General features: G+C 38.0%; 1 protein-coding gene across 2 annotated transcripts; it reads left to right on the forward strand.

Annotated features, from left to right (window-relative positions):
- The first annotated feature begins 17,016 nt into the window (after positions 1-17,016).
- LOC150080072 (dopamine D2-like receptor) lies at positions 17,017-223,421 on the forward strand. 2 transcript variants are annotated; one of them, XM_090382041.1, is made up of 5 exons: positions 17,017-17,781; positions 163,210-163,319; positions 200,242-200,970; positions 201,013-201,203; positions 222,743-223,421. In XM_090382041.1, the coding sequence occupies exons 1-5, from the start codon at positions 17,347-17,349 to the stop codon at positions 222,961-222,963; spliced, it is 1,686 nt and encodes a 561-aa protein (XP_090238167.1). In that variant the 5' UTR covers positions 17,017-17,346; the 3' UTR covers positions 222,964-223,421. The 2 variants fall into 2 exon arrangements, with proteins under 2 accessions (XP_090238167.1, XP_090238166.1); XM_090382040.1 differs by having other exon boundaries at positions 200,242-201,203.
- The last annotated feature ends 64,937 nt before the right edge of the window (positions 223,422-288,358 follow it).

Consider the following 288,358-nt stretch of genomic DNA (forward strand, 5'->3'; position numbering starts at 1 on the left):
CTTTCAAATAATCCTAAAATAGAATATAGTCCAACCTAAAATCTAATGGAATACCAATTAGTTAATAGGATCTGATTACTAAAGTTTTGAATCATCTTTTTTAGGGAATGACTTAAAGAGCATAGGAATATTTTAGAATTGTCAAAAAAAAAATTATCAGATCGAACACCAAGTAGCACACCCAGTTTTCTCAATGCTCAGTACAGAAGGAGTCTACGCCCGACATACTGACTTTGTATAGTTTTCATTGCTTGAGATTTTCACCAAGGTTTAACTAAATTGAATTTTAATGATTTTTAAATTTTAATCCGTCCTATTTACGGATTAAAACCTAAAAAACTGGCCAAGAAATAAAAACAAATCATACCTTCAGAGAAAAAGTTGGAGATTCTAAAAGAAATTGATCCGTTGATTCCAAAAACAAGTCTCAATCGTCTCCATTGAACGATATACTGAAATTTTAGTAACTTGATGAACGACTGACCAATTCAAATATCGTCCAATAATGCTGTACAAAGCATATGCCATCTAAAAGAATGGTATTCATTTTAAAATACTTTAATAAAATAAAATATATAATATGCTACGTGAATTCGATTTATATAAAAATGTTTGCCACTCAGAATTTTTCTTATATATCCATGTTGCTTTCCCTTTTGAGAAACCCGCAGCAATCTCCCATCATGACAGTATCCTAACAACCTTGGTACCGCTTTCCATCGTGCACATCTCTCTCTCTCTCTCTCTCTCTCTCTCTCTCTCTCGATAAAAACCTTCTCCTTGCTCATTATCTCCCAAATTTTGAGGAAAAAAACTAAGATAGGAATGAATAAAATGAATTTTCAAAGACATTCGGCACCCCTTATCTTTATAATACTGCAGTAATCTTGACACCAGAGATTCATAATTTATCTTCTTTCCTTCTTACAAGAAATCCATACACAACTGCTTCGAACTATCGCTAAGTTGGTAGTTGATATCCTGTGGCATTGTTTTCAATCCTCTATCAACTTTGAGGCCTACCGAAAATTCCTTCTTTCAATTTTGTATCTGTTAAATTGGAAACACTTTCCTTGGGTAGCAGAATCCACTTCCTTCTTTATCCGGAGCATTAGCAAAATTCTTCATTAATCCAAGCTTACATGCAAGGGTGAAAGAAGAATCTTTTTAGATTCAACCAATGGAATGCATTTTATATTACTTCTGTCTGGTTGCAATTCCTTTAAGATCACTACTGACATTCCAATCAAAGTCATAGTACTTTATTGTATTCAGGATCTCGGATATACTTTCATTTGTTTCTTTCAAGCCAACGGTATGAAGTAGAGCAACTACTGGGAATGTATTTTCATTGTTCCCTAAAACTGCTTTTAAAGTGTGTTCATTCCTGCTTCAAGTATCTTCTCGCTCTTTAGATAATTTTAGCCACGAACTAAGTCATTCAACTCTTCTTGCTTAATTAATTGTGGCACGTTATAATTTTTTGGTTGGTAGTACAAATCTGTTGAAGTGGACTGTCCAGCAAAATCTGCAACACAAGAATGCTCGCTCCATTCTTCACTGTTTCCTTTATTCCAAGATTTTGGGAGATCTGGTAGCAGCAGATGTTCATTATTGGGAACAGGCCTTACCGAGGCTACGTAGGATATTTGATGCTGTGCTTGCTTTTCTGGGTTCTCTTGAAACTCGGGTTTTCATCCAGAAAACAACAAATCGACCACAGAATGCACGCAACGCAATTTACAGTCATATTATATACGGCTCAGAATGGCATAACTTGCTGATGCACCTTAAACCCTACAACAAACAACCGATAAACTGTACAAGTATTCACTCTACAACTGTCTTTCAGTTACCGCATCCCTCGACGTGAGCAATCTGTACGTAGTGAGGGGACCTCCCAGTGATGCTGTTCGTCTTCCAAATTAGCATCACTGGGAACCAATGTGCTCACGGCCTAAGTGTCAAGCTAACATCAGAAGAATCCGGCTTAATTGCCATGCGCTACGACTAGTGGAAACTCATAAAGGGGATCCTGATGATTGAGGGGCCGTTTCAACAAACCAATTTGGCCCTTGCTTCGGCAAGATTCCTGATCCGGGAATGGTTCTTCCAGGATCAGGCAATCCTGAATGGCGTCTGAGGCAGTGGTGGCAACGAACAACGAGAATGTATCCCGGCTTCTCGTATTTTTATGCTAATTGCGCTTCCCGTCAGAGAAGTAAGGAAGAGCTTTCAGATGTTAGAAATTTAGCGGATTGATACGTCCTTCCTTCCGTTCTGACGCTGTTCATATTGTGGGGGGGGGGGGTATTTTTTTTAATCTGTATGAATGACTATATTCTATTTAACCCTTTTCTTTATTCTCTTTTCCTTACCCGACTTTCCGCATCTGACTCGTATATCTCACAGAAGAAATCGGGTTCTTGGGAATTGCTATATTAAGTATATTCCTCCTTCGGATTGGGCTGTGTGTTCAGAATGACTAGTCACAACTTCTTTAAGGCTATATACAAATCTTTATTGCACATATATACAGGACAAAAAATTAAGAATAATTATGCACATATAACACAACACATATGACACATTGTATGAACTGATTGGTTATGAAAATTTATATTAATGTACATCACTTATTTAACACAAGGATATTAACACGTTCATGAATTTCCATTATGATAACTTCTCTAAAGTATCGTCAATTTTTCTTTGGGATCACACTCAATTTCCACATTCAACTTTCTTATACAATCCGTCCTTCTTATATAGCAATACTAATCACAAAACCTCCTCTGGTTAAATTTCCATGATACAATTGAAACCATCCTATTAACTAGCTTTTATCTTAATTATCTGGTTCATACCAGCACTAAACAAAAAAACTTTCTGACTTGGTCACTATAATACATCTGGATCATCATACATGACAGTATTCCCTTAATCATCCCTTTTTAATTACCCCGTCTATATTAACTACTTTACTTCTATTCATTCATATGTAATTTGACCATCTCCATATATTCTCCGTTCATTACTATGTTCTAACATCACAACTCTACTCATCTACATATACATACATAAATCTTAGTGTATATTTTCCTATATGACCTTCCCCTATAATTCTCTTATTATTCCCCGAACTCTACACTGCCCCTTCAGCCTGGCACGCCTCCCTCAAGGACTCCAACCAATCCTCCCCCTACTGTTTAAATTTAGGTTCCGTTTCATTCGCTAACACCTTTCTCCCAGGCTGTTTCCCTAGCGCGTAAACCAATCTCTTTTTCGAACACTCTTATTTTTTTCTCACAGGCAGCACTCATTTTATTATGGCACTTTTTATTATCGCATTTTATTATCACACGATCATTTTATTATCGCACCTTTCTTTCTAACAGTATCAGAACTCAAATATCAGTCAGCCTGAAGCCGGTTTAAATTTGAAACGAAACTGGACGAGCACTCCCTTCCTGTTTTGGTCTGACGGTGTTGTAGATCAAAGGAGGCGCTTCATCTAATCCCGTCTCCCGTCCTATTGTTCGTTCTCAAGCAACCCTTTTCCCGCCTATTCTCAAATGGCACCCCTTTACGTAATCCTGCTGTTCCTGTTTGCTCTTTTATATTATGGGAATTGATAGTTTACCCCTTTGATAGTTTACCCCATTCCTAATTCTCACGTTTAAATTATCCCATCTCTAAATCTGACATTCTTCTATTTTAATCTTACTTTGAGAAAAACCCAAATATTTTTATTTTAATTAATTTGTAAGATTCTACATCTTACAATATATCACTAATAACAGCACCGTTAATGAGTTCCAAACGATACAACCTAAGCATTTTTTATGTGTCGAAAACCCCGTGATGTGGCCAATTATATCAACTGTACAAAATGTCGTCTTACTCGTTTTAAAGGCATTACTCTTCAACGGTCATTTTCTCAGCGTTTTGCTTTCCTGATAACGTTTATACGCGTTTTATAGCACTATATTTCTAGGTCAGAGAGGTAATATACACGTTATTGGATTTGCATGCGCAAACGAGAAGTACATGGACTGTTCACGTACTTCTAGGTTATGTATACAAATTTTCAGGTAAATCCGTCAATTCTAATATAGGACTGTAAAAACTATAAATAGATTTTTAAACTCCACTACATATATAAGTGAAGCATTCTAATAACTAGCACTGTTAGTTGGATTTTACGTATTTTCATATTATCACTTTGCACTGAGTGCACAGAAATCACGGGATACCTACCTAGTAAAGGGAAGGCCCACCTTTTCCCCCGGATAAGGGCAGTCACATGGCGAGGCATTGAGGCCACTAGTTCCACAGGTATTTCCATACACACTTGCTGCACCGCTGTCCATAATTTCGTCGCATTCCTGGGTGGAGGATCCAAAGCTCGAACCGACCTTTCCACAGCATCCCAAAGAACCTCCACAGGGTTCTTGTCCGATGAACGGGGAGGCCATTTCATGGTGGTAAAATCTGCGGAATGCTCTTCAAACTATGTTCTAGCCACCACGGCTCTGTATGCAGGCGCATTGTCCTGCTGGAAGAGTTCATTGCCTTGTGGGTGCACTATGACCATGAAGGGATGCAGATATTTTGCAAGGATGGACAAGTAACCTGGACAGTTCATAGACGCGTTTAGACGTAACAGAGTTTCCAACGTATGCCAATTGAACACGCCCCAGACCATTATCGACCGTCCACCTGCTTGAACAGTTCCTTGTTGATATGACAGGCGCATTGTTTCGTACTGTTTTCGCCAGATACTCACCCTCCCGTCCGCTCGAAATAACCGGAAATGAGACTCATCGGACCAGGAGACCTGTCTCCAATCATCGAAGGTCCAATGCCGATATTCTTTAGCCCAGTTGGAGGGTAGAGTCCTGTGTCCTGGTGTTAGCAATGGAACTCTGGTGGGTCGGCGGTTGCCATAACCTATTGTAGCTAATGATTGCCTGATAGTCTTGGTAGAGACGTTTCTGGCACCTCCCTCTCAGGTTGTCTGAAACAATGCGAGACAGACGTCGACGACCACGTTCATCCACCACCTTTCTCTGTCCACAACGCTGTCCACGACGAGATGTTATTACAGAAATCGCGTATTCCCGATACATTATTGATACTGTCGCACGGGGATGGTGCAATTTCTGTACCACCTCCACGATAGAGTGACCCATTCGTCGGGCACCCACTATCATCCTTCTTTCAAAGTCGGTTAACTCACAACGTTTATCCACACTGGCATCGAATTACTATCTACTTGAATGCAGTGGTGCAGTATACCTATATACTGCCAAGCGACGTGTTCGTCCACTAGTGAGAGGGGTGACAGCGTCGCGTTGCCCAGGAACCTGGTATCCGGTATCCCATGAATTCTGTCCTTTTCACTGTATTAATCCTTCAATATTTTACAGTACCTCATATTCCATCTATTTAATTTAAGCATTTCGCTCTCCCGTATGGAAATTATACAAGAGAATGAGACTTTGTGAATAATAGGGATGTAAAAATATTTAATATTCGTTAATCTTTGGATAACGAATTCTTTAACTAACATATGCAGAACTTATCAAGAGAAATTAATGTACGAGTATTGTTTAGTTCGTGCTAACAGACAGGTGAGCAAGTAGAAGTATGATAGAATTACTGAAGTAGTTGATTAAATGAAGCAGTTATAGTAATGCAAGTTATAATTAGACGGTGCAGCTAATATTGTATGGACCGTTCTGGCCACTGATGTGTGGCATTTCTGTAGACTATCGAGTGCCATCCACTAATATAATTTATCCAAGTTACAAAGGTGATTATGTTAGAAATAAATTCAGTGCAAGGGAGCTTGATGTCAGCCCTCAGTACTATAATAATTCGAAAACAGACTGCTGTACTATAATAGGGGATTTTAGGATTTTACCTCCCGTTGTTGTACAAACATCTTAAGAATAGGTTTATATAGTATTGCCTAATTAAACTTAAAGAAACAAACGGGATTTATTAAAAGACTATGCTAATATAAAATTGAAATAGCACTTTAATGTAATTTAAAATCAATATCTATTTAAACAAACAAAAAACTACGTCAGACATAAAACTCTACATTTGAAAAATCAAAGCAACATCTGTCTACCCTAGCCGTCTACACTTTAACAATCAAATCAAAAACTGCATCAAAATCTATACCTACGCAATCAAATCAAAACATTTTCACGCAAACAATCGCATAAAAAACTTCACTTAAACAATCACATCGAAAACAACTTCACTTAAACAATCACGTAAAAAAATCTTCGCTTAAATAATCAAGTTAAAAAAATCTTCACTTAAATAATCAAGTTAAAAAAATCTTCACTTAAATAATCAAGTTAAAAAAATCTTCACTTAAACAATCAAGTTAAAAAAATCTTCACTTAAACAATCATATCAAAAAAATATTCACTTAAACAATCAAATCAAAAGCTACATTTAAAAGCTATGAAAATTGTCATCAAAAAAGCATATATTGAAATTAATAAAATATTTAACTCGGAAGGTTTTTCATCAGCGGATATGCCTTATATAGGATAAGACTATAAATACTCCACAAGCACAATTGACTGAAAAAATTTTAAGAAATAAAAATATTTCTGTTTATACTTCTGAAAGACCACATAAGGTCAGAGGAGTTCACAAGATAGAGAGAATACAAGAATTATACAGTATTTAGTAGTCACTGTAAAAATATCTATTTCTGAACTATTCGATGGGAGTTGAGGAATCTTGGATTTGATAGTCGTGTAAAATATCAAAATATTCCACTAGAGAGGTACAGGCAACGCTAAGATTATACTGTTGAACAGTGGAAAAAGATCATGTGGCCTGACTGATCTCGATTTGATGTTATTCTAACTTTTTTGCACTGGTGATATGATGAAAGTGTGGCGTAAGCCTCACGAAGCCATGAGTCCAAATTGTTTCATGTCCACCATCCAAGGCTGGAGATGGTATTATGATATGGGGGTATGTTCTGCTCGTACAGACTTGGCCTTCTCATACCGTTAGAAGGTGGTGTTACCTCCATTGAATATCTTTCTGTCGTATAACAGAACCAACTTCACCGTCTTCATTTTTTTACCCGGATTGCGATTCTTTCAAGACGATAATGAAACTATCCACCGTACAAAATTTGTATCTGAAGGGTTCGAGGAACATTCCCAACATCTGTCTACCCTAGCAGTCTAATTCTCCAGATCTGAATCCATTTGAGAATGTCTGGAGTGTGTTGGAAAGGGCAGTTCGGCTTCTCAGTTCTCTACTTTTTTTTTTTTCGTTGTTGGGGCGCATCGACTTCTGTGGCCATAATGCACCTCCCAAAGTTTTTGCATTTACTCTGATCCAAGCCTGAGGCGGGATTCGAACCCACGACTTTTGGGTTACCAGGCAGGCACTTTACACACTCAGCTAGCCCGGTCGGCAGTTCTCTACTATAATACGGAATCTGATATTTAATATTATGGAGCTAGACTCCCTCAGACTAGTGGAAATCATGCCACTCGGGCTATAATTTGGACAAAAAGGGGCCCTTGTAGATACAGAATAAAGGTTTCTAATTTTTTTTTGCCATCGAGTGTATAATATGACAACTAGAAAATATAAATGATATTTTAGAACTATCGATCATTCTTAGAAAAATCTAGTTGTGATGTCTAAAATAAAAGCTAATGTTCTAGTTGATAATTAATAAAATTTGTTTTTAATGGTATTGCCATTTATTTTACCAAAATTAGTGGCAATACCATTCAAAGCCTGCCTAAATAATTACCGTTTCTTCTTTTTATAACAATCATATTACGGAATCTAGATTTCTATAATCACCACTTTTACCATGTGAATATTAAGATAGTTTATTTAGCTATTAACTAAATCATTATGCATTATTGCCTAACTTTTTCATCGCAACTTCTGAACGCGCAGTCGGAATTGAGATATTCCGCAAGAAGGAGGCTGGCAACAGCCTATGTATTGTCTTAGGATGAGTTTTAGCAAGGTTCCCTAAGCATTACCTTAATGTATAGTGATTTAGTTAATTGCTAAATAAACTATATTAATATTCAAGTGATATAAGAGTGGTCATTATAGAAATCTAGATTCGATGGAAAACCACCACCACTTAACATCCTTCTACAACTATATTAAATCAAAGTGCTGTTCTGAATGCCTACTTTTCGGTTGCTTGTAGCAAATAAAGCTATCTACTGAATGATTATCGCAATTTATTATTGAATGACTATTGCAGTTTATTATTGAATGATTATTGCAGTTTATTATTGAATGACTATTGCAGTTTATTATTGAATGATTATTGCCATTTATTCCAATAATGAATGCCTTTGAGCACGTGATTTTGTTGCTGATCGTAACAATTAAATCTACTGCATTTTACTGTAAGCCATTTTACAGCTCTAAAAATGGACAAAGACATAATCAAATGTAGCAGTGATAAATGATCACCTTTTATATTAAACGTCTACACATTAAAGCAGAATAAAGTGAAAGAAAAGAAAAAATATAAAGAAGAAAGAAACCTGTCGATACTACCGCCAGGAAACCTCACCACTCACTTTTCACATCTTTTCTTGTAGCCGGGCTTGAAAGGTCGACCGGGATCATTTTCCCACCATTACACGCTCTACCTTTCGTTCTTTTCCCCTTTCTGTAAGAATGTGAGTATTTTTCCCCTTCCATTTCTCTCCCTTTCCTTAGTTAGTGATAATGATCTTCTGTGTCTGCTGCAGAGCCAAGAGGTTGGATGATCTGATCTATCCGGACAGTTTCCTCTGGGGCTGCCATCTAACGAGCATTGCCAGGTCGTAAATACGGCAGCCCGAACTGACTCGAGGTTGGCCGCTAGTGCGTAACTAATTCGATAATAAATGAAAGATGGCCTCTCTCTCTCTCTCTCTCTCTCTCTCTCTCTCTCTCTCTCTCTCTGATCACAAGATTAGTAAATAGATAGAAAGTTGAGTTGCTTACTCTACTGGGATCACCATATAAATAGAGTTCCAGTCAGGCAAGAATTTAAATTAAACTTTGATCATAAGCAGTGATCTGTGCTAGAGAATTCTGGTCTAGTTTTTATTAAGCAATTATCTTCCACCCACAGATTCGTTATCAGTAGATGTGAAGGCTTCATGAAGTTACTCATGTTTATTGGTGTCGCATTACATAACTGACTTAGTTCAGTTATTGTGTTATTGGCGAACAGGAGTGGCGCTGACCATTTTCACATCAACAAGGCCGACTTTGCTAAATTATAAATCATGTGAATAGTAAAATTGCAACTTCGAATATTTCTATCTATAAACTATCAGCTATGCAGTTTCTGGTTTTGACATGGTTTACCTTCATTTTAATAAATGTTTTGAAACGGTTCCCAATGAAAGGCTATTATGTAGTTGGGACAAATCTGGAACAAATTACTGGTAAGATTCTTCATTACATTAGATCAAGGGCTATCTAAAAAGATAAGGGATAGAAAATAGTCATAAACAGATATTAATTAGGCTGGACTAGTTTAGAAAGTGGAATCCCTCGCAGATCAGGATTGCGGCTATTCTTGTTTCTTAATCTTCCTAAATACCATTGAGAGAGTGCAGTAGAAGTTGTCAAAGTTTGCTGATGATTTAAAGGTAATGTTCGACCAGAATCAGGAATTTTTCATCGAGTGAGTGACTTCGAGCAGCTGCATATACTGTCTGAAGAAAGGCCTAAACTTTAATACTTCTAAATGGAAAGTTTGTGTTACAAACCTGGAGTTTGCAACATTGCAGGAGTTAGTTACAAGCTGGGAGGGGGGGGAGTTAAAAGTGGTGCAGGAAAACAGGCGACTAGGAAGGCATACGACATGCACGCTACGAAGAGGTTATTAGAAAGCTTCGACATTCAAAAAGAATCGTGAGCAAATAGGCAACTAAATTTGAAATGGAAGAAACCGCATTCAGACACTGGACTAAGGAGTGCTTTGAACGGATCCCAGTTGAAGGCAAAGCAAAAAATGTCCAAGGATATCAGCTGGAGGATATGGCGAGAGGAAGCGCTTGTGGGAATGCTTTATTCACAATCACTATTTCTAGAGAAGATCTCATCAATGCTATTAATTCCTTGCCTAACAAATCTACAATCGGCTCAGATGGGCTCCCTATCTTTATTTTAAAAATATGCAGCGCCTATATTGTTGATGTATTGTTGCACATATTCCAAAACATCCTGAAAGACGGGATTTCCCCCCCCCCCCAGAGATGGAATCACTACTTTTCGAGGCCGGTGCCAAAATAGAAGAACCCTAAAGCCTGTTCAGACTTTCGACTATAGACTTCAGACTTTTCGCTCAGTCCTATATCCTTCAGTTGTTCTCTTTTAAAACTCTTTGAAAAAGCCATCCTTCCTGCTTTAGCCTAACGGTGTTTTGCGCACAGGTCACCCCACCTCCATACCGTAGTACCGAGACGATCCACTACTACTAATTTGTTAGAGACTCTCTTCAGAATACAGTACGCATTAAATGAAAAGGCCCAAATTGACATCATATTCCTTGACATAAAGGCAGCTTTCGATAATATGTCGTTACCTTCGCTTGAAATATATTGAAAGTTTATTTCCGCATTGAGGGAAAACTATTTCAGATCATCAAGACCATTTTGAAGCCAATTGTACAACATCAAAAATTCCGTGCAGAATACACCCTCACTTGGGACATCCCTCATGGAGGTGTTTTATCAGCTTTGCTGTTCGCTGCTGCCCTGGAGCCTTTTCTAGCGCAGAATCAGAATTTTATTTCTTATGCCGACGATATAAGATATTTTGTTGTCTCTAACGAAAGATTCCTGGTGTCCGACGTCAATTTCCACGCCAGTGCTAAGCTATAGGAACTGGAGACATACCTACGAAAAATCGGTTTAAGGCCAAACTCAGACAAGTCAGCAGCACAACTGACAATAACTAATAAGAAGGTAAAAAATCAAATCAAACTATCTATTAATAGAGCACAAGGTAAGAAAGTCAGCTCATAGACCGACCTAGGAGTGACGTGGGACGAAGGCCTTACCTTCCAAAGGCACGTTCAGAACACGAGATCAAAAATTCTTGCTGCCATAGGGTCTGTAAGACAGGAAATAACTGATATTCGAAACCAGCAACTAGTGACCCAATATATCCGAAGATGTATCGTTCCTGTATCCCTATATGCTTCGACAATTTGGTCCTCTGTCCCAAATACTTATATTAGGAAATTCCTCAGCCAGCCTGGAATACTGGTTGCTCCGGTGTTTGAATAGAATTGCCGGGAAGCCCTTTACAATTTCAAAATCCATACTGTATGCAAACTTGAACACAGCTCCATGGATTCAGATGGAATTGCGTAACATCTGCACTCTAGCACAACTTCTGACTGGGAGTTTATATGCCCCTCAAATTGAAAATCTTGTGATCAGGCCCCGCCCTGGAGCCCGCCTCCACTACCTTCATTGTCTCCGTAACGGTCTCCATAACAAGGACGGATTAAGGCAGATGTGTCCTGCCAATACTCTGGAACTCTTTAGAGACTTCAAAAAGACCTGGACATGTACTGCAATGCGAAAACCTACAGGAAGCTCATTGCAGCGGATCTGTATACGAAACTACAAATACAATGAAGAATGCAATTCAAGAAAGACTTCAAGCGCCCTTGAACTCATAAAAATTTATTTTATGTATTTTCTGATATTTTATTCTATGTTACACTCTAATAAGTTTAGTTGGATCTATGTATGAGCCACCCTCCTTGATAATTTCTGTACAGGGGTGTTTGTTAAATAAATAGATGATAATAATAATAATAATATAGTGTGCTCAGGTCCATGATATATAGAGCCTTCGCAAATAGGGAAAAATCAAGTCATTGTTCCTTTATATAACACGATGGTGAAACTGCTTTTATGTTATTGTGTTCAGGTCTAGAGGCCACACCTGGAGAAAGACATAGAGCTTATAGAAAGGGTTCAAAGTGCATTCAGATTGGTGATAGGTGGTAATCGCTATCCAAGTGAAGAATGTTTTAGAAGGTACAAACTTCAGAGCTTGGCAACTAGACATCTCCGGGGAACCTGATTGAGATATATAAGACCCTGAAGGGGATTATTAAAATGAAGAAGGGAAGTATATTTTCACTGGTAGGAGAAACAAGAACTAAGCGCCAAAATATAAAAGCTTAGGGAGCAACAGAAGGCTCAATTTCATGAAGTTTGCTTTAGGGTAGTGTATTGCAGATCGCTGGAATAAATTGCCTGTCCCAGTAACTATGGAAAGCGGCATTGAATTAGTCACTTTTTTTTAGCGAATGGGAAAAGTTTGAAATTGTTTCTTTTTTTTTTTTTTTTCTTTTTTGTGCTGTTTTTGACAGACAGAAGAAGTCAGCTTTCTCGTATTTAGCAACTATAATACTAGCACTAATGCTAATGCTACAATTATCATTTACTTTTAAAAAGTATTCAAATAAATTGTGATGATAGATACCCAGCTGAAATTTAGAGAAATATTCTTATAATCAATTACTTTGATCGTAAGAAGTGCCTACAATTATTAAGGAAAATTTCACGGCTTTTATTTTCAGAAATTTTGACAGATCGATTGTCATTATCGATATAACCTTATTCCTTTCTACTTTCTTTTCAATTAAAATATCTCCATCTCTCTCTCTCTCTCTCTCTTCCCGAAATCGATACGTCCCAGTGAAATATCTACGCTCTCTTTTTTTTTTTTTTTAAAGATTCCCAAGATTCTAATTGAGTTTATGGTAAGAAGGGAGGAAACGGATCACGTTAAGCTTTTAGAAGGTGATTGGCCGTAATCATGACTTTAAAAGAGCCATTTCCTTCTCGGATTATTTCCATTAAAAGATAACTACCAATTAATGACTGTTACACCGCGTTTAGTACTTGATGTGATTCTTCAGCTTCATACTTTCCAAAGGTATAAAGTCAAGGTCCGTCTCCAAAAAGAATTTTCGAAAGAATGTTGAGAAATAAAACCATTTTCAAAGGTATAAAGTTGAATAATTCTGCCAATGGTAATAATCGAGGTATTGCATCGTATTAATTGTTAGTTATCATTTAATTAGCGGTCGTTTATGGATTGAAATTAGTCCACGGTCGAGTTGATCTCTTCCTTCTTCCTCATGCACTTTTCAAGCGTGTTTACGTGCAGCAGTTTAAGCAAGAAAAAAGAACTCTTCAGAAGAGTCAACTGATTGGTTCCCATTAACTTAGTTGTTTAACTTAGTCTAACATTTGTTATTCATGGCGGAGAGTAATTTTACACAATGCTTTACACGAATTAGGTTATAAAAGAAATTTCGGAAGGCAACAGCTTTAACCACGTTCCATTATCGTATAACCACGGTTTTGGCGACATCTGACTTTGAATTATGTGATCATATATGCTATTGTCAATTATACTGGACGAAGTGGATCATGCACGAGATCAGCTAACTACAGCCTCTTCAAGAGGACTTTAGAAATTCCTCCAGTCTTCGACGGGAATCAAACCCCGATTTCTCCAAACGTATCACTGTAATGTCATTGAAAGCTTAATAAGAGTGTTTTTTTTAATATATTAGGCAGTTCTGGAATAGCACACCAGAGTATTAGCTTCGCAGCTAGCACCTCGATCACTATTAGACCTATTACTATTAAAAAGATTTTAATACGAGTATATATCTAAATATAACATATGAGAGTTGTAAGCCTGTACAACTGGATCCGAAAATGTGAATGCTTAGAAGAACGGAACTGACCTGAACATGGCATTTATTTTCTAACATTATCGCCAAAAAGATTTAGATACCTGTTCCACAGCTGTATCACAGTCAGATAAAGCTATGGGACAAGTGTGTAATTAGTGATGTACATCATTTTTCATCTTCATATCATCTTCATTCTTATTCCTCTTAAACAAGTTTTGTTTAAGAGGGATAAACAAAGGGAAATCGTTAGTTTCCCTTTGAACCATTACAGTTCCAGAAAACGGCTATCACTACCTTCCTTAATGACGACACAGACTTAAACGTCTTTGTTGGAGGGGAACAGAGGCGCTCCTTTTGCAGTGATGCACGTTGAATTCGGGTTGACAGTAGTGGACGGACAGTTCAGCGACAGTGACAAACCTGTAGTTTTTCTAACACTGTGGAGGTTGAAAATGATGTGCGTCATCACTGGTTATGACAGCAGCCAACGTCTCTTTAGACCGAGGCTGGTGCTAAAGAGTGGGGTCGTCAAGGATCGGTGCTGGGACCGCAGTTTTTGATTTTCTGAAATGACATTGACAAAGGGATAGAGCAGCGATGTTAAAATTTGCATTTGATATCAAGTTCGGAGAGTGTAGAATAACTAGTACCAACCAACACTCCTTCAGAACGATTTTGATAGGCATAATGCTCTTACATGGGTAATAACAACCTCGAAATAACTTACTCATTAAGATGAGTTAAGTTAGAAAATATCGGAGAAGGAGAGAAATTTGGAGGTTAGGATCCAAACAGACATGAAATTCTCTATGGAGTGTAGACAGGCAGCAAGGAGGGTACATTGTGTGCTATCGATGATTTATCGAACCTTTGCACATAGGAGTTGGGAGGTCATAATTAATCCAAAGAAATGGAGAGATTGCATTTGGAAAAGACAGAGCTTTTTGAAAAGGTTCAAATATACGGGCAGTTTTCTTGAAAAGGTTCAAATATGGGCAGCTTCTGAAAATATTCAAATACGGACAGAGCTTTTTTGAAAAGGTTCATTTAAGGGCAATGCGTTTGGTGAAACTTTCAGGGTTCTATATGATACTAGAACTATGGGTGCTGTAGTAATTTGAATTTATGCGATAAATTCAAATTAAGAAGAGGATTTAAACTGAATTGTAAGAAGTTATAATTTAAACAGCAAGTTGTAAATCACTTGAATAAGTTATCTCCATGAGTAGTTCAGGCTCACAGCTTAAGAAAATTCAACGTTCACCTGGATCAGCACCTATGCGAGGGGTGGAACACGTAGTAAGGCATTTTATTCGACTGCATAAAAAAGTCTAGGACTTTCGTGCATCATATGGCAAATATTAATACAAATACTTCACCCAACAGAAGATGAGTGAATCAGTTCACGTTCTAGTTCGGGTGAAGTGGATCAATGGCAATATTCTGAGCTTTGTTGGCTTTTTGAATTTTATTTTTCACACGGCACATAATATAGACGTTTAGGTTTAAAGAAGTAATTTAATGGAGCGTAAGGTTTTTTTTTTCTTTTTTATGGTAACCCCGTTTATTGGCACCTACTGCACTCTAATATCGTATATTGGGTTTAGAAAACAGAGGATATTTATTGATTTGGATTTCAATTTCTAAAGATTGTAATTTTTAAGGAAATTCAGGAGATGGTGGGTTTCTTAAGAACAAAAGTAGAAGCGATCAATGAAGAAGCAAAGTTAGATTTTTGGGTTTGAAATCTAATAATAAGTGGATGCTCACTACTTTAAGGCATGTGTTCCGAATGAGGTAGAATTAGAGATGTTAATATCGATGATGACAAGTGCTCTGGAAGGATCTGCAGGAAAATCGTGCAGGAGAAACTGAGATCTGTGTCTGTGTGTGATATAGAATGAATTTGTAAGAGAGAGAGATCAGCTTGACTATTTTAATTAACCTGATTACTCTCTTTTTAATAGAATCTAGCGGTTTAACAGAGATTTTTGGGGTCCATCGCAGATATGGGAAGGATATTCAGAGTTGACTTATGATTTGTGCACATTGTGAAGCTGTTTAAAAGAGAACTATGAGTAACATCTGTAGCAAAAGAGAACGCCTAGTTAAATAGACGAGCAATATTTATGATATGCTTATGCCAATTAAGATTAGAGTTTAGGTTATGTATTTAGGGGCATCCTCCGCTTAAGATACTTGAGCTTGTTAGAAGAGCATGGAGAAGTATTATTTGAGAAGTTGACGATAGCGAGCCATCAAGCCATCGTACGAAGTGATTAGTCAGAAAAGAAAAAATGATTAATCAATTACAAACTTAGAGAGAAGAAAGGTCTTCTATTCAGGTTTCATTTTATGAAAGTTTGGGTAGAAGTTCTTTATGCCAACAAAGATCGAAAGCCTTAAAAGTGTTGAGAACAACTTTTCCATGGAATCTGCCCCACAGATAAATAATATAAGCCAAAAGATCATCAGAGATTCGACGCTGACGAAATCCATATTGGCAATCGTTAATCAGATGAACGGATTCAAAATGACGTAAATGGTGGCGGTTGAAGGATTTTTTTCGTTGCTATAGAAAAAGTTATTTACATAAAAGTTCTGATTTTTATAACTTAATTTTTATTGGCATTTATAACTTATGTTATTTGCAATTATAATTTATATTATGCAGTTGTAATTTATGTGATCCATTCCGGCTCTCTATAAGAAATTTTAATTTTTTATTTAAAAAATTTGCCTTTTTTGTGGACCTTTTCCCCTTTAATTTTTATTATAGGGGGAAAAATCCAGATGAAAGAAATAAGGGATGAACATGATTATCAGTAACGATTTTCATTACTCCAAAAATAATGATTGAAAAATCAAATAGAAGAGTATCCCGGATAGTTTTGCAATGTAAATTATATTATTACTCTATAATTGTAAGATACTTGGCTACTGATTAATAAGGTATTATTTTTTTACAGGTATAAGCTGCTGTATCAATCTTACAAGAAGAAAGTGATACAACGAAGAATGAAATATCGCATGACACTCCAAACAAATACGTTTGAAAAATGAATCTTTGACGAAGAACTTACGAGAAATTAATTATTTGGACAGTTAGTGTTGTTGTTGTTGAAAGAAGACCTTAAAATAATGGATAAACCCGAACTGATATTTTCATCTTTAGAAGTGAAATCAATATTCACAAAGAATTCTTGTTTTTTATTGAGTGCTGAATATACATATCGTTCGGTGTTGTTATACACATTTACCTTTTGCTCTTTCTACCTCTGGATTCGATGGTTAGTCGTATTAACTGAATACCAAGTAACTTCACCAGGTGGTGCTATACTCCGTTTTATTCAATTGTAACATAAACTGCAGACTCCTCTTCAATGTGTTTTAATGTTTCTTGGAATGTGATGTTAGTTTAAAATTTCTATAAAAATACGGCGCTTTTATTTTCAAGAATTATATTTTAAAATCAGCCTTTTGTAAAACAGGAGAACTTATGTTTGATGAACTACCCTAGTTCATGAAGCTCAATATCGTTTTTGTGAATTGAAAACAAAGTCTCTCTCTCTCTAATCATGTCTTTAAATACTAACGATATATACTCGTCAGAATCAATCTCCTTCAGCCTGAACATAACGTCACTTTCTGGAGGAACACAACTTCTTTCTCGCCTACCTGATACCTCCAACTATAGCATAACAGCGAATTTTTCTTCGGTTGCCTCTGATTGCACGATTAACAACAATTCTTCGGGATGCTGGTTACAAAACACATCCTCCAACAGTTCCATAGAGGTTCGTGCCACATACGAGGGTGGAACAGATAAAGTATACTGGGCATTGCTATTAGTGTTACTTCCTTTTATGGCAGTTTTTGGGAATATTTTGGTAATCCTAAGTGTTTATAAAGAACGCAGCCTGCAAACAGTGACAAATTATTTTATTGTCAGCCTTGCTTTTGCTGACCTCTTAGTGGCAGCTGTTGTGATGCCATTCGCTGTATACGTGCTCGTGAGTATGCCTAGTTTCTTATTTTCATTTAATAAGTTGAAATGAAGAGAAAATTAAGTTATTATATAAATTGCTTGTGATCTTCAGATTACAGAAACACGCTAATATACACTATTTTAAACTTTGCTTAAATTAAGATAATATTTATTTTCTTTTTCAAAGGTATATACAAAATATTTTTACAATTCTTTCTTAATTTTATAAGTTGTATTCTCAAAACTGAATTCTCATACAATTTCCGAAGTAGAAATTTGTATTTTCAATAGCATTCCTGTTCCAAAAAAAAGCCTTCCAGGTTAAACGTACGTGGACTTTGAGCAATGAAAAAAAAAAAAAGGTGATAATATATTTTAGTTCACAAAAAAAAAAAATAATCTTGTTGTAAAGTTGTAGCCATGCAGGGAAGATATGAAGATAGCTCTAATGGATACTTCAGGCAACAGTTGAGTTATCAGTACTTTATAGTTGTAGACAAGATAAAATCATGTCGTTTTTCATCCCCGGAGCTTTTACGATGAAAAATATCAAAAGAAATGATATATCAAAGGATAAATTCTAACCCCAAGTAATACTGCGATAGATACTATGGAGGAAAAGAACGTTTATAAGCAAAATATAATTTTTATGATTTCCCTTGTTTATAAAATATAATTTCTAAATAAAAGGAAATTTCTGTGCTTTATCTTTCATATTTTTTTCTTGTCAATGAACAAAAATAGTTAAATATTGCACATACTGCTTCTTTTATTCTAAGATCTTATTCCAAATATTTGTTTTTCTTCTATATCGAGTCCAAACATTTCTAGATTTTCCTCTGAGTGATTCCCACGTAGTCAACGTTCACTACTTGGTGTGTACATTTTCTACCAAGTTTTCGCATAAGGTATCAACATCCGTTTGGAATAACATCCGTCTCGATATCATCCAAACTTCCGAAAGTCTTTCTAAACTATTACACTGATACTGAACTTTTGAGCAGAATTCAAAATAGGAGAAATACTTCGCAGAAAAAATTGCTACTTCTAAAAACTTTTCATATAAACTTTCAAATATTTGGTCTTATTTATATAATGTAAATAAATGCATTACTTATTTTGTATGATAATTTTATAAACTGTATTTTACCTGGGAGTAGATAATCTGACGTAACATTTTATTGATCTCTTATAAAATTCAAATACCTAGTAGAAATGTTATACTTATACAAAATCTCCTCTTGGTATAAGAGTGATTTCTTTCATAACTGTTTTGAAATTTTATTTGAATCACTCTCATAAATTTAAATTGATTTTTTTTCTTTAATATATATATAAAATCTATTATTATTTAATTATTAATAGATTTTGATAGGGTTCAGTTGCAAGTTTATTTTAAGGAAAAGATTTCGTTGCATCAGAGTTTGAGAACCACTCATATTGACTTTAAGATAATCTAACTTTTAGAATTATAAAACTACACGCAAATGAATACCGAATAAGACAATCAAGAATCCTATTGAAAAGTGCGTTTAAAAGCACAAATACCCCACCTGAGTAGGCATATTCAACTAGTGTTTCTAAGTTAGAAAGTTCTAAATGAATTAGCATAACCTTCCACTTTCATTTCATAAAATTCATTTATCAAAAGATTTCTATCGAAGATGGAGAGGAGAGAATGACGGAGAAGGATTTTAAGATGCTACCAGTAGAGCGTGCAATATGCCGGCTAGGAATTCTCAATGTCCGTGAGGTCCTTTCATGTAGTGCTGTCTATAAAATACGCTGTGAGCGAAAGTTCGTCTCTCGCACAGACGAACTTGTTCGGATCGATGTACAAAGAATGCTTGGAGGAGAGCACACTGCATCAGCTATGCCATGCACGTGCCGGGACTACCTCCCTTTAGAATTCCTTCTGACATTTTTATTTTCCATCCGCAGATCTCGCACTTATCCTGGGAGCGGGACATCCACACACCACCCCGACTAGATACTCCGTAATAAAAGGAATGAATTTCGTCTGCCGCAAGTTGAAATAGTATGACACTTTCCAAAAAAATTCATAAGAAGAGCAAAAAAACACAGCAGAAGAGCTCCTATTTCTTGGCTACATTTTGCTGTTTGCGTCTAGAGATGTCTTACCTTTCTCGGTCTTAACCGAACAAAAACTAAAAAAAAAAACTTTTGGCATTGGTAACCTGAATCCTAAGGAAAAAATAAGTTGCTAAGTGCATAAAAAGAAACCCGATACAGGTGACGCTGGTTCTCTTCTTCGTGTGTATATTTAGAATTGACCACTAACCAGCGAATGTCTTTTTCGTTATGGAAACATAATAAATAGCAAGAGCAATGAGAATTTCAAGCTGCGCAGTTTAAACTAAAAATTAAACTTAATTTATTTTTTAATTCACTTGAGCAATATAACTGACTCGTGCATGGCCATAATCGCTATAGGGTGATTCTAAAGAATTGAAACAGCATAAACCTGAAGTTACTCGTCATGGGTAACTTCAGATTCATACTGTTTGTTTAGGACAAAATCAATACGTACAGTAAAGTCCTCGGGTCTTAAACTTCTATAATACAATACAAATTCATACGCCATTATAATCGAAACACCCACACCACATGAATTGATTATTCTTCCCACACGCAACCTTTACCCATCATGGCACATTTTCCACAAGATAAGAACATACTGCCTCAGATATGTCTTGCTATATTGGCTTCAGAAAATCCCATTGATGTAGTATGGTAGATGGAAGAACATTCACCTTTTAACTCCATTCCATAAATATTCGACTAATTTAATATCCCGGAAGTTTGCTTCGAAGGGGAGGTCTTCCTTCCAGCAGGTCAACTGGGAAATCCTGGGCTCATAAAGGGTGCACTTGATACTCAAAAAAAAAAAAGTTCAAGTAGTTCACGGTACACTCAATATTTATACTTAAGGTAGATAAAATCTATATATATTAGGCATTCTCTGAGCTCAACAAAGAGTTTAAAAAGATGTTGGTGGAATTTATACTTAAAAATGCTTCAAATACAATAAATGCAAAACTAAAATATGAAAACACGCAAGGTTTATTATGATATATTCGACTATTTCAATAATTATATATTTATATCGTGAAACAGAAGAGACTTTTTTCTGTTTTGTGGTTATGCTTCATGGAAAATATCTCAGTAGCGCAACTTTCCTTGGATACTATAGAAAAATCCATGGGGATTTCTTGTATTTCTGATTATCGTATAATCCAGATTGTAACGCTGCTATTGTTATGTTATGTTATCGCTTAAACTTATGCAATGTGGAAAAGTTTCCAAGCAGATTTGAAAATAGTTCCCCGTGATGTTGAGAGTGGTAAGTAGAAACATGTGCTGAGTGTTGCAATCACTTTGGACATCTGATATTGATCAGATGAATTGATTGTTCGTTGTTCGAATGCCGGAAGGGTTGTCTGACGCGTAAAGCAGTCTGAGAAAAGTAAGAAGTTCAGCGTTCTGGGAATGGTGCATTATCACAACAGAAATAAAGGGAAGACGAAAAGAAACAAAAATTCCGGGTTAGTAGTACAGATATGATTGACACCATATGCGTTTTTGATGCTGTTGTGTGTATAAGAGAGAGAGAGAATGAACAATAAGCTGTTAGAGTGAACTGTATTAATGAACGTAAAAGACTGTTAGAAATTCAAACAGGAAAAATCAATCGGGAGACTGCTACGAAGTGATAGTGAGAAAAAAAGCTGATGGACAGAGCGATAAATTCCGTAACCGAATAAACTGGCAGAGGGAGAAATAAATTAGTAATAAAAAAATATGATAAAAATGTGCGACCATTATCGTGTCCTCGACCACATAATTTTTATCTTTAATGTAAAACTGCCAACTGTTTTCTCACTCATCATCTGGTAACAATATTTAATCAGACCAATACGAAAAAGTAAATCGAATTCGCTAAATGGTTCATCCCAATTTTTCCCTGGTTGTAAGCTGCTAAAATTATTAGAGAAATCTATTATTATTACCGTCATTAATGATCACGGTTTTGGACGGACATCAACTTGGTGGCCGCTTTATTGAGTACACCGAATCTATTGATGAAATGGAGCGCTCTTCCGGTAAGAGCATCAAGTTTTAGCACTATGTGATATAAATTAGGTGGGGAGATACGCTGTTTGTGTGCAATTTAGTGTTAAAATGAGCAAGGTAAAAGATTTAAGCAATTTGGAGCCCAACGGGTAGGTATGAGTATCTCAGAAACTGCAACCATGCTGTAATTTTCATGTGCGACTGTGTCTCGGGTGTATTAAGATTGAGCCAACGGTGATCCTGTGGTCAGAAACAGCTTGAATATTGACATAAAAAATAAGTAGATATTTAAACTTAAAAATACTTCAAATGAAAAAGGTAAAAATGATCATGGGAACTAATTATTATGATATATTCGACTATATGAACAATTATATATTTATATCAAGAAAAAAAGATGGTTTTCGTTTCTTAGTATGCTTCATGGAAAGTATCTCAATAGCACAACTTTCCATGAAATAATACTGTAGAAGGATGCATGGGGATTTCTTGTATAGCAAGAAATCCCATGCATTCCTCTTGTACAACCTTCATTCGATCTCAGTTCAGTTGAGCACCTGTACGATGAATTGGAGCGAGCTCTTCAGAGTACAGATCCGCAACCATCCTTTTTGCAATAACAGTGGGAAGCTTTTGAGTCAAAACGGGCCAGCATCCCTGCGGAATGCTTTGGACACCTCGTTGAGTCCATTCTATGACGAAGTCATGTTGTTCTGATGAATAAATGGGGACCTACTCGCTGTTAGGTAAGTAGTACCTAACAAAGTGGCCACTCACTGTAGTTACAGACCCTCTATTTTCATACTGTTAGACAAGCGGTCAACGATGACAAAGCTATTAGAAATTCTTCTCTGACTACAAAAAGGCCTTTGATTGTCGAGTCCAAATTGATGTAGTATTTCTGGATATTAATCAGCTTACGTCTTCCTTTATTATATTAGAAAAATATACTTCGAAAACACAGGAGGCCTCCACTTTGTAAAGAATTACTGTATGAGTAGTAGTAACAGCAATTCTGTATAAACTACACATTCATAGAATTGTCCACTAAAGTAAGTGGTGTACTTTCAACTGTTAATTGCCACAGTGGATCCACTTCTATCTGCATATCGTTATTTTATATCCTACAGACAGCTGAAAGATATTTGTCCTCTCAAAGGGCAAAAATTGAGAATGACCTTCAAGTAGGCGTATAAATAAATCTCAGCCCCAAAAAGTATCTTCACATTCTTGCTGTGAAACTTTAATCCAAAACTTGCAAATAAAAGAAACACAAAAAAGAATAATAATAATATCAAAAAGTAACTTACAGAAATTTTCTCTGTGCCTCTCCGCAAGAAATTCGATCAGGTGACATGCATGGAACGATTTTTAAAGACCAATTCAAGCGGAGCTGCAGTTAGCTGATATCAAGTTTCCCCTTTGTTCTTCAGGGTTTTACAGTCCACACAAAATGCAAATTGGCTCGTGAACACGCAAGTCCTGAGCTTTAATATTCGTCAAAATGATCTTAAAGTACCATAAGAATTGGGGTATTCTCGTTGTGGGAATTATTTTCCCACATTTTAAAATATGCTTAACCAAAGCTGATAATATCTTAGCATTTGGGAACTATCATAAAATTTTATGGAAACTTTTGAATAACTGCTGTAGCAGAGTTTTTCTACTGTCAAAGAACCCTTTGGACATCTCACTTTGTTCGGGACTATTATCTTTCTTCTAAATTCGAAGGTAAACAACTAAAAAAAGAAGTCTTTACCTGATTCTTTATAATTTCACTTCTTTTATAAATCAAGCAAAGATGTAATTCTCTATCGAAAGTAAATTGGCTCGAATTGCAGTTTTATCTGTATTGTATACAGAGTAGTTTCTCCTTAATTTTTTTGCTGATGCTCTTTGGGGAATTGCTAAAGAATTTATTTCAGATAAGTGTTTTATTTTTTTAGTTCTGAGACTTGAGTTGCTTCACTTGCATATCTGGCTTGCCCATGATTTTTCCCCCCTGAATACTGGTGCATATTCCTGAAGAAGTTGTAGGAAACAAATGAAGAGGGAGGGAAGGAGAGATAAATAAAAACAATTCTTGTAGTTAACTTGAAAACGTCCTGGGGTCAGCCTGTAATAACTAGTGATAAATCGATATCAGATAGATTCTGTTAAACAGAAAATTCGTCTGAATGGCGACTGTTATGAGCAAGAATAAAATGCAGAGAAACAGAACGATTAATAAGGAGAAAAACTGAGAAATAATATTTAATGTGAGAAGGCAGAGCGAGAGAAAAGCGATTAAGAAAGAAAGAACAGAAAGAAGGGGGGAGTGGGAAAGAGAGAGAGAAGAAAAGACAAATGGAGAGAGAGAGAGAGAGAGAGAGAGAGAGAGAGAGAGAGAGAAATTAAGAGAGGGTGAGAGAAAGAGGAATAATTAAGAAATAGAGAGAACGCAAAAAATTGGGAGAGAGAGAAAAAGAAAAATTGAGAGGTAGAGAGAAAGAAATTAGTAGGGGAAAATGATGCAACAACGCAGGCATCAGCCAAAAAATCTTGCCGCAACACCTATCCATCTCCTCCAACAGTTTGTCTAGTTCTTCCTTGGAATTTATTAAAGTACCCACTTCCACTACAACAATAAATGGAAGTTTGTTCCACCAATTAACCACCCGCTGGTTGAAGGAAAATTTCCGCATATCTATCCTGCAAAAATCCTTCCTCAATTTCAATTTATGCCCCGTTATGCGTGTCGCCTCAGCAAGAGCAAGAACGTCATCAGCATTGAGCTTGCTCAATGCCTTCAAAGTCTAAAACACCTGAATCAGATCATATCGTAGGTGCCTAATCTCCAAACTCAGAATTTTCAGAATCGAAGCATTTCTTGGGTAACATACCCTTTTATTCCCCCTCACCAATCTCGTTACCCTTCTCTGTAGTCCTTCTAGCGAATTCATCCTTCCTAAAATGAGGCCTCGAGACCTGTATGCAATATTCAAGATGCAGCATAACCATTGCCTTATACATTGGGATAACCACTTCCTTATCCCTGAAAAATTCATGTACGTCATTGAAAAAAAAAACCCATGAGCTGTTAGCCTGTCTGCACTACTCAGAGAACTTCATATTGAACTGCACAATTACCCCAGGTCTCTTTCATTTTCCACTACCTTCAGTGTAGTACCACACATTTGGTACGTTACTCTTGGGATTACTGTTACTCACATACAGTACGTTGCATTTATCAGTGTTAAACTTCAACTGCCATTTCTCAGCCCATCTGCTTAATATTTCTAGATCTTGTTGCAGTAGCTTACCCTGATTACTGTCATACCATTTTGCCAACCTTACCATCATCTTCAATACCAATCTTAATATCTAAACTTTCTCCAGGCTTAGATATTAAGCCCGGTACACCTTAATCAATATCATTAATAAATACAGAAAACGACAATAGTCCACGAAGAGCAATGTCCATTAATAACCATTCGCCCTCTTCTCCCACTCAACCATGGCTTTATCCATAGCAGAAACTTTCCCTTAATGCCAAACTGCTCTAATTTGTACAGCAATCTTTTATGTTCAACAATATCAAAATTTTCCTGATATCCCGGTATATTATCTGATATAAAAATTATTTTTTGCATCCACTTCCTTTGTTACTGCATAGTAGTATCCAATCAACTTGGTCAGACAAGGCCACTCCTTAATAAATCCATAATGTGTCTGCAGTATAATTGCATTCCTGTCTAGATGATCCTGTATTGCTTCTTTAACCAGCGACTTTATTATTTTCTCTGGAACGGACGTAAAAAACTAACATGTCTGTAATTACTCAAGTTACCTTTTTATCATCCCTTTGGAAATTGGGTATACATTTGCACATCTTCAGTCCATAGGGACCACTCCTGAATCCAAAACTGCTCTCATAATTATGGCTAAGGGTTTACTTAGGTCCACTGATGCCTACCTTAATATAATTGGTTTCCTTATCTCCATTGATGCCTACCTTAATATAATTGGTTTCCTTATCTCCATTGATGCCTACCTTAATATAATTGGATAGATCGCATCCATCACAGGTGCCTTTTTATATTTAGATTCAACAATTCATTTAGCTTCCTGTTAGGCTTTTATTATTACGATCTGGCTTCCCCTTCCCTAAAGAATACCTCGTGTATGAATGTAGAAGCAATATATCTATTTAGTTTGTCCGAACCCAATTAGAAACACCAACAGTTAAGCCAGACGGTTCCAAGCTTTTATACCTTGAGCCCCTTAAAGTTTTTCATAATTTCCTCGCTCCCTTTAAGTTGCAGAACAAGCACAAATGAACAGATTTAACCTAAAATTTAATTTATATGTTTATTTGCGATTGTAATATATATACATAATTTTATAAATATAATATACACTGTGCTACCACTTTATTAGATACACCTACCTAGTAGCGTGTTGAGCCTCCTTTAGCCTTTAAAACAGTCTGAATTCGTCTAGGAATGGATTGAACAAGATGCTGAAAACGTTGTGCAGGAATGAAGTACCACGCAGACATGAGTGTGTTATGCAGTTCCTTGAGATTCGACGGAGTGTATGCCTGCAGCGAACAGCCCTTTCCAGCTAATCACAAAGATGTTTAATAGGATTGAGATCCGCGGACAAAGCGGGCCACTGCAGCAAAGAAAAGTTATTGTCATGTTCCTGGAACCGTTCCATAGTGATTTGAGCTTTGTCCACCGGTGCATTATCCTGCTGGAAATAACCATCTGACTGGGGTTAAACTGTCAACATGAACGGATGCACTTGGTCAGCAACGATGTTTAGGTACGATGTGGCATTCAGACGTGAATCTATGAGTATCAATGGACCCAACGTGTGTCAAAAAAGCATTCCCCATATCATAACACTGTCCCCACCACCTTGCACAGTAGTCGTCAGACATGACGGGTCCATGGATTCATGTTGTTTTCGCCAAATTCTGAGCCTTCCATCAACATGACGCACCAGGAACTTCGACTCGTGTGAAGATGCAAGTGTTTTCGAATCCTCGATAGCCCAGTGCTGGTGTTGCTGTGCAAGAAGGCGTGCTCTCTTGTTCTTAATTGATAACAAAAGTACGCGATGTGGTCGTCGGCTGCTGTAGCCTATTCGCGACAAAGTGGGACTAGTTGTCCGTTGCGATATTTTGTTCTGCGCACCAAGGTTGTATTCTGACGTGATGTGCGACATTGTGGCCCATCTGTTTGCTTGCACAATTCTAGCCACCCTCCTATGACCTCTCATCAAGAAGCGATTTTCTTCTACAGGAGTGCCGTTGAGAGGATGATTTCTGTTCGTGGAAGTTGATAGCCTAAATAAGTTTAAGGCTCAGCTGGACAGGTATTTCGAACGAACAGAGGGGTGAAGTGGAAGTGGTTATTTTTTATTTATTTATTTTACTTTATTTTTATTTTTTTGGCTGATGCTGCATAAGCTTGCTTTCTTGCATCAAATGCCTCTACTAATGCTAATGCTAATGTTCGTTGCACCATTCTCGATACACTTTTGTAACTGTGGTGCGTGAAAAGTTCAGGAGAACTGAGATGCTTCAAAAACGCTTTGTCCAGCACGTCTTGCACCTACTACCACGTTCGAAGTCCGTTAGATCCATGCCACGTTCGAAGTCCGTTAGATCACTCCTTTTCCCCATTCTTGCTACGGTTTGTACGCTTAACTTATACTAGAAAGGCTGTTCTGTTGCATTTATATCCACAATTGTGGCCATGTAACTTGCAACGTTGTGGGACAAACCATTTGTGTGCACAGCAGGGATGTACCTAATAAAGTGGCAGCACAATGCATTTAATCTAAAATAAATAAACTTACTTGTTTCTTGCATTAATGGGATGGTTTGAGAGCATTTCGTAAAAAGAGTGCTTCATGAAAACAACTACCTCCCCCGGAAAAAATCCTCGTGTATTATGAAGGAAATTCGGGAATCTCTCCTAATTTGCCGTTTCATAATTACTTTTCATAATCTGCCTTCGCTTGCCTAACCTCCTTTGTGACTTGATTACAGACTAACTGTTATCTGCCTTAGCCTTCTGCATCACCTGATAATTTTTATGCACCCATGCATTTTTATTCTCTCCCACGTGTCTCAATAGTTCATCTGACATCCATTTAGGTCTAAGCATTGAACAGTACTTCTTCGTTGGTATGAAAAACCTAGTAGCTTCTTTGATTATTTCCTTGAATACTTCCCATTTAGAATTGGCTGTTGTTAATCTCCTCGATTAGTCCAACTGCATAGAATTTAAAAACTTTCTGAGACCGCTGTAGTCATCCTTACGAAAGCAAAAGCCTTTCCCTTTAACCTGAGAGTAGTTATGTCTTTAAATAAATCCCACATCAATACATTGTGATCACTACCATCTAGTGGGTCTTTTAACTGTTGATTCTTACTACATGAAGAATCGCTGCTGATAGTCAGATCAAGGGTATTTCTATCTCTTTTTGCCTCTCTAACTTGCTGCTGTAGGAAATCCAAATAAATACACAAAAGATTTCTTAGTGTGTGAGCAACCAACCCACAAGTGCCAGTCAATATCTGGAAAGTTAAAATTCCCAATTATAAGATATTATAATTTCTTGCCCACCATGTTTCTCTGTATAATGGTTTGTTATGCTCATCACAGTCTTTCGGCCTATTACACACCCCTGCTCTCATTTTCATTTTCTCAGTTCTTTTGTCACGCCAAACTCTCTCAATATTGCACTGGCCACCCTTTTCAACTGGTTGCCCTGCGTTAGATTTAACGCTTCTTAACTAAAAGCATAACCTCTCGTGTCCAGTCTGTCCTTTGGGTTCACGCTCTACTCCCCATATTCAAATTCTGCATCCCTTAAGTCGTCGAATACAATGCATTTGACGACTTAATCAGTACTTCGAATTCATCAAATTTATTTACTACACTCCTAGCATAAAGTGTACATGCATCTGCAAAATGTGTTTTCTCATTTATTTTCTATGAATGAACCAAACGGTTCGTTGTCATTCAAATAAACAAATCAATAAAAGTTAAAGATATAGAAAGTTATTCAAAACTTCATTTCCTATTAAGGCAGGCGGGTCAAATCTCACATTATGTTTTCTTTTTCCTATTGCAGTAGAACGATTGGCCTTTGTATGACACCATGTGTCATTAGCTTATCTTCAAAGCTTTCTTTCTTTTTATTTTTACAGATCAGCAAGGCTGAAACCACAATGAAGAAATGAAATCATAAAATTCGGAAAGTAGTGAGGATAAAATAAAATATCGAATTTAAAGAACTCTATAGCTTCATAAAATTACTAACGAATTCAAATGAACTGTTAGTTGGTATCAAATCTATTCCAAAAGAAAGAAAACCAGTTGATGAAAGAAATCACTTCACCTCTTTATTAACCCTAATGCATTTCGTTAAAAGATAGAGCGAAAGGCAAAGTGATTAAGAAGCAATGAAGTAGAAGAAGGGAAATTGAAACAGTTACAGCACCAGAGACAATCGAAACAAAGAAAGAAAGAAAAGGGCCAACGAAGTGGTAATTCATCACCCAGATTTATTTCCTGAGATCGCAGCAAAAGAACATTTCGAAGGAATAAATAGATCTGGTTGAAATGTCTGTGCAGAATACCCTGTCCAATCTACCGTTTAAAATTATATCATTGCTTGCTGAACGTTCAAATAATAACTGTCTGTAATCCTTATAATTACGGAGACTTATCATTAAGTTCAATTATTCTTTGTAATTTATTGAACAGCGCCAGTTTTGTGTTTATCAGATTCTCTACTCATTAAAACAGAAAGTTGCGCAGAAAGACTGAGATGGCGCTCTAAGAATTCCTCGTGACGTTGTCACGATGACGCAGAGAGCGTGAAATGCGTGGTATTAATTTTATTAGTTTTTATTCTCATTAAATCTAGCGCACTACTGTATTTGTATTTTCGAAACTCCATTAAACATTCCTTATAATTACAAATAACTATTATTTCCATCTGATGAATTCACAAGGATTACAATTTATTCCACGATTTAATGCTGCATTTTCTTCATGTCAATTACGGTTTTTCCAAAGATCTTCTCTTATGTTTGGAATGCTTTTTTTTTTTCTCAGATTGAATGAAGAAGCGAAAAAGAAAAACGAGAAGTCAAAAAGATTAATAACTTAAACAAAATGCCATTAAATATGATATCCGAACAGATGCTAGTTCGTGCCGTTTTCACCTTTAAGATGAAATAAAAGACTACGCTGGACATATAGCAGATGTCGATTCTCAAGAAATATAACTGATCTGTGAGCGTGACGGCATTGAAACCCCCACATTGTAGATGGATTTTTTTTGGGGGTTAAAAATGGCTCTTTACTAACTGAGTTATCGGGCAGAATATCGGAAGAGGAAGAGTTATTCCGCCTTCATCTTTGTACTTGTCATCCGTCTCCATTCTCTGCCTCTTCCAAAGATCTATCCTAACGTTAAATCTGATTTCCTTTTTGTTTTCAGAAATGTTCAGAGGAAACTTTTTACATCGGTTTCTGTTGCTTTCATTCGATTTAGTTTTCATTCGTAGATTAATTTCTGGGTGGGGTTGTTTCGAATGCTTGCCGCGGAGATTCAGATCGTGAGGCGTCAGTAATTGCGTCAGACAGGAGGAGAAGAAATGAACTGAACTAAGCCTTTTTTTTACGCACAGTTTGAGAAGAGAGTAAATGTTCTTATTTGTGAAGACTAATGTTCTCTGAAATTTCCGATATTTTTTCATTTGCATTAAACTCATTCAGACGTGAAAAATCTCCAATCTTTCTTAACACAAACTGCACTCACTGGCCAAAAAAAAAATACGAACCTTTGTTTAGTATCGAATCGGATCGCCTTTGTTTCCAATAACAGTAAGTTTGCGGCGCAGCATAGATTCTGTAAGGTGTTTTAGTGTGTCCTCGTCTAATTTTAACCATTATTCCAGCAAAATATCGCGTGGTAGAGAAAAAGTTGAAAGATTTAGTTGCCGAATAACTCTCTCCAGCATATCTCACACATTCTCAATAGGAATGAGATCAGGTGAATGTGGGAGCAAGGGAAGATAGTGGAAATCCGTGTCATCTTTTCGGACCATTCTTGAACGATTCTGGCATGATGCGCTATTTCTTTATTATACAGTAGATCGGATACAAAATTCGGGTACTCCCTTGATGACATTCGACCTTCCACCGGTATCAATGGACCCAGTCCGTGCCAACAAAACATTCCCCATACATAATATCACCAGATGCTTGGGTTGTCTTATCAAAGCAAGCAGGCTCCATCCCTTCGTGAGGTTTTCGCCACACTCTCTGCCAACCATCAGTGCAAAACAAATTGTATCGTGATTGTCTGACCACATGACACTCTTCCATTGTAGCACAGTCCAATCACGACGTTCTTCAGCCCCACTGGAAGCGGATGTTTCTGTTTTTCTCTGAAACAAACGGCTTCCAAATAGGCAGGCGATTGCCAATTATTTGCTACACACTGGATGTCCTATTTTTCAGTATGCAGTCCTCTTTAGAGTACGATACCTTCGCTCTTGAAGCATTGTTTTTTTCCACATTTACGCCTTTGGGTTCTGGAAGAACCGCTTACTTTCCAGTCATCAAAATCCTTTGATGACTGGAAAGACGCGTCTTCACCATTCTGGCTTCAGACTACAGCGTTCGAACAGCCTGTGCAGGCTGTCCGAACTTATACTCAAACGCTACACATCTACACTGCACGTCACAGTTTTCTTTGCCTCGCTGTCGTGGGTAGCACAGCTGGTAGAATCGGCGCTCTCCCCCGCACCGGATGGAACAGTCCAGAGTTCGGGTCCCGTCGATGACGAGAGAATTTTTTATGGACCTTTTCACAACGTGGCTGAGTTAGTCGGTCCCAGGCGAGAGTTGCATGGTTTTGTCTCCCGGAAACTGATTTTTTGTCCAGCAAATAGAAAATCGACGACAGAACACCCGTAATTTACAGACAGTATACACGGAGCAATATGGACTTAGTTGCTGATGCTCCTAAAACCCAACAACAGTTTCTTTGCATTTATTTGTCTTTCTGCTGCCTATGACTATCTAAATACAATGGTTCGTATTTTTTCGGCCAGTATGTATATAACATATCCTCTATATGAAAACTGCAACTCCATAGAACTGTTTAATTAATGGAATAAACACGAGCATTAATTTGCATTAATCTGAAATCGGAATTGCAATATTACTAGTAAACTTCTTTTCAATTGCATAAATAGATCAAAGTCAGAAGGGACAAAGTCAGAAGTGTGGTGGAGAGGCAAGTAACTACTCTCCGTAAAGCTTAATCATTGTCTGCAGACAACACTTTGTGGTGCATTGTAAAGTAATTAACACATCTCTCCACTTGTTGCTTGGACAACATAACTACTGGACCGTACAGAGTTCACAATTTCTGATAAATATATGTACTCTTAGTCCATTTAGCATGCAAAAATCAAATAACTGCAAGTGCTTTTTGTTTGTCCACGTTCAGTGAAGCCATTTTGTTTTAGCTCATCTAATGCCAACAAAGGTTCACAGCGTTCCTCACGAATATGTTCCTTTATTCGTGAGACTTTTACTACGGATAAGGCATGGTTTTCCCACATAAGCATACGCTGCCCTACCATTAATATCCGGACACCCCTCCATGGATGGGGAAACAGGTCCTATGCATGCAACACGTTACAGAACCTGCTATAAATATGCACACTGGACTTCGAACAGACAATTGCAAAAGTTGGGATGCAAGATGACACGTTCAACAGAATTAACAGACTTCCAACGTGGAATGATAGTAGGATGCCACATAAGCAAGCGTTCTGTACGACACATTGCAGTCACTCTGGAGATCTCTAGATCAACGGTTATGACGTCATATGCAAATTGCAGAGGAATGGGACTGAATCTGCCAAAAAAACGGCCTGGTAAAACCCCAAAATTAACAAAACGGGACAAGAGAATTCTGCTAAGAACTCTGCGGCATATCGTAATTTGCCATTATCTCAAGTCACACAGACCTTTTGTGAGAGTATTGGGACTAATTTCAGCACTAGTACAATACGAAGGACACTCCATGATATGGGTTACAATGGTCGTGCAGATATTCACAAGCCATTGATCACCTCGACAAATGCTAGATGCCGATTAACATGGTGTAAGGAGCGCGAATCCTGGACTTTAGAAAACAGTCCAATGGGCAGAGGAGTCGAGGTTTGCACTCTAACAGTATGATGGCCGTTCCTAGTTGTGGCGAATGCCAGGGGAACAGTTCCTTCCTGATTGTATGCTCCCAACAATGAAGTTTGGTGTAGGTAGTGCCATGGTATGGGGCTCCTTTCATGGTTCGGCGAGGGCCCATTAGTCGTTATTGACAAAACCATGAATGCTGTGCAATACCAGAACAGCCTGGACAGTTATGCACTTCCAACATTATGGCGATACTTTGGGGAAGGCCCAAACCTGTATTAGCAAGACAAAGCGCCATGCCATACTGCTCTTGTCGTAACAGAATGGTTTGAGGACATGGGTGTGGAAAAGTTGGATTGGCCAGCCCAGAGTGCTGATCTGAACCCTATCGAGCATCTTTGGGATGTATTGGATGGTCGCGTACGTGCACGTCGAAATCGCCCGAAGAACAAGGCCGAGTGGCGAAACCTATCACCTTGACATTTATTAAAAGCTGGTTGAGAGTATGCGCGAAGATTGAAGGCCGTCATAAAAGCAAAAGGTTTCAGCACAAAATATTAAATGACACAATGAAAGATCTCTTTTTGTCTAAAGGCAGGTGTCTGGATATTACAGCCCTCGTAGTTTTTTCTGGTTCCCTTTCGATAATCTTTTACTTTTAGTGCTGTTTCGTAGGAAGGTAGTAGGAGGATTTTAGAAGCATTAGGAACTAAGACCATATTGCTTCGTATATACTGTCTCTAAGTTTCTTGTGTTCTGTGCTCGACTTTCTGTTTGCTGGAAGAAAATCTCGAATTTCCGAGAGAAAAAACCATGCTACCCTCTCCTGAGACTGACTAACTCAGCCACTTTGTGAAAAAAAGCCCATAAAAATTCCTCCCGTCATTGACGGGACTTTTCTATCCGGTGTGGGTAGAATGGTGATTCTGCCAACTGTGCTACCCACGAGGATAGTTCGATTTCGTATACATACTGGGTAACCCTTGGTTTAAAATAAATAAAAGCTGATGAAGTATTACACTGCATATTATTTGAAGCAGTAATGTGATTTTTTTTTAACTTTTCAAACTTCGCTAATGAAAGTAAAAGCTTTATGGGAGAGTACTTAAAGTACTTTTATAAACCATATTTTATATTTGACATTTATAAATCAAATTACCAATTTTAAAAAGAATGAACAGTTCCCATCTGGACAGGTATATCTTCTTATAAATGCTGCTGCTAATAATAAATTCATGGTTTTCTAAGTACATCAGATATAATTCTATTTACACTATAGCTCAGTAGATGGAGAAAGATACTGAAATAAAAACAGTAAATTAATAACGAAATTTTTTCTCACGCAGCAATACCATATCGGTACAGGTTATTCAAACACTAGACATAATTCATCTGACGACGTACAGCTCCAGGCTGTTTACATTTTCAAATGTAATCAGCCTTAAAAAAACAGAGTTTTGTCAGCAAGTATCCATTAATGGATTCAGAAGATGGGATAATATTTTCCTTCAAACCCTAGTAATCGTCTTAGATGTTCTCCGCACTATATAGACGTCTCTTAAAATAAAATATATGATTTCTTTTCTTGTGAATAATAAATATCTGTTAAAAACATTATTTCATATCTGGTAACATCGAAGGAAGGTAACGCAGAGAAAGAAATTCAAGTTGTTTGATTGATGATCCGTATCACTAGTTTTGCACCTCACCGGTTAGTAACCTATAGTACATACACTGCCTTAAAAAATATTAGAAAAAGTTCGAAACTGTAGAGAAGTACCTTTAACAGAAATCCTGTTAGCGTGGATACGATTCGATGTGCACAGGCATGTTTGGTAATGCTATTTCATTCTTGTTCGATAATGAATTTTAGATCTATCAGATTCGTTAGCTGCTGAGGCCTATCTCGATTATGTCGTTTCAGATGATTCCACACGATTCTGGATGAGATTTTGTTCGGTAATTTTGTGAACAATGGTCAACGCTATTTATAGTTGGAGTGCTCTGCCCCCCATTCTGCACCAATTGCTAATTACGTCATTATGGAATCAACTTGTTTCTCATGCACCTTCCAATATATCTTCAAGCTGACCAGGAAATCCAGAATAAGGAGAGAACCTTACCGTGCCACGGAAACTCATTGCTCGCAATTTTACAAAAGCTCTGTTAAATGCCTAGAAATGAGTGTAGTGTCCAGTGTATTGTGTGCAGTTACTTCTGGCCAATTTGATAGAAAAAGAAAAATCATTTACGAGGAAGTCTGCTTCCTACAACCCATCTATGCCACGAGGAAGCGGTCCGCAGCTGTACACATTCTAACCAGTCCATAAAGAATAATCTAAAATCCCTCATAATGTGTTATAACGCAATGAACTCAGCAGGTTCTCCTAATCAGATGTTACCATTGAGTTTGCCTCAGTTCTTAGAGGAGTGACTCTGTCGCATAAATAAAGCTGTAGCTTAAGCTTTGAAAATAGTGGAATACAGTAGGATCTTCAATGAATTTGTGTTCTTGACCCATATCAAATATTGATATGACAGAATCAATTTTATCAGATTTCCATAAATAGAGCTGCACAAAAGCAGAGTCAAAGAGATACAAAAATTTAAGTTTAGGGACCCATGTCCAGAAATGATATATTTTGTGAAAAGACTATTTGTGGACCAATTTTTGTAGACTTATTTAAAAAATAATTTGCTATGAACTGATTTGTTGTCAGACCCTCTGTACAGTCTTTTCATCTACTTGCCATCTGCAAACCGAAAGTTGTAAATAACATGACTTTGACCTTCTCTGACTTTGTATCGGCTGAAGTATTTATGCTGATACCATTAGATTCAATTAGCGTATTATTTCTGATAAAGAAACACAGACCTCTGTAAATTAGATAGAGGTACAGAAGGATAGAGTCAGATTTTATCTGAAGAGCAGTAGTGGGTACCGTTCTGCAGTCATGGTTTAAAGCCAGCAGAAAACATCTTTGTAATGATCTCAGCTTCATTTTCAAAAGTTAATAGATTGGCTCTCGAAAACCAGCCGCTGCTCGTATGATGCCATTGGAGGGACAAAAGTCATGTATAAGATATTGGTGGTGAGATAATCGAAAGCCTGGACATTCTCATGAGGTTGGGTGGAAAGGACTTTCAGTTAGGTATGTTATGTTTGAATAAAATGATAGACTAGTGTCTAATGTCAAGCCAAGAAACATAATAGTGGCCGGGATAGAAATATTATTGACTCTGATAAGGGTGATCTTGTCGAAGAGAGAGAGAGAGAGAACTTTTGAATATCATCATTATGGTCTTCGCCGTTGAGATTTTAAATTTATTATCTTCAGTACAGCTTATCAACCATTGAGTAACAAAGTTTACATTTCTTTCCCATTGTGCAGGAGTTTCCGAAGAAAAACAATGCCAAATTGTCGGAATATTCTAACGAGCAATAATTATGAAACTCTTTTCGCAGCCAATAAATCAGTGGCTGCGAAAAGAGTTTTGATAAATTCAACGTAAGCGGTCCCAGTATCGATCCTTGAGGGCTTATGTGAGACAAAACGTGATGCAGTATTTTGTCATAACTGTGACCATTTCTGTCAGTGAAAAGTAATTCCTAATTTCTCGAGCTATTCAGCCTTGCAGTTAGCAAGCCTAAGTCGCTAGAGGACACGTTTCCACCAAAGTGAATCGAAAGCGCGCTCGAAGTCAACGAAGATCATTTTAGAATACTTGGGTCTGGTAGAATTAATGAGACGAATAAGGTTTACGAGAACATCCTCAGTACCTTTACTAGATTTAAATTCTAACTGAGTAGTGAACTGTTATCCTGAAAGTAAGGAAGCAATTATAAAGAACAGTGATCTTTCCAAAAGCTTCCTAAGATTTACCAACAAGGCGATAGGCCTGTGAGACCTTAGTTCAGTTTACGTGGCTTCAGGAGTATTTTTAAACGCCCTCTGCATCGATATAGTGGTGAACTCTTCTACTGCTCGTAACGATGCTCCTACTGCAGAAGAACCTATAATAATGCACCTTGAGGGATCGCTGATGTCTCCTGCCTTTCCCATTGCATACTTTTAATGATTCCACTGAGGCATTACAACTCTTCTTGTAGGTCTATCATCCCATTTGACCCATGGTATATTATATTTGCCTATTGACAGCAGCTATGCAGATATTTATTTGATGTTTTTGCTAAAAAACAGCTAAGGCTACTTGGCATTAGTGTATTGTGCCAATAAATGGTGTGTATTATGTTGTCAGCTTGTTTATTTTTCTGGATGAAAACTTAAAATTACTTAACATTGCACGACTTCAGGAGAGATAATATTAAATAGGACGTTGAGTTGCAGTACCGTACGCGTGTATAGTGTTCCTACAACTTGAGCTCATCGGCTCAGCTTTTTGATCGCACTATTGCTAAGAAACGAACAGTAATTAGATTTTTGTAACTCTGAGCGAGTGAACTCCTCTGAGATTTATATACAGTGTTAGCTCAATAAGGGAGCAATGGTATAACGCAAATTTTGATGTACGAATAGGAGATCTTCAAAGTGTGTATGCCTGTCTCGGCGTCTACTAATGACAGGAATAAACCTGTTAAATGGCTTCTCGAGCTCTGCATAGAGCTCTAGAAGCCATTCAACGTATATTTTCCCATATTAATCAACTCAGCTGACGATTTTCATATAAAAAACTCAGTCGAAACTTTTCATGGGAGCAGACTTCAAGCCGACAAAAACCACATGACTCGCCTAAAATACTCAACTGTCTTTTGAAGTGTTGCAGCTAAATCGCGCCTACAGTCTACCCTTTCATAGTGTTCAGTAAGTGCTCTGATAGCCTGATTCTCCTATTGTTTCCAGACTGGAAGATGTCACCTTTCTGCTTATAGAGTGGTGCTCGAAAACTCTTTTCCAATCATCTGGTATTGTCTCTACTTCTCGTATATTACTGAACAGCTTTCACTCCAACTCCACTCCTTTCTTATCAAGTGATGCTATCATCGCAATAGCTCTTCTGATGGCTGCGCTGTTTTCTCATTTTTCATGTTCTTTATTGCCTCTTCTTTTTCATCTTCGGCAGAGTCTATTTATCTTAGGTTTCTTCACACTTACTGCATGGAGTTCCTATTGTTCATATTTTCCTCTAGCAGTTCGTCAACGTATCTCTTCTGTTCTTCATTTTATATGCTGTGCTTCCTGCATTAATATTATTATTATTTTCTTATTTTTGAATTTCATAGAAATGTAGTTTTATATTGCAATCCTTTAATCGTCTCTTACGTACACCTCTGTATGCCACTTGGGTGTTCTATTGGGATTTTATTTTCTTCCTGCAAAAGGTACAAACGATGGAAGGCATACATTTTCCACGTTAGATCTGTTCCTCGTGTAGTTGCATTTCAGACTCTTCAAACTTTTCGAATTGTAAAGATGATCGATAAAAATTTAATACACCGACCTGTTTTACCTATTAATTTTAGTCCTTGGTAATAGCCAAGGACTAAAATTACCAAGGATCGTGTGGACGTTTCAGTTCATCTCAGTGGTCATCGATAGGATTAAGGTTGGCGCTATGGACATGCTAATTAGTTTTTGAACACCAACATCTTCAGACCAAGTCACTATTGATTGTAAAGTATGATACAGCGCACTGTTTCAGGAATGCTTTTGACACTGTTGCTCATGGAAGATTGCTGTACAAATTGGAGCAGTGTGGTATTAATGGCAAGTTTCTGTAATGGATAAAAGGATAGTTGAGGGGGAGAAGATAGAGAGTGGTAATCAATGGACGCTGCTCTTTATGGACTAATGTTATTGGTGGAGTTTTTCCGCTCTCATTAAAGAATCGAATGACACTACTCTTTGAACAATTTGAAAGTGCATGAGATCCATTCCTCATTGCTGGTAAATCGATTTTCCCCTAGTCAGATCATTCTGTTCACTGAACTTTCCACTCAGAAACACGCATCATGTGATCTCTCCATTTTGCGCAGTTGTACATTAGTTAGTAGCGTGTTAGCTCATACCTCGATGTTCCTGATAAAATGACCAGGCAGTGTAGATTGTGGCATAACAAAATTCAACCTCAGATCATCCATACAAGAAGATATGTTGTTTATATAATGGTATAATGGCAGTTTTAGGCTAGACTGACTTGAAATATCCGATTTTTTTTATTCCCGTTTTTCCTCACAACTTTTTAACATACAAAAAAAAAGTTAACTGGTTTCTTGTCATCACGGGTCTCTGGGCAGGAGATTAAAAAGGTGCATAGGAGTACTATTCATCCGTGATTACTCACGTGTCACCGCGAGAACCAGAATTTAAAAAAAAAATACCTTAAACGTACCATGGACTGGGTTATCTAAAGAAACACGTTGAATAACTTTCTATAAGACCCGCTACATAAAAAATCACATTAAAGTCTTAAAGTGGATGTTATTATTATCATCAGCTTTTTTTTCATTTTCTTTTTTCCATAAAGCTTCGTCGACTACGTTAGGAGAAACTTAATCATGCGGCAAGCACAAAATAAAAACCTCTCCAGTGCAGGATGGACGTGCTGAGAAAAATGAACGTGAAGATTTTTTTTTTATTTTTATTTTGTTTGGAAAAGTCACATTTGAAGCAGATGATCAACAGATGCGCGCTCCAAATTCACGCTAAATTACACCATTCCTCCGGCAGCTGAAGACGGGAGCAAGGTTACTATCTTTTAGGTCGAGCAACAGCATGACCTCGGCAATGTCCTCATGCTCGATTTAACGCCAAGTTACTCTCACTATGCACTGCTTCTAAGTGAAGGCGAAGAGCTGTCTGCTACAATTCCTGATTACGAAGACGATTTGGATTAACGAGCAAACCGTCCTCGGTTAACAAGTTCTAGTGGAGCCACAGAGACTCATAATAGTACAGATATACTGGAAACGTTTGGCATTAATGGACGCAGCTTAAGAATACAGTTTTAAGTTTATCCATTTTTATTGTGAGTGAAGAATTATTTAGTTGTAGTGAATGAGCGACGACTTAGTTTTTCCATTCAGCGCTGTATTCGGTCGAAAAAAGATCCATTTTGTTTGGGTAGTTAAAATGTATTTGAAGTTAAAAATGAAGCAGAAGGAAGTTGGCGAGTTCAGGTTTTTTATGCTATCTCAGATCTTTCTGGTATGGTCCCTCAAAGATCGGTTCTTGAACCACTGTTTTTTCTCATTTTCATAAATGACAGCGACGACGGGATAAAACGCGTGATTTCAAATTTGCAGATGACGTGAAGATTGGCAGAGTCTTTAATGATCAGTGCCAAGCAGTGCTTCTTCAGGATGTCTTGAACAGACTTCAAAGATTGTCAGAGAAGGTGGCAACTATGTTTTAATGCTGCTAAATGCAAGTCTTACACTTGGGGAATAGCAACCCACAAATAAATTATACACTTGTTGGGGTTGGATTAAATCAGTGCAGGAGGAATGGGATCTGGGAGTTACAATACGGGAAGATACAGAAGTTTTCTGAATAGTGTAAACAGGCAGCCAGGAAAGCCCACCGTGTCCTATCGATGATTTATCGAACGCTATCCAGTAGACATAGGGAGGTCACAATCTCACTGTACGAGGGGTATCTGAAAGTTCGTACCTTGACCTAGATCAGTAAGAAGATGCCGTTTTTAATATAAGTTGTCTACGTAGTCAATAATTAACATGTGAAATTTCATTCCCGTAGGTGATCGTACACCAGAGTTGTAGCCCGCAATTTGAGGAAGGACGCTATGGTTGGCAAAGTGGAGTATCGAGCAGTTTTAAAGTTCCTGAATTTGCAGGGCAAGAAAGCTCAGGAAAGTACAGTGTATTCCAAGATTGCTGACGCCTTTGTAGAAGTAATGTCAAATGCAATGTTCTCGCCAACTGTTGGATTTGTGTAATGCGGATGTTGAAAACTTTTTTGATCGGTTGGTGACAAATGACGAATGCTGGGTGTACCAGTATGATCCAGAGACTAAAGACATGTCAAAGCAGTGGAAGAACACCTCCTCCCCACCTCTCAAAAACGCAAAGGCCATTTCACCTGTGAAAAAGGTGATGTTCTATGATCAAGGCATTAAAGAACTGATCCATAAATGGTACAAACGTGTTACTATAAATGGAGAGTGCATAGAAAAGGATTAAAGTTCCTGTGAAGTTTCACCTTTCTAGGACTATTATTTCTAGGTAAGGGTACGAACTTTTTGATACCCCCTCGTATAAGACAATTGTAAGACCAAATTTGGAATACTGTCCAAATATATCTGAAAAAAAGACGTCAAGCTTCTTGAAAGGGTCCAAAGACTCGAAACTTGAAGGACGATCTCATTCCTCATGAGATCGTCCTTCTGCCGATCTCATGAGGAAAGACTCCTATTATGTGGGCTACAGAGCTTGGCAACCAGGCACCTTAGAGGTGACCTGACTAGGATTATAAAGCTCTGAGAGGAATTAGTAAAATAAGTGAAGGTATGAAGGTGGAATTACTAAAGAATTACAGAACTAGTGATCATAAATTCAAATTTAAGTTAGATTGTAGGAAGTTTTCTTTTAGCCAGCGAATCATTAACAGCTGAACAAGTTTCCCTCGCAGGTAGTTGAGGCTAACAGTTTGAATGAATTCGAAGGCCAACTGGATACTTACCTATATGAGAAGTTAAGCATATAATTTGCGTTTTCTTATCTACTTGGTTGTTTTTTTCCCCAGTGCAGCAAAACCTGTAGCTTCCTTGCACTACAGGGCAAATACTATTACTATTTATGTAATGGAAAATGGAAATTATTCCTTGAAGATCCGAATATATTAACAATAGTTCTCATCTGGAAACTTTGATATACTCAAATCAATTCCGTCTTGTCTATGGATTTAGCCCAATGTTGAAGTTCTGCGAGATTTTATGACAGTGTATCGGAGGATAAACTGTCCAGTGACCCATTGCAACGTGTATAGGTGTTTGTGCTCCAATAAACTTGAAAAGTATTAAAGTTAGATGTTTACACTCCGCATGAACTTTTAAGAAACTATCGCTTATAACGAACCTGCTTTTCTTCTCTCTCTGAGAAAAAGGCAACCTCATAAATTATTTTCAGACCTACTTATTATTATTATTATTGCTAATATTGTTTCTCCCTAATTGGGGGATTCCACTCCGTGACGTGTACTGCTACCAAGTACACAGGGTGATTGTAATGTCTGGTGTTACTGTTGGTCGAGGAAATCTCTGACTGTCCTACAGGTGTTCAGGATTGCGAATTTCTGGAGTTCTTTGTAGGTGTTCTCTGGGAGACCTATTGCTGATAGGATGTAGAGTCTTTTGTACCATACTGGTGGTTGACACGATGATCGGGATGGTCGATACTTCTTGCATACCACATCTCCTTGACTTCATGTCTCAGGTTCGTGTACTTCCTAATTTTTTCCTCATAGGTTTTCTGGACATTGCTGGTGTTGGGCACCGCTATGTCAATCAGGTAGGTAGACTTTTCCATCTTGTCCACAAGGGTTATATCCGGTCTGTTGTGCGGGATGGTCGTTTCGGTTATTATGGCACAGTCCCAGTACAGCTTGTGGGTTCGGGTCTCTAGTACTGCCTGGGGTTCGTACTTTTAGTATGGTACACTATCTTGGGTCAACTGGTATTTCGTCGCTAGCTTCTGATATATTATCCTGGCTTCCTGGTCGTGTCTATGAGTGTATTCAGTCTGGGTGGTCACCTTGCACACCGCGGTGATGTGTTGGACCGTTTCTGAGGCGAGGTGGCATCATCGACATGTGTCATCTGACATTCTGGGCTCCTTTGCGATGTATTTTCTATAGTTTCTGGTGTTGATTACCTGGTTTTCGATGGCCAGCATGAATCCTTCAGTCTCGGGGAACAGCGTCCCGCTTGTGAGCCATGCATTGGAAGCAATGTTATTATTATTACTGCAGAGTAAGCATGTCTACTGTATTGGCTCTCTTAGAGTAAATTGGAAATCTTTGCCATTTGTAAGTTGTTAAATTCTTTCTTTTGTTGTTTATTTCGTGCAAGTGCATTATCTGAAACGTCTTGTGTTAAAACTAACTCTACTCCAAAGATTTGCAAACATGAGTCATAATATATGCAAAAAATGTAACCTACTGCTGCACGTGCTAGAGGTGGTATGTCATGGCTGCAGCAATGGGTATCATTATCGGTGCTCATTGAAAGAAGCAACATATAAAGGAATGGCGAAACAAAAGAAACAGCAGTGGAGATGTATCCTGCACTGGAGTGGTGCAGGAAAGAAGAGAGACAAAAAGAAGTGATATTTCCTACTCGGCAGAAGAATATCACGATTTGCTGCATTCACCAACTGTAGTAAACGAAGACTTAGAGGTTACACAAAAGCAGGCAAACACCCTAAATATAGAGGAAATACTAAGGAAGCTATCCAGTAAAATCCATTTGCTGGATTTACTAATAGAAATTGTACCAATAAAGAAGCAAATGGAAGACCTGAAGACAGAAGCAGAAGATATCAAGAAATCGATCTCAGATTCCCTTGACAAAATGCAAAAAATCATAAGTAAAGTGCAAGACTCCAACGCTTCAATCATCAAAAGAATTCTAGATCGGGAAGCTTCATTCAAGCAAAATGAGGAAAATTCCAACTTACTTAACTTAAGGATTGAATCAATAGAACAACGGTTGTTAGCAAATAATGTAGAAATAGTAGGATTAACTGGATTAGCAGGCCAAGATCTAGAGCTTGTTATACAGCAGCTAGGACTTGCATTGGAGCTTCAGCACAATAAAGAAGAAGTAGCACACTATTACATACCTAACAATAAGAAAAAAAAATGACAAGCCTACACTAATTGTGAAATTTTCAAAACATGTGGTAAAGGAAAAAAGGATTAGAAAGTCAAAGGAGATCCGACTGAGAGCCAGTGATGTCTATATGAAAAATAGCAATATTCTAATCTACATAAATGACCACTTAACAACTCACCTGAAGCAGTTGTTTTGGGAAACAAACAATTAGTAAAAACTCACAGTTTCAAATTTTTATGGTTGAAACATGGAAGGATTTATGTGAAGAAGAATGAATCTTCAAGAGCCATAAGAATTTTGAGTTCAAAGGATCTGCAGTATATAAAATAGACTCTTTTATTGTGCATAATTGATTTTCAATTCACCTTTACATTTTTTTAAATTGATAAAAATCAGTTCTTACTGGTAGCGCAATGAAAGAATTTATTTCATGTATAGTTTTAACAGAGGTTAACATAAAAAGTGATGAAATTTCTAATTATAACATACAAGGTTATGAAAAGGTCTATATGTTGAGAGATTCGAGAAGGGATGGAGGAATAATAATATACTAAAGAATATGCTTTAAGGCAGTACAGGTTTAACATTTAACTCAGTCTTGTGAAAACTGCTGTGTAAAATTATTAGGAGAAGATCCAGAAAACACATTCATGATTTGGGCTTTTTATAGGCCACCATCAGATTCTATAAACAGCTTCCTAATAGAATTAGATAACATAATTTTGCAATGGGATGACATACAGGCTGATAACACCATACTAGTAGGAGATTTTAATATTAATTTACTAACCAATGAAACTGATAATGTGATACTCAGATACTCTGCGATCTTAATAACTAGGCAACAAAGGATGTAGGGTGATAGAACAGTAATTTCTTGTTTAGATCACCTTATAACAAATATAAAGTTGAAATATGCTAATTCTTACATACTATTAAATCAATTTTCAGATAACAGAACATGTATACTAATAGTATATATCTATTCAAAACAACACCCATGTGAAGTTAAAAAATTAACAAATACTACGAAGAAAAATTATTTATCAACAGGGAAACTGAAACAGAACATAGATAACTTGTTAATACAAGAGCAAGTATCTTACACAACAAATGTAAATGTCTTTTCAAATAAGATAATACAAATGATAAACAATTCGAGGTTTAATACAGAGAGAAAAGTAAATCACTCAGCTTGCAACATAAATTCTAGAAGTAGCAGGATTAAGCTTAAGAAACCTTGGATGACTAACGAAATAGAAGAAGTAATGGTACAAAGAGATTTTATGTGTACGTTTTTTACTACATTAAGAATAAGTTAAATCTTAGAACAAAAGTCACCTTATGTTATGCATCAGTGGACTCTCAACTCAACTATTTAGTAAATGTATGGACACGAGCAAATATAGCTCAAATAAGGGCAATAAACAACTTAATTAACAGGATTTTGAGACTTTTAATGGGGACAAACTTTTGGAATGACCTGAATAAGAGAAGGCAATTTTTGTTTAAATATAAAATACTTTATCCAGTTCAAAAACTGAAGTTAAATCTATACTTGAAAAATCTTAACACTATTTTTGAAGAGTGGAATCTGAAAAGAAATGTTTCACATAATTTAAGGAACCCAAAAGCAATTGTTTTGCCTCACCCTAGGGTACTAAATAGATTTGGAGATAGGCATACAATGAATATAATAAAAAACATAATAAACAACCTGTTGGCTAGTGTAGATTTCAGGCTCGGGAGAAGTTATTCTAGCTCCAAATTAAAATTCTTAATAAGAACAATTTTGATACTCAATGATACAGTAGATTAGAATTGCTATGCAGATAAATTGCTATCTCAGTTTGCAGTGCGGAATGTACTATGTGGTAAATGATACATGGAGTTTATACAGCATCAGCCATTAACTAAATTACTCACTTTGTCTGCCCATTTACTCTAATAATTTTCCAAATCTTGAAATTTATTCAAACTTCAACAGTATTCTCTGGTTCAAAGCAATTGTCCACACATCTATCCTGCAACCATCCTTTCTGAATTTAAATTTATGACCTCCTATGTGTTTTGTCCGAGACAGAGTAAGGACGCCATCAGCATTTTATTTACTCAATTCAGTTAAATCCTTAAACACCGTAGTGAGATCTCTCTCTGGTGCTCAGTTTACAGAAGCTTCAATTTACAGAACTGAAGTCTTTCTTGGTAAGAGTACTCTTTTGTGCCCCTGGCCAATCACGTTGTTCTTTTGTGAAATCATTACAAAAGATGCACATCCTTCCGAAAACGAGGCTTCCAAGCCGATATGTGGTACTCAAGATTCATCCTAACTTCTTCGTAGAACAAATTATTATCCAACGATGCGCTAAGTCTAATCCACCCACCATACTCTCTTTCTTTGCTCTGTCTTATTATCATCTCTTCTAAATGAGATATCCATAATTCCACAGAATACTTTATGTTTTTATTCGGGAGATATCACACCAATCTTCACTCTTAATCCTTTAAAATAGTAAACAATTTAAGAAATAAAGAAAGAACAGACCAAGCCAGTCTATGTTTTTTTTTCTAATTTGAACAGTTTCCTAAATCATTTAAACTTAAATAAATGTTTTTTTAAGCTGACTTTATTTCGAAATGAACAACATTTGATCGGATTAAAAACGCTTTCCCATTTCGATGGTGATCAGTTCTCCATGTTTTTTTTTTTCTTTTATAAGCTGAATATGCTTTCTCCAGAGAACCCTGAAGTAATGATTTTGTTCATTCTTTCTTACTATACTAAAGCGTCTTCGGAAAGTTCTTTTGTCTTGGAAACAAAAACTGGAGGCCACAATGGCAAGGAGTCTTTACTTTCTTGTAGACAATAGATTGACAGATTGAGAAGTCTTTCTTCTCTAGTTACGCACTTATGTCAGATATGTCGGGGTTTTTTTTCCCTTAGGTTGTAGGAAGAAGATGCGAGACCTCAGGAACAAAAGAAGTCGGGAAACAAAACTCCATCTGTCATTAGATCTTTTTTTTTTCTCCAAAACATGTGGTGGATTATCAGTTGGGAAAGGGATGGACATAGATGCTTAATTAAACTGAAATAGCCCCGCCTTTTTCTATAAACTTTGTTTATTTAATTTTTTTTATTTCTTACTAAAACTGATAAACACATACGAAATTCGAGCCTTTTTATTTTTCCACGAGGAATTCAGTTAGTTTATTGATTGGCTAGAATTAGAGCTGGGGAATCCAAAGACACAAAGGCACTAATATTTCTGTAAACCGTGATTACTTTTCCACGTGAAAAAGCTGCCATATTGGGTTTACAAGATGAAGCAACCGCTCAGAATTAATGTTTTCGGATACTAACAGTAATATATAAGTTTACTCCCTTGTTGATATTCAAAAGACTTTGCTGGCAGCATTATAGGTCGCCAGAATGTTCGAGATTAAGTTGTAGAGTAAGAAAGGTATTACTTTTAGAGAATATACTCTTTTAGGATTTCTAAGCAACCTTTAGAAATTTTACAATTCATCTTACGCGATATCACTGCTTAATCCTACCTTCTGTTAATCCTTTAAACGAAACAAAAGCTTGCTTAAATTTTTATTAACAAAGAGTTTTTGATTGGTTTATAGGGCTCACAGAGAAAAAAATTATGATGCAGTATTATAAGAGAATATAACAGTAAAATATTTTTAAATAAAGGTCACAATTTTTCAACAGTTCAGCCATTCATTTTTAGACAATTGTTCACCTTAAAGTTTAACCTTTAAACCAATTTAAACCATTTAAACCAATCAGACAATTAACTTTATTAAGTTAAAAGGTTTTCATTGGCTTAAGGGTCTTTCAGGAGCAGGATTACGGCACAAAGTTAGATGAAAATATAATGCGGTATGAGAGATTTGGTTTTTTCAAGTAAACAGTTTATTTACATTCACTTGGCGATAACAAAAAAGTTCAAATAAAGTTAACAGAATAAAATTCAGCTAATAACAAAAAAGTTCTCAAGGACTTATTTTGAGAGCTCACGTGAACATGAGGAACCCTCCTGCCAAGATTGTAATTTTCCTGTAATTTTGAGTCAAGTTCAAAAACATCAAAGTCTAAGGTTGAAACGGCTGTGCCAAGGCATAGGTGAACGAGATTGATTCCATCATGGAGACTTATTTGGAATTTGCTTGGTCTAATGACAGGCTAAGTTCCCTTTTTCCCTTAGTTTTTTTTTGAAATTCAGTTGACTTAAATTCTTAAAGAGCTCTTCAGTCTGGGATGTAGTTAGCTGCTCTTATGAGTAGAGAATAGGGTTGTCCTTCCCTGAGTTTCACGTAGAAATCGGCCAGTAAACACCATTGGTACATAACAGTGAACTGTTCAAAAAATCTCCAAATATTCAAACCACCATTATAAACGTTTGCAATCTTCGAAGCCATTACGATTAGCACATTAGTTATAATCTCCGTCCTCCGACATCGGGTGGAATAGGCCGATATGATTATATACCTCATAGTTCTAGGTACTTTTGCACATATAACCTAACCTAATCTAACCATCTTTGAAGTTGAAACATTTCAGAAATTAGCAAATTTGATGAAAATCATCTACGTTAGGAGGGACCTTCCCCCTGAACTTGTAGGTTGTCCAGTGCACCATGTTCTATCACCTGACTAAAGAAATATCTGTCACATTTCTCAACTTCACCACCGATCCGGTCAATAACCGCTCTACAGAGAATCAACGGCTTGCCACCTTCCTTCGACAAAAATGGCAACAGCAATGAAATGCCTCAGATAAGGGGGCTATTACCAAAAAATTCTTCCCGGACATCCAGACAACCTACCCGAAATCATCAACCTGATTCTCCCCGGGTCTCCTGACTACCTATCTGCTGACTGGACACGGCGCCATCAGGGGAAATCTCATTACCCTGGGCCTTACTGATAACCCGCTCTGTTCCTGTGGCCACGTTGAATCATGGGATCACCTAAAGTACCACTGCCTGAGCAGTTGTGGGAAAGCACCGGTGTCGCCTCGTCCCCTAACCATATGTACACTACGTATCACTGCCCGCTATATGAGAACCTACGATGTATTCTGATAACAAACATCGAATTCATCCGGAAATACCATGAACAATACCTCCTGGAATCAGTGGAAGCCTATACAGCGTTCTCAAAATTTGCCCAAGACCTCTTCGGAAGGCATAGGACCCTCCCACCGCCACAAAACGCTCAATAAACTGAAGATACTCTGAAGTAACCACCGTTGACAGCACCTCAGCATTCGTCGCTGGAAAACAGCTTCTCTTACCCCGACCTTGGACTCGTCTTGCTCTGTCCCATGAATGACTATTACACCGAACTATACCTGCCTGATTTGGACTCTCTACCAACCATGACCGCATGCAGCTCTATAGCCAAAAAACTACTTGGTCTCCTTTTTCCATCTTATCTTTACCCCCATACTTCTGTCTGTTCTCCCCACTCTTCAGTCTCCCCGCCTCTACTCTAGCTAAACCGACAGTGTCATACCTCAATATAATCATAAGCTCCAAAATGCCAAACTTAATTCATCACCGCGATAAAAATCCTTTTTTTTTTTTTTAGGCCCTAGCCACTGAAATCTCAGGAAACTAGGTGGCAGGGCCTGCCAGGCAGTATGCATAAAAATCTACTGGGTACCTGAAGTGCCTCACCGCGGCAAAGTGTGGTAATGTTAGGTTTCTCACGGGGCCCAACTGCTAAAAAGTCAGAAGAACAACGGTACACAACACTACACCTTTACAGTGCCCACACACTTTTAAACATCTGGCCTTGACAGAGTACTGTCTCACACATGCAATGAAAAGAACGTGGAGATGGGGGGGAGGAGAACTCTTGGTGCCGTGAGACCCTAAACACACTTTACTTTTGGAAAAGAATTTAAAATATTTTGGCTGTGCTTAATAAACAAAACAATTTGATTATTACTAAGATAATTAACAGAATGATATTTTTTTTGCTTGTCTAATAATATCAGTTTCCAGTTTACAATATATACATTGATTGTGTTAACCTGCTAAAATAATAGTGATATATTAATCTAGGGATTTACGATGTACTTTATCTCCTTATCATATTCATCTCGTCCACATTCGGCATATTGAAATAGGCAATGTCATGGAGTGCAACCATTCAAGCTGCTATTGTTTGAGGATACTTCGCTAAAGAGAAGCACGGCAAACTTTGACATTAGGCCTCAAGACATGTCCCTTGAGGATTGATTCTCCTTCCAGGAATGAAACTCCTCTAACAGATCGCTGTCGTCCAATAATGCAGGCAATTTGCCCCACCTTATCTTCTCCAGCCTCAGCCCATTATGATGCATAGTTTCCAAACTTTATCATGGTTAATTCGTTCGCCAAAGTTCCTGCATAAAATGCCCCAAGGTATAACGCTTAACAATCGAAACAGCTACTTGATTTCTATTCTTAATATCTGCTATGAAACAAAGCCCAAAATACCTTTCTCGAAATATAACAGAAGCCGTTTCAACTTACACAATCCTTAAATAAACTCGCATGATAGAAGAAACACATAATTAGATAGTTTAAGCACTTTTATTCCCAAAATAAACTTTAATCGTGTACGGATAGTTGGTCTAGTATTGTTTTCCTTATGTGATCTTAACAGCGTTCCTAAGGAATGCCAGCATCACTCTAGGATGGTAAATGAATCCATCTGAAAAAGTTCTGCATTCTTTTCGTAATTTGGCTTCTTACCATAAATCTTCCAATTTAAATTTCAGGTTCGTTCCCTCTTAAAGACATATTTAGAGGTCGATGCTGGGGTCGTGAAGTATCCTACACGTATAATATGAGTACGTTGCAAGGAGAACAGTGACTAAGTACAGACAAGTCAACGAGATCCTTAGACATAATGCAAGAAATATATTTTTAACAATTCGGAGTCGCTAGCCACATCTCTCTTTCATTGCAACACATTTCAAAACGACAAAGTCGGTGAACTTACCTAGGACATTTCATCGCGTGTGGTTGCTAAGCAACATGCACGTCATCGAGTGGAGTTGGTTGATTGAAGCACTGCATACCAGACTCAAGAGATTCTACGCCGATGTGAACCCTTAAAAGTGAAAAGTGAAATAAATAAATAAATAAAATAAAATGAACAAAGAAAGAATGGCTTTATAATTTTCAAGAAATGCAAAGAGTTTCGGATAATTCTAGTTAAGAGCTACTTCAACTGGAACCATGAAGATTTTAATTGTGACCTTTCAAATCCTCGCTTAGAAATTAGAAAAACTGAGTCCTGAAAATCAATCATTATTACGAAGGGTATCTCTATCTCTTTCTCACCTGCAAATGAATGATTTATAAGGAAAAGTTCAGCAGCAACCATTTCTGGATGCAATGTTCTAGAATATTAAAAAGTATCACGGATTACTCTGAATAACGTGGATACAAAGGGTGCTGTAACAAGACTGCAATCATGTAATGAATAGCGTAATCTGTGAAGAGAATCCCGATTTCTTGACATGATCAAGAGAATAAAATGTGATATTAAAAAGTCATATAAAAAGAATGCGTTTTATTTCGGCTTAACTACCTTATTAGGTAGTTGGGCCAAGATGAAAACGAAGACTCTGGACTACAAAGAACACTTCCAAAATGCTACTTGAAGTTCCTTCTTAGAGTTGTTAGAGCAGAGGAAATAATTTGGTGATGGAACAATAACTGTACGGGAAGAAGTTGTTATCGGTTTTAGAAATCAGCTGAATATTGGCAAATTTCCATGAAAAAGTAAAAACGCATATGGATTAAGAGAATGTAGGCAACACAGTACAGGAAGTAACTCTGTACTCCAGACTTACTTCCTCTAGTATAGTCCAAAGTATAATAATTTTCTTCTGGTCGATATTGTTCAGAATTATTCTAATCTTTGTTTTCTTTCCTTCTAAAATTAAGGTAATTAAGGTAAAAGTCAGAAGAAAAAGTAAGATGCTGAGAGTTAGCTTTAATTTTATATGAGTTATGCATCAGGACGTAAAATGGATGGAAGGACAAGAGTTGCGGACAAATGGCTTTGATAAGAGATATTAAGGCTCCGTTCTCTCACTGGACAAGAGATAGGTTTCGTGCTACTGGCTTTTTTTTCAAATCAAGCTTGGAATTACTGATGATTTGATTTCATCTGTTGCTAACTTTACATCAAACAGAAAACGATGCTTTGCGTTTTGGTGCATGCCACTTATGATATGCCAAATTCTTATTCTAAACGACCGGTTTAGATAAAGAAGAAAGTATGGATTCGGATGAAGAAGAGAGAATTTCAATCTTATACAAAGAATTTGATTAGCAAGGTCTGAACAAAGAATTAATAGGTTTAAACACTAGTCTAACCAATAAATGACAAACAGGAAGCACTGAGATTATCTCATTTTTGTAATGCCAAACGAAAAGGATAAGAATGGCAATGAGGTTTAGCTTCCATGTGAGGAGAGAAAATGCCATCACATACTTGTGATTTGAAATCCCTAGAGGACATCTGTGTACTTACAACAGGTTGCTGGTGAGTGAAAGAGTAGTAATGTTGGAGATATGACTAGGATCATCTGGTATTCTAGTATTCATAGATTCTAGTATTCATCTGGTATTCATAGATTCTAGTATTCATCTGGTATTCATAGATTCTAGTATTCATCTGGTATTCATAGATTCTAGTATTCATCTGGTATTCATAGATTCTAGTATTCATCTGGTATTCATAGATTCTAGTATTCATCTGGTATTCATAGATCAGCTGAACTATGGAACTATGGAACTAGAGGGATTTCTCATTGATTATCGGAGAGAAATGCCTCCAGTTGTCGACAAAAATCAAACCGAGGGCTCTCCAAAGTGCTGATAAGTGGCAAAACCACTATACTTGCGAATGATGAAAATTAAAGCCAGCTCGAGCTGTGAATATTAATTGATCGATAGATATTAAGCTTCAAAACGAAAGGCAATGAGGTATCGGTATAATATGTCTTTAATAGAGTGTATCCTCGGTCGGTTTTTGCCTATATTAGAAGAAGAACTCTTTATTATATACAGAAGGCACACATTGCTGTATATACCTCACTGCTACAAGCCAGGGGTTTACATAAAAGAAATTACACGACATAATAAACAAAGATAAAAATGACAAAAACAGCATTGTGATGCTGTTTGTATTTTTGCCATGGATCCATCACTGGAGTTTTGGATCCATGGCAGTGATGGAAAGGTTCTCGGGAGCAGGTTCTAATGTCCTGTTAAGTGGTGGTCTTGGGGAGGAAGTCGACCGAGTACATCTTTTGTTAAGTACACCTGTCTCAACCATTTAAGCTTTCTTGTGTTCTCACAGTCATCACTGTGGAACGCGAATATTGCAAGCTTCACAGTGTCAGAGGGAGAAAACTACGAGGAATTAAAGATTAACTCCTAAAAGTGAGCATTTGTTTACTGCTTCCAAGTGATTTTAAACCCGAAATCAGGCATGTCACAAAAACAGAATAACTTGCAACAATCAGTCTGCCTAGCCTGCCGCGACGGGAAGGAACCAACCATCCGATGTCATGTATGCAAATTTACCTTTTGTGCCCACTCGGTTAAAACAGACATCACACATCTGTTCAAACAACGTCGGAAAAAGTTCGCATGTGACAAATGCCTTGGAGATGTCTCTGAATTACCTGAACTTCATCTCTCCCGGACTGAAACTGCCCCTAGTGACCAGACAATCCCTGATCCAAATCAACACGCTCAGTCAAATACTGGTTTGCCTGAACCTTCACTCATGACCGTCGCAGGCGTTGAAGCAGTGGGCAACGCAACGTCACATGACGGCACTGCCAATCACGTTATATGCAGCACTAATTACTCCAATTTTCCATCAGATCATAATAATGATCAAAATTGTGCCTCGAACGCTAACGTATTCTCCACCTCAAGCCAGTCACTAGTCACAACAGATACTTTCCAAGTCGAAGGTAATTCTCCAAGAATTAATGCCGAAATTACAATGTCGACGCCTTCCCTACAGCCAGACAGTGCAGATTTCGTGATCCACCTAATTTACCAATTAAGGTCCCAAATTGAAGATCTCAAGGATGAGGTTTACTCACTGAGAAACCAAAATAAGCACATCACTCATATGCTCTCGGACCTCTGTTCTTTGGCTAGCCAAAATGGCAAGCTGACATCTCAGGCACCAATAATACCCAAAAGGACAAAAACCACTCATCCAGTAAAGCCTCCTAGCCTTATAAAGCCTGGCTCCCACACCCAAATCCAATCAAGACAATCACTAGGAAGTTCTGCAGACACTCCGACTGAGCATGTTAGCACGGACCGATCATGCACTCATCAGAAAGACACACTCAGACACTCAGTGGCTGGTGAGCAACCACAGCTTCATGCTATTGAAGAAGTATCCCAGCGAGAGAACCGACCAGGAAATAAAGACTCCCTACAGGCTCAAGAAAAAACAATAATCTAACTAACGCCCATCATGTTTTGCCTACCTCATATGCTGGCGTGCTTACTAACAGCCCTTCTAGTTATACCTACGTCCCATCTGGAGATATACAAAATTCCCTCATTCCAGCAGCCAACCCCGCCCCATATTCCTCAGGATGCCGCCTAGCTGCCAATGTTGACCGCCCTCCCCATCATGCTGTTATCACTAACCAGGCCTCTTTATACCGCCAAGTAACAGCCTCCAAATCGCGTCTGACCCTGGCCGAGAAATATAATATCTCCGTCGTTCCCACCAAAGCCAAGATCTTCGCCCCCAGATTTGGACCTGGAACCTCTCCTGAATCTATTAGGAGAATGTTTATTAAGGAGCATAACCTCTCAGTTCAGGTTAAACGGCTTAAAAGTCGGCAAACGTCCTATGCCTCCTTCCTTATAATGTGCTCACCCGCTGTCTACAAAAAGGTTGTAGATCCTGCCTCTTGGCCCCAAGGAATTTATATCAGACCATTTTCTGAGGAAAACAGACCCCATCAACAATCTCAACTAATTCACCCTCATCTATAGCAATCAAGGCCTCAAGGAGACAAGTATGAATGCTTCACGCTTCGGGTATCGTCTCAAAATGTGCGCAGCATAAACCGCAATTATACTAGTGGTGAACCACATCGGCATCATCAAACTGATTCCATCAGCCTGCGATCACCAGTAATAAACAGTTCGGGAATGCTCATCCCAACATGGGTCACGAATCGACGAACTCGAAAGCCTGACATCAATAAAAACAAGGCATGTGCCTTGAAAAAGATCCCCCGGAATTATGCAGTCAGAGTCTTGTACCAGAATGTTAGAAGCCTTCGCAATAAGCTGGATACCGTTGACCAAATTCTCCTAGCCAGTGATATCGATATCCTCTGTGTCACCGAGACCTGGCTGGATAAAGAGCAGGAATATTTTATATCCTGTGTTCCAGCTGGATATAAATCTGCTTTCACTTCCAGAGTTGGGCAAAGAGGAGGTGGTGTTGCAATTTTCTTTAAGAGCTCACAAACCTCACTCATTCATCAAGTCTCTAGCCAAACATCAGCGTACGAAGCACTTGCTGTTACTCTTAGCTACCATAGGGTTCTCATAGATGTAATTGTTATATGCATACCCCCAGCACCTTCCTACGAAGCCATCCATGAAATATCTAACTGGATCATCAACCAGCTTCATCCTTCAGCCTTGCACTTCGTATGTGGAGATTTTAATCTTCCTCCTCAGCTAGCTAACCTTCAGCAAATGCTCCTATCAAACTTATCTTGTACAGGGTTACAAATGATCAACGATCTCCCGACAAGAGGTAACAACCAATTAGATCTCATCCTTGCTTCTTTTCCCTGCACACCTGATTACCTGCCAGAGACTTATTTCAATTCGGACCACAAGCCAATTGGTGTTCTTTTACACATACCTGCTCCAAACTTCAATATTGTGCATTCGACTAATACCAAAGTAATAGTAAGTCCCAGGTTTTTGAGTATTTCTAAATGTGTTGAGGCTGCCTCCGTCATCCCATGGACAGTCTTAGAAAATTGTGACCTAGAAATTGCAGTGAATTTGCTGACTAGCTGGCTTAAGACTATTGCGACATTTGCAGCATCAAAGAGAATTTCCATCATGCCTCGGTCCAGAGCATGGTGGACTCCCCATCTTAACATGAGCTTCAAGTTAAAGCAGCATCTGCACAAAATGTGGAAGCAGTCGCACAGTATCCAAGACAGGATAGCCTACTCCAAAGCTCGCGCAACATTTAATAAGCAGAAGTCAACAGCAATTAAGCATTATATGGATAGAACCCTTCGTAGCGGAAAATGTCCCTACTCTGAGCGGCCTTCTGATTTCCCCCTAAATCTTGAACCTGACCAGTGGCTTGACTTCATATCAAGATTTGCTTCGAACACGGAACAATGTCCTGATCTTCATACTCCAACAACCAGAATCCCGCCTGACACTCTGTCGGCAGTATCAATCTCCAGGGAACAGCTTATTGCCGCCATTAATTCTACATCAGCTTCTGCGACGGCAGGTGCTGACGGAATCCCCCAATTCATTATTAAATGTCTCAGCCCATATATTTTGGATCCTCTTCTAACTATTTTTAATGCTGTTTTGTCAACCCACTTCTTTCCCCAGCAGTGGAACATCTACCTTGTGAAGCCTGTCCCCAAAACTCAATCTCCTTCACTTCTTAAGCATTACCGGCCAATCTCCAACGCCTCAAGTCTTCTAAAGCTCCTTGAGAAGGTACTTCTCCCCGTTCTAACTAAACAACTTCTTCCACATCAGCCTCCTCAAATCCATTACTCCCTTCCTCATAGATCCACTGTGACTAACCTCTTAGCCACCACCAGCTCTATCCTCTCTGCATTTGAATCCCAAGCAGAGCTTGCAGTCACCTATGTAGACCTTGAAGCAGCTTTCGACTCTATAAACGTTCCTGCAATGCTGAAGCTACTTTCAGACCACTACCAGATCAAGGGAGACACTCTACAGTTCCTCACGTCACTCCTTCGAAACAGAATAATCCAGCTTATTGTCCATGGGCACATATATGAGCGAAGTATCTCTTCAGGCGTGCCACAGGGTGGTGTCTTATCTGGGCTCTTGTTCACAGCACTTATCTCTCCACTTGTTGAGTCCAGGTATGACATCTTATATTATGCAGATGATATAAAGCTCCTCACACCGATTTCTCCATACGATGATCTTCTCATGATAACAGGATCAATTAATAATACACTGACGGAAATTGAAAACTACCTCAACCAGTTCGGATTAAAAATAAACCCAGAGAAATCTGAATTTATGATATTCTCTTTAAAGAAAACACCTTCTTATATTCAGCCCATTCTGTGTAATTCTCCAATTCCCATCGTCAATAAGCATACTGATCTCGGGGTTGTGTTTGATCCTAAGCTCTGCTTCAGTTACCACATAGACAAGCTCCTCACCCTGGCAGCTCGACTCCGATGGATTGCCAAACAGCATCTACATTATATAAATGAAGTCACAACTACTAGAAAATATATAAAAACCACTGTATACTCTCCGCTTTTATACGCTGCAGAGATATGGGCATCAGCTGCAACTAGCACAATCAGGCCACTTTTTTCTGCTGAGTATTGGCTCTTAAAATGGGCCATAAACAAACACAAACTGCCTCCTCAGCTCAGGACAACTGAAATGGCCAGCTTAATTCAAATTCACAGGCTCCCCACGCTGATTAGGGTGAAACGTCTTACCACGACTATCAAAATGATGGTTGGCGAGATTTCGGCACCATCATTCTGGGACCTGTGCTCATGGAGAATCCCTCAGTCTTCCCTCAGAGCGACTCCAACTCTATGCCCACATCACAGCCGTCTCCACCTATCAGATAGGTTTCTGCCTTTTCAGCTACTTTCGTGTGCCCAGTCCTTGGATGCTGACCTTAACAAGTTCGCTTCTGACAGGGAATACAGACGTCGCACCCTTGAATTGCACTTCCCTGTCCCTGATCCTTCTCCTCGAAGCTCGTCTTAATGCTGCAAGCCATCAACACCACCTGATGTGAAGACGGTATACTAACTCTTCAGTATGACAGTTAGTAATGATGGACTAACTACTTCTGTTCAGTGCAAAGAACGTTGCCTGTTTATACTACTATATGTATATGAAATTATCCGTTTCCGCCCATATCTTCTGTATATATTGTATTGTAAATAACTGTATGATACTTGGAGTTTGGAATTGTACTTCCGCATATGCATTTCCTATGTTTTATATATCAATGTTCCCTATTTATATTGTATTATTACTGTTAACCCCTGGCCTGGTGGCCGTGAAGGGCAACATTGCAATCTATCGAATTGTATCATTATTATCATTATTATTGCAATAAAGATTTCTAGATCTACGTTCCGCCTATATTTCTTATCTACTGCGAACTTGCAGAAGTCGCCGTCCAAGGAGTGCATGTCCTGCAGCATTTGCACCGGCAAGAACCGATCATTAGCATTAGCATTAGCATTAGCATTAGCAGAGGCATATGATGCAAGAAAGCAAGCTTATTCAGCATCAGCCAAAAAAAAAAAAAAAAAACCCACTCCCATTTCACCCCTCCGTTCGTTCGAAATACCTGTCCAGTTGAGCTTTAAATTTGTTTAGGCTATCAACTTCAACAACAAGTGATGGAAGTCGGTTCCACCAACCAACCACCCGCTGGCCAAAGGCAAATTTCCGCACATCTATCCGACATCCGTCCTTCCTCAGTTTGAATTTATGCCCTCTGAGGTGATTATTCTGAGAAAGATGAAGAATCCCATTGGCATTGAGCATGCTCAAACCATTCAAAGCCTTATACACCTCTATCAGATCACCTCGCCGGTGCCTAGTCTCCAAACTCTGTAATTTGCAAAATTTAAGCCTTTCTTCGTAAGAGCAACCCTTTGTTCCATTTACTAATCTTGTTGCCCTTCTCTGTACCCGTTCCAGCAGCTCTACATCCTTCTTGAAATGAGGCCTCCAGACCTGTATACAGTACTCAAGATGTGGCCTTACCATTGCCTTATACAAGGGAATAATCACCTCCTTATCCCTGCTAGAAAAATTCCTGTATATCATTGACAAGACACCATGAGCTACTCTTGCAGCTCGTCTGCACTGCTCAGAGAACTTCATATCTGCCTGCACAATTACCCCCAGGTCCTTTTCATTCTCCACCACTGTCAGTGTAGTACCGCAGAGTTGATACGTTGCTCTGGGGTTACTGTTTCCCATATGCAGCACTTTACATTTGTCGATGTTAAACCTCATTTGCCACCTCTCAGCCCATCTGTTCAACCTTTCCAGATCCTGTTGCAGCAGCATAGCGTCAGTATTGTCCTTAACGACCCTGCCAACCTTTGTATCATCTGCAAACTTGGACATTAAACTTGATATCCCATCATCAATATCATTCATAAACACCGAAAACAACAACGGACCCAACACTGAACCTTGAGGAACTCCACTAATAACATTAGTCCACGTTGAGTAGTGTCCATTGATTACCACTCTCTGTCTTCTGCCACTCAACCATCCCCTTATCCATAGCAGCAATTTGCCTCCAATGCCACACTGCTCCAATTTGTGCAGCAGTCTTCCATGTGCAACAGTATCAAAAGCCTTTCTAAGATCCAAATATATAATATCAAAGTTATTCCCTGCATCCAGTTCTTTTGTGACTACATCATAGTATCCAATCAAATTGGTCAGGCAAGACCTGCCCTTAACAAAACCATGCTGCGTCTGAGCTATAACTGAATTCTTGTCTAGATGATCCTGCAGTGCTTCTTTAACCAGTGCCTCCATTAATTTACCTGGAACAGAAGTTAAACTAACAGGTCTATAATTACTTGTGTCAGCCTTTGATCCTCCTTTGTGAATTGGGGTTACATTTGCACATCTCCAGTCTATGGGTACCTCCCCTGAGTCCAAAGAAGCTCTCATAATTATGGCTAGGGGTTTGCATACTTCCTTTGCTGCCTCCTTTAATATAACTGGATAGATCCCATCCACCCCAGGTGCCTTTTTTATGTTTATCCTCAACAATCTCTCCTCCACTTTCCTCTCAGTTATTACAAAATCATCCAGCTCACTGCCAATGTTTACTTTACCTACATCATTCTCCTTCCTGAATAACTCCTCATGCGTGAATGTAGATGCAAAATACTCGTTTAGATTGTTAGCCACCTGAGCAGGATCCTCAACTGTTGAACCATCAATATCCAGTGGACCAATCTGATTCATCCCTTTCCTTTTCGAGTTCAAGTATGTAAAGAACTCTTTTCTGTTTTTCTTTGCATCCTTTGCCAAGGATTTTTCATAGTCTGCCTTTGCCTGCCTAATCTCCTTTGTGACTTGGTTACAGACCAACTTATATCTATCATAGGCTTCCATGTCACCCATTAATTTGTATGTATCCCATGCATTTTTCTTCTCTGCCACATGTCTCATTAGTTCATCTGACAACCATTTAGGCCTAAACCTTGAACAATATTTCTTAGTTGGTATGTAAAGCCTGGTAGCCTCCAAGATTAGTTCCTTGAATGCTTCCCATTTTGAGTTTGCTGTTGGTAACATCATCAGTTGGTCCCACTGTATAGAATTTAAATACTGTCTCAGACCATCATAGTCGCCTTTACGAAAACAAAAACCCTTCCCTTTACCTCTGATGGTAGTTACCTCCTTGAGTAAATCCCACTTCAACACACTGTGATCACTGCCACCTAGTGGTTCATTTATCTGCAGGTTCTTAATGCATGAAGAATCACTACTGATAATCAGATCAAGAGTATTGCTCCCTCTTGTTGCCTCACGAACATGCTGATGTAGAAAACAATCATCCAATAAATCCACAAAAGCCTTGCTAGTGTGCGAGTGACCAATCCACAAATTCCAGTCAATATCTGGGAAATTAAAGTCCCCCATTATAAGACTCTCTGATTTACTGGCCCACTCTATTTCCCTGTACAATATCTTATTATACTCATCAGAGTCATTAGGCCTATAGCACACTCCCACTCTCAATTTTGATTTCCCTATGCTTATGTCACACCAAACTGACTCGACACTGCCCTGTCCATCGATGTCGACTGGCTTCACTTCCTTGGACTTTATGTGTTTCTTAATTAATAGCATAACCCCTCCTCCCCTCCTGTCCTGTCTATCCTTTCTATACACATTGTATTCCCCAAATTCCAGTTCCGCATTACTTATATCTGTGTGACACCACGTCTCTGATATCCCAACAATATCTGCCTTTGATGTTTTGAGCAATACCTCAAATTCTTGAAATTTATTTACCAAACTCCTAGCATTGGTGTACACGCAGGTATACATGCACCTGTTTCTATTCTTAGCTACTCTAACACAACCCATGTGTTTACTTGTACCGCAATGACTACCAGCAGTCTCTGAAATATCCTGCATCTTGTTTTTCAGACTTCTGCTCATTTCAATAGAAGCAGTGCAAGAATCACTTCCACCTCTGCCACTGGCTACTGTTAATCTATTAGTCCTTGTATCCCCCCCAACTAGCAGTTTTCCGACCCACCTAACACTGCCTCGACAGCATCAGCAAAAATTCTTGCACCCTTTCTATTTAAGTGTATCCCATCCCTGAAGAAGCAATCTCTCCTGTTAACAAGTACAGTCCAGGCTTAAAAAAATTCTACCCCTTGAGCCTTGCACAATCCCTCCAGGGCCGAATTGATCGACAAGGCTTTCATCATATACTCCCTCCTATCGTGTCTGGGCAGAATTGCAGACACTTTCAAGTTCAACCCTAATTCACGGCTTTTTTTCAACAGTGACCTGTACTTGCTAAGTAATTCCGCCGGTCTCCTACTCTTAATATCATTAGTGCCAACGTGTACAACTATATCACCTTTTGTGCCCTTAAAAGTTGATATCCGCTCTACAACGTCATCAACCTTTGCCCCTGGCAGACATACCCTGGTCCTATTCCACCTATCCTTTTTACAAAGTATGTTCCCCGTTTCCCTGACAATAGAGTCACCAACAACTACTAGTTCCTGTGGGACCAGCGCATTCTGCCTAGGGGGCTGCTTCTGTGTTGCCTGATGACCAAGTGCAAGCTCTGGCGTTGATGTGGGCAGCTGAGAGCTTGATGGGCCCCTCAATTTATTACCTTCGAGGGCATCCACCCTGTCCTTCAAGCTCTCATAAAGGCCCATAACAACGCTGAGTTGTCGCCTGATTTCCTTGCACTCCTTACATCGTGCACACACAAAGACATCCCCCTTGGCAGTATCATGTCCCGTACCCGACTGCTCCGCAAACATCAAGCAAACAGTGCATTTTAATAGACTGTGATTCAGAGGGCAACTGCCCCCCTCAGTTCTCCCCTGAACCACAGCACTCCCATTAGCTTGAGCCTTTTGCTTTGCTGCTCTGGTCAGAGTCATGATTCCGATTTAATTCAATAAAATTCAAAACAAAAATTAAATCCTTAAGTTATATCCCAAAACAGTTATGTTATATATATATATTTTTTGGTATCTAGTGTTTTCTACGAGTTCCCTTTATACAATTTCCGTATCACGTGCACCACTATAGTTATGTATTAATTATTTGTTACGATTAATTCGTTATATATATATATATATATATAGAGTTAAAAGTACAATTTAATTGACAATAAAGTTTATCAAGATTAATAGATTTACTGATTAATTGACAATATTATATTATGCACTATACGACACTAAGCTTATGCTATCGTGTAAAAATGGCGGGAATTCACGAACGGTATTTCTATGGACTCGTAAGTATTGATTAGCTTCCAAATCTCGCTATCTCAATTTAGAATAAACTAAGGATCCTGACTAGGTCTATAATCTACTTATAGAAGATAATTTGATATAACAGTTGGTTAATAAATCGACTAAATTTGGTTAAAAAAAAAATTTGGTTTGTGACACGTGGATTTGATACCGTTACCGATACTAAGTAATATCTACCAAATCTCTGTCTAAGTTAAACTTTAAACCAAGTATCGTAACTAGGAATATAAAGCTACTCTAGAAAATAAGTTAATATGACAATTTAAACTAATAAAGCAGAAAATAAATCAGGAAAAACTTCTCTGTTTGAAGAGCTGTAAGGTACAATGTCCGCACAGGCTAACCTCGCACCCAGATAATTTTAACCGGTTTGAAATGGCCTGAAGGATTGGATTGGCCCTATAGCTTGGGACTGGGATCCTCCATCCGCAGTTAGCCCAGAAATCTGGCTGAAATAATTCCGACCATCATTTTGACGGCAAAGATGAGTCTTCTCTCATGAATGATGGCAGGAAGATGTCTCATGTTGAGAGTTGCCGCCATCTGAGTGCTCCTTGGTGAAGGGGAAGTCTAAATTTCCATATGGCCCACTACAATAGCCAGAATTTCTCCGCGAGTATGCTGGTTTTATCTTCCTGATTTCTGGGAGATAAAATCAAGAACCCTTTGACGACATTGAGATAAAAACCGATAAAGGTTAGGCCTGTCAAAAATGAATTAGAACTAATACCTTTTCTACACGGTGTGGAAAAATAGTGATCGTAACCACTGTGATAATCGTGACGATGTGAATATTAAATCTCCAAGGAAAATGACATGAGAAAGTTAGAAAGTTAGATTGGAGAAAGTCAAGCTCCAGAGAAATAAGGTCAAAGAGTTACACGTTGTTTGTCGAGTGATAGATGGTGTTCGAACAGATGTAGTCTAAGGAAGTCGTACACCACGAGTATCATCTCAGACATATACACGCTGTCAAAATTAAAAAAATAATAATAAAAAAAAAAACGAAGTTTTATTCAATATCGAATTGGGCTGCCTTTGTTTCGAATAACTGCAAGTATGTGGGGTATAATGTGTTTTAGTGCGTTTTTGTCTAACTGTAACCATTCTTCCCGCAGAATCTCCTGTAGCTGCCTAAAAGCTGAAGGAAGAAGACTTCGTTGTCGAATAGCTCTCTCCAGCATATCCCACACATTCTGAATAGGAATGGGATCAATGAATGTGGGAGCGAGGGAAGATGATGGAAATTTTCAACCACGACGTTCTCGGTAAATGGATTTTTCAGTTTTTCTCTGAAACAAGTGGCTTCCGAATAGGCAGGCGATTGCCAATACCCCCCAATTTTCTCAATTCCCGAGAAAATTGGGTATTGAAAATTGGGAACGAGTTGAAATAAGGCAGTTCTGGACTTGGCTGAATTCAGATGTTATGTGTTGCATACTGGATGTTCTGTTTTTCCGTACAGTCCTCCTTAGAGTACGATGGCTTCCATCTTAAGTATTGATTTTCTTCCACGTGAGATATGGAAGAACTACTTGCTTTCTAGTCATTAAAAATCTTTTAGATAGATGCTTTTGAGAATCAGTTGTCTTTCGTTTCTTGAATCGTGGTTCCTGCTAAACGCGTACCTTTTCTTTTTAAAGTCTGATAGATCACGCCTTTGCCCCATTCTGACTTCAGATTACTGCCTTCGAGCAGACTATGCAGTCTTTATACTCAACGACGCAACACCTTATCACCCAGGTCACAGTTTTCTTTGCATATATCTGCATTTGTTCGTGTTAATTTTCATTTCTTCTGTTTGTGACTGTCTTAATACAAAGTTCGCATTTTTTTTGGCTATTGTGTTTATTTAAAATATCATCTTTGCAGCGAAACGATAAATAGGATAATGTGATTTAATGTAACTATCTATTTATATTAATTCACTTTATAATTTTCCTAAATATGAAATAACTGTTAAGGCTCGGGGCAAACTTTTTAATATAATTACAAAGCTATCGATTGAGCCAGAATTCACTAGGCTCTTTCTTTGATTTATCTTCCTGAACAGTCAGAATGAGAAGGCTTGTGGTAGAATAAAGAAACAACTGTGAATGGCTGTTGGGAATCGATCTCTTTGTGAATGTTTCTTGAAAATATATTTTTCTTCCGTAGAGATACCATTTAATCTCGTTGGCCAGAAATTTCTGAGCTAGAGGAGAACTTTTTTTTCAGCGACAAAGACGGCATCTTTGAGTGTATATTTTTTAATACAAGTTTGGCATTTTATTTCACTATGAATAACTCTTCGTGTTTAATTTAGAGAATTGTTTATTAAGTAATTAACAAAGAAGTCCTTAAGATGAACATGAAATATTTAACATCAATTAAAGGAACAACTCTGACGTTTTCAAAAAATGAACTCAATGTAAGTTAAGAGAACGTAGGGCTGAAATAGAAGTAAGTCGCAGATAATATGCATTTCACTGTATCTGTTTTCCATAATCAATTATTTAAACTTCACATCAAGAACGCGTGATATGACATAGCGTTTCTTAGCACCTTCCATTTAATTCTATCCCTGTATCGTGCCCTCGTGGGTAATACAGTTTGTAGAATCGACGGGTGGAAAAGACCTGAATTCGAGCCCCGTGGAGGATGTGGAGGAATTTTTATGGACCTTTTTCACAAAGTGGCTGGGTTAATCGGGCTCGGGAGAAGCGTATTTTTTTCTTTCCGGAAACTCAGGTTTTCTTCCAGAAAACAGAAAATCTACCACAGAACACACACGCAAAACATACAATATACATGCACCAATATGGACTTGGTCGCTGATGCTCCTAAACCGTACTTCAATAACAACTCCGTATCGTATCGTATCATCATTCATCACGTGATATTTTCGACGTCACATTCTCGTACCTATCCCATCTTCTGTGGAGGATAAGGCCAGCCCAACCAGCTTCTGTGATATATCGTGTTCTGAAGTAATTTGTGGCCATACTGTCATGGTCAAGCGGGCCAGACGTTTTCAACATATGAAATAAACTATCCCTGGACGAAATGTCAAAGCTTCCATCCCAGTAAAGTGGCTCTTCTACTTAGTTATATGATCTTCCCGTTTTTATCATTTATGTGCCTTTTTATTAAACTTCAGACGTGATCCTACATTTGAAAAAAAGGCTTCAGCATCAAGAATCATCACATAATAATATTTCGTGAAATACGCAAATTGAAAAATAAAATATAAGTACGTGGAATGCTTTGGTGCAACATAAAGCATGAACGCATTATAAAATAAAAATAAATAAAATTGCACAGGAGCTTTCGATCTCCGAAAGTGCCTTTATTTTATTTCTACAATCATATTTTACTGCACTGTTATTTTTTTATTCGCAAACACACATTTTATGCATTAAATTAAGATTATATATATTTTTTGGCACTTTGTTTTACTCGTCATTGAACTGATGCGACAAGAAAGAGCACTGTTATCCTTTACATTTTATATCCTCGTTTAATGTACTATAGTCTACCAAAAGTAATGGGACACCCATCTGATTGGTGGAAAATGCATCAGCCTTAGAAGTGGACAAAGCATTTATTGTTCCGTAAAGCTGATCTGCACGTTAAGGGTGTGCGATGCCTCCAGCAGGATGGATTGGGACGAGTACTATCTGACTTGCATAGAGGTGTGATTGTTGGATGTCACATTGTGCAAATGTTGGCTGCATGCCCTTGAGCAGGCAATTAAAATCTACATGTTAATAACTTGCATTGAAAATGAAAGTCTGAATGAGAATGCAATTGACTAGAACGTGTGGGTTGGTTACGCACACACTACAAAGATTTTATGGAATCATTCGATGACTGTTTTCTACAGAAGTATCTTAGAGAAGCAAAAAGAGGGAGTCTTGATTGATTACTAGCAGTGATTATTCATGCATTAAGAATCTATAGCTAAACGATCCACTAGGGGGCAGAAATCACAGTGTATTGGTGTGGGATTATTTACTTAAAGATGTAACTATCATCAAGGGTAAAGGAAAGTGTGTTTGCTTTCATAAAGGTGACTACAGTGGTCTCAGACACTTTTTAAATTATATACAGTGGGAACAACTGATTTTGTTACCATCGGTCAATCTTATGGGAAGCATTCAAGGAATTAATCTTGTAAGCTACTAGGCTTTTCATAACAACTAAGAAATACTGTCAAGGTGTTGGCCTAAACGGATGTCAGATGAACTAATGACACTCGTGGCAGAGAATAAAAATGCATGGGATGCATAAAAATCATCAGATGAAACAGAAGCTTATTGTAGGTATAAACTACAGTAGTCTGTAATCAAGTCACAAAGGAGGTTAAGCAAGAGAAGGCAGATTATGAAAAATCTTTGGCGAAGAATCTTTTGGCGATGCAAAGCAAAACTGTAAAGATTTTACTTTTGTAAACGCAGGAAGGGGTTGAATCAAATTGGTCTACTTTATATCGAAGATTCGACTGTTGCTGACAAACCGAATGAATATTTTGCATCTACATTCACACATGAGGAATTCTTTAGGGAGGTGAAGAATATTATGAAAAGTTCAAGAATATTTTACTCATATGAAAATGGCAATCGAACTTTTTGTGCCCTTGCTAAAGTCACTGGTCAGGACTTTGCCCACCTTGATTTCCAACTGTTTTGTTCTTATGGCGCTATTGTAACGTTTTATAAAGAACAATTTTACCTCACTAACATCCTACTTTTCCTTTAGCTCCTGCGATGATGGTCAAGAAATCTTCCACCATACCAAACACCTTTTTTCTCATCGGAATAAAATCAGAAAATATTAAGAAGTCTTTAATCCATAGAATGCGTTTGGTACAGTTAATATTTCTTCAGTCTCCGAAAGCTAGCTTAAAAAACGTGACGAAAGGGTCGTGCATTTTCTTCAGACTTTTCGAATAATGTTGATTATCTGAGAGTTCTGCTCTTTGCCTTCTTGTATCGACTGGAAAAATTCAGTTGTGCTAATAACATTAGACTACATTCCTCTTCCTTGTTTGACGATCTGACACTGCATAAACAACCAGAACTTCTAGAATACCCGCCACCAGTCCTTTAAATGTCAAATTTATAGAATATTTTCCAATGAAGTACAGGAAACCTAGTTAACTTCCATCCTACTAACGTCAATTGTGTCTTATTTCTAGAAAGGTATATTTCTCAATTTTGCTTCTCTTTTATAATACTTAGGCTTTCAGACAAGTTCAACTTTGTTATATATTTTTCTTATGAAAAACCATTTCAATCTACAAATCGGCCTCATATCTGTGGCTTTTCTTCGAAATCAATAAGAATCCATCCTCGATTTTCATGTTAATCAATGACTCTATATATGCCTTACACCCCCCTTCCCCACAAATCACACTGACTTTCAATTTCCTCTGCATGCTTTTCTACATATATTTTCCCTTTTATGCTTCTGAAGCAATATCTGTAGTTCCAATACTTCTAAATCAGTCACAGTGGACAAACCAGAGAGAGAATTCATTCGCAATTCAAATTCAAACCCAGCGAAGTTACCTTTCTTCGTCTTCATTCATACCTCCACACGAAATAGTCTGTTCCCATTGAACCTTCGCCTTTGTTATGCTAACACACAGTGATATTAACTGGTAATTTGCCTCAGGAAATGTGAAAAATTCTTTATGATAAAGAGCAGTGTTATGTAAATTCACCGACAGAAACAGCTGAATACAATTAATATGTTTCCCAGATAAATAACTTTCGTAAATGTTCTTCACTCTTCGCCTCGAAAACGTCCACATACGACGGGTGAGGAATGTTGTTTATTTAAGGATTGTGACGAATTCAATTAAAAATATAAATGTTGTTATATTTAAAGATTGTGACAAATTAAATGAAAAATATAAAGTGTCATTTTATTGGGAGTCTGACAGTCATTCCTTTCATAATCCCTGTCTAGTTTGATATTCTCTCAGCTTTCCAAGCATTCCTTGTGCACTGCAAAACTACCACACATAAAGCTACAAGTTTGCTGATTGGAATTCGCCTGTCCTGTACTGTATCGTTATTGCAACACTGTATCAGTGCTGTACCAATAGTGCTGATAGTGTTGATGTGTACCAATAGTGCTGATAATGTTGATGCATACCAGTAGTGCTGATAGTGTTGATGTGTTCCAATAGTGCTGATAATGTTGATGCGTACCAGTAGTGCTGATAGTGTTGATGTGTTCCAATAGTGCTGATAATGTTGATGCGTACCAGTAGTGCTGATAGTGTTGATGCGTACTAATAGTGTTTATGCGCACTAATAGTGTTGATATGTACCAATAGTGTTGGTGCGTACTAATAGTGTTGATGTGTACCAATATTGCTGATGCGTACTAATAGTGTTGATGTGTACCAATAGTGTTGAGGCGTATTAATAGTGTTGATGTGTACCAATAGTGCTGATGTGTGTTAATAGTGCTGATAGTGTTGATGTGTACCAATAGTGCTGATAGTGTTGATGTGTGTTAATAGTGTTGATGTGTACGAATAGTGATGATAGTGCTGATGCGTATTAATAGTGCTGGTAGTGTTGATGGGTATTAATAGTGCTGGTAGTGTTGATGCGTATTAATAGTGCTGATGTGTACCAATAGTGTTGATGCGTATTAATAGTGTTGATGTGTACCAATAGTGTTGATGCGTATTAATAGTGCTGCTGCTGTGTACCAATAGTGTTGATGCGTATTAATAGTGCTGGTAGTGTTGATGCGTATTAATAGTGCTGGTAGTGTTGATGCGTATTAATAGTGCTGATGTGTACCAATAGTGTTGATGCGTATTAATAGTGTTGATGTGTACCAATAGTGTTGATGCGTATTAATAGTGCTGCTGCTGTGTACCAATAGTGTTGATGCGTATTAATAGTGTTGATGTGTACCAATAGTGTTGATGCGTATTAATAGTGTTGATATGTACCAATAGTGCTAATGTGTACTGATAGTGTTGATGTGTACTAATAGCGCTGATAGTTTTGATGTGTTCTAATAGCGCTGATGTGTACTAATAGCGCTGATAGTTTTGATGTGTTCTAATAGCGCTAATAGTGTTGATGTGTACTAATAGCGGTGATAGTGTTGATGTGTACTAGTAGCGCTGATAGTGTTGATGTGTACTAAAATAGCGCTGATAGTGTTGATGTGTACTAAAATAGCGCAGATAGTGTTGATGTGTACTAAAATAGCGCTGATAGTGTTGATGTGTACTAAAATAGCGCTGATAGTGTTGATGTGTACCAATAGTGTTGATGCGTATTAATAGTGTTGATGTGTACCAATAGTGTTGATGCGTATTAATAGTGCTGCTGCTGTGTACCAATAGTGTTGATGCGTATTAATAGTGTTGATGTGTACCAATAGTGTTGATGCGTATTAATAGTGTTGATATGTACCAATAGTGCTAATGTGTACTGATAGTGTTGATGTGTACTAATAGCGCTGATAGTTTTGATGTGTTCTAATAGCGCTGATGTGTACTAATAGCGCTGATAGTTTTGATGTGTTCTAATAGCGCTAATAGTGTTGATGTGTACTAATAGCGGTGATAGTGTTGATGTGTACTAGTAGCGCTGATAGTGTTGATGTGTACTAAAATAGCGCTGATAGTGTTGATGTGTACTAAAATAGCGCAGATAGTGTTGATGTGTACTAAAATAGCGCTGATAGTGTTGATGTGTACTAAAATAGCGCTGATAGTGTTGATGTGTACTAAAATAGCGCTGATAGTGTTGATGTGTACTAATAGCAGTAATGTGTACCGATAGAGTTGATGTGCATTAATAGGTGTTGATGTGTACCAATAGTTCTGATAGTGTTTGTTGATGTGTACCAATAGTGCTGATAGTGTTTGTTGATGTGTACCAATAGTGCTGATAGTGTTTGTTGATGTATATTAATAGGTGTTGATGTGTACTAATAGTGCTGTACAGTTATTAATGTTGTTAATGTTGATCAAACAGAGCATGATCCTATCTCAGAACATCACATGTTCTGAGATAGGATCATGCTCTGTTTTAGTTCTTCCATACTTCAACCGTTTATGCCATCTAAATACAGTGGATCTGGATGCAGCGGCTCTTTTTCTTGCTTTCTTTTTCTTTCTCTTGCAAACAGAAAGATTTCTTTTTCTTGCAAATGTTTTTATGTCTCTTGGTGTTCGTTCATTATTTTCCTTTTGGATATGGTCTCTTGCTTGTGTTTCATGCTGGTTTTCAGATATTATTGCAGACATATAGAGACAGAAAATATGTTAGAGATGATCAATATTTAATAAGGTTAAATGCACGTAGTTTTCTTTAATAGTCATACTATAATTTATATATTAAAATTAGTTTCAATATTTTTTGACCGCATCGTACGTAGCTCTTATTGAAACCTAAATGAAAGAGAGATATTATAAGAAATAAATACAAAATGGATAATAGAAGGGAAAGAAATAGATTTACGGAAATAGATACATAGAGAGGTTGCTTATAAGCTATCCGAGTTGAGGTGTTGTTTTCACTTATTGTCGGACGAAGACTCAAGAATGATTTTTTTTTTTCATTAAAAAGTCTCTTCAGTGACCTGGAAGTAGCTAGCTCAACTCTACATAAAAATACCACAATAAGTTTCCTATTGTCATCAACGGGATTTTGAAACCAAATTATGAGACAGAGAGAGAGAGAGAGAACGCAAAACAAAGAATAGTAGAGAGCAGAGATTACTGACTGTTCTGTCATGTTATCCCCCCCCTCATACTGCAGAGCCTAAAAACAGGGTCCATTAAAATTCAGTTATTCTCTAGGCAGACCACATTTTTTTCCATTATGAACAGAAAGAACCCGGCCTTGTATGAGAACTTAATTCTAATTACTCTCCCCTACTGCAATCTGAGGATTTGGGAGGGTTTTTTTTTCTTTGGGTAATGAGCCGCACAAAGAAGCTTCATGCTTCATTAGTGCCACACCGTTACCATCTTGTTAGGGGCAATAATTTTTCTTGTCTGCTTTACTTCGCAAAGTTATTTTTTACCTCATCTCTGTGCCTGTATGCACGGATAGCTCCATGTCAGCACAATTGCCATCGAACAGTTGCATAACCTGTAATGTTGGGTGAAGTAATTATCTTGGTAATATGTGTAAGCGCGGTCTCACGAGATATTTTATGTACCCATAAAAAGTGAAGGACTCCTGTGAGGGAGGCCAGATACTGCAGGGTGTAAATTTACTTATTTACAAATAATTCCTCGCAATTTGCGCCTTCGTGGGTTTGTAAATTCTCCACCGAAGAGTAATTGATTTTCGTACTGACATGGACGTCAAAAGAAATTGTTCCGGGTAGGGCGATGCACTTTTATGAGGGGGGAGGAGAAGCACATTTATGCAGGGTGGCATATTACGAAAGCTGATTCCTCTCCTCCAGATAATCCACTAAAATGTGCGAAGGAATGGGTAAAAAGACAATTTTATGATGCGAAAATGAAAAAATTATAAACAGTTTAATACAGCGAAATAATAATAAAAAACTATTATTTCTACGATTAAATTAAACCGTATATTTGTTATATGCATATCTGTTTACCAGACAGTGTCTTATTTTAAATTTTATAGATGCTATTTATTAATAAGGATTGATAGAGATTAGCACTTAAGCGTGCTGTAATGTTGTTTAAAAGCCACGGTATATCTGATGATGGAAAAAATTATTTATAAATATCGCCTTATTTATAAAATGCTCATTTCCTGTTGTTGCTATTCCTTGAAGATTCAGGCTTTGAAGTCAATTTCAAAGGAGTTCCAGAAACGTTTCCAGTAATAGCATCAACATTTAAATGATCGTACAGCCTCGCACGATGACTGTTTTGTAGAAGACTAAACTCATTTGGATGTATGTTTATAACATGTCAATCACACCTTAATAAGTATATTCAAATTAACGGTGGACACTTTCAGAGTGCACAGAGCGATTGTGCCATCACACAGAGAAATGATGTATACAGAGAGTTTCAAAATTGCAGAACCGATGGAGGAGCATTTATACTGAAAAAAAAAATAATAATAAGCAAATAGTTTCTATAAACTTATGTATCAGAAGTCTTTAATTATGAAATATTAGATATTAATTATACATAAAAACATGCAAAAAGGCAAAAAATGTTTTTATAGATTTATGTCATAAAAATATGACTGTGTACAGCGGGCTTTAAACAATAAAAGAACCATAACGACTGCCTCGTTTTTTATAGTATGGCATTTATTACACTGATAGGACAGAATTCATGGGATGTCTGGTTCCTGGGCAAGGCGACGCTCTCACTCCTCTCGCTAGTGAACGAACCCACCGCTTGACAGGTATACTGCATTCACTTAAACGATAATTCGATGTCAGTATGGATAAACGTTGTGAGTTAACCGACTTTGAAAGAGGGATGATAGGAAATTGCATCATCCCTGTTCGACAGCATCAAGAGTGTATTGGGAATACGCCATTTCCGGAATAACATCTCATCGTGGACAGCGCAGTGGGCTACCGAAGTAGCAAGCATGGATGGAAATACCTGTGGAACGCTTCCGGGCGAAAGGTGAGCCTACCCGTTACTAGGTTGGTATCCCATGATTTCTGTCCACTCAGTGTACAATCTTCTGAGTTATTGGTATGATTTTAATTTATGATAAAGTTCAGAAGAATTTTGTAGCTGGTATAAAGAGATAAATGAATTTCTCTTTAAAATGAAGCAGTGCGATTTGTCATTTGCATCTGTAGTTTTTTTTCTTTGATCGCTGTATTATTGACTAAGTTTTAAAATATACTTCGACACGTTGGCACGCTAAAAATAGAGAATGAAGATTTGACCGAGCTTAAACTTGAAAACTGCGTATAAAATATTCACAAATTAAATTTATACTTAAACTTGAATCGTAGTGGAGAAATGTTTTTAGTTTGGAACTTACACGTTATATCTGAGACCTTTCCATCGAACGAATTTCTACAGTATATACAACTTCCAATCTGATTTCTTATCGCAGCCTGAGCATTTGTATACCTTTAGAAGAAATCTTTGTCAGTGTCGCTTTCATAAAATTTCTTCAAGAATCCCATTCCATTTAATCTGCCCGCTTTCTTCATTTGTGAGAAATGTTATAAGGTAGAAGGAAGAAAAGATAAACACTCAGAATTTCTTCTTCCTAACAAAGAATTGTTGCCAGAGGTATAATCGTTAATACAGACAGTACACGAAGGACGACAGCTTGAACAAACAATCTGGCATAGTAGAACACAGCAGAATGTTCTATAAAAGGACGAATACAACCAGACCATCTCTTTCTCTCTACTTTCTTAAGAGATTCTCACTTTCATGGGGTCGTAAGATTATTTTATTGTCTGCTCACTTCAGCACGCTTTTTGTCAATAAATTCTATGATTGGTTTTACTGTTATTCTCCGGAGTGTTCGAGGAACCTTCCTAGCATTGTGAAAAAATTAAGTTTTTCTTCCCAAATGGACACATTTGTAGTCTACAACGTACTCTTTCAGCAGTATCTTTTTTGTGAGAGCTACAAAAGTTGCGAATTTTCTATTTAAGGATTCTTCGAACAGTTTGAATACAAGTTTGCTTCGAACGATGATTCCAATGTTTTACGCTGTTGATCTCTGGAGTGAAGACGATTTCTTTATGGGGAAATGTATTTATTGTTTTTTTTTTAGTTCAGATGGGGTTAATTCTAACAATATCGTGCATTATAAGTCGGGAAAAAAGACAAACACGAAAATCAACGTTTTTCCCGATTCCAATTTGAATCTTTAAGATTTTTGTTTCTGTTAAAGAACACCAGGGGGCACGTTCATCATTCTTTTTACCTTTCCTTACAATCAACCTCTATCGCGAATGTAATCCGATTACAAGGCCCTGGATTTCGTTCGTATCTCGATTTCCTTATTGGCAACTTAGTTGTGTTTAAGCATCTGCATTAGGAAAGACAGGATGAAGAAGAAAATTATCGGGCTAGAACACGCGGGGAAAGAAATCCGGATTAGATCCTGGAACTGAGAAAAAGGTCTCGGCACAGCTAGGCTGTTGCCTGTCTTAAGAAATTACAAGTGAAAGAAAAAAACTACAGAAATATCGAAATTGCTTACAGTCAAACTGACAGTTCCTCGGAAGGTTTTTTTTTTTTATCCCAATTAAAGATTAGCAAGGGGTGTGGGAGGTTAAGAACGTCGCCAAGAATAATCAAAGCATCTTTTGTTTACTCACCTTTCGGAAAGGATTATTTTATATGTAAGAAAAAGATATTTTTCTTGCAGTGGCTCTACCTAACGGTTGAGAATTTTTCTCTTCCCTGTCTAGTCGATACAGACAATCTGTTTTAGTTCCCTTTATTAGCCACTTCTATCAATTTACAGAGCCCAACTTGAGAGGGCGAAAATCCAAAAATATATTATCTGTCATCTTTGGCTCAACCTGTCTTGTAGGGAATCCTGATGCCAATATTGTACAAGAGAATAGAATTTAAAGTGACATCTTGGAATGACAACGTTCTTGTTCGGAAGTTGTGCCTTTCAGCCCCAAACAGGACAGATGCCAATCATATCTGGAAGATTTTGGCTTTCTATTTTTATTTTCAAGTAAAGTAGACAGATATTGATGCGAAATAACGAAAATTGCTCAAATACCTTTCTAAATCAAAAGATTTATTTTAGTTTTTTTCATTTGAAGTATCGCTAAACAATTATTATAGTATATCAGCATGACAGTGTCTTCTATCTTAAAGATCCTAAGAAGGTCATGGGGTCATCTTTTGTCTCCAGTAAGTTAGAATGTCTGATTATCATACAGTTCAATTTAGTGATCAAAATAGATTTCGTGTATCCTAAATAGGCACGTGAATAGAGATTGGGAAATGTCATAAAATTGAAATAACTCCAACCCTTTTGAAGTCTTCGAGCAAAATAATTTTTTTGAAAGATCGATTTCAGTGCTCATATGAGCTTAAAAGCGATATGAGAAAAAAAGATTGTTAAGTAATCACTCTCAGACTTCCATTACAGTTCTCAAATAGTTTCCGCATCGAGAAGACTCTTACACCAGGTGATACCTTAGCGAAATTTAAATCCTAATGTACTACTGACAATATGGATCGCAAATAGCTCGTCCTCTTTCCCTCCCCTCGTAAAGCGATGGTTTATCGTTGGAGGCAATCGGGCTTTGTCTTCAGCAACTGAAGAATAATTTAAATAATGGAATAGTCTAGCGTAATAGTGATGGTTGAATGATTACACCAAATAAACAGGAGAGACAAGATATACTTTTCCATTTAAAGCTCGCTTCCAATTAGCTTTTGTTCATTACAAAGATGGAAAGAACCCAGTCAAATGAAAATTTCCACATATTCACCAAGCAGTACATTTACAACATCACGGAAGTATGCAGCAATGGGAACTGACGACTGTTTCGAACTCTTTCATGCATTTCACGGCGCGTGCTTCACAGGTTCCTTTGCGTGCTTTACGGTTATCTGAAGAGTTTCGTCTCCCAGCACTAACATTATTCTGATAATTGAAGTCTGTGTAGATGCTGATTGGAAAATGGCTTGCGAATTGAAATTTCTTGCCTTTTAATGGTCTTTTCTTCAAATGAAACATGAAATTCTGTGCTTTAGCTCAGCTCGTTTTTGGCGTAATTATATTATTAATTGAGGAATATTTTGGACTTGATGTGTACCTCGCAATTTCTTACATCTTTCTCATTATTTTAGAGACAAGATTTAATAGTTCTGTCTTCTTTTACTTCGGTTGTTTTTTCTTTATTTTTATCCTTCTGTTTGTTTTTTCCCGTCCATATTCTCATTGTTTTTTTCGCTCTCAGACAGAGAGAGATAGAAGTAACATGATGCGAGAGCTCGTTTTTATCAAGGGGCGGGTTTTTAGCTTATACATTATCAGCTAAAACCATCTAAATGTTACTCATTTGTCGTTCGATTACAGGTGTCTGGATTCAGACTGATCAGAGTCAAGAAGAATTTTTAAAAGTTTCTTTAATTCAGGACTGCAGCCGATCTCAGGAGGAGGGAGTATTCTTTATCCCCTTATGTAAGTTATTGTGGATGTTTTTAAGCATAGCGACATCTTATTCGGACTGTAAACATGCTACAGGCATACCGCGCGCGCGCACATATACTGACCTATCACGGTTAATATCCACGGTCGATATAGTGGGTAGAACAGTAGAATCCAAATCTTGCTACTGCAAGCTAACAGTATGGATTATTTTTTTAATATAGATAGACGTTGAGCCTGTACTATGGACAATTGGAAATTTGTCCTGTGGACCACAAATCACTCTGCACATTCTTCCAGTCTGATGAATGCGCTTACTACCTGAACTCATTGTCCCAACTGTGAAGATGGAAGGAGGGGATATTATCACTGACTCGCGGTTGCTTGCATTACATGGACTAGATCCACTAATCGTAATGCATAGACCCATGAATTCTGGACTCTATTCCGAACAATTCTATGTCCTCTACATTTTGGCATTTTATAGAAGCCTTACAACACTACAACGTTTCATGTCCCACAGTAAGGATTGTGAACATGACGTTGGAAGATAACATAGAAACGTTGCAGTGGCCAGCACGCCGACTTCAACCGACCGGACCGTCTTTGGGATCAACTGAAAACATAATTAGGGCAAGGACAAGACGGTCTTCTTCGTTAATTTTCCCCACAGTTTTCCACCAAAAATTAGTAGAAATCCTTCCATGATTCATTGAAGTAGCCATTATTAACAAAGGCGGGCCAAGACACAATTACTTTATTTGAATAAATACGCTTCATTCATAGCTACAAGTATCTCATGGTTTTTGTGCGATAATATACACAGATACATGTCCATGCATACAACTACATATATGCATACACATTTTTACTATTTTACCCAAAGCCATGGGACTTCCTTCGGACTGATTATGCCTGTTCCCACTTGGCTTTTCACCAGTTCAGAGCAGGTATAAAATGTATAGTTCAGGGGCTATGATCAGTAAACGCATTAACAACCAATATGAGGACACTCACGTTGCACAATATTTCCATTTGACAGTTGGGTGTAGTTGGGTGTGCAGAATGGAAGGAGAAAACGGAAGTTTCTGGACTCAGTATACCGCTCCATATTATAAATCACGTCTTGTGCTACGTAATTTTTATAAAACAGAGTGTCTGGAATAGACTAGCCAACATAGAGTCCCGACTTAATCTTCATCGAAAACCTTTAGAACGAACCAAAACGTTGGATCAGAACAAGACCAATTCATCCCATTTCTAACACGCAGTTAGTATCATTTTCGCACAAGATAGTGGCACAATGTTCTTCCAGCCTGATAGACACTTGGATCAAGGTCAGTGTGGCCCATGCATTACTAAGACTGTAAATAAATTGTCATTTTCCGAAAGGTTTAAGATTTCCTGTCACTTTTGGTAAAATAGTGTATTTATTTCTATATGGGGAACGAATGATAATGATGTTGAAAATGAAATGATTGCTATCAGACATGTGTGCTTCTGAATGTCGAAGTCAGGGAGGAAGAGAGATATGTCAATGCCTGAGAGAATTTTTGAATTTTCTCTAAAGAAATAAAACTATGAATGTACTCTATTTGTTTTCTCAATAAGAAAGATTATTTTTCCTGTTTGCTACGCACCAACACCAGTTTTGTTTCTTTTAAATTAATTCCACTGGATCCAATTGTGAACAAATAACGAGACAAAATATCTATTAAGAGGCAAAACTTCTATCTCTAAACATAAACGCTATCTTTATTCGGGAGTTACAGCGTACCTTTTTTTGGAAGATTATTCAAAAATAACAAGCAATGTCGCCAAATCTTCAAACACCTAATTATAACTAATAACCCTGTTTTGTTATATTCGATATCTGCGATCTTAAATTTAAAAAAATAATTATACAAACTGACCTGGATTGAACAGAGCCTTTGAATATTATTGAAATGGAATCTTCTAAAATCTATAAAATTTTAAAATGCGGCAACGCTCAATCCCAGAGATCTCGTCTTTTACAGATGTTATCGTATAAATTTCTTTTAACTCAGGAAGACTTGATCATCCATTTCTTAAGTTGAGTATTAGCATTAGTAGTAATTGAAAATAGTTTCAACCATCAACTACCCGCTGGCTGAAGGCAAACTCTGCACGTCTGTCTGCAACCATCCTCCATCAATTTGAATTTATTCGCCCTCATATGTGTAGTCTGAGCAAGAGGAAGAATGCTATCAGCATTGGAATACTTCCTGTTGAAATGTTGATGGAATTGAGCTTGTCCAATGCATTCAAGATCTCAAATATCCTCGCAGATGCCTGGTCTCCAGACGCTGCAATTTTCAGTACTTAAGCTTTTCCTGGTAACGTCACCCTTTCGTTCCCTTCACTCATCTTGTTACTCTTCTCTGCACCCCTTCCAACACATCTACACCCTGCCTAATACGAGGCTTCCAGATCTATTATGCAGGTCTCAAGATGCGGTCTTCACTCTACTACCTTGTACAATGAGTTAATCACCTCCTTATTCCTGCTAGCAAAAGTTCCTGTATAATCATTGACAAAATCCCATGAGCTGTTTCTGCCTGTCTGTCTGCGCTGCTCAGAGAACTACATCTGATTGCACTGTTATCCCTAGGTCTTTAAGGTAATTCACATCTACTCAAAATGCCACACAAGGACCCTTCATCGGTAGCATAGTTGGTAGGATCACCATCCTATCCACAACGGGTGGAAAAGACCCAAGTTCGAGTCACTTCGAATTTTTATGGACCTTTTTCACAACTTGGCTGAGTTAGTGGGTCTCAGGTGAGGGTAGCATGGTTTTTTCTCCCGGTAACTCGGGGTTTTCGTCCAGCAAACAGAAATGTAACCACAGAACACACAATTTACAGACAATATACACGGCGCAATATGGCCTTAGGTTGCTGATGCTCCTCAAAACCCTACAACAACAGCCACGTAAGGGCATTAGATTCTACAACCTCTTCCGGCATGCTGATAAAAACTATGTGTTGCTCTATCTGACTGGTTGCTTATTTTATTCTGATAATAGGTTGTTCTGTTATGATGTCCTACTGTGGGCATTTGTAGCATGGAAAGATAAAACTGAAAATTGGTTCCTTAAAATTGAGAAATGACAAATTATAATAAGTAAAATTAATGAGCATGTTCCATTCAAATAAAACCATAACAGAGTTCCATTAAAATTCATTCTGAATTCCTGCTTACGAAAAATGAATTATTTGATGACATAATTCTACAAACTCATTTACATTTTCTAACCAACATCGTACAGAATTCTTTCCTTTCATTACCTGAATAGTTCCATCAATTTATTTTTGCTTCCTTTCTCGGAAAGGTTATTTCAAATACAAGTTGTTTGCGGGTTTCTGTATGGCCAAAAATACGTAAGAACTCGTGAGAAATGGAAGCACAAATGAATATTTGCATAAATAAAGGCTCATTCTAATTTCGCTCCTGTTCAGATCCGTGTAAAACCTAATACATAAAACATAATACGCACGTGCAGGCAAAATTACCAAACTAGGAATGTGGGATGAAAATGTATTCGCGAGAATGCCTCGGGTTTTTCTTTCTTATTCGATGTTCTACGCGTTGAAATCTATTTATGTGGTCCTCGTAGACCACCTCAAGGGTACTATTATACCTAGCGGCATATCTGAGAAGGGTGGTATAAATAAACTATTTTTATTTCCTTTATATATCAGAATTCCTGACAATAATAATAATTGGAAAATGTTCTTCTTTTGTTAAGGAAATTATGGTTTAATGAGATCTGTCTTGGAGTTAGTTAGCTTGTAAACTCCTTTCAATCAAAGGCACGTAGTCAAGCTTCCTATAACTATCACAGAATACACAGAGGAAATATCTTTTCAATACATTCCATCTATTTTCAACCAATTTATTGATCTTTGCTGTGGATACGAGAATGGGATTGCTGTGTACTCGCATTTGTATACGGAATTCGTAGCTACCGTTTTGCTTAACTCTCTAAAATTTCTTTTCAATCCTAAGGGCACATAAATAAGAAATTTCATCCCTTTTAACCCGCGCATCTGTATTTGTACCCTTAGAAACTTTACGCGGTTCTCGTCTGATCTTTGGCATCGGTATTCCATTGAAGTAACCCAAGGGACTCTACTTTGAGACAACGCGCAGTGTTTGTGTAACTACTTAGAAACATGTCTTCGAGTGTTGTTGAGAGACTTTGCCTCCCTCAAATGGTTTTACCTGTGCTGTCGGAAAACATAAGAAAATCCAGTTTTCTTTGTTGTAAGAAGTGTTTTCACTTGGACTGCGCCATATTTGGCAGAAATTAAGATTGGTACTCTTTGACATTTTTTTTCTCTCAAAATTAAATTTTTGGGTATGCTTTGATTGATTAGGCGTATACGCATAATGAACCGATTGTTTTCACCATGTCCGTCTTGTCCGCATGTAACAACCTGACTCCCTCTAGATGGAGTATCGTGAAATTTTACGTTTGAGCCTTTTAAAAAAATTTGTTAAACTGTTCTAAATTTAATTAAAATTGAACCAATAGAAATCTGACAATATTTTTTTTTATCAGACTTCATGTTGTTGTCAATCCTGTTGAATAGGTTTTAATAAAATTTTATATTTTGGTGTTTTATAAAGATTTATAGAGTGATCCCCAATTTCATTAAAATCAGACCAATAGAAATCCCACAATTATTTATTTATTTCCGCACGCTTTTTGGAGGAATTAATGAGCAATGGGCAACTGGACACTGCGTAACTCGGTTGTTTCTTCCAGCACACCTACCGAAGAACACATGGAATTACATAATATACTGACTCCTCATACCCTTAAGTGCTTTGGCGATCAAAATACCCATATACACCACAACTGCGCATTCTACTACGTGTTTCTTACCTTGTCTTTCCTCTTTCAGTCTTTCATGCAGCTACGACCTCCTTCTTTCTATAATTTCGCTACAAAACAAATTCTGAAAGATATTTGCCGATTTTTTTTTCAAGATTTCTGCAACAAAAAGATGAAGGTCATATGGCTTTCAAGCTGGTAGCCTGTCTACATGGAATCGCTTAACGAATCTAGTGATGATTGCTTTTAATGGATAAACTACTAAACCAGAATCCCATGCAGGCGAAATCGAAACTGACAGTAACATTGCTAACGACATGCACTGACTATCACCATCATTGTTGATATTCGATGATGACTGCTTCGTTCTGAGAAAAATCAAGATAAGAACTTTCTTTTGAGAGAGATTTCGCTGCGAAACAGTAAACCTCACTACCGACTGAAGACAAAATAAAGAGGTAGATAACCTTATATTTTGCTGTAATATATACGCATCATCATCATCAAAATTTAAAATTACAGAATATGTAAACTTTAAATTTAGATGAGTACTGCTTAATTACCAAAACAACACGTTAAGGTGACATATAGACTTGTATATCACATTGCCCTACCATTAATATCCGGACACCTGCCTTTAGGGAAAAAACAGCTTTTATTGTGCCATTCAATATTTGGGAATGAAACCTTTTGCTTTTATGAGGTCCTTCAATCTTCGGGGCATACTCTCAACCAACTTTTTATAAATGTCAGGTGATACGTTCCTCCGCTAAGCCTTTAACTCACTCACCAGTTCGGCCATGTTCTTTGGGCGATCTCGACATGCACGTACCCGACGATCCAATACATCCCAAAGATGCTCGATAGGGTTCAAGTCAGAACTCAGGGCTGGCCGATCCAACTTTTCCACACCCATATACTCAAACCACTCTGTTACGAACCAATCAGTACGGCATGGTGCATTGTCTTACTGATACAGCTATGGACCTTCCCCGAATTATTGCCATAATGTTGGAAGTGGATAATTGTCCTGGTATTGCACAGCATACGCGGAGATGGGGAGAACCCCTGGTGCCGTCTGACACTAAATACACCACCTTATTGCACAGCATTCATGATTTTGTCTATAACAGCTAATGGGCCCAAGCCAAACCATGGAAGGAGCCCTATACCATGACACTGCCTCCACCAAACTTCATTGTTGGGAGGATACAATCAGGAAGGAACTGTTTCCCTGGAATTCGCCACACCCAGGAACTGCCATCTGACTGGTAAAGTGCGAACCTCGACTCGTCTGTCCATAGGACTGATTTCCACTGCTCTACAGTCCAGGATTCGCACTCCTTACACCATGTTAATCGGAATCTAGCATTTATTGAGGTGATCAATTCTATTGAACTGTTGAGATAATCTGTTGAACGTGTCATCTTGCATGTCCACTTTTGCAATTGTTTGTTCGAAGCCCAGTGTGCATATTTATAGCAGGTTCTGTGACGTGTTGCATGCATAGGACCTATTTCCTCATCTATGGAGGGGTGTCCGGATATTAATGATAGGGCAGTGTATTTTATGTAAGGCAGCTCCTGAACGCCGCTTCAAATGTACCATGATGCATCGATGGTACAGAACTCAGTAAAACGGCCAGAAGTGTGTATAATATTATGTATCCAGTGTGTTTATTGTTTCTGGTCACTATGCTACTCGGAAAGCGATCACCTGGAAAATCTGTCCAACACCAGTCTACCACGAAAAGGCGTAACTGTGGCATTGAACTACTATCTGCTCAAATGCGTGTACTGTTGTACTTTAGCTCAACCACTACGCGCATGAGTCAGTAGAAAAAGCGATTTTTATTGAAAACGTCGTATTCCACATATGGGATAAAATGCTGAACAGTAAACAGAAATGAAGATTAAAAAAAAAAAGCCCCGAAGAATAATGAAAGTGATTTATATTTTTAAAAGCAATGTGGTTAAATAATTTCTTCAGTATAATTTCTTTTATTTGCCTAAAAATGACAATGAATAATTTCAATAAATGATGCAGAGAGAAAAAGAGAGAGATAGCATTCCCAGAGAACTTCATTTCAGAATCGTTGAAAAAAAAATTGCCATTTCATCAAAGCCCTTGCAATATAAAGTAATTCCCCGGATAATTGGAAAATTGTTTTAGCCTGGTAAGTGTAAACCATACATTTTCATTTCTGCAACTAAAATCACTTATGGAAATCAAAATAATGAAATCCCAATTTGCTCGGATTCTCAGTGGGGTAATCTTTCATCTCCTTGAGCAAGATTCTGAGAACGAACAAAACCGAAATTTAATCACCGCTCGATTTTTAGCTGCGGGCAATGTTTATGTTGTTCAAAATGGAAATAGAAACTCCCGCGCCGTAACCTTTTTTTAATTGGTTGATTCGTTTTATCAAATCATCATAATGTTTTCCTAAAATATAAATATTACTCGAAAGAAAGTTCCTCATAGAATTCTTCTTCGCTAATTGCTGTTTAATGTATTCAATATAATATGCAATTCAAATCGTTTCCCTTATAATGGAAGAAACAGGAAACCCTGGCTTCGAAATGAATTGTTTTATTCACTTTGGGGAAGTGATTATGTCATCCATTGCAATTTCATTACTCGGCTTGTAACAATCGCTTTTATCTTTTTCCCCTTCTTCCTCTCTGATAATATTTCTGGCGCATTTCTAGATTTCTTTTAAGTTTGTATTTCTGTTTGTTCTTGGTTATTCGTACCTTTGCTTTTAAATTTTTTTCCGGTTTTCTGTTATTTGTTCACATTAAGCTAAATTGGATTAGCTTCTGTTTTTTGACATTTTAATCAGTTTAACGTAGTTTTTTGTACGTACAACATAAAAAAACCTCTTGCAAAGTTACAACACATTTACAGCACATTAAATACAATAGAAAATGAACTACAAAATGGGGATTGGAAGTAAGGAAAAATATGGGAAAATACAAAGAATTATTTATTGATGAAACTCTCATGATGTCTTCTCAAGGGTGAACCATCTAAATCACTGAAAAGACATCAAGAAGTGGGCCTCTGTTTCTGATATGAAATCTATGCAAGAATGTGGCGATAGCGGCTAAGGAAATGTGAATTTATCGGTATAGAAAATTTAAGCTTAAAAAAAAAAATTAAGCGTCGAGATAAACACGGGAATAGTTAACATATATTTTATGAGTTCCCGTTCACTATTACCGTGGTTATCTCAACATTTAGGACTAACTTCCTATACCGCTAAATTCAAATTTCGTTTGCTACTACCGTCACATGCTAGCATATATTTTATGTTAGAAACAGAGGCCCTACTTCTTGATGTTTTTTCCGTGATTTCGATGGTCGAACCCTTGAAGAAGATGTTGAAATTATGAGATTTTCTGCATTAAGTAATTTGTTTTTATTTCCCCATATTTTTTTCGTGTTTTCCGTAGTAAAACAAGCAAACTGACCAGAAAGCGCATGCAATTAGCGTACATTATACATATGGGTAGATGAGGTTGTTCTCGGTAACCACAATACCGTAGTTTTTAAATACTCTGTGACACAGTGGCATTTTGTGGAGGGCGCCACCTTTGGTTTCCCACATCTGCGCCATAGTACTTTGTGCAGTAGTACAGAATCTCTAAAAGCCAGAAAAAGTGAATTGTCTGGTTTGTATCAGAATAGTGTTATGTTCTGTTCTTGTGTCTCTGGCTTCTTGGCCGCCGTGCCCCTAGCGGGACCGTGTGTTGCTCGCCACAACTACTGGGAGGTGAGTCAGGCTACCCAATTATACTCTGGCTGGCTTTCGCCAGGATCGTCTGAGCTTCCTGGCAGAGACCATTAAAAAAAAGTTTTTGTTGAAGAGAGCATACTTGGAGTTAGAAGTAGAAGTAGATCCCGCACCAAAGGTGCCAGCATTTGTTCCAACCCATATGGGTTAGCATGTTGTCCAAGAATACATTTTCTCATCTGTGGACACTCTATCCCACCCCAGTAGGGGTGGGCTTTTTCTTGTTGGGCCCTGGGTTCTGTAAGTTGCATTCTACGAGTGCTGAATACCGCCTGTGCATGTTTGGTGAGGGCCTTGTAAATGTTTTCATCCTAAAGGAGATAGTTTTCATTGTTCAGTGGGTTACATTGTACCTGAGTGAGGACTCTGATTTGTTCATTCTACAATGTAGCTCATATACCGGTCTGAGTCACTTGGCAATATACTATGAAAACAGAGATGTCGCTTTGGATATTAAAGTATAATATATCAATTGCAAAATACTCCGAGCAATTGTGAAGGAGATATTGCGAACGACATAAGAAGAAAACAACGCTGTCTCATATCTTTGAACGTACCATGCCAAATTCAAATGTAGTTCCATCGTGTCTTTCATCGGAAAGAATCACAGTCAAACTAAAGAAACACATTTATCTGAAGACAAAAAAAGAAAACTCTCAGAAAGCCGTAGTTTATTTTATAAATATACGTGGTCTCGTTTCTAATCCCAATAAAATCCATTTCAATTCTTCTTCATTCCGTATATTTTTTTCTAACTAAATTTCAAGTATTGGATTTTTCAACTACCACCCATCTCTCTTATCATAATTACGCCCTCTGCGATTTCGTTTTAAAGAACGTATTGGTTGTTTTCATTTGTTTGCTTCGATATTCTCTGTCGGATACTACTTTTAAATCTCTTTATCCCATTCTATTAACTCACTTTTTGTCCCTATCACTTCCGGATTCCACAAATTGCTTTGAACCTTAGCCTTTCTTTCCATGAAATGCGAGTTTCTCTGACTTAAAACCTTCTCAAAGAGTGAAATCATTATCCATGACAACGGTAACGTTTCAAATGTTCAATTTTCCTCGTCTTTACAACTGCAGTGGCCCAGCTGGCAGAGAAACGGGACATTTACTGTCCCTGATGGTAATACAAAGTGTTCACTTACTATCAGGGGCATCAGATAGCCCTGACCATTAATTTCGATCACTTTCGATCGTTTCTTCACTGGTAACCTTTCGCAGATTATCGGTTTGACATTAAATGAAAAAAACAACATGGTTTGTTCCTTTCGCCTTTCCCTTCTTTAGACTTTATATTAATCTATCGATTCGAACACTACATCTCCGATCACATTCCTGAAATTATTTCTGTTAGGAAAGAAATATTTGTTCTTTATTCTACTTTAAATGCTTGTCCTTTATCTGATCCTTAGTTTCTCAACAAACGTATCAACTGAGTTCAAAATATAAACAATCCTTACCACATCTAGCTTTGTCGAAATCCTATTTTGTTTTCTTCCAATTTTAAAGCTTGAGTAATTCTGTATTAACTATATTAAATCCAAATTGGAAATCTGAGAGTAGGAAAGTCATTGTTGTTCAACTATATCACATTACACTTTATCTAAGTTGTAATAAAAACGTAATCCTCGTAATCCAATTGGTAGGATCGCCGTCCTCCCCACACCAGGCGAAAAATACCTCAGTTCGAATCTCATCGATGACCTGAGAAATTTTTATGGGTCTTTTTCACAACGTGGCCGAGTTAATCGGTCTCAGGCGGGGTAGCATGATTCTTTATAAAGTATGAAGTAGGTTGCTTTGAAAAAGATCCATCCGAGTAACTGGAAAGCTTAATCATTTCCCAAATTCTATTTCAGGCCCGAAACCTATTGATCACATCTCCTAATAGCACCGAACTTTGGTACTCTTTAAAACTCCTTCAGATCTACCGATTGCCGGTAGGGATTCCGTTCCTGTCAATTTTAAAGGGAAATTTTCTTTATGTGCTCTATACGTTATCTCTCTTTCAACAAATGATTTGGTACAGTTCATAAAGATCCCCAGCAGTTTCCGGATCATCTGCCTTTCGTATATTAGAGAATTTTCTCTTTGCCTGCTTACTGAATATGATAATGATGGTTGGTTCTTTAACCGTGGCTAAAAAGTATCTCAAGAATCTATTCTTCCGTTCGCTCTTATATTAATGACCTGTTTTCCGTTGATTATTAATTCAGCTTTTTGTTGATCTAAACTACGATAAACTCATCTTTCTCGTCGTACAAACAACTTAAACTTTTAAAACATCCATCATCTGTTCTTTAAATATCAGTTTTACTGGTCTTCATGATTCCTTTCAAATGAAAGGGAGAAAAGAAATAACCCCATTAACTTCAATTATATTAAACCTCAAAATTCTGTTTTCTTTCTTTCTTTAACAAAACAAAGTTATTTTTTTCTCAGTAAATTCGATAATTGAAATAATCTCGAATCTCACTTGCTGAAATATATCAGTGCGTAGCTTCATTATCACCCAAAAAGCATTCAGCCTTCCCTCCCGATCGTGCCACTTAAGTTGTGTGTCTTTTGAGGAACAATTAGTCTTGATGAATTTAAAATCAGGCTTAATTGGAACATCATTCTCACATCTGAGATAATGCACTTATAGCTCTTCTAAAGTACTTGACTCTGCTTTTATAGGGTGAAATCAGGTTATGAAACGACCTTTTCCACTGGAACTGCTGCTCAGACCTGTCTGTAGGTTTCTTCCTATAAATATTTCCACATACTCTTCTACTCTGATAAACCACAGAAAGTGTCCATCACAGTTAACTCCAAACTCACCCAATATTAAATTTCTTCGCCTTCATTAATTCCATCTATTTCTTTTCTTTCTTCTTCTTTCTTTCATATTCATCAAATATCACAATCCATAAATATTTAGCTCAGTAAGCTCTATCCACGGTTTTTCATACTCTAAAATTATTAAACAGCCATCACTAATCCTTATTCATATTACCTCCATGAATCTGGTGTTTATGCTGTCCTGATGAATTCAATGAGTTCAATTAGTTGTCTTCGGTTCTATGGTCAGTTCCCAATATTATGTGGTTAAGCTAGTTTTCCCTAAAAGTCATATTAATTACCAATATTTATTACAAGTTTATTTTACGCTACTTATAGGAACCACAACTAATATAGTAATGGTCAGAAAATATTTTATATGTTTATTAACCAGCTAATCATTAATAATAACCAAATTATTGTCTCGTTTGACGTTAACAGATACATCTGTAGCATTAATTCTGTTAATACAAAACTACATTATGCAGCTATTAAATTTACAAAAGAATTATGTTTCAGGCCTTATGAATATGGATTCATACTGGATGGGTTAAATAAAGTTAGGCACGAGGCTCTTTCCACCTCTTATAATATTTCAGAATTCTGCTACCTCATTGTCACAACCGTTTTAGTCAATGAAACCAGGGATTTATTGGTTTCAGTCGGCTACCACTTGAAAATCCTTTTAAAAGTTTCTGCTCTCCGGCTGTGATGAATCAATCGGATCTGTCGATGAGAATCGAACCAATACCTTTTCAAACGAGGGGCACCTGACTAAGCTTTGCCACTAATACTGTCGCGGATATCTTGGAGAACATTAAATGACCTATTAAATAAATTAACCAAAATGTTGTTCCGAATATTTTGATGAAACAAGCGATACAATGAAAGATTATTGAAGACCATCAACAAATATTAAGACTGCAAACGTAATAATAATGGTACACAGGTTTTAATTTTTTTCCGTTTTAATGCAAATAGATGCATTTGTACTATTAAGTAGTAATCTACACGTAGTCATCTGTGTACATTACCACTACATTAGTACATTCCGTTTACCTTGTTATTTTTCCAAGTGCGTGTGTGCTTTAAGCTCTAAAAACAACTAGGGCTATGGGGCGTCAGCATATTTTGTCTGTAATTGCGTGTATGTGTATTCTTCAGTCAACTTTAACAGGAGAGACTGCTTCTACAGGGATGGGATACACTTAAATAGAAAAGGTGCAAGAATATTGGCTGATGCTATCGAGGCAGTGTTAGGTGGGTCGGAAAACTGATAGCTTGGGGTGGATACAAGGACTAATAGATTAACAGTAGCTACTGGCAGAGGTAAAAGTGATTCTTGCACTGCTTTTATTGGAATGAGCAGCAGCCTGGAAAATAAGATGCAGGCTACTTCAGCGACTGCTGGGAGTCATTGCGGTACAAGTAAACACATGGGTTGTGTTAGGGTAGCTAAGAATAGGAACCGTTGCATGTATACTTGCGCGTACACCAATGCTAGGAGTTTAGTAAATACATTTGATGAATTTGAGGTATTGCTCAGAACATATCTGGGGGATTTTAATTTCCCAGATACTGACTGGAATTTGAGGGCTGGTCACTCACACACTGGCAAAGCTGTTGTGGATTTATTGTTGGGATTTCAGAGACGTGGTGTCACACAGATATAAGGAATGCAGAAATGGAATTTGGGGAGTACAACGTCTACAGAAAGGATAGACAGGAAATGGAGGGAGGAGGGGTTATGCTGTTAGTTAAGAAAAACATAAAATCCAAGGAAGTGAAGCCAGTCGACATCGCTGGACAGTGCAGTGTCGAGTCAGTTTGGTGTGACATAAGCATTGGGAGATCAAAATTGAGAGTAGGAGTGTGCTATAGGCCTAATGACTCTGATGAGTATAATAAGAAACTGTACAGAGAAATAGAGTGGCCCAGTAAATCAGAGAGTCTTATAATGGGAGATTTTAATTTCCCAGATACTGACTGGAATTTGGGGGCTGGTCACTCACACACTAGCAAGGCTTTTGTGGATTTATTGGATGATTGTTTTCTGAGGCAGCATGTTCGGGAAGCAACTAGAGGGAGAAATACTCTTGATTTGATTATCAGTAGTGATTCTTCATCCACTAAGAATCTGCAGATAAAGGAACCACTAGGTGGCAGTGATCACAGTGTGCTGAAGTGGAATTTACTCAAAGAGGTAACTACCATCAGGGGTAAAGGGAAGGGTTTTGCTTTCGTAAAGGCGACTACGATGGTCTGAGACAGTATTTAGATTCTATACAGTGCGACCAACTGATGATGTTACCAACAGCAAATTCAAAATGGGAAGCATTCAATGAACTTATCTTGGAAGCTACAAGGCTTTACATACCAACTAAGAAATATTGTTCAAGGTTTAGGCCAAAATGGATGTCAGATGAACTAATGAGACATATAGCATAGAAGAAAAATGCATGGGATACATATAAATTAATGGGTGACATGGAAGCCTATGATAGATATAAGCTGGTCTGTAACCAAGTCACAAAGGAGATTAGGCAGGCAAAGGTAGATTATGAGAAATCTTTGTTAAAGGATGCAAAGAAAAACAGCAAAGAGTTCTTTACCTATGTAAACTCTAGAAGGAAAGGGATGAATCAGATTGTTCCACTGGATATTGATGGTTCAGCTGTTGATGATCCTGCTCAGATGGCCAACAAACGAAATGAGTATTTTGCATCTACATTCACACATGAGGAGTTATTCAGTGAGGGGAAGAATGCCAGAGGTGAATTTAACTCTGGCATTGAGCTAGACGATTTTGTAATAACTGAGAGAAAATTGTAAGAGAAATTGTTGAAGATAAACATAAAAAAGGCACCCGAGGTGGATGGGATCTATCCAGTTACATCACGAAAAGCGATACAAGTAATTATAGACCTGTTACTTTAACTCATGTTCCAGGAAAATTAGTGGAGGCACTGATTAAAGAAGCACTGCAGGATCATCTAGACAAGACTTAAGTTATAGCTCGGACACAGCATGGTTTTGTTAAGGGAAAGTCTTGCCTGACCAATTTTATTGGATACTATGATGTGGTCACAAAGGAACTGGATGCAGGGAATAACTTTGATATCATATATTTGGATCTTAGAAAGGCTTTTGATACTGTTCCACATGGAAGATTGCTGAACAAATTGGAGCAGTGTGGCATTGGAAGCAAATTGGTGCTATGGATAAAGGAATGGTTGAGTGGGAGAAGACATAGAGTGGTAATCAATGGACACTGATTATTGACTAATGTTATCAGATTATTGACTAATGTTATTAGTGAAGTCCCTCAGGGTTCAGTGTTGGGTCTTGTTGTTTTATGTATTTATAAATGATATTGATCATGGTATATCAAGCTTAATGTCCAAGTTTGCAGACGATACGAAGGTTGGCAGTGTTGTTAATGACACTAATGACAGTACGCTGCTGCAACAGGATCTAGAAAAGTTGAGTAGATGGGCTGAGAGGTGGCAAATGAAGTTTTACATTGACAAATGTAAAGTAGTACATATGGGAAGCAGTAACCCCAAAGTAACGTATCAATTCTGTGGCACTACACTGACAGTGATAGAGAAGGAAGAGGACCTGGGGTAATTGTGCAGGCAGATATAAAGTTTTCTGAGCAGTGCAGACGGTCTGCAAGAGTAGCTCATGGTGTCTTGTCAATAATATACAGGAATGTTTCTAGCAGGGGTAAGGAGGTGATTATCCCCTTGTATAAGGCAATGGTCAGGCCACACCTTGAGTACTGTATACAGGTCTGGAGGCCTCATTTTAAGAAGGATAGTAGGATAGGATTGAGGAAAGACAGATGTAGGATAGATGTGAGGAAATTTGCCTTTAGCCAGCGGGTAGTTGGTTGGTGGAACAGATTTCCATCCTTTTTTGTGGAAGTTGATAGTCTAAATAAATTTACGGCTGAACTGGACAAGTATTTGGATCGAACGGATGGGTGAAATGGAAGCTTTTTTTTTTTTTTTTTTTGGCTGATGCTGCATAAGCTTGCTTTCTTTCATCATATGCCTCTACTAATGCTAACTTGGTGTTTGGTTGGATGAAAAATTCGAGTTTCTAAGAGGAAAGAAATGCGATCTACATCTGGGATAAACTAACTCATCCAAGCTGTGAAAATAGCCAAAAAATCGTCGCATAATTGACAGGTTTAGATCTCATCCGTTTTCCATTTTGCCTGGCAGGACTGTGATTATAACCACTGTTCTATCAGCGAGTCCATCAGATGTAATCAGGATTGTTGACACACTGACTACGCGATTTGCCTGAAAAAAATGATATAATAATAATGCAATTTATTCATCAAAAAATTGTTTACAATAAATAAACTTGTTAAGGAAATTAAATTTCTTGACAGCAAGTTGTATTCATCACATAAACCAGTTTTCCATACAAATTTATTATTCAGCAGAAAAGATAAAGAAATTACAACTCATAATTAATTTCCATCCTCAAACAGAGATAGTAATTTTTATGCATAGCAATTCTAATCTAATGAATTATTAAGTATCAAAATTTTTCTTATTAAAATTTTTAATGTAATATTAATAATAAACAGAAGCAGTGAATGTACTGCATCGAGTGTGGTACAGGTCACTCCCGTTCAGGCCTTAGGAAGAGGGTACAGTTCAAAAGGTCCGCAACGGTCTCGGGGGGAAACATTCAAGCAAATGGTGCTGCCTTCCATATGTCTATCACAAGGAAAGGGCAAACCATCCTGCCAACTAACTGGTCTGCTACCAGTGCAACTGCGCTAGCACACAGGATGGGAAGAAAGGCCAACGCATCAAGTGGAACATCGAAATAATTGCGTTCTTCATGAAAATATACTGCGAAGGAACCAAGGTGGAGACCGATATGACAATGAACAGGACCAAAGTACTTACCAGGTGGTCGGAACTTCCAACTGTTCAGGTCTCCGAACAGTGAATAGCCGTCCAGAGATGGACCATCGTAATGAAAAACATATGCAATCTTGAAAAAAAAAATCAAGCAGGATGTGAGAACTCAACCGACTACAAAAGAGAACAATTAATACGGAAAACACGGAACCAGAACTCGAGGAGGAAGAGGAAGAAATACAATCCAGAACAACTGAAGTGGAATCAAAAAAGATAGCGATATCCAGATGAAAGAACCCTAGAAGAATTCTAGGAATATACCAACACCAATAGGAATAAGACCCACATCATACCGAAGCAGAGATCCAATAGAATTCCGAGGCAAGTTACAGACTACCTCAATCGACGAATAATAATAGATTACTTCAACAACAGCGAAGTAGAGATGGATGTCATCTGCACAGCCATATATTGCCGCCGTAGCAGACACAAGGATCACCAGAAGATAATTCAGAGACCAGGAATGAGAAACAAGGCTTTAGTAGAAGATAGAAGAGTTAGAGTCAAGATGGGCCATCTTACCCAATACTAAAGGGAAAATAGAAGCAAGGATCTGATCGGAAAAGTGAAGAAGATCCACATGCAAAAACGAGACCAAGAATCAGAGGATAAAAGAATACCGTCTAGGTATTCTTTCATCCTCTTCTTCAAGGTGTCCAACCCTGAAGTGGAATCTTCTCGCACTCGGAAAGAGACTATGCTGATACAGAGAGAGTGCCCAGAGGAAACAAACGAACAACTGTATCTTCAATGAAAACCAAAGAGCCTTTTACAGGAGCATGGGACAAGAGCAAAAGGAGTGTAATGAATCACCAGTCTAGAAGGTGGTCGAGGAGTTCTGGGGCAACCGATACAGCAGTCAAGTTAGCCATAACGCCTGGGCCCCTTGAATAGACCTATACCGGAAGAAAACCAAGGACATACAAGAGATGGTAGAAAGGTAGATTTCTGAGAAAGAATTACAACAAAACATCATGAAGCCCTACAACAGGCAAACCATAGGGATAGATAACATCTTCAACTACTGGTACAAGAAGTTTAGCTGCACATAGCAGAGCAGTTCACCCAGATAATAACGCACCCTGGCACAATCCCAGATTCTCTGATTGAAGGAATCATCCACCTGAAGGCTTAAACAAAGAAACTACAAACCTGACAGAGTACAATTACACATTACTAAAATCGGATTTTAGTAATAGACGTAATGTCTTCTTTCACTGATAGTTACTTATTGATGGTATATGATGTAATTTCGGGTTGGGTTGGGGCGCCTTGGCCATCTTTTCTGGGTGTGTGGAATAATTAATGTTTCTTTGAGTGGGAGAATTCATTTGATGTAGTTTTATATTCGTTTAAAATTTTGGAGAATGTTGAATCTAAGTATTCAACGAACAATAGGAAGGTAAATTTCGCTTATTCTTCTATAATTAGGCTATCCATATATTGTAGCTGAAGTACTGGTTTGTTGCCGTGTGCTGATTGGAGGAATGGATGAATGAGCAATATTGAGCCACCAAACGGTTAAAACTTTTGCTGTTGACATAATATAACATAAAAATTCCCAAAAACTCGTTTAACCACCTAGTCTCATTTTCTGGTGTTTTTAAATGTCATATTAATGTTTCTTGTTAATATTTAAAGCCAATTCTTTGTTCTAAAAACAATAGGTGGTAGTATACTAATCGAATTTTTAGGTGAATACTTTCTGATGTAAATTGACGCACGTCTCTGCAGGTGACAAGTCCAATCAGCCTGCAAAAGCTGCATAATTAAGTCAGTCGCGTTACTGAATGGTTGCACCTCGAATGCTTCAAACTCCTGTAAGTCAAGACAATGACCATGCCGAAATTTCTGTTTCAGTAATCAAAAATAACAGCTAGCGATATGTAAAACTTCCTAAGGCTAGATAATGGAAAATTTCCATCAGCCGATAGATAATATAGGAAGTTATAAACTACGATATAGTCTCAGGAAAACAATGAGAAGCCAAATTATGATAAGATTATTTGAGCTGACACGACAAGGTCATAGAAATGGAAACGATATAGAAAAGCGTCACTGTTAGTTATAAATTTAACAACAAATATAACATCCTTTACTATTCTAGTTATGATAACTCTCTACATTATCGTTGTTTATCCATCAGAAAGACCGAAGGAATTTTTATTACATTTGATATAAGTCTCTTTATTTCAATGTTCATTGTCTTGCATGCAGAGGTGGAAGCAAAATTATATAAATATTCCTCATCTCAAAGTCAAACAGGATTTTGGAATTTTCTGCTTGAAATGCGATGATGAATGGAATCCATAAACCAGTCTGTTGAGAATATAAGATTTCTTCTCTCATATGTTTAAATTATTGACTAAAAAGTCCTCTGGAGTAGGATAAGCCCTCTACGTAATTCTTTCGCACTCTCACTGTAAAATAAAATCAAAGTAAGAGAGAAGTATATGCTTCAAATTAGTTTAATAAAATATGCTGTGTAAAATAAATATGCATAATCAAACTGTTAAATTAATTCTAGTGAAAAGACTTAAAATACGTAATATGACAGTTTCCAAGTGCTCCATTATGAAAATATTATTATAACCTTTAGCAAAATGACAGAGAAAATCCTGTTCATGGGGGAAAATTGGAGTTAAATCTTTGCTACCATTTTCATATACGGTCAGATGACTGTAGAAAAATCTTAGATAACTCAGCCAATGTTGCTGATGAATTGAACAGGTGCTTCGCATCGATCTTTACAGATGAAAGACCCTTAAATGAAGAGAGTTATGCTGAACACTATGAATTTAGTTAACCTAAAGAAAGTACAGTTCCTGGGGTTGATGGCATATAACCAGTAATTTTGAAGGAGGCGCCGAAAGAATGCATTGAGTACCATTAAAGTTAATTTTGAGAACATCATTGGATTTGGGAGAAATTCTGGATTAGAAAAGTACCAATGCATAAAAACAGTTCTGGATATACATAAGAGTGACAGGCATTCTGTCTTCTGTGGTAGGGAAATCTTGGAGGCAATGATGAAGAGTGCAATACAGGCACAGCTAAATATAAATGAAATACCAAAGGTATACGCAACACGGTTTTGTTAAGACAAAATCTTGTTTAACTAACCTGCTCAGCTATTTTGACACAGTTGCTCATGGGCCAGAGGTAGAAATTAATTGTAACATTGCTTATTTGGATTTCAACAAAGCGTTTGACGCAAACCCTCACGCAAAGCTACTGTATAAACTGGACCATGTTGGGATCGCTGGGACGATTCTAAGATGATCGGATTCAGCTTCCTGATCTGCAGCCACTCTGCAGCGAAAGAAGCAGAAAGTTGCGATTAATGGTTACCTCTGAGACTGGTCTACCATTCGAAATGGTGTTCCTCAAGCATGAGTCCTGGGAAAATTACTGTTTCTGATTTTCATAAATAAGCACTCGGCTCAAGTCGTAGCTGAGTCGGCAGGCGCGGTGGTGCATAAGTACATGTGCTTTGAGTGACGGGGTTCAAGCCCGCGACTGCTAAATACGGTGCTGTTTCTTTCTATTTTGTGACCTCCTCATACCGTGTTGTCGTTCCGAACTATAAACAGAATATTTATTTATATCGTGAATGGATAGAGGACATGATGGTAAAATTTTCAGATGACGTGAAGACTGGGAGAGTACTTAATGATCAACGCCTAGCAGCGCTCATTCAAGAATACTCAGATAGGCTTCATGGATGATCAAGAATGCAGCTCTGCTTTAATGTAGCAAAATGCACCTCTGGAAATAGTCACCCATCCCAAACTAAATTATACAATTTGTAAGTTGAATTAAAAACAGTAGAGAAGGATAGGGAATTGAGCGTTGCGATAAGGCTGGACATGAAGTTCTCCCCTAGTAGTATAGGCTGGTGGCAAGGAAAGCCCGTGCTATCCTATCGATGATTTATCGAACATTTGCCTATAGAGATATGGAAATCATATCTCTATAGAGATATGGAAATCATAATCCCACTCTAAGAGGTAATTTAAGATCGCACTTGGAATATTTTGATAAAGTAAAATATAAAGGGACCCGTCTGGAACCCATTGAAAGGGTTCCAAGATGGGCAACCAGCTTGGTGAGACCTTTAAAATGATACTATCATGAGGAAAGACTTTAGAAATATGTGTACTAGAGAGCTTTCTGGCCTTTGCAAATAAAAACGTAATCTTATAGGAGTCCTGATTGGGGTCTGTAATGCTCTCTATAAGTGGGAACAGTAAAATGAATGAACAAGAAATTTTCGTTATTATGAATGGCTTCAAAAATAGGGACATAAATTAAAATGATAGAGTCAGAGATTTAGATTGAATTATAGGAAGTATTGTTTTCGCCATGAGTTCTTAATTACCAGAATGAAGTACCTCCGTTGGTACCAGAGACCGACAATCTAAACAAATTCAAAAATCAGCTGGATAGTTACGCGCTTGAGTGGGTGGGGAGAACAAAACGTATGTTATTTATTTTCTTTTTATTTAGTTATTGCTTTTATTTTAGTTTTTAGTTAGTGCAGCAAACGCCTATGGCTTCTTTTTATTATATGCAATATTAATGCTAATCTGTACCGATCGAAAACACTCCAAGAGAAACTACAGTGTCACCACGCCCTGCTCAACTTTGTCCCGAGTCATAAAAACAATTATGAGTATTCGCGAGCTCCCATTTCTCTGACAAAAGAGACACAGACAATAACTACCTACTGTGGGACCAGCGCATCCTGCCTTGGGGATTGCCGCTCTGTTGCCTGATGCCTATGAGTAAGCTCTGGCGTTGAGTTGTCTGCTGATAGCTTAATGCGTCCCCCCATTTCCATTCGTTCGAGGACATCCATTCTGTCCTTCAAGCTCTCCATAAATGCTTATCAGAACTCTGAGTTCGTGTATAATTTTCTCACACTGTTTGCACGGAAACACACACACACACACACATTCCCTCAGCTGTATCGTGTCCGTTCTGAACGGTCCACAAACATCGCACAAGTAGCACATTTCGTAAGTCCGTAATTCCTAGGAGAACCGTCCCTTATTAACAGAGAGGCACACTTCAGTACTTTGAGCCCGTTGCTTTATTGCTCTATTCTGAGGCATTGTTTTCGTTTGGATTCGGTTTAATTTGAGATTATTACACTAAACTGACAGATACCTAAATAAAATAATACGTGTTACTCTATCGAGTTTACGTTATATGCATTAAGATATACCGTTATGCTCGTAGAGTTTTAAATTAGTTATAGTCTTACAAAAAATAAAATTTATTAATTAAAACAAAAAAAAAGTAACCTACATGATTAGAACCTTCGAACTAATTAATTATCGCAATTAAAACCGTACAATTCCACAACCATGCACTACACTACTAGTTGCGCGATACTATATTAGCGCCAAATCACCGATCTAGCTAAATTTAAAAGTAAGCCAAAGAACGTGACTAGAACTATTAAAACCCTTTTGATGATCGTTTACTCCCTAAACTTTTATTTTTAATATTATTCAACTCGCATGTTTCTCACAGATGTTCCTGTAACTTGCGTTATTTTGAAACTTTTACTTGATACTAAGTATCAGCTAAAAACATGGCTACCGTTAGCAGAATTCCAGTCTCTTGGGACTTGATTAATTATCCATAATGGACACTGTTAATCTTTATTTTATGCGGACTACTCGATTTGCATATGCGGTCGGGCTACTCGCACCACCCTGCTGATAAATATCGCAGATTGCATGCGCAACTCTAAATAGAAAATTAATTATTATAATCGGCAAAAGTCATGCATTTGTATATAAAGTAGTTGAATATTATTGTGGAATAAACACGTTGGTTTTGAATGAAGTTCACATCATGAGGCTGGCTTCACTGTTTGAAAAAACGGAAGTCTTTAAATCCTTTCAAGAAATCGCGCATGCGCACCGCGATAACTCATTAATAATGCATTACTATAGAAATTTTTCTATGCGATTTTGGCTACCTTCATTATCAAAACAGCACACGTTGTGAAGGGCCTGATCGTCTAGCGCTAAATGTCAGCTTTCTAGGTCAAAGATGCTTATAGTAGCAAGCAGTTGCAAAATCCGTGAAGCTGAATATAAGTAAGAAATATCTTCAGAGAGTAAACTTATCTTACTTAGAGTCCACTGACAACAACAACAACAACAAAAAAAACAGATTCAACCTTCGGCTATTATGGAGTCTCTGCTGTCTATTTATCAAAGCTGTCTATATGCGCATAGTCAATGGAAGCAACCATGAAAATTTCATAGGTCCGCCCTGCTTATAGGTGTCCCTATAGAAACCATTGATGATAGAATGTTGAATATGAGGAATTTGAAGGGATGGTTTAAAGATGGAATTCGTAGCATTACAATTGCAAGGCGGAGCTTCAAACGGGATTTATTCTGATCTCTCGAAAGAGTACCTGCTTAAATAATTCCATCATTTTAGAGAGAGAGAAAAAAAAGATTTTCTGCACGTCAACTTCAGAGCGTACAGTTTACAAAATATCCTAAATAACAATATAATTAAGGGGGGAAAATAAGTTAGTGAATGGAACCAAAAATAGAAGAAGGAATCAAAAAATACTTCAGGATGTCCCATTCTCAAACACCGCTATTAATGTAAATGTATTATATAAACATCACAATGATTATTTCCTCTTCCTGGTAAGGCTTTGTTTTATTATTCTTTCTACATTTTTCCACTGGCATGGTTAAATTAATTCTTATTCTTTATTAATGGAATTAAGAATTCTGCACAACTAGTGTACAATGCGTGTTAATTGCAGACATGTTGAAATATTCATCGTTCCTCCATCTTACTTAATTACCTGTGTGTTGCAATCCTTAAAACCCTTCATGCATTCGACAGAGAAAATTACAGTCTCGAGATCTCAAGCACGTATAATGGCAAGCACAGTTGATTCTGACATACGCCTGTTGGAGACTGCATGCGTCTTATTCGCGAGTCATTCCGAACACCAGCCATTCTCCTGAAGGATTAATATGGCGTCATGAAGGTAGCGAGAGACTAATTATTAATTTAGAAAGGAGATATGAAAACATCTTTCTATGTAAAAGGATTTCTCGGCCGATAAACACAAACATTGTCAGTTGTAAGACTACCTTTTTAAAATATTGTCACATCTGTACAATAGCAGCACGGCATCTGCCAAGAGTTTCCAGCCATTCTGTATTTTATTTTGGTTTGGCCATTTCTAAACATCCTTAAAATAATGCACGATTAGTAGAGAGAATGTTGCAGTAATAGAAGTGCTGTTTAGAAATAACCAAATATTACAAATTCGTAGCTTATCTCATTACTCAGTAACACCTTTACATGGCTTGATAACAGCTTTAATCCATCATGGCATGCATAATGAATAAGAAACATTTCTCCTTTTTCTTTACCATAAAATCTCCAGTTTCTTCAATAACAATGATAGGCGGATTGCACACCTTCCTCCTCTTCAACAACGGATTAAAAACATCGCAGAGATATTAATTGGTTTAAGATCTGCAGATTATGACGGCCATGCAGAGCTTCTTCCCACCGATTCGTATATCCTCACACAATATTGAGTTAGTTATTGCACGTCGATTCAACCACTCTTCTGGCAGCTTGGTGAACTACCTTCTGCAAAAAGCGACCTTTGCCACAGAAGAATATGTTTCCTTCTGTAGAAAAACTACTTCCACAGCCAGATTTAAGCTTGTTGTTATCCTAAGCTATAACATGTATTGAGTTAGTTATTGCACGTCGATTCAACCACTCTTCTGGCAGCTTGGTGAACTACCTTCTGCAAAAAGCGACCTTTGCCACAGAAGGATATGTTTCCTTCTGTAGAAAAACTACTTCCACAGCCAGATTTAAGCTTGTTGTGATCCTAAGCTATAACATGTATTGAGGCCCTTCTCTGTTACAGTTCAGTGCCATCTGACAGACACCTTTTTGCAGAGGGCTGATGACTCTCCTATGTGCGAGCAATGCGACACCATTTTATGCATATTTTAAAACTGTACCCGTTTTAAAATTGCTCGTTTTATTGATTTTACTCATCTGACTGAGCCATATACACTCAGTCAAATTTTAAATGACAATGACAACGTGTCAACAGTTTTTAAATTTTTAAAGACGATTGATATATACACACTCATATATTTTTTACCTTTATACTGATTTTTATCTACTGTTATGTCTAAATATAACCTTTTGATCGTTTTTTTCCCCCAAAAAATCAAATCGAAATATTACAATTCAGCTGTGACAATATTTAAAAGAAGTATTTTTTTAAGATGAAGCGAGGGCCCCTTGTAATGCGATCCCCTAAACTGTAACTTGTTTAGCTTATTTGTTAATCCGGCCCTGACTACTTCCTTCATCTATATGGGAGATTATTAGAAAAAAAATAAATAAATTGAGGTTATTATAACCTTTTATTTACTTCTTAACTAAAAACCAATATAATGCAGAGTAAACATCAAGTATTTAATAACAGGATGGTGCTATACTCATTTGAAGATTTTTAAACCTTGAATTCGATACACACAGCACCATATTAGTAAAGCTACAGGAACCGGAACTCCCAGCGAGCGACATCTCATGAGACGCGTGCCTTTGTTAATTATTTAGATTGTGAAGAGAATTATAAAAATCTAATTCAATTATAATTTGATTTGCTTATTCAATTGGTAATTAGTAAATTAATCTTAGAAGGCTGATTTACTAATTAAGAAAATTAACATTCAAATGAACATAAATGAATTCGTAATTAAATAAATAATGCTAATTAATTTACTATTTTTATAGCAACCCCAAACACTAAGTTATTAATCATCTTAATTAATTAAATTCGCTAAAATTGATTTAAATTGTCTCATGCGTATTAGTTATTGAGAGCTAATTGGTTATTTTAAACATGAGGACCGAAACAGTTCCGTTCTGGGAATAATTATTTTCGAAAGATCTTGTTGAATATTTAAAATAGAACAATCGGTGAAATAAACTTCCCGTTATTGCTGCAAGCATTTAAACGAAAAGTTTCGCAATGAGTTGATGTACCGGATTCTCTCCAGACCTGCATATACCTAAACCGGCTGACTGATGGTCTATAAAGTTGTCTGTGATCCAAAACATCATAAGAAATAGGAAATAATTTGGGCATAACTGCTGTAATAAACCGCAGGAGTCTTTCACGTTGAAAGACGCTCCCTGAGAGATGCCTATAACGAATTTTTCTGTAGCGTTATTCCTCTAATAGCGATCATCCTTTTATCGATTCCTCTTTCCAAATTCGGTATTTAAATGATAAAAGCAAACATAAGGAGCTGCTTTTTAAATTCTTGATATAATAACAGTCAATTTGGATCACTAGCGCGAGAGCGAGGAAGCCATTAGCGCAGAAGGATGCACGGTATAAACACTTCCTCTATCTCCATAACAACGCTCTGTCATTTGCACTCAGCAGTATTACCATTTTTACAGCCTCAATACTCTCCTTTTGCATCTTTAGAGACACTCGCATCCCTTCCCCCATTCCAATCACCCCCATTCTTCCTGCCCAATAAAAACGAAGGTCACAGTACGTGGAATATAGGGAGGTTGTTTGTATGCGCTGTCTGATTCCCAAACAAAAGGGAAAAATTATGCTATTATCGAACATGTCTAATAGGCTGTCTGTTTCTCTCCTGTCCTGTCGGTGCATGCAACGAATATCGATTTTTAAGCAACGAGCGGTCTTTCTAATGTTCGTTATGTCGTAATGTCGAGATCCCAAACGCCGGAAGTAAAAAATTTCACCTGTCACGTAGCATATCGAATAAAATCCAGAATAAAACCTTCAATAATGGTTTTCCGAGTTTCGATAACCACTAGGATGAGCCAATAAAATAACGTAAATTCCTTTTCCTGGATATATATCTTTATTACCGCATTAATATATACTTTTAAACTTTTTTTTCGATATATGTAAGGTTCTTAGTATTGTGGCCAGAGAGTCCCTTTTCAAAATGGCAGGTGTTTTTACATTATATATCTGTTCTGTTGAAGAGCAAAGTCCCATTGGTATTTTGTTGTCTGTTAAATGAAGTGAATTTTTATCCCAGAAAGCGTGCTCAATACGATGGTAGCTGTTTATCAACGTAAAATGTGAAGAAGTGGCATGAGCTGTTTGGAAAGGTTGTTCAAGCGTGTCGACTGATGGTGTGGTAGACCAGTCAGAGCAACACGTGATACAGTTCAATGCGTGTGTTAGTTACATTATTTCAAGATATTTCTTGGTATTTCAGGATATTCTTTATTGCTTCTCCTGAAATAATGAAATTATTCCATGAGCCTGAAATGAAATAAAGAATATCAAAGTTAGTTATCAATACTCTCGACTTTACAGTACTGTAATTAACAAAATCATTTCTTTCCTTTCCTCTTTCAAGTATTATTACTTACATTTCTAGAAGCTTAAATTTTCATTTATTTCTATGCAGACTTTTTCACATTTATCTTCGTCCGGGGATAGAGCACAAACGCAATCTGGATCTTGCTTTAGATAGACGCCTCGAAAACAGCAGTAATAAAAATGGTGCACTGCTGAGTACACCCAGTAAGTTTATCTTCACACGGTTTTCTCCTGTTGGGAAAAAGTAGCCATAAATGTCCTTCCAAATGCATCATTCATTTATTTATGATACCGGCCGTGACGCGAACACTTTGTATTGTGTGATTTCTTCCAGATACGTGCCCAGACTGACACTACACTTGCTTGTAAAATAATGCCTTTTTTCTTCGAAACACGCTCATAGAATATAAACACGTTGTGTCAAGGAACATAGCCTGTTTTAGAATCTTTCGTTTTTCTTATGGGCGTCCTTGAAGAATTGCTAATAATAAAAAACAGCTGTGGGTTTGGTAGCAATTTTAACGTTTAAAAAAAAAACGCTAGTATTACTCGGGAGAAGCAAAAACTAGTCTTAATACATTTCTAAACTGTTTCCATAAAACTGTATCAGAAATGAGTTTAAAAGGTTATGAATTGAAATAAAAAGTATTAAAAAAACTGTGGGATTGAATTTGATACTGTACTAACATTTTTCAATGAATTAAAAGTTAGTTAAATCACCATCAGCCATTTTCAATATACTGCAGAATGAAGGTCTCTCCAGCAATTTTCCAGTTCCTTCTATTTTGTGCAAAGACATTCCAATTTACTGCCCACGGACTCGTGAATTTCATCTGTCCATCTCCGTTGTTGTCTTCCAGGTTTTCTTTTAGCTCATCTTGAGTACCATTCTGTTATTCTCTTAATCCATTTGGCATCATGTCCTCGAGCGTCCTGCCCTTCCTTCCAGCGTTTGAGTGTCCTGCCCAAGTCCATTTAAGTTCTTTAGTTTTGATAAGAATGTACTTTACTTGTGTTTGCTGCCTAATCCATGTGTTTCTCTTCTTATCTAGCAGTCTGATTCCTAATATAATTCGTTCCATTGTTCGCTGTGTAGTTTTTAGCTTTTCTTCCATTCTTTTGGTGAGTGCCCAAGTTTCACTTCCATAAGTCATGGTGGGGAGTATACATTGGTTCATTATTTTACATTTCAGACAAATTGTCTTCTCTTGACTTCCAGCCATTTATCATTATTACAGCTAATGACTTGTCCCAAATAAGTATATGAATCCACCTTTTCAATTACTGCTCCTTCAATGATTTTGTCCCTTTCTGTGGCATACTTGTTCGTCGTTACTTTTGTTTTAGCCATATTCAACTTTAGTCCAAAATTCTTACTAACTCTGCAAAACTGATTAAGATTTTCCTCTAATTCTTTGGGATCATGGTTTATGATCACAATGCCATTTGCAAATCGTAAATGGTTTAGGTACTCTCCATTTACAATTGACTCCTTTCTGCGACCAGTCTAGTCTTCTGAAAGCTTCCTCAAGGGCAGCAGTAAACAAAGTCGGAGATTTGTGTCTCCTTGTCGAATTCCTTTTTCAATTTTAAATTTGCTACTGTCTTTGTTTAGTCTAATAAATGAGGTAGCGTTCTCATATATTTTCTTCCAAATCATAATGTGTGGGGGTGTCTATGCCTTGTCTTTCCACTGTCCGAAACAATGTCATATGCTGTATTGAGTCAATTTCTTTTTCATAATCCACAAATTCCAGGCATAATGGTGTTTTATATTCAATTGCTTTTACCATTAGCTGCGATATTACGTGAAGATGATCTATAGTTGAGAATCCTGTCCTAAAGCCAGCTTGCTCTTTCGGTTGATTCTCATCAAGTATTCTTTCTAATCTGTTAGTAATGACCCTTGTGAACAACTTGTATATGTGGGACAACAAGCTAATTGGTCTATAATTTCTGATTATCTCCTTTCTTATGCAGCAAAACACTCCTTAGGCGTCACGCCTTTCCTAATGTATATTGTGAAGAGTCTTGTCAGTTTCTGTGTTAGTTAAATACCATAAAAGAAAAGAAGCAAATAAAAAAATCAAAGCTCATCGTAGAGAGAAATGCTATTTTCCAAAATATCGAATATTATGGCATTTTCTTTATTCCTCTGCTCCACCATGCACAAATGTTTGGTCACGCAATAATAGAGTTTACCACATAACATTGTCCAAAAAGTGTTTAAACTAAAATGAAGCCTTGGCATTCAATAACGGAACTGATAATTTGCGGTTATTTGAAATAGATTCGGCGTAATCGCTAAGCGGTTACTGCGAGCGACCCGATTTAACGCTAGATTATTACAAAAATTGCATCCGTCGCTTCGGTGAACATTACTACTAAATTTGTGCGGAGTATTGCGAGTAAATGTGATTGTACGATAGCTACCTGAATGAGGAAATGAATGTGTGGGTAGGTGGAAGAGAGGGCGTGTTCATCTTCCTCCTTTTCCTTGGGCGGGTCTGCACCGGTATATTGCTTCCATTTTTCTTTCACCTTGTTTTTCGAAATCGTTGCTTGTAGTGGCTCATTCACCGCGGCTATTCATTTTAAATTATTTTTGTTCATTCCTTGTATTATCCGTCTAGAAATCCATTCTAAACGATTGAAAGGATTTTTATTCATTTGTAGTTGAACTTTCATTCTTTTTAATATTCGTCACGCACGCACGCTTTTCAGTGGCAAAATTGAGTGAGATATATACGCTCACTGGCAAAAAATTTAGAAACGTTTATTAAAGATCTAATAGGGCCACCTGTTGTCCAAATTACAGCCGGCACATGTCGTGCCATGGATTTCATTAGGTATCCAAGGGAATCTATCTACAGATTCGACCCTGCTTCGATGAGGATATTTGTCAGCTGCTGTGTTATTGTCGGTAGACAACTGCGAAACCATTCTGCCACTATTGCCTATGCCTATCCCAGACATTTTCAGTTCAACTGAGATCCGCAGAATTAAGCAGCCAGGGTAGATGTTGGAAATCTTTGGACTGTCTCTCCTACCATTGAGATACGATTTTGCAAGGGTGGATAGTTTTGTAGTCGTCTGGAGAGATTTCATAGCAATCCTGGTAAAACTAGAACACTGGAGGATAAAGATGGTCTAATAAGACGGAAAGATATTCATTGGAGGTATCACGATCCTCTAAACTCATCACACCATATGATCTTTCCACTGTTTTACAGTCCAGTCTTGGACTGTATAACACCGGAACTGTTCATATAGAGCTATATTATATAGGGCTGCTTCTAAATGCAAATTATTCAAGTTCAAATTGATCTTACAATTTTTTTGGGCTTATTTGCTGTACACTGAACTCTCTGTTTTGACGCACAGTTCGCTTTAAATTCTGAGGTTCTTCATTTCAATGCAGCTGTGATTTCCTTTGGTTTCTCAATTGTGAATTGTGCACCAGCAGTAACGCCTTTGTGAAATTTTGAAAGGCCACCCGTCTTCCCCATGACTGGATCGACAACGAAGCCCTAGGAAAATATGCAGTATTTATCTGATGCCAAGGAACTTGCGATCGTACAATGTGACAACTTATATTTGCATACCGTGCATTTAACTATATTTTGACACAAAACGCAAAGGGTTTCTAATATTTCGGGCTGTGAGTGTATTTTATTTCCAAATGCTTAATTTTTACAGTTTTATTGATATTTATAGAGCTGCCATAGAAAATATTTGAGAATTTACGCAATCTATTTCATCCTCTTTTTTTTTTTTACCCTCATTCTCTCTGTTTTTGTCTTCCTATCGTCTCTCATTCTCTCTCTCTTTTCGCGTCTCTATGCTATCTCTATAAACGGAAATTACGCGTTGTTTTATTAATTTTAAAACTGTGAGCATAGCTCCCACATTTCAATTATGCCTTCACTAGAACAAAAATTGCATTTTCTGCTTCAGCGACTGTGGCTTCTGAAGTTGCTTGAGAATATAATTCGAACTACAAATTGATGTATTTGAATGAAGGTTTCAAATATTTTTTTTGTCCAATGGCATAAGTTAATTACTTTAAATGTGACTTTTAACTCAGTGTTCATCCATATTAATGGATGAAGCATGCTTTATTATCTATTTTTTTCATAAAATCTCAAAATTGCTGCTAAGATGAGGAAATCGCCAGGCAAAAGGTAAACACAAGTGACGCCAAGCATAGCTGAAGTGTGTTCATAGAAATATTTTCATTATCGATTAGTTGACTAGCTAATTAAGTCTTCTTGGCTTAGGTGGTAGTGTCTTGTGATTAATATCGATTGGGTATTTACCACGAAGCCCCACAGGATGCGTACAGAGTAAATAATTCTAGGTAGTGACCTTTAGTTAGTAGATAAGCAAAACTCACGCAAGTTTATGAAGCTTCAAGGACTTTAAACGCGAACAAAATGCAAAAAGTTCCTTTAGATAAAAGTTTCTCATTTTTTGAGTACTTCACAAGTTTTTCGTACGAAGAAAGTGTGAGAAGAGATGTTATCCGTCAAATCGAGATAAGTGAGTAACGTAAGAGCAGATGTGTATAAGATATTTACCTTTTATTTTTATTTCTGCACACATACGAGAAAGCAGATTGGTTAAACTGTAGTAAAAGCGAGTCCTGAAGTAATTTTGATTTTTAAGTTTTGTCTCTATTATTTTTACACCTCTCTATGAATGTTATACGAGGTCTAAGGACAAGCTGAAGTAGGAGAGACCTGGGTGGAGGGTAATTTTTTTGTATTAGCAAATTAGTTACAGCAAATTGAAAGCGAAATTAGTACATGAAAGGTTTTTCTTTAATAATTGAAGATATACATTGAGTTGGCTTTATAGCAACATCTACCTAAATCTCGCGAGGCCACCTTTTTTCCCGTAATACATCATATACATGTCTAGGCATAGACGCCACAAAGTGTTGCAGGGTGTCCTGTGATAGTGCTGGATAGCGCAACATAAGGCTATGGCACCTGGATGCGCCAACAGCGCATCCAGGTGCCATAGCCTTATGTTGCATTCTCCAAATGCGAATACGGCAATCAGCAAGATGGTGTTGGAAACGGATTCATCTGACCAGGTGACAGATGTCCACATGTCCGGGATTTAGTGTTGGTGAGGACCTGACCATGCAAGTCGTAGTTTCTTGCGTCTCGCAGTGAGCATGGGTACCCGTGTTGGCCATCGACTGCCATAGCCTATACGATCTAATGCCACAAACATGATCCATGTGAATATTGTTCTTCCTATTCCTACTTTGTACTGGGCGGTTAGCTGGGGGCCACTGTGCTGCGTCAGAACATTCTCACCACGGGCGTCGATAACACGTGTTTGCCCAACGTATGACCTTTGGCTGGTTGTTTGAGCCAGTCATGGTAGACTCGTGAACACCACACAACGGAGCACTTGACATATTGGCTGTTGCTGAGATACTGGCACCTGCATCTTTTAGCCCCACAATCATTCCACTCTCGAGGTCGGAAAGCTCTCGACGTCAACCCATTCTTTCTCGTATATATATATATGTAGTAGAAGTTCGTCGTATTTATCCACTATATAGATACCTAATTTTGATAAAAACAAATAATTCTCTAATCCTTGATATATCTCATGCGTTTGGTTTACATCCCAGTATTCTTCTCATTAAACTTTCTATCTGTGATTAATAGTAGTTAACAGTTAGTAGTAAATATTCCACCTGAAATTTTGATGGCATCTATGGAAATACAATGAAACTTTTTGATTGCCCAATAGAAAATAATGGTGGAAATGTGAAGATTTGATTGTCAATAATATTGGCATAATATTTAGCTTTGTATTATATATATATATATATATATTTTTTTTTTTTTTTGAATGAATCCCTTTCGCACCCTGGTGGTCATATTGCGAACAAAATTTTTAATTGTTTAAAAATCCTACTGATTATAAATTTAGCAAAAATCCGTTTTTCGATGCCACCCTCACTTTTCCAGTAATTCACATTTAAAAGTGGAAAAGGGCTTTGAGAGGGGAACTTTAAGCACTCACCACTGGATAGAAATGTAAGGGTAATAATATATAAGATTCTGGTTTCTTTGAGCATAAGATGCCACAGGTGAACCACTTCCTCAATGTCTTCGAGCACTTAGTTGGAGTCCTGAACTTCCACATAAAAGATTTGCGCACATCAGATCTGCAGCTTTCTTCCTCCAGGGACACAAAAAATAAGAAGTAAAACACTCTTTCTGCGCTGTAATAACGTCATGAGATTTTTTCTCAAGTGTTATACTCTTTTTTAGAAAACTTTATGTTTTATTTTAAGTACAGTTACTTGGGTGCCAAAACAGCTATGGATAGAAATGGAATGATACAATATTAGATTAAAAATTCAGCCTTTTCTTATATTCATTTCTTAAAAATGTATGAGCGCCTTTATTGTATAGAATATTTGAGTGTGATTGTAGAAGATGACGACAAACAGTTGCTTAACTATTTTTCGTCATCTGTTTGTCGCCTTAGAGTAAAGGGATAATTCTCAGATAACGCAAACTACAATCAGTAGACTGCTTATATCTATTATTGGATTAATTTATTTATCGTTCTTGAATTGGTGGAAGTGTCATAATTATTAAATCTTACACTGCGTAATTATTTTTGTATTTTCTATTTTACTATGAATACTCTCTTTCTAGTCATGCACATTTTCTATATTTATTACCTATACAAGTACATCTGTAATTAAGTATGATTATATTCACATAACAGTGCCTGGTCCCTTTTTTAGGATTAAGAGCTTTGTGCGTATTGGATCGCAGTTGGTAGAAATCATTGTTCCAACAGGAGTTGTTGTGGAATTAATAGTGTTGAAAAGTGACACGATGAATATTAAACTATTCGTGTAAAAAATTGTACTAAATTACTAAAGTGACTTGGGGTTATGATTACTGACACTCCTTTTCAGTTCATCCCACAGATGCTCAATGGGATTTAGAATTAAGGACTCAACTGACTAAGCAGATGGTTCCTGCAGGCATTCGTTCACACATTTGCCAACTCATACGGTTGCATTTTGGTCTTGAAAGTACTTCGGTCTATAAGGGTATACTGTATTCCACACGTGGGATGATGCAGGTACAGGAAATTAGTGCGTGTGACTGCGAAATGTTCAAATATTTTGGCCTGTGATCTGATTTCATACATATATGCCGGAACCTTGCATCCTGTACTGATGTACTGGACAATTCTGTATGCTGTGCATTGTGGCAGTTTTATACAAGCGGTCCTTGCATCTTCCAACACGATAACGCTCCATGTTGCAATGATTATGATCTCTTGTTTTTGTAGGGTTTTTAAACGCATTAGAAACTTAGGGCAAATTGCATCGTATATATTAGATTTCAAAACTGCGTGTATTCTGTGACTGATTTTCTATTTGTGGGACGAAAACTGGAGTTTTCTGGAGAATAAACCATGCTACCTCGCTTGAGACCGACTAACTCAGCTGGTTATTGAGTAATTGAGTTGAGCTTCTGAATGCATTTGGGTAAGCGGATGACTGCTGTTTTTGTGAGTGGAGTCCTTGAATACTCTAAAGAAATGGAATATATCACGTTGTGAAAAAGGCCAATAAGCATTCCTCGCACGGGATTCGAACTCAGGTCTTTTCCACCCGGTGTGGGGAGGACGGTGGTTATACCAACTGTGCTATCCCCGAGGTTATTGTGATTGCGCGGTTTGAATAATAATAATTTATTTATCCCTATTTTATGTTACACTTTTTTGGGAGATAACAGCAAAAAGGGAGAGAGAACACATAAGCCAATGGCTTTTTAGGGGGTGTTCCCTTAAAAATTATGAATATACAAATATATACAATTGAAAAATGTACAGTTCTGAAATTGTACAGGTAATGTTCAACAGAAAGAGATAAATAAATTGGAGTTTTTTGTACATTTCTTTACAGAAGACTTCAAAAAGCATCACTACTTATAACATCATTGTGAACATTTTTACAATTAAATGAGGAGAGAAAAGAAAAATGATGAGATGTCTGCACAGAAATTTACAAACTATTTGCTTACTTTAACATTTGTACATTATTTCCATGTTGGTGTTTTTAAAATACAGGAGTTGAGTGGAAGGTAATTTGAATCAGACATCCCTGGTGATGTGTTCAATTGGTAGTTTCTTGAATTGGTTTAGTGAAGTGACATTTTTGCAGGAAGTTTGTTCCAGGTTTTAGCACCTCTATATTTTATGCTTTTCTGACCTATGGCTTTTCTGAAAAGCGGAATCTTCAGGTTGGCTTAATTTCTTAGATTGAAGAGAATAATATCCGAATATTACAGTGGCCACCACAGAGATCCGATCTCAATTGAGTTGAGCTTCTGGATGCATTTGAGTAAAGTGGATGACTGCTGTTTTCGTTAGTGGAGTTCTTGAATAATCTAAAGAAGGGAATGTAATATCTAAAACTTTCTACCAGAAATGAGTAAGTCTTCTACGATATTGATACAATCATTACGGCCCGGGGAAGGCTAACACTAAATTTCTTTGAAACAATGTTTGATAATAACTATAACCGTACCATAACGTTTGTTATTATGTCAGATGTTATTCTCTAATATTACGCTGTTTACCCAACTGTGATGATTGCTATTATATGTGCTCTTGCTAAATAGTTTATAATTATGGATTTAAGATGTTTATTTTAAATTCTTTTGTGTAACTCGAGTATAATGTGATAAGGTTCATCAGGTTTGACTATTTATAATCAAGGAAAGGTAATATTTACGATAAATTTGCAATAAGTCTTCTTTGGCAGTAAGAGTGCTCTTTGTTCTAACTGTCAATTCCAGCTGCCTAACATAGCGCTGATATTTGAAAGTTTGAAGAGCTGCTTTTTAAATTCTAAAAGTTATGGTTACAGGGGTCTTTAATTAGGTAGAGGAGTTCGTCACATTGATTAATTTTATCTAATTTTGGCACAAAATATCACCTTATCGGAAAAGATATAGATTTTTAAAGACTGAGTTTTAATTAGTAAAGGCCTATACAGCCATATAATAGCGCCACCACTGGAGAAAGACACCATTCAAGATACCATTCTTGTCAAATTCATTTACAAATTGGTGAGGATTCAAGATACCATTCCAGTATTTTTCACCGGAAAACTTTATGAACGAGCTTAAGAATTTATCAGAGATGATACCTGAAGGCGGATCTTCCAGGTTGGAATTTACCAAACCTGCTACTGGAGAAGAACGACAGCCTGCTTCTAGTAATTGGGTACGGATGACGCAATTCGGTTAAAGCCTTCGGGAGGCCTGTTCGCTGAGGGCAGGCCAAGATTGAAGGAACAGTCTGCGGTGTACAAAAACGCATAAGATCGGCTCATGGAATGTTCGGAGTTTGAATCTTGTTAAGCTGGATATCATTAACGGTGAAATTATTAGGACCAAGATTGACATCCTCGGTGTCAGTGAAATAAATTAGACGGGAAATGGCTGCTTTCAGTCAGACGATTTTATAGTTTGCTACTCTGGAAATGAAACAAAATCAGAAGAAATGGTGTGGAATTCATAGTGAACAAGAGAATTGTTAGATCGGTAAGTGACAGAGTAATGGCCATCCGCATTAATGGTAAACCACTTAAAGTCACATTTCTTCAAATCTATGCACCAACAACAAATGCAGCTGAAGATGAAATTGAACAGTTTTATGCTGAAGCTCAGGATGTACTGAGTCAAACACCAAAAAAAGAGACAACGTGTATGTTCTTGGAGACTTCAATGTGAAAATAGGAGTCAGAGAAGAAGATAGGGTCGTTGGCAGATTTGGTCTGGGGGACAGGAACGAGGCAGAGAACCTCCTAGTGCAGTTCTGTCAAGAAAATCGATTAAGGATTACAAACACATGGTTTATCTAACCTAAACGACGTTTGTATACGTGGACATCCCCAAATGGATTGCACCACAATCAAATTGACTATATTATGTGCAGTCAAAGATGGAAAAGCTCTATTTTTTCAGTGAAAACATTACCTGTTGCAAACTGCAGCTCGGGCCACCAACTCTTAGTAGGCAAAGTCAGGCTCAAATTCTGTAACAATAAAACGAATGCTGCACCACGGAAATATGACATAGATAAAATTTCACTGTTGCACGCGATCGAGATAAAAAAACAAATTCGACTAGTTTGACTACATGGAAAGGCAACCAGGCGTACTTTGTGAGGAAATAAGATAAATCATCACTGAAACAGCACAACAATACATCCCATACAAAAAACGTCCAAAATCGAATAAGTGGCTGTCAGAAGAAACCATCAAAATTGCTGAAAAAAGAAGAAAGCTAAAGCTGCTGGAGATAGAGATGAGACAAGAAGGCTTAATGCAGAGTTCCAAAGGGCAGTCAGAAAAGACAAGGAAAAATACTGGAACAAACGTTGTAAATAAATGGAAGATAATAACAAAAAGGGACACAAGAGATCTCTTCGCACAAATAAAGAAGATCCCGACACCCTTCGCTGCTTATAAGGGTTCAATAAAAGACAAAGATGGAACACGAAAATGAACTGAATGATCAACAAGGAATTAGGAAAAGATGGCTGGAACACACGGAAGAACTGTATTTAAAAAAAAAAAAAAAAAAATATATATATATATATATATATTAGTAAATTAATAATAGGAGTTTACCTCAATATAGTACGTGGAACACTTCCGTATGATACCCTCCAGAAATTAAAACGGAAAAAACGAAAAAATCGACAACTTACCGGTACATTAAAGTAAAATATAAATAATTAAAGTAAAATATAAATAATTAAATAATCAATTTAACACAATTCAAAATCAATTCAAAACAATTAAAATTCAAATTAACGCAATTAAAAGAATCTAACGAAAAAGAATCTTTTTCCGTTTTAATTTCTGGAGGGTATCATACGGAAGTGTTCCACGTACTATATTGAGGTAAACTCCTCTTATTAATTTACTAATATTATTATCAACGTAGAACATATTGAGTATTTCAGCTCTGATTCATACTATCTAATTAATTTTCAAACTCTTATTGACGATTTCATTCACTTCCTGTCTCTCCAGTAGTATACAATCGATACACACAATTATGGGAGATTTTTTGAATGGCTTGGTACAAAATTACATTAAATCTACACTAAGGTACTCGGCCCAAAGTTATCATATTTCTTTCCTAAAATATTGCCTTCAAAACAACATCGTTCCGAAATTTGCCAGGGTGAATTTAAATCAAAAAATTTCAGGCATAAAACAACTATCACTGGCGACATCACGTAATATTGTTAAGCTTGCCTTAAAATCTCGATATTCGGATAAACAAAAATACCTTTCCCAGGTTAGGAAGCTTCGCGATAAATTAAAAAATTATCTACATCCGAACGATTGGTCTGTATTGAAGACCTCCATAGATTCGCGACGGGAAGCACAAGCCTCAGAAATAAAAAACAGACACGTTAATAAGTTGCAAACATTATCGAATAGTTCAAGACGTTCATGCGAATTCTAACACATTGTCGCGAGCTTGCGACCAAGTTCACACGAGTTGGGTGACATCCCCCCCACAGACACATAACGCACTACCACAGAATATGTCGGCTAGTTCACGAACACCCCCTCACCCAGTATCCAACGAACCGACATATCAACAGGTTACAAATCTTTCCTCGTGTACACTATCGCAGGACCAGATTTCACTTTTATCCAAAGGATTAAATTATAATTTACCACCTCGAAAGCTGCCAAAAAAACAATGCGTAATTGATATTGAATTTGGACTTCGTAGTGTTCCTCAAAAAGATGTATTTAGTCAACACGTTAACCAAGTAGTGAATAACATAAAACAAACGCGACTTCCTAAATTGAATACACATGACAGTTCAGCTTTACGAGAACTTCGAGAAAATAAGGACATTATTATACAGAGGGCAGATAAAGGAGATACAGTGGTAATACTAGATAAACATGATTATATTAATAAGTTAGATTCAGTTGTATCTGATACCTCCACTTATTGTGAAGTGGACCCGACTCTGTTTACCAATTTGGTAAATCAATACAATAAAACGTTAACCACATATCGTAAAAACGACTACATTACTATGGTTCAGTTGAAGGAATTGAAGTCCAGAACATACAATATTCCTGCACTTTTTGGTCAGGTAAAATTACACAAGCCTGGATTTCCGATTCGACCTATTGTTTCCTACAGGAACTCGGCATTTTCAGCCTTAGCCACACATGTATATAACATTATAAAACCTTTTAGACAGGTTATACAATTTGGGATTAAGAATTACGATACATTATTTAATAATCTTAAAGACTGTAGACTCGGCGACAATGACAATTTATTCTCATTAGATGTTACCTCATTATATACGAATGTAAACGTTGAATACACATTAGATATTATTTGGGATATGTTAAATAAAAACTCGACACCGACTAATTATACGAAGCTGCCTATTAAGGAAATTTTTCACTTAATTAAACTATTAGTTGAGGCTAACTACATCACCTTTCGAGACAAGGTGTACAAACAAATTTTTGGATTACCCATGGGTTTGAGCCTGAGTGGCTTAATGTCAGAGATCTATCTCTCAACGATTGAGCAGATACATTTGACACCTTTTCGTCCCCGTATCACATACTATGGGAGGTATTTAGACGATGTTCTAGTTATTACCGATAGTAGTACTATCCAAGACATTTTACATTCGTTCAATAATATTCATTCTAGACTCAAATTTACATTGGAAAGGGAAGATACGGATACTAAGTCATTAAACTTTCTAAATTTCACGCTTACCCGGGACTCGAACAAAATACAATTTAGCATCTATCGAAAACCCACAAACACCGGTATGCTTCTACATTATAATAGCTACCACCCGTTCACCTACAAAAGATCGATTATCTTTAATCAATTTCTAAATGCCTATAAATATTCAACGACGGATTCTGCTTTAGACTCAGAAATACAAATATTAACTAGCAGATTCTTGAACAGGGGTTATCCCATTAACACAATAAATCGAATTAGGGTACAAGCTAAGGATAGGATACAAAATACTGCACCAATCAACAATAGTAATATCAAAAAATACTTTATTTCTGTCCCATATGTTGAACAGTGGCACAAACAGCTTAACAGATTCTTTAAAGATACCGAATTTAAAATTATAGCTAGGCCTATACGGAAGTTACACACTATACTGAACAATCGCTCGGTTCTTTCGGCGTTCGCAACACAAATTAATGATCTAGTATACAACATTTCTTGCGGTGATTGCGACTCGTCTTATCAGGGTTCGACGCGGTTTTCTCTTAATATCCGTGTAAATCAACACGAAGCCTCTGTTCGTGCTTCTCGTTCAGCAGCGTCAGAATTAGCCTTTCATGCCATTAACGAAAAACATACCTTTTTATTTAACGAGGCCAAAATACTTAACGTTCAACGTAATTATACGCGACTATTAATTGCAGAAACCGTTGAAATTAAATTACACGAGAATTCTGTTAATGTTCGGCGGCCATATTTGATCTCCGATGCGTGGACCTTTACGCGCATGCGCGAAGACACATAATCACTATTTAAGTTGCAGGTTTAGCGGGATTCGGTAATTTTCATTCCTGTGATTACGACAGTCGGTCGAAAAGCATTGTCAGCTTCAGGAAGGAAAATCGTTTTGAATATTTTCGTTAGATTCTTTTAATTGCGTTAATTTGAATTTTAATTGTTTGAATTGATTTTGAATTGTGTTAAATTGATTATTTAATTATTTATATTTTACTTTAATTATTTATATTTTACTTTAATGTACCGGTAAGTTGTCGATTTTTTCGTTTTTTCCGTTTTAATTTCTGGAGGGTATCATACGGAAGTGTTCCACGTACTATATTGAGGTAAACTCCTCTTATTAATTTACTAATATTATTATCAACGTAGAACATATTGAGTATTTCAGCTCTGATTCATACTATCTAATATATATATATATATATATATATATATATATATATATATATATATATATTAACAGATTGAAGCGAAAGGACAGGATGAACTAGAACCGGATATTTTAGAGGAAGAGGTGATATTGGCGCTGCAACAACTACCAAGGAGAAAAGCCCCTGGAATTGATGGAATACCATCAGAATTGTTAACACTCTTGCCAATTACAGTTATCACAGCTTTTTGCCGGTAGATTTGGAAAAGCAATCTGTGGCCAAAGGATTATATATGTATGTATTTGTGCAGGGAGGAACCTGGAACATTAGTTCATCTCCGGCTCGTTTCAGTTTTAAGATACAGGATTCTCTAGAAATGGCCAGAAATGAACTGGCTGTTTGGCTACCCTGAATCAGCAGGTCGGAAACTTGCCATGTGGGAGAATGATTCGACCACAAAACACGCGCAAATTGCAGGCGCAATACATACCATCTAAAGCAACCCAAAACCAAAAACAACTCTGTTTCCTATCTTTCACCCAGCTCGTGATCCAGCGTAGGACCGTGTCAGTAACTCCACCTTCTTCCTGTTTATATACAAGGATCCGAGGGACAGTATCAAAGCTTTTCTAAAATCTAGGTATATTATATTAAAAATTTTGCATCCAACTGTTTAATGACTACATCATAGAAATTTACAAATTGGTGAGGATTCAAGATACCATTCTTGTCAAATTAAGGATGAAATTCAGGGAATTTCATCCTTAACGATACGCTCCCTGGTCTTCCTTACCACAGTCAACTTCACTGGTCTGTAGTTACCGAATTCCTCTTTTGTAGTTTCGGGAAACATTAGTCCTTCTCCAGTCCGAGCGGATCTTCCCTGTATCCAATGACGCTCTCATTAAGCCTTTTTAAGGCTTAATGAGAGCATCATTACACACAGGCGCTTTTCTCTTCTTTAACCCGAGTTGCTTTTCTAAACCATGCTTCTCTGAGATCATTATATTGCTTATTTTATAGCAATCTCAAGCCGTATCGTTCCTTTCCCTAAAGATATGAGCTTAGTTTCGACTGTAAATAATAAAATCTTAACATCATATTCGAATATAATTAAGATAGCGATAGGAATAATTAATCTGTATAATTATTAACATTATGACAGGCGCTCCTGCTCGAATTTTGTTGGCCAATTCTAGAATCAATCAAACATAATTTAAAGTGAAAAACTGGTTCAGTTACAAAACAAAAAAAGGCTTTGTCTTTCTTCTGCCTGAAAATGCATTTAGGAATGAAGTGAACTGCGGGTTTTGAAATTAACTCTTTAATTTTTAACTGTAAACTCTGTAAACCAGCTGTGAACTCTAAATTGTATTAGAGAATCCTTCACTTGCACAACAACAACAGATGGAAGCCTGCTCCAACAATTAACTACCTCCTTGCTGAAGGCAAACTTCCACACGTCTGTCCTGTAACCATCGTTCCTAAACTTGAATTTATGCCCCCTCATGTGTGTAGTCTCAGAAAGTGGAACAATACCATTAAGTTAAAACTGAGTTAGGAAATCTCAGACGTGGATATCAAGCTTCCATGGAAACTCGGATTCTTATTCCAGCAAAACAGGTGGTAGATAGACCAAAGAGTACATACAATTTATGGACATACCACACATGTATTTTTCCGGGAAGGTGAAAAACAGGGGAAAAAAAAACTCTCCTGAGAACGGTTAACTCAACTACATTCTGAAAACAGCCCATAAAAATTCTTTGCGTCATTGACGAGATCCGAACTCAAGCCTTTTCTGCTTGGTTTGCGAGAAGGGTGCCCTAGTGGGTAGTACAGTTGCTATGAGCGCTGTCCTCCTCACAACGTGGCTGAGTTAGTCGGTCACAAGGGAGGGTAGCATGATTTTTCTCCCGGAAACTAGGTTTTTTCGTCCAGCAAACAAAAATTTGACCTTATCTTCTATATACTCATCTCTCAACTTGACACATATCAGCAGAATTTTCTGATCAGAATAACTTCCTTTGCCAATGAATTCATTGGTAGGGAAAGTTAGTTTCTCAAGGAATTCATTGAGATCTCGCAGGATTCTACAGGCCAGAGCGTCACCCAAGTAGTAGGTAAGGCTATGTTAGTTGTTTTATTGCTTAAGCTGCTGCTCTTGAACTTCAGTCACAGTGCTCTTGATTCGTTCTTTGTAAATAGCGTAAAGTTATCTCTCTTAAAGTATTTTAGTTAATTGATTTTCTCTCGTAAATAGAAATAAATGTTTTCTCTTTGTTTTTCCTGCTTAAATATGTAATATGTTCACTGTTGTGTACATTGACTGAAATAAAATAAAATGAATTTCATTTGAATTCAGTTCAAAGTTAATATTATTTTGCGTTATGCAGGATATCACTGACTCCAAGTTGTAAATCGAAACCGCAGAATATTCCATACTTCTCAATTCTCATCCTTCAGAAGTTCCTTTTTTTCTAATTTAGAGTGTACTTAGTTAGAGTCTAAAAGTCAGGCGAAGCAAGTTCACTCTTATAAAGTATTTGCTTGGATTTATAAGATATATTTCATCATCTCGACTAAGATTTGTTAGAAACAGGGCCCGCTAACAAACTCAACTTTTTTTTTCCCTTTCATCCGAATAAGTAATCATTTTTTTTCAATACATCTTCGCTCTTTAATCAGTGAAAAGGTAAGTGAACGAGACAGAAATTTAAGGAGTCCTCAAAAGACTTTCTTCAGGCTAACTCCGTAAAGAGATGAAGCAAAATATATTCGGGTAATGGGATCAATATGAGAGGATGACAAAATCGGCTCTAATATCCAATTAGCCATATGATATTGATAAAAGGCAAAATTACCCTGTCAGATTAATCCTCCCATTCAGTAAGGAAATAAATGTTATTACTCTGCTTTGCCTCTCTTTATCTATCGCTCCATCGCTCTGTTTCGTCCCTTTATCTTTTCAGTCTTTTTTCTGAGCCATCAGCGCTTTTATTTATCAGTCATTTTATATGTGTGTGTGAGCGTACAAGAACGTTTTCTTTCATTTCTATTCCCTTTCTTTGTTTATATTGTTCTCTTAGGAAAGGATCACTTATCCTATCCCCATACTAATCCTCTAGATAATAAATAATCCTTCGGAATACTGTTAATCCCACGACTATCAACGAATGAACCTCTTGGGACAATGATAATTCTCTTCTGCCACTAAGCTATGAGAAGTGCACGATCGTGTCTCAGAACCTTACAAACATTAAACCTTTCACGAAGATAGTGGCTTGATAGTCGCATATGTTTTCTTGAATCCAAAATCGCTCTAAAGTTTGTCAACGATGATTTGAAAACTGTATTTTATGGCCTGTTTTCAATAAACCATAGAGATACTCCCAGCTCATGCCTATATTAATGAATATCCATTTCTTTGGTTTAAGTATTCTGTCTTTGAAGGAAATCGTAATCGTTTATTGGAGATAATGTCATCGAAGATCTGAGCTTAGCAAAGTAATAAGAGAATGGAATGAAAGTAACAAGAAAAGTTCTGCAAAAAATAAAAGCAAGAATTTTAAGCATCGTAAGCTACAGGAAACAGGGTAACCAATAGACAAAACCAGTCCTGGAGTGGAGGAGGTCCGGATGCGTGAACTTGAGGGTTTCCCTTCGTTTGGTTTTGGAGCTGTTTTCAATGGGGGGGGGGGGGGCAGGTGCATTGCAAGTGAATGCAATGCACTTAAGCAAGTGCATTGCATTCACTGCACCTCCATAAGAGCTCTCTAATAAGATATGACGAGATCTGATGGTAAAATAACCAAAGTAATTTTTTGTGCATCATCTAAGAATACTAGAGAATTAGCACTTTCTGGATTGCGTGAGTATATATATGAGTCCGCAACAGTTTACGAGTCGTTTTGGACTCTTTGTTTTGTGGACTGATAAATTGTTTAGAAAGGGAATCAACATTAATGTTTTCATTGAGTATGGGATTTCATGATGGATGGGAAGACGTTAAATACGACCGATGATCTGACTGGGCGACATCATCATACGCAAAAAGTGTGTGCCTAGATGATGCTGAAAAATCTCAGCGACAACGAAAAAACCAGGTATAAATGAAATCTGGCCAGATGTCATGCATCTGCAATTGTCTTTTGAAGGACTTAACCTATTTTTGATAAAACTGTAGATAATGATGAAGAGACGTTGGGTGCTCCAAGTGATCCAGAAACAACACGACAAAGTTCCAATTGGAAAGTACAGGGTCTCCGAGACCGAATAAAGCATACATCATAGTCAAAGGTAAAAACAGCGCATTCACCAAAGAAAAAGCCATTTTTGACCCGACAAGTTTTTTTTGTTTGTTATAAGATTTTAAGCTCATCGGCGACTTAGGCCATTTGAGCGGTATATATAAATTGCTTGTCTTGTGTGGTCTTTGTTGGATAAAAAACCCGAGTTTACTGGAGAAACAAAACCATGCTGCCTCTCCTGAGACCAACTAATTCAGCGACCTCGTGAAAAACGCCCATAGAACCTCCTCGTGTCATTAACGGTATTCGAAGTCAGGAACAGAGAAGTCTCCAATTAGCTTGGAAACATGAAAAATAAAGCGTATGGGACAAGATCAGGAAAATACGGTAGATGTTGCACCATTACATTTTTATAAAACTGCGTGACATGTACACATGAATATATTATATACATGTATACCGTTTTACACTGTGATGAATATAGAACCCGTAGAACAGCCAAAAGTTTGTGTAATTTATGCGTGTGATGTTTGTGCAGTGTGTGTGTGTGTGTGTGTGTGTGTGTGTGTGTGTGTGTGTGTGTGTTGTTTAGTTGTTTCCAGCTATTTTGCCACCAGAAGGGCAATCACCTGGAAATCTTGCCCAATTCCCGTCTACACTATGAGGACTTATACCTGCTGGCCGCAAAGCCACTAGGGGAACAGCGATCACACGTAGACAGCCCTGGCACAAGAAAACGAGGAGGTGGGGAAGGGAGTGGCAAAAGCCACACGAATCCTGAATCCAATGGAAGCAGCAATTTCAGTAGATGCCAGAAATATCCCGTACCACTGGGAGCCCAATTCAGGGTATTAGCATAAGATACGGTCTCTAGAAAAAGGCCGGCAAAATCATATCCCGGAAGTGACTAGCATAAAAACTAATAACAAATAAATATATTATAATAAATAATATAATAATAAATAAAATAAATCTCCATAATAAAGAACACATAGATAAAATGGCTTCCAATGCATGGCTCACGACACGTAGACATGTGTTTTTGTAAGCGGCGGCTCCTAGAAGGTGAGTTCATCTCCACCTCGTATCTCTGATGAACAGTAAGAGGGCCGGAAATGTGAGTAGTGTAGGTTTGTGTGTATTATGTGGGTGTTCTGTTGTTCTGTTCTGGCCACTTGGCTGCTCAGAAGCATCAGTCACCTGGACAGATCATTCTGGGTACTCGTCCACACCACGGGAAGATGGGCCAATCCCAATGGAGCACGCACTGCCTCGATACGAGACTCTGACCCACCTCATGTTGCCAAAAGTGAGTCAGATTTCCCTGGGGGGCGGCCCACTCCAGAGAAGAAGAAGAAAGTTCCCTTAGTGCAAAAAAAAGTGAGCTGGCCAACACCAATGACAGCCCAGGTGCCGAACAGAGTGCGAGTAAAGTAAAAAACAAAAAAAAAAAAAACAAAAATACGGCACTACGGCTACCGCGAAGCAGTGAAGAGAAAGAGATCAGTCGGGGTGCCAGCAGAGAGAGAAAATTGTGAGAGAATGGTTTTCCATTCTGCACGACGAAAAACCACGAGGCTGCTCCCAGTTCCAGGGCAGGCCCCGGAACCAGTGCAGAACGTGGTTTAAAGAGGGAAACAAATTGCAATGGAGTAACAGTCAGTGGAACTAGTGACTTTCAGTTGACAGTGGCGTTGTTGATGATCGGGATTTCCACGTCGGTGATTGGTGATCAGTGTCCTCTTCCAGGCAAATACCTCAGCTGCGAAGGTGTGGACGGCTTCGAGGTTGCTCTGGGTACATATCAGTCGATGCAGATCTTCTGGGAGGAGGGCAGTCCTGGATCTTGTTTTGGAGACGGTTTCTGTTGTCGTGGTAACGTGCACACTCCAAAAGCAAGTGTTGACAACTTTCACTTTGTTCGCAAAAGCAGTAGGGAGTGTCAGTGAGTCCCAGCGTGTGCAGTTTCTCATTTAGAAAACCGTACCGGTAATGAGAATGGAAGATTCGAGGCTGAGGGAGAACCATCGGGCGTTCTTTTTAGTGATCTCAAACTTACCTCCGGAAGGAAACTCCAGGTTACCACACCTACAGTAGAAGTATCCCATCTGGTCTGTCATATATTGAAGAGTTCATTGAAATAACGAGATTTCTCCCGCTTTACATACGTAGTTAGTGAGCGTTCTATATCCAAGATCGTTGCAAGAATACATTTTTTAAGTCAATAGAAGAGCGCCTTGTAGATCGCATAAAGGTCAAGAGGGAGAGTGCCTGCTATATCTTGGAGAGCTGCTGTAGACACTGTACGGCAGATTGGTTGGCTCGCCAATAACATAGCTCTTTGTATAGAGTTTAGCTTTTCCTACACCTTAATGATGGGTAATCTGTGAAACCAGGCTCGGTAGCATAGGTAACTATTGGGAGAAAGACAGCTTTATAATAAAGGAGAAGGATTCATTTTGAGAGTCCCCACTCACTTTTTGAGATCCTTATAATTGAGACAGAGAACGTTTTGGTCTTGGAACGTAGATGCTGTAGATGGGGGAAAAAGGACAGCCGATTGTCTATTACAACTTTGTATAACAGACTGAAGTCCTGGGAGTTGTAATGGATAACAGCCTGTCATTCTTCCCCCATCTACAGCATCTGAGTTTCAAGACCAAAACGTTCTCTGCCTCAATTATAAGGATCTCAATCTGTAAATGGGGAAGAATGACAGACGGTTGTCTATTGCAACTTCGTAGAACAGACTAAAGTCCTGGGAGTTGTAATAGACAATCCTCTGTCATTCTTCCTCCATCTACAGCACCTGGTTCCAAGGCCAAAACGTTCTCTGCCTCAATTATAAGAATCTCAAGAAGTGAGTACGGACTCTCAAAACGAACCCTTCTCCTTTATTAGAAAGCTATCTTTATCCCAATAGTTACATCTGGTGCCTGGGCTTGGTTTCAGAGAGTACCCGCCATTAAGATGAAGGAAACTCTAAACGCTATACAAAAAGCTATGTTACTGGTGACCCATCGAATCTGCCATGCAATTTCTACAGCTGCTCTCCAAGTTATAGTGAACACCCTTCCTCTCGACCTTTATGCAATCTAACTAAAACTATTATATTTAGGCCATCCGAATATTTAAATCATCTGCCTTGCTGTGTATCTTATGTCTGTTTGCTGGACGAAAAAACCCAGTTTCTGTGGGAAAACCTTGCTATCCACGCCTGGGACCGACTAACTCAGCCACGGAGGGAAAAAAGCCCATTAAAGTTCCTCGCGTCATCGACGGGATTCGAACCCGGGCCTTTTCCACCCGGTGGCGATCCCAATGTACTACCGCGCATACCCTTTATGCAGTCTACAAGGGGCTCTGCTATCGACTTAAAAAAGGTATTCCTGCACTCACAAGCGGGACACTCTTCCCGAGACTAAACGATTGATGCTCGTCATCCAATACCGAGTAATCAACAGCAGGAACTATAGAAAACACATCGCTAAGGAACCTGGAATGATTGATGACACATGTCCACGATTCCACCTGGCCCCAGAAACAATCCAGCACGTCACCACAGGGTAATCACCCAGACGGAGAGACTCGATCAGCATAATAAATCAGAAGATAGCAAAGAAAATATCAGTCGATCAAATAAAATGTACCATAATACAAGTACAAACCACAGGCTATACCAGAGACCCCAACCCACAAACTGTACTTGGACGGCGCTATAACAGACAAAACGATCCCTCATAATAGACCAAACATAACTCTCTTCCACAAGGAGGAAATGGCTACCTACCTGATCGACATAGCAGTGCCCTACACTAGCAACACAACAACCTTCAGAAAACCAAGGAGGAAAAGATCAGGAAGTCAAGGAGATGTGGCATATGGAACAAGTAACGACCATCTCGATCATCGTGTAAACTACTGGCATGGTGCCAAAGACCCAACACAAGAACTTACTCGTAGCAGCAATAGGCCTGCCAGGGAACACCTACAAGGAACTTCCAGAAAGTCGCAATCTTGACCACCTGCTGGATAGTTAGAGAGTTCTACCAATAGTAATAGTAATAATAGCCTGATATAACAATAATGTAATATAATGTGATATAAGAGTAATAATATAATAATAATCTGATATAACAACCACGCTGTGCACTTCGTACCAGTACAGAGTGGGGATAGTACTTCGTACCATCACGGGGTGGGAACGCCCAATCAGGGAGAATCAGTTTTAGGTTGGAGTTGTCCCCAATAATATGACCTGATCTGAAGAAACTCCTGTAAATTAGAGGGGATCGGAATTATCTTGCAGATTGATAATGAGCGCAGTCAGTAATAATGTTTATAGTTAGTGGAGAACTGCAGTGCAAGCAAAATGGGGATCTTCTCCTAGCAATAAAAAAAGAGATAAAGTGAGGTGAGTATGACCAATACCTGCTCTGGCCAGCATGGTCTGGCAATGACCTCAAATTGAAAAAAAAAAAAACAGTTTTTCTTTTGAATGAAGATGAGTTTTATAATTGTTAAAACTGACGAAATCAAAGATAAAAATGTTTTTATTTTCTTATTTTGCTTAATGTCTGAATCCACGTGATGCCATAAAATAATAATTTACAACAACATATTTGCAAGAAAAACGTGTTTATGTATTCCGCGCTTTAATTGAAAATGAACATTTATGACTTCCTTATAATTTAAAATTTTTAGAAGCATTTCTATTGGATACTTGTGAATGAAATAATATGTACCATAATACAAGTCACGTTGGTCATTAATCTGTGGACCAGAAGGCTTATGAAAGGTGAGCCTTGTATGTTTCTGGTAATGCAGAAAGTTCAGCAAGGATGAGGAGAGTTATCTAATTTATGGCTCTGTAAGTTTTCTTTTCTGAGGTGTTTAGATTACACATAGATTTATGGCGTTTGTCAAGGCTAAAGCCAAGCATAATCGTAAGAGAAATGTGTCTGTTCAACACGGCGAACTGTGTGCGAGTAATGATGATCGAAGTAAGCGTTGATATATGTCGGTACTCTAGAAGAGCTTCCTGGATATTGCATCCGCAAGGATAAAGAACTAATTGGCCATTATTGATAAACTTTATTCATTTATCTGGAACGGACGAAGTTTATTCATACTGGGCCCCGAATAATGTCCAACAAAATGAGACCATCTACAGTGCAGTTTTCTCCACTAGGAATCTGTTCCTCTCTGTTTTCCACCCAATAAACTGCTGTCTATGTCACCAATACATACTTGAACTTCTTCAGGTATCTACAATAAAGTTGTAAATGCCTGAAGAAATTCTTTATGTTTATTCTGAAGACTGTAAAAGTTGTTAAACAAAATAACAATTCTCACTTTTTTGTAGAAGTAATTTTTATATATAAAAATAACAATATTTTTACTAATTTATTTTTTCCAAAATGTTTTTGGAAAACAAATCGTAAACTTTCACTGAAATATATAGAAGAGATTACTTTGTGCAGGACTGGCTGAATATTGATTCTTTTTCAAGCTTGGAAATAAAAAAGGAAAAGAAAAAAACAACAACTGAGAAATCCTCAATAGAAAGAAATTAAACTTTCGAGATCCTTTTGACTTTTATCTAGTAGATCTAGTGAATGCAAAAAGAATTCGCGAAGTTTCTGTAATTGAAAAACCCGCTGACAAGTAAGGCTTTTGCTATTTGTTTTTTGTGTTTCTCCTCCTGAAATATCTTTCTCCATTTGTAGAATTGTCTTCAAGTGTTCTGTTGACCTCTGTCGAAAGTAAAATTCCCCGATTTTGTTGTTTCTCCAGTCTTTACTTCCAGATGAACACATGCCTACAACTGGAATGATTGTATTCCTCTTGTCATGTGACACCCTTTCCAATGTCTCCTTTAATGCTAGACTTTGAGAAGGAGGTCGAGAAGGCTAACGTTCCAGACTGATACACAAGAATCAAGAAAGAGAGCGAGAGAGCTTTCCAATGTTTAAATTTTCTTTATACACAGATCACTGTGATTCAATACGATAATCGCCTTTAACAGCTTGGTATCCTTATCCATCAATGAAAAGGAACTGTCTCTGAAACCGAGCCGTTTTAAATATTTAATTGCAAATTACATAACACAACTTAATAACAAAAGAAGCAATGTATTTCTTAATGTTTTGTTATTTTTAAGGGAAAGATTTCAATGCGCCTTTATTTTCAGTTATGGTTTGAGTTATCGTCTCTAGCGCTGTGACATTTCGCAGTGGGCCAGCGCACTTGTAGTGATATAGTGTCAAAAATCTGACCCGTTAACAGCATTTTATAATATTAAGATATTTTTATTACATTAATCATTTAAATGTTTGTATAAAAGATCATTATGAATGTCACATACGTGCATGGATGACAAACAGGGCTGTTTTAAAACATCTGTGCACCGTGGGTTAATAACATGAACTAAATATTTATTTTGTAATTAAATATAGAATATATTGTTCGTAAATAAAAACTGTTTTTTTTTTAACTCTTTGAACAATTTTCAATACCAGATTTGAATCTTTGCCATTATTACATAACGAAATAATAAAATACAACCCCTTTCCTCCCACACATTGCAAAATTTTATCTGAAACTCCTCTCTCAGCCCTCGTGGGTACCACAGTTGGTATAATTGCTGTCCTCCACACATCGATTGGAAAAGACCTCAGTTCGAATTCCGTCAATGACTCAAGGAATTCTTATGGGCCTTGTTCACAATGTGGCTAAGTTAGTCGGTCTCAGGAGAGGGTATGGATTTTCGTCGAGCAAACAGCAAATCGACCAAAGAACACACGCATCTCACAGACATTGTATACTGCACAATATGGCCTATACTGCTGATGCGCTTAAAACCCTGCAACAAGCAACCAACTCCTCTCTCTCTCTCTCCTCTTTGCTTTACGTGATTTTCGATTGGTTCCTAAAACATAATAAATATTGATTATAAAAATTATCAAAACACAGAACCATAAAATAGAAATTAATAAATTTAAATTCATAAAGAGCGAAATCAAAGTTTTGTTGAAAGAATACCATCCTGTTGAAAGGGATTTATTTAACCCCTGCAGGAGTGAAAGAACTGTTACTTCAGCAAAAAGAATTAGTAAGTCTCCATCATAACGAATAACCTTGACCTTTATTCACCACAAAAGAAACCACCTTGAAAATTTCCTTCTATAAATCGGTGATATTCAAATCCGTGTTGTCTTTTCTTACACAGTGACCTAGATTCGCTGTCGAGCCCAAAATATATCGTAAACTTGCTGACGACAGCACTTCCACTATCCGTTTATTTGTCCTTTGTATTTGATTACGTACTAAGAGACAGAAATAGCTTCCTATGTCACTGGAAGCGGCTTTTCTGAATTATTTCGCGTCATGGTGCGATTGTTTGAATGGAAGCAGTATTTTATGAACTAATGTTGTTGGGGTTTTTTTGTTAATAAAATTTAATGGGTGAGTTTGCGGTACTTTCCACCACATTCATAATAGAAACTTTTTTTCTGACTTGGCTGCACCCTCTTTCCATCGATCATTGTACTTTCCATTCTGCATTTGCAATGCATCAGTTTCTTCTTCCATTTTATCTTGGCTGCTTTTGATTTCATCACTTACTCCGTTTTGTTTTCTCAATTGAGTTCACCATATCCGATAAGGTATGCTTTAATTCCTTAAAAGATTTAGTCAGCATCGGAATATGTCCTTTTAGTAAGTCGTTCTGTTTTGTATTGTAGATTTATCAGTAATATTTTATAACCTGTAGCCTAAATAGGCTGCTTGGATTGTAGGGTGCATTAACTTGTCAAACAAGTAGCACTGATAGAAATTCGAATAAACTCCATTTGGAAAGAAGGAAACAAAAAACAAGAGAGACAGCATTGAAAAGGAAAGTTACCTGTGATAAAAAGTTACAGACACAGAAGAAAATAAATTAAATTTCTTTCAAAAAGGATTTAACAACATTTAAAGGAACAGTGTGCAGAATCATAAACGGGATAACTAACATAAAATTGGAAAAAGAAATTCAGTGAACGGAACGACTTACTAAAAGGACACATTTCGATGCTGACCGTCTTTTAAGGAATTATTAAAGTATACGTATCCGATCTTCAATCTAGAAAAATAAATCGGAGTACGTGATAAAATCAAAAGCAGCCAAGATAAAATGGAAGAAGAAAACGACGCATTTCAAATGCAGAATGAAAAGTACAGTGATCGATGGAAAGAGGATGCAGCCAAGTCAGAAAGAAAGATTGTGTTATGAGTGTAGTGGAAAGTACTGCAAACACAGAAAAGACAAACACATCACCGAAAGATAAATGAAAGGTTTATGCAAAGGTTGTGACACAAGGATTGGAGGAACAGACAAAAGTAACTCAATCTAACTGAACCTAGATTCGAGAGTTACTGTAACAAATACGCTACGGTAAGATGCAAATGGTAACATTTACAGTAGGGTAAAGCAAAGTAGAAAGTTTTCATGATTAGACTTCCTGTGCCTTGTCCCCTTCCACAGAAACACACAAAACGAGGTTTCGAACATTCTTATTGCTATCAGAATTAATAGTAGTCACTAAAGTTTCAAGATAGGGATGGATAACGAGGCCCTGAACCAGTGCATGTGAACAGTTCCCAAAATATGCAATTGTCAATTATTATCCTTACATATGGAAATGGCTAGGAGACCGTTCACTTAGCAAGGCTCAATTCGTAGCTTATTTAGTTTATGTCAAAATTCGGCACTGTTTTCAAAATATCCTACCTAAGCTGCCTTCACCATTCTGGACAATCTTCTCCTTCATGAACTGGTTGCTTCGTAAGGATATGTCTGCTAAAGGATTATATCCATAATCCTCCATTAATTACTATGCAAACACTCTTTCTGTTGTAAAGATTCATAGATGAATTTCTGGGCCATCTCCTGCTTCAAGCCCTAGTTCAAGCTGAAAACTATGCATACTGGCCAAAAAAATATGAACCTTTACTTAGTACGAATTAGGCCGCCTTTGTTTTCGAATAACAGCAAGTGTGCGGCATGGCATGGATTCTGTAAGGTGTTTTAGTGGATTTTTTGGTCTTACTGTAGTCAGTTTTCCAGCTAATTATTGCGTAGCGCTAATTATTGCGGCACAGCTGAAGAAAGACAAATTCGTTGTCGAATAGCTCTCTCCAGCATATCCTACAAATTCTCAATAGGATTGAGATCAGATGAATGTGGTGGCCAGGGAAGCTGGTGGAAATCCGTGTCACGTTCTTCGAACTATTCTTGCACGATTCTGGCAATGCGCTACTGCACTGTCATCCATAAAGTGATCATCATCTTCGGCATAAAAGTGTAACATTATGAAGGGAAATGGGCCTGTGATACTGGATTCCATGATTAAAGAGTAACAATACAACGTATCCAGCGACAATTTTTTTTTTTTTTTTAATAACCAAGTATGGAGCTTTCAGGGTAAACGAACTCCTTCTTCAGAAAAAGATGTATACAAAATGCTAATAAAATATAGAATTTAGAGATAGAATTAAAATAAAATAATTTGCTGCCAGCGCTTGTCGAGTTTCAACACTGTTGATTCTAAGAGAGCGTGTTGCCTCCTACCCTTGCAGCGATTCAAGGCTTTTGGACAGCATGATGGTAACGATTCTAGCCAAAGGCGGTGACGGAAGTGTCGGGATTGGTCGATCACTTCACAATCGCGTCTGGGGTTAAGGTCATGTTGTGTTGACCAGAAATATTCCGCGATTGCCGAGTGGTCAGTGTCACCTAGGCGAATCGATCTGTCATGTTCTGCAAGGCAATTCTGAAGGCGTCTAGAGCTCTCTCCTATATAGCAAATGCCGCAATCATTGCAAGTTACACGGTATACTACTCCACTACGTAAGAGAGGGGTGATGGAAGTCAACATTTTTATGTTGTACTCGAGGAGGATTTTAGAAATCTGGTCCGACGTGCCCGGATAGCAAGGAATATAGGTAATAGGTATATTATCACGCGGAGACGACGTTCTCGGATGGGTCATAAGCTCTTGTGCTTGTAGCAAGCACTTGCCTAATACATGGGTTGGGTACCCATAATTGACTAGGTCAGTTCTTACTCTGGAAATGTCGGTGCACCTAGCTTCCTCTGAGCTGGAATGGCTCCAAGCTCGAGAGAATAGACCGCATGCAGTGCTGTTTAGATGGCAAGGGGCGTTAGCTGATCTGTAGTTGGTAAACTGCCTGCACCACATTGGCTTACGGTACACCGAGGTTTCCAGGCGTGGGTCCACTCGTTTCGCTAGAACATCCAGGAATGGAAGGGACCCGTTCACTTCTAACTCTACAGTGAACTGGATGAACACTGATAAGGAGTTGAGGTACTCAAACAGTGCTGTCTCTGAGGCGCTGTTAGAGTACCTCAACTCCTTATGGGATGATGGTGAAGATATCATCGACATATCTCCACTCCATTGCAATCGATACAGGCGGGCTCAGGAATATCTGTTCCTCTAATTCCTCCATAGCGATGTTAGCAACGACGGAGCTGACAGGGGCGCCCATAGCCGTACCGTGTATTTGCTTGTATAGGGAATCGTCGAAGGTAATGACGCTGCCTGACAGGCACAGGTTGAGGGCAGCACAGATGTCCTCTGTGAATAGCGATGTTCTTCTCGGTAGGCTTGGGTCATTCTCCAGAAGTCGCCTTGTACAGCTAACGGCCTGTTGGACGGGTATGGATGTAAACAGAGAGACAATATCGAAGGACTCCATGATCTCGCTGTCAGGAACCGTGAGTTCTTTAGTTAGGCGAATGAATTCCTCGGTTGGTGACTGTATAGACAGAGTTTCCCACTAGAGGTGTAAGGAGTCGTGCGATGTACTTCGGCGATATGTAGGCGCGTTGCAGCAGGACACAATTGGTCGGAACGGAACGCCTGATTTGTGAACCTTAGGTAGGCCATAAAATTGCGAAAGTTGGCAGCCCATTGCATGGAAAAGCCACCGAATCGATGTAGAGATTTTTCCAGATTTGAACCATTCGTAGACTAGTTTGTTGACGTTTGACTCTAAACGTCTTAGGACTTTGATAGGTGAATCAATTACAGGCTCGTAAACATTGGGATCCTGCAGTAGGGCGAGGGCCTTCTCCAAATACTCCGATCGGTCTAATATAACAGTACGACGATGGTGTTGTCTTTTCTGATGGAGTTAAGAGCAGCGTGCTATCGACGGTTGAAGCTGGAGCTCACTGGTCGAGTGCGTCAGAGGATGGAGGCCGTTCTGAAGCGGATGTCATTAGCAGTCTCTTGAGGGAGGTTGGCTAAAGTTGTCTCTACTCTCATGGCGATTTGTGTGACTGCTGTCTCGACGGTATGACGTCGAATTTTAAACGGGAGGTAAGAACGTCGATCTGCTCAGAGGTTAATTGCTTTCTGCTCAAATTCAGAACGAAATTAGCGTTATTAGTGCTTGCTCTCGAGAAGTGAGTTTCTTTGGTTAAGTTAATAAACTTCCGTTGTTATCGGTTACGGTAACGTCCGACACACGGTTTGCTTTGCGACAAAGAGTAAGAATTAGGTTACAAAATGCTGCTGTTGAGATTATACCTCTTAGTTCCTGCATGAGTTTTGATTTGTTGAAACCGGCTCTTATTATATTATATTACATCTGATACAAAATTCAGGTACTCCCTGGATGACATTCAACCTTCCTTCACAACGGACCCAGTTGTGAAGGACCCGTGCCAACAATGCATTCTCATTCCCATGATACCACCTCCAGATGCTTGGGTTGTCTTAACAAGGCAAGCAGGGTCCATCGCTTTGTGACGTTCTCGATTCACGCACACTCTCTACAAAACAAAGTGTACCATGATTGGTTGGCATGACCACATCACTTTCTTCATTGTTCCACTGTCCAACGACAACATTCTCAGAACCACTGCAAGAGCATTTTTTTTCTCTGAAAAAAGTGAAACATGGTGCAAATTTTTGAAGCATCGGCAAATAGGCAGATGCCAATACCCAATTACTTCAATTCCCAGTGCATGGTAATGGTTGAAATAGGGCAATTCTCGGCTTGAATTCAGATGTTAATTTCTGCACACTGGATGTCCTATTTTTCCGTACAGTCCCCCTTGGAATACCATGGCTTCGTTGCTGAAGTATTGTTTTTCTGCTACGTTTACGTGTTGTTTCTGCTTTGAGATGTGGAAAAACTGCTTGCTTTACAGTCATTAAAACCTTTCGGATGAATGATTTTGAGAAACCAGTTAAGTCTTTTGTTTCTTGAATTGTGGCTCTTGCTAAACGTGCACCCGCGATGAGATCTTTTTTAAAGTCTGATAGATCACGCGTTGTTCCCATTCTGGCTACAAGTTACTGCAGTTTTTATACACAACGACGCAACAAGTCGTCAACCCACGTCAGTGTTCTTTGCATCTATTTTCTTTTATTTGCATTTCTTCTGCCCGTGATGTTTTAATACAAAGATTCTTATTTTTTTGACTAGTGTGAACTTTATGGGAGGAGTAGAACAAAATTTCCTTCTCATACCAAATAACGCGGTATGTGAAAGTTGAAATCTGTCTTCACAGGAAGTTATTGAATATCACATAACATAAATAATGAATAACATTTATAGCTTTGATAATAAAACAAATTTTGTTTCTTGTTATCAAAGGCTTTTTTTGTAAAAATTCACAAAAAAGAGGGCATCTCTTCTTGTCATAAAGGAAACAAAGGATTGCATGTTGCTGCTTACAGATCCACTCGAATTCTTTATTGTCTGATGGCGTTGAAACAACCAGTCGCTCCAAGCTGCCTTGACTCCGGTTAGTCAGTATTTGACGACTTTCTGACCATTTCATGGATTCAGTGTGACCTCCGGACTTCCATTTCTTCAACGCATTGCCAGTAGTCCACTTAGAAATATTTTATTACTGAGCTATAGCACGCTAGACATTTTGTGTGATATCCAACTATCATTCCCTTGCGAAAATCCTTTGGCTCCTTTCATGTGTGTCGATGGTTCTGTGTGCACGCTTCAAATGAATTTCGGGCTAATCCTGACCACCGCTGCCTTGGTAATATAGTGTATACGTTTTCATTAAAAGAAATCGTTTCGTTGGCTCTTGTTCGTTGATCAACTGTACGTATCGCTATATGATGTGATAATTTCTTATGCAATTCATAATTTCTTACCATCCCTGGCACCTGTATCGTTCCATAAGGACCAACAAAAGAAAATTAAATAAATATCAAAATTAAAATACTTTCTGCTTCGCTGACTATAGCTAGCGAAGATGACGCATGGTCTAAATATTAATTCATTATCCGATATGATTCGAATATCTTTGATTCCATTGTGTCATTGAGAAATATATTATAAAGTATTTATGCAGGCGAAACTATTCCCTAATTGTTTTTTCAGAAAGTGATCTGCACACATTTTCTGTCGTTGAGTTGATTCAGTAGATCTAATATAACAGCCAAATTCTAGAGAATATACCGTCAATTGGATTAATCTTAACTTTTAACATATCACAGATATCACTGCCTTTAAATCTCATACACTAAGCTTTATCTTGTCGGTAGCAGTTATAAACTTCGCGGAGTGGCAAAGGACAAGATTTGAATCTCCTCAGTGACGCGGGTAACTTTTATGACATTTTTTTCCACTGGCTGAGTTATTCGCTTTCAGGTGTTGATAGCAAGGTTTTATCCCGGTAAATCGGCTTTTCATCCAGCAAAACAGGCAAATCGACAGAGAACACACGCAATATTTATAAACCGATGAGTTGGTTCTCGGGCGGGCTTATATAACAAAATTTTCTAGGGCTCTCCAGTTTCATCACTGTTCCGTTGACAACACGAAAGAATTTTTTAAGGGAACTTATGTTGCAAATACGCCTGAAGAAAGGGTACATAAAGAAATTTCAATGTTGGTTTTCAACTGTATCAAAATTATTTGGCTTAGGGCGAACATTGCATATATATTTCTCCATAAAATTCAAGATTTTCATCCAGCAAAGCAACCACTCCATCATTGAAATATACACAGAAATCAAGGGACACCTACCTAGTAACAGAGGGGCCCACCTTTTCCCCCTGATAAGGGCAGTCACACGGGAGAGACATTGAGTCCACTATTTTACGAAAGCTTTCCACAGCTATTTCCATCGATGCTTCCTGAACCGCTGTCTATAATTCCATCGCATTCCCGCCTGGAAGATCCAAAGCTCGAACGGACTTTCCAGGGCATCCCAAAGATACCCCACAGGGTCCATGTCCTATGAACGGGAAGGCCATTCCATGGTGGTAAAATCTACGGAATGCTCTTCGAATCACGTTTTAGTCACATCGGCTCTGTGGGTAGGTGCACTGTCCTACTGGAAGAGTCCATTGCCGATGGATTCACGATGACCATGAAGGAATGCAGATGGTCTGCAAGGATGAACACGTAACCTGAACCGTTAGAAATGCGTATAGACGTACCAGAGGTCCTCCCAAGTGTGCCAGTTGAATACGTCCCACGCCATTGCACCGTCCACCTGCCTGAACAGTTCCTTGTTGATATGACGGTTGCATAGCTTTGTGCGGTTTCTGCCAGATACAGTCCGCTCTAAATAACTGAAAATGGGAGTCATAGGACCAGAAAACCAGTTTCCAATCATCAAAGGTCCAGTGCCGATGTTCTTTCGCCCAGTTGAGGCGTGGAGTCCTATGTCGTGGTGTTAGCAATAAGATTCAGGTGGGTTGGTGGCTCCCATAACCTACTGCGGCTAATAATCGCCTGATGGTCTTGGTGGAAACGTTTCTGGCACCTCCCTGGTTGAAGTCGGCGGTGATTTGTGCCACTGTCTGCCCGTGTAGCATAGTGGTAGCGTCACCGTCCTCTCCACAACGGGTGGAAAAGGCCCGTGTTCGAATCCGATGACGCGAGGAACTTTAATGGGTTTTTTTCATTCCGTGGCTGAGGTAGTTGGTCTGTGGCTTAGATAGCAAGGTCCCTCCAGAAACTGGGGGTTTTCGTCAAGCAAAACAGACAAATCGACCATAGAACACACACAATTTACAGAAATAAGACACACAGCACGGCAGGTGAATTTAATTATTCGGGTGGCCTAAAAATAATAGTTTGGTTTGGTTTAATTTGAATTGTGCCACTGTCGCTCTCCGATTGGCTGAAACAATGCGAGACAGACGTTGATGGCCACATTCATCTACCACCTTTCTCTGCCCACAGCGCTGTACACGATGACATGTTATTTCAGAAATGGCATATTCCCGATACTCTGTTGATACTGTCGAACGCGAATAGTGCAATTTCTGCACCACCTCCGCGATGAAGTGACCCATCCGTTGGGCATCCACTACCATCTCTCTCTCTCAAAGTCGGTTAACTTACAACGTTTATCCATACTGACCTCGAATACCCGTGTCTACGTGAATGCAGTGTACCTATATCTCTGCTAAGCGATGGGTGCCTAGTGAGAAGGGTGACAGCGTCGCGTTGCCAGGAACCAGGTTCCCCATGAATTCTGTCCTTCCAGTGTACAGACAAGTTAGAGTGACCCGTATAAAGTTAACAACCCAAACTTTAATACCTTTATATGTTGTAATAATAATAATACTTTATTTTATTAATGCAAAGAGCTTTAATTGTTTTGTTTTCAACGTTTACTTAATCACACAGTTTATCACGAGCACAGCTTTACTGCTAACTGTTTAACTTCATTAAATCCGAGCGCTAACGAGAAAAATTTGCCACCTTTTAAAAGAAAGATTCTGCTTTTGTGCAATTTTTATTACAAAACTTAAAGCCCGTTTGGTCTTTCACGGAATATTTGCTACAATAAAAAACAGCTGAGAATACAAAGAGGGCAATTTTGTTCGATTATTCTCATATTTACATGAGATATTCATTTACGATATTGCTTATGAAAATGAAGGTTTGAGGCAATCAGTCGCTGTTGCGTTATTGCGAAAAGTTTGCTAAATGAACGCGTTAAAGTTTACTTGGTATATATATACTCCGATGCCTGTAGTTTATATTTCGCTGCAGAAGAATGTTTGACTAACTGAATCGTGATCAAATATCTAGCAGATATTTATCGCTAATTGCGGGTGGAAAAGCTGAAACTGCCAGTTCATACTACGCAAATGATTAGCTCTAATAATAATTCAGCAAACTGACACGGATCTTACTGCTGCATTAATACCAGAGAACAGTTCGTGACCCGGATGAAATTGAATATTCCAGTAAACAGTGGATTTAGAATTCGCCAGCTCCACTTCACAACTGTGTATTGTTTCTCGTTTAATCGCTGCGAATGTGCAGTAATTACCAAATGTGAAAGCTGCAAATGGCTTATTAAAATCTTAATGAAGCATGCGCTTCCATGTCTGTTTTCATATTTCTATATTGTATAAACTATAGAAAGTACCATTATTTCTAAACCGGATGGAAAAGGCCTAGGTTCGGATCCAATGAATTTTTATTGGCGTTTTTAACAACGTTGCTGAGTTAGTCGGTCTCATGGGAGGGTTTTGTAGCGTTTTTCCTCCCGGAAATTCACGTTTATTGTACAGTAAACAAGCAAATCGGCCACAGAACACACGCAGTTCAGAGACATAATATATACTGAAAGGACAGAATTCATGGGATACCTGGTTGCTGGGCAACGCGAAGCTATAACCCCTCTCGCTAGTGGACGAACTCACCGCTTGGCAGGTGATAAACGTTAACCGACTTTGAAAGGAGGATGGTGTCTTTGTGGGACTTCATGATCGACTGTTATACTTCTTCCTCTGACTCTGTCGTCTCTTGTATGTCCTTCCTTTTCTTTCTTTCTAGGTCTATTCAGGAGGCACGGCCGTTATGGCTAACTTCGCTCCTCCACAAGTTTCCCCAAAACTCCTCTAGTCCTTCTGTTTGAAGTATCGATGGCCTTCCTTCTTCTCATGTCCGATTTTCCTGTAGAAAGCTCTCTGGTCTTCACCAAAATATCCGATTGTCTGTTTTCTCTGCGCACTCTCCATGTATTGGCGATGTCTGTTGTTGTTGTTGAATGCCAGGAGATTCTGCTTGTGGATTTCTGTGGATTTTGTCTTTCTCGGGATGGTCTTCACTTTTCTGCTCCGCTTCCTACTTTTGTTACCTCGTACTTGTGACTTTCTGATTCAGTTGACCTATCTTCTCTCTTAGCTCTTCTATCTTCTGCTCTACAGCAGCATCTTTCTCAGGCCGATGGTTCTTCGTCTCTGCGTTTTGTTTTCTGTTAGTCTTTAGTTTTTCATCTATTCATCCTGGTAGCTGCTACAGCGACAAAGTATTTAGTGTTACTTCGTTATTTTTGAGGTAATTCACGCTTATTTTCCGCTGTAGTGCCGTTAAGATGGTCTGTCACTTGCCACAGGATTCTGTTAAGGTTCTATTTCGGTATCGTGTGGGTCTTTGTGGTGTCCATTCCCTTGAATTCTTCCCGGCCCCTTTTTTTTCACTTTTATTCTTTTATTCTGTATATCGCGACCTTGTCTCTTTCCACCTTGGCTGTTCCATTTCTTGTATTTTTTGGATTTCCATGTAGTTCTTGTACTTCCTCTTCTTGGTCCAGTTCTCGCTCTGTTTGCCCAATTCTTTGTTGTTTGTAGATGTCAACTATTCATATTCATCATGAATATAAATAGTTGTACTCGTGGCGTTTATGCTTTAAGACTTTTTAATGAAATTACATCTTCTTTGGTTATGGTAATTTTTGCTAGGAGGGGTTTAGTATCAAGGTTGGATTCGGACGGAGTTGTGCTGTTCATATAGCAGATAATACCAGATGCTGTTCACAGCAGATAATACCAGTTGGTTGGTAACAACCAACTGGTATTATCCACTGTAAGAGGGTTAGACTTTGATTCAAGATCTCTAGAGATTCCATAGAAGATACTGTTCGTCCTAAAGTTTTGTCCATGATGAAGTTGGCACTCTTTTTGCTATGGGTGCTTTTAGACTGTTTTAGCTTTTTAGAAATAGCGAAGTTGTACTCGTGGCGTTTATGCTTTAAGAAACAGGCCTTTCTTTTTTTTTTGGAAGTGATGTAGTGTTCAGAGGTCCTGGTTTACCACAATTCCCTTTTCTCTCGCAATTTATAGACAGACAATATACGCGAAGCGATATGGTCTTAATTGCTATGCTCTTAAAACCCTAAAACAACAACAACCTTTTAAGCTTAAGTTTTCGATTTATTATTAATCCACTACAAAATGCATATTAACTGCTCTTAACCAACTCGTTATTTTTCTAAGGATATATGAAACACTACCCACCGGGGGTGTCTTTTATTACATCCCAACCAAAAACTTAAAGTTGTTATTGGACGCATTGCCTTCTCCAGTAGCCATTTATCATCAGTTGTCAACGGACTCACTTATGACGCTGTAACATTCATTCTCTTATCTCTCGGAGATCTTATTATCGATACCCAAGGGAAAAAGCGCCAAAGCAATTAAAGACATTGAAAAAAACATTAATGAGACACCATGCAGACAAATACTTAAAGATAGTTTTTATGAGCATTGCAGAAGGCGCTGTTTAAACATAATTGTGATGGACACACACACACACGCACAAGTGACGAAACATTGTGAATATGGCAACTGTAATTTCGTACCAAAAGGCCTTTCGCAAGCAGACAGTAGAGATAAAATTGCCTTCAGATAGGTTATTCTCCTTCTAAATTGAATGTCCACAGTTATTAAAATGGATTCTAGTGTAAATGGGAAGTGTGGAAACATGCATAACTGAGAGAAGACGGGAAATTTAAAGGATAATAATCCTGATTGTTTGACAGTTAAAATATTTCAATGGTGAACTGTTATCGTAAAGAAAGCGAGATAGAGAGGTATCTGAATGGAATTGTGGTTGTAAATAGGCTTTTCTATGAATGGTTTGTGTAAAGAGGAATTTCAAACAACCTATTTTTCCACAGTTTGCACTTTACAACTTCGGTGAATTCGATTTTAATGTATTTCTAACGAATTATAAAGTAAATCTTGGTGGGCAATGTCATCATAGTTTCACCAATGCTGTACAATGTGCTGAACGAATATAAAATAAAGATCCTCACTCGGTATGCGTGAGTCAATGGAGTATAAAGACGAATACTTAGAGAGAGCATATTTACAAATAGCTTTTCCTTCATGGGCCAAGAATAAAAATCGAATGCTTTCATCTATAATAAAAAGAACCATTACATAAAGGTTTTTATTCGTTGCACTGATCAGATGAGATTCAGCGTCGCCTTTTCTTGCAGCTGCTTTTGTATACTTAGTAGATACGGCATCATGTCACTAAAGAGATATATAATATGGGCAAAGATTCTAAGAAAATTTTTGTTTAATAATGTGAGGTCATTACAAAAATTACAAAAGCGCTGCGTTTATTTACAATAAAAACTATTGATGAAGGAATTAGCCTTACTGAAAAGTTCACTAGATATTCTTACCTGTTATTGTTATCGTGTCGAGTCTAGTATATACACTGTCTAGTCAGAATATTATGATTAGCCCCTTGTTTCTAGTAATCGGACGTTCCTCCATCCTGGTAGCATACATGTTGCTGTTGATTGATTGGTTGGTGTAAAGTTTTAGGCACATCAGAAACTTTGGCCATATTGAGCCGTATATAATATGATTGTAAAATGCGTGTGTTCTGTGGTCGTTTTGCTGTTTGCTGGAAGAAAAATCCGAATTTCTGGGAGAAAAACCACCCTTTCTCGCCATCCTGAGACCGACTAACTCAGCCACATTGTGAAAATTCCTCGTATCATTGACGGGATTCTAACTCAGGTCTTTTCCAGCAGGATTATGCCAACTGTGCTACCCATGAGGGCGAGAACCGGTAAACGTGATAATGCGATGATATCCGGCATACTGTCCACGGCCAAACATACGAGCGATGTGTCTCTTCAGTCGTACCACAGGGTGGTGTCTTATCCGGCCTCTTATTTACAGCGCTCATCTCGCCGCTTGTTGAGTCCAGGCATGATACTCTATGCTATGCTGATGATATGAAACTCCTCACACTGATTTCTCCACATGATGATCTTATCGTGATAACAGCATCAATTAACAATATACTCCTGGAATTTGCAAACTACCTCAACCAGTTTGGACTAAAAATAAATCCAGAAAAGTCTGAATTTATGATATTCTCGTTAAAGAAAACGCCTTCCTATATTCAGCCAACACTATGCAATTCCCCTATTCCCATCGTCAAGAAACATACTGATTTGGGGGTTGTTTTTAATCCTAAGCTCTGCTTTGGTAACCACATGGAAAAGCTGCTCACCCAGGCAGCTCGACTCCGATGGATGGCGAAACAGCATTTGCATTATATTAATGAAGTAACGACCACCAGAAGATATATAAAAAGCACGGTATACCCTCCGCTTCTATATGCTGCAGAAGTATGGGCATCTGCCGCCCCTAGCACAATTCGACCACTCTTTTCTACTGAGTTTTGGCTCTTAAAATGGGTCATAAATAAACATAAACTTCCTCCACAGTTAAGGACAACTGAAATGGCCAGTTTGATAAAAATTCACAGGCTTCCCACGCTGATTAGGGTGAAGTGCCTTACCACAACTGTAAAAATGATCACTGGAAAGATCTCGGCACCATCATTCTGGGATCTGTGCTCTTGGAGAGTACCTCAGCCTTCCCTCAGAGCGACTCCAACTCTATGCCCACATCTCAGCCGTCTCCATCTATCCGATAGGTTTCTGCCATATCAGCAACTTTCATGTGCCCAGTCTTTGGATGCTGACCTTAATAAGTTTTCTAGTGATAAGGAGTATAGACGCCGCATCCTTAAATTGTACTTCCCCGTCCCTGATTCTGCTCCTTGAAGCTCGCCTTAACGCCGCAATCCAGCAATGCGACATGAAGATGGCTTGCCAACCAACCTTGTAGTTTTCCACCTGTATATTCTTTGTACATTGTGATGTTTATAATTGTGTTATACTTTTAGTGTTGAGCTCTATTTACTTTTGATTCGTTCATATATGTATTTTATATTTAATTTATTAATTTCCTTTCTTACATATTGTAATATCACTGTTAACCCCTGGCCTTGTGGCCGTGAAGCGCTTATTGCAATGTATCCACTGTATTACTATTATTATTATTGCAATAAAGATTTCGATAAATGTGATCGACATGGGCAAGGGACATGAAATTGTGGATAAGAATCACTCTGATATCAACAGAAAACGGCCAGGTGGAAGAAGTGTTTTGGTATGGAGATATTTCCTAGAAATCTCTTGGAGCCCTCGTGCTCCTAAACCGCACCTGAATGCTAAAGCTGCCTGTACATTGTGGCTTACCACGCCTTATAACACAACAAACAATTTAACTCGCTACTATTCATTGATCCTTAGCAGTGTCTGCCCACCTGACGAGTCAGGCATTGACAGGCGCGTTAATGCCCCCACCCCTGAGAGGTGGATGATCGCTGTTTAACCATGCTAAACTTTTACTTTTAAAGCGTTTTGTTTTGTGCAAGAAAACTTTAAACTTTCAACACAAAACTTAAATATTAAAAACTTTGAAATATCATAAAACCTCAGATACATAAAACTTGTAAACAAAACTCATATATCTACATTAAATTCCATCCAAAATTAGAAAAACCCCCTTACAAATTTTAATTAATCTAAATCATTTACGACAATAAAACCACATAAACAATAAAAATTTCAAAGTTTTAAAACAAAACATCCAGTTTCTAAAATGAACTATTTACCTTCATGACGGACTATCGTAGATCTATGAGATGATGATCCTGGCGACACGGTGCAACATACCTCCTGCAACGTTCAAAGAACTTATAGATTCAATTCCTCGCCGTGTGGCTGTTGTGTTGCCAGCAAGAGGAGGGCATACCCACTATTAGGTAAGTTGTCATAATGTTTTGACTAGACAGTGTATATCGCCCACATCTTATACAAGTGTAGGTTAAAAAATAACTAACTGGGAGGACATTATTCCATAAGTCTTCATAAGTTTCCATAAGTCTGGAATAATGTCCTTCCAGAGGACATTATTCCAGAATAATGTCTCTATTCCTCCTGGAATAATGTCCTCTGGGAGGACATTATTCCAGGAGAACATTATTGAAGAGATCTTTGAGAAATCAACAACTGCAAACACATGACGAGCGGAAAACCTATTCTCCTGTCACGAAGAGCCTTAGACAAACTTGCAGCTGATGGTGTTTTCCAATATTGGAGATCGGCTCTGGCCATCGGCTGAATTAAAATGGCTTTTGTCTCTTGCGGTATTAAACCATTGTAAAGAGTGACCGGAAGAGTTTTTAGAGATTCCAAACGCCGCTTTTTGGGGTGGGCTTCAAATAATGCTGAAAATGTTAGGAGAAGGAGATTATTGTGAAAATCTCCATAAATAAAATAGTCTTTTGTGCAGAATCAGTTGGGTTACTTTTTGAGATCTCATCGGAACAGTGCATCTGGTACCGTCTTTGTTGTGATAAGACTGATAATGAGAGCATTAAGAGGATTCAGAAGAACAGTGGTCAATTTATTTTTGCTTGCTATTAGAAAAAAGCAGAACTAGTTGTGCTGAAAATTCGATAAAACTTTATAACGCTCAGTAATCTGCAGATTTATGGTTTAAGCATCGCGAATATCTCTTCAGCAATTTGTGTAGGCCGTGGAACCAAAAAACATGAAAGTTGACTGGAGAGAGAGAGAGAGAGAGAGAGAGAGAGAGAGAGAGAGATTAAATATTCACAAGAAAACAGCGCAATAAATCAAAATTGAATGAAAAAGCTAAAATTTACGACTGGAAAGCCATTAAAGACTGACAAAATAAAAATAAGCAACTTTATTCCAATATTTTCTGTTTCTTTCTCTCTTTCTTTATTTTTTATTCTTCTTTGACTGCATATTTAGTTTCGGGTCTATGGTTACCGTGCGACATGGAAGAGAAAGCTGAATACGAAAATACAGAGACGCAGGTGGAAGTTTTTGAAGCATAGTGCAAGGGATGGAATAAATTTACTCCACACCCTCCTTAAACAATGTCAAGTGCAGAAAGGCTGCCGTCCTGCATGTCTACTGGTCGTCTAAGGAAGAATATAAACTGGATAAGTACATCAGGAAATATTTATCGGATTTTTTCAAAATAAAATTCGGTTTTTTGTAAGCAGGCGCTAGCAATAAAGAATAAACTTCCGCTAGGCGTTCCACTCAGTAGATGATTCCGTAAATGTTGTTTAGTTTTCAACTAACTTATCAGTGTAAACAAATAAAAGTTCTTACTTTATTTCCCAAATAAAAAGCCGCTTAAATTATTATTCATTATCCAGCAGTGGTGGTTGTCGTGTGCATAACTCTACCGAAGATTATTCCAAACAAAAGAATACACAAAGGTATAAGAATAAATGTTTCAATAATATCTACAATCTTTCTCACATTGAAGGTGGAACTGTGGTGCTTCTGCGACAACGAAGACTGTTAAGTTTATTTATCCACATGCAGTCTTCGTTGGCGCAGAACCGCCACAGTTACGGTTTCCACAAGATATTAGCAGTTATTTTAAAAGTAAGTGCATATTCGCCAAAAACTGGGTGATCATTGCGTTTATGGCATTTTCAACGTAATAATCGGCTGTTATAATGCCCATCCACAAACACGAATTGTTTTCATGTCATACTGAATGGCTCCCCAAACGACACCACTGAAGACATTTACGATTATGAGGAGGAGTGAGAGGCACACAGTTCAATGGGATTCGAAGCTGTATAATGTTTCTTTCAGATGCGGCAAGCAAAATGGAAGAAGTGATTTAACCGCAGGTGAAACTCTTGTAAAACTCACATCTTCTTAGTAGGCGGTGACTCTTTCTTCCTATAAACGTTAACATCATATTGAAAACAATTTCCACCATGCAGCGAAAAGCTCTTACAACATTTTCTTGAATGATCCTTCCTGCATGAATGGATCCTCGGGCTATATCATATTGAAATTAAAATTCCAAGGAATGACCAGTTCCAACAAGATGTCCTAAGGTGAGCTGCTTCATTTGGCGATCTTTCCATTACTGCAAAGTAGTTCTTTGTGCCAAGGACGACAGCTGTGCGATGCAGTACCTAGAATTACAGGCACGAGCTTTGGCAGCTGGTAGACAATCACTTATGATTCAAGAGGGCTAGTACGAATAGGCCAGTTCATCCCTAGTTAGCCCACATTTCGTCACTGAGTGGCCTTTCGAGTCAGAGTATTGGAGAAAGACAGGTGCTTCACTGAGTGGTCTTTCAGGTCTGAGTACTCGACCAGGATAGGTGCTTCACGGTGTGCATTTCATCACTGATTGGTCTTTTAGGTCGGTGTACACGACGAGACCATTGTAAACGTCAAAGTCTAACTAAGCATATTTCAATTATTATGTAGATGACGCACTTACAACATATTTGTGCTCATCTTTTGACTGTAACAATTTACTGATGAGAATATTTCCAAGGTCTGACTGCAATTTACAGGTGAGAATATTTCCAAGGTGTGGAATTCAGCTTTCCATATCATATTTCATTTATTAAAAATATTTTTTCCAGACTGAACATCACATTGAGATTGTATGCACTAGCTACTTTTCGTTGCAGGGACTTCGAATTCACATTATATGAACTGCAGGGATTCAATGCCTTATAATGAGGCGGATACATGAGGTGCAGAACGTCCGTATCTTGTAATGGAGCAGGAATTAGTGCTGTAAGTCTGTAATTATCTGTAGAGTGGCGGGGATGCCAGGAAAGCTGACCAGGACTGTCTAGTACAATAAATAATTAAACGATCGAACTTCAAAAATCGCGAGAGGCACAACAATACACATCTATTCTGGGCAGAAGTTACTCCAGTCTTGCCTTTCGTTGCTGCTTCCCAGATGTCTTGTGCATGGTCATAAACATGACCGTCCTCTTCCCATAGTTTCCAACATCGATGAACTTTTGACACCTCTCGTCCAATTCAGAAATATCGCAGAACGACATTCCACTCCTTTATATTCCTCTCTCAAAGTCACATGGAGAAATTTGCCTTCTTCTGTGTTATTGTAAGAACAGAACAAATCTTAATCAAAACTTTTGAAAAATTTATGTAATTTGTTTATAAACAACATGACAATTTTTTCAATAAGGAATCAATTCCTTGAAAATTTAATCACTTATTCCTGTAATCCCTCTTAACATAATCACTAGCTTCCACCAAAATCCGATCACTTTTTCCTTTTTCTTTAGAGTATTTTCAGTTCAGGATCTTCTCCAACGAACCGTTGTACTACTTATCAGCTGATTAAATTACGAATTAAGCTTTCATTATAATAAAATATTAACTTCTGCATCGTTCTCTAATTTATCTCAACTTTAATTTAGATATAGAAATAAACCTAACTACGATAGTCCGGGGAATTTAAGGTTATCCGCAAAGAGCAACTGCTGAAGCGAAAACTTAATTCATTATATTCTCCATCTCTTTTTCTCCCTCTCCTAGAAGACGCAACTTAGTGAGATGGTACTTCTAAAGCAACTCGGAGATTTCCAATTTTCTTTGAACCTTGTTACTCAGCCAAGAAAACTGCGGCACATGAATTCTTTTTTCCTATAAAAATCGCATAGAAAGCTTTCAAAAATATTAGTGAAGAGGCTTTATATCGAATTGGAAAGTTTGAAAGACAGAACTTCGATCGAGAAGCCCATTAGAATTTCCCAAGCAGGCAATTATAATACAGTTATCTTCATTAGTCGACCACATAACATAGCAGAAGGCATCTGCACCTAATGGCACTCCATCCATTACCCACACAGACATCGATCTCGTTCTCTCTATCAGGGGCCTCATTTGGAAACACTTTGTACTTTAATCTAAAACAGAGATACTCGTGATTATGCATCGCTTTGTCGGATAAGAAACGAGGACATACGTGTAAAGACAGGACAATTGCAAAGATCTGAAAGAATTTTCTTCCCCCAGAAAAACAAAAGATTTTGTAAAACTTTAAGAAAATACTTCTTGGAGCGCGTACAGAAAAATGACATCTCCAGCTGCCCTTTTTATATTCAAAGAAAGTGAGCAAAAAAAGAACTTTGGAGACAGAAAACTATCTGGTCTATAGTAGAAAATTAATATTCTCTTCGCATTGTTCTAGTTACCCACCGGAAGAAAAATACAATAGACACAGAGGAATGACATAAATAAAGCTTGAAAATCTATTAGAAATATGGATTCAGCGTAGAGTTTCATTATTATGAAAGCATAATAATGTTGCAAGAAGAGTGTAATAATATTTTGATGGATATCACCAGGAGGTAGTCCTTGTTCCATTCTTAGTAGATGGAGATTTTTATTCTTGTTTGTAGGATATTCATCGAGAAACCAAATGATTAAATTATTTTTGTAGCCCTATAAAGGTGCTTTAGGTAAAGACTATAACGGGATTGTATTAGACTTCTTTGGTTTAACTTAGATCAATACACCTTTGTCCAAAAGTTAAGAGACAAACACAATGTATCCAATGCCTCAAATTACTCTCATTGTATTAATGAATGAAACTTAACAGAGTGAAATCTATTAATTATCCTTCTTTGTTTCCTTTGCTTGTTAAAAGAGAATGAGAACACTTCTTTTGAGTTTTTTAAAAACACGAGGGTAAACTTTGAGGACTTTTTTTTCACCTTAATGAAAGTAAATTAAATTCATTTTTTTTTACGGAACCAGATCTTTGTCGCCCATAACCGTGTCATTGTCGTCGTTGTGGAATTTTAGACGCATCGGTGACTTAGAAAACATTGAGCCGCATAATACAAGGTATTCTGAAAATCACTATACGCTTATTTCAAAGGAGAGTAAGTTTTTAAGGCACCCAAAGAGGCCTCAACACGTTTAATTTTATTTTCAAAACCTTCTTTAGTTCTTCTTGTGTAAGCAATTACAGCAGTTTGGAGTTCCTGAAGTGATCTTGGGTTTCCTTGTAAACTTTATTTTTTGCTACTCCCCACAGATAGATGGATTCAAATAATCAGATGGCTTCAAGTCTGTATCAGATGGATTCAAGTCTGGTGAAGAAAGAAAGAGTAGACAGCTTTTTTGAGATTATTCGATCAGCAAAAACTGTGGATTTTCGGGTGTCCATAATCGGGTATTTTGAGCATTCACATACCCTGTCAAATGGAACCACGCCTCAGCAGTGAAGAATATAAGGTCCAGAATACCATCTGTATTTTCAGTGATCAACTGTTGAAACCAATGGGAGTAATGTACTCGTTTTTGATGATCTGCTGCTTTTACTTCTTGAACAACTGTCATTTTATAAGGGGAAAAGCATAACTTCTTCCTTACCGCTAAATGAACGATGTTGCAAGACCGATGTTTTGTTGTCGTGACAACTTCCGCATTGATTTTGAAGGACTTTGCAGCATGAAATCTGAACTATCCAAGAGTGTCTCTTCTAACAGTTTCGGTGGCCTTCCATTACGCTCCGCGTCGTGTACAGCACCTGTCTCACAAAATTTGTCTTTTAATGCCCGCACAACATGCTGATGTGGTATTGACGTATTTAGAAATTTCTTAGAAAAGTTTTCTCAGACGCTTTGCGTATACTCGCCAAACTCATTAAAAACATACTCAAGAAAAAGAATACTCTCCTTCAATGAAAAACTATCGTTAACGCACTCCACAATCGATTGCCAAAATAGCTAGACACACACCACTAGGGTTCTCTTATCACTGCACACGATGGTGCACAGTGACTCCCATCACTCATATCATTGTACACAATGCTATCACACACGTGTACAGTGACTTTCCAAAAATTGGTTGTGTTCTGTGGTCGATTTCATTTGCTATATGAAAAATCCGAGTTTCTGGGAGAAAAAACCATGCAATACCCGCTGAGACCAACTAAATCTGCCATTTTTTGTGAAAAAAAAGCCTATGAAAATTCCTTACGTCATTGGTGGGATCCGAATACGCGCCTCTTCTACCCGGTGTGAAGTGGAAAAGACCCGAGTCCGAGGTGCCTCGCGGTAGTACGGTGCTTATAACCATCGTACTACCGCGAGGACCGTATCAATAGAAGTGTGTGTGAGTTCAAAATCCGATTTGAATATTTTGCGGTCTAAAAAACTCGCTGCCATCTGGTGTGAAATAAACTTACATACTTATTTCACACGAGTATTATTTTAAAACTGCTATTTTAATTACGATATTATAATACAAATTTTTATAAGATCATTAATAATCTTCCTTGCAAATTCAAGTAATTTAGAGATAAAAGGTTAAAGTATAAGAAAGCAGAGAGAGAGAGAGTTGAGGCATAAAAGATTAAAAAGTACTTGAATGTCTAAAGCCTCATATCTCATACGGTGAAACACCACGAGTTTATTGGGTTACATTACAGCACTGTCTCTAAAGAGAAGCATATTTTTATTTATTTTTATTGTGTATGAAATAATATTGGGGTCATGGCACGCATTACAAATAAGCCGAAGAAAATCCTGACGATTTTCTTTGCCGTACGAGACGCCTTGATGCATTTTAATGCAAATAGAATTTTTGTTTTGGATACGTACATGAATGAGCTTTTTGCCACTACTTCAGTGAGCGATAACACATGTCTCTCATCGAATTCACTCTGGTTCGAATATCCTTACCTTTCTCATCTCATATATTGTGCGAATATATCAACTCTGAGTTGTCAGATTCTGTCGTGGTAGTGCTTAGTTACTCACTGATGAAGGCCATTGATTTCTGAAACGGTTTTCTCGGCAATGGCATGCATTTTGAATAAATGCATGCCACTGCATTTATTCAAATGCAATGGCATGCATTTAGGGCCATTCCGTAGCAATTCCATGGAGGATTATTCGGAGAAGTCCGTGTTGGAATTCCCTCTGACACTGGGAGAATTCTAAAAGCTTCAAACGATGCTCTGATTAAGTAATTTCTGATGGCGATGGGGAGGGAGGGGAACAGGATTTCTCCTGTGACTTATTTCGGCTTATTTAGCCTACAACATGCAAATCACCCAGCGAATACATACATAATGCACACAGTGCAATATAGCGTTAGAAGCTAATACGCTGAGTGGACAGAAATCACGGGATACTTACCTATTAACGGGTAGGCCCATCTTTCGCCCCGATAAGGACAGTCACACGACGAGGCATTGAGTCCTCTAGTTCACGAAGCGTTCCACAGGTATTTCCATCCACGCTTGCTGCACCGCTGTCCATAGTTCCGTCGCATTCCTGGGTGGAGGATCGAAAGCTCGAACGACCTTTCCACAGCATCCAAAGTTGCTCCACGGGTTCTTGTCCTGTGAACGGGAGGCTATTCTATTGTGGTAAAATCTGCTGAATGCTCTTCGAACCATGTTCGACATGCACCTACTCACAGAGCCGTGATGACTCGGCTCTGTGAGTAGGTGCATTGTCCTTCTGGAAGAGTCCATTGCGCTGTGAGTGCACCATGACCATGAAGGGATGCGAATGGTCTGCAAGGATGCACACTAACCTAGACCGTTCAGAGATGCATTTAGACGTATAAGAGGTATGCATTTAGACGTATAAGAGGTCCCAACGTGTGCTAATTGAATATTCCCCAGACCATTACCGACCGACCACTTTCCTGAACAGTTCCTTGTTGACATAACGGGTGCATAGCTTTATGCGGTTTTCGCCAGATACGCATCCCCTCTAAATAACTGTAAATGGGACCATGAGACCTGTCTCCAATCATCCAGGGTCCAGTGCCGATGTTCTTTCGCCCAGTTGAAGCGTAGAGTCCCGTGTCGTGGGGTTAGCAATGGAACTGTGATGCGGCTAATGATCCCTTGATGGTCTTACTGGAGGCGTTTCTGGCAGTGATTTGTCGTTTCTGCAGTGAAAGTCGGCGGTGATTTGTGCCACTGTGTCGTTCTTCGGTTGGCTGAAACATTGCGAGACAGACGTCGACGGCTACTTTCATCCGCCGCCTTTCTCCTCCCACAGTGCTGTCCGCGATGAGATGTTATTCTGGAAATGGCGTATTTCCGATACACTCTTGATACTGTCGAACGGGGATAGTGCAAATTCTGTATCACCTCCGCGATAGAGTGACCCATGCATTGGACACCCACTATCATCCCTCTTTCCAAGTCGGTTAACTCACAAAGTTTATCCATACTGACATCGAATTACCGTCTAAGTGAATGCAGTGAAGCAGTGCACCTATCTACCTGTCAAGCGGTGGTTCGTCCACTAGCGGAAGGGTCACAGCGTCGCGTTTCCCAGGAACCAGGTATCCCATGAATTCTGTCATTTCAGTGTACATTATTATAATCACAATGACAACTTTTCAGGAAAAAATGTAGTTTAAGAGATGTGCGGAACATTTTATAGAAAAATAATTAGCACCACTCAGAGAAATTTGGCTTTCATCATCTAATGTACTTTAACCTGCTGTTTATAAAACTGTATTTCGGCCGATTTTTAGATGGCCCAGTAGGTTCTCCATCACTGTTTTCAAATTACATCAATGTGTGTAGTTTGTAATATAGGGTCCTTTTTTTTTAAAGAGACTTCGGCCTCATTTCATTACAAAATGTGCTTCTAATCACTTTAAAATTTATAACCTTATGTCTGACGGAAAATTTATTTCGGTTAACATCGTTGTTTTCTGGAACGTATCTACTATAATAAGCGAGGAGAGCTCTGCATATAAAACAAAATATTGAATAAATTTTAAAAATTGTCAATAATTATTTATTGATCGTGGCCAATAAATAATTACATTTCAGTAGTACAATACGAAGCATTGAAAGTCATTAAGAGAATCATTAATATCAATTTCTTCTCACAAAGAGCATGATCCATTGTCTGTTCCTGTTGTCTAACCAGAATCATTGAATCTACTCAGAAGAACTTCATTATTGCAGCTGTTCAAGCCTTACATTTTACCAGTTATTAAAATATTTCAACATATAGAAGTTGAAAATATGTCTTAGTGACGTATGGTGGTTCCCAAGAAAATAAGTACTCGCATTTTCTTGGCAACAATCTTTGCTTGACATTCTGAAACGTTCTCTTCCTGTCAGTCTCAAGGAGAAAAAAATAACTAATCTTGTGCAAGATCCCTCCACAGCTTTAAACGATCGTCTCACATTAGGCGTTTACTGTGGATTATAAGCAGCTCTTCAAAAAGAAGACCAAAATCTTACGCGTATTATGCATCTAAATTGCTTATTATTTATTCCAGAATACAGTTCATTAGCAGGTTAGTCTTCGTTTAGCATTTATGAATAATAGTTCCCTTTGGCAATGATTCTACACTGTGTGTGTGTGTGTGTAAAATTGCTCTTGTGATATTGGTTCATTCCTTAATTTAGTATTAATATTAATATTATTACTGGCAAAAGATGCAAGGAAGCAAGTTTATACAGCATCAGCCAAAAACACTTTTATTTCACCTATCCATCCCAACAATAGTTTGTCTAGTTCTTCCTTGAATTTATTTAAGCTATCATCCACCACAACAAAAAATGGAAGTTTGTCCCAGCCATCAACCAACTGCTAGCTAAAGGCAAACCTCTGCACACCTATTCTGCAACTATCCCACCTCAATGCCCCCTCAAGCAAGAGGAAGAATCCCTTCGACACTGAGTTGCTCAATCCATTAAAACCCTTAAATATCTCAATCATCTCGCAGGTGCCTAGCCTCCAAACACTGCATTTGCAAAACTGAAGGGTTCTTGGTAAGAACACCTTTTTGTTCCCTCACTAATCTAATTGTCCTTCTCTGTTCCCGTTCCATTAGCCCTACGTCTTTCCTAAAATGAGGCCTCAAGACCTGTATGTAGTACTCAAAATATGTGGCCTGACGATTGTCTTCTACAACGGAATAATCACCGCCTTATTCCTGCTAGCAAGATTCCTGTATATCAGTGACAAAACTCCATGAGCTGTCCTGGCGGCCTGTTTGCACTGTCAGAGAAATTCATATATGGCTACTCAATTACCACGAGGTCCTTTTCATTTTCCACCACCTTGAGTGTGGCACTACACAATTGGAACGTTACTCTAGGATTACTGCTACTCCTATGCAGTACCTTGCATTTGTCAATGTTAAATTCAACTGCCATTTCTCAACCCATCTGACTAATTTTTCTGGATCTTGTTGCAGAAGCATGCCTTCACTTCTGTCATTAACCATTCTGCCAACCTTTGTATCACTGCAAACATAGACATTAAGCCTAATATACCTTCATCTTTATCATTATTATCTTCATCATAAATTCAGAAAACAACAATGGTCCCAACACCGAAACCTGTGGAACTTCACTGATAACATTGGTCTTCGAAGACTGATAACCTCTCTCTCTGTCTTCTATAACTCAACTATCCATTTTTCCATAGCAGTAACTTGCCCTTAATGCCACAATACTCCAACTGTACAGCAATCTTTTATGCGCAACAGTAACAAAGCTTTCTTGAAGTCCAATTATATGATATTAAAATTATATTTTGCATCCAGTTCTTTTGTTACTGTATTATAGAATCCAATAAATCTGGTCAGACAAGATCTCCTCTTAACGAAACCATATTGTGACTGAATTATAACTGCACTCTTCTCTACATGGTTTTCTATTACTTCTTTAATCAGTGACTGCATTATTTTCCCTAGAATAGAAGTTAAGCTAACAGATCTGTAATTACTCATGTCATCTATTGATTCCCTTTTGTGACGTAGGCATACTTTCGCACATCTCCAGTCCATAAGGAGCTTCTCCTGAATCCAGAAATGTTCTCATAATTATGAGAACATCTCTAGATTGAGAGATGTTCATACATCTCATCCACATAGGTGTCTTTTTATGTTTAACTTAAACAAGTTCTCTTCCATTTTTATCTCCGTTATTACAGAATCATTTAGTGTTTGACAAACTTCTGGCATCCACTTCCCTTAGGAATTCCTCACGTGTGAATGTAGATGCAAAATACCCATTCAGTTTGTGAGCAATCTGAGCAAGATCATCAACAGTTAACCCATTGATATCAAAGTTTACCAATGTGAATCATCTCCTTCCTTCTAGTGTTTATATGAGTAAAGAAGTCGTTGCTGTTTTTCTTTGCATCATTTGCCAATGATTTCTCATATTCTGCCTTGACTTCAGTTGATCTAATCTCCTTTTTAACTTGATTGCAGACTAGTTTATATTTACCGTAGGCTTCTGTATCACCTGATAATTTATATGCATTCCATGTAATTTTCTTCTCTGCCACGTGTCTCATCAGTTCATGTGACATCCATTTAGATCTAAGTCTTCAACGGTATTTCTTAGTTGGCATGAAAAGCCTAGTAGCGTCTATATTTATTTCCCTGAATGCTTCCCATTTAGAATTTGTTGTTGGTAACGTCATTAGTTGGTTCCACTGTATAGAATTTAAAAACTGTCTGAGACCACTGTAATCTCCTTTAGGAGAGCAAAATTCTTTCCCACTACTCTTGATGGTAGCTATATCTTTAATCAAGTCCCACATCAATACACTGTGATCAGTTCCACCTTGTGGAGTGGTTCTTTTATCTACAGATGCTTAATGCATGAATGGGTCATTTCAGATAATCAGATCAAGAGTATTTTTCTTTTGTGTTGCTCCTCTAACATGCTGCTCTAGAAAAGACCCATTTAATAAATCCACAGAAGTCTTGTTAGTGTGTGAGTGACCAACCCACAGGTTCCAGTCTGGAATTTGTCATCTGGAAATTTAAAATCTCCCATTATAAAACATTCTCATTTATTAGCCTTTGATCCACTCTACTGGCACTTTATTGCTGTGTGTTGTTGTTTGTTGTGCTCATCACAGTCATTAGCCCTATAAGGCATTCCTACTGTCATTTTTGTTTTCACATGCTTCTGTCACACTGTTACACCAAACTGACCCAACATTACACCGGCCACCCATGTCAACTGGATGCACTTCCCTAGATTGTATGTGCTTCTTAACTAAGAACATAACCCATCCCCTCTCCTATCCTCTCTGTCCTTTCTGTACATATTGTACTCCCCATATTAAAATCATACGTCCCTTATATCTGAGTGACACCACGACTCTGATATATCAATAATGTCTGCATTTGATGATTTGACCAGCACTTCAAATTCATCAAATTTATTTACTATGCTTCTAGAATTGGTGTACATGCAAGTACACATGCACCTGGTCTTACTCTTAGTTCCCCTAACACATCACATCTATTTACTTGTTTCATGATGACTCCCAGCAGTCCTGGAAATCTCCAGCAACTTGCTTTCCATGCGGCTGCATTTTCCCACAGAAGCAGTGCAAGAATCACTTTCGCCTCTGCCAGCGTCTGTTCTTAATCTTTTAGTCTGTGTATCCCCAGATAGCAGCTTTCCGACCTATCTAACACTTCCTCAGTCGCATCAGCAAATATCTTTGCACCCATTTCTATTTAAGTGTATCCCATACCTTTTTTGAAGCAGTCTCTCCTGTTAAAAACACACTGTCAACACTGACCTGTACTTGTTAAGTCCGAATCGCCTTTTCTTAATGCTATTAGTGCCAATGTACAATGAGATCAACTTTTGTATCCTTAAAACATGAAATGTACTCCACAACGTCATCAACTTTTGCCCCTGGCAGACATACCCTGGTCCTATTCCACTACCCTTCTTTGCACAATATATTTCTATTATTTATGTTATTTTATTTTATTTTATTTTATGTTTGTGTCTTAGGCTACGTTGTTTTCTGGATCTGTCAGTTTATCTTCAGTTTTCTTGTAACAATTGATTTAACTAATTTTCTCATTTGTACCACTTCAACGATCTACTGTGGCGCCCAGACACTCCTTTTTTGCAATCGGACTTTGCTGTTTGCTTATTATATGCCAGGAAAATTTAAACATGACAGATTACAGTATGTTTTGGGTTTCATGCTGCTACTGTTTGAACATGTCGAATACTCTTTCGGATTGCAGCATTATTGATCAACGAGTAGTAATTCAATTTTTGTGGTCTGAGGTGGTGAAACCCTTGTAGATTCACAGACGAATGTTATCTCATTACAGAGAAAAATATATTAAGCAAAGAAGTGTACGAGTGGGTGGAAAAGTGGAAAAAATTTACTTCACGATAATTTCCGTCACCATACTTGTTCTGCAACTTTTCAATCTTTCCATCCAGTAGATTATGAAAGAAATGAAGATTTATCAACAAATGAAAATTGCAATACTTTCAAAAAACACGAAATAAAATTAAACACTTTAAATAAAATGATCTCTGAAGTTATATTCTGATCATAAATGACATTATTCTTTTCTTTATTTTTTAATACATTTCGTATGGAACAAACGGTGAGAACTAGGCCCATTTCAGTTTAATGATGGCACAAACAAATGGTTTGATAAATTGTCTTTCTCTTAAGAACTGCCGTTTCGTTTACTCAAAAAATTTGGAAAATTCTCTTCTCAAAACAAGAAATGTTGATAGAACCTCCCCCAACACGCCCTTCTAAGTAGTCTCATAATGGTGTTGCTCAGGAGAGCAATTTAAGCCTAATGACATGTACTTCCTACCCACCCACACTTCTACTCTTTCTATGTAGCCCTGAGCGAAGTGCGAATTTTCTAACCTTGGCACAGTCATTATCCCTAATCGTCCCACGCCCTCCTGATGTCTGACGAAAACATAAAGACACCATAACACTCCTCCGTGTTCGGTACAGCCATTTTCTTGACAGACCCTTGTCAGAGATGGCAGATATTGTATGATTAACCTCATTACCACGAAAAATTTCTGATTTCTTTGCATTTCAAGCATCTGCCACTAAAGCTCCCTCTGCTGGTTAGAGTTCCAAAACAAAACTGGGTAGTTGCAATTTTCCAACTATCTCGTAGATTAAAAGCAAAATTACTCATAGAATTTAAGTATCATTTTGTGTTATTTTCTCATAATTGGGCTTTTCTTTCCTAAATACTGTTTCAAAGAGAATTGAAAAATAAATAAAATATAAACTTCGTATTAATAGTGTAATAATGCTGTTAATCAAATTGGCATGACTCATTTGAAACACGTGATTTACATGTAGATAAAATCTAATTAGCTAACACCACACGACTTCACAGAAACTTTTTTTAATCGCAACGTTTAAATAAGCCGATAATCTCTTTCTGAAGGAGGATTATAAATATGTCTGAATACTATCAAGACTATTTCGTGCACTGGCTTTCTTTATTCTATAAGAATTTACATATCAGAAATGTTCCTTCATTAGCACTTATTAAGGAAGCAAACCTTTATTATCTTTTGTGCGTGTCTATAAATGTTACCTAGACTGATAACCATAATCTCCTACAGTGTTGGACAAAATTAACAGATTTTTTATTCATGAATATTTTATTGTGAATAGCGTGGTCGAAGGCGAATATTTGATATAATAGATATCCTGGCATGCAAATTCCGAGTATCCAGTTGAAATCGATCTACCACCTTACAGAACCATACATTATGTAAATTATTCATGCCCATAAAAACACGGGTTGCGACCACATCACTCACTTCATTCCCGTTTTTTGGCTTGCTCATTGGGATAGCTACATCTATAGTATTCAGGATGGTTAGTCATTGTCGTTTAGATGATTCTTTGAGCTGTCTTTGATCCATAGTTTGAACATATGTGGGACGCCCTTGGGCGTCGCATTGCATCTTGATACTAAGGTCTGCGCTGATGGAAGAATGGGACAGAAACACATGTTTTTGCCACAGTCTTATAGACATCCTTGTATCGAGCATGGTTTACCGCTTGTCAGACCAATTTAGCCGTTGGAGGGGATCATACGCCGTACTAATTCCATGTGACCATATTTTCGAGCATCTTGTATCGACTTCTGTAATGTGACCTTTTTGGTAATTCTTATACAAACCGTATAAACGTCTCTTATACCTGTCTGCTGTCTCCTCACTTTCTCCTCATTTCATCGTTATTCTATGGTAATTACCATACTAAATTTTGTCTCGCTTCACGTTTTCTATGTGTTCTGTTAATTTTCGAGCAGTGTATTCCACAGATACTTCATAATAATCGTTTTATAATTCACTGTTCACGGGGTCGGCTGTGACCCACAAGATAGCGTCCAGCATAATAGCGTGTGTATTTAAGAGGGAGAGCAGCTCCATAAATACTTTTAAATAGTACACAACGTATTGTAACAGCGAGCGAGCTAGTGATCAAATTCCTTTAATGCTAAAAGATGTGATTGCTGTGAATGACACAGTTGTTAAATAAACAGATATTATTAAATTTTTCCAATGTCTGTAATCAGAGTTGAGCTGTGTTTTCAAAGTTATCGAAATTAGACTATCTAACAAGAAGGCCTAACAAGTCTTATAAGCCTTTCGCTTCTAAATAATAGGTTTTGCGCCAGGGAACAGAAATCCTAGAGTTACTTACAAGCTAGGGCGGGGGCGGATTTGAAGTGATATAGGATGTAAAAGAATCAGGGGTTACCATTCAGCCAGGCATCAAATTTTCCACGCAGTATAAACAGGCGGCTAGCAATGCGTGGACAGGACCTTCGCAAGGTGGAGAAAAGGATGTCATTGTATCTTTTGTATACGACACAATGACATCCTTTCAGATCTGAAGGCCACACCTCAAGAAAAACATGGAACTTCTAGGGCAGCCAGATTAAGGATGCTAATCGATATCCATATGTGTGGAACGGCTTAAAAAGCACCTTTTTTTAAAGTTTCTCATGAAGTTTACATTCGGGCAGCTTATCGTCGATCATTGGAATGAATTTCCTGCAACAGTGGTGAGGTGGATAGTCTGATGACGTTCAGAGCGGAACTGGACAGGCGCTTTACTCTTTGGAATGGATTTTATACACTTATACACAAACTGTGTATAAGTGTACAATTTAAAAAAATAATAAACAAATTACATAAGGAAATAAGAACCTATAATATATATAATAATAATAGAATTTGAAGGATTTTTATCTTAATGTTTTTAAAATCTTGTAACTGGATACGTGAATTTTCTCTATCCTGTTTACATCCAAGGAAGTTACAGATAATGGATCTATGACCATTCAAGTAATCGATTTTTGCCTTAAACTACTTAAATAAATGTAATAAATTTTCCATTTAACAAAACTTAAAAATTCCATCGTTGAGTGTCTCTTGAATATCATTATTTTGTGATGGATTATATCTGAAACAAATTTGACGATTTTATTTCTCCACAGTTCTGATAATAATTTTCACCCAGCACTAGTTCTTAAAGAATAAGTTATTATATAAGGCTCGAGGTAAGTTTGTATCCTTAGTTTTCGCTTAATAATCACTGTATTATTCTAGCTCATTGGAAGGTCGTTAGCAAATTATATACGAATTAATTAACACGTTCTCAACAACAGTGGAGCCATTATTCCCTCTCCAGAGTGTCATGTACACCTAGTATCGACATGAACGCCTGAAGTATTAGTGTGTAATGGATAATCTGAAAGTATTTGCTGTAATTAGTTCCGTGTTGTTAATGATTAATCGGAGTAGCTGAAGTTATAACTTGCAGAGGAGACTGTTCCGAAGTACAAAACCTCACACAGGAATTCATGGCAGATCAGGAACTAATGAGCTGTTTCAAAGGATGTTGCGTCTTTTCAATATCTTTTGAAATCACTTCAGGAGAACTAAATAGCAGTCAGTTTAATCTAAGACATATCTTTCTTTATTAAAGAGTCATTTTTAAATCCCTTTGTACTTTTGTCGTGCGACATATCCTCACTACTCATGCTCAGTAACATTTTATTTCGATTCGTCTATCCATAGGCTTAGTACAATACTTAGACTTAAGCAACATCTCGCTGTCTGAAACTTTTCTTTGGATATAACGAACATATCTTGGCAAGAGAAAGTCGTAAATGCAACCATAAAGTCTCTTCAAATAATCCGAATGAGATGGACTCTTATGAACACAAGGCAAGTAGTCTTTTGGTTAATCAAAGGGATATAGATCTTCAAATAACTTCTTTGCTAAACACCATAATGCTGGGTAAACCTATAAAAGCGACAAGCAAGTAATGTCTAATGGTTGTAGCTTGACATATGGCCTTAATAAAAGCCAGTGTTGTACGGGATTGAACAACCAACTTAGAGCTATCTGTAAAATACCAGTCAGATATCGAGATACATTTAGAGCCTTCCTTATCAAGTTATATTCCAATGGGACAGCATTTACCGCGTTTACGACTTCCGAAAATCTTTTAAGAACAAACAGTTCGAAGAACACACCCATTAGTCAACTGCTAAAGGTCTGAACAAAACTTTTCTTGTGGCAAACTTTTTATTATTATTGGTAAGCCAGTGTAACATTCCTTTTCAGCCTGTAAAAGATAATTAGAGTAGTAAATTTAAACAAATTTTTTAACCCAACGGCACCTTGATGTATATATTTAAGCAATTAACAATAAAAAAGGAAAAGGAAGTTTTATTTTAATCGATCTACATAGTCACTAGAAATTCATACTATTTGATTCGATGATCGTGAAAACTTTAAGTAATGTACTTGGAAACAAAAATACTACTGCATTACTGCTAATAGCGTAATGTCCGCTTAAAATAATCAGAGGATAAATGGATTATGAAAAATGTAATGTAGATAATTTTGTGTATAGCGTGTACAGAAAGGACACCTATCTGTGTATGCATGCGTGTTTATATATACGTGTCTCATTTAAGGCGGTATCCAAGGATTTCCTCATATCTGCCATGTAATCTCAGTGTCAGAGAACACTGCTCGGGGTGTTTAAGGCTTGAACGCGTACTCTAACCAGAAACATCTTGCTGAAGCCATCCTTACTCCTTCTCGGACGACACAAGGGGCGGAGAAATAAATCTATATTGGAAAATGATAGTTGTAGGATAGATGTGCAAAAATGTGCTTTTAGGTGAGAAGGTTGAATTTAAATGAGAATTGAACAAATTATTAAAAGGAATAGGAAAACGGTAGGTAATTCATTTGCATTATTTTGCCACTACCAATACTGATAATATGAAAAGTAGTTAAGCAATGGTGAATGGTTGGAGATTAAAACACACAATATTTACTGCGCTCTTTTTCCAATGGCTCCTGATCGATTCCAGTCGCCTGCCATTTGAGGGACGCTTTCCTCAGAAACACGGAAGAGTTTCATCGTAATTAGCACACAAATTGTTCATATAATATACATGTAATACAAACACAAATACATTTCCAGGAGTTTTACAGTAGAACCAATTGTGGAATTAGTGTAGGAGTCTCCCATAGACCAAATTCAGAGGATCCACCCATATTTGCGGCTATAGAAAGACTCGTAATAACTTACACCCAAAATTGTTTTTGGATACAGGATTTATATCCAACAACTAAGGTTTGAGTTCAAAATGAGACTGATCTTTTACTATAGGATTCAAATGGATGAGGATCTAGGACACGTTTCCTTTACTTACTAGTGCAAATTCATCTTGCAGTGCGATTCTCGGAGAATTCTTATATGGCGCATATGTGGAACCCACAATTACCTTTCTCCCTCCTGAAGAATAATCCATTAGTGCTCTAATATATATGACCATACAGATCTGTAATTCATCGGGAATAGCTGACGGCTCAAAGGTTCAGGAATAAGATCTTCAGTTTAATATTTTGTGACGCTACAAAAATTGGAGAAAGATTTTCTCTCCTGGATAGTAATGTCCTTCTTTATATTCTTTATAATCTGAATAGAGAATTGCAGACACATTTATTTTGGTTTCCTGGTTCTAACGCGATTAAGTATAGGCGGAAAGTTGTGAAAAGAGGTTTGGTTGCTTGACCGGTAGCTTCTGCAAACTCCAGAAACTGCAGATTGCGATCACAGACGGAATATGGCGAATCAAGAATATTTCAGAATCTCTGAGATAACCTGATTTATTCATATCCATGGAGGCGTGGACATGTCTTATACATTCACCATGGAAATTCACCACATGAATTACTACTAATTGCATAGTTTGTCTTTTCCTATCTTTCCTTTATCTGTTAAGAAACGTTTCAACTTTCTGCTTCCGGGTTTTCCTTCTGTAAAGCTAAAATCATTGCAGAGCAAAGTTAGTGAAATAATGTCAGTTTTGTTGCATATTTAGGTCAAGATCGAATTATTGCTTAATTGTCTCCCTCTTTCTTTTGCAGGTTAACGTGGACTGGGAGCTCAGCGATACCCTGTGTGACTTTTATATTGCTGTGGATGTGACTTGCAGCACTGCGTCCATTTTTAACTTGGTAGCAATTAGCATAGACAGGTAAATATATATACAGATCTCCTTTACTTCAAAAAAACTTTTAAAACATACCACATTTCTTAAAGAAAAGGTACTCTTAATGTAATGGGACTTTCCAAATGGAACTCCCATTTATCTAAATATCCTAGAATCGTATAAATATGCAGTTGAAATATCGCATTTCTCTATTCTTCATCTGATAAATAACTCTTGTTTGGAAGTGTTAGTGGCTGCTTGCCAAGTTTCATAAGGCATGTAGCCAAAGGATTGAGGTCAGTAAAGGACATTACAAGTGACCTCTGTCGTTGTAAAGAGAAGATGAATCTTCTGCACATTCTCTAAACGAATCCAACCTTATGAGTATTTTGCTTGTTTTATATTTATTCTTATAAATTTCTTAATATATTTTCGGCAGAAAGAGAAGTTGAAGTTTTTGTTTAGTTATAGTTGCATAAAGTATGAGTAATGGATGAAGTTTATAAGGTAAAAACTTCCGCATCGCTCTACAGACATGTATTAAAAGTATCTTAAACTTTTCGTCAGGTAATTGAAGAAGTTAATACATAATTTAATATCGAAGAAGCTTATTTCAAAATATAATGGAAAGAACGTAAGGAAACCTTTCCTTTTCAATTAACCTTTCACGTACTTTGCTTAGCAAAACACCATTTGTTTTGAAGGTACGTAAATAAAGTATTAAGATGCTAGTTTTCTTCCGGATTAACAGCTCTATTAATTCCTTAATCTTGAGTAACGAATGAAATTGGCGTAGATAAATAAATTCTCCTATTACATCACTATGGATCTAACAGATGCTCGTGTTTCCATGTAGAAATATTGCTGACCAACACACAAGCCTTTTTGTTCGCCATTGAAGCCCTCTTCGCTCAGACATCGTGTTGAGAGTTGTAGACATCTGAGAGGTTGAAAAGGGGAGAGGAACAGGGGCATTATGAAAACGACTACTTTTTTTGGCTACCATAGATGATTGATGGCCTGTTTTCTGGGCCTACAACTCACCTGTTTATATTAACAGCCAGAAGGCTTACGGTTACAAGAAATACAGATTTTCCCCTAGAAACATAGAACTGCCCTCTGGCGGTGTAAGTTTATCTCTCGTCAAATTTTGCTTCCTCGCAGCTACTTTCGTCGCAATAAAGAACGCAGAACTTTTTCCCCTTCTGTCTAGAATGTCATACTTCTGATGGAGAGTGCGTAACTATGGCAACCAGATCAAAATGGCTGTAGTCGTTAATGTGGTAGTTTCGCATTATATATGCTCGTTCTGTTGTTGTAACTTTGTAAGAAAATGTCGTTAGCTGACTAATCAAATTACTATTAAAGTGAGATAAACTATTTCTCTGAGATTTACACTTCTGGAAACATTCCCGACGTTACCATGGCGATAGAATCGGATTGCATTCCTGTCCGTCCGCGCGGTGATTCACGTTGGAACAGAAATGAGCGGTTTGGAATCCTAAAACTCAGCAGCTTTGAAAATTGTTTTGTTTTCTTTAAACTCCTGCTAAATTTCCAGATCAGTACCTACTTGTTTATAGTTATCCCAGAAAGGCCACGATTCTCCTCTGAATGTTGAATGTAACAAGACGAATTCCCTCTTGTGAGATTTATTCCTTTGTATGTTATTGATTATAAAATTTTAAATATGTTACAGCAATATTCTATTTACTTACACCAGATGAGTTCGATTTCTGGACGTATAAATGATTTACAATATTTTATCTTGATTCCTGTGGGTGCTTGAAGTGACGGATCACACATCTGGAGTTTTATATGCACTTCCATGCCTTCCGAATAATGATAAAAATTTAATTAAATTGTTCGAATGTATTAGTAATCAAATGTTTTGGAATGTGCTAGCCATATGGTGCAAGGAAGCCGGAGGTTTATACTGCACCAGCCAAAATAAATAAATAGCATAAAATAAAATAAACCACCTACTTGACTCCCTCTATCTGATTTTTGAATCTCTCTAAACTCAGCCTCAATCACACATGGGGACAACTTATTCCAGTAAGCAAAATCTCTATGGCAAAAGAAAACTTTCTGCAATCCCGTCTGCACCCCTTCCTCTTAAAAATGTTAGCACCATTCATTTTACTATCTCCTCTCAGATCATTATACACCTCAATTAGGTCTCCTCTAAAATTCCAAAGCTCGATATCCCACATATTCGAAGTCTTTACTCATATAGTCATCCTTTTTCTGATTTCACCAAGAATGGTGCCCGTCTTTTCAACCCACTTTCAAGAAGCGCGATATCTTTAGTTGTGATCTCCATACTTGAATACAGTATTGAAAGTGCAGTCTTTGACTACTATGTTCAAGTGAGAATATGACCTCCCTATCTCTACAAGCAAATGTTCGATAAATCATCGATAGGACATCATGGGCCTTACTTCCTGCCCGTCTACACTGGTCAGAACCACATGTTTGATTATATCGTAACTCTCATATCCAGTTCTTCCTCTCTACTGTTTGTAATTCAATCCCATTAAGTATATAAGCTATTGGGGGAGGTTACTGTTGCCCAAATGGTGCATTAAAACAAAGCTGCCTTTTAAAATATGATCTCAGACTTTTAAAATAGGAACACCGAGTATGAGACAATGGCAACTACTCTGTGTTAATTATGTATTAAAGAAAAAGAGCCTATGCTGTCGAAAATGAATCTTATGACTGCTGTTATAAGATTATGCTGTTATGGCTGACAGCGTTTTATAATACCGTCAGCTTTTATTATTTTTCCATTTTTAATTATTATTATTTCTCCTTATGGGAATTTTCCACCCCTTGAGGAGTATTAGTCCAAGTGCATGAGGTGGTTGGTTGTGTCTGGTTACTATTATTATTATTGTTGGTTGAGACACCCATTGACTATCCTACAGGTGTTCAGGATCGCGGCCTTCTGGAGTTCCATGTAAGTGTTCGCTGGGAGTCCTATTTTGCTGCTAGGTTCTTATTGAAGCGCTTTGACACCATTATATATGCCACATTTCTTTGATTTCCTGTCTTAATTTCGTCTCTGTGTACTTCCAAATATTTTTCTCCTATGATTTTAGGAGATTGCTGTTGTTGGGAGCCGCTATAAGGTAGGTAGCCATTTCCTTCTTGTCGCTGGGTATGGCTGGTCTGTTGTGCTGGATCGTCTTGTCCGTTGTTATGGCCCAGTACCAATATAGTTTATGAGTATGGTTCTCTATATTACGGTTGGAGTTCGTGATTGTAATACGGTACTCCCAAACTGAAGGATTCTTTGCAAGTCCTAACCTCAGAGCCATGTACTTACACAAAATCATAGCTGTAGTTTAATTGTAATTAGTACATGCTTGCTTCAGCCTCCAAGGCGATTCATATGTGTCCAATAGGTAATATACAAAACAAAAAAAGCAGAAAGTTCGTTTGTCTCCAGTTTTGTCCAAAACAGCAATGGTGATAGCATACAAGTCCGTCGAAAGCGTTTCGCCTGAAGTCCACGTCCCAGAAGTCACTGTGAACAGAGTCCTAGTCGCATCAGATCTATAAATCACACCCGTTGTTTTATACTCTGGTTCCAGGTTAGATGAAGTATCACTATTTGTTATAAACCAGAAGTCTTAATTTCAAGAAACAGTCTGAAGACTTTGAGTTTTTAATTAAATACCTTATGTTGGAAAATATACTGAGTTTGTGTCACTATAAACATCGTCAGTTCTAAATACTTATTTTCTTATCTTCTTGTAAGCGATAATTATATATAAGGTTAATTCAATCATGTAGTGGTTCCAAGTTTCTAACTCCACAATATAGCAACTATGCCCCAAAGCCGATTTCCATCTATTACTCTAGATTTTCAAGAACTATTAAGTAAATTGCCTAGCAGTTTGAGCTCTCAGCTCAATTCTCTTCTTGAAAGCCAAGATGGACAAAATCTGTAATGCCTTGAAATTTGTTTTATTTTCCACAAGTATTTACATTAGCCTCCGTGAGATCTGGAACTGCAGTTAGTAGGTCCATTCTGGACTGTGAGTATAATAGGCAATGGAAAAGTACATGGTCCCACGTTGGTGGTCCAGTGTCGTAACTATTGTTCTAATCTTGTCCCTTTTATTATTATTATTTCTCTGTTATTATTTGTATTATTTTTTCACTGTGTTATTTTTCTCAAGTTATAGCCACCTCACATGTGGTTTTATTTTCAGTAGTAAACCGATTTTATGTGAAGAAAAGGAGAAACGAGACAGCGGTAGTAGCACGAGAAGGGCTCTCATCGGTAGCACAGATGGAAGGATCTCCTCCCACCTGAGTCTTTCTCGCTTTTTTCAACTTAGGTCATTTATTTTAATTTAAATTAGTTCTTATATACCTTTATTTTTACTATAGATTTCTCAGAATTCTTCAGTAAAGCGAATTGTTTGTGTCTTTTTCTGCAAAAAAAAATAAAAAATCATTTTATGTCCACTTTCTTTAAGCAAACCTTAATTACTCCTACAATTGCAATCTCTTTTCTGTTAGAGAAACATCAACAGCTAATTCTTCCTCTTCTTTTAAGTAGCATTATTCCTGACTGCTTACAGAGTCATCTTCAGCTTTATAAATTGTGATTTAAGTATTCATTTCTTTTTCCTTCCATCTTTTTGCTCTCGTTAACTCATTCATTACTACCTTTCTCTTGGACTGTTTTTGCTCTGTTGAACAGATTACAGTTGCCTTAAGAAGTAGTTAAGGAAATTAAGGCCAATTCCGTGTGTGAACTATGACATCAAATGAGAAACAATTAGCATTTTAATTTACAGTACTTCACTACTTAAATATTGTAGGATAGTTTGTCATCTCATTAATGTAAATGTTTTATTGTTTTATTTTACTTACTATAATTTTAAAAGAATGTATTTTTGTTAATCTTATAGCCATCTTTCTCTTTTAAATCCTTTGGTAATTGGTGTTGAAAATGAAAGAGAGTTTCGTTTCTTAATTCAGATCAAAGGAATGAAAAACACGAGCATATTCGCTATTATAAAAAGGTAGCAGAGGTAACTTCTGCATGTGCTTGCCAGCCATGCGAAGAAACTACATTTACAGGATAAATAAACTAGCATACATGCTGCAAATAAGTTTAATCTATTTAGAAAATATATTTCTTAGCGTTATTGACTTTCTATAACCTCATGTGACCTCTGAATATTTCCTTGGTGGCTTCCTACTCAAGCCAACGTTTTTAAATAAATCTTTATTGCATGAAGAGATAAAGCTTTTTGTTCCATCACTACCCCTTCGAAATTACTTGAATTTTGAGTCCGCTGAGTAAATAGAAACTGGATTATGAAAATCGTGGGTCGGATGAAACGTTTATTCTCACCCTGTTGGGTTCGACCTAACGAACCGACTTCTCTTCTCTAACAACATACCGTCTTGGAGATTGTAAGTAAGGAGAAAGGTTTGGTGGAGCAGCTAAGCCGTTTATTTGCATAATTCCTTCCTTATAAAAATTTATTACCAATTATTTCTTGCGTCGAAAGTATCACGTGAAGGCGTACATATAATCAACCTCCTAATAAAACCTCCACAACTAGGATACAGTGGCGGTCCCCCGTGACTGAGCGTTGTTCTTAGAATTCAAGTCTCCCTGCTTCGGCGAGTGTCTATTAACATAGTCCATTTTGGAAAATAGACTTGAATACATTGTCGCTCTTTCATAAGAGAGACTCTTTGACAGTGGATATTTTGCCAGAACAGCGAGTTATACGAGGGAAAGATTATTAAAACATTTTATATTAATAGCTTTAAAGGATTAAATCATTAGATTAATCGTGAATCATTTTATTTTGATATTTTTCTTCTAGTGAAGTTGCATCCTAGAAATCAAGTTAAAAATCTGCATTATGGATTGTGATAAAAAATAACTTTATATCCTTGATAAAACTGCTAATTGTGAACATGGATACCATCGCGGATATTATTGGTATCAATTTCCATTAGACCTACACAACCTTAACATCTTTTCTTGGACAGGAATTCAATATCTGCTCTGTTTTAACTTAAAAGGCAATATTGAAAAACTAAGAAAATGATACACATTTTAAGAAAGTCCACTTACATTTTCACTTCTCAAAGTTTCATAAAAATTAAATACGTGATTAACTTAGCTAACTCTTACGTGAGGGAATTGAATGTTTCAAAACAACTCGAGGAATTTTTAAGTTATTTTTAAAGATTGTACGTAAGGAAAAATTATAGAATCCTGCTCCATGTTTGGAACCTATTTAGCATACTTGGGACTAAGTGAGTGATGGGATTGTAGGCTGAGAACATGTCACTTTTTATCAGAGTAGGAAGTGACAACGTACTGCAAAGGCCATTTAATAACATCAAGGCGATAGTTCGTATATTTTCCTCCTCTAGGCTAGGGACGTCAAACATGTTAGCTAAACTTAGTCCACGTGATCCCGAGGGCGACAGCCACAGATTTTTACACACCCTACAGCTTTCGAGAATAATTCAACATGTTAAACACTAATATTTTTACTGACTTGAGCAAAATTGGTCAATGCCTAGAACTAGTCGTATAACAGTGCACGTTTTTCCGAATAAATTTGTTTGAAATGTTTTTTACGATGGCATAAAATCAATATTTTAAATACCCTAAGCTACCTTTGTAATGAACAAAATTTCATGCGACCTGCAAACAGATTTCTGATCATATGGCCCACTATTGAGCGTAGTTTAGCGTCCTTGGCCTAGGAGAGTTTTTGTTAACATTTTTCCTGTCAACCGGTGACATCCATTTTGGAAAGATCCATGAAAAAATCGTGTTGATGAAACCAATTAATTGATGGACTTTTTCAAAAAGAATATGGATTAGTCTATTTCAAGAAGATCGCTTGTAATGTGAATTCTATCAAAATTCTAAACTCATTCCAACTGAGTTATCTGCTAACAGTTAATGAATTGATAGATCTGCTCTGGAGTTGTCTATTTGTAAGCGTGGGTCGAAAGAGCAAGCTGGCTTTAGGACAGGATTCTCAACTATGGATCACCTTCACGTAATATCACAGCTAATGGAGAAAGCAAATGAATATAAAACATATAAAACACCATTATGCCTGGCATTTGTGGATTATGAAAAGGCATTTGACTCCATACAGCATAAGGCAATGTTTCGGGCACTGGAAAGACAAGGCATAGATACTCCATATATTATGATTTTGAAGAAAATATATGAGAGTGCTACATCCTTTATTAGACTAGACAAAGACAGTAGGAAATTTAAAATCGAGAAAGGAGTTCGACAAGGAGACACAATATCTCCGAAGCTGTTTACTGCTGCCCTTGAGGAAGTTTTCAGAAGATTAGACTGGTCGCAGAAAGGAGTCAATGTGAACGGAGAGTACCTAAACCATTTACGATTTGCAGATGACATTGTGGTCATAAGCCACGATCCCAAAGAATTAGAGGAAAATCTTAATCAGTTATGCACAGTTAGTAAGGATTTTGGACTCAAGATGAATATGGCTAAAACAAAAGTAATGATGAACAAGTATGCCACGGAAAGGGAAATAATGATTGAAGGAGCAGTAATTGAAAAGGTGGAGTCATATACTTATCTGGGACAAGTTATTAGCTGTAATAATGATAAATGGCTGGAAGTCAAGAGAAGAATAAATTTTGGATGGATAGCATTCAGGAAATATAGTCACATACTGAAGAGCAATATCCCAGTTTGTCTTAAACGTAAAATAATGAATCAATGTATACTCCCCACCATGACTTATGGAAGTGAAACTTGGGCACTCACCAAAAGAATGGAAGAGAAGCTAAGAACTACACAGCGAAGAATGGAACGAATTATATTGGGAATCAGACTGTTAGATAAGAAGAGAAACACATGGATTAGGCAGCAAACTCAAGTAAAGGACATTCTTATCAAAACTAAAGAACTAAAATGGTCTGTCTTGGGCAGGACACATAGCTCGAAGACATGATGACAGATGGACTAAGAAAATAACAGAATGGTACCCAAGAGGAGCTAGAAGAAAACCTGGAAGACAAAGGCGGAGATGGATAGATGAAATTCATGAGTTTTTGAGTAGTAAATGGATGGCCAGTGCTCAAAACAGAAGGAACTGGAAAGTTGCTGGAGAGGCCTTCATCCTGCAGTGGATTGAAAATGGCTGATGATGATGAAGCGTGGGTCTACAAATTGTGGACGGTCTTTCTGGACGTTTTGATAAACTTTGTAGCCAACTGCATCTCCATTCAGCAACTCAGTTTTGGATTATCAGCTTCGACGGCAATTGACCGTGAAATCTTCATAATCCAGTTTTTTTTCCGAATTAGGATAGCAAATGATATCCAAAACGTACCGGATATTAGTAAGACTGTTTTTTTTTCTTATGATTCCCTGCTGCTTACATTTGTTCCTTTCTCTACATAAATAGACCCACTCTCATCAAAACGACTGCTTAAATTGATTAACAATAAATTTCCAAAAAGCCTTTTATCCATTGTGCATCAAAGCTGAATTTGATCGATAAATTTTATTAAAGCTCGAACATAAAATTTAAGTAAACTGGTTCAGTGCAAAGAACGTTGTTATATGAGTTTATAAAGGAACAATTGATATGACACCTATTAGCGATGCTAATAGATGCTTTTGTAGAGAAACAAAAATAAAAGTGAAGGAGAGAAAAGAAAAGTTGATAAAATGAAGAAGCGTTAACTGTAGCGTAAAAGACAGAATAAAGAATCAAGAGGGAGGCTAAGTTTTGATGGTTCCACATTCATCACATCTGTCGATTTTAAGCGTCATACCCATATTAAGATGACGTAAAAGTTTATGGCATTGTCGAATAATAATTGCCGATAAAGGAGGCAGCTAAGTGTCAAAGTCCATCTTATCAATTTGAGCCTCCTTTTCCTCCCCCTTGTCATAATCTGTTTAAATGAAAAAAAAAAAACTAAAAAAATAATAAAAAGCAAGCTATTATTTTCAGCTTTCTACTATAACGTCAAAATAAATAGCCTCTTGACCTTCAAAGATTAACCTGGGGATGTTATTATAGTTCTTGATGTCTGTAATGATCTGCCTTGTGGGAAAATATGACGATATTATTGGAAAATCAGTTTGACATCGTTACACTGTTTGACCCGCTGTCACTCCTGATAAATACTGGACCGGAAGTGGAAGTAAATCAATAGGGTACGCTGTAGAAAAGCTTGGTTCTTGAATACAAAGGGCAAAAAAAAAATAGCAACCACAGCGGGAGAGGGAAGAAAGGACGGGGAGTGGAAAATTCATTGAGGAGATTTCAGAAATGCTGTCAGCATAATGGATGATTGGTATTAACAACCAGGAAAAAAGCTGACATCGCATCAACAGTTTTCAACACCGCAAAAAGTACTCTACTAAAAATCACAAATTTTGCATCTTATTGTATCGATTGTGCCAAGCAGAAATGAAGCGGTGTTCTTTCAGCTGAGTCAGATATTTTAAATTCTTTGAAGTATGTATGCCACAAGTCAGATAAATTTTCTGTTTGGATGATCGACAAAACGGCTTTACCTACATCGCTAACTACGTGTCCATTAGCAGTTGTGCTACAACGAGGCAGGCTACCTAAGGGCCATTTAAAATAGAAAATAACTCCAACGAAAAGGATTTTTAAATGTACTTATATAAGTGCTTATTAAGATTATTCACTGAAAATTACTTTACGTTGCTCTTTGTCGATAGCTGAACTTGATTTTTCTAGTGCTTTTAACGGGATTTACTAAACTATAATATTCGCACTTCGGGACAGACATCTCACCTGCAAATGCCTTCTACTGAACAGACACAAAATGGGATCAGCTGAGAGCTGCAATCAATTTTGTAATGCGTTTACTAAATAAGTTTTTCAACGGTTACAGAATTTAATACTCACTTTTAGCATAAAATTATGGATTTCTCCACACCACAAGAATGGAGGATAACAGTCACTTTATTAATTATGTGATCTGTCACACAATTAATGGAATGGCTACCGATTTATTTTTGTGAGGGAAAAAATATAATTTCATATTTAAGAAATGTCTGTTTCGTGAATATGACGTTTAATTGATTTTTCATGTATTTCTTTTAATGAAATGAATCTGTTTTAGGCATGAGATAGCAATACTAAATGTTTGAAAAGGCTCGATCCATGCACTTTAGTGTTGATTCAGTAAGGGAAGTACAGCTTAGACTGCTTTGAGGAATTCTTTAGACTTTTTTAGTCCCAGATATATACTGTCCTGTAAATCCTCTCCATACCTACGTTTTTCTAGTCAGTTGGACATTCTGTATAAACAAGTGACCCAAGCCGTATATAAGGAAGGCCCACGAGACAGACAGGCTAACTGTGTCAAGTAGAGACAAGCTGAGCAATTTTGAGAGTGATGTTATCGTTTGATGTCGCTTGTCGATTCGTGGAATTGCTGAGAGCGTACACCATCCAAAAGTCGACCGTCGGTAATGTTATCATGAGATTGAATCCATGTGATGTCATCTGATTCATGAGTAATGATGTGGTCAAGAATATTGTGCCCCTAATATTTTCTCAAACATGCTGGTGTTAAAAATAATAATCATTTAGTTTATTTAAACTTTTGTTCCCCGCGGCAAGTTTCCTCCCCATTTATTCCAATCATTAAGAGGCAGATTGAAGTCAGCCATAATAAGACGTCCACACTGCTTACCTATTCAATTTTCATGTAGAAACTCTCATCATACTCTTCAGGATCTTCTGTAAATTACTCCCACTCTCAGTACATCTTTTCTTCTAACTCACACCACATTGATTCTAAGCTGGTAGAAGTAACTTCTGATTCAGCAAAAGCTCTTTTCGAGTTCGTGTTGCTTTTGATAAGAAGCATACCCCACCATCCCTTCTATCTTCTCTATCCTTCCTAAATATAGTATATACACCACAGTGGAACTAATCATCCCCAATTTCTGGGTGGCACCACGTTTCTTTTAGCCCTGTTATGTTAGAATTAGTCCTAACCGAGAGATCGAATAAACCCATTTTGTTAACAACTCTTCTGACAGAATGTCACTCAACGTATGAAGTTACATAGCCTCAGTTTTCTGAAGAGAGCGGTTATTTCCTTGCATCGTCTAACCAGTTATATTGGTTACACGATGAAACCAATATAATTGGTCCAGAGAGCAATGAAAATGGTTCTATGAAATACTGGATCTTACTACACTCCATTCCGAGTGGTAGGTGTGGATGGTGCCTGGAGGGCGTCTGCTGTCGGAGTGCATTGTTCCAACAAAGAATTTCGTATGAGGTGGGGTAACGGTGTTGGGCTATTTCTTATTATATATCTAGGGCTCTTGGCGGTTATGCTGAGCATTATGAACGTGGACGCCTACTTTAACATTTTGGACAATTCCATGCTATATACGATGTAGCATGAAAGTCTTTTGGTATAGTCCTTTAGTACAGACTCATATCATAATGCGGGTGCTGTGGTGCTGTTCGAGAATGGTCCCCCTGTGCCGATTTGTACCTTATGGAATACCAATGGAATGAGATGGAACATCAGGTGAGAGCCACAAAAACACTTCCCACATCGGTCACCTGGGAGATATGGAGGTCTATGACTTCTGCAGTCTATCTTTCGTTGGTGAAAATCCTACAGTATATGGGACTGGAGTGTGCAGTAAAGCTCAAAGAGGGACTGATACTAGCTCGTCAATTCCTCTTTGGCCTCTTTGTGAAATAGATGTGTCAGTGACGTAAATGTGAAAACCACGTGTGTCCAAATACTCTTTGGAGGGAAAGGCCATTGCATATGATACACATAGAGTAAGTAAATTGATATAAGAAAAAGTTTTTAAAATTGATTAGAGGCGATCAGATTGTATCCAGACCTGAGACTTGTAACAGGAATTACCTGTTATCTACATTTAATTCCTGAAAAAAGGTTACAAATTTATTTATCGTCTTGGGATTTTTTAACGTAGTCGCTGAATTTAGTCTCTTATGATTTATTTTACGTATGTAAAGTATAAGAAATTTTTCAAGTACTCGTTTATGATCGCCGTCCCTTTATACCGTGTAGAAAAGGTTTGAGTCCGGCTTAAATGGGAGGACCTTCCATTGGTCAATCTCGAAAGAGAGTTCGATGGTTAGATTAGAAAGGACAGGCAACCATCATAGAATACATGAGGCTCATGGCCTTTTTTGGAGAAAATAAGGCAACTGTCTTATCCTCGCTTGCAGTTCTTTATATATTCTTGTTTGTTTCTTTGCATAGATTTGAAATGTAATCGCAAATTTAAGTGAGGAAATTGTAAGTCTGTAATTTAATACAATTGTTTCTTAAGTTCTTATACATTTCTTAAGATTTTATAAATTTTTCGTTGCTGTTTACTTTCTTTTATTTTTGTATCTCAATAACTTTAGAAAATTTCCTGTTACTTCCTGACAAAATAAATAGGAATTAACATACAGGCATTTGTTCTCGCATGCACTTTCCAGACGATTGAAAGTATAACACCTTGCAATTTCTTATGCACTGTGGCTACTTTGATTAAGTACATTTAATAGCGATTACGTCACCCGTTTAGCCTTCAGGACAGCCTGGATTCTTCATGGGATAGATTCACCGAGGTGTCACAGTGATCCTGGTGATCCTGGCTCCATGTTGAGTCAGCTGCTTTTCACAGTTATCGCAAATTGGGTAATTGTGGATCTCTACTCCTAAGAGCTAGGAGTATATCTCTGACATAATCTGTAGCCTTATTCCTCCTATTTCACGTGGCTCCATTCGACTGAAATCTTGTTTAAAAACCCATTCGCAGATAGATATATTTTTATACAGATGGAAACAATTTGCAGCTATCCCGTGGCATACATATGTTACTCCATTGGTATCTAACTTCCCAACATACGAACACGAAAACATTGCTTACACAATTAAACCGCCACTTGTGTCGTAATACACCTACCAACCAATATTGTTTACGCCTGACATGATGAATCCATAGACTCATGCTATTTTCGCCATATTCTAGTTCTCCCATCAGCATGATGCATGCTCTTTAGGCTTTCATTGACCTCATTTGAGACACTCCAGTGTCTCAAATTAGGCCAATGAAGCCGGAGTGTCTCAAATGAACATTTCCTTTAAACTCATTTGGATTCGTTATCCTAGCCAGTGGTTGTACAAGGTTGAATCCTCGCAGCTGCATCACCACATCCGTCACAAGGCACTTACAACGATTTCCACGTTATTTAATGCCTCTTTGGTAACCACTGCTGTACTGTGTTTTTATTTCACTGACTGTATCCTTCTTGGCAAGTCTTGTCGTTCTCCGTTGGTCTCTCGGTTCGACGAGCTATTTGCGCCCGTATGATCGCTGTTGGCTGGTTGTTATTCAGTTATTGGATCTCGATACAGCCAAGGTGTAATGGTAAGTGAACACCCCAACAGAGTTGCAATTACCGAGATGCGTTTGTTAGGACTACCGTACCACAGTCAAAGTCACTTAAATGTCAATTAATCCATTTTCCCCCTTCATGAATTGAATTGTACTCAATGCACGTATTGAGTATTTCGAAAACATCCGTCCTTATTGGTAGTACTCAACACATATCTATCCTATGTGGTAGCACAGTGGTCATACACTCTATACAAGTTTTATGGCTGAGTTAATCGGTCTCGGGGGACAATAATTTTTTTTTCTTAGGAATCCCCCGTTTTTTTCCAGCAAAACAGACAAACTGACCAGAGAACACACGCAATTTACTGACATAATACACATAGGCGTATGGTTCTGTTCTCTCGATAATCCTATTATGAAATATAAAAAATAATGTGTCCGCCCTACTTTATATCGGTGAATCCGAGCACGTGATGCTGTTACTGAAAGAATGCTCCATTTCAAAAAAATGGTAGGCCTGCCTAATAAAGTGGCCATTCAGTTTATAGTGCATATGCTTATAAACAACGTCTAAAAATATGATTCCGTGTGCTGCACAAATAAAAGACAACAGTCTCTCCACAATCCTATGTCCACTTTCAAACAAAATGAGATGAAATCAATTGTGATATTGTTTGTTTAGAGCTTTTCCATGTCTTTGAACTTTCACATAAAATCTCTACCGCTTGAGCTCCCTCTGTTTTCGAAACGCTTGTTAGGCATTCTACTGCGTCTCTCATCAGCAATATTTTTGCAAGAATATCGAGGAATGGGTCAAAATCCGGATATACTGATCATTATTTATGTTTTACAACCTTCAGTAAACTGCTCTTATATAATTCAGCACACATAGTAGATCTTTTCGAAATACAGTAGTCATTTGTCGGGAATAAAGAATTTCAAATTATGTGTCGTATGTAAAGATGGTTTATCGAAAAGTTTCTTTTTGGATAGAAAATTGCATTTCAATTGATCTCCAGCATGACAGTTTCCAGTGGCAAAAGAATATAATAAAAAGAGAAAATAAAAAAATTAACCCATTGAACATCTCCCCTCTAATGACCCCCCAGAAATTCTGTATGTCTTTATTCGTCTGATATGCGTTTTTTCTATACACCAAGAGGTTGCCCCTCTGTGGTCTCGTCGATAAATTTTGGAATTAAAGAACTTCTGAATCCAGAAAGGAACTTACATTTTAAACTCGTTGCCTGAAAATTTCCAACATTTTTCAAACTGTAATCAATTGCCATTTAATAGTTTTCAAAGTTATGTAGAATTTACTGCCATCAGTTTAGTGATAACGTGTGCGTATATGCATATTCTTGTTTGCCCGAAAGCTGGTAAATCCTAGGATTTATTAATTCGTATTGTTAAAAGCCCGAATTTCGAGATTTTACCAAATATTTAACTTAAGGTATTAAATATTTATTTCTTTCCTAAATAGATATTAATACCTTATTTGCTTTTACATATGCTTATGTGCACTTCGAATTTCATATCATGTTAAATGATCCGTACGAACATTTCTTGCTGAACATTTTGAATTCATGTCCTCCAGAGAGACATATGTCTCTCAGATCCTGTTAAGCTGATTTCTTTGGATACAACCTCAAAAGACTGTTAGTAACAGTGGGAAAAGGGAAGAAATGATAACTTCCTGCTTCATTTACTTTTCCGATACAAGACACAAAGTCAGCAGTAGGTTTGTATGGTACTACACTCTTTCTTTGGTGGTAAAACCTGGTATCTCCTGCAACACAGTTTAGCCTTCCGTGACAGAGTTATAAACTTATTCTAAACCAAAAATCTAGGCCTGAAGACAGATTTCAACACAGAAATCCAAAATCTGGCCAATTATTTGGTTGTTGTGATTGTTTAGGACTCTTGTAATAGTTGTCCTCTCATTCCAATAAACAAACTAATTAAATACTTCGCGGGGTAAAGTGTTTTTACTAAACTTGGTGCCTTCCTGTTATGAAATATTGGTTCAGAGTCTACCGACAAGGATACAGAGCACGATTAAAGCCAAAGACGGACCGACACCTGTTATTTTCTATCAATAAACGTTTTTGTCCTGTTACTTTTCTAAACAGTGTATGTTCAACATTGAAACATCTATAATATCTTGTAATTCATGATTACGATGTATATTTTGCATTATTATGTATTTTTCAATTAATCTACCTGCAGATGAAATGTTTGCCAAGAAAACCGCATTTAAAGAACGTATATAAACATACATGCAGCTTTCACGGTAAGCAGAATGGATGGATGGAGCCGATGATATCAGTGACTTACTAAGGGGGGGCTAATCTGTGGGAGTCGCGTGTTTGGGGGACTTCTACAGACTGCAATTAGTCGGTGTTTCAGTGCAGATATTCAGAAAGTATTCTCATACGGAAATGGAAACAAGCGTGCAACCATAAGCAGTGGCCGTGAGAAAAACTCGATCACAGGAACTGTAAACCACTTAAGTGAATACCACTACTCAAGCTATGGTAAAATATTCTGACCACGGAATTCAATAGACTTTCCGAAGTGATTATTTCGATTAGAACATTGCATTGAAAACTGCATAAACAGGAAATTTGGGAGCAGTGTAACTATGTGGAAACTTCTCATCTCTCGAATAAATAGGAAACGCTGCGTACAGTAGTATCTGCTGTGTACATTTTGGACTGCTGATAAATCAAAACATTGTCTTGTCCAACGAATCAAAAAATTGTGTTCCTCTACATTGATTGGCCGAAATTTAGAGAAAATCACATGAAACTGTTTCAACCAGAATGCGTACCTCTATGGTTTTAACATGCAGTGACTGCAATGATTTGGAGCGTCATCTGTTGTGAAAATCATTGTTCCCTGCAGTTCCTTTCAGAAACCTACACGGACATCTTATCTATGGATAGAAATCAACTTACAGAGGTAACAGAATCTTCCACGTTGGCAATTCTACTATCCATTTATTCAAAAATGCTTTTGAATGATTCGGAGAGTATGACGGTGAACTTCTATACATGTCCTGTCCTCGGTAGTCTCGTGATCATATGGAACGTATGTGAGATATCCTAAAGAGAAGAAACGACAAGTGGAAAACTCGCACTTTCCAACATTTTGTTTTGTTGGACAATGTTTAACCTCATAGTGGTTCAATGTCAATGGTCTTTCATAAAATAATGTTATAATTTAACATTAAGTGATTAAGTTATTTATTGAGTAAATTATCTTCTTCTCTTTTCTCTATGACATGAGTTTTTATTTTTACTTTCCATTAATGTCACTTCATTCGATTTTTCTGTCAAAATAATGAAGGAGTAATTAGATTTTACGTCTGGATTTGATTACGTATACTGAAAGCATAAACACCTAGATGTTTATACTCTTAGTATAAACATCTAGATGTCCAGAGTATCGATATAAACATCTAGATGTCCAAGAAACTCGTGTCCAGAAGAACTGTTAAGTTTTTGACTGACCACCTAAGTAAAATGACAGTGTTCTGAACTAAACTGTTAGTATTAGTATTAGTATTAGTAACGGCCGTATGGTGCAAGAAAGCCTATGGCTTATGCTGCACCAGCCAAAAAAAAAAAAAAAAAAAAAAATCCGAACAAAACAATGATAAAAACAAAAATTAAATAAATAATAATAATTAATAAATAAATAAAAATAATAAAATGAAATTAAAAATTAAATAAAAAGGAAAGTAATCCTATCATCCTATGCGCTTCCCTTACCCGAAAGTACTATCCAGATGACCTTTGAATTTCCCCAAACTGTCGGCCTCTACCACCCATGAAGGCAACTTATTCCAGTAATTTATAACTCGCTGGCTAAAATAAAACTTCCTGCAGTCCAATCTAAACATTTCCCCGCGTAACTTGAATTTATGTCCCCTAGTTCTAGCATCATTTATAATCTTGAAAATTTTGTCCTCATTCATTTTACTGATGCCTCTCAGAGCCTTAAACACCTCAATCAAATCTCCTCTAAGGTGTCCAGTTTCCAAACTCTGCAACCCACATATTCGAAGTCTTTCTTCATAAGGACGCCCTTTTGCCGATCTCACCAGGCGAGTTACCCTTCTTTGCACCCTTTCAAGAAGCTCGATGTCTTTCTTTAGGTGCGGTCTCCATACTTGAACACAGTATTCCAAGTGTGGTCTAACATAGGCCTTATATAATGGGATTATCACGTCCCTATCTCTACTTGCAAAAGTTCGATAGATCATCGATAGGACACCATGGGCCTTCCTTGCAACCTGTTTACAATGCTCAGAGAATTTCATGTCTGACCGTATCGTAACACCCAAGTCCCTTTCCTCCAGTACTGGGTTTAGTTGAACTCCACCAAGTGAATAAGTTATTTTGGGATTACTGTTTCCCAGGTGTAATACCTTACACTTTGTTGGATTAAAGCACAGTTTATACAATACAGCGTTGCTCACGGACGTTAATCCAATTGTAGAATAGATATTTCTCAGCAATTACATAGTATTGTGGTCCTTCACTTCAAGCTAAGGAACTAAGTTTCTAAACGCGTTCAGATGGTGAGTTCAGAAAAACTCTCATACCACCCAGATACATTGTTATGCGACTTTCAAGTTTTTAGAGGCTAGAACGAAAACTGAAAGGCCATAGATTTAACTTACATGATAATAATGTATCAACCAAATGTTGAGGCAGCAGTCTGGAAGCACTACGAAGCCAGCCCACGGTTGTCACTCCATGAAAATCGTATGTTTGCCACTTATCAATCGCTTGGTGACGTGAGGAATTTTTAAAAGCCTCTTTAATCGAGGCTGTGGTGAAGCGATCTCAGGCGGAGGAAACAGGGCTTCCCCATGATTTATTCCGAGTTTACAAGCTGCAAAACATGCATATCCACTGGTGAACTTGTACAGACACACTAAAGAGAGAGATTAATTAACTAGTACCATATGAAGCGATGTAGAATAGCCACTATGTGTCAAGGAATCTTCCAAACAGCCACCACGTATAAAACATTAATATAATACTATAAAACTCCTTGTGTTTCATGAGTACTGTTTACACCATCTTTAAAACTGTACAATTTTGATACTGAAACCGAAAAGGCTTCTTCCCCACGAAAATGTCAGCATAAATTGGCATTCTGAACCTTGCACACAGCTTTATTTTTATCAGCCATATTTATACTTATTAGTTTCATTAATTTCCAAGTTAGACAAAACCAATCATTGAAAATAGCATATGTTCAATGATTGGTTCAATGATGATTATATGGCTGGAAAGAAATGCAACTTAATTACTAGAGATTAGATTGCTGAAGTTTCTAGAAATGAGCATTTCCTAATGAATGTGGTGGAAGCGAAAAACCAAAATGTCATATAAATTTAAAAGTATCTCGCTTTCATTTCAAGTGACTGAAAATATTTTGTAAATATTGCATAATTAGATTTAGAATTTATATTATGGATGGCAATATTAATTAATTAATGAATACGGTAGACTTATTATTGTACGTTTCTGACTAGCGCTATATAACGACCACTATAATATAAAACGTCATGGATATTAAGATTTATCAGATAAATCAAAATGATGCGTTCTTTTGCAGCAGCTTTCAGCGCTGCACGAGAAATATATTCACAGGGGTCGTAGTGTTTATTGATTTGTGTTTTACGTTGAGATGAAACAACCACAACCTTTTTACGATGTTTATTCGTGTTGACTCTTGGGACCTCTACACGAAGGGAAAATATGTTGTATAAACAAACTCAAGTCTCAACATTACCAACGTTTCTTCTTCGTTAAGACAAAACCTCAGGACCAAAGAAACTAAAACGAAAAACAAATTTTTTTAGAAAGAGATAGATGACAAAAGATTCATGCAGCGAAGCAGAAACTTCATGTAATATCTAAATGCTGTATTTAATAGAATTTTTATAGAGGATCTCTCTCTGGAGAGATTTGTTTGCAGTTTGAAAACCTCTCAAGAAAATTACTCCCCGAGTACATCATGCAGGGCACGTTCAGACGTGCTCAGAAGCAAAAATGTGATTCTCGACACCATTTTTGTGTTCTTTTTGGTGGCTATGTGCGTGTGTTGTGAAGTTTTCGCTTCTAATTTAACCTTTTCTCGCTCCTCTCTAAGGGATTTAAATTTGAAATAGTCTGATTCAGCTTTGAGGATGTTTAGAACACTTTTTAAATTTTAATCTCTACCAGGTGGAGCGAGTGCGGTGAACACGGGTTATTACTGTCAGTAGCAGTTGCTATAACAGCTGTTTTTTTCCCCTATCTACAATCTCATTATCAAGTTTTCGACGCTGACCCCCACTTTAATCTCTTTCGTATCATAAACACTTGAGAACGATGCTCATCTAACGATGTATTTTTATTTCCAAGAGGACCAAATTAGCGCAAACTACTTGAAGAACATAATAAGAAAGTTTCCTTATATATACACGAACGTACTTCTAGATTGAGTAACGCTGAACAAACAAAAACAGAAATAGGTTTAGAATTTTTATTTTAATAAAAAAGAAGAAAAAGTAAAAGAAGTCGAACAGATTCCTTAATGGAATGCAGTGGAAGGGACATTGAAAGCACAATAGAAATGGCGCATGATTTCAGCTCAACGATATTTACAATTATAATCATAATGTGAAATAAGCGATATTCTCAGAGAAGCTTTTGTTAGAGAGTATGTTGATGAAAACGTTCAGTATGTTGACGAAACTGTCATCTGGGAAGATCCCCGTAGACTTAAGAAGTGCTAATCTCTCCCAATATACCAAGCTGGTGCTAAAGAGGAATTAGGTAACTATAGGCTAGTATGTTTGACTACTTTTGTAAGGAAGATCATGGAAGATTTGTAATGAACCCCTGCTAGCATTTCGACAAGAATGGTATCTTGAATAGATACCATTCTTGTCGAAATGCCAGCATGGGTTCGTTAAGGAGGGCAGGTCATGCCTGACGGATAAATTACCATGATATAGCCAGTAAAATATAGTAGACAATGGACTGTCATAAAGGGCCAGTGCAGCGGGTGAAGTTTGGTTCCCATTTTCATAAACGATATTGATGAGGAGTATCCAAGGGAAGCTGTCAAAGTTTGCTGACAGCTTCCCTTGGATACTCTTAGATGACGGTTTTAAGATGGGAATGGTGGTTAACAATTCGAGCCAGATCATTTTGCTTGAAAAACATTTGGATTGGTTGTATATATAGTCCGATGAATGGCAACTAAAATTTAATGCTAATAATAACCCTATAATCATGGGCATGGTTCATAATTATAGGGTCTTTGCTAATGGGGAGAAGAACGTCATTATCACCCTATACGGTGATTATACAGTATTTGGGTTACAGACCCCATATAAAAAAGACAGACTTTCTGGAATCAATTCAATAATAGGCGATCAAATCAGTAACGAGTGCAAATCGATGCACATATGAAGAGTGGATTACAAGGTACAGACTAGAAGAAGGATCTGACTTAGAAAAGCCAAAATATGTAATGTGCATATAATCACAACACTAGCAGCTTAAATAAGATTAGTTCTTTCTTATCTGTCTCTCTCTTTTAAAACTGTTTTGTATTTAATTAGTAATAATTGGTCAGAAACAAATTTTAAAATAGCAAAGCACAATGAGCTAGACAGTAAACTAGCTGAGGTCCACTCTTTCATTCAGCCGAGAAAAGTAGCGAATTTTCTCTCATTCGGGTTGTTTGCTTATTGTTAACCCAAGTTGACTCTTTCGAATTTCCAAGGCTGTTTGCCTCGCTAAAATCCAGTGAAGACGCCTGAATATTTTTCACTTCATTGTATTTGTTCTCAGCTTTTGAATAACAACGCATGTCACTTTCCCAATTTGGAAAAAAATGTTTCCGCTGCACACAATGAACGGCTGTCAGTATGCCAGGCACATCACAAACAGGATACAGCAGTCACTTAAAGAAAGGTTTGTGGGCTTCAGGGAGAGAAAACTTTGTTTAGAACTTTCGCCAGCCCTCTTGTAACTTTGTATGAAGATGCCGATCCCAATTGACAACTCGTACTCACAAGGTTTTAAAACATTATTTATTTATTATTTACTTTTGCGTATGTAACAAAAAAACTGATATTAGAATAATGAAAAATGACAGTAAATTCGCTGACCTTTATAGCCAGAGAGATGTTGAATATTATAAATATACCCTTGTGTGTGTGTGTTTATCAATACTCTATTAATCTTAATTTTAAATTAAGATTAATAGAGTTCTATTAATAGACTTCTATTGCTCGTAAAGAATTGTTGAATATTATACATATACTCTTGGGTGTGTGTTTATCAATACTGTATTAATCTTAATTTAAAATTAAGATTAATACAGTATTAATGTATTATGTATTATATAAATATAATGTATTAATCTTAATTTAAAATTAAGATTAATACATAGACTAATAAATGTTCTTGTTTCTGTTGATTTGGCAGGAAAAAACCCTGATTTCCAACAGGAGGTATTATTGTCATGCGTGTGTTTAATGTGGACTAACTGTTTTTTCTATGAATAACATGATTAAAAAGCGTACACAGTATAATAAATCAAACACAGCGGTTGAGCAGTGAGGCAAAGAATGGCTATTCATCAAAAACGATTCTAAAGTCTCTCGGATAAAGTCTGTAAACCAAAATTTGAAAGTGGAGGATTAGGCGAAGGCAGACTTCTATTGCTCACAAAGAACTGTTGTCTCAGGAGAATACTCTTCGCAATTAAAAACCATTCTTTCGATAATAATAATCTTTATATTCATAAATCGACCATTTTCTTGTTAATAACTTAAGTCTCTTAAACGAAAATTGTTAAAATTAGAATTATAAAAGAAACTGAGCTTATTAATGATAGCGCTTTAGCTTGGCTTCTGAAAAATTTCACCCTTCAGCCATCACACACACACACACATATTTTGTTCTATTCTGATCTTTTTCTAATGCATGAAATCTTTCATCTCATTTTGAGAATATAAGTTGTAAATAATTGACGAAGTTTCAGCTAGAGAGAACAAAAAAGTTGAGAAACACCTTAGACGTAGAAAGAAATTTTCTCGATAGAGATACATAGTCATATGTACATACTGGTATTTAGACGCTTCAAGGTTGTTTTTTTTTTTATCTTTTTGGGATAATGAAAATTCGATATTTTTAATTTTACTCGAAGGCAATTTCTGTCAGCAGTACGGGAATTCTCCTTAATATTTCATTCTGCTAGTTTCTTCAGGGGAATTCCTCGATATTGGCTAAGAATTATTTTCGATTTTGAATCCAAACTTAGATAATGAGTTCAGATAAGATAGGACGACTCTAAACGAAAGCTTTGTTTCGTTACTTTTCATACTGGCATTCTCCAAAAACCTCCAGCCTCTCTCTCTGTCGCTCGTTCCCTCTCTTGCTTCTGTTATTAAGAATATTAATGATAATTGCTCGCACGTTTCACAGATTCCGATCGTAGAGCAAGGAGGTGAACGTGCAAATCATCATAATGAAAGAATGATCAATGGAAAAGAAGGAAATAAGCGCCTAGCACGGCGCTCCTTAAGGACAAAGTTAGGAACATTGTAAAGAAAACTAACCGTAAGATTACAAATTAAAATGGGAACAGTAATGAATTGGATATGAAGAAGAATTCAAACACCCGAGTGACAAACGGTAGCATAATATATGATGCAATCAAAGTAATGTGAGATGTATATATTTTTTATTTATTATACTAGGCATCCCAGCCATATTAAATAAACCATACTTAAATATATAGATACATGAATCCATATATTTAGTACATAGATCCACTTAGTCCAATTTAAAATGCCTCTTATTGTCTTCTCTGTTAACATCAATATTCTTCAAAATTTAATTTCTCTACACGACAATTTCTATATAGAAATTTCGATAAAAGTAAAATATTCGGATATACACTATTTTGTCAAAAGTCTGGACACCCTTGGGGTTTAGGAAAAGTGAACCATACCAGCCAGCCATCCAGGTGTCAGGAATAGGTATAAAAGCAATTGTGGTCACGCTAGAAGGAAGCAAATAAATGAAATACCGTAGATTGATCGAAGCGTTTAGCTTAGCAGCTTCCAACGGAGAGCTAATAAGCTCAACACCTTGATCCATCTACTGTATTCCATAGGATCATCATATATCATAGGATTCAATATTAGAAATCATTCTGTGCATGCCAGTGCAGCAAAACTGTAACACCCTAGCTCAATTGATTGACATAATCAGCAAATGTTCAGGTGGCTAGGATCTGCCAACGTTTCTAGTCAGGAAAAGTTGGCAAACCACAGGAATTGGCAATAAAAGAGATCGACGAGGGCTCAGAAAAGTGATATCCAGTGATTTCTTATCAAATACTCTCAAACAGTAGCTGAGGAAGGTCACAGAAACTGATATTAGTAGAAGAGCGATACGTAGGGAGCTGCACAACATTTGTTTTTACAGGAGCTGCAGAATGAACACAAAAAATTTGTGTTCAATCGCTAGGTTACGGAGGAAGAGGAATTATATCGATCCAGTCCGTTCCTCGATCAGATGCAGGTCTGGATTTTGTGCAGACCAGACGAGTTCTTCAAATTCCTTTTTCTTAAAAAGGTTTTACAATGCTCGCTGTCATTTCATTTTCTTGCTGGAACATGGAAAGCCCATTTCCATAGAACAGTTAATCATGTTTTGTACACCTGAACCAGAGTGTGCGTTAGCAACCGAGAATATATGACGTTTCCGATACGAAAGCATCCCAATCATGAGCCCTCACAATCATGCCCTCTTAAAACTCCATGATATATTTACTACCTCCCACAACTGCTACGTTTATCACTTTGACTTGCAGGACCAGATGCAAATTATGACTCCCGTAGGATACAAAGCTGATTGGCTTTTATACTGCTGGCTAAGCGGCATAGGCAATTAAAGATAGGGGTTGGTCATAATTCAGTTATCACTGAGTGCACATCGCCCATCATTTTATCTTTTCACTACATAGATTACGACTGACTTGATGGAGTTAAGATGTGTAGCTGTATTACTTGCACACTTTAAAAGTTTCCTCCCTTGTATTCATCTCATTCTCACTAGTCACTACTTTGGGAGGAGTTTCCGAATACTTTTTTTTTATACGATAATGTATAAAAGAATATCTTATTAGGGCCGAACGTTCTATGTCCATAAATTGTTTATGTTGTACGGTCGATTTGCCGATTTTTCTGGAGGAAAAAACCTTCCTGTCCACCCATGAGACCAACACGGTCGGCCGCGGAGTGAAAAAAAAAATCCCATAAAAATCCTGGTATCATTAACAGGATTCGAACGCGGACCTTTTCCACTCTGTGTGGGGAGGACGGTGATCGTAATCACTGTGCTCCTATGACTGGATAAGCATATAAGCATTGCATTAAATCTTTTGATGCATATCAAGATAAAACCTGTTCCATAATTATTCTGAATGGCCGAGTTAGTCGATTTTTCATCCCATAAAACTTACAAATCGCTAGCACACAGGAAATTTAAAACACAACACGCTGACCTCGTGGCCTTATTTGCACCGACAAAAATTCTAAAAACAGCTAACGAATCTTTCCCTTCTATGAAAAGTTCACCCTTTCACTTTTAATTTATTGATATGATACCAAAGAAACCTTAACTTCCCAAAGAAGCACCGCACTTCGCTCAGATTTTGCATTATTAAACACAAAACTCTTTTTGATTAAAATATTCATCTACCTTTTTCCACAAAACTAAGTTTCAGACAAAATCCACGGTCTACTGAGTCTCTAGCTACTCGTAGTTCGTGTTTAAATTAGAATGGTCTTAAAACGAAGCAAGTTTACATATTTCTAAAAACTTCCCAATTTCCCTGGCTGTTGCAGCCTGCAATTTTTCGTGCTTCCAGATAAGAATTTTATACGCTTCACATAATTCTTTCTCCGTACAAAACCCCAACTGAAATTTTTAAACGCGCTGTAATTAAGGAAGGCTATGACAGTGCAAATAAACTTGAGATTTTATTATTTTTCTAATATCTCGAGATTCTATATTTAGAATACACAACATAAAGGTGGAAAGGTTTGCGAACAGCTCAATTTATTTGACGATTTCGCAATGTTTGCATTTTATCCGTAATTATATTTGTCCTCTGTAGTTATAAATAAAAATAGTCTCGTGCATATTGAAGTTTGCTAGCGTTTCCCCCCCCCCCCCCAATCTTCTCTCATTTGGGTTATTACGATTCACTAAAGCTTGTCACTGTGAGAGTCTCATCAGCAGTGTTCAACTGAGATTGTCCACCCCCCTCCCACCCAATTTTAGGCAGGGACTCAAATAGTTAATCTTCTAATACTTCGATTTCTTATTACAGTAAACGCTTCAAAATCCAGCACATTTACCATGGAAATGTTAACAAAACAATCAAGCAGTCCTGTCAAAGTTTGTGTTTAAGAATCAAATCTACATACATAGACAATGCCATGGTCTTAATTCACACAACAGGACAAACCTGCCTTTACAAGGACATTCCCCTGGTATTGCTCTACTTTGAAACAAGTTATTTTGCTATAAAGTCAATCGGCCCATTTGTTTAAAGATCAGGCAACGTGACATCTTGTTTCTGGACTAATTAGTCCCTCATCAGATAGTAGGTGGTCTCTAGTACATGCAGAGTTGTAAATATTTTCGATATTACATTGCTTCTCGAGCATGAGCAATTAGTTTTAAAAGTTGTAATAGCTTAAGCTATTTGTTAAAAAGTACCGCAGTACCAGAGAAACTCGTTACAAAAGCAACTTTGTTTTCCTGTGAGAATTAATACCATTGCATTAAATCCTACCTCCAAAGCAGATGAAAGGATAAGATATTCAATGATTCCACGAATACTGCTTTAGCCTCTCTCTCCTTAGGAAGTTCTAAGGCAGCCCCCTGCCTTAGAACTTCCTAGGGATTATATTCTTTGAAATATTGTTCCTCTAAAACTACTCAACGGCTTGGTATACTTCTTTAAAATCTGGCTTCTGTCGGTTTTAGGGGTAGCTGTATTTTAAAGTGTTCGCTATACTTCAATCCGAATAAATTAACTCTATGAATCTGAGAACTGCTCGCAATTTTCCCAGACCTCTTGGGCGATTCCTTAACAAATTTGTAATCCGTTTCATCAAGCAATACAACAAGCTGCTTGGTATTTTTGAACAATAACATCGACAGTAGATTTTCGGCTATTGGTATATACCCGCAAGAGTGCCAGATTAAATTGCCATACACTGGTTTCTAATAATCATCTTAAAAGAATTGTAACTTCCCTAGCCAATCTGAAATTCTTTTTTATTATTTTACCATATTATGGAAGAACGATGAAAACATTACAGCCGAGATCTTCTCGAAATATGCAACGTAGTCATTTTATAGATGCAACGTTATCACTCTCCTCCATCGCTGCCAGCAAGTGTAAATACAATGTTGCACCAAAAAAAAAGAACAAAGGATATTTCCGGCTGTCGGAATCGTGTAGTCGACGTTCCGAAAGCTTTAAATATGCTGATATCAGAAGTTGATGCTTAAGGATTTTTCTGGTGAAACAGAGCAGGCATATAGCGATTTCTTGGACTTTGTCAACGCATGTGATGATAAGAAAAAATTTATCAAATCTGTCTTTTTATGATTTAAATGCAACCACACTTGCACATTTATTTCTTATGCCATTTAAATATCATTTTATAATAAAATACGTAATGACACACAAATTTTGTTTCTTTTATTTTCAGAATCTTTAATTTCTTTTATGCATAATCTCTGTTATTCTTTTAGACAAAAAAATGATCAGTCTCATTTTGGGAAACCATGTCACTGTTTTTCAATGAAGAACCAATCTTGGAATGCCTTAACTACAAAAAAAATCAATCAATACGAAAAACATCGCCCCTACTGTTTCTAGTCTACAGTGGCGGACAAAAAAAAACTGCATCACCTTAAAAAAATTAACATTTCAGTGAAACGTATAAGATGTTGTTTGAAAAAGTCATTTAGTTTGTCGCAAAGCAAAGGTATTGCGTCAGATAGCGCTTCTATTGCATCAGACAGTAATTGCAAGGTATTGCATCAGCCGTTTCTATAAATACGGCGTTGGAAGGGTATACACACTCATTAGTATCCTGTTTTGCGAAGGAGTAAGCATGGCTCCATATGTTTAGTTGACACCAAGAAGTGTAGCTGTTGCTCTGTCCCAGGAAGGGCTTTCTATGCGTGCCATAAAATAGGCTGCTAAAAAATTGCTACGCGTGCTGATAAAATAGGCTGTCACTAGTCAACGGTATCCCGGTTGATGAAATAAATTAAAGCTTGAAACCGGTGATGTGAAGAGAAGACCTGGATCAGGCCGTAAGAGAGTGACTACGCCTTCCCAAGATCAATATTTGGAACGGCTATGCCTTCGTAATCGCCATGCTAGTGCTCCTGATCTAAAACTGGACTTTGAGATGGCCTCTCGTGTTGAAACAAGTGCACGAACTATCCAAAGACGGCATCCGTCTTTGGATAGTTCGTCATCTTATAGTTCGCCATATCCGTCATATTTTCTGACAAATCGAAATTCAACCTGCATGGCTCGGATGGGAAGCGATATGTCAGAAGACAAAAATCGGAGACATACCATCCTGACTGCATAACACCGACTGTAAAGTTCCCCGCCGGTCAGATAGTCTGGGGATGCATAACAAGCAAAGGGGTAGGACAAATTAAGTTTATTAATGGAATGGTGAATGCAGAAACCTACACTGCTATGTTGGAGGAATGCCTGAAACCCGTTATTAGGGATCACCACACAGACGTCCAAAACTATTTTTAAACAGGACTCAGCACCTTTCCACACAGCAAAATTGGTACGTTTTATGCTATTTAGATTTAATGATGAATTTGTCTTCTTGTCTTACAAGGCTTAAAACGTACTTCCAGTCATACCTCAGAAATGCTGGCATTACAGGGTTGGACTGGCCCAGATTTGAACAGTCCACATTTGAACCCTATTGAAAATTTCTGGTACATAATGTCGTCTAAAATTGCTCAGAAGAAGCCAACAAGAAAGAATCAGCTGCGGGAGAGCATTGTAAGGGTGTGGTACCACGAAATTGGGCAACCGTATATCTAGAAGTTGATTAACTCTATGCCAGATCGTTTCAAGGCTGTAATTCCAGCTCGTGGAGTAACAACAAAATATATAGAGGACTTCTTTTGCTGATTTACAGTACATAATACTATTATGTTAAACTTGTCATTTCAGTTTGTACGCGTTAATGCAAAAAAATGAATGTTTGGTTGTCATGATTGCTATTTGCATTATTTCTTATATTTCCATTAATTACGTATTTTACCCTTTAGGAAGATATTTATGGCAATTAGGTATATCAGGTGGAGTCTTTTTATTGGATTTCATTCATAGGTATATATATATATATCCCATCTAACAAATGTATTTCGAATATTTCTCCAACCAACAATGCAGCGCAAAACAAATTACTGTATTTGCAAAATTCACAAGTGATGCAGTTTTTTTTTTTTTTTTTTTGCCTACCATTGTTATCCTCTGTTTTCATCTATTAAATTACATGAAGTGTGCTGCTCAAGATCCAAAAAATGAGTTACCGGGCTCCCAGTGAATACCGTGTTAATTTAATGATATTAACTCGAAGTCCTTTTATCCCTGCGGATCTGCATGAACGGAGAAATAAAATCAAAACGTGTATGTTTATAACGAGTCTGACGAATTTGTTAGGACCAAGCGCTGACAGATTATTGGACCGTCGTTTGCCTAAATCACTTACCTTCCATAACTCATGGTATAGGGTGAAGGTGCTTCAGTAAGTGACTGTTGACCCTATACCAAAGGATTGTGCTGACGAACACGTCCTATTTTAGTCCACAGATGTTCAACCCGATTGAGGTCCAGAGACTGGGCTGGCTAGGCAGATTCTTGAAATCTTGTTTCGGGTTCTTCAATTACTCTTTCGCTCATTTGGAACAATGGATTGTCATCTTGAAAGTACCATCTCTTCATAAGAGTAAACAAGCAATATTTCCAGGTATATCTGATCTGACGATATTCAGATATGTCCTGGCATTCACTGTGCTCTCCATTGGAATCAGAAAGGCAAAAGTAAGCCACTAAACATGCTCCACACTGTTATATATACTCCAGCATCCTGTACTGTGGATTCAAACAGGATGGTTCCAGTGCCTCCTTGTGAAGATTCTTTCATATGTGCATTCTTGCATAGGAGTAGGAGAGCGTTTGACTTACATCCATCCTTTGCGTTCCTGACATCAATAGGATGTCCAGTCAGTCGGACGTATATTGATGAGTATCAATGCAGCCTTATAAATAAGGCTGTATTGATGCCTCAAGTGCTGTTGTTGTTGTTGGTTTAGGGATCTATTAGGCGCTTCGGCAACTATGGCCATAGTGCGCAAAGCCTAGAGTGCACTGCCATTGGTTTACCATACATGAAGTGCATGTCCGCATATTCTTCGTTGCTGTAACCTCTTTCCATGTTAACTATCCTTTGACAAGTACTAGTATGCCTACTACGTCTCAGAGCATTGAGAGAGGGGAAAGGGAGACAATGAGCAAAACCTAACCTAAACAAACAAGTCATTGGTGGATCTCAACTCTGTACAGTTCACCTTGTGAGTGGTGGATCCCAACTAGAAATGTGCAATATCTCGAAAACGATTCACTTAAGGACTCATTTTTACTAGGCTTTTTTGCATATTGCAGCCTGTACAGTTCACCTTTAAATTATTGACCATCACTTTTGAAACACCCTGTGTTGTATTTTCTCTTCCTTAACCACGTCTTGAAAAAATCCCATAAAAATTACTCGCGTAATTTGACGTGATTCGAATCCGCGCTTTTTCCAACCAGTTTGGAGAGGCCGGAACTCATATTCACTTGCTACCTGCGAGGACTCAACTGAAAGCCAACAGGCAATCTGTGTTGTGTGATGAGATAAATTGCCTCGAAATATTCATTCCTCTTGCTCAAGGTTACGATGTTATTTTCTTCACTAGTTCGCCGAAGTTTGTTATTTTGAGAATTTTATTCTTTACAAGATATGACGTATGACGCATTCCAAAACTCTCTGGGTAAGAAAAGTACCGAAATTTATTTCAAAATGTCTTGAATCTCAATAAATGAAGAATAATTCCACGTTATGCGCTGTGACAAAACAAAACATAAATAAAATAAAATAAAAAATCTAGACGTCAAATAGCCTAAACCTAGAAATAAGGGATATTTACCCTGACTCTTAATTTTTTTTTTTTTTACCATTACAGTCTTGGTTCAACTGTTATCATTGTCCTTATTAATATCTTAATAGACAAAAAAATCAGTGAAATAAATTGCGCAAACGTATTACTTAATTTTGTAGATCCTATATCGTGAACAAATATATATTCAAGAACGGTTTTGATAATGTACAATAATATGTTGTATTGTTTATGAAATTTTTGCACGATGAATCATTGCACATCAAGATTGATGAAGGATCTGTCCTTGCAGTTTCTATCGCTTTCCTGTTCCATTATCGAGGACAGTGGTATTTGATTTTATCCTTATTCTTAAGACAGTGAAGATGGACGACAAATGTAGCCTCGTGACTCCTATCAGTTTCACTTTTGCTGACAGCCATTTGTTCAAGGAGGCATTTGTCATTTCAGATTTTGTTTGTAAATGCACACCTTTCCATTTATTTTTCATTGCACTTATTCTTTTATCTTAAAATTCAAGTGTTACGTTTTTCCATCCCACGTTTTTCCAAATGCATAGTTCATTTGGAAAATAAATTGTCCATTTGGAAAGCAGGTATGCCCATAAAAAAGTTACTTCTTTTCCATTGCTCCAGTCATATTAACTTACTTCCATTTTAATTTGAAGAGTGCAAATGACTGCACGCATTTTAATTGCATTCAGTTGGGTTTTATATAATAAGAACTGTATAAATACACTTTGGAATAAATGATGTTCTTTAAATATCATTTATGCCAGAGTTTTACAGTTTATTTAACAGTTTTTAATATATATATTTATTGACAAACATTTTCACAAGAACTAGTATTAAATTCCAGAAGCCTGCTTCCTTCACGATTTGTTTTACCATGCCATTTTCCAAAAGGAGGTTTTATTCAAATATACATAAGCCATTAATTCTTTGTCGTTGTTGTCAAAGATAAATAAAATAAACTAATTCGGTTTAAAATTAAGTGTATGTTTGAAAAAAAAAATCCCAAACTGATCTAAGATATTTTATGGGGCATAAAGAATATCATGTGGTACTTTATAGTCTGTTGACATTGGCCTCGAGCTGGATGCACGATAAGATATAAATGTATTGTCTAGACAGGCGCTTTTATACGTGTCTAAACTAAATCAAATATCAGAAGATATTAAATCTATTTTTTTTTCTTTTTGGTTATGTTTGTTCGTACAAATACACACAACTCTCTTCCCTGTTCCATCGGCTTTTTGAATATCTGCAGGGTCTATTATTTCCTGAGAGCGTCCTTTTGTTAGTAACATCTTCCGCTCAGCCTGTAGCTGTTCTAGCAAAGATTATAGAGGGCGCTTTCATCGCTAGTGACTTTGCCGCGTCCATGTTCTTGGGATGTGTGATTGAGGCTTTCTTGCTACGAAAAGAAAAACCACATTATTTGCTGTATACTAAGGATCTGTTCTGGGGAAGATGTCCTTGCTGATTGAGGCTGATGAGAAGATAAATTGCAGATGTCCGGCCGAGGCATTCGTATATGTGATAAGCACCTGTCAAGTCTAGTCATGATCGGAACTGCTACAATGGAACCTCTGTGAAATGGCAAAATATCACTCGGTTCTTAGTAGAGACTCCATTCGAACTCGTATAAAACTGGGTTTCAACATACAATGGCCATAGTAATTTCGGATTTTTTTTTGAGGTGCGAACTATATGTTTTCACAACATCTCATGCACCGCCCTCCCAAAATATTAGAGAGGAAAATTAATAGAGAGTTGGCTTTAGTTTCGAGGAGATAACAACAGCACTCTTTCTTGGGACTGACTCTACCAGATATGCACAAATATCCATCCCAAAAATATCAGCCATTTTCTGTTGAAGTACCCTCTTCGGGGTATTCTTTTACGGCACAGCGGGTTGCCACTTGTCACTCGTCTCGGTAAGTGGGGGCTCAAATCAGGCCAGAGACTGAAAATCTTAAAAGCTTCTTCAGTTGAGAGGTATATAGTTCCCCGATTTCAGGCAGGAGGGGATAAAGTTACCCCGTGAGAGCTATTCCAAGCTTTTCAGCTCGCAAAGAATGCAAATTATTATTATTATTATTTCTCCCTGATTGGGGTCCCACTTCGTGACGGGTATTACTACCAAGTACACAGGTGGGTGTTGTTATTTTTGGTGTTACTGTTGGTCGAGGAACTCTGACTATCCTACAGGTTTTCAGGATTGCGACTTTCTGGAGTTCCTTGTAGGTGTACGTTGGGACACCTATTGCTGCTAGGCTGTTATGTAGGGTTATTATTATTATTTTATTTCTCTGTTGAGGAGACTCTCCTGGGACAGCCATTGGCTAGAAGGGTGTGAAGCGGACCCTATGAGCAAAAGATGGGACGTTCACCCTGGAAGGTTGAATACAAAATTTTGAAATACATTTGTAATTATGATTTTATATTCGAATATTTCAACTTTTGACATCTATGTTGACATTTAGAATAATGAGAAGATATCGTTAAAAGGGATCAAAATTAAATGCGGTTTTCAGCCTAGTGGCTGTGCACTAAAGTTGCACGAGACAATAGGAGTCGGCAAAGACCTGGAACCTGTAGGCGTTGTCGTTACAGAGCTTTTTCGGTTCAGTTCTTGGTTGATTGAAGAGTTCTATCGTGTTTGCTGGAAAAAAGCGACTTAGGCTGTCCAGGTTTTTTTAAGTTGCTTTGAAGAGGATGTCTTGTTTCAGGATTCCTGGGGGCTTCTCTATGAGAGTGAAACAAACCTTCGATGCTTGGAGCGTCTAATCTTCCTGTTAGCAGCTGGGCTAATGTGAAAATGTTTCTTGTGTTAACTGTCTGTTTCCAAGGAGGAATATTGAGATTGGAAAGTGGAATGGCTCTAGAGATAGTAAATAGGTGATTCGAGATCCTGTTCAGCCATCTCAAGAGCCAGTATTCAATACTGAGAAAATCTGTTGGTAAATACCCACTTATGCGAACATAATACATTTTGCCCTTCGGGTTTCACATGTTCATTAGCTGTTGTTATTACTCTGAAGTTTAAACGGTTCAGATAAGAAAAATTATAATTGTTTTTGAAAATTTAAATCATTTTCTGGGGCATACAGCAATCCATTTTCTAAGCATTATCTAATTATGGTGACATGCGTATAGAACAGTACGCTGCACATATTGGATAGCCCTATTATCCAATATTTTGATACAGTAGTGTAATGTGCAGCCATTAAAATAGATGGAAAATATTTCTGTTTCTCTCAGTGTGAAACTTTTTTATATTTGGTATTTGCTAGATGGCTAATTCTCAATAGTAAGAGGTTTCACGTACGTAATGCATTTTGATTTAGAATAAGCCATATTTAAAATGAGATTTCTCTGCTTGATCCTTTAAGTATTTCCATTTGCAAAGGAAAATCTTGGATGCACATAAATCGGAGACGTTTGAAATTTGACAGCTTTCCTCCCGTTATTTATTCGGAATACTAATTTCAATTTATTTTTTTTAACGAAATATATTTGAATGCTAAAACCCTTAGACAAAATTAATTTCTTACCATCAGGTGGCAGCAGAGTATCGCAAAATTACTAATGACTTTAGCATATATAAAGGTGTTTAGAATTTAATCGAATATTTCTTTTTTGTTTTGTTTTTGCCAAAGTCTTTATGATCAGCTGCTCTTCTAATACTGCCTTCATTCCATTGTGTGCTAAACTTCCATTGTGCCGAGGATGTAATTATAATGTGTTAAAATTCTTTCGCCTATTTCGTTAAAAAGTTAAAAAAAAAAGAAGTAAAAAAAAAGTACGAATAAAGGAACCTTTGTATGTTCCTTTTTTCTTTAACACAAAGACACAAAAAGGGGTTTCTCCACTCTTTGTTTGTTGAAAATGTTTAAAATTTAAACATTCCAATATCTAATTGAAGCAGACAATATCCTTATTATAATTCAATCCTTAATGGGAAAAAAAGTGCAGTTTTTTTTTGCTTCGCATAGAGAAGCTGAACTATTTTAATGTAAGTCCACGCATTTTTCATCCCTTTGAAAAAATAAAAAAAACATTATTATTAAATAGACCTTAAGAATGTGATGTTTATATACGAAAGAGATTAATCCTGATTAAAAAAGTAATTCTATTCATCGCCTTCTATCTGTTTTTGTCTATTCAAATGTCCAGTGGGGAATAAAGTAGTCCCCCACCTTTAAATTTTCGCCACGGTACAGAAAACTGATTCTCAATATCGAAAGAAAATTGACCTTCTGTAACTTTCCTGGAGGACAAAATTATGTCCACCCTGAATAATAAGATAATCAAAAATATTGGTTCCGGCAAAGTATTTACAGTGGTTTTCACAAAAAGCTACAGCTACCTTGTGCATTCACGTTGTAGAAAATAATTTGATATTTCCGTTCATCTTTGCAATACAAGAATTTTATTTCGATTTTATACTACATATTTGTAACAGTGAAAGTATTTTTACATATTTAGCAGAACAAGAATAAATATTTTCATTTTTATTCTTGTTAATTGCCATATTGTGCCGTATATATTATCTCTAAATTGCGTGTTTTGTGATCGATTTGTTGTTTGCTGGAAGAAAAACCCAAGTTTCCGGGAGAAAAAACCATGTTACCCTCGGCTGATACCGAATAACTCAGCTACGTTGTGAAAAAGACCCATAAAAATTCCTCGCGTCATTGACGGGATTCAAATTCAGATCTTTTCCACGCGGGGTGGGGAGGATGGTGGATATATCAACTGTGCTACCAACGAGGGCTCAAATTCAGACCTTTTCCATCTGGTGTGAATGACTAATTATACCCACTGTGCTATCCGTGAGGGCAACCCCAGTAAAAAAAACTAGCCACTTCATTTGCCGTTCCATCTACTAATTTGTTCAACCTCCACATCATCAGGCGTAAGCTCACTCCAACAATCAATGGCATTCGGTTAAATGTGAATTTCTACACATCGACTCTACAACCCCCTCTTCAATCCATACCCATGTTCCCTTCTGTGTTTGTAGTCTAGGAAAGAGTAAAGATGCTATTATCATTAAGTAAACTTTAATCCTTTAAGTTTTTATAGACTTTGATGAGATCACCACGCTGATCCCTCATTTCCACATACTGCAACTTACAAAACTCCAGTCTGTACTGCCAAGAATATCCGTTGCTCGCCCAAATAATCTTGTTGCTCTTCTCTTTATCCTTTCTAACAGATCTAAGCCCTTTCTAAAATGAGTTTAGAAAGCACTCACTTAATGACTCATCTCCTGAGATTTTTGCCGAATTTCATATACATCGTTAAATCTCATTCCTTTAAGCTGTTTTGTGAAGTATCGAAAAAATTTGTAAATTTTTTGTGAAGGGTTCTTTTCTCCAGTTTTTCCCTTCAGTGAGATTTTTTTTTAAACATCTTGGTCCACACTTTCTTCATGTTCAGATTCTTTAGTCGAAATCAATCTAATAATTTATTCATGTTCTGTTCTTTTTCGAACAATTAAATATACTGCCACATCTCAATTTCTGAGTAATATTTTTTGTTCATTTAAATCAGACCTTGAGGATAACTCTTGAAATTTCTTTACCAACATAAAAGCATATGCTCTATGCACTGTACCGACTTATAAACTTGTAGAATTTTGTAAATGGCAATGTTTTTTAACAATTTCATTAAAATTTTCATGTTGATTTAATCTGTCATTTTCTCTCTGCTCATTTATTGAGTTCATAGTTATTTTCAGTATCCTCAGTAATATTTTTTCCATCGCGCAGTTGATATAATAACCAGATGAAATTCTAACTTGAGTTCGAATCCCGTCAATGATGAAAGAAATTTTTATGGACTTTTCACAACGTGGCTAAGTTAGTTGGAGCTTCCTTCCAGAGACTCGGGTATTTCGTCCAGCAAAGCAGCAAATTGGTCAGGGAACACATGCAGTTTACAGACATAATATATACGGTTCAATATGGTCTAAGCCGCTGATTCGCCTAAAATCCTATAACAACTAGTATTTTACGTTCATAGACGTCAAATGACAATGAATGCCATGCGCTTAGCGTCTTTAGTTAGTGTAACCTTTTAAACTGCACATGTAGTTTATTTATTGACTTTCCTTCTTTCATGGTTTTGCGTCGATTAAATAGAACATCTGCCATTGTTTGAAACTTATTATACCAATTATTTCTTTCTTCAAGGTTCATCGCAGTGACTCAGCCAATTAAGTACTCGAAGCACAAAAACAACAAGAGGGTAGCTTTGACCATTGCCATCGTGTGGATTGTGTCGGCAGCCATCGGTTCCCCTATTGTTCTAGGACTGAACACCTCACCAGAACGAATCCCTCAACTGTGTGTGTTTTATAACTCTGATTTCATCATCTACTCCTCTCTTAGCTCCTTCTACATCCCCTGTTTAGTAATGGTGTTTCTTTACTACAAAATCTTCAAGGCTATTCATGAAAGAGCGAGGAAGGCGGTGGCGAAGCGCGCACCGTTTATCGATGTGCGAGAAGGACTCATCATTGAAAACACAGCCCAGACCAAGCGATTGCAAGAGACTGCCTTAGACATGGGAATGAAACAGTACAGCCGCACAGGTGCTCTCAGCGGTGGAGCTGCTGGCGGAGGAAGCAAAGGTCAGCATCTGCAAGTGGTCATCGAGTCCGATGCATTCACCAATACCGGAAGCGGAAGTCAAGCCGAAGATGATGAAGACGAAGAGAACACTGACGAAAGAACACAGAAGACGTCGGACGGGGACGAGTGTCAGATCATTCAGAATCCTGAGCTGGTATTGAGAAGTGTGGCTGAGAGGACTGATGAACCCGTCGCGATTAATGGCAACACGGATTCCGGCTATGCCCCTTCGAACATTGAGGAGACGCAGTTTTGTGTGCAGAACCAGAACACTGAATCCCCCAAACAGTCGGTCAAAGACATCCCCTGTGACCCAAAAATCTCGAAGAGGAATGGAGCGGCAGGAGGGGCAGGACGGACTGCGCGTGATCACATCGGTGGTTCGTGTCCTGCTGGCCCTCCTCCTAAGAAGAAATCCCGATTTAATGTAGGCAGAAAACATAAAAGTAGCAGAAAGAAAAGAGAAAAAGCTTCGGCGAAACGGGAGAGGAAAGCGACGAAGACCTTAGCCATAGTTCTAGGTAAGTAAGGGTTCAATTATCTCATTAAGAAAAGAATAAGATTTTCTCTTTATGTAGTGATATCAGTGGATTTTGCACATTGAAAAAGAGCATGATTCCAAAAAAGGGCAAGAACTTTAATAATTATTAGCATTTTATAGTGGGATAATTTGTTATTTATTACCGAATAGAAACTTTTTAGTATCCGTGCTGTCTTGAACATTTGATATTCATTTTAAAATACGTGCCTGAAATCAAATGCCTGAAAATACCACATTTTGTATCCTATACCACCAGACAGCAGCTCCATATACAACTACGAATTCAAAAACTCCATATACTATATACTGACAAATTTCTTTTTAATTTCGTTTAACCGTGACAGTCTTCTTTAATTTAGAAACATTTCTATTAACCTTTTCCTTCAAATAATTAACGGGACTCAAAATATGAAAGACAATTTTTCGTCTAAAAAATACCCAAATTCTGATATACACTCCAGCCTAAAAGTTTGGAATCGCGTTTAATTTTTCTTAATTTCACGTTTCATTTTTCAATTTTCAAAGTTTTTTAAAGTAGAATGAACTTGTTTAGCAATTTTTATTAAAATATTTTCTATTATGCATAAAAATCAAAGAAATATAAAAATTCCAGAAAGGTGTAAAAGACTCCTTAATATGACAGAACGAATATTCTATAAAGTGGAAATATTGTTAATATTATAGAAGATTGCAGATGATTCTAAAGTTTTTTTTTTCAATAATATAAATTGAGGAGTAAGAACTATAACTTATATAATCGAACATCCATCGTACAGAAAGAGCGTTTTGCGTAAGGTTTATGTTTCGTGGTAAACATGGCAAGAAATAAGGAACTGAGTGTTGAAAAAGGAAGTGCTATTATAATTCTGCATAAAGCACGTTATTCCACGAGAAGTAATAGAAAAAATGTTTAGGAAACACAAGATAAGACCAAAACACTGATTTCCACAACGGAAGCACAAGGTAAGACCATAATACTGGTTTCCAAACGCAATCGACGACTTCATCATCATCAGCCATTTTCAATCCACTGCAGGATGAAGGCCTCTCCAGCAACTTTCCAGTTCCTTCTGTTTTCAGCACTGGCCATCCATTTACTACCCACAAACTCATGAATTTCATCTATCCCTCTCCGCCTTTGTCTTCCAGGTTTTCTTCTAGCTCCTCTTCGGTACCATTTCGCTATTTTCTTAGTCCATCTGTCATCATGTCTTCGAGCTATGTGTCCTGCCCAAGACCATTTTAGTTCTTTAGTTTTGATAAGAATGTCCTTTACTTGAGTTTTCTGCCTAATCCATGTGTTTCTCTTCTTATCTAACAGTCTGATTCCCAATATAATTCGTTCCATTCTTCGCTGTGTAGTTCTCAGCTTCTCTTCCATTCTTCGCTGTGTAGTTCTCAGCTTCTCTTCCATTCTTTTGGTGAGTGCCCAAGTTTCACTTCCATAAGTCATGGAAGTGAAATATTTCCTATATTTCCTGAATGCTATCCATCCAAAATTTATTATTCTCTTGACTTCCAGCCATTTATCATTATTACAGCTAATAACTTGTCCCAGATAAGTATATGACTCCACCTTTTCAATTACTGCTCATTCAATCATTATTTCCCTTTCTGTGGCATACTTGTTCATCATTATTTTTGTTTTAGCCATATTCATCTTTAGTCCAAAATCCTTACTAACTGTGCATAACTGATTAAGATTTTCCTCTAATTCTTTGGGATCGTGGCTTATGACCACAATGTCATCTGCAAATCGTAAATGGTTTAGGTACTCTCCGTTCACATTGACTCCTTTCTGCGACCAGTCTAATCTTCTGAAAGCTTCCTCAAGGGCAGCAGCAAACAGCTTCGGAGATATTGTCTCTCCTTGTCGAACTCCTTTCTCAATTTTAAATTTCTTACTGTCTTTGTCTAGTCTAATAAAGAAGGTAGCACTCTCATATATTTTCTTCAAAATCATAATATCTGGCGTATCTATGCCTTGCCTTTCCAGTGCCCGAAACATTGCCTTATGCTGTATGGAGTCAAATGCCTTTTCATAATCTACAAATGCCAGGCATAATGGTGTTTTATATTCATTTGCTTTCTCGACGACTTACTACACTTTAAATCAGAGCTGAGTTGGAACAGAAAAACTCCTGTGTCTTCATCGACTGTAAAACTTCGATTGAAACAAGCAGGACTTCATGGTCGTGTAGCTGTCCGAAAACCCTTATTAAAACCAGAAAATCGAAAAAAACGGGTGGCATTGGCTAAGAGCCATCAAAATTGGACAATTGAAGAGTGTAAAAACATACTGTGGACGGATGAATCCAAATTTGAAATTTTTGGATCCAAGCATACAGTTGTGAGACGATCAACTGAATAAAAAATGGTGCCACATGTGCCTACAGTCAAGCATGGTGGTGGTTCCATCTTGATCTGCGGTCGCTTCTGTTTTTCTGGAGTGGGTGAAATCATCAGAATTGAAGAATTATTGAACATAATGCAATATTCACAAATTGCATTATTGAACATAATGCAATTTGTAGAAGAAATTTTATATTACATCACATTACCCGAAGCATAATATTAAGCTGTAGGGAGTTTCTAGCAACTAAACAACAGGATGGAGGGAAGGGTATTGCAAATTACAGTATGGCCACCCGAATCGGCTGACTTAAACCCAATAGAGCTTTTATGGGATCATCTGGACCATTAAGTCCGTGGAGTCTGCCCATCTTCACGAAATATATGTGGAACCCTGAAGATTTGGAATAATCTTAGTCAAGACACTGTTATAAATTTAATCGCCAGAATGCCACTTCTGTGTAAGGCATTGATAAAATCTCAATGGGGATATTTTGATGAAAAATCAGTATCGTTGTTAATATTAATCATTTCAATATTTTTGCCGTAAGTTTTCAATACTTAATGAAAAATCTTAAAACCTTACATTGTCATACCCTGTAATTACAAACTTATAGGAAGCAGCGTAATGTTTCACATAAGATATACAGGGAGATGAACAAAATAATGGAAACACCTGATATGAGAGTAGTAGTTGTTGGAATGGCTGTGTGATGTATTTATGAAAATGCAGCGATTTTTTGTCCATTTATGTCCATAAATTCCGTGTGTGCTCTGGTCGATTGTCTGTTTTACTGGAGGAAAAACCCATGTTTCCAAGTGAAGGCGGAAGCCTTGCTGTCGGGGCTTGAGACCGATTAACTCAGCCACGCAGTGAACAAAAACCATAAAAGTTCTTAGTTCCTGGCTTCATTTACGGGGATTTGAACCCTTGCCATTTCTACCCGATGTGGGAAGGAGTGTGATTATAACCGCTGTTCTACTCGCGCAGACAACTGTATTGAAAATAATGTCTACATTACTGAATATGGAAAAACAAAATCTGGTAGGACGAATTGTGGCAGAAAATCGAAGCAGCCTAAGAGACCGCCGGACGCTGAAAAGCATTGTAGCGCGAAAACATGAAGCTACTGGCTCAAAAATAACTGCAGAATTTAAAGCAAGTCTCAGCAATACAATTTCTAGCAAAAGAGTTCGGCGAGAACACCATAAAGATGAAATTTATGGCAGAGCCGCTATTGTCAAGCGACTGTTTACTGATGGTAATGCTATAAAGAGGATGCAATAGGTAGGGAGCACAAAAACTGAACACTTGATTATTCGAAAGATGTCAGACAACCAATATTTTCAGACAACCAATAATCATACACACTTCTTTAGATATCAAGGAGAGTTTACGTTCGTCGAATGCCAAAGGAAACACACCAAATCAATTGTCAAATGTGGAGGAGGAGGAGGATCAGCAATGGTTTGACAGCAATATCTTGGTATTCTTTAGGCCCTATCATCATTACCTTGAACAGGCGAATTGCCGTTACTAATTACCTGATAGTCTAAATTATCAGGTTCGTTCCATGTTGGATGCATGGCTTCCCGCAAATGATGTCATGTTCAATGATGAGAATGATCCAATGCCCACAGCTAGATGTGTCCAATCTTGGTTTGAGGAGCATGAAACTGAGACTAAACGTCTCCCATGGCCTGCGCAATCACCAGGCTTGCATATTACTGATCCACTATGAGCATATTTGAAGAGGAGAGTGAGAAGCAGATTTCGCCCACCTTCATCACTCAAGGAACTTGAAACGTTCTCCATAAAGAATGGTCCGATATTCCTCTTAAGGTAGTTCAAGCTTTATTTGAATCTATTCCATATAAAATACAAACTGTTTTAAAAGCAAAGGATGACTAAAAAAACCGTATTAGTGTATACCTGTAACCTTTATCACAGGTTTTCCATGTTGTCTGTTCATTGAAAGCTTCCTTTTACTGATTGCTGCTGATTTCAAATAAGTAATCTTCTGCTTATTCTTACTGCACCAACTCTCTTAGGGTATCAGCACTGCTTCAGCGCTTTCTTTCGATTCTTTCCTTGAGTCCCCCCTCAAGAACCAGCAGGCCATCACCATAAGATATTAAAAAAATCACGAGAAAGAACATTGAGGACTTCATCCATGAGAGCATTCCGTAGTATGGGCTTCATAATAGACCCTTTTGAACACCCTTTCACAACCTGATAATGGGTTTGTTAAACTTCATTTGAATCACAATACCCCTATTTTCAAAACAATTTTTTCATTAGATAAAATAATTGTTTATACGATTCTGAATTTAGAGTTTAGTCCCATCCACTACCCAAGGGCTCCATGGAAGACAAACAGAAACAGAACGCACTTACAAGAAGACTCACTTGTCATAACCATCACTAACGCTTCTTCAGAGTTGTGTTTCTGCTTATACTCGAACTGCCTCTCAGAGATCAAGCCAGCAACAGAACTGAAATTTCTCCCATATTAGACGTTCATATAACTTTCCCAAAATGGGAAGCAATGGAATAAACTTACACAAGGATACTTCGGGCACTGGCTTTTCAGGATCTTTCAACAAAATCTAAAATTTCCCCTCACTCCAGCTCTTGTTCGTTCGTTTTCTTTTTTTGCCACTGTCCTTAATGAAGAGTGCTACCTATGATGGTGACAAGCAACTAAAAAAACATTGGCACTGAGAGCTGACGGAAGTTCATCTATAGCTGTATAAAATAGTTAACGTACACTAAGTGATTACTTTAATAGGTACATTTCGTACCTAATAGCGATGAAGTTCCACTTTAGCTTTCAGAACGGCTTGGAATTGTCTTTGAATGGTCTCAACGAGGTGTTCAAAGCATGCCACAGTAATGCTGGCTCATTTTGATTCAATAACTTCCAACGGTTGTTGCAAATTGGATGGTTGAGGATCTCTACCCTCAAGAGCTCATTCCACATCAACCTATAGGTGGATTGAGTCTTGTGACTGACGACGTCCTCATTAAGCTAAATTTTATCTCATGTTGCTAGAACCGGTTCTAAAGCGGATTTTGACATGACAAACTATTGTGTTGAAAGAGCACATTCGCAGATGGATATGCTACCGTCATGCAGGGCTGACAGACCCCCGATTCCATAACGGGAATGATTCGGGGTTTGTCAGATCAGGCAACCTTTTTCAAATCATCTGATTTTAGGTAATTTTCCGGTTTTAAATACAACTTCTATTGCAGTTGTATTAAATACAACTTCTATTGCAGCAAAAAGTTTTAAATACAACTTCTATTGCAGCAAAAAGATTTCGTTTATCTTAATTGTCTGTGGTCTTTTTGCTCCAGTTTTACAGGAACATTTTAAACTCGTCGTGCAATTTCCCCCTCGAGAGATGCCACCTGGTAGGACACAGGGAATAAACCACGATATTTCTGTTCGCTCCTACTTGAATAGCCATGCATTTATTATTTTTCTATCACCTATTGCCCCCTGCTGGTGCAAACTACATGGCGTATAGCTCTAATACATATCGAGCGAAAAGTCCCGGATTCGAATCCTGTCAATGATGAAAAACTTTTAGGAGTTTCTTTCACTCAGTGGTTGAGTTAATCGATCTTAGACGACAACAGACTGGAGGCTTTTGCTCCCGGACACTTTGCATTTTCGATCAGTAAAACAAACCGACCAAAGAACACATGAAATTTATGGACATAATACACAAGAATGGATGACGTGGTTTTCGAGTAACCTTAATATAACAGTTTTTTCCCCCCCAATGTTTCTTAATGGGATAAATTTGTTTGTTTGTTTGTATATAAATTGTCTGGATGATTTGGTGCCCTTTCCGACTTACGTTACATTACCTCTCAATCGTTGTAAAATACTTCTCCTCATGATGCGAGGATCATATGAGCATCTTTTTTCTTTCTTTTTTTTTTTCTTACTGTGGCTGATTTAGTCAATCTCAAATGAAGTTCATTGTTTGTTCTTCCGAAAACTTGATTTTTTCAAAACTGCGAAACAGAGAAAATTAGAATACAAGCAATACAAAAAAGTGATGAAACTAACTGGAGTTTGTGGCTCAAGATTCTGCATCTCCTTTTGTCCAACTAACATCTCTTACTCTGCTGGAATTTTTGCAAATTTTTAGGAGTCTTTAAGCTACAGCACTTGCATCATTTGTTTTGACCTCACGAGCATGACTTTTCCTTATTAAACTGTTTCTTGGGCAAAACACCTCAACAAAGAACAGATGGGTACATCTCAATAGTGGAATCTCTCTCTTTAATTCAACTGGAAACTTATTTCAAATAGTTAAAATATGATTCCTGTAATTGAATCGTATTTAAACTAGTTTCTTCAGAGAAGCATAGGTATCCATATAATTTAAATTCCTAATAGGCCCTCGTGGGTAGCATAGTGGACCTAATTGCCGTCTTCCCCACATCGGGTGAAAATGTCAGGTTCGAGTCTGCCAATGACGGAAGGAATTTTTTTGGGCTTTTGTTCAAAAAATGGCCGATTTAATCGGTCTCAGGGAAGGACAGCATAATTTTTTCATTCTGGAAATTGGATTTTCTATCTACAAAACTGACAAATCGACCCCAAAATAGCCTTGGTTGCTTTGGCGATTGTTACACAAACTCAATAGTAACGATTCCAATTAAGTCTCCAACCTAAAACAAAGAATTTAAGTTAATGTCACAAAACCATCTCTTCTTCAAACAGCGCACAATCCCTAATGTTTTGATTATTATTAAGTTTTTAAATACGAAGCTTATTAGAAACCATTTCATTTTAAATTGACATTTCGCAGATGCTCATTAGATGTAACACGAGGCTTCTTTTCTCTATGGTTATCTGTCTTTCTCATTTTATGTATTCTTCTTCTTTTTGTCTTGTTTTCTTTTATTCCTTTTAGATAACGCTTCATTTTTCGTTTTTGCAAAAGCAAATAGTGATCCAATATGGCAGAAATCTCAGAAATGCAATTAGCGAGCAGAAGTTATTGAGAAAACTCATAGCAACACAGTTAGCCATTACCAGTTGCAAGTTATTTGCGTTTATCTGGAAAATCTGAAGCGAATCGTAATGATATTTTCCGAAGGGAAATTGATGAAATCTCTGTTTGCGGAATGAGTTTCTTTTTGATGCTGGTTTTGTATTTAAGAAGAAAACTGCTTCTCAACAGCCGTGGGCCATTGGGATTTTAATTAATGCAAGATAGACAGTAACTGTTTTATTGCATTTATCGTTAAAGGGGAAGGTGCATTGCAGAGTGGAATTTCTGTTGTAGTATTCTGGCGTAACTGACGTTAATTTCTCCAGAAAGTTTAAATAAATATTTCGAAATATCATTTTGAGGTTTTGAAAATATAATCAGAAGATGAAATAATACTTAGTGATTCTCATCACAGATTTTAATCTTTCTAATAGGAAAGATTTTATTGCGAAAAAATTACTCTGTATTTATTGGTCAAACCTTAGATAGCAAGAAAAACAGAATAAAGAAGAGGATAAATCTTTTGAGACCTAACGGGATATGTAACATACCATGCGTTGGAATCACACTTTACTGAGTTCTTCACTTTCGATATTTTTATAAAATAATAATGTTTGATAATTCAATTTATTATAAACGTTTAATACTTAGATGAGCTTTTAATGCACAATTTTAATTCTCCCAGAAACTCGGGTTTTTCATCCTGGAAGGAACAAATCAACCACAGAACACACGCAATTTACAGAGATTATATTCCAATACGATGCCGGTGTTGTTCACTGAGTGGACAGAAATCATGGGATACCTACCTAGTAACCATTAGGCCCACCTTTCACCCGGATAAGGGCAGTCACACACAACAAGGCATTCAGTCCATTAGTTCACGAAAGCTTTCCACAGGTATTTCGATTCATGCTTGCTACACCGCTATCCATAATTCCATCGCATTCCTGGGTGGAGGATCCAAACCTCAAACGGACCTTTCCACAGCGTCCCAAAGATGCTCCACACGTTCCAAGTCCGGTGAACGAGGAGATCGTTCCATGGTGGTAAAATCTGCTGACAGCTCTTCGAACCATGTTCTAATCACCATGGCTCTGTGGGATGGCGCATTGTCCTGCTGGAAGAGTCCACTGCCCTGTGGGTGCAGGTTGACCATGGAGGAATGCAGATCTGCAAGGACGGACACGTGACCTGGATCGTTCAGAGAAGCGTCTAGACGTACCACAGGTTCTAACGAGTGCATGTTTAACACGTCCCAGACAAATACTGTCCATCTGCCTGAACAGTTCCTTGTTGACATGACGGGTGCATAGCTTCGTGATGTTCCCACCAGATACACACCCTCCCCTCCGCTGAAAATAACTGTAAACGGAACCCATCGAACCAGGAAACCCGTCTCCAATCATCTACGGTCGAGTGCCGATGTTTTTTCGTCTGGGTAGACGAAAAAACATCGGCGGGGTAGAATCGTGTGTCGCGGTATTGGCAATAGGACTCTGGTTGATCGGCGTCTCCTATAACCTATTGCGGCTAATGATCGCCTAATGATCTTGGTGGAGACGTTTCTGGCACCAACCTGAGTGAAGTCACCTGTGATTTGTGGCACTGTCGCTCTCCGGTTAGCTGAAACAATGCGCGACAGAGGCCACTTTCATCCACCACCTTTCAGTCACAGTGTTGTCCACGATCAGATGTAATTCCGGAAATGGAGAATTCCCGATACATTCTTGATACTGATGAACGGGGATAGTGTACTTTCTGTACCACCTCTGCGATAGAGTAACCCATGCATCGGGCACCCATTATCATCTCTCTTTCAAAGTCGGTTAACTCACGACGTTTATCCATACTCACATCAAATTACCGTCTACGTGAATGCAGTATACCTATATACTTGCAAGCCGTGGTTTCTTCCACTAGTGAGAGGGGTGACAGCGTCGCGTTGCCCAGGAACCAGGTATCCTATGAATTCTGTCCTTTCAGTATTGTAGTTGGGTTTTAGGAGCATCTTTGCTAGACGAAAAACCCTAGTTTCCGGGAGGAAAAGTCATGATGCTCTCGCCTGAGACCGAGTAATTCAGCCACGATGTGAAAAAGGCCCATAATTCCTCACGTCATTGACGGGACTGGAACTCAACTCTTTTCCATCCGGTGTGGAGAGGACGGCGATCCTGCCAACTGTGCTACCACGAGGACGGTCTATACGATGCAATATGGCTTAAGTTGCTGATGCACCTAAAAGCCTACAAAAACAACAACAATAGCAAGATGCCCCAATTGACGGAGTTAACAGATTTCAAACGCGAAATGATTATTGGATGCTACATAACCAATTCGTTTGTAAGTTCCATTTCAAACAGCGAAGATCCATAAAGTCGACGACTACTGATGTGATCTGCAAATGGAAGCGCACCGGTGCCGAAATCGTTACGAAACGGTACAGAAAGTCTCCGAAGCAGACGGAACGTGTCAGGAGTGCCCGGCAAGGAATCGTCCTTTCAGAACGCTGATCGAACGCAGCATACACCCGCCCTCAGTGAAAAGATTGGGACATATGTCAACACCCTACTCTGTGTGCGCTGGATGAAAAGTTGTTTTGGAGTGACAAGTCAGGATATATGATTTACCAGTCTGATGGTCAAGCTCGGAAAATCTACTTGCCCGACTGTATCGTCCTGATAATAAAGTTTGATGAAGGAAACGTGATGGTCTTGGGCCGTTTTTCATGGTTGGCTTCGGGCCTCTGGTTGTCGGACTGGTTTGAGAACATGAGCGTCGAAAAGTCGGACGGGCCAGCCTAAAACTCTGACCTAAATTCTACAGAGAACTTCTTGGATGAAATGAATCATCGGGTGCGTGTGAGGAGAGATTTCACAAAAAAATAGAGCTGAACTGGTTGCGTATTGAATGAAGGTCGAGTGCCGTAAAATATCAAAAGGCATTTACAAAAAATTGCTGGAAAGGGTACCACGAAGACTAGGGACTGTCATAAAGGCTAATGGTACCAGCACACTTTATTAGTTATCCTGTAAATAAAGGTTATTTGTAGATATGCCGGTGTCTGGGTATTAATGGCACGGCAGTGCATTTATGCACCCTTGAGCCAAAACATTATCACTACTTTCATAGTTTTATCAGTGTATTTTATTTTATACCAATAGCGTGATGGAACGTCATTCGCCATGATAACCGCTTGCAACCCGCGTGACATCAACTTCACGATACCAAGGAAAGTGTCAACCAGTATCCCGGAAGAATTGGACAGGATTTTCCGAAGTACGGCAAGGGAGCGAGTCACTGGCGTGGACTGTCGAATTTGTGGGATGCGTTCCATCGCATCCCACAAATGTTCGATAGGATTGACGTTTGGGGAACTTGGTGTCCAGAAGAGCAAATGAAATGCTTGGACATGATTCTCCAACCATTCCTGAAAAATGTAGCCTTGTGATACGGGCGATGTCTTGTTGAAAGGGTTCAATCCGTATGGATGGACAGTCAGCATATAGAACAAAGCGTAGTCCGAAACAATGCCGAGGTAGGATTTGGCGGTGAGGGTGTGCTCGATGTGCTCTTCGTACTGACGAACTGGCAGGCACTACCATGCCTTTACTATGTACGCTGCGCCGGTCTGTGATGTCACTCGTCACGACTTGATGCTGTGGAATGCGTCCACTTGTGCAGACAGGGGTGGTCAGCAAGTATCACTGAAACATATCAGCATGTTCAAGAGCATATAAAATATTTAAGAATTTTTAGAAAAAAAAAAAGGAAATCGAGACCAAGAGGAAGCGAACATGTGAAAAAAAAAATTATTATACTTATTCAAGTACAGAGAAAATTACAACCTGCACTTGACAGTATCTTCGTATAACTTTTTAACGCAAAGCAAGATTTCACATTTCTATCTTGAGTATTTTAACGTGAACTCATTTCTGAAGACATATTAGATATGTGGACATTATCCAGTCAATGTCCTGTCAGCTTAAGTGCAAACTACAATGGCATCTAGGAGTTCCGTCAGAAGAGGTAGTTGAACGTCTGGAGTCTATCATTAGAATTTGACGATTTGTTCTGATCGATTAATGTAATATCTTACACACAGAAGCAACTGTCTGCGTGTCGATAAATAAACGAGATGAATGTTTACAAGCGAAGGACGTGTCTGATTGCGATGCGTCCAGATTTGCATCGTTTGTCTTATAAATCGATAGAAAGGGGCTATTAGGAAGATTTTAAATGGCTATTAATTTATAAGTCAGACGATGCGAACTTCCACCCTAGTCTTACGATCTGGATTTCTTTACCAAGAAATAACAGACATCGGTTCAAGATTTGATTTACACTATATTGAGACAAAAAGTTGTTTACCACTACTTTTTTTCTCAATCCCCTTATTTTCTTAAGGGACTGATTAGCTTTAGCTATAGTATTTCTCAAAAGGTGGTTTATTTATTCAATTAATTTCTAATTACAATCGCCCCTTGTGCAGCATGCAAGCCAGAGGGGATAAAAAAATAAAATTTACAACTCAGAGAATAAATTTACAAAAAAAATTGACAGTTAAAAAAAAGATCTTTCGTGTTAAGTATCTCAAAGAGGAGTATCCACAACACTTCGCACACGAACTGCATGATGGCAGCATAATACTGAGTAACGATAAGATTGTGTCGCTAGGCAGTCAACCTCCAAAATGACTTCCGAAACCATGGCAGAGATTTTGAGAGAACTGCGCATTGGGACCGCCTTCAACGGGGGACATTGTTCCCAGCTCAATTTTTAACTGCACCGCATGCAAGAGACTATGAGTTCTAGTTAGTACTGTTGTGATTCAGTTGTTTGTTAGAAGATAGTCGTTCTGTAGGTCTTACTGGAGTATAATTTCTCACAGTTAACTTGCAACCGGTTCCAGGATTTCCATTGTATTAAGCGGGAACATCGTGTTAAAGCTTTTCAAGGAGATTAGGTTGGAGCGAAGTGGTTTGATTTGCAGATTACATGATTGCGTCAGACTTCGTGGGTGTAAGATGATGCCTGATAAGACTGGCGCATCATATCTGTCAGTAACTTGGTCAGGACATGAACTTCCAAGGTATTCACCTCATATTTGCATACAGAATGCCTGTCTGCATTGGTAGCACAGTGGTATCGTCACCGTCCTCCCCACACCGGGTGGAAAAGGCCCGGGTTAGAATCCCGTCGATGAAGCGCGGAACTTTAATGGGCTTTTTTTACTCCGTGGCTGAGTTAATCGATCTCAGGCGTTAATAGCAAGGTTTTTTCCCCAGAAACTGAGTACTTTTCGTCCAGCAAACTAAGCAAGTTGACCAGAGAACACACGCAATTTACAGACATAATATATAAACGGGTGTTTGTAAGAAATTACGAGTGGCTTTAATATAATAATTTAAATTTGAATTTGAATACAGAATGCCTCTTGATACAGTGAAGGGAAATTGTAAGACCCTGTTTAACCACCTAACAAGCCAATATTCAATGCTTAGGAAGGTTTTGGCGTACGTTTCTGGACCTGGTGACCAAATGACCGAAGCATATAAGGCAACCGGGACAACGCACCTAACAATATATTCTTTCACCAGTTGAGCATTATGGATCCCAGTTAATTCCTGTCTTTAGCGCCAAATGGCGGCTAGGGTCTTCTTCTCTGTGGTAGTTAAATGCTTCGTGAAGGATAACTTTTTGTCCCAGGTAATTCCCAGATCTTTATGATATTCGACTTTCTGTATGGGTTGACCATTTAAGAGTATGATGATGTTATGGTTCTTATGCTTTCGGGAGAAGGATATCTGGGCCATTTTGAGAGGGCTTATTTCAAGTCCAATCGAAACCAGGAAGTTGGTCAGGTTAGTTAACAGCTGTGTGGCTTGTAAAGCAACCTTCTCTTCACTTTTGCTGGACGAAAAGAATATTTTCATGTCGTCGGCGTAGGTAAGGATGTTATTGCAAGTTGAGAGGAATGGATCAAGGTCTGCAGCGAAATGTGTCGCAGAGAGAACCCTCTATTTAGTATGTAATCGATGCTAAAATCTTCATGCTTAACAATAATGTGCCTCTCTATTAGTAATTCGTGAAAGAGTATAAGTTTCCTGTAATGCGACAGTGAGACTCCACAGAATAGAAGAGGCGTTTTGGCGTGAATATCGTCACATGTAACTAGTAGTTGTTGTTGTTGTTATTTGGTTTTTAGGAGCATCAGCAACTAAGGCCATATTGCTCCGGGATATGAGGTGGTCATTCCCTGACCTTTCTGCATCCTCCGTATTTGGTGGTGAGGGGCTCGAACTCCGGTCTAATCAAGAAGCGTGTGCAACGCACTGCTGCTCCTTCTCACCTGCCTACGGAGGTGCCGTAACTAGTAGTGAAATGGAACAGTAAATTGAATTGTGATAAATAAGTAGTTCGAAGGTTCTAATCACTTGTTAGGTTATAACAAGTGATTAGGTTTGAAGGTTCTAATCTCTTATAATTTCTTTCTTTTTTGTGTTTAGCTAAGAAATTTTACTTTTAGTAAAGCTATAATTAATTTAAAACTGCGATCGTAACGGTATAGCGTAAAGTATATCTAGAACTTGATAGCGTAACGTATATCTAGAACTTGATAGCGCAATACGTATCACTACATTTAGGAATCTATTAGCTTAGTGTAGTATTATCAATTAATCAATTAAATTGTATTTAAACGAAAATCATGCCCCAGACTAGAGAAGCAAAGCAATGAACACAAATTAGCGGGAGTGCTCTGGCTTGAGGGAGAACCGAAGAGGGTGGATTATCCTGCGAATCAAGGCCTAACGAAATGTGCAACTTGTGCAATGTTTGCGGGTTGCTAGAACAGGACATGATACAGTCAAGGGGTGTCTGTGTGTGCATTTGGTGCACAGAATGTAGTATAGATTTTAGGCGCCAACTCAGCGTTCTGATGGGCTTTTATGAATGTTTAAGAGGAGGGTAAATGCCCTCGAAAGAATTAAAATGGGGGACCTATCAATCTCTTCAGCTGTCAAAATCAACGCCAGAACTAACGCGTTGAACATCCTTTAACATATCTTAAAAATTTCATTTCTGCAGCCTGTATTCTATTAATGTCTCTTTGATAGGAGCATTTTAAATAAATTTGATGAATTTGAAGTACTGACTGTCATCAAATGCGTACAGTGTACAGATAGGGGAGACATGGTGTCACTCAGACATAAGCGATGCTAAATTTGGATACGAGGATATCAATGTATAAAGGAACGACAGACAGGACAGGACAGATGGGATGGAGGGGTTATACTCTTAATTAAGAAGCATATTAAATCTAATACTGAGCATCCAGTCCACATAGGTTCAACGTTGAGTCAATTTGGTGTGGTAGAAACACTGGGAAAACAAAATGAGAGTAGGAGTTTGTTATAGGCCTAATGACTGCACCAAACAGCTATACAGAGAAATAGAGTAGACCAGTAGACCAGTAAATCAGAATATCTTATAATGGGGTATTTTAACTTTTCTGTTGTTGACTGGAATTTGTGGGTTGGTCACTGACCGTGTTACAGAAGCAACAAGAGGAAGCAATACTCTTGATTTAGTTATCAGCAGTGATTCTACACGCATTAAGAATCTGCAAGTAAAAGAACCACTGGGTGGCAACGATCACAGTGTAGTAATATGGAATTCAATAAAGACATATCTAGTGTCAAGGGTAAAGGGAAAGGCTTTTGCGTTTGTAAGGGTGACTACAGTGGTCTCAGATAGTTTTTAAATTCTATGCAGTGGGACCAACTGTTGAAGTTACCAACAGCAAATTCTGGATGGGAAACATACAGAGAAGTAATCAAAGAAGCTAGAAGATTTTCATACCAACAAAGGAATACTGTTCAAGGCTTAGACCTAAGTGTCTGTCAGGAGAACTATTGAGACACTTGGCAGAAAAGAAAAGTTTACCGAATGCATATAAATTATCAGATTATACAGAAGCCTAGGGTATATATGAATTAGTCTGTAATCAAGTAATCACAAAGGAGATTAGGCAAGCTAAGACAGATTATGGGCAGTCTCTGACAAAGAATGCAAAGAAAAACAGCAAAGACTTCTTTGGTTGTATTAACAGTGGAAGGAAGGGTTCGAATTACATTGGGCCACTTGATATCAATAGTTTAACTGTTGATGGTCCTGCTCAAGTTGATGACAAATTGAATAGGTGTTTTGCATCTATATTCAGATATGAAGAATTATTTAGGATAGGGATGCTAGAAGTTTATCAAACTCTAACGGGGAGCTAAATTACTGTGATACCTGAAAGGAAAGTTAAAGAGAAATTGTTGAAGCTGAGCATAAAAAAGCGCCTGGTGGAAAGGGATCTGTCCAGTCATATTTCTTATATATGCCCATATATGCATTGTGTCTGTAAATTGTGTGTGTTCGCTGGTCGATCTGCTTGTTTTTCTGGACGAAAAAACCCCAGTTTCTGGGGCGGAACCTTGCTATCACGCCTGAGAACGACTAACTCAGCCACGGAGTGAAAAAAAAGCCATTATAGTTCGTCGCGTCATCGACGGGATTCGAACCCGGACCTTTTCCACCCGGTGTGGAAAAGCCTGGGTTCGAATCGCGGAAGGACTGCGATGATACCACTGTGCTACCGCGCAGACAGTAAGCAATACAGGACTATCTGGACAGGCATCTTATACCTTGCACATACTGCAATCACGGCATGCATTTGTTAACGGGCAGTCTTGTCTAGCCAAATTGATAGGTTGCTATGATGCAGTAACCAAGGAACTGTATGCGAAAAATAAATCATATACTGTACTTGGATTTCGGGAAGGCTTTTGATAACTGTTGCACATAAAAGTCTGCTGTACAAACTGGAGCAGTGGGGCATTAAGTGCAATTTACTGCTATGAATAAAAAAAAAGGTAAACTGCAGCCATTATCAACCCACTGCAGGATGGAAGTCTCTTCAACAATTCATGTTGAGGGAAATGGACCATAATCTGCCAAGCTGGTCCAGTGCGGGTTGGCAGATCGACCGTATTTAGCAGTCAGGGGCTTGAACCCACCCCGGTCTACTCAAGGAGCGTGTGCCACTGCACTCCCACTCCTGACCACTCGGCTTGGATAAAGGGATGGTTAAATGGAAGAAGACAGACAGTGGTTATCAATGGGCACCGCTCTTCGTGGACTAATTTATTAGATAGAGTCCTCCAGGGTTTAGTGTTGGGCCCTTTGTTGTTTTCAATATTTATGAATGATATTTATGAAGATATATCAGGCTTAATGTCTAAGTTTAAATGCAAAGTCTGCATATGGGTAGCTGCGAACCCAGTGTAATTTATCAACTGTGTGGCACTACACTCAGGTAGTTGAAAATGAAAAAGAAATGGAGTAATTGTGCAGTCAGGTATGCAATTCTCTGAGCAGTGCAGACATGCTGCCAGGACAGCTCATGGGATTTTGTCAATAATATACAGGAACTTTGCTAGAAGGTAGGAGGAGGGGATTATTGCTTTCTACAAGGCCATCGTTGGGGAGAATGTAGATCTGCTGGAATGAGTGCAGAGAAGGGAAATCAGATTGGCGAAGGAAACAAAAAAGGTGCTCTTATCTAGAAAGTCTTCAGTTCAGCAAATTGCAGCGTCTGCAGACTAAACACCAGCGGGGCGATCTGATTGACGCGTTTAAGGTTTTGAATGATTGACTAATCTGAATATGAATGGCATTCTTCCTCTTGCTGAGACTACGTACATTACATGAGGGGGCATAAATTTAAGTTGAAGAAGGATGGTTTCAGGATAGATGTGCCGAAGTTTGTCTTCAGCCAGCGAGCGGTTGATTGTTGTAACAGATTTCCATGTTGTTGTGGCAGTGGATGGTTTTAATAAATTCAAGAACTAGACAAATTCTTTGAAGGTATGGATGGATGAAGTTTGTAGGTTTTCTTGCTTTCTTGCATAATTTGCAGGAAAGCTTGCGGTTTGCATAATTTTCCACTACTAACCTAACCTTCGAATATTCCATTCAACTGTTTAAATTAATATTTCATTTAGTAGTGCTTAAAAGAAACTTACTGTACATGTTATTATATTCATATTTCATACTGTCTCTTATCGATGAATGTATTTTAATGAAATTTATTTTAGCTTCGCCGATGCTCTCCAGTTGTTTCTTTTAACGACTACTTGCGAGGGTGCCAAGTTTTCTGCGGTAATTTTTGAATGGATTTTTCTTTACGACGTAGATGTCATTCTGGAAAATTTCCCTGCAGTCTCTTCTATTGTTGATACTTTTCTGCATTGATTCCAAAGCAGATACATTACCAGATGGAAAAATATCCCTTCCATGCACTAGATGTTTTAGGTTTCTCATAATGTATATGTGCTTTGAACCATATCCGGATGAGCGAGTGCTTTCTTTTCATTTTAATGGCAGAAGAATTCCTGACCTTTTTTTTTTTTTAAACCAGTTACCATTAGTCCTTCCAAATAAATTCCAAAGTTTTCTTTGTATCTCTAACAAGAATGCAGTTACTGATAAAGAAATGAATTTATTCATATAATCAGAAGGGCGCTTTTATGTTTTCATGATGGCTGAAATAAGTAGAAAATCAGCTTTGACAGCAGAATCGTTTCTCCTGCAGCTTTTGACCACATGCTGAATTGCCTGTTTGCAGGCGATGCTCAGCGGCAGAAAGCGTTTAGCCCCGGGGATAGACGATACAGAAGTGAATGCCTGTGGTGGCTCTTTCCTTTCACCAACTCATGAAAAGGTCGGTTTCAGTGGGAAGCCTACTGGGCCTGGATTTCTCCTTCTCTTTCCGTCTTCTTTCAAGAGTGGAGGTTATGCGCATCGCTTCCTCTTTCGATGCAGTTGTTGCTATCCCCAAAGAGAAGAGAGCGAGACACGTGAAAACTGTCTGTGCTCGAAAACTGATGGCCGTGGTTTTGTGGCAGAGAGAGCACAAAACACTTAAAACACTCAGTGTACAAATGATAGTCACTTTATCTTCTCTTTCTCTATCTCTCTGCTTCTTCTTCTTCTTCTTCTTCTTCTTTTTCTTTTCTTGCCATCTTTCCAGTTTATTTTTCTTTTACATCTTTCTCCTCTTCGCTCTCTCTCTCTCTCCCTCTTTCCCAAATCCCATATATGGATAATGGCATATTGGGAATCAAATCAATTATAAACCGAGAAAATCTTAAGCATTTTTTGGACAATCAAGACTCAATAGCAAGACAACACTAAGCCTGAAATCATAAGGAAATAACCTAACGTTGGATTCAGTTCATATAGAATATATGATGTTTATGAAGAGAACTAAATATATCCCAGCAATATACATCAGTGTTCGTATATTAGTATTTTACAGTGATCATTTCCTCCTTATGGACCACGTATTTTATAATAATGAAGCCCCTGTCCCGCTCAAAAGAAGATCTCATAAATTTTACATATTTCTTCTGTCTATACTGCAATTTTTAAAAAATATTCGAAAAATAAATTTTAAAATAAAATTTAAAATAAATTTCTTGTCGAACATCAACCATACACGATCCGTTCTTGGTGAATTTGTGCGTTACAAACCAGGGTAGCGTAAACAAAAGCTTTGATGTGTCCCCATAAGAAGAAACCAGTGGATTTAAATCTGAAGAGCTTATAGATCATGCAGTTGGCCCACTTCTGCTAATCCAAAGGAAAGGATACTTATCGAGAATTTTTCGAGCAGTGAGGGTAAAATGTGCTGGAGTTCCATCATGCATGAACCACATTTAGCAGCGTATTTCCAATGGAACTTCTTTCAGCAAAAGGTATTTCCTTCTACATTGAAAATAAACTACCTCAAAGAAGGAGAAACTCCACTGAGATAGTTCTTTTGGCCTCTTGGCCATGAAGCACAGATGGCAGTCAAAACTGGAATACTCAGGTAGTCACCATTAATACCAGCTTAAATGATTCAATGAAACTACAACTGATGAGGAAATTGGGTGATAACATGCGGATTTTCCCGCACCCACTGGTGATTGTTGCAAAAATTCATTAATGGCCTCTCTTGTGAATTAGGATTCATCCTCAAAAGTACACAATAAAGTTAAGGATGATCAGTATTCTGCTGCAAAACACGATTCGTATTATTTTTTTTTTTTCAAGAAGGCCTTCTCTTATTACATATGCTATTCGTTTTTCTTTTTTACTTAGTTGTTTTTCTTTTCTTCTATCTGTTTAAGAGACGCAATATTATGAGCTCTTTGATACTTGACGACAAAAATTTCTCATTCTCACGGTTTTTACAAATTAACATAATTCGCGCACTGAATATTGGAAAACAAAAGTCAAAGATCCTTTAAGAAATATTTGTGATAATCAACAGGATTTCAACTTTGATCTTTTCATGCGAGGAACATGCTGCAGAGCTGTCATACTAACACGGAGGACAGGCGTCAGAATACCATTACTGTAAGTTGTGTGATTCCATGGCCAGTTTATGTTTTTTTGTAGAATGCAAAATTTGAAGTTCAGGAAAAAAAAAAAAAAAAAAACCATTGCGACCCTGGAAGACCGAGTAACCTGGCCAAAAGCCCAAAGTCTAAATTTTCTCTCTCCCTACACAGCGCATGCAGTAACCCATTTTTAATAACAAAGATTAAAAAAACAAACTGCGGATTCTGGAAATATAACTGATCTGAGTGGAATTATCAAAGTAATTATTAGTTCACACAATGATTATTTTTTAATATACCCATTCTTAAATCTAGAATTTCTTCCTATTTTGAATTTCATTCATCAGTAAAAAAACTGCATAAATAGGAAATATTTTATTAACCCTGAATAATATGTTTTTTTTATTATTTTTCCCTTTTCATAAACTGTTCACAAATTTCCTCCTATCGTCACGACCGATCCTTTATCTTGTCGACCTTCTAGATATCGGTCCTGTGTCCTATCGACCCTCATGATATCGGCTCTTCGTTTGGACCGTTGTTCACGATTAGCTTTTCACTATACGATCATCCTCCTTTTCACAAAATTGGCTGCCTTACAACGAGAAATGCAGTACCATCCTTAATAATGATCAACGGCCACACCCCCTTCATATTTTTGATAGGGGTATTGTAACTGCGCAGAGGTACCGAGAATAGCTCCTCGAACCCTATATGCGACTTTTTAGAGGTGCGGTTGGCCCAGATTTTCTTTTCATGCACGACAACGCCATTGCACATAGAACTCAAGTGGTGGAGGAATATCTTGAACCTGAAGATATCCAACGACTACCGTGACCAGCACGATAACACACTTAAATCCGATCGCACATGTGTAGGACTCCTTTGGCTGTAGCATTGCACGCTGTAGCATTGCACGCTGACAGCCAACTCCTCAGTCAATTGCTAAGCTTTATCTGCGCTGGTGGAAGAATAGGATTTGTTGCCACAGAATCTTATAGATACCCTTATATCGAGCATGGTTCAAAGTTGAGGCCGGTTTGGCCAATGGAGGAGATCATACGCCGTACTGATGTCATGTGACAATATTTCGAGCATCCTGTAATGTGACTTTTTTTGGTAATTCTTAATCAACCCCTATAAATGACCCTTATACCTGTCCGAAGTTTCTCGCTGTCTACTCATTTCATTGTTATTCTGATACACCACCATACCAAACTTCGTCCGGCTTCATCGCATGCTGCAGGAGTTACACTACGTTTTCTACGTGTTCTGTTAATTTTGTCGAGCAGTGTATATCTGTGATGCTCCATCGACACTTATAACCGTTTACAGTATATAATTGCCAGTCAAACGTACTTCACTGATTTCGAATCCCTCGCAGCCAATACAGTGGTTACACATGCTGTTCTTCCACAGTCGAAAAGCCTGGGTTTACTATCCATTGATAGGAACAACTTTGTTGGACTCTTTTTTATATAATGAAGGATTAATAACGAGAAAAATACCCACAGTATTAACTTCATGGCCTCAACTGTCTGGGTATTCATTCTTCGTTTTGAAATTAATCTAGGCATTGTCTAGGTTCTCTTTAGGCAATGAGACGTGTTTTTTTTTTTTTAAATTGAGTTTACCCATTAATTAATTTGATTGCACAAGCGACATGAATTTTTACGAAAGAGTAATTTAATATATTTGTTTCTTTTAGGTGTTTTCTTGATATGCTGGGTGCCGTTCTTCACGTGCAACATCATGGATGCCATATGCATAAAACTAAGAAGTGACGAATGTAGGCCAGGAGTTACAGCCTTCCTGCTCACGACATGGTTGGGATACATGAACAGTTGCGTGAATCCAGTTATTTACACCATTTTCAACTTGGAATTTAGGAAAGCTTTCAAAAAATTACTAATGGAGCCTTTAAAATAATGCCAGGCGACAGATACTTATTCACTATGCCACTTATAAAAGTTTTCGGTTCTTGAACATCCTCCCATTCCAGTCGACTGACTTTTTTTAAAAAATGCAATAAATCCAGCAAGCAGTCTTCACTACCGGTGTATATAAACAGTATGCCATAACTTAATATGTCCAAATCGATTCATCTGTCTGGCCTTGCACATAAATTTCCACCTCTATCGTTGTCAAAGTTTCATCCATCTTCCAGAATAATACTCAGAGAAAATAAGAATTTATTCTGAAATAAAATCGCAAAAGAGAAAGTAGCTAAACAGAATTTATTTTCAGAAGAACAGGTCTGCTCAAAAATTTAGCCATCCTACAGTCACGCCAAAAGAGTGAGCTACAAATAAAACCAGTAGTCACGCTGCCTTCTTGCGACCGAAATATTCATTACAACTATATCGAAATTATCTCCAGAGGAAACGATTGGGACATTACAGTGGATGCAAAGAACTCGGTAATTAACAGATTTAAACTAATGTCGATTTTTCTCGTACCTACAAACCCCCTTGAAGGAGGGGAAAAAGGGTTAATTTTTTGTGTTTAAATATAATTATGTCAAAATAAAATTTACAAAAGCACAGTATTTGTTCTTTCTTGATTTTTCTTTTACTTAGTTTATTAAGGATATTTTTATTATTAGAAAGAAAATGGTTTGAATTAGGGCCATTTGCCGGTTGGAAGTGCAACTTCTATTACAGTAAAGGATTTTGTTTGCTTGGGTTTTACGGGAGCATTTGAAACTTTTCGCGCAGTCTTCCCTTGAGGACGACCACATAATAGGACAGAGGGAGTAAACCACGATATTCTGCTCGCTTTTACCTTTGTTCGATAGCCACACTTTTCTTTTTCTATCACCTACTGGTCCCTGTCAGCACACAACGGCTTGGCATAAATCGTCACCTCAGCGATAGTATGGTCTGTTAGCGAGCATTCTCGATCCCTGCATGGCTTCATTCTCCTAGAGAACTGCAACCATATGTGAAAGATGGGAGGGTTCAACTGTTTTGTTCGCCAACATCGATAATGAAGCAGCAGCAGAGAAGACGACTGGTTGCGAAGAAAGCTGAAGGAGTAAGAAAAATGGCTGAACCTTATCTGCTGCCCACCTATTTTCCGTCTTAAATGTTTCTTAATGGGATTTTGTTGCGAGAGATATTTGTTTTCTTTTCGGAGCTATTCGATCAACCAGGCAAGCACATAACGGAAGTCGTCCCCGGTTTTGAGATTAAGATCGATTTTTGTTATCAAATACGTGTTGGGTAAAATAAGAGGATGAGCCAGGTTATTTTAATATTAATACATCTCTGTAGCCTGGATAAAAACATCGATATAACGATTTTTGAGAGAAAAATGCATATTGCATGGGAAAAATATTAAAATAGCTTGTTTGATACTGGTCGGATAATTCAAATTTTTAAAAATAAAATTTATTTTCTCCATTTTAGTGTGTTGATTTAAGTGGTATAGCTTTAAACATTTAATTTATTTTTAATTTTCAGTATATGAATAAATTTAAAGTGTAAATGTTTGGAGATGGATAATTAATATTAAATTTTATTAAACTGACGCTTTATTCCACATTAATTTTTAATTCACTCAGTTTATTGTAAAACCATATAGAGGATAAAATGTATCTAGTAATTGGTACACTCTAAACAATTTGTAGGTTGGTTTCGGATTTATTTCATAATCTCATCATCAGGCCAAAATTTTTAGGATATTTAAATCTCTAAAATATAATTTAAGTTACTTATCAAATTTATAATAAATTAAATCACTTAAAAACTATCTTAAAATAAAGGTATCAGTGTTTTTTTCGCAAGAGCATTCTATGCTCAGATTGCTTGCCTTTTTGAAAAATTGTTTCAGTGTAGTCCGAACTCGAATCTCTTCCTGCCTTTTCCTAAGCTCTGGAAGGATATCGTGGTACCTTGAAAGTGGAATAAAGTGATCAATTATTTTTAGATTTTAGATTGCAATATCCGGAAGGATTTTTACATTTACTTATTCAGTGTTGCAATTAAAGTTTTTAATTTTTTATAATTTATCATTTTTAAAATTTAATTTATTTAGTAATTAGAGAAAGTAAGGACTTCAATTACTAAATAAAATAAATTTAAAATTATATAAAACTCTTTTTTATGCAATATATTTTTTTATTTATTAAACAGTTATAATAAATTTCGTACATAACATGAGCAAAATTTAATCTATCTATCAATGGACAGAAACATTCTCGTGGTTTTTTTAGGCCATCTGTTGCTCCTTGATGAGTTTTTAAATTTGTACAGTGTACTCAACATAACCTTGGATCTCTTTCCGTGGCAAATCCGTCTATTATACGAGTTCATTATCAAAAACATTTTGATTATGTTTGTTCACGTACTGGCCTCAAAATTTGCGTCTACAAAAATATATCATTCGAAAATACGAACTAGTAATCGAATTTATATATTAACCAGAATTTTTATAGAACATTATTGTAGAGCACAGGGGCAGTTCGGAAACACTGGTTGGGTGTCATCCAGTAGCATCCACCTTGAACATTTGGTGAACTTACATCCATAGAAATGAACCGGTGGTCATTTTTATGGTTGTGAAGAGCTTCATGGATTCTGTTGTCGGTTTGAATTTTGGAGTACTGTTAAAAACATCACTTTTGTCAGAAGTGTATATTACTGAGCTAATTTAGAATATGAATGACTGACATCTGAGAAACCAGTATTCATAGGTGTTGATGATGATACGGAGAGTTGGTTTTGGGGCCCATATCACAGTTGCATAAATGATGGCTGGGTGGATCATTCTATGCGTATAATGAAGGAAGGTGTTTGCATTTGAAATATGATGTAAATGCTGAGTTTTTTGGCATTTCTCTTAAAAAAAAATATGTTTGTGGTTATGGTAGTAGCTTTTGGTCAAAGTCTTGTATCAGTAAGCTGGTGGTGTCTGTAGGATAACTAAGAACTAACAAATAGGAGGGATTAATAATAACGCAAAACACCATGTATTTGCATTGTTATTAATCTCTGCTACACCCTGTATTTGCATAGTTATTAATCTCTGCAACACACCCTTGCGACTAGCACAATGAATGAGGACATTTTCTACAAATTTTATGTTATGCAAATATAGTTTATATAAGTACGGAGATGTAAATGAAGTTGCAAAAGGTAATGGGAGACTTTTCGTCGTACTTGGCGTACAGAATACCAACCACAGTATTTCTTAACTTTGGCTAGGGATGAAATTCAGGCTTTTTTCATCCAATAGGAGAGGGTAGTCGGTTGTACTAACCGCAATGACAAACAGAGAAACCTACCACAAAAACAATAATTATGCTTCATGGTATTAGTTATTTTGGCAAAACTATAAACAACCCAACTCAACCCGAGCATCAATTGACACTCCACAGCCAAGCTATTGCCCAAAACCCCCTCAATCACGAAGGCAAATCCACAGTGTTTGGTACGGTGGCATCATGCGCAAAGAAACTGGCCTCCGGTGGAGAAGAAGAATTCATTGAAGCAGCGCCATCCTGTTAGCCCAGTCGTTACGATCACCATCCGTCTACACTTTTGGCTATAACGTTTTTTTTTAGGTCCTAACCACTGAAATCTCAGGTGGCAGGACCTGCCAAAGTAATTACTGAGTAATTACTTCCATATACCAAAGTAATTCCATATACCTTTAAGCCTATGGCATTAACAGTGTTCTGTTTCACATCCACAATGTATACTACGAGGAAATGGGGGAAACCCCTAGTGCCGTTTGACACTAAACACACTCTACACCCTACACTCTAAATCCATCTACACTGCTTCTAAAAAGCTTAGGTTCGAATCCCGTTTCCACGGTAGAAATTCTTATTAATTTTTTTCCACAATGTTTCCGAGTTAGTCGATGTCAGAAGAGGGGGTACCTGTGCTTTTGCTTTCTTGTCATTTGTGTATGCTCAAATTCTTTGTCAACTATTAACCAAAGTCGTGAACAGCTGAACTGTTTCTTAAATAGTACCAAAAAAGGGGTTCCCAATGAACACAGTTGAAACTCTTAGTTTCTAATTGAAAAAATCCTCTGTTTGTCCTAGAATAGAATAAAACGCTAGGCATTTTTGTTTCGAAAATAATTAACCAGACGGGATATATTTTTGAGAAGAAGATACTTAATTTTATATTAGAGTTGTTCAATGTGAATGTAGTGTACATTAAATTACAGTTTATTTTCCTTTTGATGAATGTAATTTTCTACAGCCTAAGCAAATCTAATTCGGGCCACTTCAAAATATTTCTGACTAAAACAAAATAGTGTTATTAATCACTTTTGACCAAAAAAAAATTTCCTTAAATTTTTGAATGGCCAACGAACGTAGAATGGAATGCACCACTATCGAATCTATTCAGATTAGACAAAAGCTATCAGCGTCAAAAATACCTGCTGCAGTTTTCATTCTGTTTAATTCCCTTAATTATTTGCCTATTGTTCATAGAAATAATATGCAGTATAAACGCAGTCTGGCAAAACGATTGTTAGAATTTTTCAGAAAAATTAAAACTATTATGTAGACAATCATAGGAATTCAAAAGCACCAAAACTTTGCGTTGAATTCAAGGGATGGTATGTGGGAAAAATTCCTCCCCTTTCCTCTGAATACTGATTGACATCTTCCTAGAGATTTTCCATTCCAAAGTACTCGGTAAAGCACTAGATTCAACGTTGATTTCAATTCAATTTTGTAGACTAGCTAGCATGAACGCATTCATCAATTTCTATAAGAAGGTAATAATTGGAAACTCTTCAGAGAGTAGGTATTAGATCTAATATCGAAGGAACAAAGTCATAGCCTTGAATGACTTTATTTACCATTCACAACACATTGTGTAAGACAATAATTAGTTAGATGGTCTTATGCTTTGTAGTCACAGTTGCTTCAAAGTTTATTTCAAGGAACACAAGCAGAATAATCAGAGTGAAAAGGTAGCACAAAAAAACAGGAACGCAAGGAACAGTTTGGGACACAAGTTTCGAGAAATCCCGTCAGGACCTGAAGATTTCCAGCATTAAGATCATTCACGATTCTATTATTCTCTTTTCGTTGAATACCCAAAGGAGATAATTGAGTCGAATGTTTCTGTATAATGAGAGGAGACGACCTTTGTCTCTTCTCATATGTTTACCATAAAGTAGGAGGATACCTATTATGGTAAACCTATAATAGGTAAATTTTGTCTTTAGATGGCACGCGCAACAGAGCCATTTGCATGTAATAGAGAAAGGATGGATAACATTGAGACCCGACACAGGACCAGTAACACATAAACTGGTTTCTACTTTTGAATTTTTAAAGCTCAGTTTGGAATATGACTTATTTACAGCTGCTGCTATCTGTAATGAGAAAAATGGGCCTAAGGATTCAGAACCAAATCAGTTGCTATTACTTGAGTCTTGTGCTGAACAACTCAAGCAAATCTCTTGGAAATCCATGATTTTTGATAAAGGACAATAGTTAAAGATTAGGATTTCATTTCTAAAAGAACAATTTCAGTGATGAGGCTGGGAAAGCATTAGGATCGTGAGACAAAAGAAATTTTCCATCAGGAAAATAAGAATAGAAGTCACACCGATCGATATATTTGTACCTTTATAATTTAGAAAGATGCATAGGTAGCAAAAAAAACGGATCAATATGCGACCTTTAAAAACAGAAATAGTCTTGGAGCGAGTAATGGGATGAGTTGAAAGAAGGGATGCAACAGCAAGAGTAAATATCAAATAAGCAGCAGCAAGGTAATCTTTTCCCTGCCCAAAGTAATTATTTTAACAATATCGGATACAGTAGACTACCATAAACCATTACCAGGGAATTGCTGTGTTTGTCCATGCTTAAGTTAAGTAATGAGGACACGCCATTACAAACCCACTTAGACCAAAGACGTTAAAGAAAGGTCAACAAGTGCAGAAGGATAACAACATCTCCTTTTGTGCCATTATGTCCACAAAATCTAGAAGGAACTTCATAAGAAAAGTTGCCGTAATATGAAAACAAATGTCTCGTACAATAGCTGAATGCACAGTGCAATTAAAATTCGTTTACCGCAAAAAAAAGATGTTCGTTTATCGTTTTTCTGCTCATTACGAAGTGCATTGTGATGATAGCGCATTATCTCTCTCTCCCTCTCTTATTATTTGTAAATATCATGGTCTGTTGGGGATTTGATGTTTTCTGGAAAAACACGAGTTTCCCTAAGAAAAAGACTCTTGCCTTTGCCTGAGCCCGACTAACTCAGCCACATTGTGAAAAAACCCATAAAAATCCCTCGCGTCATCGCGGGATTCGAACTCAGGTATTTTCCACTCGGCGTTGGGAAGACGATGATTATACCAACTCTGTTGTCCACGAGGACTGTTCACCACCTACCTCTATACCATTCTCCTGACTACTAACAAACTTTTAGATTCCTCATAGAAGACCCTATTTTGTGAAGAGCGCAGGCAGTTACGTAATGTATTTTGAATATGTAGGTCATCATTAACTAACTGTATATTGATGCCCTCGTGGCATTAAATATACCCCAATGCGTAACACAAAGTATGCAGCGATCTTATCTCTGTAGCACTATAAGATCTGCAAAGATCAAACTCTTCGTGTCAGGTGTGTCCTGGACACTTCCTAAGTCGAAACCTGCATACGGTATAATTTAATTTTGTGCTACCAGGTGTGCTCATTAGAAACATATTAACCATTCTTGTCGGTAATAAAGTGATCGATGTTCATTATAACTACGGTCGACTATGCTCACCTCTAACGTTCATTATACAGCTACATACGGCTGATTACAGACACAACAGCAGCTGTCCATCTCTTCCTGGAACGTTCTGCTATCGAGAATGACCTGCTTCAGATCAAGCAGTGTCGCCGAGCACTCATAATACATCAGTGATCTCAGGTGGCCCCACTACCGGAAGTTGGCAGATCTCTTGTGACAAACAACACGGCAAAGACATTCGTAATTAATACGAGAATTGAATTTAATCTACTAGTAACTCGGTTGGCAAAGTCGTTATTTCTAAAGTAGCTTTAGAAACTTGTAAAATTATGGATACTATGTCTAAATATTTTCTCTACTGCAATGTAATTGCATTAAAACAAATCTTTTCAACTTCCCGAAATTAAAAAGATACGTACTTAAATAATGCGTGTTATTTTTGTCAAGATATATCATCCAAATTGCAATGAGTTTTGCAAGAAGAATACATACATACATAATTTGAAAGAGAGAAAGCTAATTCCCCACATACTTCCACCAACCGCGATTTGCTTTTCTAATATTTAACCAGGCGCTGCATACCGATGTTGTAAAATTGTTTGTCATAAGGTCAGAGGTGGAAGCAGCTAGAAGAGAAGCTGCGATTGCTTTTCTGCATTCTGCATATTTGATTCTGTTTGATACGAGAGAAATGGGTTGTTTTCACTCGATGGCAGTGTTTTTCGTCTCACAAACAAACAGAATGATCATAAGGTCGTTCTGGTCGTTTTACGTACCCATAAATACTTAATATTCTACAGCTGATGTTTTATAGTGTCACTCCAATGTACTTTCACGTATTTTCGGATCCTTACCTATGATGATGTGTAACGGATCCTGATTTTAGATTTACAGACTTTTATTATGATAGACTTCTAGGCTACTTTATGTCCTTCCACCACCATCGGGGTCTCCCTCCCACAAATCTTGAAGTATCCTAGTTCCCTTAAGTTCGTTAAAATTTTAATAAAAGGATGAAAACATTTCAAATATCACACCTGTTTAAGAATGCTGCTTGGATTCTTGTCGGCGATAAGAGTTTTCTACTTAGTTATTATATTAGCTGTGCACATCACGTGGATATTTCAATAAACCTACACGTATACTGATGAGATCTATGCAAACTAAAAGATTCGCGCGAGTAGTAGCACAATGGTTATAACCACCACAGAGGGTGGAAGAGGCCCAAGTTCGAATCCTGTCAAGGATGCTAGGAACTTTTTATGGGCTTTGTTCATTCAGTGGATGAGTTAGTCCGTCTTACGCATCAATAGCAAGATCCTCAACCCCTAGAAACGCAGGTTTTTGTCCAACAGGAAACCAACCAGAGAACAGATGGGTACATAAGGTTATTCTAGGTGGCTCTAATGTGGTTCCAGTAGTTCACGGAATCAGTAAATATTTATTCCACCGTAAACTTCAACTTCAAACGTTTGTTTGAATCAACTCATTCTTGGGATGAAAAGCACTTGCTTTTCATCCCAAGAATGAGTTGGGATGAATGAGTCACAATGTCAACCGTCGTCGATTGGAGCATACTCTACACCACAGCTAAGAGGAGTTCTGATGCACCCCCATGATACATTGAGCTGCATTACAAACGAAATTCACTGACAGCAACTCCAAAGTCTGACCAATGCACTGAAAGAAACAGGACTCATCGACCAATCGCAAGGGTGATGTCTTTCATTAGGACAGCATTAGCACTCATGCCACTCAGCCCACGTGTCCCAAAACCAAGAATTCTGGCTGAAAAAAATAAAATAAATAATAATTCCACATCCACTCTGCATCGATTCTTAAGTTATTCATTGCCTCATGAGGTGTATTTTGATTTGTTTTATAAAGCCATTCGAAATAAGGTAATTGTGCAGGCAGATATGAAGTTTTCTGTGCAGTGCAGACGGTCTGCAAGAGTATCTCATGGTGTCTTGTCAATGATATACAGAATTTTTTCTAGCAGGGATAAGGAGATGATTATCCCCTTGTATAAGGCAATGGTCAGGCCACACCTTGAGTACTGTATACAGGTCTGGAGGCCCAACTTTAAGAAAGATGTAATGCTGTTGGAACGAGTACAGAGAAGGGCAATAAGATTAGTGAACAGAGCAAAGGGTTGCGCTTACGAAGAAAGGCTTAAGTTTTGCAAATTACAGTGTCTAGAGACTAGGCACCTGCGAGGTGATCTGATTGAGGTGTATAAAGCCTTGAATGGTTTGAGCATGCTCAATGCTGATGGGATTCTTCCTTTTGCTCAGAATAATCACCTAAGGGGGCATAAATTCAAATTGAGGATAGATGTGCGGAAGTTTACCTTTAGTCACCGGGTGATTGATTGCTGGAACAAACTTCCATCTGTCGTTGTAGAAGTTGATAGCTTAAATAGATTCAAGGCAGAACTTGACAAACATTTGGAGCGAGTGGATGGGTGAAATGAGAAGAGTGTGTTGTTGTTTTTTTTTTTTTTTTTTGGCTGATGCTACATAAGCTTGCTTTCTTGCATCATGTGCCTTTGCTAATGCTAATGCTAAGACAAAAACTGAAGATACATTGAGACATTTTAGTATCTTAAATTTTTCTCTAAGGAATAAGGACCGTCTACGATAAAAAAAAAATAAAGCTTTGTTAAATATTCATTGTAGAATATTCTTAAAGAATTACAATTTTCCTTTAGCAGGAGTAATACTGAGTGTGGATAATTGAGTGTTAATTATCATAACGATGGACCATACGAATTTAATGCAAATACATTAACTGTACCAAAATTTCCTAACTTTGGACATGCTACTCTCCCAATCAGCACGAAACAAAATAGATCCTTTGCATAATTCTTATTTAATCAAAACCCATTCGGAGTACAGCTTTAGAGAATACTGGGTCATTCTATAGCACTTATCCTTCAGTAGAGTTAAGTATGATTTCTTTCAGTTGCACGGTATTTTAAAGAGCCAAAAAAAAAGGAAACCTCGAGTTTACAGGTTCCTTAAAGCCTTGAAATGCTTGCGTGGTCATTAAGAACCAGTATAGGATGTATGGTTAAATAGTTCGGGACTGAACTAATATTTGGGAAATGATAAAAAGCTTACTGGCTATTAGGAATGGATCTTCTTCACATTGTGTAAACCGATTTCAAAGCTTCTGCAACTTTCGGAACGCGTAATTCACGTGACGAATCACCAAACACGTTGCAACAAATCATAAACTCGTTGCAACCTCGCAATTTCATGAAAATATCAGTACCTGAGGTTTTGGATCACACCTGGTAACAAACTCACAGAAGAAATTGCTCCTGTTTACAATAAATAAATATCTGTTTTGAAATATCAATTATTTTTAACTGTATTTAGAGTTTTAATTCGGTCAGGAAACTATTTTGGAGATCTTATAACTAGTTAGCCTCGTCTGTAGAAGCTAACACTCATTAGCATTTAGAGTCGTATGAAAGTGTATTGCAGATCAATTTTTAGTCCCATATACGTTGGATAAGTCATCTTAAACTGTGTAGGAGGACCATCATCTGAGTTAATGATAATTTTCTCTGTTCGATTAGCTAAGAATTTGTTTTTATTGAAGAAAAATACTCATACATTGTCTAATAGTTGTTTTATATTGAAATAAACGAAGACTTGGTAATGTTACATTCGTTCATTCTAATGAAAGTGTGTGGCTTTATAAACTAGTCTTACAATGTTCCAAAAAAGGAAAAAAAGTATCCTTTACCATCTCTGGAGATTTAAAAAGGCAGCCAACGCGTGGCATTACTCTGACAGAAGTAGTTCTGAGTCAGTCTGAAATCGCGTACACATGGATTTCTCCATTTAAGCTGGAAATGACAGCAGAATGGTCCAGCAACAAGTCAGCATATTATAGTAACCCAGTTGAACTTGTTATTCTTTGCTCGAAGGAAAGGGAGAGACTACAAATCAATGACATCTGTCATGCTTGTAAAAGGAGATCAAGTCACCTGTCAACAACACATAAAAAAATCATGTTCTCGGAAATAAAACTTCTCCTAGATATCAAAGCACTGAGAGAATTTTACTTCAGGAATTTCTACGGTGGTGGTTCTACTTCTTCCATCACAAAGTAGTGTGGATACGATAGCTTTAGTTTATTAGAGTTCTTTTTTGGCGAGTTTGAATACGTGATATAAACACACCAACAAAACGTATTCAAAAGGCAACGGAAAGCTAAAAGATTATATTATTTGAAAATAACTTAAAAATAAAATTTTATGAGAGCGTAATGCAGAATCATAAAGAGTCGTGTCCAAAAAGAAAGTGGTAGTTTTGTGCAGCGTATTATTGTGAAGTTTTTATCAAAATAAACATTAAACTGGACGAAAGGTTTACCAGATTTAAAACACAGCATGGGGATGAATGTTCATCGCGGTCACAAAGGTATATATTAAAAGAAAGCTAAAATCCATTGACTTTCTTAAGGAGCAAAAGACTGTAAATGAGGATTACGGACGTAAGTTACCCAAGGAAGTAGTTAAGAGGCAATATTTGTCAAAGTATAGAGGTTAACGATCCAGGCATCTTTTTGCTGTCCATACAATGCCAGGCCTCGTACATCCGCAGGTTTAATTAATTCCCCGAAGGATCTGAAACGGATGGTGTTTCCTCATACCAACCCCTATAATTCAGAATTATCACTTTTTGACTTTTCTTGAATCAGACCATTAAAAGGGTTCTTAGAAGGAAAATATGAGGAAGTTATGGAGTTCTTTCAAGTCTTGTTTCCATAAACAACCACAAAGCTTATTATGTAACAAAATTAAACATCGTTACACCATGCACCAATAATTCCAAAGAGGTAAACAACCTGAGTATAAGCACACAAAAGAAGCAAATTAAAACTACATAACGAATAACATTAAAAATGCCAAAGTTAACAAACAAGATTTTAAACTCGCCGAGGAAAGGATTCTAATAAGGAATAAAAATTCTGCAGTGTAGTTTCATGTTTTCTTTATTGTGCTCCATCCGGGTAAATGGTGTCTAACGGGTCAAACCACCTCCCACCGACAGAATTGTAAACGATAATGCAATGTCGATATTCAGGATGAGCAAAGGGTGCAGCGCTCAACGACAGATCACTGTGCGAAAATTTTCATCGCAATACAATAATAAATGTAAGAACAATATCCTAAATGACGATGGTCATTTGGGATTGTTCTTATATTCATTATATCCACCGGAGACGACCCAAGAGACACCCTCACTTCACCATTGAACATCGTTGATAAATTGAGTATGTTCTCGGCCGATTTGCCTGTTGAGCTGGACGACAAACCGGAATATCCAGGAGGCGAAACCTTACTGTGCACTCTTGAGATCGACTAACTCAGCTACGGAGTGAAAAATACCCAAAAGAGAGAGAGTTCCTGGCGTCATTGACCGGATTGGCACCTGGGGCTTTTCCTCCAGTGTGGGAGGACAGTGAACATAACCATTGTATCACCGGATAGACACTTAATGGCAGATAGACGGAACAGAATGGAAACAGAAAGGATCGAGATACCTTCTCGTGGGATGTGATAATAAGTTGTCTCATAGTGACAAGTGCATTCACCAGAGAACATACGACTTTAGCATATCTAGCCTATCACAGAACAGGAGAATAACAGAGAGGCAATTTTTTAAGCAAACCATAACACTAAAGGTTCTAAAACCTTTAGAATTAAAACCATGGATAGATTTTACAGGTAATAGAAGGACATCATTAAATACAACAGGCAAAAGAGTGAGAGAAAGAACTGAACCTTGGGAAACACCAGCATTAGTGGAGAAGTTAGAACACAAAGGGACATCTACCATCGCACGTAGTGAGCGGTCAGAGAGAAAACTAGATACCTAATTACAAAAAACAGTCGACAGCCCATAAGAAGAAAACTTATTCAGAACTTTGTGTCAAACACGATCTAAAGCCTTTGAAGTCTCGAAAGCAGCTGCTTGAGTTTCACCACACATATCCATTGAATTTGTCCATAGATGGGTAAGATAACTCAGTATGTCAATAGCAGATCGACTCTGACCGAATCCATATTGGCGATCACTGAACAAATGGAAGTTTTCTAGATAGTTCGGGAGTGGCCGTTAACGGATTACTACATTAGTTTAGAAAGAGTAAAAGTACACTGAGTGGACAGAAATCATGGGATACTACCTAGTAACGGGTAGGCACACCAACGACAAGTCATTGTGTCCACCAGTTCACGAAAGCGTTCCACAGGTATTTGCATCCATGCTTGCTGCACTGCTATCCATAATTCCGTCGTATTCCTGGGTGGAAGATCCAAAGCTAGAACGGACCGTTCCACGGCATCCAAACATGCTCCACAGAGTGTGTCCGGTGAACGGGGATGCCATTCCATGATGGTCAAATCTGCAGAATGCTATTCGAACCATGATCTAGTCACCTCAGCTCTGTGGGGAGGAGCATTGTGCTGGTGGAAGAGTCCATTGTACGGTAGGTGCACGATGACCACGAAAGGATGCAGATGTTCTGCAAGGATGGACACGTAACGCGGACCGTTCAAAGATGCGTTTAGACGTACAAGGGGTCCCAAGGTGTGCCAGTTGAATGCGCCCCGGACCAATACCGTCCACCTGCCTGAACAGTTCTTGGTTGACATGACGGGTGCATAGCTTCGTGCGGGTATTGCCAGATTCGTGCCATCCCGTCCTCTCGAAATAACTGGAAACTGGACTCATCGGATCCGCCTCCAACCATCTAACGTCCACTTCCGTTGTTCTTTCGTCCAGTGTAGCCGTACAGCCCGTCCTGTGTCGTGGTATTACACTAGGATCTTGGTGGGTCGACGGCTCCAATATCTTATTGTGGGCAATGATCGCCTGATGGTCTTGGTGGAGACAAATTTCCGCCGTTGAAGTCGGCGGAAATTTGTGCTACTGTCGCTTTCCAGTTGGAAAGCGACAGGAGCACAAAGTAGTTGGGGAAAAAAGCGAGACAGACGTCGACGGCCACCTTCATCCACCACCTTTCTCCTCCCATAGCGCTGTCCACGATGAGATGTTATTCCAGAACTGGCGTACTCCCGATACATTCTTGATACGGTCGAACGAGGATAGTACAGTTTCTGTACCACCTCCACAACAGAGTCGTGCACCCACTATTATCCCTCTTTCAATGTCGGTTAACTCACGACGTTTGTCCATACTGACATCGAATTACCATCTACTGAAATCAGTGATGCAGTGTACCTACGCTGCCGTACCATTAATATCCGGACACCTGCCTTTAGACAAAAAAAGAGCTTTTATTGTGTCATTTAATAATTTGCGCTGAAACCTTTTGCTTTTATGTTGACCTTCAATCGTCGCGGCATACTCTCAGCGAGCTTTTTATAAATGTCAGTGATATGTTCCTCCACTCAGCCTTTAACGCAGCCACCAGTTCGACCTTATTCTTTGTGATCTCGACGTGCACGTAATCGACGATCCAACACATCCCAAAGATGCTCGATAGGATTCAGGTCAACACTCTAGGCTGGCCAATCTAACTTTTCCACACCCATGTCCTCAAACCACTCTGTTACGACCCGAGCAGTATGGCACAGCAGGTTGTCTTGCTAATACAGGTATGGGCCTTTCCCGAAGTATTGTCATAATGTTGGATGTGCATAATTGTCTAGGCTGTCCTGGTATTGCACAGCACTCATGATTTTATCGATAACAACTAATGGGGGCCAAGCTGAACCATGAAAAGCAGCCACATACAATGATACTGCCTCCACCAAACTTCATTGTTGGGAGGATACAATCAGGAAGGAACTGTCCCCCTGGCAGTTGCCACACCCAGGAACGGCCATCAGACTGGTAGAGTGCGAACCTCGCTCATCTGTCCATAAGGCTGTTTTCCACTGCTCTACAATCCAGGATTCGAGTTCCTTACACCACGTTAATCGGCGTACGGCATTTGTTGAGGTGATCAATTCTGTTGAACTGTTGAGATAATTCTGTTGAACGTGTCATCTTGCATGCCCTCTTTTGCAATTGTCTGTTCGAAGCCAGTGTGCATATTTATAGCAGGTTCTGTGACGTGTTGCATGCACAGTTTCCCCATCCATGGAGGGGTATCCGGATATTAATGGTAGGAAAGTGTATATACCTGCCAAGTGGTAGGTTCATCCACTAGCGAGAAGGGTGACAGCGTCGCGCGTTACACAGGAACCAGGTGTCCCATGAATTCTGTCCTTTCAATGTACATTTGTATATTAAATAAGAAAGTGTATGGGAAGGTTAGCTCTTTTTGCAGATAAATTTTTGTATCTATTAATTTCATTATTAATGATATATTCAGTGGTATTCAGTGATAAAGTGAAGGTGGGAGGATATGCTGTATAAAGTAATGAAATTTTTGGATATAGCATACACACAACAAGAATATGTCCAGCTCCTTGACAAAATTTGGCTTCGACGATGCCTCTTCCCCGCATACACTCGCTTCTCAAACTCTCCTGCAGTTACTATCTGGCAGACTACAGTCAGCAAAATTATACACCAGCTGATCAGGATGCCTCCTAGAGAGTTACCAATAGCTTCGCTCCGGTAGGCTATCCAGTGGCCAGTGTGAGAACACCGTTTTAGAACTGTGCCTGGAAATGTAAGGCCAATTGGATCATTATGTCCATCACAACCTCAAAAACCATCAATCGTACTACATGATGGAAGAGATGGGGATTCCCCGTGCTTTGTTCTGGAGACAACATAATGGCAACAGATACATTTCACACATCGTCCGTATATACTCTTTATGCAGAAACAAAAGAACCACTAAGTCTCAAACGACAACGACTGCAATTAAATTATGCTTAGAAGATAAGATCCTTCACTGAACTCCTTTCTGGACAACTTTGTTTAATCCCAAATGTGAAACATCTATTGAAATCGCAACCAGATCAATCAAAGCAAAATATTATCTTAATCTATATGTTGCAAAATGACCAACAGACACACTTCCACAACTTCTACAATGCGACCTTTGGGTTAAAATAACCTTACTGGGTTAAACACCACTGGGTTAAAATAACCTTACCCAACGCTAATTTCCAGCAATTTCATTATTAAACAACACAGATCTGAAGATCACGCAATACAACACAGAACTGAAGTTTTTGATTGCGATGGATCGAAATCAGAAACTTCAGCAAATGCTACACCAGAGCTGCAGAAACAAATGGAAATTAAGAGCCAGACAAAGCAGCTAAAGCCACATGTACAGTTTTGTTATCCAACTAGATCGTGGAATATTTCGAAGATACATCAGTTGAACAATTATAGAGGTCTCTAATGTGTTTTACTGCATGTACATTTGTTTATGTGCTATGGCTGGTTGGTCAGCCAATTACTCACTAAATTCCAACGTAATTAAGTTACTTATAAGTTCTATTTAGGTATTTGCTTAGAAATTATCAATATACAGGACTTCGATCTGACCACAACTAGTAATTAATGAGTTTAAATAGTCGGTTGATCAGTCATGTGATACGCAATACTAGTTTGGCTCTCGTTTCGAGCACTAGACGCACTATCCGGTCGAAGATACAAAATTTAATTACTGCTTTTCCATTAGTCCGCCAGTCGTTAATTATGTGGATTGTAATTAATAACTTCCAAATAGCCTACTGTAGTATGGCCGTTCTAGACACAATTAATGATAAGATTCACGAAATTAATTAATCACACCACTTTTGGACGTTGAATCCACCTGGGGGGAACTCCCGAGGTTATGCAAAGGGGTCACAATCTACACGAAACCTGCACAAAGTTGTCAACTGTTATGAAGATTTGGATGGAAGCAAATAATGGCTGAGCGAAGTCACTAGGTGAATGTGGTCAAAGGTCAACAAGCGATGTTGCATTACTGAATACTGCCGGATTAAAATTCTGAGCGAGAGAAGGAAGTTGTTAATCTTAATTTAATGAACTCCTGGCCCTTTACTGCGTACATTCATCACTTATATCGTTTTATAGGTCACCTTGTCAGCTGCAGGTCAAGAAATGTAATTCTATATACTCACCTGTACGTCTTGCTTTATTTGGCAGGTTATTAAAATATAGTTTACACTGATAATAAACAGATATCCTTTAATCTGTCCATGATTCCATCTGTCTAGGTCCATTCTATATTCTTTCATGTTAATATACCAAATAGAACGATATCAAAAATTAGTCTTCATCAATGTAATTTCCATTCTCATTGGAAAGCTAAAAACAGATCAATATTTCTGAATGGTTACAAGCGACCTCCTGTTGTGGGCTGGATGTTTCGTGTCTGATTAAAGGACTGTCAAAGGAAAATTCTTTCATCCTTGAAAGAAGTCAAAGCCACATTAATCTGAGATGTGTTTTGAAAGTTGGAGCACTTCCCAGTTCTTCTAATCTAGAGAATTTCCCCTACTTTCTATAATGCAGTTATCCAGCACAAAAATTGACTATTGGTATTTTCTGTTATTATGGTATTTTTATTATGGTTGGTGTTAACTTGAAGCCATATTAGCTCTAGGTATTTCTCAAGTTCTCAATTATCGGCATCAAACTAAACAAATTCTGGAAATCATTTCAAATTCAGGGCAGAGGTAAAAATGGGTACTCCCGTGATTATATTGCCTAATTATACCACGATAACATAAAATTATACAGAATTGATCATTATCAGTATACTCTAAGATGGAGAATGCAATTAACTTTTCCTTAGATAATTTTAAAGAATTCTACAGTGGTTGCTTGAGCAGCTGAATAAATTAGCGACTGTTAAAAGTATGATTGCACAAATACAATAATACCGAAGTATTCGATTTAACATCTAAAAAGATTATGCTGATTAAGCACCTGATTATCTCCAAACTTTCGGAATCAGTCATAAATTCAAATACACATTAACTAGTAGCCATTGTTTTGTTTTTGTTTTTGTTTTAGCATTAGCATTACAACGATAAAATGAACTAAGGAAACTCAATTTTTTGTATCTGACAAAAAACAAATTAAAAGGAGAATTTGGTAAAGTTCAAAGCGGAATTGGTTATGCACATTTTAGGGACTGGGAAGGTTCGAGTGATTGAAGTTTTACAGACAGTAGGTGAAATTCTCTGGATTAGAAGAAATGGCAAGCGGTCCAATTTCCCAAACACATCTTCGAATAATGTGGCTTGGATCTCTTTTAAAGATAAAAGAATTTTCCTTTGAAATTCCTTTAAGACACAAAACATCCAACAGACAACTGACAATAGGAGGTCGCTTGCAACTACCACAGGAAACCTGGAAACACTTTGTGGAGTCCATGCCAAGACGTGTATGGGGTTGTATTACGGGCAGATGGTGGCTACACCAAGTATTAACTAGACTTTGCTAATGCAAAGCCAACTCAGTGTATTTCTTTCTAACGAGCGTCGGCCTTTTTTAAACTATTCAAATCAGCTAAAAGCAGTAGACTAGCGAGATTACCTCAACACCATAAGCCTTTCGCAACATCTTGTAAGATTACGTTCGCTAAAAGATTTCTTCAAAGGCGACTTAAAAAGGAACTGAATTATCATTAAGAATCTACAGTGCACGAGATGGTTCGGTTGAATGATTCATGACTAATAATATAAACAAAAAAAAAGGTGTTTTCAAAAATTACAGTTTTCTATATTAAAAAAAAAAAACATTTTCAATATCTATTGGATAACTCTCTTAATAAATCAGCGCAAACTAAGGATTCATTTAAATGAGACTGCGCAAGTTTAAAGAGTTTTGATGCTCCATCTCAAAAACACCCAAACAAACCTTAGAACGCAAACAGTTTTACAGACAATTACACTTTCCATTCGAATGGATGCAGGCGAAGATTAATTACCTAACTACCTAAGAGCAGAAGGCTTATAAAGGTATCCAACCAGATAATGAATCAGAACAGAAAATGGAAGCAGAATGAGATCAATAATTCAATATTGATTTATCACTCAAATCACAAGGAATAATTCGATTATGTATGTGAAGCTATAACCTTCACTGAGATTGGTTAGTTGAGCGAAAAAATTGTTGAAATCATTTGCAATTTGTTAATAGCGAATCAGTAATGAACAAATTGTGTTAACTCTCTAAGCAAAGGGACTTTCATGAGGCAACTAATGTCTTTAGACGAAACTCTTCCTTTCGATCAAAACACTCGGTGCCGACTAAACCCACAATGTTCTTAATGTATTCCGAATGGAAGATGCAGAAACATTAGCGAACCCTTTTCTTCATTCTGGTGTATCAAAGGATCTATACATGAGACGAATGCGTAATCACTTGTAAAAGCAATAATTATATTCCAATTACGTTGTTAATATTCGCCCTTTATCTCGCACATGAAAGCTTTGGATGGTAGAGAGAAGGCAAGTTCGCTGCGCACAAAATACGATCTTCCAAAATCAAATTACCTGCCCAACGTTGCAACGATATTACCTTAATGAAAGCAATTCTACACGCATAAAGCTGTCTGTGCGGTGTAATTTTCCGCTGCGATGAGTCCTGAGAATGAAAAGGAACATTTAGACCTAAAATAGTACGCTTCGTTGCCTAACGAATAAAGCATATCAGTGAAGAGATCTCAAGATTTAAAATTTTCTTTTAAATCTCTTTAACCTTACTCTTCAGCAATCAGTTGTAAAGGTAAGATGAGAGTTTTTCCTTTTTTTCAAAATACTCTTTTTGTCTAAATACTCAGACAAAGCAAAGTCAATATTTTTGTAAAAAAAAAAAACAAGTTTTCTCGATTCGTATGCCATGCGCATGCGGACATGTAATTGTGTATCAACTGCATACCAGCAAACCGAATTCGTTAAATTCTGCTTTTGTTATATGCCATCAATTTTCAACGCAAGCTCCATCTTCATCCATAAATGGATGTTATCAATGTACCAACTGGAAAATACTCACTTTTATTAGATGACGGATCCACCTGAAAATATTGAAGATTGGTGAATCAGGATACATACTTTGCTTCGGCTGTATTTCGCATTTTGATTATAAATTGGAATCCAAGTCCTCAGTAATGATGATTTTTCTTAAACGAATTTCTCAGCAGATCCAGAAGATCTTGAGATCTGCTAAATGGAAACTGTGGTTTCCAAACCTCATAACCATGAATCACTTGATTCATCTAAGCAGCTTTCATGTTATGAAAAAGTACATTTTTGGAAAATAATGTCGATAAACTGTTTAAATCCTGATTTTATGACGCATTTGCTTTAATTTTCCCAATCTTTAGAAGAATTCGGTGGCAATGAGATTTCACCGATGTTGTCCTTTGATTGTGTGATCTTTTTGTTATCAGGTAAGCTAGGATCATACTCTCTAGATCTCCAAAAATATGTAGAGTTTTTTCTGCAGATTGGCTCACTTTAATTTTTTGGGCAATAGTGGATCAAAATATTCCCACGGCTTCGACTACCTATCTAGTCACTAGCCAAAAATTTAGAAACCTTTTGCAAGTGTCATCTGGAGCTTTGTCGCCAACGCCAAGTCTGGACTGTGGAAAAAGATCATGTGGTTTGAAGAGTCTCGATTTACATTCTCATTGGATTCATTGAGAATGTAAATTCTTGGATTCATTTTTTATTGTAAAATGTACCAATGATAGGGTGAAAGTGTGGCATGAATCTCATGAAGCCAAGCGTTCGCACTGTATCGTGCCCACCACTCAAGCGGCTGGAGCTGGTATTACGGTATCAGGTACGTTCTGTTGGAATGGACCAGGTCCACTCATACCGTTTGTGTTAACTTTAGTGAATAGTATTCTGCCGCATCAAGCCAACTTCACTCTGCAATGCTTCAGATTGTGATGGATTTTTTTCCAAGCCAACAACACAACCATCCATCATGCAAAAAATGTATCTCAATGGTTCGAGGAACATTCCCAAAATTTCCATCGTGTACCTGGCTATCTGATTCTCTAGATCTGAATCCAATTAAAAATGTCTGGAATATGCTGGAAAGAGCAATTCGCCATCGCAATCCTCTACCGACCACAGTAGGTCAAATCTGGAACTAAACATCCTTGGACACCTATTGAAATGCGCGTCACGATGTGTTCGGTCGATTTTGAATAAATGTTTCTAACATTTTGCCCAGTGGGGGTAGATTCGTTATATAGATACCAAAACTGCACTTTCCGTCTGCCTTTGTATGCGCAACTTCATTCCTAGCAGGTAAAAGACATTCCTTGTTGATGAAAGATATTTTTAGGGTTGCTAAAATATTCATTAAACCAAACAACTGAAAATTTAATATACGCTTAAGAAATAGTGTTTAATTTAAATACATAAATTATTCATTTCCTCATTTGTGCGCCACGAACTCTGTATCAGATCCCTAAAGCTATACTCAGTCTATTACTTTGACAATTTCTAGCGGATTTATTTCCCTTTTTTTATTTTCATTATTTTCTGATGTTAAGAATTAGGGGATTTCGAGGCGAATTCTAATTTGCGCCTTAAAATTTCCTTTCCGAGGTGCTTTAATGTTTTCTCCGAAAGCTTCCTCAAGTATATGCAAACACACACTACTTATAGAAAGACTTTACAGACGTTTCTAAATCTCAACGCTTGTCTGCTACCGTAACTTTAAGCCATTTTGTTGAGTCTAATATATCATCAGTTTAAGACTGATGCAAACATGCTGAGGATTGCAACCAGTAGCTTACAAATTCACCATAGGAACAAATAGGCAGCGAGCTAAAACAAAACTTGGAAGGTTTATTATCCTTAGCAGTTAGTCAGCTATTCGTTTCCATAGCCACCAGCTGATGACAATAAATATTTAAGTGTTGCCTTTATTACAACTGAACGCGCCACATACATTAATGAAGCTACCCAAAGTGAAACATCTTGAAAGATAAAATTTTCGTTTGAGGTATTTTATATTTCCTTTTTGATTAATTTCAGATACTTCGTATAAACTGAATCTGCGATGATTTAAAATTCTTAGATTTTTCATCTTTTTAATTAAAACAAATTTATAATTTGTAATATTAATGGTAAAGAATAATAAATACCATGTTCGTGTTTGTTTACGTTAATAATGCAAGAGGTCTATCGAGGTAGCCATAGTTTAAGTCAGCAGCAATGGTTTATGGAGTTCCATGTAAGTGTTCACTCGGATACCTATTGTTGCTAGGTTCTTCTGGGCTTCTTTGGCACCATTCCAGAGAGGCATGGTGCCAAAGATGCCCATAAGAACCACAACAATAGGTATCCTTCTTTGACTTCCTGTCTTAGATCTGAGTGCTAATTAATCTTTTCCTCTTATGTTTCTGGAAGTTGCTGGTGTTGGGTACCGTTTTGTCGATCATGTAGGTAGCCATTTCCTTCATGTCGATGACGGTTATGTCTGGTCTATTTTTCCGGATTCTCTTTTCCATTATTGGCACGGTCCCAGAACAGTTTGTGAGTAGAGGTCTCTGTGTGGCCTGAGTCTCGTATTTGTAATACGATAAACTTTCTTCGATCAACTGGTATTTTTGCGCTAGCTTCTGGTGTATTATCCTGACAACCTGGTAGTGTCTCTGAGTGTACTCCGTCTGGGTGATCGCCATGCATCCTGCGGTGATGTGCTGGATTGTTTCTGGGATCAGGTAGCATCGTGGACATGTGTCATCTGTTACTCCCGAGTCATTGGCGATGCATTTGCTGTAGATCCTCGATTTGATTACCTGGTCTTGAATGGCAAGCATGAATCCCTCGGTCTCGGGGAAGAGTCTTCCGTTGTTATTATTATTGGTCTGTGCGGTAGTACAGTGAAACGTGCTACGGTGGAAAAGGGTTGAGGACCCTTTCCACCGTAGTCCTCAATATAAGTTTCTTGTTTATAATCCGGAAAGCTTAGATCCGGACCACTTAGAGCCTCCGCATTCAGCAGCCACGCATAGTTTAACCACGGTCGACTAAAATGGGTGTACCAATGTTCCCTTTTGACAAAGAAGGTATATTTTATATCACAATGCACATCCAAATTATGACTGTTTCAAAAATATTTTATTTTAATATATCAAAATACAAACAGTTTCGTTCAAATTGATTTAACTAAATTTATTCGTATAAATAACGATCTTTTCAGTCCACCAAACTAGACCTTTTGAGGCTCTATTTTAATTCTAACTACATTGGATTGTGGTAAAACATTTGGAAGAACACGGGCAGAATTCATCTGCTTCTTATTAATATTTTAGCCTCCGTAATTCCCATGAGGATCTGACTTATTACCGCATGACAATATTAAGCCACAAATTCCATTTACTTTAAACGAAGGAAGATAAAAAAAAATCTCTCCGAAAGCGAAAATTATTCCATTTTTCTGCCTATCTCTAGAGCACTAATTATATCTGAGAGCATTCTCCCCCCCCCCTTACTAGAGAGAGAGAGAGAGACAAAGAATTGTTTCTTTGTCGAGCTGCACAGGCCATGATGTAATTATTGAACTGTATGAAGAAATAATGTGGATATTAATTGGGCGCTTGTCTCTTCCATGTCTCAGACACATTTTCTACACGTATAATTGGACTTACTTCTAAAAACAGATGGTAATGACAACGGAGTTTGGCTGGTTTGATTGGTGGACGACTTTTTTTTTGTTATTCTCTATGAAATTCTGTCTTATTATAAGCTAATGGTTTCTAAGGAATTGCCCTTGCGCGCACACAAACACAAAAAATTCTAATTTAATGAGTCGAAAAAGTTAATACTCTTCAACTATATGAGAACAGGAACCTCGGACTACAATTATTAGTAGAGAAATTAAAGGGCCACAGAAATAGCAAAATTATGATTGGTGAAGTGTAGGAGAAGCCTAAAGATTGAAGGAATCGATGAAAGGAATGAAAACTTTTTTTCTATTAAATGGTAAATTATATGGTAGCGCACGACCTGACAGGTCTAAACTTTCTTTTTAATTTCTGGAAAAAGTTTATGGGTTTTAAAAAATTCTGCTTGGGGTATGCGAATATTTAACCTTTTCTTAATATTTTGTATTAAGATAATGGATAATGGATTAATGGATAATGGATGTATTAAGATAATGGATATAATTTTACACATTATATCCATTTTTTAAATTTTTAATTTAAAAAATTAAATATATAAAAATATTAAAGTTTATACAACTTTTATTTAAAAACATATATATTAATTCTCCTGAAAATTAAAAGCTAATGTTATCAAACTATTTCTTTCTTCCCTTTTCCCTGCAAATTCAATGCACTCTGAAACAAAATAATTATTAAAGAACTTTTGCACCAACAACCCATTCTATCACGTATTATTTTGCATAAAGAGTAATATATCACTTCAGGACTAAATATTTCTAAAGCTAGACAGAAAGTAAGAGATGCATACAGCAAAAACAATTCGTTCGCTAGTGACAAACGTGGTAGCGCTGGACCTAACAGGTCTTCTAGCTCTATAACTCTGGAGAAATGACAAAATAATAATAATAATAATAATAATAATTTAAAACGCATACAGAGTAAACCTTTGACTGTATTTAGGAATGTACAGGTAGCGCTAGACCCCATAGGTCTAGCGCTATTACTGCATAGCTAAAGAAACTTAAATTAACTAAAATGGCCCAGTGAGTACATTTTTACTACCCAAGGTAGATTATACATCCTTTTCTTAGTGTTTAAGAGACTGTCTCGCATTATAACATTTGGACACAGATTTGTCATGATGAATCTAGACTCCAGGAAAAATTTAAAGTGGTAATACAAAACAAAGAAATAGAATTACAGAGAAACGCGTGGGGGATTAAGTTTTGAGTAAGAGAATTACAGGAAGACGCACAGGATTAAGATTTCAGTTACATCTCCCTTGGAAGAAAAAATGTACACGTTTCTGAGTCCTTTTTTGTGATTACCGAGGTGTTTTTTTTCAGGTACTTTATGAAGACAAATGCAAGGCATCGTTTCAAATGGAGAAAGTCTACCAAACATATTCTTAAGAAACATTAAGGGCTCATGGATCGTTGATCTCCAAGTTCTTTTTTCGTCTCTTAGGCAATAAAGGTTACATTCGTAACTATTCTATCTTTGTTTTCTTCTTCTGCACAAACACATCAGTTTGCAAACTACAAGAAATCTTGGTGGTAATGATCCGAAAATAAAGTCCATTCATATGCAAATAACACACTACGTATCCACAGCGACATGCGCACTCACTTTAAAGCTGTTTGCACATGTTGATCGCACTCTCTCTCCTCTTCTTTCGTTTCTCATTTTTTCTGTCTCTCATATATATATACTCTTGGAAAAAAAGTATGAAGTCTTAAACATTACAAGAATAAAAGGCCAAGTTCTTATATCTTAATTACATTTTAATCACTAAAAGGCTTTAAGATTAATTAAAACATCTTGATATCTTTAATCATTCATATGTATATTTTAAATGTCTTCAGCAAGTGATAAAACGTTTTAGGGACTATTTTAAATTTCTTCACAGCCCAGTTGCTGGGAATTACTGATTAGTTGACGCTGGTTCCAATTATAGCTCACTCATTAAACGGGCAACACCAACACTGAAATACAAGTTTCATTTGCATTGTATATGTGAACAGTTTCCAATGAAGTGTTCCGAAAATAATGTATTCTGGACTGCTGGAAATGGTCAGGGACCATTATTAACTGTCAAAAAGTATTTTGCAAACTACATGGGGTGTTGCTCTTTTCCACCCGGCGTAGGGAGGACGGTGATTATGACCACTGCACTACCTACTCGCGAAGAAGATTTTTGATATAGAAGAGAAAGGAGCCAGGTGAAAGAACAGAACCTTGAGACACTAAGACACTCTAGCGTCAGTTGAGAAACGGCAGAGCGCCATCTTTCGCACAACCGACTGAAAGTGTCAGCAGATTTATTCATTCCTCAATACTCCTATAAAATCCCCTAAACCTAACTCTTCTTGAAAAGGCCTCGCACGTTGACTTTGTCATCGACAGTATCTGAATCGGGACCGTTTCAGTCCATCAGTGATCCTTGACGTACGAGGACATCATACACATTTCCATTATTGATTAACTTTTGGCGCATAGTGTATCTATAATCGAACTTGTTTTTTCCTACAGCAAGAACCATTTGCTGTCAAATAGAAACCTCTTTAACTGATAGACTGCAATCTAGCAATAATCGCAGATGAACACTGTTGCGTGTAATGAACTGATTGATTCCACGAGTGGACTCCAGAATTATACAATTGTACTGATAAGTTTCGTTCTGAGATATCTAAAATAGAATAAAATCCGGGACAATCCCGTAAATTGATAAACTCAGTCTGAATACGTTTAAGGTAAGACATTCTACACAGGAATAATAGGATTAATTCGAATGCACCACTGCTGCTGGAAGCTAAGGTACACAAAGATCTTTTCAAAGATCTTTGTGTACCAGTTCGCTTCTGTTACAATTTCCAATTAGCAGCCGCCATTATTAATGACGCATGCGCGACACTAAAGAATTCTTACCACGCGTTTCATTTAAAAGTACGAAGGAACTACTTCCGATCGATAGCAGGCTGAGGAAAAGCAATCAAGTTTGATGCCGTGAATTAAGAGATGTCGGCTGTCGATGAAGTCGGAGAAACGTTTTGCGCCGGAAGACAGTGAAAAACAGGAAGTGGAAAGCAGTCTTATAATTTCCTAAGAGGCGCTGAAAATTGCAGTTCTTCCACGAGAATCTGCTCTCCCATCCAGTAGCTTCTTGCCATAGTTGGAGCGTACTGTTGACAAATGGCTCTCCGCAGCACGTGTTGCTTCGCTCAAGTCTCTGTAAATATTTAGACTGCTCTAGCTGACGATTCTTCGCGCAGTTTGCTTAGACCTAGCCAGGAACAGGGTCATGAATGTACGGCTTACAATGTAAACTGAGATTAAACCTTCCTCTCCAGCTCTCTGTATTGTCTATCGGTCTTTGCGTGTAGCCAGTGTTCTGGTTACGAGAATATTGCTTAGCAGACCAACTCCTATGATACAAGTCTGTATACATAGCCATTGTGTCGTCATGAAGTACGTGAAAGCCTTGTAGTGTCAAGTTTAGCCTATTACCACTGTAATATCCTTTCTCTCTATCTCTCTTTCTCTGCTGCTCTATAAGGGCTACTTTCTTCGTAATGCTATTATAAAGCAATTTTGTTCCATTTCATTTTCTTAGACATTATAAATATTTTAAAGAAATATCAATAGATTGTTATTCAGCAAAAAAAAGGAAGATAAAACCATGGTACCCTCGCCTGAAGCCGATTAACCAGCCACATTGTGAAAAAAATGGCTCCCGTTATTGACGAGATTAGAACTGCAGTCTTTTCATCCTTTTTGGGGAAGATGGTGATTACATCCATTGTGCTACCTGTGGAGGCTTTTTGAATAGGAAAGACTGCGTATTCACAGGTAATCCACGAGAGTTTAGCCACCTCTTTACATTTTATTTTGTTTAGGTAGTAAATGTTACGTTTTTTACAGACGCTTGAACAGTGGTGTTTATGGAAGGAATATGTATCTTTTGCCTTGACAGTGTATTCGGAGACATTCTTGAAATAACCAGAGTGGGTATTTTGCTTTCTAATTTTGTCCAGCTCCAAACTGTATCCAGATTAGAGTACAACCATCATAGTCATGGCAAATTGTTCCACAAAATGACATTCACAACAAAATTTGAATCAACTGCCACGGAATATAGGTGTTTGTACCACTTCATGTAAGTGAATGCCCAATATTCATGTTCAATATTTATTTTCAAATCAATTCAGCTTGACTCTCTCTCTTAAGTGAGGAACTGTTCCTATTCATGATTTGAATTAAATACACTGGTTAAAAGTAGTAGAAGATTATTGCATGTACAAAAGATGTTCATGTAAATACGATGATATACGAAGCAGTTTCAAAAAAGATTTGTATTCACCCAGAAGTAGTTCTGATAGAAAGATGAAATTTTTTGTGTACCTTGAGCTTGATAACTTGAAATCTCTATAACAACCACATTTTGATTTCGATCTAAGAATTTATTTTTTAATTTGCAGCGCTGAATAAAGGGGGAGTGTTGCAATGGATAAAGCGGAATACAAATCAGTGATTCGGTTCCTCTTTCTAGGGAAAACATCCAAAACAATCCATGAAGAAATAGTCGCTGTTTATGGAGAAGCATGTAGGTTACAACGTTGTTGCACATTAGTATAAACTATTTAAATGTAGAAGAACCTCAGTACATGATCAATAAATCCAAGGATCCCCAGCAACCGAAGAGAGTGTTGCAAATATTAAGGCCTTTATCCTGGAAAATCGCCGTATTAACATCAAAGATCTAGCTGCAGAGCTCCAAATTAGTTTAGGGTCTGTATAGAACATCCATCAGCAATTGTATATGAGTAAAGTGTCTGCTAGATGGATTCTCAAACTTCTGACACCTTACCAGAAGAAAGAAAGGGCACAATATGCACATGAAATGTTGTCGATTCGCCAGAAAAAGCAAGAGTTTTTCACGAATAGTCACCATGGATGAAACTTGGATGCATCACTATGATTCCGAAACTAAACAAATGTCAAAATAATGGAAGCATGCAGAATCACCACCCTGAAAATGGCAGTGTGCGCCCTCTCCACGATAAGTCTCCTATCCATTCCTCGCATGCTACAGTTAGGAGTGTCCACGAATGTGGTTTTGAAATATTGGATTTTCTTCCTCTTTCCTGCCCTGAAGAGCTTTTTTCGTGGAAAAAAATCATTCCTGAGGTTGATGAGGTGATTTCTGCTGCCGAGTCTTAGTTTGAAGGACAGTCAGAGGACTTCTATAAAACTATCATCCAGCGGAAGTATACTTGAGAAGTGGTAAAAATATGTTATTTTTTCTGCTGACTACGTTGAAAAAGTGTAATGCGTGGTGTTTGTTTCAACTTTCTTTCACAACTACTTCTGGGTGAATGAAAATCTTCTTTTGAATCCTCCCCACTCATACGTTCTTCGTGAAGCGATTCAAGTTAAGTTCCGATCAGTGTTTATAAAACGTTTAAGAAAAATCCAGAGTGACCAATAAATTCAGCTTTATTGGAACTTAATGCAACAGAAGCAAAGTACTGCAATGTGTAGGAACAGGTTTTCTCACGTTAACAAACATATAACGAAACTATTTGGCTTATGCACCCCCCAGTAATCGCCAGACATGTTTACATCTGCGATGCATCGTTAAAATTAAGGCATTGATAACTGTGCCCTATGAGATTGACCAATGTCCATCAGAACGAACTCCTAATAAGGATCATGGGCTGCAGGAATTCATTTTTATACCTGCGTGCAATCAGGGCTCTGTTCCTGATAATTTCAAGGTCTTCACGACCACAGAAGCTAATGCCATCATCTAAGGTTGTAAACCTTAGATGCATAAAATGCATTCAATTCTTTTACAACTCGTGTTATTTTCTTATGTTAGATAGATTTTGAAGAAAAACACTGATAGAGAATGGGTAGTATTTTCTTTCAAAGAAAAATGGCAAAAGTCCAATAAGCTATAAACCGAATAATGGGCCTTTTTTAAAAAAATGTGAAAGAGTAATAAAAAATGTACCAGATATACGGTGAGGAAGAGAGAGAGAGAGAGAGAGAGAGAGAGAGAGAGAGAGAGATGAAGTTGATCATGATTAATGGACAAAGCTATTGCACGGTAATAGAAGAAATAGTCATGACAATAGACAGAGATAAATGGATCGCCGTTGTTCTATGCTTATATTACTAATGGTCTTTGAAGTTTGGAAGAAGCAAACACCAGTGTGATGCTACGAAAGGGGTCTTCGGTTATTTCTTTCGTTGTTGAATTCATCTGAAGAAACATATCGATTCACTATGACTACGTTAGTTCACTTCTAATAACGTTTTCTTCGAAACTCAATTGAAAAATGATCCATATTCCTGATTCACTGCACTGCTTATATTTAAATTATAGCAGAGATTAACTATCCGTTATATGTTTTAATATTTAATGGAATTTTTAAAAGTAGGGTGCTTATCAAAAAGGTAATGCTCTTAATAAGCACCGTTTTTTGAGTCCTGCTTTTTAGGATTATAGTTTTAGTGTTCCTATTTATATCATGACATTTCGGATAAGCTGAATTAATATTGAAGAATCATATTTGATGATAAATGTTTTTGAGATTAAATTGAAATAAGAAAATAGCCATCGATTTACTTTTTCAAGACATGGTGCCTCTGATCAAATCTTCAGACTCAAATAACATTTATCTCAATGCATTCTCAAGGAATTTAAGTGAAGCTATTTTGCCATTTGTTCAATACCAATGTAAAGAAACACGTAGATTGTTGTTTTTGTTGTTGTTGTTGTAGGGTTCCAAGAGCATCAGCAACTAAGGCTGTATTGCTCCGTGTATACTGTCTGTAAATTGCGTGTATTCTGAGGTCGATTTTCTGTTTCCTGTAGAAAAAAAAGCCATGCTACTCTCGCCTGAGACCGACTAACTCAGCCACCTTGCGAAAAAAAAGCCATTAAAGTTCCTCGCCTCACTGATGGGATTGAAACCCAGATCTTTTCCTTTTTCTTGGTAACGGCCCACTATGCAACCGGATGGGCAGTAGCCAAGTGGCCAGCTATGTAGGAAATGTATATATAGGTAAGGGCGGCACCCAGAACGTCAGTCCAAATTTCCACGTGTCACTGTGAAGATACGACTAAGCAAAAAGGTTCTTTTGTTGTGCTGGTCTCTTGGCTACCCAGGGTCAATAATCATCTGGACAGTTGACCCGAGGTACTCGTCCCCACCACGGAAAGGTGGACCAGATCCAGTAATAATAATAATAATAAATTTTCTGTTTATACTCCGGGACGACCAAACGGTCAGAGGAGTTCGCATGATAGATTGTATACAAGAAACAGCACCGTATTCAGCAGTCACGAGCTTGAATCTCGGTCACTCAAGGCACGTGCCTGACCACTAGGCTAGTAGGAACTCGTATTGGCCAGTTCAGCCAGCAACTCGCCGAAACTTGACTATAATGGAAAGATCTTTTCTACCAAGTGCGCTACCAGCTAGACCCTAGCCGTCCACTTAGCTACAGTCTTCGTTTGGTTAGCACAGTTAGTAAAATCGCTGTGAACCCCACACCGGTTGGAAAAGACCTGACTTCGAATCCCTTCGATGACGAAGGAATATAGGAATACTTTTAGGGGCCTTTTTCAACGTGGCTGAATTAGTTGGTCTCAGGCGATGGTATCACGTTTTTTTTCCCGGGAAACTCTTATTTTTCGTGAATCAAACAAGCAAAACAACCACAGAACATTCGCAATTTACAAATGAAATATATACGGCACAAAATGGCCTAAGTCACTCTTGCGCCTAGAAACCTATAACAACAACTTGGCTACTTGTCCTATGGAATGGCCAGCCAGATCCTCAGACCACAGTTCAACTGATCGATGACTTGGTCATTCTTATTGAGGGCTCCATCAAATCTTCTTTGGAATGTTGTGCTTAGGAGGTGCTCAGGTATTCTTCCTGAGCTAACCATTTTGACAAAATACTATCGCTAACCGTATTCAGCAGTTACGTGAGCTTGAACCAACAATCTGCTTTAACGCAAATCCTCTTCGTAATAATATCGCTCTTTTCTCCCGTGTCACCTGCTGCTACAAGGGCCATACTCTTCACTTCATTTACAAAGAAATATTTATTCCTATTATTGTATATGCAGCGTGTCTTTGGTACCGCAGGACAAGTGTTCTTATATTTCGAAGCCATCTGGTACAAATTCTGCGTTAGATATTAGATCTTCCTCCGAATGACTAGGACCTGCCTAACACCATCTACGACAACCCTCCAGGTAATAACTGATAAAATTTCCCCTAGACTTCCACGTTGTGTACCACGAGCATTTTACATGGTCCATAATACACAACGATATCCAAACCTTTCCAAAATCCGTAAAGATATCCGCACGCACTACCGCAAATTCTGGCCCGAAAGCGGAAAGGCGGTGCACCTGAAACACACTCGACGACATCTGGAATTCCAGATGGTCAATCAGTCCCAATGTCCAAATCATCAGACATTTTCATTTTCTATCTGAAGTAAGCCAGCCTGGTAGCACAGTGATATCGTCAGCGTGCTACCCACACCTGGTGGAAGAGTCCCGAGTTCGAATCCCTCGATGACGCGAGGAACCTTTATGGGCTTTTTTCACTCTGTGGCTGAGTTGGTCTATCTCAAGCGTAGATAGCAAGGTTGCTATCTTCCCCGGAACTCGGGGGTTTTCGTCAGCAAAGTAATTAAATCGACCAGAGAACACACGCAATTTGCACGCAACACAGACACAATGCACATGGGTAGTTGAAATTATATTTTCAGGTGACCCAAATAAAAAGTTTAGTTTTTTTTTTCCCTACCTGAAGAAAGATTAAAATGGTTCCACCCAAACCTTGGAAAAAATTACCCGTTAACCGGACGTGGATCCATAAAAGCAAAGCTCTATAGTCTTAACCGTGCTTCGCATGCATCTTGTCTTTGTGGCGAAAAAGAGGGTTGGCACAACCTTTTCCATTCCTGTACTATCTATCTGGATCTCAGAAATAGACACTTTGCAAATATCAACCTACCTCATTTCCAACCTGTTCACATTCTGGTCAATGTTCCGAAAATCTTCTCCACCTTCACCTAGCTCTGTTTAAGAGGAAGCGATTTCTAATTGCTCGGTAACCACCACGTGCAACAACTCTTACAATCCAAGACCCGACCCATCATAACAACTTAGTTCCTCCTCAAGATTTCCAGATGTGTTCTTCAAGACACAACTTAACCACTCGGTTCCTCCTTAAGATCTACAGACACATCTTGACTGCCTGGAAATTTCTATTGCAAATTGCTTACTCCTCATGATTAGGATGAATCTTATAGCGATGATACATCCTTCACACTATCTGTTCTCCCCTTTCCTGAAGGCTCTCTCTCTCTTCAGCCTGTGACCCTAACTTTAGCTTGCAAACCTGGTCTCCTCAGGTATCTACTTTATCTACTTTTGCAAAAGAGCGAAAACCTCACACCGTGGGATACTTCCGAAGGCCTTGTCTCACTACAATATTGTTGACATATTTTCCAATCCACCTTTACCCTGCTAATGATACTTCTAAAGAGTTCCAGCTAGTTCAACTCGCCTCCAGATGAACCATTAACTTTTTGCTGAAGAACTTTTCGTTCAAGTGACGATATCATCCCGTTTTTAAGTACAACTGATCATACCTCGGTTGCTATAGGTAGAAGGATTACCATTGATAGGACCTACCCACAAACCTCACTGAGCTTGGGTCAGCAGTTATGCAATAATGGAAATTTATACCCCAACACAAACAGTTCCGTTTTGAGCATGAATATCGCTTCAAGCTGGGAATGCTACCCACGTTGATCGCACGCCATGTTGAAATATGTATTATCAACACATATTTCTGACCACTTCATAAACTCATTTGCTTAATTCTGTAATTTTAAGCAGCAATTTCTCAAATGTTTATGCATTACTAACACATATTAAAACGAATATCTTACTAACACCAACATGTTTTAAAAAAAGCCAGAAATGACCATCCTCCCGGGAGGATGGTGATTTCTAGATGGATGGTGATCATAACCATTGTGCTACCCATGGGACTACTTCATAAGTAAGAGGACAACATCTACTTCTTGAAAATTCAGTTACAATTTCACTGATAAGATTGTGAAATACGTTTTCCTTTTAACAACAAACTTGTTCTGTTTTAAAAGATTCGGTTTTTTCACTTATAAAAAAGCAGAGATAAGTGGATAACTTGGACAGATGAAATGTACGATGTGCTAAATTCTTTTAAATTCCCCGAGCTAATTTTTAACTTACTTCTGTGGCCAAGATTTTCCCGTCTTATAATCTTCCAAACAGTTTTCTGATTCCAAAACGTCTCTTTGATACATTGTGCTCAACAGAAAAACCTGTATCAGCAGGTGACATATCATTTCGAAAATGGATGAGTCAATTACTTGTCCTTGCTGTGCGCTAAGGCATCAGGTCTTGAAATGCCTCCTTAAGAGTCGAAAAAGACTTCAGAAAATACCAAACATTTTCTCCTCTCTGCAAACCCATCTAACATAGAACTAAATCGATTCTCTGCCATCTGAAAAGATGTAAAATTGTATTTGCGGTCTCATATGTAAACACCCTATGATGGAATCCGTCAACATACGGATATTAAAATCTTCTATCCAAATACCTCGTGAACACAAGAAAATTCCACCTAACATTACGAGATTTAAGTGAGTTTTCGATTCCACCCCCTATTTGTATTCCATCGGGAAAACGCCCGCTTGTATTTGTTTCTCTCTCTCTCTCTCTCTCTGATGCATCGGCTACTTAGAATAGATAAAGTTGAATATTTTTGTTTATTGGGACACGTTTTCTGATTTTGTGGTAATAAATCATACTGCATGCGTAAACGGGATTTCGTTTAATGTTATTGAACACTGGTGGATTCATTTTATTTTTCCAGGGCGTTCATTCATTTTTAAGCAACCCCAGCGAAAAATAATATCCGGTATGTTTTATATAAAATTACTGGATTCTGATTTCGTTTATGTGAACAATATTTATTCAAATGCACTACAGAAAATCCATTTTGTGAATGCAAAAATATATTTTACAATACCCTCAGCAAACTTACGAGTGTTATCAATTATCTAGAATCGTGATTGTTTATACATACCAAGGAAGACTATGAGTAAAATTCTTTGGTGTCTTTGGATTGGATTTTGGCTAGTTGGTACTTATTCAGACTCGTTTGGAAGAAACAGACGAAATTGCAGATGCTAATTCCGAAATACAGCGCGATTGCAGTCATGGATTTAATTTATATAATTTAGTTATCAACTGCATAAGTTAGAAAAGTAAGCTCACTCAGTGGTAGAATTAACCAGATAATTCACGCTCTGCTAATTTTTCATAATTCAAATTCCGTTGTCCAGGAAGCAAGTTGTCAAGTTAAAATTGCCATTCCTATAATTCAAGAGAGGCTTTACTGCTTTAGAATGAAAAATACGAAGAGAATCGGTTTCCTAAAGATCACCAGTCCACCCCAACCTGATCAAACTAGACCTGAAGCATTTATTTTGTTTTACTTAAGTAGAAAAATTTGGGATCCACTGATCTACAGAACACTCGAAGTCATTTCAGGATCTATCTGAAGACAGAAACGGCATCTCTTCTGGAGTTAAGCCAAGAAACATTAACTCGATTGATATGTCTTAACAAAAACCAGTAAAGGATGTCGAAAATTAGATGTTGGAGAATAATGATAGAATAAATGCCCTTGAATATTTAAATCAGTGTAAACTTTCAGAATTTTCATTTTGAATTCCCAAATACTTTATAGAGCAATCAATGAAAATTCTTACTTAACAAAATTCACGAAAGAATTAGACAAGAACATGTCCCCTTGCCAAACCCTTTCAGAAGGACAATATTAGGAACAAAATTTTTAAAAGCGTAAATTAGATTTGCACTAGAAAGTGCAGAACATTAGCGATATAAACAAGGCCAATTTTATAATTTTGTATTAATTGCGTAATTATTATTGAGAGATTAAGCCATTTTTGCACAATTAAATAAAAAACAATCCTACGTATAATATGACTTATTTTTCTCAAATGCGCTTAGAGAAACAAGAAACCACAAATCGTGCTTTGCATTCCTACGATGCTTGCAATGTGTTTACAGTCCACCCAACAACAAAATCTTTGTAAATAGGATAACAACGTTCTGATGTGCCAAATCCAATTTTATTTTCTCTGCTCTATATATCTGTGCGGGAAAATGAGTTCAGACGGGACAGAAAATGCTTGGAATGTTCGTGTGGTTTCTGTTAGCATGGGTATTGCAGAATATCGTGAGATAGATTTTTCCTGAATTGATTCCATAGAATCAGTTCAAGCACAAGAAAGCTTGTTTGGCGGTATACCAGAAGATCTGGGACTTCACACACAGCTGTGGTTCAGCTTAGCTGTTCGTTTATTCCACCTCTTTTTTTTTTTTTCTTTCTTTCATCTAACAGGCGACTGCTGGATTTTTGTCAGTTTTAATGCCTGCAATCTTTTCCAGAGAAAATACTCTAAAAATAAATAATACGCAAGCATTTCCCTCCAACACCATTTCTACAATTCTTCATTCAAACTTATATTAGAATTTTTTCCTACTCGGAGTATTGTCTTGTACTTTATCAGCCCATTATGAGTTATTTTCAGTTTTTTTAGGAATTTTAAATATCCAACCGATATTTCGGTTGGATATTTAGAATAATCAAGACTACATTACATATTAAATCAAACAATACCTACTTATGGTGCCAATGTTCCATATTTATCACAGAACAAATATTTTGTCTAGCCAAAACAATGTCATCAGGGCGACTCGACAATCGTTGATGTGGCAGATAGCTAGATATCAATCATGTATCTGCTTACATCATCGTCCATCACAAAATGAAATAGAATGAAATGTATTCCAAGTTAAGTTATTATATTAAATTAAATTAAACATAAAGTTTTATCATATACTGGAAAGCCCTCGCGGTAGCACGATGAAAGGTCTGCGTTCGAATCCTCTCAATGCCGTGAGCAATTTTTATGGGCTTTATCACAACGTAGCGGAGTTAGCCGACCTCAGAAGAAGATAGCTTGGCTTTTTCTCCCGGGAACTTCGTGGATTTAGTCCAGAAAAACAAGCAAATCTATGCTGTTCCTATGGCCTGGTAAAGCGCTAAGGTTTTGCTAATCCACAAAAGAAAACATAAAGATGTGACAGGAAAGTACACACACCAATCAGTTCGTCTTCCATGGACATTTGATGACTTTGTATTGTACAATTTCGATGAAAATGCAACCTTAAAGGAATCAGAAAAGCGAGGTCTTGTCTGACCAAACTGGTCAGCAAGACCAGTAAATTTAATTACTGTCTTAAGACCAGTTAATTACTATGCTAATTCATAAAACCTGTAGATAGAAGAAACAACTTTAATATTAATACCTAAATTTTAATATTAATAATTTTAATATTTTAAATTTAATAAAGCTTTTGATATGGTCCGCACGAACCATATTAAAACGAATTGGGATTAAGGAAGGATTCTCAGATGGATCGTAGACTGGCTGAAGGACAAGAGACATACAACAGTAGTAATAAATAGCCGTTCTTCAGTCGTTTTGTTGTTGTTAGGTTTTAGGCGCACTATTGACCATATTATGCCATGGGTAATTCGAGTCACAATGGGCTCGGACCTTGGGACATCCCCTCTTCTTTCTAAAATTCATCAAAGATATCGATGAGAAACATACGGAAAGTGGTCAATGTTTTCTTATGGTTATGGTTGGGAGGGTGGTTATAGAGTCTGGCTATGTTGCTACGAAATGGTTTTGACCAGTTGCAAGTATGATCCGGGAAATGGCAACTAAGGTTTAACCTTGTTAAATGTAAAGTGGTTACATCTAGAGAACAGAAACTTGCAAGTAACTTACAAAGTAGGAGGGATAGGGATTAAAGATGGTGGTCAGCCAACAGACAGCTAAAGTCTATCTCCTGCAATAGACAGTTAAAATTCATCTCATCTAACTTTAGACTTTCCGGAAGTTGCTATTTGATAACCAATTACCACCACGTCAGTTGTATCCAAAGATGGAGTTGCATCCACAAAACCATCCGAATGATATATCGTACGATAGGATCATATATTTAGAAAACATTACTTGGATTTCTCCAAGTTTTTCTGTTAAATTTGTACAGAAATGTAAGACAGCCTCAGCAGCTTTTGACCAACTAATTCAACAACTAATCCAGAATCCTTGTAAACTAAGAAGGACAAAATTCTTATTGGCAGTCATTAATCACAGATAAGATAGACATCATTTCGAGTATCAGCCCTCTGATAGCACAATGGATATAATTACCATCTTTTTAACACCTGGTGAAAGTTCCGAGGTTCGAATCCTGTGCATGCTGCGAGAAATTTTGTATGAGCTTTTTCATAACGCGGGGTTGAGCTAGTCGGTCTCAGGAGAGAGTTACGTGGTCTTTTCTCCCAGATAAACCATGTAATCATGGATTTTCCGTCTCGCAAACAAGACAATTCAATCACAGAATACACGCAATTTACAGACAAAAAATGCTGTTGCCTCATAGCCTTACTTTTGCTATTGAACGTCGCTAAAATTCAATGTCGAAAATATTCAACTTAATAAACTTTGACCTTTTGTTTGCATAAAGTGAAAAAAATCGTTTGAAAAATGACACTGGCAGCAATGTTGTCTATTTGCATTTCTGATTCTGTCGCCGCGATACAATACTCAGTACATAAAGATTGTCCGTGCATGTCAACGCGACGCCAATCCGGACCCGCCTACCATTTGGTTAGTGCGACTGACATTCGAAAACTTTCCTAAAAAGTTTCGAAGTCACAACACGAAATAAATAAAGCTAACGACAGAAGGGATGACATTTATTAATGATATTCGAACAGTCGAAACCTGGAGACGACTTTTTAAGTGAGCAAATGATAAGATGAGAGCTTTGACCTAAATTAAAGTTCGGATGGAAGAAGAAAATCTACAAAACATATAATTCTAATTTCATAAATAGTTTAGATGTTTCGAAGAACAACAGAGGACATTTACGGAGAAATACACTTTAACTAAACATGTAACAGCGAACTCAAACTAATCCATCTAATGAGTTTGAATAATCTTTTCAAATCCGGCAGTTCTTGTATTAAAATTTAAAATGCATTATCGCAAGCTAAATACAAGGACGGGTTGTTTACAGTTAGCTTCCAGGAAAATGAAATCGCGAGCCAGTATATCCCATGTATCATATAGTCCGCTTACATGTTTTTCAGGATGTAAAACCCATAGACCCTCCTAAAGACCAACAAATATTGCTAACTGTTCCCACAGTTAGCAATATTGGCACTGACAGTGACGTTTCAAAATGGAAGCCACTGTTTTCCTTCCCGAATCCGACAACTCATCCTTGTAAATACTGTACAAGTAGTTTGTAATAGAACTATCTATTGATTTTTATTAAAGCCATTACTTAAGATTATTTTTCAAACACATTAAATGGTATGTTACCGAGGATACACATGCAAACCTTCGCTTTGCATGTTTCGATTAACCGAGTCTCGTGGTGCGAAGTATTTATCTTTATTTAAATCCTTACTTGCTGATTAAACATATATCTTCATTTGTCACAGTCTATTTCATCTCCAGTCGTTAATCTTCATTCTCCAGAACTAACCAAACCATAATAACACTTTCTATATCTTCATTAGATGCTGCAAAACTCTTTCTATTTTACTGTTCGGCTTGCAAGATAATCTTTCTCTTTTCTGGTTCGAATAGTGAGAAAAAAAAGGCCTCCATTCTTTGGTGAGAAATACTTCTACGAACCAATCGAAGTCCTTCTAAAGATGTTATTGTCAACTAGAGTTTCCATCATAAATCAGACGTAGAAATGCTTTGAGCAAAGTCGAACAAGTTGGATGATAAATGTCCAGTTATAATTAGGTCATGGAGAGAAGTCTCTTCAGCAAGCAAATGTTGAAAACCAGCTCAGTTTCGGAGCTCAAAAGAGAGAAATCAGTCGATCACTTACCAAAATAAATTGATTATTAATTTAAATTCCCTTTATTTGATTTATGGATTAAAACAGATTTATATTAACAAGTAGATTCAATGAAATCCTTATTGTTGTTTAAACACCTAATTTCGAACTAGCAAATTTCAATTATCGTTCCAGTTCAGGCCACGAATGAGCCTGAGAGATTCATAAGATTGCATGGTATTCAAGATTGATAAGGTAATCAGCTTATCAATCTTGGTACCAGATTCCGAACTGATAGGCTATTCAATATTCCATTAACAGAATAAATGCCTAAATCTGAGTCAGCATCAGACTCGTGCTAAACTTTGTATACTCAATGAAGGTTTAAAAAAGTCCTAAATATCTTTAAAATATGTGATGATAAAAACAGATATGTGAGATAAAAACAGACTTTTTCATCGGATGCCATAATAGCAATTTGTCATTGAATACCATCCGCAGGTTTGAACCTCAGAAAGTAAATTATAATTGATGTAGAGAAACTATGGAAGAATGAGACAATGTATGTGGGCGTAATACTTAGGCCAAAAATCTGACTGATAGAAATTATAGATCTCTGTAGAACGTTTGACCAGAACTGAATCTGATCAACACCAATGTAATGAACTGGAAACCCACACCAGGAGCATTCAATAAGCGCTTCCTCTACTTCAATTTGCAATCAAGGAGGAATGGACACAAATCACTGCTGTCTATTACAAGAAACTGGTCAGTGTTCCACAACAGATCGATGCTGTCATTTGGACAACGGTGAGTCTAGAAGTTTTTTCTTTTGTTCATTAAAACTCGTGCTTTATGAAACGGGACATTGTCCGAATTCTTTTGGTAGTGTAGTGTAAATGTACAGAGTGTTTCAAAAGTACTTGCAAACCAGCATTTTCAGGGTCCAAACTAGCATTTTAAGTATTATACTTGTTTCCTCACTTTAAGCGACATCAAACAGAAATATATTTGTTTACCATTAATCAGATTACACCAGCAGTGCGATAAATGAGTTACCAATGTCAACAAGGTTTAGAAAATCTAATCAAACGTTGAGATAAACACATTCAGTGATCACTGACTTATGACTACTCCACCCGTAATTGATTATGCTGCGCAGCTCGCAGTATAAAAAGTCAAACAGCTTCGTACGCTAGAGTAGCGATAATTTGCGTCTGTTTGTGCAACTCAAAGTGATAAAATAACAGCTATAGGATGTAGCAAAGATATCAGGGCGTTTCAAAAGGGTATGATTGTGAGAGCTCGTGCGTCGGGTGATTCCATATCGGAAACGGCATGTCTTGTCGGTTTCTCACGGTCCACTGTGGTTAAGGTTTACAAAAAATGGTGTCGAATGGGTAAAACCACCTCTGCCGACAGAACTGTAAAGGATTACGCAAGGTGGGAGCAGCAAATTGTGCGGGCTCAACGGCAGGTCACTGTGCGACAGCTGACATCGCAATACAATATAATGAATGCAAGAACAATAACATAAATAACGATGTACCGCACACTCAGACGTATGGGGTTCTACCGGAGACGACTCACGAGACATCCTCTCCTCACTATTGAACATCGTTGACGGCGAATGTTATGGTGTCAAAAACATGCTGGTTGGACACTGGAGGACTGGAAACGCTTGTGATGGTCCGATGAGTCCAAATACCTGGTGCAACACGCCGATGGACGTCGTGTGTGGCGCAAGCAACAAGGGTCCGTGAATCCATCGTGCCTTCATTATCCAGACAGGTAACGGTGGTTTCTTAATATGTGGCATGGTTTGTTCGCAAGAACTAAACTCCTACGGGCCAACGTTTCACTGGTGAGATATACCAGTAGCTCTTAGGAGACCATGTTAAGCCTGCCACGTTGCATTTTACCCGGACAGAAACGATTCTTCCAAGACGATAATGCGACGTGTAATCGGACTCGCACTGTGCACGAGTGGCTGGAAGAACACGGTGAAGATATCACCCATCTTGATTGACCTTCAAATTCCCCTCATTCCAATTGAACAGCTGTGGATTGTTTTAGAACGGGAAGTGAGGCGTCTGGACACGCAACCGTCATCTATTCCAACATTGTAGAAAGCTTTGCAGGCAGCATGGCTACAGATCCCTACGGACGTCTTCAGACGTCTAATGGAGTCAATGCACAGGCGAACAATAGCTGTTATCCGCAAATGCTGGCGAAACACGGAATCAGTGATCACTCAGTGTATTTCAATATTTATTTGCGATTATATTGAGATACAAACTACATGGCTCTTTGTTATTGCAGATAATTTCATCTCTCTCCAATAACCAAATAACATCCAGTCAACAGCAATCCAGTCGTCAAAAACAGCTCATTGATGGGAGACGCTAATGGAATCTGACAAGAATTGTGCTTGGTAAAAGAAATGCTACAGACAGTCAAATAACAACTCAGTACAACAGTGGTAATCACAGGAGCATTTCAGAACGCATACCTCTCGTACAGCCAAAGACATAACTGGGTTCCACTTCTGTCAGCAGAAAACAAGGTCTAGTTACAGTTAGGCTCCCAAGAAAACCATCGTCGGACCATAGAGGATTAGACACTCGTTGCTTGACCTAATGAATCCAGATTCCTGATGTTCGTGATGTTGAAAGCACATGAATATGGTATAATCAGCATGCGTCAGTACACCCATCCTTTCAAGTATCAATAATTCCACAGATTGTTTGAAAATTGTTTCCAAACAGGCACATCCCTCTATGTCTGCAATGTAACCATCTGCATACGGATTTAAAACAATAATGGCGCCATGCTACAAGACCAGAATTGTATAGAACAGATTCCAGGAACATGAAAGTGAATTCAACCTGCTGAGAGTGGCCTTACCATCAAATCTCAAACCAACTGAGAATATGGGATGAAATCGTACTAGCTCTTCAAAGAAGAGATCTGCAAACCAACAACCAACTGTGCGAAGCTGTTGAGTCAACATGGATTGGATCAGCGTCACTGTAGCAGCTTTCGAAACCTCGTCGAAACCACATTGAAAAGAATCTGGGCTGTTCTGAAGGTTAAAGTGGAGAAGGAGCATCAACTCGATATTCGGTACGTTTACCTAATAAAATGGCTGATCGGTGCATTATGGGAAGAATATGCGGAAGGCGCAACTGGTCTAACCACTTATTTATAGAAGCTTAAAAATCAGACGTCGATCTCAGCTCAAGTATCTGTTAACACCATATATTTATTTAGTTTTTTTTTCTGTAATTGATACTAATCTTCTGGTTCTATGCAAATGAGATCATTATATTGCAAGTTCAGTAAAGAATTCAGAATTTTCTCGGCTTCATTCAAATTAATAATCTTCGTGCTTTAAGCCAAAACACGATGATAGGGATGTAAGATGTATTCCATAAATAGCAGAACTGTTGCTAGGGAAAACCCGATAAGTACATTCGCTCTAATAACGCTGTGATGCAAAATTCCTGTCGTATATTTTCAGTTTTAATAAGTGGCAAGGGTTATCTAACAAGAATAGCGTGCATGCAGTCATCCTGCGAGACTAATTATTCTCATCGATAATCATCCTTAAGTCACTTCCGAAAATCTTAGCTGTGGAGGTTTATTAAAGATGTTTGTGGCTCCAACTGGGATTAGTTCAAATCTAGGAAAGCAATTTGTACCACTTTACTTTTAAGGTTAATAATGTAGCTTGGCATAGGAGACTATAATTTATATTTCTTTTGTTTGGGTCCGTGTTAAAGTATGCTTGATGCTGGGCAACCATCATCTCCTCGGATTATAAAACATTAAGAACATTTTTTTCTTTAACAATGTAGCATGCAAAATATGGAGAGTTTCAAGTCAAGTTAAACTGATAATTAAGTGGAATTATCAACTTGAATTTTCTATGGATCTTGATTGTCTTCACAAATATCATTTTCTATGATGCCAGAGCGGTTCTAATGGAGTAGAAATGTTTATTTTTTTAATCCATTAGAAGTATAGTTTAGAAGAAGAAGAACTCCTTATTATATACAGGAAGCACATTGCTGTATACAACTCCCTTCACGGCTACAAGCCAGGGGTTTACATAAAAGAAATCACACAACATAATAAACACACAAAAAAAGCATTATGACTCCTGAAAGTTTGAACACTGGGATGATGGATTCAAGGCAGTGATGAATAGGTCTCCGGGAGCAGGTTCTAATGTCCTCCGTGGTCCTGGAAAGGAAGTCGACCGAGTACTTTCTGCCTATATTCCTGGTCGACTGCGAATTTATAGAGGTCGCTGTCCAAGGACTGTATGTCTTGCAGCATTTGCACGGGTAGGAACCAATCAGTTAGCTTTAACCGGTTTGGAATGACATGTAGTATTGGATTAGCCCTAAGGCTTGGGACCGAGATCCACCATCCGCAGTTAGCCCAGAAATCTGGTACTGAAATAATGCCGACCATCATTTTGATGGCCAAGACGAGTCTTCTCTCGTGAATGATAGCAGGAAGACGTCTGATGTTGACAGCTACAGCCATCTGGGTAGTCCTTGGTATAGGGGGAAGCCCAAATTTCCATATGGCCCACTTCAGTAGCCAGAATTCCCCCGCGAAAATCCGTCTAAGATGGGTCGTAGCAGTTGAAGTCCAGACTTCGGCGCCATAGAGTATGACCGGATAAACACGTCTTAATATATCTGCACCCAACAGCCTGGTCATGGACGTGCATTAGTTGTTGTTTAATCATCCACCGGAGTCGACAGAACTTTATTTGCAAGTGGTCTATGTGCGGTAGAAAGGAGAGCTTTTGATCGAAAATAACGCCCAGATCTGTATGTTGTTGGACGACAGAAATCGCGAATCCTCTTAAAATGGGTTGTACTATTGTTGGGCTCCGTTTGAGAGAGAAAGTCAACTGTTTTGACTTCTCAGGATTGATTTGAAGTCCGAAACCGGAGAGGAAGGCCTCAAGGTTCCGGATTTTCTGAAGGATTAAGGTATTGATGTATTCAGCAGTGTCTCCAGGGATGATGGGAGTAAACAGTTTTATGTCATCGGCAAAGGTGAGGATGTCAGTTCGGCCTGTCACAAATGGCAAAAGAACAGCTGAGAACAAGATTCCGGACAGGACCCCGCCTTATGGGACTCAGCTGTAATAGTCCTGGTATAGCGCAGATTGCCATCGCGAACAATAATGGTCCTGTTCTCCAGTATTGTCTGAATAAACCAGAGCATGTCTCTACCAATGAGATAGAACGAACTGCAGAAGGCAATTACTAAATTGATGATAGATATCAGCAACCAAACTATCAGGAAGAAACACCCCCGGCTGGGCCCTGTCCCCTGGTGGACCCGGGACATTGCCATGCTCCGGCGACAAATGAACAAGAGTAGGAAGGACTTCCAGAGGGCCCGAAGAACATGGCCAGCAAATGAGGTTGAAGCCCTGAGGCAAATATATAGACAAATAAGAAACCGGTACACTGACGCCATAAAGACAAGTAAAAGACGCTCTTGGGAGTCCTTGGTCTCCATAGCAGGGAACAATGACCCCTGGGGCATTGTCTACAAAGTAACAACCAATAGACTGCCTAGAGGGGAGGTGATTTCTACCACTAGGACTCGGCAGGGAGATCTCACCACAACCTGGGAGCAGTCGATGAATAACATACTCGACACAATATATCAAAAACCAAATATGTTAACTATGCCAGGTCAGAAACAGACATGCGAGAGAAACGATAACTACAGAAACCAGGCGATTGAGCCTCCCTTCACCCTGGATGAACTCAGCGTGGCCACTAGTAGGGTCAGAAATAGAAAATGCCCGGGCCTCGATCTTATTGAGCCTGAAATACTCAAGAAAACCGTCGAATACAAGCCGCACCTACTCCTCACACTGTACAGTCGATGCTTGGAAACAGGACATTTCCCAACTGCATGGAAAACAGCAAATTTAAAACTAATACTGAAAAATCCTACCAAAAATCCAGAATTTCCGGATTCATATCGACCCATCGCACTGCTCCCAGTGGCAAGCAAATTGTTTGAAAGATTACTCCATGTGAGAGTTATAAAACACTATGAAGCGGCAGGCCTACATGCTAGAAATCAGTATGGCTTCAGACCAGGATCCTCAACTGTGGACGCACTGGGAAACTTGTTAAGGATATTCCAGGATTGTAGACGAAAGTATCTGCTGCTCATCTCTGTTGACTTTGCTGGGGCGTTTGATTCACTTTGGTGGCTAAGCGTCCTGGCAAGGTTGGGGGAGGCTGAGGTGCCTCTTAACCTCTACAAAGTAATTGAAAGCTATTTAACGCAAAGAAGAGTGGAAATCAATGTGCACTATCAAAAAATAACAAGAGAGGTGCACAGAGGATGTCCACAGGGGTCGGTGCTCGGGCCGCTCTTTTGGACAATGGTCCTCGATGAATTCCTGACTACGGACCTGGGTTCTGTGGCAGCACACGCCTTCGCGGACGACTTGACATTGACGGTAGAGGCGGACTCCAGGGCCCAATTGGAGACGCTGGGAAATCAGGCACTGCAGCGGCTGCAGCAATGGGCATCAAAGAATCAGCTGAAAATATCGTCAGACAAGACCTCATCGATCCTGCTAAAGGGGACTCTGCAACTACGACGACCCCCGCAAATTAAAATCAACAATGTAACAATCAAATTTGTGAGCCAACTGAAGTATCTGGGCGTTATCCTAGATAAAAACCTGACGTTCCAGCCGCACCTGAAATACATCAGAAGAAAAATCAGAGGATACTCTGGACTGGTAACCAGAATCACAAGGAAAGACTGGGGACTCAAGAAAAAAGCACCGATGCTTTACTATAAAACAACCTTCCTGCCTGCAATCACCTATGCAGCAGCGGTGTGTTATCCAAAAACGACACTGGTAGTCAACAAAAGAACACTAGAAATGACCCAAAGGACCATATTGCTATCAACAACGCGCGCCTGCAGCACGGTAAGTACCCCAGCATTGCAGGTACTTACTGGAGCACTCCCTCTGGACTGGAGGCAGTTCAGGCGGGGCTACTGTTTTTGCTGGCCAGGGGAGTGGCCGCTACCCACCAAGGATACACGACTGACCCGGCGGGCAACCTAAAACACGAAAAAAATAGGCTACAGACCCACCTCCTAGATCTTTGGCAGAGAAGATGGACAGAGACTACAAAAGGCGAAGTAACAAAAAGATTTCTACAAGACCTCCGGAAAATATACCCAAAGCAGCCACCGTGGTACTTCCCAGGGTACCATATGACAACACTATTAACCGGACATGGACCCTACAAGGAGAAGCTGTTTGGCTTCCGGCTCGTTGAGGACCCCAACTGCATATGCGGGGAAAGTGAAAGCTGGAGCCACATAGTCCATGATTGTCAACACTATGAAGACCTCAGAGGGCGACTAATAACAAGGTTAAGATACTTCCCAAAAGGACTGGAGCACCACTTCCTGGACACTGAGGATGAATATAGGGCACTCTCCCAGTATGCGCAAGACCTATTCACCAGGAGAAAAACACTAATAGCTATCTACAGCAACGTACACAGAGATTGACAAAAATTGGCGCCAAATGTGACAAAAAACTGAAACCCCGCAGAGGACCAGTACTTGGACAAGAAGAGTGCTGATCACACGGAAGAGAAAAGCAAGGACGGGGGAATGCAGCACAGACAGTAGAGAACAGACAAAACGCAGCACAGTTGGAAACAGCTTGATGGCGATCTGAAGAGGACACCCTAGCCCTCTTCACCTATTATTTCCACTTCCTTGGGGGGAGGGGACATTTTTGTTCCTTCTCCTCCACCCCCAAACTTCTACTCTGGTGGGGGCATGGGCATGCCCCACTGAAAACTGGGGATATCTACTCTATTGGCCCCATATTTCTGTCTTTTTCCCCCAATCTTCGGTCTCCCTCCCCTCTCTACCTTCATCATAGCGAAAGCCCCACACGTCAAAAACTTAATATGATAAAATTACCTTACGCCCAAAACTCGGCCTAGCAAACCAAAGCGACATTACCCCTACAACAGCGCAGATTTTTTATTTATTTATTTTTTATTTATTTATTTATTTTATTTTTATATATATATTTTTTTATTTTTTATTATTATTTTTATTTTTATTATATATATATATTTTTATTTATTTATTTTATTTTATTTATTATTTTTTTTTCTTTTCTTTTATTTATTATTATTTTATTTATTTATTATTTTTTTTTAAGGTCCTAGCCGCCGAAATCCCAGGAAATTAAGCGGCAGGACCTGCCAGAGTGAATCTACAGCTACTGGGTTCCTGGTCTGCCTCCACGGGGCGTAAGTGGGACAACGTTGGGCCTCAATAGGGGTCCAATGGCTAAATGACCAGATGAACAACGGTACAGAACACAACACATGAACAATTCCAACACACTTTTAAATCTCTGGCATTTCCCAGTGAACTGGTTCACCACAATGAAAGCAACGCGGAGATGGGGGAAACCCCTGGTGCCGTAAGACAACAACACACACTTACACATACCCTTACTTACACTCACGTAGTAGCCTTGCCAATGCGTGAACGGATACGGAATCAAATGCTGCCTGGACATCGATGTACGTAACGGTGATTTTCGAACGGTGCTCAAATGCCTCGAGGATCTTGGTAGTGGTGGTGACTAGATTTGTAGCAGTGGATCTTGACCGGGTAGCATAGTGGATCTGCGGTAGCTGTTGTGACATAATTTGGATGGTTAATGTTCTTAGAAGAGATTTCTCAAAGAGAAATTCTTTAATAGGCATGATGCAGAGGAAATTGGACGGAAGTGATTGGGCTGAGAAGCAGAGCGTGTTTTCAGCAGCGGTCTTACTAGATAGACGTGCCACATAGGAGGAAAAAATTTTTGATTAAGGATCTTATTAAACAACGACAGGATAGGATCAACAACAAATGTACTGAGGCATTTCAGCATAAACTGAGGAATTCCGTCGGCACCTGATGCGGCCGTAGGCTAAGCTAAGCATTGCGTCGATCAGCTGGTATTTGGTGAGGTGAACCGAATTTAAGGGTTCTGTCGAAATCAGATTGATTGGGAATTCCATTGGCGTAGTGGATTCTGGCTGGGCAGCGAACCTAGTTATATGGTCGAGCCAACTGCTCATATTGAGTGAGTCAATGGCGTCCTCTGATTGGATTCTATGGAAGGGCTTCCCCTTATTTATGGTATCCTCTAGGTGAAGTTTTATCGCCTCCCTCTTGTTCCGAATAAAAAGCGCCCTAGCTCGGGAATAGGCAGTTCTGTCCGAGGATGAGCCGGAGTTTTTCCACTTTTTGTGCAAATTCTGTTTAACGTGGAAACTTTCAGAGACTTTTGGATTCCACCAGGCCTTTGAATGCTCTGTGATGATTAGTTTCTTCGTTGCAGCATAGAGAGAAACAGTGGTTATCCATCTTGTCATCAGGTCAATCCTGAGTTCGGGATCGCATTCCTCAAGGACATCCTGTGGGATTGCTTGAGCCGCATAAACACACTTTTCAGGATTAAGGTTGTGACTTTCCTTCTTCCAGAAGTGATGGGCATTTCTATTTGCACTGAGAGAATGATGGGCTTATGATCAGACTGTATGTTTGCAATAAGGCCTCTGAGGTTGGGATTATTCATACCACCAATTTTAAACACACACACCAACCGTTTATGACTGATTAAATAATGAAATAAAATAAAATAAAATGATAGAAAAGACTGTAAAATAATATTTACAAAAAACTTTTAATTATTTACAAAAAACTAAACTATAACAAAAATAAAAGAAGTAAATAAGTTAAAATATTTCTCGCGAAAACCCTATTCTAGAATAGGGTTTTCGCGAGATTGGAGTTCCCTATGCGTAAGTAGAAATGATATGGTGATGACACGTTTACTATTGCAAAGAAGGGGAGAGAGGAAGATGTGGTCTCGTTTCTCAATGGTTTCTCCCCCTTTATAACACCTCGGAGGTAGAAATAGATGGTACCCTTCCATTTCTGGACATTATGGTATATAGGGAAGGCCCCAGACTTAGAACTAAGGTTTAGAGGAAACCAATGTGTAGGGGCCAGTACACACATTATAGGACGGCACAGACTGTCCAACATAAAAATAGTGTGGCCAGAGCACTTTTGGGTAAGGTGAGAACACATTGCAGTACCCCTGAGGAGGGGAAGAAGGAAATTAGGCAAATCACGACAGATCTTATGAGGTGCGGTTACCCCCAGAGGGTCATTGATGAATACAACAGAGAGGAAGAGCCCAATCGGGTAGTTCCACCTGTACCGCTTACCACAGTGTATGTTCCCTACTATCCGGGCCTGTCAGATCGCATTGCGAGGATGCTTCGCGACTTTCAGACACGCTGTGTGCAGCTTCCGGGCCGGAGGTTGCACACAGTAGTGTCGCAGGTCAAAGACCCCCATTACTAGGGATTCTAGTAGTGGGGTCGTATATGAGATCACATGCCCGGATTGTGGGGAATGGTACGTGGGGGAGACAGGACGGCGTCTCAAGGACCGTCTGGGGGAACATCCACGAGCGATACGGACCGCAGAGCTCAATAAATCCGCCATTGCCGAGAACTATTGGGAAAAAAGAACACCAGATCTCCCCCGACAACGCTGTCATCCTTGACCGGGCGCATAGATTCTGGGACCGCAAGTGGTTGGAAAGTCTGTGGATTGGATCCTCTGGTAACAATAGTATGAACAGAGACAGGGGAGTTAGGCTTCACCCCCTTTTTGAGGCGGTGGTTTTGGCCAGAGATAAACGTTTTAATTTTCCACGTCTCCAGACCACTTCCGGTTCTGGTACAAGTGAAAGGAATGCTGAGTATGCGCCTGGTCATCCACGTGCCGTGAACCTGGTATTTAAGGATGTGTCGCTTAAGTCTCACTATTACTGAGGAAGGAGGCAGATACCTCCGAAAGCTCTAATAGTGTTTTTTATCGTCTTTTTTATCGTTTTTATATTTATATTTTAATGCATTTTAACTTATTTACTTATTTTATTTTTGTTATAGTTTAGTTTTTTGTAAATAATTAAAAGTTTTTTGTAAATATTATTTTACAGTCTTTTCTATCATTTTATTTTATTTTATTTCATTATTCAATCAGTCATAAACGGTTGGTGTGTGTGTTTAAAATTGGTAGACTGTATGTTGCTTGTAGGGTTTTGATTAGCCACACAATTTGCTGACACGAACGCAAGGTCTAATGTGCTTTCGCCCCTCGTGGATGGTGTGCTAAGCAGTTTGAGACCTAATATACCTAGACACCGACTCAGTCTCCTCTTGAAGTTTCCCTGAGTATTCGGGAGATTGAAATCCCCACACACGACGTGTTTCAGTGATAAATGGGGATGATTAAGCAGCCAATTGAGGAGTTCATCAACTACTGTACTTGTGCGTCTGGAACCGGTGGGATATACACTGCGACAATGTCGAGAGAATTGTTCTGGCTGTTATTGTTTTTAGGTTTTGGCGTAACTAGAGCTGCCTCTAAAGAGTCAGACTGGCTCGATACTGAGTGGAGGATAGAAAATACCTGCTCATTGAAAAAAAAATCGCAATTCCTCCTCCCCTCCGGTTTTCTCTAGACGTGCACATCATCTGATACCTTGCAGGCCAAGTAAAGTATTTCTTCATTGGGGTCAAGCCAGGTTTCTGCGAAGCAAACCACGTCCATTGAACTGGACAGCAAGAGCTCCTCAACTTCATTCAGTTTATTCCTCATGGATCGCACATTTCGGAATATGAATTGGAATGAAGCTGTTCACTTTACCATGGCGAGGGAGGGATGTACGCGGTCTGATCCGTCTGTGATGCGTCGCTGGTCTTCGATATGTTGAAACCATGACATGGATCGCAAAATTCGGGGAGAAAGATGATAGAGATTTTGGGTAATTTTTAATCTCATCATTTTCAATGACCGTTGGGAGCCCCTTTTCCGTGGGTATGTTAAGGGCGAAGCATGGATTTACCTTGTTTTTCCTACGGCTATTCCCATGCGGAGCAGTTGTATTGTTAGTGGAGAATAGAGATACATCGTATAGTCAGAGTCTGGACTGTTGTGGACACATCTCAGGAGCATTTATGGATATCACTTCTTTTCTACTTCGTGCTTCATAAAATGGCCTAATGATGGTGCCGAGGGGCCATTTGGTGCACATTCCAATCATTTCACACTGACTTCTATCACAATAGATACGAAAAGAAGTATATGCTATGCTTCGAGTGTTGAATCTGTAATTCTAATTGTAGTTCCTCAATCAGTACATCTGTGACGAGTTGTGCTGCCGTGTCTGGGGCCAAATGTGAGACAAACAAACTGTTGGGGGGGGTGAGCCTGGGTAATGAACCATCCCGTTTGAAAGGCCGAAGCTTCGAGACTATTGTGGCGCCCGTCCAAGTGGTTTTCTTCCTGTTCAAACTGTTTCTACTGGCCGTCTTGCACTTGGTAATCGGTTATTTTCCGGTTCGGCACCCATCACCAAGTTGGTCGCAGGCCTGGCAGTGGTTCGGTCTTGTTTAGGACTAGTTGAGGAGTGGCTTCCTGGGTGCAGTTCAAGGGCGTTTAATGTGGTATTTTTATTTATGTACTGATCGTAGCTAACTTCGTCGGGTGGCACATCACCACCTATTGTTTCCTGGGGCAGGTTTAGCTTGAGCGCATTTAGATATGATTTATTTCTCTCAGAAGAGTGTTCAAAGAAATCTTCTGTTTCTCTATTACGTTCGTAGAGAGTAATGAGCGACGTGTTCTGGTCGGTTATCAGCTTTAACACGAGAGCTAGTCCTCGAGAAGGATGCACGGTCCACACAACCTTTTTCAAATTGAGAAGATACGGTATCCAGATTTCTGAAAGCTGGTTTTGAGGTATGAGGACCCCGCAGAGACGATTGATATGCGGATCTCTCCGATAGCATAATATTGTTCTTCAGGTCCATCATCTGGTTTTCGAAAAGCTCATTTCCTTTCTAATTTCCTCATTCTGTGCACGAAGTTCTTGGTTTATACTGAGTAGAACAGATAAACATTCAAAAAGTTTTGGAAATTTCTCCTCTAAATTGTGCATATGCTCTTCAGCCTGCATAGTAACAGGGTAAACAAATTGTGTAAATGCTTCCACTATTATGCTGCTAAGGCTATTAGTGAGGTTGCTGAGATGAGGGGCGTATGACTGTTCACTCACGGAGCTGCGACGACTGGCAGTTTGGCAGTTGTCAGAGAGATACAACAACACGATTTGTTTTTATTGATTGTATCGGGCTGCGTTTGTGAACTCCCAGCGTTTCCCTTAAGCGATTAGAGTTCCAAGAGGTGAGGCAGCGGCCGTTTTCGACTCCTGAGGCTATCCAGTCAAATAGCTCTCTTCATGGAGATTAACAATCACCTTGAAACGAGGTCAGGCGGTATTATGGCCCACGTCCATAGTTCAATTACTATTAATAAAATATTAATAAATAATTACCTGATTAACACACAAGTCAAAGATGAAAGTCACCATGTACCTGGATCATGTAGATACTACACATGGAACAGTTCATAGGGAATATCATTCACTATTAAACGTACACACGGAGCACTTAGAATTTGCGTCCGCACCGACGTAGGGGACTTTTACAACTTCACCTTCTCTGGCACTCCATGTAACAGCGCTCACTTAAAGTACAGTTTGTGATTATACGCTCTTCATACGCTACCCATCTTGAGGTAGTTAAATGGTTTTACTACTCTTACATAGTGATTGTATTTCTTGAGTCCAAATAATCAAGCCATCCTTATATCTTGCGCTAAATTATTTGTTTAAAATTGAAGAATCCTGTAATCTTTTTCAACAGACTTTTTTTTTATTAGTATATTTATTTTTGTCTATTTTCTTTTGTTGAAATAATATGATTTCAACGATTTCATCATGAGGACATGGATTCATCATGACAGATGTCAACAATGGACGCTGATGATGGCGGTGTAATGGTTTGAGGAGTGGTTTCAAGCACATTGTACCCCTTAATAGAAGAGCAACATTTGGATGTCACGAAGTTTCAGGAAATTGTTCCGACCTAGCTATGGGGCCTCGTGTCTGCTTTATCGCTTCATGGCTGCATTGCACCCAATTGTGAATGGGTTCTTCCAATAAGAAAATAAGCATGTCACAAAGTCAGAATTATACAGAATTAGTTCCAGGAAAATGCGAATGAATTCAGTCTATTAAGGCGGTGGCCTTCCCAGTACGATTTCTCAATTCGGTTGAGGGCCTGCACGATGAGGTGGAACGTGCTCTTTGGAATAGAGATTCGTAACCATCCAGATAACAGTGAGAGTTGACCCGTAGCTTTCAAGTAAATATTTTGATGCAATGTTCAACTGTGGATCCGACTTGATATACAGCTTGAATTCAGTTGTTTTTATGTTTCCCTAATTCATCGTGTGCAGATTAATTTCTTTTTTTTAAATTTTAATTAAATTAACTTTTATTTTACTTTTTAAATTTAATTTAATAACTTTACTAATAACTTTGAATATTAATATTATTATTCAATATTAATATAATAATCTTAATCAATAACTTTAATTTAATTCCTTTTAATTTAATTTAATTTAGCTTATTTAATTCCTTCTATGAATAAGAAAGCCCACGATTGTATTTTGGTTGCATGATCAAGACCCTGGGTTCTCATATATCTGTTGTGCACGTTGTGCAGTGCCACCTAGAGAATGACTGAACGAAAAAATGAAATGTACGACATTTGCACTGCCAATGATATGGCGCAAACAAAATGGCCATTTTAAGGAGTAGTATTTTTTATTTAACTAAGTTCGTTAGTTTTTCTTTCGACAGAGAAAAAGATTCAAACCCAAATCTGCCTTCCGCAGTGTAATCAGTTGCTCATTTTGATGGCAAGCAAATTCCTAAGGTTTCTTAAACATGGACTTCAGATGAATGGATGTCATCTTGTGAAGGTGCAATGGAAGTGTCCGCAAGGAAGAATTTGGTGACGTCAGCGATGAACATGGTTATTGGTTGGTTTGTTGGTTGTTATAGGGTTTTAGGCGCATCAGCAACTTAGACCATATTGCATTTTATATAACATGTCTGTAAATTGTGTGTTCTGCGGTCGGTCGATTTGGCCCTCGTAAATAGTATAGTTGGTATAATTACCGTTATTCCCACACCGGATGGAAAACACCTCAGTTCGAATCGTATCAAAAGCGAGGAATTTTTATGGTTCTTTTTCACAATAGCTGAGTTAGTTGGGTTTTAAGTCCAGAAAACAGCAAATCGACAACAGAACACATGCAATTTACAGACATATTATATACGGTGCAATATACCTAAGTTTCTGTTGTGCCTAAAACCCTATAACTACAACAACAACAGTCGATTTGCTGTCTGCTGGACGAAAGGTCCGAGTTTCCAGGAGAAAAAATCCATGCTACCCTCGCATGAGACATACTAACTCAGCCGCGTTATGAAACAGCTCCATAAAAATTCCTTGCGTCATTGACAGGGTTAGAACCCAGGTTTGTTCCACGCGGTGCAGGGAGGACGGTCATTATACAACTGATGAATACAGCAAATTATTTCATCAAGACATTTCTCGCATACATTGAGGGCAAGTAAAGTGTAAAGTGTGTTTAGGGTCTAACGGCACCAGGGGTTTCCCCCATCTCCGCGTTGTCTACATTGTCGTGTGTTACAAAACACTGTAAAGGCCAGAGATTTAAAAGTGTATGGATATTGTTGGATGTAGTGTCGTGTACCATTGTTCATCTGGCCATTTAGCCGCTGGACCCCCCTACTGAGGCCCAACGTTGCCCACACTTAGCCCCGTGGAGGCAAGCCAGGTACACCAGTATTTTTAAATAAGTACTCTGGCAGGTCCTGCCACCTAATTTCCTAGGATTTCAGTGGCTAGAACCATAAAAAAAAATTTAAAAAAGAGGTGCGCTAGAGGTTGGGTCAGGCCAAAGGAGTTTTAAGTTATACAGTGTGGAATTAAGAATTTTGGGTGTAAGGCTAGGATAATTTTGACATGGGATGAACGCTAGTTGGAAAACTAGAGGGAGGGAGACTGAAGGCTGGGGGGGTGAGAGACAGAAGTATAGGGTTGATAGAGTAGAGGACCCCAAAGTCAGTGAGGCAGGTCCATGCCCCACCAGAAGGAAAGAGGGGGCGGCGGGGAGGAGACAAGGGGACTGTCACCTCCTCCCCGCCCGGAGGACAGGGGAGAAGCAGGGCCGTGCAAGGGAGCACGGGTTCAGGATCGCCACGTGGCATTGGCAGCAATGCTGCATGAAGTCATAGTTGGCAGAGTCCAGTCCGAGAAGGTCAAATTTGAGTAGTGTAATCTTGGGACAGACAGGTCCCGTCCAGGTGGTGAAGTCATTTCAGTAGTGAGCTGCATGAAGATATATTTGGTAGAGTCAATCCGAGAGGGCCAAATCCGGGTAGTGTCAATCCTGGGACAAAGAAGTCCCGTCCAGATAGTGGAGTCATTTCAGTGGTGAGTCAACTTGGGGGCGAAGCCGGAGCGGCAGTCATGGTAGATCGAGGTTATATTGAGGCTGTATTGCAATGGCACAATTATTGTGTTGGTTGAAATTCTTCACGGGGATTGCAGTATGCTGAAGCAAGTAGTAGTCTTGACACATGGTTGATTAGGCCGTTTCATTGTCTGGTTGGGTCTGATTCTGAGTCTGTGGTAGGGTTTTCCGTCTCGTGAAGAGGTCCTGAGCAAAGTTTTTGGTCTTCCAGGAGATGTTGCTCCTGGTCTCTCGGGATGAAATGAATTTGTGTGTTGAGAGAAGATCTGAGGTCATCATATAGAAAGCAGTCATGCATCAAGTGGTCCCAGGTCTCCTGGGCACCACAGGTGCAAAGGGAGCTGTCGTAAAGTCCAAGAAGGTTCAGTTTGCTGAGAAAGGCACCATGCCCTGTTAGGAGGTACGTGGTTAGAAGGCCTGGGGAGAACCAGGATGGTGATTTGGGATATACTTTACATATGTCATAAATTTGCATATGTTATGAATTTTCGGGTGATGGCCCCTTTGGTGGATTCAGACCATCTTGTTTGCCAGGCCTGTTGTAAGTAGGTTAGAAGTCTGCTTTTTTCACTGAAATAGGTGTTAGCAGGATCCGTGGTAAAATCAATAAAGGTGGTAGACTTTCCTCTGCTGAGCTGATACAGCATCCCCACATGGGCCACCTGAAGGTCTAGGAGCAGTACACCGGCGAGGACCTGTAGAGCGTGCGTGCTGGAGGTGCAACATGTTCTGGTTATTGTAAGGAGAATTGGCCGTTGAATGATGTTCAGCTTTCTTCGTCCTACCACAGTGGAGGCTTTGGTGAACCATATGCCAGAACCGTAGGTGATAGCGGTATGAATATGACTTTATAGAGTAATGCTAGAGTGCGTTTTTTGAACCCCCAATCTCGGCGGGTCACCCTGGCAACCAGTGCAATGTAATTTCTTATTTTCTTCTGTACATAGTTGAGGTGTGGGAGAAATGTTAGCAACATTTCTCCTACTTATTAACACTTATTAAATAAATATTAAATAAAACTTATTAACAAGCAATGTTACATGCATTGCTTGTTAATAAGCTGTTAAAAAAGAAAGTACAAAAAAGTTAAAATTTGCTGGCCAGTGTTATTAATTAATTGTTTTTATCAGCACATGTTCCCTCCCTGACACGAACAACACAAAAATCAAAAACATGCTAACTATTTGCTCCAGATACGACGTGTTCATTTTTAATATATATATGGTTCTTTTCATAACCCTCTCTAAATTCATTCTAACAAGGGTATTTCTATGATCTTTGTTTCCGTAAAGAAAACATAAAGGTTATTTACATGATCATTATGTTTTCGTTACGAAAACAAACTACCTTTCCTTTGCCGTCTTATCTTCAAGGATTTGAGGTGCTAAGGATTTTATGTTCCAAAATCCACTTTTCACTTTCCCGGCTGCTGTTCTCTCGATGCAGAGAGCAAATTGGAGTTCATTTTCAGAGCAGAGAGAGAAAGAGTGACTATAGCTTTATAAAGCTGATTATTCATCATGCTTAGAAACGTTCCTCTATTTCGTTGCCTGCATAAGGTATTCAGTATCAATTTGAAACAAAATTTTATAGTATTTTCAAGCAATATATAACAAAATAATGTGGTATTTTATTCCACTGTGAATTTTTCACCACACAGCAGAGCGACTGTTACTTTATATTCCTCAGACAGCTTCTCCATAGATTTAAGGAGTTATAGATGTACGCTGGTGATTCTACCTATTCAAACGAACACCGCAAGATTTTCATAGAATCACCAGAGTAGAATCAAGAATCATCATAAATTATAGATAACGATTTTCATATTTTTCTACACACTGAAAGAGCATTCAGGGGGTGTCACTTCTCCTTTGATGAAGAAGTCAAAGTGGAGATTCGTGAATTGCTTCCAAAATAACAAAAAGAACTCTTGCCAAAACAACTGAACACAAAAAGAACTATAATTGCATCCTTATTTTACTAGAGAAACAAAACTGCAAAATCTTCTTTGTTGTGCAGACTAGAGTGCCAAGAAATGAAACTGCAGATTTAAAACAAACATAAAAAAAAAAGGTTTGAAAAAAAAACAGATTCATGTTTCTGTGTTAGCATCAACCTCTTTATTTTCACTAAAGTGGAGAAAAAAATGAGTATATTTTTCAGTTTTGAGGAAAACATTGCCATTTACTCCTAAATGTGATAAAAATTAACCGTGTAAACAGACAAGTGTCTTTCTCTCTCTCTCTCTCGTACCTGAAAAAAACTGAAGCGAGTTAATAACACGATGCGTGGTAGAAAAATCACAATTTTTGAAGAATAATTTTATATTGATGAAAGCCGTTACATCTCCAGAAAAAGAGAACTATAAACCTTTTTATCCAAAACTTTCATATCTCGAGGCTACAAAATCTACGTTATGGATTAATGTCGTGTTGAGAGAGTTTAATTACAGTATTTAAATTAATATCACGATTTTGAGAAAATTTGACTAGTCCAGAAATACAATGTGGCGCCATCTGTCAGCCTTCTCTGCAAATCAGATGTGAAAATAATGTTTAAAACCGTTTTACAGCAGTAGCAGCCTAGTGTTTATTATTTCCAATTTCCATCAGTAATTAGTAAACGTAATTTATATTAAAACGTAAAACTATTACTTTTCAATATTATATATTTTATTCAGTAAAAAGAAATATGCTAGAAATAGATATTAATATATTATTCTTTGTCTGCCATTTTTACAATGCGATATAAGGTGCTGACCTTATTTGTATCTGCTAAGGAAACACGGGTGTTGGGTTAACTCCCCCAGGGCCAAAAAACCAAAAACCAAACTATTATATTAGGATCACCCAGTAATGTCTTTCATATACCCATATGCCTTACCATTAACATCCCGACACCTGCCCTTAAACAAAAAAAAAGACCTTTCATTGTGTCATTTAATATTTTGTGCTGAAACCTTTTGCTTTTATGAGGTCCTTCAATCTTCGGGGCATACTCTCAACCAGCTTTCTATAAATGTCAGGTGATATTTTCCTCCACTCGGCCTTTAACGCAACCACCAGTTCGGCCTTGTTCTTTGGGTGATCTCGACCTGCACGTACCCAACGATCCAATACATCCCAAAGATGCTCGATAAGTTTCAGATCAGCACTCTGGGCTGGACAATCCAACTTTTCTATGTCCATCTCCTACATGGTTTTGTCGATAAAGACTAATGTACGCAAGCCAAACCATGAAAAGAGCCTCATACCATGACACTGTCTCCACCAAACTTCATTGTTGGAAGGATACAATCAGGAAAGAACTGTTCCCCCGGCATTCGCCACACCCAAGAACGGCCATCAGACTGGTAGAGTGCGAACCTCGACTCATCTGTCCATAAGACTGTTTTCCACTGCTCTACAGTCCAGGATCCGCGCTGATTACGCCATATTAATTCGCGTTTAGCATTTGTTGAGGATATCAATTCTGTTGAAATGTTGATGTAATTCTGTTGAACGTGTCATCTTTCATGCTCACTTTTGCAATTCTCTGTTCGAAGACCAGGGTGCATATTTATAGCGGGTTCTGTGACGTGTTGCATGCATAGGCATTGTTTTCCCATCATGGAAGGGTGTCTGAATATTAATTGTAGGGCAGTGTATATGTATTGTGTCTGAAAATTGTGTGTTCTTTGGTTGATTTTCCCGTTTTGCTGAACGAAAAACACCAGTTTCTGTATCCTCCACAGCCTTTAGCTGCGGGGAATCCAGAAACCTATGGATACCGAATATATCCATTATTACAGCTAAAGGCTCGAAACTGTCCTCGCAGGTACCATTGTGATTGTAATCGCTGTCCTATGCACACCGGATGGCAAAGACACTGGTTTGAAACCCGTCAATGACGTGAAGAACGTTTATGAGCTTTTTTCATCCGTCGCTAAGTTAATCGTTCTCAGGCGTGAAATAGCAATGTTTCTTCTCCCTGAAACTCTGGTTTTTCGTCCAGAAAAACAAGCTAACTAACCATAGACACGTTATAGACATAATACTGTACAATTTATGGATGGATTTGTCTCAAGTAACCCTAATATGACAGTTCTTTTTTGGCTTTTCTAAGGCTTCAGACTTGATAACAGTAACATTTCACGGAGCATGACTCCAGTCTTCCAAAGAGACGATTGGAGTCATGCTCCCCGAGAAAGTTATAAGGAAACAAGTACAGAATCACCAATCTTTCTGATACCGCACCTTTTATCTATACAAAAACTATAAGCTTTTTTGATACAGAAGTGTCTCAAATCTATTGCTGTGTAACCGAAAATGAAGAAGAAGAAGAAGAAGAACGGTTAAGTATCTCCAGACTAGAGACGTCCTGATTGAACATGTCAAAAAAGAGCATTCAGAAAAACAAATAACATTAGCATTAACAAAATTTCATGGATACCAGTATGGTTACACCTCCTCACACTCTGAACACCTCCAAAGGCATTATTAACGAATGGGACTTGATCACTCTCTCAGAAGAACTAATTCGGCAGTTCTAAGTGCGAAGCATTCAAGGAATTAATCGTGGAAGCTACTAAAAGTTTCATACCTATTAAGAAATATTGTTCAAGGTTTAGGCCTAAATGGTTATCTAATGAACTAATGAAACTCGTAATAGAGAAAAAAATGCATGGGATGCATATAAATTATCAAGCGACTCAGAAGCCTATGGCAGATATAAGCTAGTCTGTAATCAGGTGACAAAGGAGGTTAGGCAGGCGAAGGCAGATTACGAGAAATCCTTGGCAAAAGATGCTAAGAAAAACAGCAAGGATTTCTTTACTTATATAAACTCTAAAAGGAAGGGGATGAATCTGATTGGTCCACTTGATATCGATGGTTCGACTGTTGATAATCCTGCTCAGATAGCAAACAAACTGAATGAGTATTTTGCAGCTACATTCACACATGAGGAATTATTAAGGTTTGAAAATGGCAGAAGGTTATCAAATTGTAGCAGGGTGCTTAATGATTTTGTAATAACTGAAAGCAAAGTGGAGGAGAAATTGTTGAAGTTAAACATAAGAAAAGCAGCTGGGATGGATGGGATCTATCCAGTTATATTAAAGGAGGTGACAAAGCAACTAAGCAAACCCTTAGCCATAATTATGAGAGCGTCCTTGGACTCAGGGGAGGTTCCCACGGACTCGAGATGTGCAAATGTATTCCCAATTCACAAAGAGGGATCGAAGGGTGACACGAGTAATTACACACCAATTAGTTTAATTTCGGCTCCGGGGTAAAATAACGGAGTCACTGGTTAAAGATGCATTGCAGGATCATCTAGACAAGACTGCAGCAATAATTCAGACACAGCATGGGTTTGTTAAGGGAAAGTCTTGTCTGACAAATTCGATAGGATATTATGATGTGGTTACAAAGGAACTGGATGAAAAAAATAATTTTGATATCATATATTTGGATTTCAGGAAAGCTTTTGACACTGTTGCGCATGGAAGACTATTGTACAAATTGGAGCAGAATGGTATTAAAAGTAAGTTGCTTCATTGGATAAAAGGATGGTTAAGTGGGAGAAGACAGAGGGTGATAATCAATGGGTGCTGCTCTTCTGGGACTAATGTTATTAGTGGAGTCCCACAGGGTTCGGTGTTGGGTCCACTGTTGTTTTGTTTATTTATCAATGATATTGATGAAGGTATATCAGGCTTAATGTCGAAGTTTGCAGATGATACAAAGGTTAGCAGGGTTGTTAATGACAGTAATGGCAGTGTGCTACTGCAACAGGATCTAGATAATTTGGGCAGATGGGCTAAGAAGTGGTAACTGAAGTTTAACCTTGATAAATGCAAAGTACTGCATATGGGTAGAAGTAACCCCAGAGAAACGTACCAACTGTGTGGTACTACACTTAAGGTGGTAGAAAATGAAAAAGACCTGGGAGTAATTGTGCAGGCAGATATGAAGTTTTCTGAGCAATGTCGACAGGCTGCCAAGGCAGGTCATGGGGTTTTGTCAATGATATATAGGAATTTTGCTAGCAGGGAAAAGGAGGTGGTTATCCCTCTGTATAAGGCAATGGTCAGGCCACGCCTTGAGTACTGCGTACAGGTCTGGAGGCCTCATTTTAGAAAGGATGTAGATTTACTTGAGCGTGTACAGAGAAAGGCAACAAGATTGGTGATGGGAATGAAAGGATCCTCTTACCAAGAGAGGCTTAAATTCTGCAAATTGCAGTGGCTGGAGAATAGGCACCTGCGCGGTGATCTGATTGAGGTGTATAAGGCCTTGAATGGGTTCAGCACGCTGAATTCTGATGCGATCCTTCCACTTGTTCAGATTAAGGGGGCATAAATTCAAATTAAGAAAAGACAGATGTAGAATAGATGTGCGGAAATTTGCCTTTAGCCAGCGGGTGGTTAATTGCTGGAACAAACTTCCATCTGTCGTTGTGGAAGTTGATAGGTTGAATAAATTTAAGGAGGAACTGGACAGGCATTTGGAGGGAATGGTGTGATTTTTTTTTTTTTTTTATATATGTTTATATATGTATGTTTTTTTTTTTTTTTTTTTTTGGCTGATGCTGCATAAGCTCATACACCTGCTTTCTTGCATCACATGCCACTGCTACTACTACTACTACTACTACTACCCAGGAGTTCAGCGATCAAAAAGTATTACAAACATAATTTAAAATTTTATAGTTCAAATAGGTAATCTGCGCAGGTAGAACAGTGATATCGTCACCGTCCTCCGCACACCGGATGGAAAAGGCCCAGGTTGAATCCCATCAATGACGCGAGGAACTTTAATGGGCTTTTCCCTCCGTGGCTGAGTTAGTCGGTCTCAGGCGTAGATAGCAAGGTTTTCCCCCCAGAAACTGGGGTTTTTCGCCCAGCAAACAGACAAATCGACCACAGAACACACGCAATTAACAGACATAAAACACAACACGGCAGATGAATTTAATTATTCCGGTGGCCTAAATATAATAGTAGTTCAAGCAAGCATTTTCCACTAGCAGTGAAAGACGGACATTTAAACTATAAATTTAGTCCTATATCCCGAATCATTGCTGTTTTAAATGCCAAAAATATGGACAATCTCAGTCGAAGAGATTCTCTCTGCCCCACTTGTGGTCTAAGGAATATGTTCAAACATTTTCTACGCCTTCAACTCCCACTTGTGCTAACCATAAAGGAAATCTTTCTGCTTTTTAAATAGCATGTAAGTTATGGAAAACTGGGGAAAAATCTCAGAAATATCCACTGAGTTCTATTTGCATTAGTAACACCCTCCTTGTATAGGAATGGACTGGGCTGGGTCGCTTGTGAAGGCTGAAAGTCGAGAACGGCTGATATAAGATTGTAGTTCGTACACGTGACATGGCAATCAGTTTTGAGTGTCTGCGAGGAAAAATGGATCGGCGTCAAGATTTTTCCGACTTCGAACGTGGAACAACCGTGGAAGAAAGACTTGCAGGTGCCAATATCTTGACAGTCATAGTTAAGGCTCCTGTTCTGTGGTGTCTTGAATCTACAGCGATTGGCTCAACAGCAGTCGAACAACACTTGGGAGAGCCACATGTTGTTCAACTGCCTCCAGCCTGCCGATACAGTGTTGGTATTCAGCAGGCAGGAGGCATCGTGTGCATAATGTTTGGGTCAGGAGCCACTATAGTTTCCCACAACTACGCATAAGTACTCTTGAAGTAATACAGTACCACTGTAAAAGCCAGAAAAGTGTTTTGTTCTGTAGTATTTTGTTGGGTTTTGTTGTTTTATTCTGGCTTTTGGCCGCAGGGCCCGTGGTGGACCTCATGTTGACCGCAAACACGCTAGGAGGTAGTCCGGGACGGAGACCAAGGCAGAAGGCAGTGGTGTTATGTTTTCGAGGTATGCCCTGTATCATCTGATCACTGTTAACCAACAACTCTAAGGGAACACTTACGTTTCTATCGTCTCCGACCAAGTATATCTCTTCATGATAACAATGTATCCCAGATAACTCTGACGTCTCTCAACAAGACAACTCATCATGCCGTAAGGGCTGGCAGGTTGCTAACTGGTTACAGGCCCATGGCAATGAAGTCTCTCTCTCTTCATTGCCATGGCAATGAAGTCTTTGTCTTCCAGTGGCCGCCCAACTCAGCCGATTTCAACCAAATAGAATATGTTTTGGATCTACTAAAAGAGGACATTCCATACTACGACTATCCACCTGACAATAAGTGGCATCACAGGACACATTGTGCCATGCATAGGTTGCACTACCACAGATCATCCTTCAGCACCTTGTGACGTCCATGCGAAGACGTGTCCTGGCTGTATTACGGGCAAAAGGTGGCCCTGCTAAGTAGTAATTGTTGCTTATGAGCCAACTCAGTGTAAATTCGAGTATCAAGTCATGTTCCCCGAAATATAAACATAACTAATGTTCATTACAGTTTAATGAGGTCTGAAAAATCTTAAAAGGTTTCCTACAAACTGACTCAAAAATATTCTATCTTTCTTTATCATCAGTAATATCCACACTGACCCCCTCTAATGGCGCTGTAACTTTTGATTGAAATTAATAGTCTGATCAGTTGCATATTTATCGCGATATACTAAAGATGCAAATTTTCAGAGTTCCATTAACTCTTTTAGCAAACGTCAAACTAATCCTGAAAAATCCGACCAAACCACCACACCTCCCAGAATCATACAGACCGATCGCACTTCTCACAGTCGCAAGTAAACTACTTGAACGCCTTCTCTATAGACGAAACGTACCAACTGTGTGGTACTACACTTAAGGTGGTAGAAAATGAAAAAGACCTGGGAGTAATTGTGCAGTCAGATATGAAGTTTTCTGAGCAGTGCAGACAGGCTGCTAGGGCGGGTCATGGGTTTTGTCAATGATATATAGGAATTTTGCTAGCAGGGAAAAGGAGGTGATTGTCCCTCTGTATAAGGCAATGGTCAGGCCACGCCTTGAGTACTGCGTACAGGTCTGGAGGCCTCATTTTAGAAAGGATGTAGATTTGCTTGAGCGTGTACAGAGAAGAGCAACACGATTGGTGAGGGGAATGAAGGGATTCTCTTACCAAGAGAGGCTTAAGTTCTGCAAATTGCAGTGGCTGTAGACTAGGCACCTGCGCGGTGATCTGATTGAGGTGTATAAGGCCTTGAATGGGTTGAGCACGCTGAATTCTGATGGGATCCTTCCACTTGTTCAGATTACCAACCTACGGGGACATAAGTTCAAATTAAGAAAGGACAGATGTAGAATAGATGTGCGGAAATTTGCCTTTAGCCAGCGGGTGGTTAATTGCTGGAACAAACT

The sequence above is a fragment of the Mastigoproctus giganteus genome, chromosome 9 (genome assembly GCF_048544385.1).
Source record: "Mastigoproctus giganteus isolate SK-2022 chromosome 9, ASM4854438v1, whole genome shotgun sequence".
NCBI classification, from domain to species: Eukaryota; Metazoa; Arthropoda; class Arachnida; order Uropygi; family Thelyphonidae; genus Mastigoproctus; species Mastigoproctus giganteus.

Excerpts from the sequence above, each read along its gene's own strand:
- LOC150080072 (XM_090382040.1), top strand. The coding sequence starts at position 17,347 with ATGTCTTTAAATACTAACGATATATACTCGTCAGAATCAATCTCCTTC. Across the intron at positions 17,782-163,209 it reads CATTCGCTGTATACGTGCTC|GTTAACGTGGACTGGGAGCT; the intron begins GTGAGTATGCCT and ends TTTCTTTTGCAG. Across the intron at positions 163,320-200,241 it reads GTAGCAATTAGCATAGACAG|GTTCATCGCAGTGACTCAGC; the intron begins GTAAATATATAT and ends TCTTTCTTCAAG.